Here is a 288358-nt window from a genome sequence, read left to right as displayed (position 1 = left end):
CACACAGGGTGGGAGGATGGGGGAGCTGTGCACACAGGGTGGGAGGATGGGGGAGCCGTGCACACAGGGTGGGAGGATGGGGGAGTCGTGCACACAGGGTGGGAGGATGGAGAAGCCGTGCACACAGGGTGGGAGGATGGGGGAGCCGTGGACACAGGGTGGGAGGATGGGGGAGCCGCGCACACAGGGTGGGAGGATGGGGGAGCCGAGCCATGCATACAGGGTGGGGGAGCCATGCACACAGGGTGGGAGGATGGGGGAGCCATGCACACGGGGTGGGAGGATGGGGGAGCCTAGCCATGCATACAAGATGGTGGAGCTGAGCCATGCATACAGGATGGGAGGATGGGGAATATGTATGAGGAAACAGTACTGGGGAATGGGGGGCATGTATGAGGAAACAATATGGGGGCATATATGAGGAAACAATATGGGGGGATGGGTGCAGACAGTATGGGGAGTGAACGAGGGAATGTGCGTGGGCACAGTATGAGTAGCGATGTGAAAAATGGATGTGGACAGAGTACGGGGAGTGAGGGTGATGGGATGTGTGCAGACAAAGTATGGGGAGTCAGGTGAGCAGGCAGTATAGAAAGTGAAGGAGTAAATATATGAGGAGACAGGATGGTGAACAGGGGGGATGTGAGAGGAGACAGTAAGAGGAGGGAGGGGAATAGTGTGAGGAGACAGTATGGGGCAGAAAAGTGAGTGGGCACAGAATAGAAACTGAGTAGTGGGGGTGTAGCATGGGACAGTGTAAGGGCACAGCCAGGAGGGGACACTATACCAAGGAGGGGGAGTGTGATGAGAGAGTACAGTATAAATACTGAGCCCTATAGGGGGACACAGTGTGAGAGGACAATGTGAATAGGGGACCGGTATGGAAAGTAGAGGTCAGTGTGAAGAGCATGTACCATAAGAGGGACAGTGTGGGGGGTCATATTTTGTGCAGACAATATAGTGAGGGGCAATTTTTTATTCAGGAGCATTATAATGACACTTATATCTTTAAGGGCATCATGTGGAGATTTTCTGCAAAAGAGCGGAGAAGATGTAAGTCTGCAGAGACGGCTTTGGATGAGAAAACTCATTATGGGATCTGGACAAGATGAAGAAAAGAATAACGGCTCCAGAACCAACGTCATCTATCAGGTACCTGGATGTAAATGTTGTTTGTGATACTAACTAACTCTCATGCTTTTATTTGTTAGGAGCATTCAATGGGATGTCAAGGTTTGTGAAGTCTGTTATTCTTTGTGACTGCAGACTTCTGAATTCTCACAGTGCGCACTGCAAGCTGTCAGGATTCTCTCGTGCTGGGGATTTACATTAATGCGGTCACATGCTGACTAGACATGCTGGCCTCACTCAATGAAAATGAACTGAGCGAGGCCAGGCACGTCTAGTCAGAATGTGGTCAGAAGTATACAAATCACATGCTTGTGCTGACATGACTGTCCACCGGCAAGGGAGAATCCTAAAAGTGTGCAGTGCATGCGTTGTGAGAATTCAGAAGCTGCGATGTCAGGATTCAGCTCTGCAGGTTCCAGTAGTCGTCACATGGACACTTCACTCATATGCGACTTTCATACTTGTGGTCCTGTGACAACGAGCTTCTCTTTTGCCTCTCTGTTTTTCACTGAACATTGAGAGCATTAGGGAGAGCGGCTCGTCGGTACATGACTAAGTGTGCAAATCGCATATGTCCTGTGGGGGGGAGGACACCAAAATGAATTCTTGCCCCTGGTGCCAGAAACCCTAGATACGCCTCTGCCGGTATGCTACTGCGCGCGGTGATTGCCGGGTCCAGTGGAGGGATGTATGTGCACAGGCAGTGAGGCAGGGACTGAGGGTGTGCACAGAGAGAATGGAGACCCGGAGACTGCCCGTCCCAGTCTACGCTGTAGCCTGGAGCCTCATTATCATAGGAATATGTCAGTTAATAAATTGTTTTCCTAAAGCTTTATAGTGTAGTTTTAGGTCAGAGAGGCATGGTTAGGGATGAGCTAGCAAGGTGCAGGGACAGGTAGTGATGTCTATTTGCGGACATGTGCGGCACTTGCGGTTTTGCACTTGCGGTGATACAAAATACACTGCTAGCAGTGTTTTTTCCATTGCTGCGAGTACCGCATTTGCCGGATCGCGGCAAAACCGCAAGTGCCGCACATGTCCGCAAGTCCCATAGGGAATAAATGAGGCTGAACGCAGTGCTGCCGTAAGTGATCCGTTACACGGGAGATGCGGAAAAACTGCCGGATCTGCTGCAAAAGGCTACTTTCACATCAGCGATTTATGGCAAAGTTACTGCCGATAGTGTCATACTCACAAAAGGGAGAGGCAGCACTAAAAGTGCCTAGGGCAGCAGAAACTCTAAATACGGCCCCGGACATATCCCAAGCTACTTACAGCTGTAATTGCAGCAAAAGGTGGCGCAACAAAGTATTAAGTTAAATGGGCCGAATAATATTGCACGCCCCACTTTTCAGTTTTTGAATTTCCACAAAAATTTAAAAATAACCAATAAATTTCGTTCAACTTCACAATTGTGTTCCACCTGTTGTTAATTCTTCACCAAAAATTTAAATTTAGTATCTTTATGTTTGAAGCATGATATGTGGGAAAAGGTTGAAAAGTTCCAGGGGGCCAAATAATTTCGCAAGGCACTGTCGTTCTCAGAATCATCCTTACCCCACAAGGCAAGATCTTGCATGGAGCCCCAGACTAAGGAACATTGACAGTCATCTTGTGTTTCCTCCATTTTCTAATAATAGTGTCAACAGTTGTTGCCTTCTTGCCAAGCTGATCATCTATTGTCCTGTAGCCCATCCCAGCCTTGTGCAGGTCTACAATTTTGTCCCCAATTTTGTACCATCATGACTTCTGACCTTGGACTCCTTGACCATTCTGACTTACAGCTTGGCCGTGGGAAGTGACTATCGTCACAGTATGTGCACTCAATACACCATATACAGTGTACAGGATAATAGGTGTACTGGAATATTATAGACTATAAGCTTGTGAGCAGGCCCTCACTCCTGTAACTTGTGAACTATGTGTTGCTTTGTTATGTTTTTATTGTCTGTACATGTCCGCACTTAATTGTAAACATGCTGCAAATGTGTTGGTATTATATAATAAAAATTATTATTAGAACTGATGTCTGTATCACAGTATATCATATACAAGTACTGGATGTGCTGTACTGTGTATGTCAACTTCCAAACTTCTTTAGAAACTCACTTTGACACCTCTTTAAGAATTCAGTTTTCCAATAAGTTTTCACAATGAAAACATGCTCCTCCAAACTGTATCTGTACATTGTTAACAAATGAAGAAGGAATTTGGCAGGAGTGAAATGCAAGCACGACACATAAACTACCAACACATGGAAAGGCATGCAGAAAGTTTATCTCGTAGTGGAGTCGACCAGTGAGGCGACTGTTCGGGCGAGACCACTTCGTGCGAGGATGTTTATCGTCGCTGTCACAGAAGTTCATTGCACTCTCACTCCTCATGAACCAAAGTATGTACAGTCCAAATTTCAGTATGATAGATTGTCTCTTTTAGAAGTTACAGCAATTTTTCAGAGTAAAAGTAGGGAGCGAATCACCCTGTATAATCTGTGGTGTCCTGTGGCCAGGTGCAGGGTCAGTTCTGTGCAGTCTATATAGTCAGGTCTTCAGTGACTCTATTTGGGGCATAGTGTAATTTACGACCGCAGAAGTTTGAACATTCATCCGGTTCATGGAGCGCATGATCTTTCACTGATGGCACGACCCTGACCTGCATGAAGGTTTAGACTGCCGCAAGAAATCCCACTGATCCTCAGCAGAGTGGACTTGGTCATACACATTAGATGTCTGTCCGCTGATCGTTCAGGCGGCAGCAAGAAGCAACATTTGGCCAACAGCCATATCAGCCAACTTTCTCATAACAGGAGCGCTTGCTCAGCTGAGCACTCTAGTGTTCCCTATGAGAAAGACACTTACAGAAGACACAGAGCAAAAATTACACATTTATAATGACCACGGACAAGATAAAGATCCCCAATTCACATCAGGACAACAAGATACCAGGTACTTTCAGCCAGGGCCGGACTGGGACTAAAATTCAGCCCTGGCATTTGAAGTTACACAGGCCCACTTGTCACATGGTGACTGTATAATATCTTTGTACACTTGTAGGTTACAAGAAGTGAGGGGATTGTATTGTTACTACCGTCACCGCTCTTCAGAGTCGCTGGATCTCACCAGGTCTGTGCTAGTAGTGGGGGTGTCTTATAGACACCTCTCCATTACTTACACCAGGGATTGATAGCAGCTGACATTACGCAGCTGACATCAACCCTAAAAATCATTACACATACCAGAATGAAATGCTCTGGTGGCTGGGAAAAGCGTAGCGTTAGCGCTATTCCCAGGCGCCGGGTGCTAACTACAACTGTCATCATCCTTGCCTCATCTCCATACGAAGCATTTCTGTTGTATTTACATGCGCTGATCTCAGGCCACTAAACAAGTGTGATCGACAATACTGAAGTCGTTCGCTTGTTTCCCAGCCTCTTTACACCAACTGAGAAAGAATGAAGAGAGCAAAACAATCACAATTAGATCAATCTGTCCCCATACAGTATCATGTTATCAGCAGCACAACTACAGTTTACACCGGTGATGTGCTGCTGAGAACAAGGATTTCTGTTCCCACATAAACAATCCAATCACTCGATGAATAAGCAGCATTTTGCTTGTTTAGTATAATACACTCCATAGTCCTCCATATATTATAATGTGCACCTCAGTCCTCTATATAGTATAATACACTCCTCAGTCCTCCATATAGTATAATACTCTCCTCAGTCCTCCATATAGTATAATACACTGCAATTCCTCCATATAGTATAATACACTCCTCAGTCCTCCATATAGTATAATGTACTGCCACAGTCCTCCATATAGTATAATACACTCCTCCATATAGTATAATATACTCATCATAGTCCTTCATGTACTATAATATACTCCTCAGTCCTCCATAAAGTATAATACACTCCTCAGTCCTCCATATAGTATAATACACTCCTCATAGTCCTCCATATATTAAAATAGACTGCAATTCCTCATATAGTATAATACACTCCACAGTCCTCCATATAGTATAATGTACTGCCACAGTCCTCCATATAGTATAATACACTCCTCAGTCCTCCAAATAGTATAATACATTCCTCATAGTGCTCCATATAGTAAAATGCCCGGCCATTGTCATCCATGTAGTACAATTCACTTCCCATAGTATAATGCACCTCATAGTTCTTCATATAGTATAATGTATTCCCCATAGTCCTCGATACAGTATTATGCAGCCCACATATAGTATAATGATGCCACCCCAGAGTATAATGCAGCCACCCCACAGAATATATTGTAGTCCCCTAAGTATAATGTAACCCCCCAGAGAATATAATGCAGCCCCCTCATATAGTATAATGCAGCCCCTGCATATATAATATATGGTAGCCCCCTCATAGAGCATAATGCAGCCCCCCATACAATATAATGTAGCCCCTCCATAAAATACAATGCAGCCCTCCTCATATAGTATAATGCAGCTCCCCATAGAATATGATACAGCCCCCAGTAGAATATAATGTAGCCCCCAGAGAATGTAGTACAGCTCCCATAGAATGTAATACAGACCCCCACAGAATGTAATGCAGTCAGCCCCCATAAAATGTAATGCAGCCAGCCCCCATAGAATGTAATGCAACCAGCCCTCATAGAATGTAATGCAGCCAGCCCATATAGAATGCAATACAGCCCCCCCAATAGCCCCACAATCCAGTTATCACTCACTGATATATTTAAAAAAAAAAAAAAAAACACTGTCCACACCTCTCCTTGTGCCCTGCGCTGCTCCTGGCTCCAGTCTCAGCGGCTGTACTCTGCCTGGCACACAGCAGGTACACGATGATATGACGTCATTGCGCACCCGCAGTGTCAGAGGCAGAGCGGGGAATGACGGGAGAGGGAGCGACAGCAGACACTCTCTCCTCCATCATTGCATTCAACTGTACCGGCGTCATAGACGCCGATTTAGTTGAATGCGGCAGTGCTGGCGAGGGGTAAGTCGGCGCTGGCGGGGGGATGGGGAGTCGGCGCTGGCAAGTGGCCCACTACTGCCACCAGCCCTTCTGGCATTTTCCAGTGCCCGATGGCCAGTCCGGCCCTGCTTTCAGCTGTGACACTTCTAATGTGGTGTACCTAATTATTTGTACTAAATGTCCAACTGGGGGTCTGTATGATGTGGGGGAGACAGGGCAAAAGCTTAGAACAAGAATGAATTCCTACCGCCACACAATAAGAGAAAAAAGAATGGATCTACCTTTGGCAATACATTTTTGTCTCCCAAATCATAACATTATGGACATGAAATTACTTGTGTTAAAAGGTAGCTTCAAATCTAAGAGAGACAGAACAGTCTGGGAATATAAACTGATGACGACCTTTGACAGTCTTACTGAATGAATGTGTCACATGGATTTATGTCTTTTTACATAAACTAAGGAACTTGCCCCTCAGACTATGAGGGGTCATCACAACAGAACCAGACCCCAATCAGAGGACAATAAAACATTCCTTATCTAAGAACTGGTCCAATATTTATGGACATAACTGTTTATCACTCATGGTAATTCTGCTTCATGTCACCTGTCTTATCCATGGTTTGTTTTTTTGTTTTTTTCCTGTGCTATGTTGTGCATAAATATGTGATTCTTCAGAATTTCTTTTAGTCTTTGCCTGATGAAGAGACCTGTGTAGTCTCGAAAGCTTGCAATTTGTTACCATCTTTTCAGTTAGCCATTAAAAGGTATCAACCACTGGGGACTCTCAATTCTAAATATTTTTCCCTATGAGAAAGACACTGATTGACAAGTCGACTGGTGTTATATCTCAGGGAGAACAATGTGATTGGCAATTCAAAATCAGACATGGCCAATATCTCTCCCCAAGGGCACCATCAGGGCATGACCGCCCTTACTTCTGTATGGGGCCCAGTGAGAAGCAAAGAGGTCCCCTCTCCCTTGTCTTGCTTCTGCTCTCTGGGAACAAGAGTATAACAATGTACTGTGCGCCTTCGGTGGTGCGTATGTCAGCACAGGGAGCTTTCTTGGTGCAGCACAGCCGTCAAAACAGAGTGGCCGTGCAACTCCAGGACTCCCTCCACCTCTTCTGTGCCACACTGGTGACGTGGCATGTACTCACCAGGATAGCAGAAGTGGAGCTGCGCCTGCAGGGGACCATCTGAGAGGTAAGAATGAACAACTTTAAAAAAAAAAAAAAAATTAATTAATTAAATGAGTGTGGGGAAGGGGGAGGATGAATGGAGACTGGGGATGGGGTACAGGAAATGAGGATGAAATGAGACTGGAGATGGGATATACCAAATGATGATAAATTGAGACTGGGGGATGTGGGGAACAGCAAATGATGATTGAGACTGGGGGATGGGGAACAGCAAATAATGAAATATAGAGACTGGGGGATGTGGTATAGCAAATAATAATGAATTGAGACTGGGGGATGGGTTACAGCAAATAATGATGAATTGAGACTGGGGGATGAGGTACAGCGAATGATGAATTGAGACTGGGGGATGGAGAACAGCAAATTATGATGAATTGAGACTGATCAATGGGGTACAGCAAATGATTATGAATTAAAAGTGGGGATGGGGAAGAGCAAAAAATGATGAAGTGAGACTGGGGGATGGGGTACAGGAAATGATGATGAATTGAAACTGGGGGATGGGGAACAGCAAATTATAGCAAACTGAGACTGGGGGATGCGGCCCAGCAAATAATGATGAATTGAGACTAGGGGATGAGGTACAGCAAATGATGAATTGAGACTGGGGGATGGGGAAGAGCAAATAATGATGAATTGGACTAGGGGATGAGGTACAGCAAATGATGAATTGAGACTTGGGGATGGGGAACAGCAAATGATGATGAATTGAGACTGGGGGATGGGGTACAGCGAATGATTATGAATTGAGACTGGGGTTGGGAACAGCAAATAATGATGAATTGAGACTGGGGGATGGGGTACAACTAATGGTTTTGAATTGAGACTGGGGTTGGGAACAGCAAATAATGATGAATTGAGACTAGTGGATGGGGTACAGCAAATGATTATGAATTGAGACAAGGGTGGGGAACAGAAAATAATGATGAATTGAGACTGGGGTGAAGAACAGCAAATAATGATGAATTGAGACTGGGGGATGGGGTACAGGAAATTATGAATTGAGACTGGGGGACTGGGGATGGGCTAGAGCAAATAATGAATTGAGACTGGGGGATGGGGTACAGCAAATGATGAACTGAGACTGGGGGATGGGGAACAGCAAATGATGATTGAGACTGGTGGATGGGGTACAGCGAATGATTATGAATTGAGACTGGGGTGGGGAACAGCAAATGATTATGAATTGAGACTGGGGTTGAGAACAGCAAATAATGATGAATTGAGACTGGGGAATGGGGTACAACAAATGGTTTTGAATTGAGACTGGTGGATGGGGTGCAGCAAATGATTATGAATTGAGACTAGGGCGTGGGAACAGAAAATAATGATGAATTGAGACTGGGAGATGGGGTACAGGAAATTATGAATTGAGACTGGGGGATGGGGTAGAGCAAATAATGAATTGAGACTGGGGGATGGGGTACAGGAAATGATGATGAATTGAGACTGGGGGATGGGGTACAGCAAATGATGATGAATTGAGACTGGGGGATGGGGTACAGCAAATGATGAATTGAGACTGAGGTACAGAAAATGATGAAGCTCATATATTATATAGAGTTATCACAAGCAGAATTATCTATTTCAAGTGTTTATTTGTTAATGTTGATGATTATGGCTTACAGCCAATGAAAACCCAAAATTCATTATCTCAGTAAATTAGAATACTTTATAATAAGTTAAAGCTACGCTGTAATGGTATGGTATGCTAACATGGAACATAAGAAATTGGAATTGCTGCTCTAGAAAAAAAGGTAAAATATTTAGTGCATAAACTGGCCAATTCATATATGCCGAACAGCGATCGACAAGGAAACTTTCTTTGCTGGGAAAATAACCATATTAGGTTAGGTTCCCAGCAAAGAAAGTCAACTTGTCGATAGCTGATATGTTCCCCATCCTGGTATATATGTCCCTTATCCTGGGCATATCCCGGTATATAATTCTTATACTGGGCTCCATTCTGTTATATGTCCCCTGTTCTGCTGATGTTCTTAAATGCATAGAAAAAAAATAGAATTAGACTTACCGCTAATTCTGTTTCTAATAACCCACCAAGACAGCACCACAGGAGGATGTCACCTCATTCTAATAGGGACAAGAAACACAATAGAGGTAAAATAGCCCCTCTCACATCCTCTCTCTAGTGTTATTTCAAAGGACCACAACGTCACGGATCGTTGTCGTTCTCGTTGCAAAGTTGCTGAGTGCGACGGTACCTTTATTCTATTTTCTCCATCAACCACCCATGACAGCACCACAGCAGAAAAAACAATGACTAATATCTAGGGAGGGACAATAGCTTGGAGAACTTTTCTCCCAAAGGACAAATCTCTAACGGATGCCAAGTCAAGTCTGTAATGTTAGGAGACGGTATAGACTGATGACCATGTAGCAGCTCTGCTCGATGGAAGCGCTGGCTTTCTCAGCCCAGGAGATGAGAACACTGTAGTGGAGTAAGCCATGATTTTCTCTGCAGGAGAGAGGTTCTGGTATACTTCGGTAATCAGGCTGATAATCCAGTTGGCAATCGTGGCTTTTGAAGTCTTCTTCCCTTTATTCCGGACACAAAGCTGGATAAACAGATTTTGGTCTTTCCTCCACACCTGTGCTTCTTGGAGAAAATTAAGGACCACACTTCTTACATCCAGAGTATGGAATTTTTCCTCCCTCTTGTTTGCCGGATTATGGCAGAAGGAGGGAAGAAAAAATCTCTTGAGATCTATGAAACTCTGAGACTAACTTGGCTAGAAACGATGGGTCGAGACGAAAAACAAGTCAGTCTTCTAGGATTCTCAAGTATGGTTCGTTTATTGAGAAAACCTGCAGTTCATCCATTCTTCTGGCTGTAGTAATCGCTACAAGGAAGGCAGTTTTCCAGGACAATCTGTCCAATTTTATTGATGATGAGGGCTCAAATGGTGGAAGTGTCAGCCCTTTAAGGACGATATTAAGGTCCCAGGAGGGGATTAATTTGACCATTCTAGGACAAAGGCGAGCGGTTGCTGTTATGAATCTCTTCACCCAATGATGCTCTGTCGGGCTCTGGTCAAAATAGGCACTTAATCCTGCCATCTGAACCTTGAGGTTACTGTGTTTGAGCCCTTTTTCCAAGCCTTCTTGCAGAAAATCAAGGATTTGGACGATGTTTGGTTGCCGAGGATCTGGATGTTCGGGTGCACACTATGATAAGAAAGTCTTCAAAATTTTGTGATATATGGCGTTTGTTACCGACTTTCTACTTTTTTGAAGGGACTTAATGACTCTGAGAAGCCACTGTTTTTTAAAATTGAGAATTCAGAAGCCAAGCGTAGACTCTCGAGGTCTGGATGGTAAACTGGCCACTGGTGAAGGAGGTCTCTGGTGGAAGGATCAGGGAACCATCTATACTCAGGTTGTTTTAGGTGCCAAACCAGCTTATTTTTGGCGAGAACGGTGCTATCAGGATTACTTTGACCCTTTCGGTTCTTATTTTCTGCAGTGTTCTTGGTAGGATAGGAACCGAAGAGAAGAGATACACCAGTTTGAATTTCCACTGGTGGGAAAATGCATCCACGCCTAGACAGGCATTGTTTTGGTTCATGGAAAAGCACTGAGCTATCTTTGTGTTCTAGTGTCCTGTGAAAAGATCTACTTCTGGGCAACCCCACTTTCTGGTCAATATCTGGAAGACGTCTGGATTTAGTCTCCTGGGTGAATATCTCTCCTGCTCAGGAAATCAGCCTGCACGTTGACCAAACCTTTTATATGGAGGGCTGATAGGGAGAGAAAGTGTTCTTTGGTCCAAGAAAATATTCTTGCCTAGATTGTCTTCAGATCGTCATGTCTCATGCTTCATTGATGACAGAGGAGCACAACCATAGTTACATTGTCTGAGTAGTCTTTTACGTGGGCGTTCTGAATCAGAGATGTTGCTCATCTGAGTACTTCCTCCACCTCCTTCAGTTCCCTGATATTGGATGATTGACGGCTGATGTTCCTTGACCAGAGTCCTTGGAAAGAGGTGTGAGAGATGATGGTTCCCCATCCTCTTTTGCTGGCGCCCACCTTTATGGTCACCAGAGGGTCCTGGATCCAGGGGACTTTTCTGTTTAGGTTCTTTGGACTGAGCCACCAGCATAGAGGCTTTCACCCAGGCAGATATTGGGATTCTCTTGTCCAGGGATTCTGGGAATCCATCCCAATTTGCAAGAATATGGATCTGGAGGGTACTGGCGTGCGCTTGGGCCCAAGCTACCGTCTGGATACAAGATGTCATGGAGCCAAGGACATTTCAAAAACCTGACCGGCACATCCAAACATAGACTCAGTGTGAACAGGTGCTGAACCTAGAGTCGCCAACTCGTATATAGTTAAGTAAATAAGGCAGCACACTGCAGCGCTAGAACATACAAACATGAAAAACGAAATTTGAACTGCATTACTGCACTAGAAATATGAAAAATGAGAGCTTTTAGCGCATAAAAATGGCCAATTTTATGTGTACCTGGTAGCCCCGTTACGGCATCTCTCTTATACCAGGTCCTAAACTTGCCTTACCTCGCTGAGAATAAACGTCTCCATCGGAATGGGTACATGTGAAAACCTCTTACTAGACTAAAATTCTCTCTCTCTGTGGAGGGGTATTGGACCTGCTGTAATTAAAACACCTGAAGATAGGAGGCGGAGTGCACGATCAGAAGGCTAAAGAATACATTTCAAAAACCTGACCGGCACATCCAAACATAGACTCAGTGTGAACAGGTGCTGAACCTAGAGTCGCCAACTCGTATATAGTTAAGTAAATAAGGCAGCACACTGCAGCGCTAGAACATACAAACTTGAAAAACGAAATTTGAACTGCATTACTGCACTAGAAATATGAAAAATGAGAGCTTTTAGCGCATAAAAATGGCCAATTTTATGTGTACCTTGTAGCCCCGTTACGGCATCTCTCTTATACCAGGTCCTAAACTTGCCTTACCTCGCTGAGAATAAACGTCTCCATCTGAATGGGTACATGTGAAAACCTCTTACTGGACTAAAATTCTCTCTTTAATTACAGCAGGTCCAATACCCCTCCACAGAGAGAGAGAATTTTAGTCTAGTAAGAGGTTTTCACATGTACCCATTCAGATGGAGACGTTTATTCTCAGCGAGGTAAGGCAAGTTTAGGACCTGGTATAAGAGAGATGCCGTAACGGGGCTACCAGGTACACATAAAATTGGCCATTTTTATGCGCTAAAAGCTCTCATTTTTCATATTTCTAGTGCAGTAATGCAGTTCAAATTTCGTTTTTCAAGTTTGTATGTTCTAGCGCTACAGTATGGAGCCAAGGACAGACATAGCAAACCTCACCGATGTCGATATTTTACTTCATAGGACATTTATCCTTGATCTTAACTGAATCTGTTTTTGCTTAGGTAAAAGGGATGTCTGTCTGTGAGAATTTAGTAGAACCCCAAGAAACATTTTTGTCGTGGATGGATCCATATCTGAGTTTTGGTGGTTCACTAGCCATCCCAGAGATGTTACAGTCTGGGTTGTTGTCTGTAGATGTTCCTTGACTAACTTTATTGAAGGGGCCACCAGCAGGAAGTCATTGAGGTATGGTATTATGCAAATATTCTGACCTCTAATCTAAGCCATGACTTCTTCAGGAAGATTTGTGGCGCTGATGTTATCCCAAACAGGAGAACATTGAATTGATAGTGCACTATCGGTCTTCCCTGGACAATCACGAACCTCAGAAACTTCTGATAGGTTGAGTGAATAGTGACGTGAAATACTCGTCTTGAAGATCGATTGTAGCTCTTTCGAAGTTTTGCCCTATATGGGGAACTGTCGATCTGATGAATTCCATCTTGAACCTCCTGTATACACTGTCATGGTTCAGGAGTTTTAAGTTTATTAGGATCCATGGGTTTGTACACACCAAGCGCCATTGGGGAAGGAATCCTGAGATGCGACCCCCTACCTTTGTCTTGGTGTAATGCTTTGACCTTGGCCTTGGGAGAGAAATAAATTTCTTCTCCGCCTACCTTTTGGTAAGCTCCATCTTCCTTACTTGCATTTTCCTTAGAGCTTCTCGGCTCAGGCAGGGATTTCTTCTTGTCTGAAGCCTTCTCTGGTAAATAGTTGAAAGTTGGTCCAAACATACAGTGGGGCAAACAAGTATTTAGTCAGTCAGCAATAGTGCAAGTTCCACCACTTAAAAAGATGAGAGGCGTCTGTAATTTACATCATAGGTAGACCTCAACTATGGGAGACAAACAGAAAAAAAAATCTAGAAAATCACATTGTCTGTTTTTTTAACATTTTATTTGCATATTATGGTGGAAAATAAATATTTGGTCAGAAACAAAATTTCATCTCAATACTTTGTAATATATCCTTTGTTGGCAATGACAGAGGTCAAACGTTTTCTGTAAGTCTTCACAAGGTTGCCACACACTGTTGTTGGTATGTTGGCCCATTCCTCCATGCAGATCTCCTCTAGAGCAGTGATGTTTTTGGCTTTTCGCTTGGCAACACGGACTTTCAACTCCCTCCAAAGGTTTTCTATAGGGTTGAGATCTGGAGACTGGCTAGGCCACTCCAGGACCTTGAAATGCTTCTTACGAAGCCACTCCTTCGTTGCCCTGGCGGTGTGCTTTGGATCATTGTCATGTTGAAAGACCCAGCCACGTTTCATCTTCAATGCCTTTGCTGATGGAAGGAGGTTTGCACTCAAAATCTCACGATACATGGCCCCATTCATTCTTTCATGTACCCGGATCAGTCGTCCTGGCCACTTTGCAGAGAAACAGCCCCAAAGCATGATGTTTCCACCACCATGCTTTACAGTAGGTATGGTGTTTGATGGATGCAACTCAGTATTCTTTTTCCTCCAAACACGACAAGTTGTGTTTCTACCAAACAGTTCCAGTTTGGTTTCATCAGACCATAGGACATTCTCCCAAAACTCCTCTGGATCATCTAAATGCTCTCTAGCAAACTTCAGACGGGCCCGGACATGTACTGGCTTAAGCAGTGGGACACGTCTGGCACTGCAGGATCTGAGTCCATGGTGGCGTAGTGTGTTACTTATGGTAGGCCTTGTTACATTGGTCCCAGCTCTCTGCAGTTCATTCACTAGGTCCCCCCGCGTGGTTCTGGGATTTTTGCTCACCGTTCTTGTGATCATTCTGACCCCACGGGGTGGGATTTTGCGTGGAGCCCCAGATCGAGGGAGATTATCAGTGGTCTTGTATGTCTTCCATTTTCTAATTATTGCTCCCACTGTTGATTTCTTCACTCCAAGCTGGTTGGCTATTGCAGATTCAGTCTTCCCAGCCTGGTGCAGGGCTACAATTTTGTTTCTGGTGTCCTTTGACAGCTCTTTGGTCTTCACCATAGTGGAGTTTGGAGTCAGACTGTTTGAGGGTGTGCACAGGTGTCTTTTTATACTGATAACAAGTTTAAACAGGTGCCATTACTACAGGTAATGAGTGGAGGAAAGAGGAGACTCTTAAAGAAGAAGTTACAGGTCTGTGAGAGCCAGAAATCTTGTTTGTTTCTGACCAAATACTTATTTTCCACCATAATATGCAAATAAAATGTTAAAAAAACAGACAATGTGTTTTTCTGGATTTTTTTTTCTCAGTTTGCCTCCCATAGTTGAGGTCTACCTATGATGTAAATTACAGACGCCTCTCATCTTTTCAAGTGGTGGAACTTGCACTATTGCTGACTGACTAAATACTTTTTTGCCCCACTGTATACTTCCCCTTAAAGGGAATAGCTCTCAACTTCATTTTTGAAGTCATGTGACCACCCCATAACTTTAGCCAAAGCTCTCGTCTCAGTGAATTTGATGAGATTGATGATCTTGCCGCCACTCTTACTGTTTCCATCGATGCATCTGCCAGAAATCCGTGACTTTTTGGAGGAGAGGTAATGATGCTAGAATGTCCTCTCTAGGAGTACCCATAGAAAGATGTTCTTCTAGCTGAATAAGCGAGACATTAATTGTGCAACGCACATGGAGATGGCATTAGTGTTCAGCAGAGCTGCTGAAGTCTCTCAAGATTTCCTTAAAAGGCCTTCTATTCTGTGCTCTAGGGGGATCCTTCAGCTGTGAGGAATCATCAAATGGCAAGGTTGTCTTCTTGGCCATGCGTGCAACCAGAATATCTATTTTTGGCACCTCGGACCAGCATTCCGCAGTTTCCTAGTCCACTGGAAACCTCTCAGTTCAGTGGGAGTGCTTAACTTTTTCTCCAGAGAATCCCATTCTTCCAGGACTAGGTCCCTGATATTCTTATGTATGGGAAACAACAGTTTCTGCCTTAACCGGAGACTGCCGAACATTTCTTATTGTACCGTACAGGAAGCCTTCTCCACTTCTACCTCCTTGGTTCTCCTTACTGCCATAAGGATCTCTTCCACGTTTTCACAAAAGAAACAGTATTTTCTATCTTGCAAAGCTTCTGGGCCTGGGCTTACAGTTGCTTGCCTTCCTCCAGAAGTTCCTCCTGTATGGACATTTCCTCTTAAGAGTCTGAATCTCCTTCCTTTTTCTGGCTAATCTTCCTCTTCATAGCTGCTGGAGGCATACTGGGAGCAGGTGTAGATTAGGAGAAAGAGGCCAGGGAAGTTTGGATTTCCTGGCAGACTATCCCTTCAATCTCCTCCATTAAAGAAGGTTGCTCATCTTTGACGATTTTTTCAGTGCAGTCTTGGCATAGGGGTTTCCTATGGGAGGGGGAAGTCCATATAGGAGACAGCAGCAACATTTGGAGAGGAAATGCAGCGCCCAAGGGTCCTGGTCATTTCAGTAATGTCATTCTTCCACCAGGGGGAGTCATGTTAGTTCTGAAAGCAATAAAGGAGATCACTTTACCAGGTATCACAAACCATGCAACACACTTCACACTCCAGTCCACCAGGGGGAGCTATGCTCCTATTTATTAGGGTACTCTTCACAATTAGGTAAAACTGGTGGTCTGGATGGAAAGTTAGTCAGAAGTACTAACCTGTCAGGCAGACAGAAGAAAGGAGGAACATCTAGCAGTTGCTGACAGAGGGTCCCTGACAGTGGTGGGATCCTATCAGAGGCCTAGACAGAAGGCCACGGAGCTGCGACTGCCTACCGATGCGGCAGCATCCTAAGAAAGGACACGAAAAAGAATTGTATTGTAGAGGGTGAGAAACGAAGTCATAGCAAAAGGAGAGGAAAACCAGAAGGAGTTCTGCCCTATACAGGCTGCCTCCTTCTGAGGCGCAGGTTCCAGAACACCGATGGAGCAATCGTCTCCATGCCTTGCCCCAGAGACCGGCAGGTCAGCTAATTCCACGTTACCTGTCCGACCTATACCCAGGAGGCACGGTGGCAACCTGTGGGGGCTGGGGCGTGCTAGAGTCCCTGTAAAAAGCCTCAGGCCATCAGTCATACGGGTTGTTCCTATCCATCTGGGGGACAGAGACATAACATCTAGAACACCAACAACAGTTGTGAGGACCTTACGAGAGGCTCAGCAGTAAGGTACTACAACATCCAGGCGCTAGAGGAAGGCTAAAGATTTCCACCTGGATAAGGGGACTCTGGATTTGCCTTCAGACTGGCCGGACTCTGCCTGCCCTGTGATCTGTGCTCTGGACTGTGGATGCTGAAGCCTTCAGTAAAGGTAAAGAGACTGCAACCTTGTGTCTTCATTCTTCACTGCGCCTCACGCCATCCACCATCCACACTCTGGAAAGCCCTGGGGACACACTTCACCTGTGGGAAGGTATACCATATAGCTGCCATAACATCACCCAAGCGGACCCCTAAGCAGCGTCGGTCACCCTGACCGAATACCACAGGTGGCGTCACGAACATTATCCCTTTAAAGACCTTCACCCCCATTTTATTAACGGACCTCCCGGGGGCCACGGACGGGGTTAGCCACCGTGACATCCCCCTTGAGAACCAAATTACCTGGCACCGAGTACCCCACAGCCCTACGGGGGCGATCCAGAAACACCAATCGATCTCCTGCTGCCCAGCTAGTAATCTTCCAATAGTGTCTGCCGCCGGCACAGAGCGATATAGGATGACCTCTTCATCCCAATAGGGACCGGAAAAAAACACTGGAGGAAGTGGGAGGGGCTATGTAACCTCTTTTGCGTTTCCCGTCTCTATTAGGGTGAGATGACGTCCTCCTCCTGAGGTACTGTTGGGGGTTATTGGAGAAAATAAATTATTTTAATCGCCTTCCCTCTGCTCCCCTGCTGCACAGTGTCCTTTTCTGAACCCGGCAGCTGAAATCAGAGTGCAAGTGAGCGCATGACCTCACTGCCATGCTCCCCTAGTCACATGCATGCCTTCAGCTGCTGTCCTCTGCTTGGCAGGCACCTTGTATTGCAGCGTACGGACTCCTGAGTCCTGAGCACATCCAGATGAAGTTGACAATGGCGTCAGAGGGCCCCTCACAGCAGGGGCCCGATCCCATCTCTGCAACCATTAAACCCCTTTACATGCCCATACTGATGGCTTAGGAGGGTTGATACTACTGACAGATTCCCTTTAAGTTCTCCAAAATGATATCAATAAAAGCAATGAAAAAAAAAAAACAACGAGCCTTAACCCTGCTGCATCTAGGGAAAAGTAGAAAAAAAAGGTTACGGGTGACAGAAAATAGGGACATGAAGTAAAATGTGTTTTTATAAACTGTAACCATTAAAATATAAAATAACAATAGGAGAATAGCAATCTCTCACAGAACAGTTACGGGTCTCAGAAAATGGCGGCAGAAACCACTTTTTTTTTTTACAAATCTGTCATCCTTTTCATCTGACACTGTCACCTGAATTTGGAGGGAACAATCTTCAGCCATGGAGGCGGGGTTTTCGGGTGTTTGATTCACCCTTTCCTTACCCGCTGGCTGCAATATTGGATTGAAGTTCTTTCTCTGTCCTTCATAGTACACGCCTGCGCAAGGCAAGATTTCCTTGTGCAGGCATGTACTACTGAGGACAGAGAATGAACTTCAATCCAATATTGCAGCCAGCGGGTAAGGAAAGGGTGAATCAAACACCCGAAAACCCCGCCTCCATGGCTGAAGATTGTTCCCTCCAAATTCAGGTGACAGTGTCCCTTTAAATAATGTAAAATTCTCCACGTTTGGTATCGCTGTGATCACGTGGACAGGGAGAATCACGTCACCAGACCGTCGTTACTTTACCTCACAAATAACACCTTAAAAACAAAACACAAAAAAGCATAGCTGAGTTTTTTCCCCATTTTACCTCACTTGGGGTTTTAACCCCATAGTTCAGTATAACGTATGGTGAGGAGAATGGCCTCACATAAAACAAGCCCTCATAAAGGTACGGTTCTTGGGGAAAAAAAGGCGCAAAAATGAAAAATCGCCCGGTCCTGAGAGGGTTAAAATGCTGACTGTACAGGAGACTGGTGGCACTACAAGGCCCAGAGATGCGGCACTCGCGCTCTACAGTGCAAGCCCGGACACCAGCAGGCCAGGCCGCGCGTACGGGAGCGCGTTCTCACAATGACCCTTGCGGCTTCCTGTAGCCGTCACCAAACGCTACGAGGACTCCACCCACCATCCAGATGTTCTTGGCAGGGGGCGGGGCCTGCAGGTACGCGCCCTCATCTCATCGCGCACCATTTTTGACGATCCCGTGACGTAGTAGTTGCTGCAGCAACGCTCCGCCCCCAGCGCGGTGCGGAGTAGGAAGTGGCCGGTAACCTTCACTCGGGGCCGGGATCAGCGGAGGAGAAGATCGGGAGGCGCAGGGAGCGGCCATGGTGCTGATAAAAGAGTTGTAAGGAGCGGGATGGGGCTGTGTGGGCGGCAGGTGGAGGGGATGCGGTGTGCTGCGGGAGGGAGAGCGGGGCATGAATGAGAGGAGAGCGGCTCCAGGAGGAGGCGATGCCGGGACGTGGAAGGACTAGGAGCAATGACGGGACTTGTGAGGAATGGATCTGTACCTGGACGAGGACCGTAACTGGGACGTGTGGATGAGGAACGTTACCGGGATGTGTGCTGCCGGGACAAAGCTGTATTTTTAGGATGGAGGACATCTATAGGAAGATCACACCTGTACCAACAGTTGGTCTATATGGCCGTCCGTTCTGGGCTGTCAGGCTGGCATGGCATCCGTGCTGGTCTGGCGTCCGTTCTGGGCTGCCGGGCTGGCATGGCGTCCGTTCTGGGCTGCCGGGCTGGCGTGGCATCCGTGCTGGGCTGGCGTGGCGTCCGTTCTAGGCTGGCGTGGCGTCCGTTCTGGGCTGCCGGGGTGGCGTGGCGTCCGTTCTGGGCTGCCGGGCTGGCGTGGCGTCCGTTCTGGGCTGCCGGACTGGCGTGGCGTCCGTTCTGGGCTGGCGTGGCGTCCGTTCTGGGCTGCCGGGCTGGTGTGGCATCCGTTCTGGTCTGGCGTGGCGTCCGTTCTGGGCTGCCGGGCTGGCGTGGCGTCCGTTCTGGGCTGCCGGACTGGCGTGGCGTCCGTTCTGGGCTGGCGTGGCGTCCGTTCTGGGCTGCCGGGCTGGTGTGGCATCCGTGCTGGGCTGGCGTCCGTTCTGGGCTGGTGTGGCGTCCGTTCTAGGCTGGCGTGGCGTCCGTTCTGGGCTGCCGGGCTGGCATGGCGTCCGTTCTGGGCTGCCGGGCTGGCGTGGCGTCCGTTCTAGGCTGGCGTGGCGTCCGTTCTGGGCTGCCGGGCTGGCGTGGCGTCCGTTCTGGGCTGCCGGACTGGCGTGGCGTCCGTTCTGGGCTGGCGTGGCGTCCGTTCTGGGCTGCCGGGCTGGTGTGGCATCCGTGCTGGGCTGGCGTCCGTTCTGGGCTGGTGTGGCGTCCGTTCTAGGCTGGTGTGGCGTCCGTTCTGGGCTGGTGTGGCGTCCGTTCTGGGCTGGCGTGGCGTCCGTTCTGGGCTGCCGGGCTGGTGTGGCGTCCGTTCTGGGCTGGCGTGGCGTCCGTTCTGGGCTGCCGGGCTGGCGTGGTGTCCATGCTGGGCTGGCGTGGCGTCCATTCTGGGCTGCCGGGCGGGTGTGGCGTCCGGGCTGGCGTGGCGTCCGTGCTGGGCTGCCGGGCTGCCTTGGCATCCGTTCTGGGCTGGCGTGGCATCCGCTCTGGGCTGCCGGGCTGGCGTGGCGTCCGTTCTGGGCTGCCGTGGCATCCGTTCTGGGCTGGCGTGGCATCCGCTCTGGGCTGCCGGGCTGGCGTGGCGTCCGTTCTGGGCTGGCGTGGCGTCCGTTCTGGGCTGGCGTGGCATCCGCTCTGGACTGCCGGGTTTTATTTAGTACCTGCTGTACCTGTCTGTCCGCCTGTAGTGGCTGTGACACCTGCTGGGTGACGGACGGGGATCGCTGACACTTGATACTCGGGAGCTCTGTCCTGAGCCATTTGTCACATTATCGCGATCCGTTTCCTGGTGGATTGCGCTGTGCACCGAGACACTTCCTGCACAGCGCTGCAGTTATGTAGAACTGGTCCCTGTGTGTAAGGCAAGAATGTTTGTGATTGGGCTCCTTCTCCTGAGGTCTGTGGGTCCTTACATGTATTCGCCCAGTATGATGGGACTAATCCGTGTGTGGCATCTGCTGTTGTTGCCAAGAGAATTCTGGGAAGAAAAGGGGTTATCCGGTCGTTTGCTAAAAGTCTGCAGTTACATAGTCACAAATACGTGACATTTCACCTATTGGGTCTTTTTAATTTTTCTTATTTATTTATTTATTTTTTTTAATTCTCAGCAAACAAATAGTCATGTGAATTTTCAGTTGAAAATTACAAAGTACAAGCAGAAATTCATGAGAAAATAAAAACTACATGAACCCTTAAAAGGAACCTGCCAGCAGAAAAAAAACTGCAGATATGGGTTTACTAACCTCCAAGCACCCCTGGCCCTGACTGACAGCCGGCCCCAATGCAGAGTGACTGTCAGTCTGGGCCGGGGGAGCAGTTACAGCTGCCTCTCTATATTCTCAGAGCGGAGACTGAACAGTCGTTGCTGGGGAGAATAAAGTTAATTTTCTCCCCGCAGCATTCAGATAAGTACGAGAGACCGGACAGGCTATTAACACTATTAAACTGCAGATTAACCCCATATATGCAGGTTGAGTTTTTTCTGCTGACAGGTTCCCTTTAAGAGGCTCGGGACGTGCCTGGTTTAGTAAGTACTTTCAGTGCCATGTAATAATTCCAGAACATCTTTTCTGAGAAGAGGGTCATGCCCCAAACTTGTTCTTTGGAGAAAAGTTTTTTTCCTTAACCCTTTTTTCTAGCCTTTTAATTAGACAGTGCCTACTCTGGAGTACTTTCTTCAGGGTCCACTTCAAATAAATGATCTGAACTTTCTTGTCCTCTCTAGGAAATTAAAGAAAACCTCTAAAACCCCTCAACTGAGCAGCAAAACTGAATCCCCGTAGAAATGAAAAGGAAGTGATTTTCAAGCAGATTTTGAGTAGGATTTTGGAAAGGATCCACTCTAAAAATCTTTAAAAAAAACTTCCACGTGAACATGGTTGGGGCTACACAGCAAGTTTGGCCACAGCTCAGATCTTGCGGCCTGTGATGGCTATGTGCAGCTGCAATGTCCAAGCGTAATGCAATCAAACAGGGTCACACTGCAACCTGCAAGGTGCCAAGACCATCCAGTCGCAAAACATCAGCACCAGTTGTTTGTTTTTTCTTTTTTTGAGATTTGCTTGTAAAGATGGCGGTTTTTGTCTAGTGACAATGTGCCCCATTTACTTTTTCACGTTCAAATTTGCAATGTAGCCCCAGGCGTATTCCAAACAGAGCGACCCCGACATTTGGAGGCCTAAGAAAAGATTCTCCATAACTGTTTAATCAAGAATTTCTTAAAACTGACGTCAGGAGGGTTGTCTCTTGGTCATATTTGCTTTGAGGCTATGTGCACACGTCAGGTTTTTTTCCTGACAAAATCCGGAGATATCTGCCAGAAAATCGCGTTTTTTTCCGCGCGTTTTTCTCGCGTTTTTTGCGCGGATTTTTTGCGGTTTTTTTGCGTTTTTTTTTTTTCCTGAATGCATGAAATCCGCAGAAAATCCGCAAAAAGAATGAGCATGGCCATTCTTTTTGCGGATTGCGTTTTTTTTGCGGAAAAAAACGCATACATCTGCACAAAAAATGCGGAATGCATTCTAAATGATAGGATGCATAATTTGAGCGTTTTTTATGCGGATTTATAGCGTTTTTATCGGGAAAATCCGCAAAAAAAACGCGAAAAATCCGGACGTGTGCACATACCCTGAAGGTTTTGTTTGGAGCCTTCGCCACATATTCTGTAATATTATAGAGGCCCAGTGAGTCAGTGGGAGTCAGTTCGGTACAGTTTTCATGCATCATATGACTGATCCGGTAGAGCGCCGTGGCTTGGCTTCAATTCCTTGCGTTGTCCTAATTTTTAAAGGTGTTTAAGAAATCCTATTCAGTGATCTATACATTTTATTTATTTTTTCCTTGAATTATCCAAGGAGAAGTCCACTCATGGGTTCCATTGTGTCACCCAGCTTTCTCGCACTCCTGGGTTCCAGATCTACCGTATGTGATGTGAGTTGCGTGGTGGAATAGTGTTAGTCTGCCAAATGAAATGTTAGATGTGGCTTTTCTATACATAGTGGAGAATAATTGTTGTTGGTTTTCCCTGGAGAATGGCATGTATATAACACTGTGGGTGCTGCGTAGGCTACGTAGATTACAGATCTTGGCAAGGCCCTGTCTTCTCCCAGCCTTGGAGTGAGCCTGCTTGTGACAGATGATAGCATGAAATCATCTACTGTACAATGTAGCCCATTCATCATGTGGCATCACTGCCATTGTTTGATTAACACAGGCATAATTTGGCTTTGACCTTGATATTGGGCACACCCCATTGAGCTCTTGGAGGATACCCAAAAATGACTTGTCCTAACGCAACTCTTAAGATCATAAATATAATTTACATTGGATATCAGGCAGATTATAATATAAATCTGCCATTTGCTATCAGCGTCTCCTAACTAGGCCTCTAGGATTAAAACTGAAGACTTCTGCATTTCTTCGTAGGTCACGTTCTAGCACTATAAGCAGGGCTGTGAAGTCAGTAAGCCAAATCACTGACTCTGACTCCTCAATTTCCCAGACTCACGACCCTACAGCCCTGATCACTGCTGAGCATGTACATAAAGTGTAGCACAGATTCATCTCATCTACGACCCCACAGCCCTGATCACTACTGAGCATGTACATAAAGTGCAGCACAGATTCATCTCAACTAAAAGCTGAGGTCCTAAGATCTGGAACAGAACAGACGTAAAGGACATTTCAGAACTTTCCCAAATTCTTGTGAAAACATTTACATCACATCCTGCATTTTACTACTGTACCCAATTTATTATATACTAGCTGAAGAGCCCGGCGTTGCCTGGGCATAGTAAATATCTGTGGTTAGTTATAGCACCTCACTTCTCTTATTTTCCCATCACGCCTCTCATTTTCCCCCTCACATCTTTCATTTTGCCCCCTCACATCTTTCATTTTGCCCCCTCACATCTTTCATTTTGCCCCCTCACATCTTTCATTTTGCCCCCTCACATCTTTCATTTTGCCCCCTCACATCTTTCATTTCCCCCCTCACATCTTTCATTTTCCCCCTCACATCTTTCATTTTCCCCCTCACATCTTTCATTTTCCCCCTCACATCTTTCATTTTCCCCCTCACATCTTTCATTTTCCCCCTCACATCTTTCATTTTCCCCCTCACATCTTTCATTTTCCCCCTCACATCTCTCATTTTCTCCCTCACACCTCTCATTTTCCCCCTCACTCCTCTCATTCCCCCCTAACAGTTGTCATTTCGACTTCATATGTCATTTTCCGATCACTCCACTACCAGATGACATGTTTGTCATCTCCCTTATATATAGTATACACCTGTCATCTCCTGTATATAGTATATACCTGTATGTCATCTCCCCTGTGTATAGTATATACCTGCTGTATGTCATCTCCTCCTGTATATTGTATATACCTGTATGTCATCTCTTCTGTATATATTGTATATACCTGTATGTCATCTCTTCTGCATATATTATATATACCTGTATGTCATCTCCCCTGTATATAGTATATACCTGCTGTATGTCATTTCCTCCTGTGTATATAGTACATACGTGTGATATCTCCTCCTGTATATAGTATATACCTGTATGTCATCTCCTATCTATCTATCTTATCTATCCAGATCACAAATGCAGGCAGCACTCCATATTCTTAAAGACAATATGCAGGTGTTTATTGAGCCCACATCTCCATGCAACGTTTCGGCTACAACTGAGCCTTTCTCAAGGCTTGAGAAAGGCTCAGTTGTAGCCGAAACGTTGCATGGAGATGTGGGCTCAATAAACACCTGCATATTGTCTTTAAGAATATGGAGTGCTGCCTGCTTTTGTGATCTGTCTGGATTTACAACGACAATTGGACGGGTTGTTTTGGGCTTTGCACCCGAAGATAGGTATAGGATCTGTGCTGTTCCATTTTTTTCTAGTCTATCTATCTATCTATCTATCTATCTATCTATCTATCTATCTATCTATCTATCTATCTATCTATCTATCTATCTATCTATCTATCTATCATTGTCTAAGGGTCACTTCCGTCTCTGTCTGTCCTTCTGTCACGGTTATTCATTCGCTGATTGGTCTTGGCAGCTGCCTGTCATGGCTGCCGCGACCAATCAGCGACGGGCACAGTCCGATTAGTCCCTCCCCTACTCCCCTGCACTCACTGCCCGGCGCCCGCTCCGTAATCCCCTCCACTCACCGCTCACACAGGGTTAATGGCAGCGGTAATGGCCCGCGGTGTAACGCACTCCGTTACCGCTGCTATTAACCCTGTGTGTCCCCAACTATTTACTATTGATGCTGCCTATGCAGCATCAATAGTAAAAATGTCATGTTAAAAATAATAATAATAATAATAAAAACTCCTGCTATACTCACCCTCCGCCGCCTTTCCCGCTCCTCGCCACGCTCCCGGGACCGCTCCATTGCAAGCGGGAGCTTCCGGTCCCAGGGCTGGTGTGCGACAAGGACGTGCCGTTACGTCACGGTCATGTGACCGCGACGTCATCATAGGTCCTGCTCATACCAGCCCTGGGACCGGAAGCTGCCGCTTGCAATGGAGCGGTCCCGGGAGCGTGGCGAGGAGTGGCAAAGGCGGCGGATGGTGAGTATAGCTGGACTTCCAACGGGCCTTCGGAAGGTGAGTATATGTTTATTTTTATTTTTTTTTAAGTCTCTATACTACGTGGCTCTGTGCTGGGCAATATACTACGTGACTGGGCAATATACTACGTGGCTCTGCTATATACTATGTGGCTGGGCAATATACTACGTGACTGGGCAATATACTGTACTACGTGGCTCTGCTATATACTATGTGGCTGGGCAATATACTACGTCGCTGGGCAATATACTACGTCGCTGGGCAATATACTCCGTCGCTGGGCAATGTACTACGTGACTGGGCAATGTACTACGTGACTGGGCAATGTACTACGTGGCTGGGCAATGTTCTACGTGGCTGGGCAATGTACTACGTGGCTGGGCAATGTACTACGTGGCTGGGCAATATACTACGTGGCTGAGCAATATACTACGTGGCTGGGCAATATACTACGTGGCTGGGCAATATACTACGTGGCTGGGCAATATACTACGTGGCTGGGCAATATACTACGTGGCTGGGCAATATACTACGTGGCTGGGCAATATACTACGTGGCTGGGCAATATACTACGTGGCTGGGCAATATACTACGTGGCTGGGCAATATACTACGTGGCTGGGCAATATACTACGTGGCTGGGCAATATACTACGTGGCTGGGCAATATACTACGTGGCTGGGCAATATACTACGTGGCTGGGCAATATACTACGTGGCTGGGCAATATACTGTACCACGTGGCTCTGCTATATACTATGTGGCTGGGCAATATACTATGTGGCTGGGCAATGTACTACGTGGCTGGGCAATGTACTACGTGGCTGGGCAATGTACTACGTGGCTGGGCAATGTACTACGTGGCTGGGCAATGTACTACGTGGCTGGGCAATGTACTACGTGGCTGGGCAATGTACTACGTGGCTGGGCAATGTACTACGTGGCTGGGCAATGTACTACGTGGCTGGGCAATGTACTACGTGGCTGGGCAATGTACTACGTGGCTGGGCAATGTACTACGTGGCTGGGCAATATACTACGTGGCTGGGCAATATACTACGTGGCTGGGCAATATACTACGTGGACATGCATATTCTAGAACAGGGGTCCCCAACTCCAGTCCTTAAGGCCCACCAACATGTCATGTTTTCAGGATTTCCTTAGTCTTGCCCAGGTAATAATTGCATCACCTGTGCAATGCAAAGGAAATCCTGAAAACAAGACCTGTTGGTGGTCCTTGAGGACTGGAGTTGGGGACCCCTGTTCTAGAATACCCGATGCGTTAGAATCGGGCCACCATCTAGTATATAGTATATACCTGCAAGTCATTTCCTCCTGTATATAGTATATACCTGTGTCGTCTGCTCCTGTATATAGTATATACGTGTGTCATCTGCTCCTGTATATACGTGTCATCTCCCCTGTATATAGTATGTACCTGTATGTCATCTCCTCCTGTATATAGTATGTATCTGTATGTCATCTCCTCCTATATATAGTATATACCTGTGTCATCTCCTCCTGTATTAGACCTCGTTCACACGTTATTTGCTCAGTATTTTTACCTCAGTATTTGTAAGCTAAATTGGCAGCCTGATAAATCCCCAGCCAACAGGAAGCCCTCCCCCTGGCAGTATATATTAGCTCACACATACACATAATAGACAGGTCATGTGACTGACAGCTGCCTTATTTCCAATATGGTACATTTGTTGCTCTTGTAGTTTGTCTGCTTATTAATCAGATTTTTATTTTTGAAGGATACCACCAGACTTGTGTGTGTTTTAGGGCGAGTTTCTGTGTCAAGTTGAGTTGCGTGTGGCGACATGCATGTAGCGACTTTTGTGAGATAAGTTTTGAGTGGCAACATGCGTGTAGTAACTTTTTGTGTGTCAAGTTGCATGTGACAGGTTAGTGTAGCAAGTTGTGTGCGTGACGAGTTTTATGTGTGGTGCGTTTTGAGTATGTGCAAGTTTTGTGTGAGGCAACTTTTGCATGTGTTGCAACTTTTGCGCGTGTGCAAGTTTTGCGTGTGGCGAGTTTTCCATGAGGTGAGTTTTGCACGTGTGGCTTGTTTTGCGTGAGCCTAGTTTTGCATGTGGCGAGTTTTGAGCGGTGACTTTTATTTCGACTTTTATGTGGCGAGGTTGGTGTATATGTGGTGAAATGTGTGCTGAGGGTGGTATATGTGTTCAAGCATGTGGTAGTGTATGGCACTTTTTGTGTGTGTGTTCATATCCCCGTGTGTGGTGAGTATCCCATGTCGGGGCCCCACCTTAGCAACTGTACGGTATATACTCTTTGGCGCCATCGCTCTCACTCTTTAAGTCCCCCTTGTTCACATCTGGCAGCTGTCAATTTGCCTCCAACACTTTTCCTTTCACTTTTTCCCCATTATGTAGATAGGGGCAAAATTGTTTGGTGAATTGGAAAGCGCGGGGTTAAAATTACGCCTCACAACATAGTCTATGACGCTCTCAGGGTCCAGACGTGTGACTGTGCAAAATATTAGATTGTCAGGGTTGGTTCATTTTATACAAACTCTAACTCCACCAAACTGGACACCAACTCCATAGCCCTTGCTATTAGGTAGGAGTCTGCATGGTGACTAGGACCACTACATGGGTTGTGTAGATCACTGCTACATCAAAACATAGTGCAAGTGAATGAGGTCTCGCTGCGTCCTGCAAAGGTACTGTGACAAGCAGATTTACAAATAAAAGCCAATTTTTGCCACTACAATGTCGCGGTACCTTGCATGTAGCAGAGCCACCTCCCTTACTTGCACAATTCTGAGATGCAGCGGCGGTATGTAGCAACCTTTGACCTGTGTTGTGGTCAGTATTGCCTTTCAGCCCCAGCTTAATGGACTGTAATGTCCAATAGTCTTCATTTCTGTGCACATTTTTTTTTTGGGGGGTAGCAAATCCTCAGTGTGTGCACATATCCAATTACACATGGAATCATTGCACAATGTCAGGTGGTCAGTCCAGAGCCTTGTAAGAAGCGCTGGAGAGATGAAGGTTACCTTGAATTTCCTGTGAATTCTTTATTGATTAGAAGAAAGTATTACATATCATGGCGCAGTTCACACTCTTCTGTGAGTTACACATTGTCGTACGATCATGCCGCGTACAGAAATACTTCAATAGTCAGTTACCAATCCAATGGTATACAATATACAGCGTTCTTTTTCTCATTATTTGCAGATTAACATTGATTATAAAAGTTGAAAAAAACTTTAACTTTCCATTTTGTAGTTATTTGTTCCGTTGTTTTTTTTTTTTTTTTACCGTTGTTATCTTCCATCCGTTTGTGACCTTAAATTACTTTTCTGCCTGGTTATCACTGAAACCACAGGGCAGAAGCTCTCAGCTGTGGCATGGATGGACATGGCAGAGTATGGGCTGGAGAGAATGTCCATTAGTCCATACTCTTATGTGATTGTGTGCCCTTATGCAGAAGGAGAGCGCTCTGAGCAACTGGTGGGGGTCTCAAGACCCAGACCCCCACTGATGCACAAAGCTTTTAAAGAGGCATCGACCTATCAAATAAGACAGAAATGTTTATTTGCCTTCCCCCTGAAATTCTTTGACCCACGATTGGTCCATATATCACAGTCTGTGCCCAGACAGTCATTGTCCGTGATAAATCGGCCTATTGCATAGCCACGAAGGTCAGTTCATTTGTACATTAAGGACACGTTCAGTATTTGACATCAGTATTTGTAAGCCACTATCAGGAGTGGGTGATAAATGCAGAAGTGGTGCATATGTTTCTATTATACTTTTCCTCTGATTGTTCCACTCCTGGTTTTGGCTTACAAATACTGATGTAAAATACTGACCAAACACTGCTAGTGTGAACGTGGCCTTACAAGAGGAATGGCATAGTTGCCTCCGCCTTCTCATTTTATGGGGAGCGTAAGAATACCCAAGATGTCAGCAGGGTGAGCAGGTCCTCTGGAAATAGTTTCTGAAATATTCCACTAACGTTAGTTATCATCATCTTTCCTGTTAGTCGCAACTTCTAAAGGAAAAGGCTTGGAACAAAACATTCTGTAAATTTACCGTTTTCTGAAAATAGATTTTGACATGATTTCATTGGATGCTAGTCAGTGGAAATAAACTTTTGCTGCCTGTGCACATTTTTCTGTTTGTCTCACTTTTGTTTTCTTTCTTTTGCAGCCGAGTTGTGTTGCCCGTGTCTGTGGAGGAGGTAAGAAGAACGTCTCCTACTATTCATTACACTAAAATTCCCTTTTCCGTGATGTTCCATGGTTGACACATGACCAGAAAGCTTGGTGACATAGGATGGCTCCACCAGCTGACCTTGTCTGAAACCTGCTCTGCCCTCGGGTGATCGCCAGGGTTTCTCCTGCAAATAACGTGTATCACCTGTTTACAGGATAGGTAATTAGTGAGTGATCTGATGACAGACCCCGCACTCATCTGGATAAAGGGGGGACCTATGTTCCTCCTGTGAATGGAGCAGTAGTGCACATGTGGGACCACCGCTATTAAAAATAGTGAATGGTGCAGAGGTCACACATGCGCTCAACCACTGCATTCTCACTTCCCGTACTCTGGATTGGTTGAGGTCCTAGCAGTCAGACCCCCATGATCATGTATTTACAGTGATAAATGTTATTTTTAAGTTAACTATTTAAAGGGGTTGTCCGGCCTTGGGGTACAAGTCTGCAGTCACTGACATAGTCATCAAAGACATCCCATTAAGGCTTGGGTCACAAAGTGACGTGTGTCGCAAGACAGCAATTCTCTGCAGTCATCCAACAAAAATATGTCTGCGACTTTAAAGTCCTTATTCTGCTGTAAATAGAAACTGTACAAGTAACTATCTGCTGAATGTAGATTTTCTGGAGTCTACCCTTTGTGACTAAGCCCGTACCTGTCTGGCAGCAATCACACCCAGCACTTACATTTATTGCTCTGATGTTTCCTAAAACGAAGGGTGCCTCCCTGGAGGGAGCGGGTATTTGTCACTGTAGTCTTTCTTTAGGACAGTAGACTCCATAACAAAAGTCCGGTGAAGCGAAGCATGAAGTGTACAGTGTAATTGTAAATCATTGATTAGCTGCGGATTGCCATGGATGCTGTTTGTCAAAAGCATCATATATGTCAGTTGCAGACAGTGAAGAACGCCCTGATACCTGTAATCTACTGATCATCCATAACAAAGATTACTATGCCACTGTCCTGAGAGGACTTTACAAGACCCCAATCACATCAGCTGCAGAGGTGTTATCATAAATTTAATTTCTCCTACGCCTCATTGGGGAAATCAGCTCCCACGGTCTGTGTCCCCCAATGAATGGCTCGGAGAAAACGATTTTATGGTGAGTACACAAAAATCCCTATTTAATGCAGATGTGACTAGTCTTCCTACTCAGCTTTTCACTCCCATCACCCATGGATTATCAATTTATAGGGGTTAAAAAAATCCTCTTGAATAGGAGCTGATGTGCAATAACTGGCAGCGGCCACGGCAAATTGAACATCGCTGTGCAGAAGGTCATCATTGCAAACTTGCTTAAACTAGATGTGTCACCAGGTCCAAACTGTCCGTGTTTTGCTTCTATTTTATTTACACTGCTCCCCTGAATACTCCACTTCTTTGTTTTTGAAAATCCGCCGTACGGTTCCAGAGATAATGGAGTTTTTATTTAGTGCAAAAAATGTTGTGGTCTTTATTAAGGAGGCGTGGCTATAGAGGATCCTCTGGGGCGTGTCTTTGGCTGCTTTGTAGAATTACTCTGAGCCATGCTCCCTTGTAAAGACTGTAATAGTTAGCACTAAATATAAAGGCCTGTATCTCTGGAATTGTATTCATTGGGGCAGCGGAAGTAAAATAAGAACAAAAAAGTGACCTGGTGACCGGACCTCTTCAATTATATAGGAGTTGGGTGGCATGGTATTTATCTTTACATAACCTGATATAGCGTGCTTTCTTCTTTTTCTTATACTAGTACAGTGTCTTGGTGATTTATTCGCCTCTTTTCAGGGGTTGATCGTCATTCACACCGTTAATGCGTCATAGGTGACTGTTGAAGCCGCATAAATAGTCACAGACCACTAACAGCATTCAGAGAGGCATGAGCAGTAATGCGCACCCTCAGTGGTGGCCACACGTAGGGCAAACTGAACCAGTCCGCTGTGCTATGGGTCATTTTTACTGTGATTTTGAGCTTTTATTTTTTTTATATGGGTAACCACAAATCTTGATAATGTTACTAGCTGTGCAATATGACCGAACTACAGGCAGCGTGAATCAGATGCCACCAGCTCCATTATTGCTGAATGTTTCACTGTGCGGTCTTTCAGAGAAAACGCACTTGTGACTAGGATGACTATGCATTTCATACGTGTATGGGAATAGACCTGTCAGTCTAGGGAAGGGGGTAGAAGATGTTAAAAAAAAAAAAAAAAAAAACCCAAAAAACTCCTCTTCCTAGTTGCATCATCCTCAGCCGCCATGTTGAAGTTTTGTTTTTTTTTCTTCACGTTTACAAGTAAAACATGCATTTGTGCGCTGTAGGTCTTGCTATATTTCACTGCGGATCCACGTGTATATTCCCTTTAAGGAAGTTACACTTTTTTTTTTTTTTTGCACCATTCTGTTCTTGGTAATTTGTCCTAGAAATTGACAACTGGGTGTTACCATTTGGGGGAGGAGTCTTACATGAACACGCCCCCTTTGACAAGACAAATGTTATTTGGGCAGGTTCTGTAAAGCTTTCTATGAGCGCACACTGGTGTGAAGCTATGGATATTAGGAGGAGCGGACATTGTTGATCACATTCCGCATTGCGTGCTGGAAAGTTTCAAATTTTCTCATCGAAATCTAAAAAAGAATGAATAAAACTTGAATTGGTGGATATCCGAGGAATTTTAGATAACCGTAATTTATAAAAAATGCTTTGTTTTAAGGGATGGGGATGACTTTGAGGTTCTTTTTTTTGGAGAAGGCAGAGGTACCAGCCAATGTTTTTAAATGTTTCTGATTGGCTTAAAGTAAAGGATTTGTAACTCCGATTATCCCCTCTGTTCTCTAATGGTCGCGCTGCTGGTTAATCATTAGTGTAGCTAATATAAACCTTTTTCCAGAGTTTTAGCTTTATTTATTTGATCCCGAGGGTAAGTTGAATTTCCGGTCGTCAGCCCCACAACAGTTCCCCTTACCACTATCTTCGACACCCAGGTATTTTTAGTTTCTGTTCTCTAAAGAGCATTCCTGTTTGTTTAGTACTTTTTTTGTTCCTGGCTCCCTGATTGTTCCTCGGGCCAGCCTTGTAACGAAATGCTTCTGAATCCTCCATAATTAGCCCTCGCAGTATCTGCACATACCCGGTGACTAACACAAAGCTGCAAAGTCCAAAAGTACAAAATGGTTATTCACCGTGAGTGTTATTTAACACTGTAAGTCCTTCCCTCCGCCATGCTGCTGAAGCTGATTAATATTGTCCTAAGCTGCCAAATTACCTCTTTTAAAAGATTCTTTTCTTCTGTGGATTTTTTTCCCCCCATTGAAATCTCTACAGAAATAAAGGAAATAGCCTGTTGAAAGTGTATAAATGTTTTTTTTTTTGTTCTTTTTCCAGGATAAAGTTTGTGTTCTTATTTAATGCCAGTGTTCTCCATAATTACATTGTGTAACAACCTCTTTCTCTTACCCCCATGACTGCACCATGGAGAAAAGAGAGGGATCTACCCTCAGGGACAGGAAACCTACAGGTGAAAAAAGGCGGTACCTCTCTCCCACATCAGTTCGGTTTCCTGTCCCTGACGGGGAACTTGCAGCATACCTGACGTCGTGGGATGCCGGGGGTCCATCTAACTGGATTCAGGCTGCGGGGGGCCCTGCCTCGGACGTGCTTCATTCTTCCTCCCCCGAAGGCCACGATCCGGGGTCGGGGGGCCCTGTGCGTGTGCGGGGGAGAGGCAGTGAAGCAGGATCCAGTCTGCCTCTCCCTCAATAACCCGTATATGGCCGGTAATAGGTGGCGGCAGCCGCCTGGCGACATGCCCGCCGGTCTGTGGCCCAGGAGGTGGTGGCGGCTGTCACCTATAGGAAGCACGGTAACTTTGCAGGCAGCAGCGGCTGCTCCGGCGCTTCCTCTGGAAGGTGTTGCGCATGCACGCGCGTGAGCGGCCGCAATGCTTTATCTAGTAAAGTGGTTAGGACAACCATGGGGCTAGTGGAGACTCGGTCCAAGAAAACGGCACAAGAACTTATGTTTAGCGGCCTAGAACAACGGAAACAATGAGCGTTCCCATTTAATGAAAAAATTCAAGCTTTAATAAAAAAGGAATGGAAGAGACCAGACAAAAAGTCCTCCTAACCCCAAAGAGGAAATACCCATTTGATGACCCAGCTTGCTCTTTCTGGGGAAAAGCGCCAAAACTAGACGTAGCCATTGCAAAAGCTTCTAAAAAATTTGCCTTGCCTTTTGAAGATATGGGGACCCTTAAGGACCCAATGGACAAGAGGGCAGAAGTATCCTTAAAGGGCTCTTGGGAGGCTGCCAGTGCTGGGTTAAAACCAGCAATAGCCGCCACATGTACCGCCAGAGCATTAATGGTGTGGTTAGATCACGACGGCTAACGGATAGATCCCCAAGAGAGTCAATATTGGACTCTGTCTCAGTAATGAAGAGTGCCGCTGCGTATCTAGCAGACACCTCTATAGACTCAGTGAGACTAGTAGCAAGGTCTGCCTCGTTTTCAAACGCAGCTAGAAGGGCTTTGTGGCTCAAGTGTTGGCAAGGAGACTTACAGACGAAAGCCAAGCTATGCTCCATTCCCTGCGAAGGAGAATTTTTATTTGGTCCTACCCTAGATGACATTCTTCAGAAGGCAGGGAACGAGAAAAAAGCTTTTCCAGGGTTTCCCAACCAATCCTATAGACGGCCCTTTCGGAGCAGAAAATTTATGCGTAGAAGACCCCCTAAAAATCAAAAAGAAGGATGGGAGGATAAAAAATTTAAAGGAAGAGGCTTCATGTTCAACAAACCTGATAACAAAAAACAGTCCCAATGAAGGTGTGCCCCAGGTGGGAGGGAGGTTGACATACTTTCTTCCAGCCTGGGAAAAAATATCTGGGAGTGCGTGGATACTAAATATAATAAAGACAGGACTGAAACTGAAGTTCCATACAATGCCATATCATCATTTTGTCATAACACCACAAAGGAAGGTAGAGGCCGAACAACTGGGCCTTCAAAAGGAGGTACAGAGTCTTCTGACAATACGTCCTGCAGGAAGTTCCAGAACAGGAGAAGGGCACAGGATTCTACTCCCCTCTGTTTCTTCGAACGAAGCCGGATGGAACTTACAGAACGATCATAAATCTGAAAAAACTAAACAAGTACTTAGTGACTCAGAGATTCAAAATAAAAACCTGTGTCAGAACACATTATCCGTCTTGTTTTATGACAGTCATCGATTTAAGACGCATACTACCATGTGTCCATCCACTCAGATCACCAAAAATTCCTCAGAGTGGCGGTATTAATGCAAGGGGAACTAAAGCATTACCAATTCAGGGCCCTTCCCTTCGCCCTAGCCATACCCCCGTGGGTGTTTACGAAACTGATGGCAGTGGTCATGGCTCACATTAGAGAGCAAAACATACTTATAGTCCCATATCTGGACGACCTCTTGGTAGTTGGAGAGTCATCCCTCCATTGCAGCCAAGAGTCGGACAAAGTAATGACATCCCTGACAAATCTAGGTTGGATGCTGAACCTAGTTAAGTCCAGGATTATCCCAACCCAAGTACAACAGTACCTAGGGATAATGGTAGACTCAATAAAGCAAGAATGCCGTCTTCCGGGGGGAAAAGTTTCAAACATGATTCTACTGGTAACACAATGCAATCCCCGATCCTCACTTTGCGCAAGGCAATGTCCATACTTGGGTCGATGACAGCCTGTATCCCAGCGGTCCAATGGGCCCAGAGTCACACCAGAAATCTCCAGTGGGAGATACTAGAAGCAGAATCTCTCTTAAAGGGAGATTTAGAAAAGTGCTTAAAAATCTCCTCCCCAACAATACGTTCCCTAGCTTGGTGGGTGGATCCAGACAACCTAACCAGGGGTGTTCTGTGGGTATGGCCGATATCTGTAACACTGACTACCAATGTGAGTCCTTGGGGATGGGGGGCACACTTACATGACCAAATTGCCCAAGGGCCCTGGTCGGAGGAGGAAAAACCAGCTTCCTCAAACATGAAAGAACTCCTGGCAGTAAAACGTGCGCTCAACCACTTCCTAGTCTTCCTCCGTTCCCACCACGTGAGGGTGCTCTCGGACAACAGGGTGGTGGTAGCATACTTGAATCACCAGGGGGGAACGAGATCTCGAGCACTGATGGAGGTAGAAAAATCTATCCTGTTGTTGGCAGAGGCCAATCTGTCCTCGCTGTCAGCCCTTCATATCAAAGGGACAGAAAATCAGGCCGCAGATTTTCTAAGCTGAACACAGCTGAAACAGGTGGAGTGGGAGTTAAACCAGGCGGTATTCAACCACATAGTAGAGGTTTGGGGTCTCCCGGAGATAGACTTGTTCGCAATCAGTCTAAACCGGAAGACACATGCCTTCTGTTCGATCGACCCACGGGGGGTCCAGTAACCCTAGACGCCTTTTTAATTCCCTGGGACTTTCAGCTAGCATATGCCTTTCCCCCAATAGATCTAATTCCCTTGGTACTGAGGAAGATTCGGGAGGACAGAGCAAGGGTAATCATGATAGCTCCCTTTTCGCCAAAAAGAGCATGGTTTCCGTGGCTGCGGATGATGTCTATAACAGACCTTTGAGTTCTCCCAGATATCCCGAACCTTCTGTGTCAGGAGCCGGTAAACCATCCACAAGTGAAAAGCTTACATATGACGGCCTGGAATTTGAGAGGGAACTTTTTAACCAAGAGAGGATTCTCTTCAAATTTAGTTTCAACTCTCTTGTTAAGTAGAAAACCAGTAACTACTAGAGCATATGGGAAGGTCTGGAGGAGATTTTTGTCAGTTTCGGGTGCCAGCGTATCGGGGGGAAATCCCAATTCAGAAAGTGTTAAGAGTTCCTTCAAAAGGGGTTGGAAAAAGGCTTAGCAACAAGCACTCTTAAAGGTCACGTGGCAGTGCTAGGGGCCCTTTACAACTGCGATTTAGCGGGGAATCGCTGGATAAAAAGACTTAAGGCCTCTAATAGATCTAGACCGCTTGTCCACCACACTACACCTCCCTGGGATCTAAACCTAGTACTTTCTGCACACTGACTAAAGCACCTTTTGAACCTTTGTCACAAGCTTCTTTAAAAATAATATCCCTCAAAACCTCTCTTCTTGTATCGCTAACGTCGGCCCGCAGAAGTAGTGATATGCAGGCTCTATCAGCATACCCGCCTCTGACTCAGATATTAGATGATAGAGTAGTCCTTAGGACCGATCCATCCTACCTTCCTAAAGTAGCGTCACGGTTTCATAGATCTCAGGAGATCTCTTTACCCTCTTTCTGTCCAAAACCCAGAAATAGAAAGGAAGAACTCCTACACACACTAGATGTTAAAAGATGCTTAACCCAATATCTAGCAGCCACGAGGGAGTGTAGGAGGGATAGGTCTCTGTTTGTGTGCTTTCAGGGTCCAAACAAAGGGCATGAAGCCTCGAAGGCCATGTTGGCGAGATGGGTAAGGGATGCCATCATCCTGTCATATTCTTTGTGTAGTGAAGCCATTCCAGAGTGAGTCAGAGCTCATTCGACCAGATCGGTGGCAACCTCCTGGGCAGAGCGAGCGGGAGCATCAATTGAGCAGATATGTAGAGCAGCCACTAGGTCTTCTCCCTCTTCATTTTTTAAACACTACCAACTAGACCTGACTTCTTCTTCAGACCTGACTTTTGGCAGAAAGGTCCTGGAAGCAGTGGTCCCCCTTTCCCCCCCCCCCCTAATATACATTCTATGAAATTCTCTCCGTGGTGCCGTCATGGAGGTAAGAGAATATCGTAGTTACTTACCGATAACGGTATTTCTCTGATCCCATGACTGCACCCGTATATTCCCTCCCTTCACGTGTGGGTGTGCACACTAAGTTTAGTCATTAATATTTAGTCACGCGGTGCCTCTGATAAGCCTGAAATTTAAATCTTTTTGTTGGAATAACCATTTAAAGTTACAGCTGAAGTTCTGTTAAGGCTCTGTAAACCAAGTGATGTGGGAGAGAGGTACCGCCCTTTTGGATCTGTAGGTTTCCTGTCCCTGAGGGCGGATCCCTCTCTCCGTGGTGCCGTCATGGGATCAGAGAAATACCGTTATCGGTAAGTAACTACGATATTTGGTAGTGTGACTTTATATATGTATGGCCATAGAGCTGTGATCGAAAGTGCTACCTGCTGATTCTGCACTTGGTATTAGAATAGCAAAGGTGTATTGTGTCTCTCGATTGCCTGTCATTGGGAACGGAGACATGTTTGGTGAGCTAAACTGGGGGAAACAAGTAGTCCTTGGTCTCCTGGCATCTACAGAATGTGTCTGCTCCCTTCCCTAATAATGCACAGCCAGATTCACAGCCCATCAAGACATCCACCCCTTCAATTGTGTGTTTCCACAACATATCTGAGGCTGTACTTTGGGACTTGTATGGCGGATGAGCTACATGTCTGTTAATTAGTATAATTGTCAGTCACTGGCGCTAGCCTCATGATTTCTGACCTAAATAGGTGACATGCTACGCTACTAATCCATTTTCCCCCCCCCAACGTCCAGCTGGAAATCTATATTAAAATTCACAGTTGCAGGGGAACAGGGCCCATTCAAATTCATGAGATGCTGATTATTGTGCAAATTTCCCTTGGATTTGGGGGCAGAATTTGTGCTCAAATACTTTTGAAATCCAACATGTGTGAACTGGGGCTTCAGACAAAATTGATACATTGGGAGCGATTTATCAAACTAAATGATGCAGTTTGCATCAAACTGTACTTGCTCCATATTTGTGTGTTTTAGCTGCTTTGTGCGTCGTCTTTGAGTAGAAGCTGAGACTTTGTTGGAACCAGCATGAGTTTGTAGAAAGTGGTGTTCCCTAATGTGTACCAAAATTTTGGTGCAAATTTGTGGCACAAAGTAAGTCACTTAATAGATGTACATTTATGGGCTGATTCATCAAAGATTTTAAACTAGTATTCTGTTTTTGTTTTTTTTTTCTTCTTAAAAAAAGCTTTGAAAAGTGTAAATTTTAGAAAATTACTCAATTTTTGGAGTTCACGCCATTTTTGCCCAGCTACGACAAAGTGGAGATAGTTGGGACATTGAAAACGATACTCATCAAATTCAAGACGAGTGGCGAAATTCGCTATGCCACAATTCTAGAGTATGATTTGTGGTGAGGTGTGCATAGCTCGCCCGGCACTCCCAATTCATGAAGAGGGGTCTGCTCGAATTATCGGGCTCCCTTTATGATGATTGTTAGACCTGTACAGCAATCTCCTGGTGCACAGTCTTTGTGCTAATGTTAATTCCTGAGGTTTGGGGCTCTGCAGTTATGGGGTCAGCAGGGAGTTAGTGACTTTTATGTACTGTGTGCCTCAGCACTCAGTGACCCCGCTCTGTAACTTTAGGTGGTCTCCACTTCGTAGCCTGAGTTGCTGTGGTTCCTAAACACTTCCACTTTATAATAGTACTCCTCAAAGTTGATTGTGTAATATTTAGAAGGGCAGGAACTTCAGGAATTACTTGTTACAGTGGTGACATCCTATTATAGTACCAAAGTCAAATTCAGTGAGAAAATGACCCATTCTTTCACAAATGCTAGTAAAGGCAGACTACATGGCAAGGGGTTGGATTTTATGCGCACATGGCAAGGGGCTGGATTTTATGCGCACATGGCAAGGGGCTGGATTTTATGCGCACATGGCAAGGGGCTGGATTTTATGCGCACATGGCAAGGAGACTGAATGGAAAAAGCTGAAATCGATCATCTTGAGATGTGTCCCAATACGTCTGTAGATATAGTACATGTACTAAGAGTTGAGTTCCCATAGTCACCATTTGTTATGAATATACCACAAAATAAGAGTCTAAATATGAAGAAAGAGTCGCTGAGCTAATAGAGAAGACAGCCCAGTTTATACATTAACCAGCCCCTAATGACTAAGGCTTCTGGAATGATGAATCACCACAGAGAGCCAGAAACTTCTGTTCAGTGTTCAGAATAGACTTATTCATTGAGAATCGATAGTCCTTATTAAACAAAGGAAATAAGTATTCCTATTAATGAATAATTAATACCCTATTTGTATTACAATTTTTTTGCTGCATTTTAAGAAAACGCTGTGAAAAACAATCACTGAAAAACATCAAAATGTGTGTGTGTAATTGGCCTAAAAATGTGGTTAGTTGAGAAGTATCTGACCCCCGACTGTCACAAGAACGGCTGGGGGTCCTCCTGAGTCCTACATTTTAGTGGAGCGAGAGTCGAACATGTCCACATTCCATGGCACTGCCAGGGATAGCAGAGTTCTGTATTTCATCCATCTCTGCCATCCCCCAAAGTTTGGTTGCATTTCTAAAGGTAAAAAATGCCAATTTTGGGTGAACCTTGTTAGAGAGGAGTGTTGATGATTAGTCCATTGTAAAGTATGGGGGCCGCTGTGCTTGAGCAATGAATATACACAAAGGGGGTCCTCAGGAAGACAGCAGTTATGGTAATCTGCCGATAAGCACTGGTCTAGATCCTCCTGAGAAGTATAAAGGGGTATTCCCATCTCCAAGATCCTATCCCAATGTGTAGTAGGTGTAATAATTATATTTGCAAATCCCTCCAATTACAAATGCAGTATAGTTCTATAGTTATAGTTAGTAAAATGTAAATTTTTATTTTATAAACTTCTGACAACATCTTGTCGTCTAATGGTAAGATGGAAACCTGGAGAGGAGTACAAGCCACAGTGTCTTGCACCCACTGTGAAATTTGGTGGAGGATCGGTGATGATCTGGGGATGCTTCAGCAAGGATGGAATTGGGCACGTTAATCTTTGCGAAAGACGTATGAATCAAGCCGCATATAAGGTTATCCTGGAAAAACAGTTGATTCCTACTGCTCAGGCAATGTTCCCCAACTCTGAGGACTGGTTTTTCCAGCAGGACAATGCACCATGCCACACAGCTAGGTCAATCAAGGTGTGGATGAAGGATCACCACATCAAATTCTTGTCATGCCCAGCCCAATCTCCAGACCTGAACCCCATTGAAAACCTCTGGAATGTAATCAAGAGGCAGATGGATATTCACAAGCTATCAAACAAAGAAGAACTTATTACATTTTTGTACCAGGAGTGGCATAAGGTCACCCAGAGGCAGTGTGAAAGACTGGTGGAAAGCATGCCAAGACGCATGAACGCTGTGATTAAAAATCATGGTTATTCCATAAAATATTGATCTCTGAACTCTTCCTGAGTTAAAACATTAGTATTGTTGTTTCTAAATGATTATGAACTTTTTTTTTTTTGCATTATATTATTTGAGGTCTGCAGACAATGCATTTTTTTTTTTGTTATTTTGACCATTTCTCGTTTTCAGAAAACAAATACAAAATGTATTGCTTGGAACTTCGGAGACATGTCAGTAGTTTATAGAATAAAAGAACAATTTACATTTTACTCAAAAATATGAACATTTTGCAGTGGTCTCTTAATTTTGACCAGAGCTGTAGATCGGAGTATCTTGTCTTGTAAGTTAAAGTATTTGAGTATTAGAGAGAGACCTATATCCTAACTTAGGTCTTGCATGCACATTTCCTAAGGGAGTGATGGCACGTATGTCCCATATGTTATGCATGTCTGGTTTTATACTGGGCTCAGCACCCCAATCCGCATATGTCACTCTGAAAAGTATTCTTCTGGTGCCACATCTCCCATTCACCCATTAACCCTGGCACTGCCCTAAGTAAGCAACCGTCCTAATGATGTCACAGGTGGTGCCCATCTGAAAGGTGCCTCATACAGGGAGTCAGAAAACTATGGGTATGACTGCCTTGCTGCAGGAGGCAACTCGTCACTGAACGCCACCACTTTTTTGGAAGAGTCGGAGTATCACGTGACTCCTTATCTGACATCTCCATCCGATCACTGGCCACTTCAAAACAAAAGATCCGTGTGCACGGCTGTGTCCCAGGAATTCAACTATTAAAGTGATCATTCCCATCTCCAGGGGTTTGTCTTTTCAGATGAGTCTTTGGCTGTGTGCACACGTTCCGGATTTTTCGTGTTTTTTTTGCTATAAAAACGCAAAAAAATCCGCATCCATTAAGCACCCTATTAATAGAATGCAGTCTACAATTTTTGGGCACATGTTGCGTTTTTTTCCACGTAAAAAACGCAGCATGTTCATTAATTTTGCGGATTATTTGTGGATTTCCCTCTGTTTGATGCATTCGGAAGCTCCGGAAAAAAATGCGAAAAATCCTCAAAACGGTGAAAAAAACGCATGCGGATTTCCTGCAGAAAAAGTCCGGTTTTCTGCAAAGAATCCTGACGTGTGCCCATAGCCTTTAACAATTCTCTCCAGACAACAATGTATATGGAGAAATCCATGTAAGAAGCAAAAGATGGCAAGTTGAAGCATGTGTAATGCGATCCGGCCGCCGCCTCTGGCCTCCAGCTCCTTCTGCAAATGTAATTGTTCATTCTGATTTTAATGAAGATGGCATATGGAAATATTTTTTTTTAAGACTCTGTGTGCCATCTCAGCTTTTTATACAAGTTTCTCAATCACTGCATAAGGCCACGTTCACACTTTCAGTAGTCTGTACATCTGTATTTATCACCCACTCCTGGTTTTGGCTTGCAGATACTGAAGTGGTGACGTGCTTCTATTATACTTTTTCTTTTATTGTTCCATTCTTTATTTTGGCTTACAATTACAAATACTGACGTAAACTACTGACCAAATACTGAATGTGTGAACGTGGCCTAACTATGAGCTGTAAAATCGCCATCTAACCTCATGCACCACAGTTGTAACATCACCAACTTGTTGGTTTAAAAGTCTGAAAGTAGTCACTCTAGCTCGGGGCTGGTCGCTCTGTGGCTGGGGGCTGGTCGCTCTGTGGCTGGGGGCTGGGGTCTCTCTGTGGCTGGGGGCTGGGGTCGCTCTGTGGCTGGGGGCTGGGGTCGCTCTGTGGCTGGGGTCGCTCTGTGGCTGGGGGCTGGGGTCGCTCTGTGGCTGGGGTCGCTCTGTGGCTGGGGGCTGGGGTCGCTCTGTGGCTGGGGCCGCTCTGTGGCTGGGGGCTGGGGCCGCTCTGTGGCTGGGGGCTGGGGCCGCTCTGTGGCTGGGGGCTGGGGCCGCTCTGTGGCTGGGGGCTGGGGCCGCTCTGCGGCTGGGGGCTGGGGCCGCTCTGGGCTGGGGGCTGGTCTCTCTGTGGCTGGGGGCTGGTCGCTCTGTGGCTGGCGGCTGGTCGCTCTGTGGCTGGCGGCTGGTCGCTCTGTGGCTGGCGGCTGGTCGCTCTGTGGCTGGGGGCTGGTCGCTCTGCATCTTGATCTTTCAGTCACACTTTGAGCTGCTTAAATATTGTCCTTTTTTTTAGTGCTTTTGTCATCCATTCATACGAGGAAGCCTGCATAATGTATGACTAATCTGCCAGAATATCTCCGCTCATATAATAAGTAAGAAGACGTAACCTAATATCTAGTAACCAAGTTGTATAACTCTGTACAGTTCTTTATAGCGTTTTCTGCTCTGTCACCAACTTTTATTGTGATTACATACTAACCTGGTACATAAACTGCATAGATTTACTGTCATTACTTTATGAGCTCACGTAATCGCCCGCTCCACAGATCACTCCGTTTGGGACCTCGCCATTGTGTCAGACTAACCAGTTCTATGATTTATAGGTTCACCGTGCTCCGTCCACTGATCACCTAATTAACCACTGTACTTACTCACTATCCATGAAAGGGGACCCGTCGCCAGATCTGAAGTGACCCTTTTGTGCTCTAATTTTATTCTCGCTGCTCCCCTGATTTATTTTTTAAGTCCACGATTTGATTACAAGCTAGCTCTTTAGATACACTGACAATACAGCAATCAAGGAGACTGTACCATCTGTATTATTTTAATTCCAATTAGATAGTGAAACTTTTTTTGTTTATTCTATATGAGTTACGATAACTACATGTACCATGGGGAAACAATGATCTGGAGCTCTTCATTGACTTCTATAGTATAGTTTTCTAGGTATGCTTTGTGATTGTGCAGGGAGGAAGTGAGCTGGGTCCGTCATCTGAGTATGAAGTGATCCTGTGTAATCTGTGCATAGTTGCTACTGTCCTGTGTAATCCTGCCTGTGGTGACAATGAGATAACTACTAAAAAAAAAAAGGTTTCCTGTTCTCTGTAGAGGTGTCAGTCTAATATGAGGTTCATTGGACTGAGTGAAAAATGAGAAAGGCAGTTAGGACAAGTCAATACATTTTATGCTGAAATTTGCTTTAACTGGGTCAGCCACTATATAAGTTCCTTTTATGTGAAGTAACTGCCATGCTTTCTCAAATCCTCCTGTAATCTGAGATGCTCCCTCCCCCGCTCATATGATCTCTGGCTGAGAAGCCTCTGACTTCCGTCATGTCACATCAATTTCTCCCTGAGTTCCTCCCTCTGGAATCTGATGTGACATCACACTCATGTGACTTTCATACTGTGCGGGTGGAATAAACCGTGAGCTTTGTTTAGTCAAAGGTTCATTTATCATACCATGCCCCTTTTTTTTGCTGGCTGTTTGTGCATATATTTGTGTTTCTTCAGAAACTTTGTTATACCATGCCTGAGGAAGGCACCTAAGAGGTCCCGAAAGCTTGCTGTGTAACATCATTTATTTTATTATTGTTAGCCATTAAAAGGTATCATAACTGCAAGATCATCTTGTTTTTCATACATTATTTTTTCAACTGGCTAAAACTGTACCAAACCCCCTTTTTTTAAAAAAAAAAAAATCTTTTTAACTATGTATGTATGTGTATAAATATATATATATATATATATATATATATATATATATATATATATATATATATATATATATATATATATATATATATATATATATTATACACACATACGCACATCTCAAAAATGATAGGGACCACTAGAATACCGCATCCTAGATATCACTGAATGAAATGTTCCAGAGCGAGGCGTAGTCCAGTACACCAGGTGCCATTCGAGGACAACAACCCAGCAGCAGTACCGCTACCTTCTTCTCCTTTGTGCAAGGAGGAACAGTGCCAGAGCCCTGCAGAATGACCTCCAACAGGCCACTATCATCCATATGTCTGCTCAAACTGTCAGAAATAGACTCCATGAGTGTGATATGAGGGCCCGACGTGTACAAGTGGGTGTTGAGCTTACAGCCCAATATCATGCAGGGCGATTGACCTTGCCAGAGAATGCCAAGATTGGCAGATTTGACACTGGCGCCTGCTGCTCTTCACGGATAAGCAGGTTCACACTGAGCACATGTAACAGAGTCTGGAGACGCCATGGAGAACGTTCTGCTGCCAGCAACCTCCTCCAGCATGACCGGTTTGGCAGTGGGTCAGTGATGGTGTGGGGCCACACAGCCCTCCATGTGCTCGTCAGAGGTAGCCTGACTGCCATTATGTACCAGGATGAGATCATCAGAGCCATTGTGAGACCATATGCTGGTGCGGTTGCCCTGGGGTTACTTCTGATGCACGACAATGCTAGGCCTCATGTGGCTGAAGGGTCAGCAGTTCCTGCATGATGAAGGGTTTGATTCTGTGGACTGGCCCGCCTGTTCCCTAGATCTGAATCCAATCGAGCATGTCTGTGACATCATGTCTCGTTGCACCACAGACTGTCCAGGAGTTGACTGATGCTTTAGTCCAGGTCTGGGAGGAGATCTCTCAGAACAACATCCAATGCCTCATCAGGAGCATTCCCAGGCGTTCTAGGGAGGTCATACAGGCACATGGAGGCCACTCACATTACTGAGCATCATTTCCTTGTCTTGAGGCATTTCCACTGAAGTTGGATAAGCCTGTAACTTTATTTTTCACATTGATTTGGAGTATTATTCCAAATCCATACCTCCATGGAATATTAATTTTGATTTACATTGATCATTTTTTGTTTTATTGTTCTCAACACATTCCACTATGTAATGAATAAAGATTTGCAACTGGAATATTTCATTCAGTGATATCTAGGATGCTGCATTTTAGTGTTCCCTTTATATTTTTTTTAGCTGTGAATATATCTGTACATCCTCTATTACAGTGGTCCCCAACTCCGGTCCTCAAGAGCCACCAACAGGTCACGTTTTCAGGATTTCCTTAGTATTGCACAGGTGATGGAATTATCAACTGTGAAATACTAAGGAAATCCTGATAACATGACCTGTTGGTGGCTCTTGAGGATCGGACTTGGGGAACACTGCTCTATTATATGCATTCAAACATATCACTCTTCTCATCCATTCTACTACAGTAGAACATGATTAGTCAGTGAGGGGGGAGTAGGGTGTAATCTTTATTTCCAGTGCTAGTGTTTTGGTACTTTGTGTTACTTCTATTCACTATATCATTGTTTTGCCTGCTGCAGTTCCCTGCCCAGTAGATCCTGTTGGGCCTTTGTGTGATGCTGGCGGAATAGTGTGAGGGTTATGGGGCATTTGGGGTTCATCAGGGGAACTATTTCTAAGCACTTAATGGCAAAACCAGTAGCTGAGTTAGGGTAGTGGACATTCACTTTAAGGTGGCCATAAACCTTATATAGAAGTTGGCTGTACATTCGTTTTGGTAGACCGCTATTTCTTCAAACCGCCACATAGACTTATACAATCAGTTTAGCCAAGCATGTGTTCTTGATAGGAAGCTGGGATTTATCCATCCTGGGGCATAGAGGATCAGTCACGTCAAAATCCAGCATGCCCCACCCTTCTTTCCCCAAAATGTGCGTTGAAAAGTTGGGACCCCACTATACAGGTTAGATAATCAACTGGTCCCTCTGAAATCAACAGTATATAGCCAGTGATCATCTGATGTATATAGCCACCTCTACTCTTAACTTGACTGTCCAATTACAGAGTTCCCGGCTGAGTAGACTCTATACATTCACAATTTATCACATGTTCACGAAGCATAGAAATCAATAAGTCGGCAGTCTGCAGACACTTCTAGTCTGCAGGATTTCATCTGTACCTTGTCTGATATTTTTCTTCACTCCTTTCCAGTGGCTAATGAGGAACAGGACTTCACAAGGGCAGGATTTTGCAACTCTGGTTTCCTACAGCACCAACAACAGTCAGATTTCTTTCCAGCTTAGTTCAAGCAGACCATGAAAGCACAAGTGTGACTCTGGTGCTAATAGGCACGACTGTCATGTGAAGGGGTGATCGGAAGTGTTCTCCAATATGTCCAACTGAGGCTGTGACTTTTGATAAGGGCAGCTCTAGAGTACAGACTGAGGCACTAAGTGAGATCACAGCCATCATCTGCCAGGAAAGATGCAGGCTCAGTTTCTGAGCCTGCATTATAGGCAGAGAGTCGGTATATGACGTAACTGTACATCATATGTCAGTAAGGGATTAAACAGGACTTGTCGCCAGTGATTAGCAAACATGCTCAGATAAATTGCCTGTTTGTTAGCAATCCATGCATGTGTTGTGGCTGTCGAATAGCCGCGTGACATGCAGGCGCGGAGACTCGAACATATTATTCAAGCACACCAAAGACACATGGTTAGCACCTGAGCATGGTCGGATAACACACATTATCCGAGCATGTTCGATCAGTATTTATCACTGGATCAAAAGCGGACAGTTCTTGCACTAATTTTATTTCTGCTGCAGGCTATTGCTGGTTATATATATATATATATATATATATATATATATATATATATATATATATATATATATATATATATATATATATATATATATATATAATATATATATATATATATATATATATATATACTAGCTGAAGAGCCCGGCGTTGCCTGGGCATAGTAAATATCTGTGGTTAGTTATAGCACGTCACTTCTCTTATTTTCCCATCACTCCTCTCATTTTCCCAATCACATCTTTAATTTTCCCCCTCACATCTCTCATTTTCTCCCTCACACCTCTCATTTTCTCCCTCACTCCTCATTCCCGCCTAACACTTGTCATTTCGACCTCACATCTGTCATTTTCCGATCACTACGCTATTTTCCCTCACTCCTCTCATTTTGCACTCACACCTTTTCATTTTCACCTCACACCTCTCATTTTCACCTCAGTATATACATGTTTGTCATCTCCCTTATATATAGTATACACCTGTATGTCATCTCCTGTATATAGTATATACCTGTATGTCATCTCCCCTGTATATAGTATATACCTGCTGTGTCATCTCCCCTGTATATAGTATATACCTGTATGTCATCTCCTGTATATAGTATATACCTGTGTGTCATCTCCCCTGTATATAGTATATATCTGTGTCATCTCCTCCTGTATATAGTATATACCTGTAGGTAATCTGCTCCTGTATATAGTATATACCTGTGTCATCTCCTCCTGTATATAGTATATACCTGTATGTCATCTCCTCCTGTATATAGTATGTACCTGTATGTCATCTCCTCCTCTATATAGTATATACCTGTGTGTCATCTCTCCTGTATATAGTATATATCTGTGTGATCTCCTGTATTAGACCTCGTTAACACGTTATTTGCTCAGTATTTTTACCTCAGTATTTGTAAGATAAATTGGCAGCCTGATAAATCCCCAGCCAACAGGAAGCCCTCCCCCTGGCAGTATATATTAGCTCACACATACACATAATAGACAGGTCATGTGACTGACAGCTGCTGTATTTCCTATATGGTACATTTGTTGCTCTTGTAGTTTGTCTGCTTATTAATCAGATTTTTATTTTTGAAGGCTAATACCAGACTTGTGTGTGTTTTAGGGCGAGTTTCGTCTGTCAAGTTGTGTGTGTTGAGTTGTGTGTGGCGACATGCATGTAGCGACTTTTATGAGATGAGTTTTGTGTGGCAACATGCGTGTAGCAACTTTTTGTGTGTCGAGTTGCATGTGACAGGTTAGTGTAGCAAGTTGTGTGCAGCAAGTTTTGCGCATGGCGAGTTTTGCACATGGTGAGTTTTATGTCTGGTGCCTTTTGAGTATGTGCAAGTTTTGTGTGAGGCAACTTTTGCAAATTTTGTGTATGTGGCAATTTTTCCGCGTGTGCAAGTTTTTCGTGTGGCGAGTTTTCCATGAGGTGAGTTTTGCACTTGTGGCGAGTTTTGCGTGAGCCTAATTTTTGCATGTGGCGAGTTTTGCGCATGGTGAGTTTTGAGCGGCGACTTTTGTGTTTCGACTTTTATGTGGCGAGGTTGGTGTATGTGTGGTGAAATGTGTGCTGAGGGTGGTATATGTGTTCAAGCACGTGGTAGTGTGAGGCGCATTTTGTGTGTGTGTTCATATCCCCATGTGTGGTGAGTATCTCATGTCGGGGCCCCACCTTAGCAACTGATCGGTATATACTCTTTGGCGCCATCGCTCTCATTCTTTAAGTCCCCCTTGTTCACATCTGGCAGCTGTCAATTTGCCTCCAACACTTTTCCTTTCACTTTTCCCCATTATGTAGATAGGGGAAAAATAGTTTGGTGAATTGGAAAGCGCGGGGTTAAAATTTCACCTCACAACGTAGCCTATGACGCTCTCAGGGTCCAAACGTGTGACTGCAAAATTTTGTGGCTGTAGCTGCGACGCCTCCAACACTTTTTTCATTTCACTTTTTTCCCCATTATGTAGATAGGGGCAAAATTGTTTGGTGAATTGGAAAGCACGGGGTTAAAATTTCACCTCACAACGTAGCCTATGACGCTCTCAGGGTCCAGACGTGTGACTGTGCAAAATTTTGTTGCTGTAGCTGCGACGCTTCCAACACTTTTCCTTTCACTTTTTTCCCCATTATGTAGATAGGGGCAAAATTGTTTGGTGAATTGGAACGCGCGGGGTTAAAATTTCACCTCACAACGTAGCCTATGACGCTCTCGGGGTCCAAACGTGTGACTGCAAAATTTTGTGGCTGTAGCTGCGACGCTTCCAACACTTTTCCTTTCACTTTTTTCCCCATTATGTAGATAGGGGCAAAATTTTTTGGTGAATTGGAACGCGCAGGGTTAAAATTTCGCCTCACAACGTAGCCTATGACGCTCTCGGGGTCCAGACGTGTGACTGTGCAAAATTTTGTGGCTGTAGCTGCGACGGTGCAGATGCCAATCCCAGACATACACACACATACACACACACACACACACACACACACACACACACACACACATACACACATTCAGCTTTATATAGTAGATATATATATATATCTATCTCTATCTATATATCTACTATATAAAGCTGAATGTGTGTGTGTGTGTGTGTGTATGTCCGGGATTGGCATCTGCAGTGTCGCAGCTACAGAAACAAAATTTTGCACAGTCACACATCTGGACCCTGAGAGCGTCATAGGCTACGTTGTGAGGTGAAATTTTAACCCCGCGCTTTCCAATTCACCAAACAATTTTGCCCCTATGTACATAATGGGGAAAAAGGTGAAAGGAAAAGTGTTGGAGGCGTCGCAGCTACAGAAACAAAATTTTGCACAGTCACACGTCTGGACCCTGAGAGCGTCATAGGCTACGTTGTGAGGTGAAATCTTAACCCCGCGCTTTCCAATTCACCAAACAATTTTGCCCCTATGTACATAATGGGGAAAAAGGTGAAAGGAAAAGTGTTGGAGGCGTCGCAGCTACAGAAACAAAATTTTGCACAGTCACACGTCTGGACCCTGAGAGCGTCATAGGCTACGTTGTGAGGTGAAATTTTAACCCCGCGCTTTCCAATTCACCAAACAATTTTGCCCCTATCTACATAATGGGGAAAAAGGTGAAAGGAAAAGTGTTGGAGGCAAATTGACAGCTGCCAGATGTGAACAAGGGGGACTTAAAGAATGAGAGCGATGGCGCCAAAGAGTATATACCGATCAGTTGCTAAGGTGGGGCCCCGACATGAGATACTCACCACACATGGGGATATGAACACACACACAAAATGCGCCTCACACTACCACGTGCTTGAACACATATACCACCCTCAGCACACATTTCACCACACATACACCAACCTCGCCACATAAAAGTCGAAACACAAAAGTCGCCGCTCAAAACTCACCACGCGCAAAACTCGCCACATGCAAAAACTAGGCTCACGCAAAACTCGCCACAAGTGCAAAACTCACCTCATGGAAAACTCGCCACACGAAAAACTTGCACACGCGGAAAAATTGCCACATGCACAAAATTTGCAACACATGCAAAAGTTGCCTCACACAAAACTTGCACATACTCAAAAGGCACCAGACATAAAACTCACCATGTGCAAAACTTGCTGCACACAACTTGCTACACTAACCTGTCACATGCAACTCGACACACAAAAAGTTGCTACACGCATGTTGCCACACAAAACTCATCTCACAAAAGTCGCTACATGCATGTCGCCACACACAACTCAACACACACAACTTGACAGACGAAACTCGCCCTAAAACACACACAAGTCTGGTATTAGCCTTCAAAAATAAAAATCTGATTAATAAGCAGACAAACTACAAGAGCAACAAATGTACCATATAGGAAATACAGCAGCTGTCAGTCACATGACCTGTCTATTATGTGTATGTGTGAGCTAATATATACTGCCAGGGGGAGGGCTTCCTGTTGGCTGGGGATTTATCAGGCTGCCAATTTATCTTACAAATACTGAGGTAAAAATACTGAGCAAATAACGTGTTAACGAGGTCTAATACAGGAGATCACACAGATATATACTATATACAGGAGAGATGACACACCGGTATATATTATATAGAGGAGGAGATGACATACAGGTACATACTATATACAGGAGGAGATGACATACAGGTATATACTATATACAGGAGGAGATGACACACAGGTATATACTATATACGGGAGCAGATTACCTACAGGTATATACTATATACAGGAGGAGATGACATACAGGTATATGCTATATATAGAAGATGACATACAGGTATATACTATATACAGGAGCAGATGACACACAGATATATACTATATACAGGGGAGATGACACACAGGTATATACTATATACAGGAGGAGATGACATACAGGTATATACTATATATAGAAGGAGATGACATACAGGTATTTACTATATATAGGAGGAGATGACATACAGGTATATACTATATACAGGGGAGATAACAAACAGCAGGTATATACTATATACAGGGGAGATGACATACAGGTATATACTATATACAGGAGATGACATACAGGTGTATACTATATATAAGGGAGATGACAAACATGTATATACTGAGGTGAAAATGAGAGGTGTGAGGTGAAAATGAAAAGGTGTGAGTGCAAAATGAGAGGAGTGAGGGAAAATAGTGTAGTGATCGGAAAATGACAGATGTGAGGTCGAAATGACAAGTGTTAGGCGGGAATGAGGAGTGAGGGAGAAAATGAGAGGTGTGAGGGAGAAAATGAGAGATGTGAGGGGGAAAATTAAAGATGTGATTGGGAAAATGAGAGGAGTGATGGGAAAATAAGAGAAGTGACGTGCTATAACTAACCACAGATATTTACTATGCCCAGGCAACGCCGGGCTCTTCAGCTAATATATATATATATATATATATATATATATATATATATATATATATATATATATATATATATATATATATATATATATATATATATATATATATATATATATATATATATATATATATATATATATATATATATATATATATGCATATGTATATGTGTGTATATATGTGTATATATATATGTGTATATATATATATGTGTATATATATATATATATATATATATATATATATATATATATATATATATATATATATATATATATATATATATATATATATATTATATATCTCTATCGATATACAGTTAGGGCCAGAAATATTTGGACAGTGACACAATTTTCGCGAGTTGGGCTCTGCATGCCACCACATTGGATTTGAAATGAAACCTCTACAACAAAATTCAAGTGCAGATTGTAACGTTTAATTTGAAGGGTTGAACAAAAATATCTGATAGAAAATGTAGGAATTGTACACATTTCTTTACAAACACTCCACATTTTAGGAGGTCAAAAGTAATTGGACAAATAAACATAACCCAAACAAAATATTTTTATTTTCAATATTTTGTTGCAAATCCTTTGGAGGCAATCACTGCCTTAAGTCTGGAACCCATGGACATCACCAAACGCTGGGTTTCCTCCTTCTTAATGCTTTGCCAGGCCTTTACAGCCGCAGCCTTCAGGTCTTGCTTGTTTGTGGGTCTTTCCGTCTTAAGTCTGGATTTGAGCAAGTGAAATGCATGCTCAATTGGGTTTAGATCTGGAGATTGACTTGGCCATTGCAGAATGTGCCACTTTTTGGCACTCATGAACTCCTGGGTAGCTTTGGCTGTATGCTTGGGGTCATTGTCCATCTGTACTATGAAGCGCCGTCCAATCAACTTTGCAGCATTTGGCTGAATCTGGGCTGAAAGTATATCCCGGTACACTTCAGAATTCATCCGGTTACTCTTGTCTGCTCTTATGTAATCAATAAACACAAGTGACCCAGTGCCATTGAAAGCCATGCATGCCCATGCCATCACGTTGCCTCCACCATGTTTTACAGAGGATGTGGTGTGCCTTGGATCATGTGCCGTTCCCTTTCTTCTCCAAACTTTTTTCTTCCCATCATTCTGGTACAGGTTGATCTTTGTCTCATCTGTCCATAGAATACTTTTCCAGAACTGAGCTGGCTTCTTGAGGTGTTTTTCTGCAAATTTAACTCTGGCCTGTCTATTTTTGGTATTGATGAATGGTTTGCATCTAGATGTGAACCCTTTGTATTTACTGTCATGGAGTCTTCTCTTTACTGTTGACTTAGAGACAGATACACCTACTTCACTGAGAGTGTTCTGGACTTCAGTTGATGTTGTGAACGGGTTCTTCTTCACCAAATTAAGTATGCGGCGATCATCCACCACTGTTGTCATCCGTGGACGCCCAGGCCTTTTTGAGTTCCCAAGCTCACCAGTCAATTCCTTTTTTCTCAGAATGTACCCAACTGTTGATTTTGCTACTCCAAGCATGTCTGCTATCTCTCTGATGGATTTTTTCTTTTTTTCAGCCTCAGGATGTTCTGCTTCACCTCAATTGAGAGTTCCTTTGACCGCATGTTGTCTGCTCACAGCAACAGCTTCCAAATGCAAAACCACACACCTGGAATCCACCCCTGACCTTTTAACTACTTCATTGATTACAGGTTAACGAGGGAGACGCCTTCAGAGTTAATTGCAGCCCTTAGAGTCCATTGTCCAATTACTTTTGGTCCCTTGAAAAAGAGGACGCTATGCATTACAGAGCTATGATTCCTAAACCCTTTCTCCGATTTGGATGTGGAAACTATCATATTGCAGCTGGGAGTGTGCACTTTCAGCCCATATTATATATATAATATGTATTTCTGAACATGTTTTTGTAAACAGCTAAAATAACAAAACTTGTGTCACTGTCCAAATATTTCTGGCCCTAACTGTATATCTATATATATATATATATATATATATATATATATATATATATATATATCTATCAATATCTGCATTATTACCCTGTGATCCAGGCCACTTTATAAGGACCATAAGAATTAGCACAAAATAAAAAGGCCCACATCTCTGGAACCGGGTGGAGGATTTAAAGAAAACAAAATTAGGAAAACTCAATTGTAGTGGAAATAAAATAAGAGCAAAATCTGGCTGCTTTTGACCTGATGAGGTAGTTTTTTTTTCTTCTTTCTAGAAAAAGCTTTGCTCTTCTCTAGTGATGAGCGAGCGTGCTGATAACTAGAGAAGAGCAATGCTTTTTCTAGAAAGAGAAAAAAAAGCAGTCCCTTGTTGAAGTGCTCCTGTCATCAGGTCATAAGTAGCCAGATTTTGGCACTCAATCGTGCAGCAGGCAATCCTTGCATGTTTATTGGCTGTCTAACAGCCATGAGGGCGGGGACTTGAGCATGGCGCTCGAGCACCTGCGATACTCAGTGCATACCCAAGCACCCCGACGCACGCTCAAGCAGTGAGCATGCTTGCTCATCACTACTCTTCTCCAGTGACTGCTGTCCAGCCCCGATGATTGCCGGCTGCTGACATTGCGCAGGGTTTGTGAACTGGGCTGTCTTCTACCAGAACAGGAGCTTTAAGCGTCTCTCATTTATAGCGTCCGTGTTTTATACTATTGTCTCTTCCATAGCAACTGAACGACAAATGTTACACTACCTGGGCTGACAATACAGTAATGATCCTGCCCTAAGCAGTAGCTTGATTCACAGATCATTCCTTTATAGTGTATTTTCCTATCAAACTCTCTACCTTAAAACTACAACATGTCGCCAATATCCCGGAGGGAGTCCTGTATTTGTATTTTTGGGAGTTGAATACTGTGACTGTCTTAAGTTCTCAGAAGGAAAAACATGAGTCACGCTACTGGTGAAACTGACGGGTGCACAGATGTCGTGCAGCAGCGGGATAAGGAGTTCTCGTCCTCCAGTAATGCCGGCTCTGCTCTGGGCCTGGAGACGAACGTTGCGGTAATTCCATCGCCTCCTTGTCTCGGCTTACTTGTTTTCAAGCAAGATCAGCACATAGTAACATCAAAACAATACCGACCGATTCACCAGGGCAGTAATTCCATGAGAAGCTGAAATACAGTCACTCTGCGAGGTCACACACAAATCGACTGCGTAAAACCTTTGTATTGTGTAGATGGGATTACGCACATTCTGGGGGTGTACAGGTGACATAAGAGGCCAATCTTTTCTCCTTTTTGTGATGAGTAGAACAATTGTGTATACTGTAAAATAAGTGTCTTTTATATACAACCCCTCAACATGAAGGCTATGTGCACACGTTCAGGATTTTTCGTGTTTTTTTTGTGTGCTTTTTTTGGCGGTTTTCCGCAAAAAAAAAAAAAGCTTACATTAAGCAACCTATTATTAGAATACAATCCGCAATTTTTGTGCACATGTTGCGGTTTGTTTTTAGCAATAAATGCATCGCGGAAAACAACGCAGCATGTTCATTAATTTTGCGGAAAATCTCCGTGTTTGCCACTATATAATATAGTAATGGAACGCTCTGGAAAAATCCGCATAAAACACGCGAGCGGATTTCTTGCAAAAAAAGTCCGGTTTTGTTCAGGAAATTTCTGCAAAGAATCCTGAACGTGTGCACATATCCTAAAATGTCAACACCAAGAAGGAAAAGTGGTGGAATTATGTAATTCGCAGGATGGATGGACATGTTACTGATATGCCAATGAAAAATCAATGGAAACAAAAAGATCAAAATCCGGTATTGGGCATGAGCGCCACACATAGCAGCCAAGCCGTGTGTATGTATTTCTATCAATGAGGTTATTAATGGCCGTCTCAGGCAGGGCTGTGGAGTCGATAAGCCAAACATCTGACTCCTCGATTTCCATGACTCCGACTCCACCAAAATGGGCTCCGACTCCACAGCCCTGGTCTCAGATATGTTTTGCCACACTGAATGATTTGGGCAAATTGTGAAGACCCGCTGGTGGCAGCTGTTTGTCAACCAATCACTTTCACGATGTTTTCAATTTCGAGACACGTCCACAGACGCTGCTGGCCATAATGAGACGTTAAAGCCACACAGGCCGCTCACGGTAGCAAGAACAACATGCGGCTTAGCGTTGCTGTGTTGAAAAGGAAACTATGGAGAAATTACCTGCTTGTGAAATTCATGACGAGCGGTGGCGTTTCTTACATCACAAATCTTATTACAGTCTCCGAGTAAGATTGTAGCGAGGTGTACACCACTTTCTGCTTTCTTACTCATTGAGAGGTAGGAGCCTTGCTACTTCAGCCCATCATCTTGTCAAGACTAGCCTGAAAAATGACTCTTTTGATGAATCGGAGCTATTATCTTTACTCTTAGCACATAATACATCAGAATCAAACAACAACAACACTGACTTGGTCTACAGTAGGGGTAGGTAATCTTTTTTTTTTTTTTTTTCTTTCTGCCAAGGGCCATTTGGATATTTATACCATCCTTCGGGGGCCTTACAAACTCTGCCCACAAAGTGCATCCTGACTCTGGCACTGGTGTCAGGAAGAAATCTTTCATTGCATGCCCTTCAGGGTTCGGTAGTGAACACTGCATGTGTGTGTTAACAGGGCAAGAAGAAATTAATGAGCTGGTGGCAATCAAAATACAGCTCCCTGCCCAAGAATGCGGACCATGAGAATCGAGGCCGTAAATTGCCCTGGGTCCTGAGGTTCCCAACCCCTGGTCTACAGCAAGATTGAGGAGCAGACTGAAACATACCCCACCAAGTTTGCATCTGTAAAGAGGTGAAGAAGAATTGTAGCCTAGGAGAGGTACATTAACTAGGGAGGAGCGCACCCTCAGGACATACTCTGCAGGGTCCAGGACTTTCAGAGCTGTTGCTCTCCTCACTGAAGCTTCATTCTTCCTTTCATGGATCGGTGACTTTGGGGTTTCCTCTATTCATATCTTACAATTTACTTCTCCTGGATGTGTACTCTCACACCTCAATATTCGCTTCCATTTGCGATTGCAGGCCGGCTCTTATTCATATTGCCGCTGGTTTGGGGAGCATGATCCTTTTAATTTTATAACATTTCTTTTTAATGATGGGAATTCTGAAAATCAGTTGCATTATAAAATGCTGGTTGCCACCAGGCAGAACATGCTGCTTATCCATTGATCATAATGAGGAACCAATAGAGTATGCAATAAACTCCTAGTGGCAGCTATAATAATTTTCCTATCATTTGGATGCCTGGTCACCGAAATAAGATAATTTAGAAAAATGCTCTTGATAGAGTAAAAATAATAAGTGATACCCACGTCACAGGTCCTGCACTTGGCATCCCAGCCTCTCTCTCTACTTCCTGCTCCATCTGGATGGACCTATCACCACTGCAGCAAATCGCTGGTTGCAAAAGTGACAAACGGGGACGATGACTGTCTGCAGCGCTCACATATCTATCCAGATGGAGCAGGAGTACATAGATCTGCAGGCGATCAGAGAAGTGTCGGCACTGTAAGCGGAGAATTACTACTTTTATTATCTTACTCCATTTTGATGCGGCCGCCGGCCAGACAACCTCCATTGATACAGGAGACCATCATACAGGTCTACGGTTGGTGCAAAAAATCTGCTTTGCGAAACTGATCAATAATGAGAAAATAATTTTGTAATTTTGAGCATATTATTAAAAAATGGGTTCCAGGGGTAAACTTGTAGACTGCTACTATAAAGACGAGAACCAGAACCTCCTCAACTCTGAACACTGGTGCTTTTGAGGGAGGGGGCAATAAATGGATACAAAGGGCAACTTACAGATACTGTAATCTTTCATTTGATAAGGCGTTTATCACTCTTCATATTTTATGTTCATGTGTATAGAAAGCCTAATACCCCTGCATGATTCAGTACCCAGCCACCTCACCTTTATTGTTTTCTCGTGTGGCTCTGGATCTGGGAGGATCTGGTTGAGATCTTATGAGCAGAGCCAACCTGGCGGATATTTGCTTAGTGTTAAGTAAAACATTCAGCGTCTCCAAGAACAGAACACGTTCTTGTGAACATAACTGATCTGTCTTGTTGTCAGTGTGACTATACATTGTGCTCAACAATCAACCCTATAGTTCCTGGATTTCAGATTCCTGGGATAATCCCCTTTGCTGGTTAACCCATTATCTACCAATGTCGTTTTTTTGGGACGCCTAATCTTAAGCTTCTAGCAACTAAGATTTTATAATTTTTATAATTCGGTCCAATTTTTTGTGTTGTGTTTGTAAAATGAATGTTTTCAAAATAGGAAATCATGTCATTGTCATTTTTAATTGAATATTGGGACGCCCTTTTCTGAAAAATCCGTACTTGTAAAAATTTTAATTTGCCATGTAATGGGTTAAAAACGCCAGTATTTTCAAGAACTCACATTTATCACTGGAAGAGCCACATGAGGGAAATTCCACGTTTTTGTTGTGCCCACCTCGGCCACCAGCACAATCTGTACCCAAAAAGAACAGAGGGGTGCTGTGGTGGTAACTGGCACACTGCAACAGATTGTGTTCCTACTTACAGGATACAGGCAGTGCTGCAAACCGCGATGCAAAGGAGCGTCCTGTTTCACCATATTTGTGGAGGTTTTTTAAGTCTCCGATATCGCAACATTTACCTGTCCACCTTAATGAAAAGCATTGTCCTGGCGCCCTCCGCTCCGATGACAAGTTAAAACTTCTTTTGGCGCCCATACCAGTCTGGTATGACCAGATCATCATGTTTTGTATCACCAGGATTCTCCAAGGATTATATAACCTTTAATCCAATTAAAAAAAAAAATGCGTATATAAAAAGGAACAACTTTATTAATCAGAAAATCATATTATTGGGGTGTATTGCTGGCTTTGTTTTTTATAGGATTAATTATTCTGCCAGGCTATTCCCATCATGTATGGCCTCTGCCAGCGTCCAGTACTGGACACCTCTGTTATGTATGTATACAGTGTGATGGATAGGAGAACAGAAGTATTTGTTTGATATTACTCCCTTGTATAGCGCCATTATATCCCACGTTCCTATTGGGGCTGACAGTCTGGATAAGTAGTCAGAGACCCGTCCCATCTTCAGAGCCTCTACTGCTGGAGACAGATTGCCTTCCTGTTCATTGCTTGTGGTCAAGTGTAGACAGAAGGGACACACCTAGTGGCCCGTACTTTGAAATACTTTTTTGGGAGATTTGACTACTACCATGATTTTAATTTGAACAAAACTAAGTCTGCGTATATATGTATGTAGTGTAGTGTGTATGTGTTAATATACTCACCTACCACCACTCTCTATGGGACCCAGCATCGGTCTGCTCTTCTTGTGTGTGTCGTCACCACTCCCTAGATTCCGTGTCCTTTTATGCTCTATCCATGAACCAGAAATCTTTTTTTTTTTCTACTATGTAAGCCTATGGAACCTCGGTCTGATTGCCCATAGGTTTAGATTGTAAGTCTGGGTCATGCCGAGCGCAACGTGACCCGGAGAGTCTGCAGAGCAGTGACATCACTGAGAAAAGGAGCAGAACAGTGCTGGACACCGGAGAAAGCAGCAGTAGGTGAGTATATTAATACATGGACACACATATTGTGGGGGGAAAAATATATCTGATGGGGTTCTTTAAATAACATCTAACAGTGACCATTTAAAGCACCACTCCAGCTTTTTTCTTTTATTTATTGCACCTCTGGAGTGGTCTCATACTCGCCTGCCACCACCTTCATCCTTCTCCAGCGTTGCTCCCCTTGGTCTCTGGCGAAGAATGACCCGCCGGCAGCTCCAGTGTTTCATGGAGCGCTGCGGAGGCCGTTTTTCAATAGAAGTCTATAGACCCTCGTTCTGGCTCTCATAGACTTGCATTGAGCTCTTGTGATGTAACTTCTGACTTTCGGCCAGTCAGAAGTTACGGGAACAATATAGCGCCACGTGGCCAGAGCGGCCTCAGATGAAGGTGAGAATGGGGACAGGGGGCTTACATTTAAAGCGCCACTCCCAGCGCTGAAAGAAAAATCCAAACCCTGGAGGGGTGCTTTCACAGCTTGTGATGTGTGAGATGGACTGTTGGTCTTTATCTTCATCGCTACCTTGATTTACCGAAAACGATCTTTAGGCACTGTATGTATTACTATGGAATAAAGACACATGTATAATAGGGAAACACTTGGACACATTGACCAAATCTGACTACCCCAAATTACCATTACATGAGTGTTGAATTATTAATTAGTATGCAATTACTGAGAGAATTCAGAAGGCAGAGTTCGTGAGGAAGAAGTGAATACATCTTTGTCTAGGCTTCTTTTTTACAATGAATCCTGGGAGATCCTGTTATTTCTCATCTATTTTATCTTTTTTTTTTTTCTTAAATGAGATTAAAAGATCAGAAATAACAGGAAGGATTAAATGGACCATGCAAATGCTTCTGGGACTAGCTGATCCTCTTAAAATGTGTTGTGACCTGTAGAGCAGAGAGTGGCACCTATATGGGAGCCGTGGGGCAATGCCCATCGGAGGACGAGAGGCTGTGCGTTCATTGTGTCCAGAGTATAACCTGGAATTGCGGCAGAACAGATAACCCATTCCTTTTCATTACTCCACAATGCTTTATAATCCATCTGTGATATTATTATTATTATACATTTTTTTTATTATACATTTTTATAGCGCCATTTATTCCATGGCGCTTTACATGTGAATACGGGGCAAATATAGACAAATACATTAAACATGAGCAGATAACAAGGCACACGAGTACATAAGGAGGGAGGACCCTGCCCGCGAGGGCTCACAGTCTGCAGGGGGTGGGTGAGGATACACTAGGAGAGGGAAGAGCTGGCTGTGCGGCTGTTCAGTAGGTTGAGGATCACTGCAGGCTGTAGGCTTGTCGGAAGAGATGAGTCTTCAGGTTCTTTTTGAAGGTTTCTATGGTAGGCGCAAGTCTGATGTGTTGGGGTAGAGAGTTCCAGAGTATGGGGGAAGCACGGGAGAAGTCTTGGATGCGGTTATGGGAAGAAGAGATGAGAGGGGAGTAGAGAAGGAGGTCTTGGGAGGATCGGAGGTCGCGTGTAGGTAGGTACCGGGAGACCATGTCACAGATGTATGGAGGAGACAGGTTGTGGATGGCTTTGTATGTCAGTGTGAGGGTTTTGAACTGGAGTCTCTGGGCGATAGGAAGCCAGTGAAGGGCTTGACACAGGGGAGAGGCTGGGGAATAGCGGGGGGACAGGTGGATTAGTCGGGCAGCAGAGTGTAGGATGGATTGGAGTGGTGCCAGAGTGCTAGAGGGGAGTCCAGAGAGTAGGAGGTTGCAGTAGTCGAGGCGGGAGATGATAAGGGCATGCACTAGCGTTTTTGCAGTGTTGCGGTCAAGGAAAGCACGGATCCGGGAAATATTTTTGAGTTTGAGACGACAGGAGGAGGCAAGGGCTTGGATATGTGGCTTGAAAGAGAGGGCAGAGTCGAGGATCACCCCGAGGCACCGGGCGTGTGGGACTGGGGATAGTGAGCAGCCATTGACATTGATGGATAGGTCTGGTGGAGGGGTAGAGTGAGATGGGGGAAAGATGATGAATTCTGTTTTGTCCATGTTCAGTTGTAGAAAGCGAGCAGAAAAGAAGGCTGAAATGGCAGACAGACAGTGCGGGATTTTGGTAAGCAAGGAGGAGAGGTCAGGTCCGGAGAGGTAGATCTGCGTGTCGTCAGCGTAGAGATGGTACTGCATACCGTGGGATTCTATGAGCTGTCCCAGGCCGAAAGTGTAGATGGAGAAGAGTAGGGGTCCTAGAACAGAGCCTTGAGGAACACCGACTGACAAGGGGCGAAGTGAGGAGGTGGTGTGGGGGAGGGAGACACTGAATGTTCGGTCTGTCAGATATGACGAGATCCAGGAAAGGGCCAAGTCTGTGATGCCAAGGGATGAGAGGATTTGTAGCAAAAGGGAGTGGTCTGCAGTGTCAAAGGCAGAAGACAAGTCCAGGAGAAGGAGGACAGAGTAGTGTCGCTTGCTCCTGGCAGTTAGTAGGTCATTGGTGACTTTAGTTAGGGCAGTTTCAGTTGAGTGATGGGAACGGAAGCCTGATTGTAACCGATCAAAGAGGGAGCAGGAGGAGAAGTGGGAGGACAGTTCAAGATGGACGTGTTGCTCCAGCAATTTGGAGGCATAAGGGAGAAGAGATATCGGGCGATAGCTAGACACAGAGGATGGGTCGAGGGAGGGCTTTTTGAGGATGGGTGTGATCTTGGCATGCTTGAAGGATGAGGGAAAGACACCTGTTGTGAGTGAGAGGTTGAAGAGGTGCGTTAGGGTTGGGATGAAGACCGTGGAAAGGTTAGGGATGAGGTGGGATGGGAGCGGGTCAAGCGTGCAGGTGGTGAGGTGTGATCTTGACAGGAGGGTGGAGAGCTGATCTTCTGTCATGGTGGAGAAGCTGGTTTTGGAGGAGCAGGGTTGAGCAGCTAAGAGGGGCAGTGGGCGCTGTGGGCCAAAGCTTTCTCTGATCGTATCGATCTTCTGTTTAAAGAAAGAGGCGAAGTCATCAGCAGAAATGAGGGGGGAAGGAGGAGGTGCGGGGGGACGGAGTAGAGAATTGAAAGTGTTGAAAAGCTGTTTAGGGTTGTGGGACAGGGAGGATATGAGGGATGAGAAGTAAGTTTGTTTTGCGGCAGTGAGCGCAGACTTGAAGCTGGCGAGGGACTGCTTGTATGCAGTGAAGTGGTCGGCAGAGTGGGATCGCTTCCATCTCCGCTCAGCAATCCTGGAAGCCCGTCTCAATTCTTTGGTCAGGCTGGTCAGCCAGGGCTGCCTGTTAATTGTACGAGTTTTACTATGCATGAGTGGGGCGGCCGAATCGAGTGTTGTTGTTATTGTGGTGTTATAAAAAGTGGCAGCAGCATCTGTGTCATGAAGGGAAGCTATGTCTGTGAGAGGGAGAAGGGACTCAGAGAGTGATTGTAAGTTGAGATGTTTGAGATTTCGGCGAGGGTGAGTGAGTTTGTGGAGTGGGGGTTGCACACTAGGAGAGGAGAGGGACGAGAATGTCAGTAGGTTGTGGTCAGACAGGGGGAGGGGTGTGTTAGTGAGGTTAGTAAGGGAGCAGAGGCGGGTGAAGATGAGGTCCAGCGTGTGGCCATCTTTGTGAGTGGCCTCAGAGGACCATTGAGTGAGGCCAAAGGAGGCAGTCAATGATAAAAGTTTAGAGGTAGCTGAGGTGAAAGTGTCAATGGGGACATTGAAATCACCCATGATGATAGTGGGGATGTCAACAGAGAGGAAATGAAGTAGCCAGGTGGTGAAGTGGTCGAGAAAGGTGGAGATGGCTAGTTCTGGGGGGCGGTAGATGACAGCCAGCTGGAGGTTGGAGGGGGTATAGATGCGGACAGAGTGCACCTCAAACGAGGGAAGAGTAGCGGAGGGTGGTAGCGGGATTGGAGTAAAGGAGCAGGTGTCGGACAGGAGCAAGCCAACTCCTCCACCGCGTTTGTTGCTGGGGCGAGGGGTGTGAGAGAGGTGGAATCCGCCATAGGAGAGCGCAGCTGGAGAGGCCGAGTCAGAGGGGGTGAGCCAGGTTTCAGTGAGGCCGAGGAAGGAGAGTTTGTTGGTGATGAAGAGGTCATGGATAAATGGCAGTTTGTTGCAGATGGAGCGTGCGTTCCATAGTGCTCCAAGTAGGGGGAGCGGGGGAGTGGGGGCTGGATGAATGGGTATGAGGTTGTCGTGGTTGGGAAAACGTGCGGAGGATCGTGGCAGGGGGTTAGAAACGAGTGTGGGGATGAATTGGGGAGGGCCGGGATTTGGGGATATGTCACCAGCAATGAGGAGTAACAGACAGATCATTAGAAGGTGGGAGCAGGATAGGACATGATGTGGCCGTGTGTGTCTGGAGAAAAAGGATTGTATGTGGAGGAACAGTTCTGAGGGGAAGGTGAGATGGCTGGGGAGGATGGAGGAAGAAATGACTAGTTCCTTACTAGGAGGAGGGATTGCAGGAGATTGTAAGAAGGAAAGTAGTATGGGGGTGAAAGAGAATAGAAACCAAAACATTATAGTGGTTGGTGTTCTGTTACCTTCCAGTCAATTCCAGTCCAATTCAGTATCATAATTAAAAAGATGTAATTTAAAAGATGGAAGTTAAAAGATGATTTTCAGCAGACTGAGTCTATAGCAGACTCCTGCATGTGAATATATCCCCAGTTAAGGGCAATCAGGTGTGAATGAGGGGGTGGCTGGGTATGGGAGACCAGATGTAGAGAGTTAAGCAAAGGTCATAAAGTGAGGGAGGGGTAAGACTGACCACTCAAAGAGATGCCAGGATCACACAATGAGAGACATGAAAACAGGTCGTGGAAACAAGCTCATAGGTGAGAAAGCATACTAAAAGGATTGTATGTGCTGCACCAAGACACTCAGATCCAGGGGAAGCATAGAAAAGCCAGTGCAATATACAGAGACATTCAGAAGCCAGGGAGAGCTGGGTAAAGTCAGTGCATACCATGGAAAATCAATGCAGTATACAGAGATATTCTGGAGCCAGGGAGAGCTGGGTAAAGTCAGTGCATACCATGGAAAATCAATGCAGTATACAGAGATATTCTGGAGCCAGGGAGAGCTGGGTAAAGTCAGTGCATACCATGGAAAATCAATGCAGTATACAGAGATATTCTGGAGCCAGGGAGAGCTGGGTAAAGTCAGTGCATACCATGGAAAATCAATGCAGTATACAGAGATATTCTGGAGCCAGGGAGAGCTGGGTAAAGTCAGTGCATACCTGTGGGAAGAGGAGAACAGCTCGATTAGATGGTAAAAGTGGTTCTCTCCTCTATCATCTGCCTGTATCTGCGATCTGTGTACTCATGTGTGCAGTGTATATATAGGCGGTATATGTCGTGCATATGGTGCCAAACAGCTTACTACACAGTATGTCTTCTTGTTAGATGCTTTTGTATGGAATAATGCTATTAGTTATTGCTGGAGGGAAAAAAAACTTGTTTGTCACCTGTCAAGTGAATAGGAATTTTTGGAAACAAGTATATAGCAAGAGTATATTTCACATTCTATATCTGCAAACAGACTGCAAATGCAGCATGGATGTACACGAGGCCTCGTCATTGAGCATAGGGGGCTCCATGCCGATTGGCCCTGCCTGGAGTCCGTCACTTTTCCAGACACCGTATGGACACTGCAAGGTTAGAACAATTTCTGTTCGGTAGCCCTTTGTGACGGAGCTGTTAGCCAGCCTGAGTACATGTGGGGATTCCCTAGCAACCAGGCAACCCCCACATGTACTCGGGCTAGCTAGCGGCTGTAAATCATGCAGCTGCGTCCACAAAAACTAAATCTCCGAGCAGTCACAAATACTCGGAGATCATCCGAGCAACCAGTATACTCGCTCATCACTATAAATAACATAAAAATGAGAACTAGTTAACAAGGTCTCAAGCACTGTAAATATATATAATATATACATACTCAGGAGCAGCCAGGATAAAGCGCAAAAACTTGCCACTTTAGATCTGGTGTCAGGTCCTCCTTAAAGGAGTTTTCCAATTGTGGTTTGTTTGGCCACTATTGGCCAGTGATATTTTTCATATAATAGTCAGCTAGTACTTATGCTCTCGGGGTGCATTGCTGAATATCAATCACTGTAGTGGTCTGGGTGTACTGGCTGCAGCTGTGACATTGCAAATACAATCGCTGAGCTCCGGATCCACGGCTGATAGCGGTATCATCCCCCCACATGGGTAAGCTTTAATTAGAACCGATTGCTGCTATTTTTTTTGCACTTCCTGCACTTTTTGCATCGGCACTGTTGTCTATAGTCAATAGATGGTATGCAATATGCAGCTTTGGTTTGTGGTCAGCAGGTATCCGGAGTGTTTCTCTTCGGCCTGTTATACTAGTGTGACCCCTGCCTTTTTGGTTTAATGTGACAGGTTTTCTGAGCCTATGCATTTCAGTAGCTAGGTACTTTCTCAGACCTGTTTTTCAAGGGATGATTCGCCTTATGTCACCGTGGATCCGGTCTTTTTTGTTCTTTCCTATTGGTATACTCGTCCAATTGTTCTTATGTGTATATTGAGTGTTTCTGAGTGTTGTACAGTATCTAATAAAATGAGTTTTTGATTGAAAAATGTTTTTTGCTATTTGTGGTTACTAGATCTCAGATTGTGCATGGGTCTGGTGTGCCCTTAAAAAATATGACTAAAACCACACAAAAACAGTAGTTTTGCAACCGTAGCGAGCTACAATTACTAAGTGCTAATGTATCCTACCAGAACTGTTTTTTTTCTAATTCTTTCTGCCACTTTATATGACTGTTTTGACAATAAACCTCCTGACAGCGCTGACCTGAGAACAATAAGCAAAAGCATTTACATATTTATTTCTCACTACCTTGTTTCTGTCCGATATTGGACTCTTATGCACTATTGACCAAACGGTTGCTTAGCTCGGCAGCGCCTTCCACCATGTCCAAAATAATGTCAAACATAGAGAAGCCAAAAAACACAGATTCTTGATGATAAAAGATGTAAAAATGTTTTACATATTACGGTAGTTAAAACAGGAAGACAAAACTGGCAACATTTTGGCTATAATTGACCTTTATTTAAAAAAAAAAAAGTGCAGCTGTATTATTTATTTATTTTTTGGCTTGAGAGGTCAATTATGGCTGAAACGTTGCCTGCGGTTTTGGTGCCCGGCTTCTCTGAATTCTCTACCTTTTTTGTGTGACTTCCTCCTTTTTTCTAAGAAGACTTTTATGGTCGGACCACTGCCGTGTTGGCTTCTGGAGGGTCAGATTAGAATCGTGCGTCTTTTATCCACCTCTGCTCTTTTGGGATTCAGAGTGACCCTTTGTATGTCAAATTAACGATTTGTATGTTCTGTTTTAGTACCAAGTGGGCCAGCTCTACTCCGTAGCAGAAGCCAGTAAGAATGAAACCGGAGGAGGTGAAGGTGTGGAAGTTCTTGTAAACGAGCCTTACGAGAAGGATGGGGAAAAAGGACAATATACGCACAAGATCTATCATTTACAAAGGTAATTTTATATATATATATTTTATTTGCTAGGTAAAGTAAAAGGGATTAATCAGGATTAGACAAATGGGCATAATTCCTTTGCATCGTATTGCAGATCATCCCCCTTCACTCCAATATGGGTGGTCTGTTACACGAGACATGGCTGTTGTGCTAATGCAGCAAAACACTTTGGTCTAAAGTTGTCCGAACACGCCAATATTGGCAGGATCGGCTTACACTATGATGTGTGTAGGGGTCTCCCTACTCTTCCCTCACAGATAATGTTGGGGGAGAGAAGGATCCGGCCTGCTCAATTTTTCAATGACGGATCCTTTTGTTCTCGGTGAGATAAACCACTGCTAGAGGAGACTGATGGCGGCTGTCTCATACCAGAGTATTTTTGTGTATGGGGAGATGGGGTAAATAGCTGTCAGCCAAGCCAACAGTTGGTAGATGGCTCTCCTGTGTATGTGGGCTCTTATCCTGGGCAACCTTTTAAAGGGCACTTATCATCTATGTAGCCCATGACCTCTGTCATAGTGTTACATAGGGTGGTAATAGGTTTCTATGTATGTCACTGTCTGTTATGTCCCTTGTAACATAAGGTTATAAAGTGTTACACCACCTGGAAAAAGTTTGTTGGGTGTTCCTAGTCTCCTCCGCAGCCATGTAGCCCTGGTATGATTGACCTGTCACACGCTGAGATATGACATTAGTAGCCAGCTCCAGCAGCATTATGTGCATGCACAGAGGACGCTGCGGGCCGGTACGGTTCACTTCACTGCTCACGTGCTAGATGCCAATAAATCTAGATTGTATTCCTATATCCTGATTTAAATAGATTTTTATTAACAATATAAAAAAAAAAAGAACAACAGAATGCCATTTACATTGCATTATATCAGATACACATTTTCTTACTTTAATAAACCCCAACATTACCCCAACTACCCCCCTCCCCCATAAGACAGCTCAGTCTCAATCTCCACCCCACCGAGGCATTATCTGCCTCTTGTAATTTATCCTCTTCCAGGTCTTAGGAAACACGACGCCTATACTCCTCAATCCAAATCAAGCCAAGGAGACCATATTTTATTAAAGAGTTCTATTTTCCCCCTTTTACTGTACACCCCCTTTTCCAATTTTAGACCATGTTGAACATATTGGAGAAATTCCCTTCTCACAGGTGGTTCCGCGTTTATCCAGTTTCGTGCTATTACTTTCCTGGCCATGTAGAGTAGCCTAGCAATTGCAATCTTCCAAGTATTGTCAACTCCAATTTCTTCCACATATCCCAGCACACATACTATCGGGTCTCTAACAACTCTGCACTTATACGCTGCTTCAACTCGGCTCAAAACCACCACCCAAAAGGCAGCCAGTCTCGGACACGTCCACATCATGTGATATATTCCTGCCTTCTCACTCGCACACCTCGGACACCCAGAATTGGCACGCAATCCCGCTTTGTATAACACTTCCGGAGATTTATATACCCTATGCAAAATGTATAGCTGCGAGAGCCTATATGGTTCACTCAAGGATAGTCGCGGAACCCACTCCATCACCGATTCCCAGGTTTCATTTTCCATCGGCCCCACTTCTCTCTCCCACTTGGCTCTCGCCTTTATAGGGAAATCTAGCAGAAATGTGTGCATAAGGTCCTTATACAGAGTGGAAATAACTCCCCTTGTAGTACCCTCACCACACACATACTCCAACACTATATCATCTTGAACCCTGATATCAGCCTTCTTATTCTGAGCTCTAAAGGCATGTCTCATCTGCGCATACTGATATTCCCCTGTGGATCGCAAACCAAATTCTTCCTGCAATTGGGAAAAGGACTTCAGCTCCTGCTGCTGGATTATCTGGTGAACAAAGCAAATTCCCTTATTCTGCCATTCCATCAATCCTCCCAGGGCCTCAAAATCCTTTAAGTTGTGGTTAGACCATATCGGTGTGAATTTAGTCAACCCTGTAACCCCACGAATCTGCCTTAATCTATTCCATAATTTACGAATCAGGAACAGGGTTGGGTATATTTTCCCCAGCGCGCCCAATGAGCCATCCTCCAAACACCTGGCCATCGGTCGTCGGTCCGTCACCTCTTCCAATAGCTGTTGTACTGCACTGGATGACGCCCCTCGCGCCCAGCCCTTCAAATGCTGGCTCTGGGCCGCAAGGAAGTATATTTCCGGGTTGGGCAAAGCCAAACCACCATCTTCCTTGGGTCGTTGAAGCGTCTCCAAGCTAATACGTGGATATTGTCTACCCCATATCAAACTTCTAAAGAGGGCATTAATCTGCCTGAACTTCCCCCGAGGGATCCAAATTGGTGCGTTATGCAGAACATAAAGAATTTTGGGCATAAGGACCATTTTAATAAGGTTTACCCTACCGACGACCGCTAGATGTAGCTTATTCCAGGTGTCTACCTTTGCCTTGAGTACCCCCATAACAGGAGTCAAATTTCTTTGCAGAAACTCCGCCACCGGCACCGAAATCCATATTCCAAGATATTTAAATTGGGAAACCACCTTCAGCCTCTCATCCCCAACATCCTCACTCACATTCTCTCCTACGTCATCCACTCTAAAAAGAACCGTCTTATCCCAATTAATTGTTAGTCCCGACACAGTACCAAATCTGTATTCCTATATCCTGGTTTGTGGGCCGACCGTAATGCCTGGAGGCATTTGGGAGAACCTCATGACTCCTTGCAAGGTCAGGGCCATCCACATGACCCCTAACAGGTAATGTGCACTACTAGATCACTTTATTTTTTCTTTTATTCGGCAATGAGCATTCAGAGAGTGTCATATACAGAGATATATTCTCCTGTGTAATGGTTTGTCAGTGGTGTAGGAGCTGTATATGTTATCCTAGAAATTGTATATTTAACTTTTTATATGTGATAGGAATCCTGCCTAAAAGGGAACGTGTGACTAGATGCCTCCACCATGGTGGTACACTGCTGGGAAATAATTCTCGAAACATGCCCTTGCCAAAGTCCTCTATTTCATTACATGTAAAAACAAGTCCTAACACGGCAAAGGCTACAAGTACATTGCTCGTCAAGAGTCTTTTGGGCAGTGAGTGACATCATCACAATCCGTGCGCCAATTTAAGGCAGCCCGGGTGTGATTAAATTCAAGACCCTTTACCACAATTGCATCGCCCAGATGACTTTTGGTGAGCAATTTACATGTAGTGTTTGCGCTATACCTACTTTTTATATAAAGTCCAGAGACCGACATAGCCTAGTTTTAATGTACTAAAATCTAGTGAATTGAATGGTACCACATGGTCCACCAGAGTGGGAGCCACCTATATATTTATACATTTTTAGTAGGACACATAGAAAGTAGTTATGAGCGAACATGCTCTGGCGGTAACCGAGTGTCTTCGGCGTGCTCGAAACAAATGTTTGATTCTCCGCGCCCGCATGTCTCACGGCTGTTAGGCAATCCCTGCATGTATTGCTGCCGTGAGACATGCAGCCGCGGGAACTCAAACATATTTTTCAAGCACCCCAAAGTCACCTTAGCACCTTATCCAAGCAGTTCACTCATCACTGACAGAGACGAACCATGGTAGCATATAGATGGAAAATGGAGCTATTTCGCCTCTAGTATGTGGACTGGGATATGTGGAAGGCATTCAGATAACTGAATCTGGTAAAGTAGCTATAGCACATATGCTGCACTTGGCGAGAATACCACAACATTGGTTGGATACTAAGAGCCCAACAAAGAAAGGAATATATCAACAAAATAAACTGGTTTTTTTTTAAATGTGGAATACAGAGTTCACAAGAAAAGAGGGACTATCAATAAATTTGGGCTCCATGGATTGATGTCATAGCTGGCGTCTAGGGAACTGGTGAGATACGGATCGGGCTTCATCTAATAAGATTGTTAGTCATTGGTTCTATGCATAGTTCAGGTCTAATAAAATTGTTTATCTTGCAATGACACCCAAAGAGAAATGTTCCTTTCTTAAGGTACCGTTACACTAAACGACTTACCAACGATCACGACCAGCGATACGACCTGGCCGTGATCATTGGTAAGTCGTTGTGTGGTCGCTGGGGAGCTGTCACACAGATAGCTCTCTCCAGCGACCAACGATCAGGGGAAAGACTTCGGCATCGTTGAAACTGTCTTCAACTATGCCGAAGTCCCCGAGTAACCAGGGTAAACATCGGTTTACTAAGCACAGGGCCGCACTTAGTAACCCGATATTTACCCCGGTTACCATTGTAAAAGTAAAAAAAAACCACAGTACATACTCACATTCTGATGTCTGTCACGTCCCCCGCCGTCAGCTTCCCGCACTGACTGTGTCAGCGCCGGCCGTAAAGCAGAGCTGGCGCTGACAGTCAGTGCAGGGAAGCTGACGGCGGGGGACGTGACAGACATCAGAATGTGAGTATGCACTGTGTTTTTTTTTTTTTTTTTTTAACTTTTACTTGCAACCAGGGTAAATATCGGGTTACTAAGCGCGGCCCTGCGCTTAGTAACCCAATGTTTACCCTGGTTACAAGTGAACACATCGCTGGATCGGCGTCATACACGCCGATCCAGCTATGACAGCGGGTGATCAGCGACCAAAAAAAGGTCCTGATCATTCCCCAATGACCAACGATCTCCCAGCAGGGGCCTGATTGTTGGTCGCTGTCACACATAACGAGATCGTTAGCGGGATCGTTGCTACGTCACAAAATCGTTATGTGTGAAGGTACCTTTAGGGTATGTGCACACGTCAGGATTTCTTGCAGAAATTCTCCTGACAAAAACCGGAGATTGCTGCGAGAAATCCGCATGCGTTTACCGCAGTTTTGACGCGTTTTTGGTGCGTTTTTTGTGCGTTTTTCCCCAAATGCATAGAATTGCGGAAAAAAATGCATCCATGTGCACAAAACATGCAGAATGCATTCTAAATGATAGAATGCATAATGTATGCATTTTTAATGAGTTTTTATAGCGTTTTTAGCGCGAAAAAAGCTGTACGTGTACGATTGTTTGTTGTTCTTTATTGTTCTTTCCCTTTCATCTTTCCCTTTGCCCATCTCCTCCTTTTCATCTCTAGTCTTCCTATATAGTTTTTTCTTATTCGGTTTTGATAATGCATATAATGCATTATGTATGTTTTATAAACTCTCTTGGGAAATCTCAATAAAAAAAAAAAACTTGTAGAAACAAAATGAGATTCTCTGAGATTTTTTTCACCATTTTATTGTCTTATTTTAAGTTTTATCTTATCCAATATTTTGTGGCATGTGAAGTATCCTGCTCACTGACAAACTTTGGGAGTTCTTGTTGGATTCCATGTTTTATGAATTGAGTCTTTCTTGTAGTCGGTGTCTACAGAACTAAACTGTGTCCTTGTCTGCAGCAAAGTACCTACATTTGTAAGGATGCTGGCGCCTGAAGGAGCACTAAATATGCACGAGAAGGCCTGGAACGCTTACCCCTACTGCAGGACCAGTGAGTATTGAGACCTCCGGCTGACGAGCAGCCCTCGGGTCTGTACGGTATAGTCGGGCTGTTTGTTACCAGTCTGCAGAGCGGCCTTCCCTGCGCAGCTCCTGGTTACATTATCTGCATGTGCTTCTCACTTGCACTGGTCTTCAGCATGAATAATGCAGGCCATTCTGACAAGCATCTTGTTACCTTGGTGGGGGAAGGCATGAGGGCTGGAGAGATGCTAGGGTGGCATCAGTTTTTGGTGTTTGTGTTCCTGTGGATATCTCCTTGCATATTGGTATCCCCTGACCTATTCACATTAACAGGGAACAGTTTGACGTGCAACTTTTCTTGGAGTTTTGAGCTGAGGGCAATCCTGTTACTGTGCTTGCCTGTATACCCATGAGCACATAGTAAATACCGGTCTGCTCCATCCAACATCATGGTGATGATGCCCGGGGGTAGCCAAGAATTTGATTCTCTGCCAATTCTATTACCAGGTGACAATGCTGGGAGTGATTCCAGTAACAGATATATTAACGTTCTTTTGTAGAATAAAAAAAAGAAAAGGGGGAAGTTAATGAAACAATGTAAAAAATCAGTTGTCTTGTGTTCAAACCCTTTGCAAGTTCTGCACAGCTCCATTGGTTGCCCAGAGCACCTTTCTGATCTGTACTGCAGAACTATAGGCATTCTGTGTGTTACTGTACGGTAACGTATTAAGGGGAATCTGCTATGTAATCTGACAGCAGCATGATGTAGAGGCTGAGATCCTGATTCTAGCGATGTGTCACTTATCGGGCTGTGTTGTTGTTCCATTAAAATAAGTGCTTTATCAGCAGGAGATTATCACTGCAGGACTAGTTGTCCCGTGCCATGTAGTCCACCACCATTGATTAGCAGCTTTTTCGTCCCGCTACATTTAGCCCAACTTGGGTCTCTCCCTAAGGTGGCTAGCATGTATGTATCGCTTGCTCACCGAGCCCCACTCCATACAGCCAACCAATTCCAGCCCTGTGCTGATGAGGGCCTAAAGCCCGAAACACGTGTCCACAGGTAGGAATTGGTTGGCTGTGTAAATTTAGAAACTAATCCGCAGCATTGCACGCTTGGCGATTCCAAGCGCTGTGGATTAGACAGGGGTGGAAAGAGATGATTTGCATAGCTCCGCCTACTGCAAAGGATTCTGGGTAAACCTGCTATTCTTTGTATTATGCTGCTTGCAAGTACTTTCCGTTTCAGGAAAGCATCCACTACAGCTTTCTATAGTTTTCAGTGTGCACAGAAAGCAGCCAATCAGTGGTGTGGGCGGTGTTATACGGGGCTCAGTAATCAGAGAACTGCTAGATCTGCAGCAGAGAAAGCAATGCTTGTATCAAAATGACAGCATGCACTACTCTGTGTGTAACCCTGGTGTTCCAGAACTCTTCAGACTTGGGAGAGAGGGGGATTTTGCAGCTTTCACATTTATGTAATTAGGGAACCTTTTAAAGTCTTTGACCAGCTTTAATCAGACTTTGATATTCCCCAAAATAATTTCTTCCAAGTTTAACAATTGAGACACGCAGTAGAGACCCAAGCTAAAGCAGCACCTACTCTTATCAGTACGCACCCTCTTCTTGAATTTATTGCTGCTCGTTGTGACATACGAGGTGTTATTTCCTACATTGATAGATTATTAGCCATAAACTTGGGTTACTTCCCTTTAAGATTAAAACCAAGTTGGAGGGAAATGTGGAGCGGGCAGACACCTGTAGTGTCTCTGTGTGAGGCCTAATGTATGGCTCTGCTATATTGGATACATGGAACGTATCAATCCCCCTCCATTCTTCTCAAAATAGGGGCAAGAACAGATTGCCATTGTCCTAGGTGTGGAATAGAAGACGCCAATCTACTCCATATCATGTGGGAGGGTAGGGTGCATGGTGTCAGGTGGGGTCCTGAACAGAATAAGCAGAGTTTCTACCATTGTGATGTCACAGGAACCAAAGACCTGTATTTTAGGTTTACTACATAATCCAGATATTGATCCATACACTTCAGTTGGAATTGAACGCTTGCTCTACTGAACTCGGAAAGTTATTGCTGTCCATTTGCTCCAACACGCCCCGCTCACTGCAAAATGAAATCAGTAGATTATTCCAGGCTAAACCTGGCATCCTTATTAAAAAAGATATCTACATCTTAAAAAAATAACTGCATGCAGACGAGTAAGTGACACATCTCTGGAATCAGGGTCTCGGCTCCTGCATTATGCTGCTTTCAGATGAGGTTACAAAAACCTGGTTCCCTGCAGCCATGCTTCTAGAGAATGATGGAGCGTGCCACAGTTGGGGACGTCCGCTGGCCCATAGAGTTCTATATGTGCCGTGTTTGGCTCCATGCTACCTAAGGTTGTAAGGAGCTGTAATATCATGCGCCACACTGGAATGACGCTTTAAATATTTGGTGACTTTATTCGTAATAAATGTATAGGAAACCTCTATATTAGACTTTTAAGAGTCATATACTAACCTTTTTTCCCCCTCCTTTTTTTTTCCATGCCTTATCGAGCAGTAATTACAGTAAGTACATTATTTTCCTAGAATACGATTCTATTCTGCTGAAACTTTCCTAGTTTTGTGATACCGGTGATGTCTCATTTAGTCACAAAACGCCAATGTGTTTAACTGTTAAGGCTACTTTCACACTAGCGTTAACTGCAATCCGTCACAATGCGTCGTTTTGCAGGAAAAACGCATCCTGCAAAAGTGCTTGCAGGATGCGTTTTTTCCCCATAGACTTGCATTGACGACGCATTTGCGACGGATTGCCACACGTCGCATCCGTCGTGCGACGGATGCGTCGTGCTTCGGCGGACCGTCGGGAGCAAAAAACGCTACATGTAACTTTTTTGCTCCTGACGGACCGCTTTTTCCGACCGCGTATGCGCGGCCGGAACTCCGCCCCCACCTCCCCGCACCTCACAATGGGGCAGCGGATGCGCCGGAGAAATGCATCCGCTGCCTCCGTTGTGCAGTGCGTTAAACGCTAGCGTCGGAATCTCTGCCCGACGCATTGCGACGGGGAGATTCCGACGCTAGTGTGAAAGTAGCCTTAGGTGCAAAAATACCCACCGGTCACTTATTGTCTCGTTGTCATCTGCGATACAGAGAAATGCAACCAATTTTATTCTGTCATATAGGAATGTCAAAGCCATAAGTTGCCCAAAATTTACCATAGTGATCACATAGCTGTCTGTCTCTCCTGGCACCCCTCCACTGCCATACACAGGGGTGGGCACAGACAGGAAAGGGCTCCTGTGCTGCTGCCCCCATCCGCCCCTGCACAGGTTGCCCACCTCTGGAGTCAGCGGCTAGAACCCTCTTGCTACAACTCCTCTCCCACTGAATTGAAGGATTGGGCATCTTCTATCCTGCCTGTCGGATCCTTATCTACTTCATCAGGGAGACATTATGTAGCTGGTATGTGACGTTTCGCAGATCCCATGGCGCCCGTGCCAGCACCGTGACCTTTCACTGCCTGCTCTAATACACAATGCCAGCAGCTGTTTATGCAGTGGGTCCAAACACACTTTTCGTGCTTATTTTTTTTTTTTTTTTTTGAAAGCGCAGTTTTCTCCAGGGGCCGTTCTGCTAGTGGCTCATTGGGGAATGTGTTTGTATTAATGGCTTTTACAGCTCTGTAATTATCCCCATGAATTGCCGTCTGCAATATTAACAATCATTTACTCGGGGCCCGCTACTTAACTCCAGGTCTGTAAACCATACCAGAGATTATAATGTTATAAATTCTCTGAAATGAGGGGCATTAAATATACATTACTCTTGCCTACGAATGTTTTTAATAACCATTTTGTCCCGCTGATTGTTCTCCTAGTCAGAATTAATTCATTCCACGCTCCCAGGCAGCATTTAATATTTTACTAGTAAATCTTAATAATCTTATTTTGGAGAATGATGCTGTTTTTTAGAGATGATGAACACTCAGGACTTGTCCTTCCTTTCCAGAATGAATACATGAAGGATGACTTTTTGATTAAGATTGAGACGTGGCACAAACCAGATCTGGGTACACAAGACAATGTAAGTGGCGAACACCGAGGCTTTTCATGACTGTCTCTAGTACCATGGGAATCATTCCGATCGGCCTCGGAGAACATTGGAGGCACAATCGGAGTTCTGTATTTTTAACATATTTTTCAGGCGTTAATCCTGATTCCATGTTTATACTTCTATCCGTTACATATAATGACATTTTTAGGGATATAGAAGCAAGACAGATTGTGGTTTCATATGGTCAAGCACTTGTCAAACCCCTGAAAAAAATTATCAATTGTGTTTCTTAAAGTATTCTTCAAAAAGTGGGCCAAGGATGGAAAGTTGGAATAAAAATGCATAGTTCTTAAATCTGCTGCTTCATTGCTCCCTGTCTGTCTGTCCTGCAACAATGACATCCATGACTAACTTGTGACCACTGCAGCCAATCACTAACCTCCACAGTGTAGGCCAGTAGTTTACGTGTGGTTAATTGGGAAAGTCTTCCTGGCACAATAAAAAATAAAAATAAGCCCTGCACACCTTTAAGTATAATGCGATTAATGAACACATGAACTCCAATGTTGCTGCAAATGTTAAAAATATAAGGTACTTAGCAATTTTTTTTTATCGAAGAGCGCAAAAGCCATCCAACCACGTCATGGTGTACCTTTAATATGGATGGTCCCTATCACTAATCCTACCTCTATGTCAAACCAGCCTCATCTGCATGGGGAAAAGGATACCAGGCACAGTTCCCTTGTGTGGGGACATGGCTGGGTAAGGGGGCTGAGATCTCAAGGGGGTCACACACACCCTATGTACTACAGAAAAGAAAAATAGGGCCCGCACGCCTTTAACATTAGCTCTGCAAGGCTTAGACCCTTATCCACCCATCGTTCCTACACAAGGTTTTAATCGCGAACTATGCCTGGTCTCCTTATCCCTCCCCATTCAGATGAGGTTTGGCACATGGAGAGGTAGGACATTAGTGATGCGAACCATCCATATGTAAGTATACCTTGTGGTGGTTGGATGGCTTGTGCACTCTATGATCAAAAATCGATAACAAAGTACCTTACATTTTTAATGTTTGCAGCAATATTAGACTTCATGTATTCTTTATTCACAGTGAGCGGACGCATCATATATCTATATGCAGCACTGTGCACTGCATCAAAGACAAGGCCACTCCATCAAAGCACTGCATCAAAGACCTGGCCAGTGAAAGCCGGCTGATGCCAGTAATTGATTGCAATGTTCACATAGGTAGTCAAAGACCTTATATCTTTATGAGAGATGGGTGAAATCCTATGAAGCATGTATCCTGTAATATGCATATACTATAGAAATTGAAGGGGTTGTCTCAACATTAATAATGGTTACAGTTGTATAGCAGCGCAATGATGCCACTGTTTCGGAGTGTCACTTTTCAGTAGAGTTGAGCGAATTTGTTCGGATTTGGTTCCGAATATGATCGGCATTGAATATTGCTTTTGCAATATTCGTCAAACACAGTCGAACGTCATTAGCCAATGGGAGTAGAAATTTCCGAATGTTTGGAACCGATTATCAAAAATACTTTTGGCACAAATAGGGTACCAATATGGGACGAATATGCAAATTCAATTCGGCGACCAAATCTGAACATATTCGCTCAACTCTACCCTTCAGGACAACCCTGTTCCCCAGCATACAGGAAGCTGGAACACTGGGGGTGGTGAGCCCCTAAAGAGGACACGTGACATTAACCTTTCAGTGACTTTTTATCTACGTTCAGTTAGAGCAGGGGTCCCCAACCTGTAGCTCTGGGGCCACATGTGTCTCGTGGTTCCATGAATTGTGGCTAGCAGCTGTCAGCTTGGTGCATTAGCTCCAGTTCTAGCAAAACAGGTATGAAGAGCACATCTGAAAATGGTGAATTTTGTGAGCAGCCCTGCACAGAAGAGCAGATCTGGGTACACACTTTACTGGTCTTAAGGTACCGTCACACTCAGCGACGCTGCAGCGATATAGACAACGAGCCGATCGCTGGAGCGTCGCTGTTTAGGTCGCTGTAGAGACGTCAAACACAGCAACTCCAGAATGATGCAGGAGCGATCCAGTGACATAACGGCGACTCACTTATCGTTCTCGCTGGTCGTTAGCTCCATGTAAAACGTTGCTGGCATCGTTGCTTTTGATGTCAAACATGACGATACACGCCGACCGGACGACAAAATAAAGTTCTGGACTTCTAGCTCTGACCAGCGATGGCACAGCGGGATCCAGATCGCTGCTGCGTGTCAAACACAACGAGATCGCTATCCAGGAAGCTGCAATGTCACAGATCATTGTCGTTGTCGTTCTCGTTGTAAAGTTGCTGAGTGTGAAGGTACCCTTAGGGAGTTTGAGATAATTTACAGTAAGTATGGTATGCTGGAGACACCACAGTCAGAGGAGGTGTTTGAAGCTGGATGTGACAGTGTCTTGGGAGTGCTTTATAGGAGAATACTGAATGGGGGATATTGTGGCAAACCCTGGATCTTTGTATACTGCTTTGGGGTGATTGATTTTTGTACAAAAGCTTTGGTTACCATTATTCCTGTTATCGGCCTTTGGTTGCCACTATTGTGGGGGGGCAGGAGCTGAATGTGGCTCGCGACCCTCTCTCAAGGCTGGATGTGGCTTGCGACCCTCTCTGAGCTGAATGTGGCTCTCAAGGTCAGAAACGTTGAGGACCTCGGAGTTAGACCATCTATAATAGCTTTTGTTAAGCATTTTTTCTGATCTTTAAGGAAGCTTCACCATTGTCAGTTGTATATATCCCTAGTTAAGAGACATTAAATGGTGACCACACTACAGTTCCAAAGAATATAAGCCAGATTTTCATGTTCTTCTAAGGGATATCCCATAATTTCCTGTGGATAGAATTCACCTTTAACGATAAATCATATGTTTGTAGATTGTGTTCATCATGTTGTATAAGGACTACTATTGGGTTAAACAATCAAAATATTTTGTACCTACTCTGTGACTTTTTCTTTTTCAGGTACATAAATTAGAGCCGGATGTCTGGAAGAATGTGGAAGTTGTGCAAATTGATATTGCAGATAGGAATCAGGTCCTCTCTAAGGTTGGTCCTAAAACTCCTCTGTCTAGGGATGACCATGCCGCCTATATTTGATCTCTTTACATATTTTTTATTATCAGTTCCTATTAAAGGTTGCAGAAAAGAGTTTTCAGTTATATCTTTAAATATAATATGTATTATGTTGTGTATTCACTTTATTTGCTGCAAAAACATTGTTGCCCTTCTCTGCTTTGATCCATCAAAGTCTCCAATTTTTCCACAACATGGAGCTGTGCAAACATATAGCAACTTTTGGCGTCTTCTCCAGTTTTGGCTGCTTCATCAAAATGGGCAGTGCTTAGGAGAGGGCTGTATGGGGCTTGCCTACTCACGTCAAATTAATCAAAAGTGGCAGCGTTTCTTATTCCAGAACTGTTAGTTCAGTCTTTGACTGGAGTAACATTTCTGGCTAGGTGCGGACCACTGATGAGATGTGCTGACCTTATTAAGTGTCATGTGCCTCTTCATGACTCCAGGTCATCTTATTCCTGCACATATAAAGTCTCAATTAGTGTAATAGTTTGAGCAGCAGAATACTTTTATTTAGAGATATTTTTAGCATATTTTTTATATAAAACTTTCTTTGAATTCTAGGATTATAAACCAGATGAAGACCCAGCAAAATATAAGTCTTGTAAGACTGGACGTGGACCCCTAACTCCTGATTGGAAGGTAATTCTTTGTCTGCTTTTTTTCAGAACTTATAATGGTTAATTGCATGCCAAATTGTCATAATTATAGGCGACATCACAATGTGCACTGGTCTGCTTGAGAGAGAAAAAAACATTAGGGGCATCACCTGCTATAGATATGTCCACTTATAAAGGATTATTCCAAACACTAGAGATTATCGGCTATCCATAGGATATGTAATAACGTGCTCATCGTTGAGTGTCTGACCACTGGGACCCCCCACGATCCCTAGAACGGGATCTGAATGAGGCTCTATTCAGTGTCTGCATGTCTGATGGAAATAACAGAGTACAGCACTTTTTTCGGCAGCCCACCTGGGATGGGTGGCCACTGCTTCATTCCAACAGGTCGTTCCAGAGCCATTGGGTCGCCAGTTTCTGAAACTCTTATCTTTATTTTTTTTGTTGGTGGAGCTGTTTGTGGGCTTGTGTTACTGCACGGCAAGCTGTAGATTTTATTGGTACCATTATGGGGTAACATCCAAAGTTTTGCTATCATCCAAGATCTTTTTTTTAAGCTTGGTGTAATCATAGCATGTATTTTATTCTATGTAATGGCTCATGAGTTATAGCGCTTGTACTCTACACCGCTCTTTGTACATTTCTAAGCCTTATGTGTGATGTGCATTACTTCTTGTAGAAGACACTGGCACAACGGAATGACGTGCCCCATATGTGTGCATACAAGCTAGTGACTGTCAAGTTCAAATGGTGGGGCTTACAAAACAAAGTAGAAGGCTTCATCCAAAAGGTGAGTAAAAGCCGTGGAGTCACGCAAAGTCTAAAGCTGCCGTTTTGTGGATTGCTGCCATCTCATTACTGGCCCTCCCTTATCACTACTCGTAGCGCTAGAATGAATGTGGAGCGGTTACTTGACAGATTATAATTATTCTATCCTTTCTGTATCTAAAAATTAGCATTCCATCCGCGGACTTGCTGGTGAGCTTCTTATGTGTTTATGTAGCACTGCGTCTCCCTCGTAGATTATTTCCCTGAGCGGTGGGGATCCTGCTTGTACAGGGGGCCACAGCCTGACCACCCTGAAAGGGATCTGTGCCGCAGCTCCCTGCACAGACTCTGACTTGGAGCGCCGCTGCACACGGAACCCAGCGTTGCAGCAGTTTTGTGGTCTCTTTAATTTCAGGTGCATTGTAGGCGGCGGCAGTCGGACCCCCACCATTCTAAAAGGCATGTTCTGACACACTTCTGCATCAACCACAAGTAGTTTTGGCACCAACCATGGCCGGTTGACCCAATAGATGCTGCTGTCAATAGTGATAACAGCATCCCGACGGGCTCCCTCTTTTACCCCATGAGCACCCTTAGATCATGATTGTGTGATCCTGAACATTGCCACGACAATCCCCAGCCAAGTAATGGCCTTAGTGTGTCTGCTATAGCAGCCTGTTCAGAAGTTTCATGGTAAAAAAAAATGTCATCCTTCCTGGGCATGCCACTTTGCATTCTTTACTGAAAAGCATCTAAAGGGTTAACAAACTACCTGTCAACAGTATTAAAGACATTGAGAGGAGCTGTTTTGAAAATGGTGTCACTTTTGGGGAGTTTTTAGGTTCCCCAAAGTCACGTCAAAACAATAAATCCCTAAATAGGTTTTGTAAATTTCCTTGAGGGGGGGGGGAATGCTCAATTTGTCATAGTTTGCTGATGTAAGGTAGAGATAAAGTAAATGTTGCTTAAGAACTTTTTATGTGGTATGACTACCTGCATTAAACGTAGAAACATTCAGTTAGAAAATTGCTGCTATTTTGTCAAAAGTCTGATATTTTTTATGAATAAATGGAAAACGTATCAACCTGAATTTACCACTAACCTAAAGTACAATGTGTCATGAAAAGAGTCTCAAAATCACTGGGCTGTGTTGAAATCTTCCAGAGTTATCTCCCCATAAAGGGACACATGGCAACTTTGAATGTTTTGGCTCGGTCACTAAGGGGTCAAACATAAAGCAGAAGAATATAAAAGCAGAATCTGGCCAACATGCAGATGCTTAGGGTCTGCATATATGTTCACGTGATCACTCATCATATAGGTCATTTATAACAATGTTTAGCCCCGTGGTTGAGGCCTTTATGGCAGGATTTTGGTGCATTCAGTATAATAAAGTCTGAATTCAGCAGGTGTATTATTTGTGGCATGCCTGAAAGCGTAATAGTGACTATATGTGACTGCAGACTTGTAGTTTTAGACTGGACAACCCCTGTAAACATGTAAATCAAATTTCCAATCTTCATTAACTTGGAGATAAGGAAATCTAATCCAGGTTTTGTTTTTCATACTACAGCATTAGGGTTCTCATTTATTACATAATTCTGACTCCTTTACCACCTCCTACTAACTCACTACATGGATTATCTTCATGGTGGTGATGTACAATCATTAAGGCTCGTTTTTCACATTTTAGAGTTTCGTTTCTCTGTTCCATTCTACGGAGAGACACCGATTTCATGCTTAAAGAATCACTCCGAGGAAGATTTTTTTTTTTTATTATACTGTGTGTGTGTAGTGTGAATGTATTTAACATACTCCCCTACCGCTGCTTTCTCTGCGTTTCTGCACCATCCCGCTCCTCTTCTCAGTGACACCACAGTGATTCAGATTATCGGCCTCACTCTCTTTGTGAGCCAGAAGTCTCTTCTATAGTGTAGACCTATGAAGCCACCCTCTGATGCTTACATTGTAAACTCCACTTCTGAGTCCTGCAGAGCGGTGACGACACTGAGAAGAGGAGCAGAACTGCGCTGGATCCCAGAGAGCGGTGGTAGGGGAGTATATTTAACACACTCGCACAACACACCATACACCTATATTTTTATTAAATGAGAATAATGCTCATGGGAATGTTTCTTTAATATGGATCTGTTGCATAACTAATGCAAACTAAAGCATGAGGGCCACTTTGACTATATGATGGGTTCGGTCTGGTTTTTTGTTATATATCGGTTTCTAAACCAGTGTGTGTGTGTGTGTGTGTGTGTGTGTGTAAAAAAAAAAAAAAAAAAGCTGCTGAATGGTCCAAAGAGCACGCTCAGATCATTAATGGCACCTGCTTTCAGCCTCAAAATCCGTCCCTTTCACCCCTTTATTGATGTGTACATGCTGGGCTTTCAGCTCAAACAACAATAGCACCAAACCTGGTGGAGGCCATCCATATAAAATTGTGGGAAAGAGATCGGATTATAAGGCCGACAGCAATGTTGGGCCACTCTGTGCTGATTTGGATGGCCAGATTTCGTGCTGACAGCTGATTGGCCAAGTCCTATTAAACTTGCAATTACTGTGGAGCAACTATTAATGTGATATCGGTACAAGCTTCACCCTATAGAGCGACTCATTAATCCGTAAATCCCTTATGGTGGTCACACTTTCCTCTACCGAACAGTTCTTTCTCCTTCGCCTCATTGGGGGACACAGACCGTGGGTGTAGCTGCTGCCACTAGGAGGCTGACACTAAGTGATACAAAAAAAAGTTTGCTCCTCCCCTGCAGTATACACCCTCCTGCTGGCTCTCAGCTGACCAGTTTTGGTTAGTGTCTGTAGGAGGCACTTGGGTCTGGTTCAGACCCCAACGTTTTTATTTTATTTCTTAGTTTTCTGTTAATTTTTATTTTTTAATTAAAGGAGTGAAGGGGGCGACGGATCATTTCAAGGTTCCGATCTCCCCCGAATCATTAACAGGCGAGCACGCGGAGTGTACTTCCCCGTACCCTTTCCTGCAACGTGGGAAGCCATGCCTGAGCTCACTTCAGGGGCGACCGTTCCTTCACGGTCCCGATCTCCTCACACCAGCAGCAGGCGACCACATGGAGTGTCGCCTCCATGTATCCTCTCCTGGAGCCAGGCCTAATGCCGGACAACTGGCCCTGTCCACCCGGGGACTGAACTCCATGGATGTACAGAGCCCCCTCTCTACGGCGTCCGAGCAGCCCCCACTGTCCCACCACTGTGAAAGCGGATGGCACAAGGAGGCGGACGGTTCCTCTCCACCTCCCTAACAAAGGGATGATGGATTGAGGTTTATCCCTGCACCGTCTACGCTGCACAAAACAGCGCTGAAACCCACATCCGTGGCGGCTCCATGCCGGGACACGCATCGATGATGAGTAGATCCATTTTCAGTGGGATATTCACATGCTGACAGGCAGCCTCAGCCACTTCCCTGTGGCCCACCTCCCTGAGGTAACGCTCCGGCCGGCTGCAAAAATTTAGCCCCCGGCTTCGGCCGATGTTTAGGCCGCATGCCAGAAGCCGTGCCCGCACTATGGCGCCCTAAGGCGGCTCCGCCCGCTTTTCTGAGGCTACTCGCCTGGCAACAACGCCCCTCACTTCTACCGCTGGTGTTGCCCACCGGCTGCAGAAATTTAGGCCCAGGCCTGGGCCCATTCAGCGTCGTGTCCGTGGCTCCGCCCCCCGAATTGGCGCTTCTCGCTCTCTGCGAGATTTTATCAACTCTGCAACTCCCAGTGGCCATCTTGGTCCACCCGGCCGGCTCACACAGGGGCGACGGTTTTTTCATTAATGGGGCACATCGACTCTACATCAGTACCCGTGTAAGGAAGTACCTGACCGAAAGTCACACTGGTCTTAAAGGCACATGACCAGTATTCCCTGGTCTTAAAGGCGTATGACAAATATTCCCTGGTCTTAAAGGCGCCTGACCAGTATTCCCTGGTCTTAAGGGCGCATGATCAATCCGAGGAGCCCTCCGCCACCGACCCCACTTATCCCAAAGTACCTAGTTCCCCTCAGTGGACTTCGTCACTGACCGCAATCCATTGTTCTCTGGCCAAGAGATTGAATCCCTCCGTGTACCCTCTGTGGCTGAGTGCTCGCAGGACCGATATACATGGTCCCTATCCTACATGGGAGCTGTCGGCTAGAAGGTAGCAGGGGCTGCAAGTATTCTAGAAACGTACAGGCATCCAGAAACATACAGGCATCTAGAAAACGGAAGTTTTCGTTTCCTGCTCCCTCACCAATGATTTGATGACAACAAGGCTCTGAATATGGATCGGATATTACCTAGGTTAACAGAGCTTCAGAGAAGGATGACTCGCCTATTTATACCAGCCAATCTCGGTACATTGACGAGGACTCTGGTTCTGCTCTAGACTACACAGTGTCCCTCATAAGGAGACTAAACTCCCTCGTAGAGCATTTGCCATTCAGTCCGGATAGGCGATTCACTGGACAGAAGCCTCTACTTGGGATGCCATGCCTGGTCTGATTTTTAAGGGCGACTGGTCCTTTAAAGGGCACCGATCTCCCCACACCATCAACAGACGAGCACACGGAGTGTCGTCTCCATGTTTCCTCTTCTGCATCCAGGCCTAACGCCAGACAACCTGTCCTGTCCACCCGGAGACCTGAACTCTGTGGATGTACAGAGGCACCCTTTTTGGCGTACGAGCACCCCCCTCTGCATCACCACTATTTAGCGGATGATGAAAGAAAGCAGACAATTCCTCTCCACTTCCCTGTTAAGAGGTTGATGGATCGAGGGTTCCTAATTTTTATCTCTGCACCATCAAAAGAGAGCGGCGATGGCAAGAGACTATGACCTGCTGGATGCTGCCGCGCATTCTGCCACTTGGCAGACTAACTGGGTAGAATCTCTTGTCGTATACCTACCAGTATCCCTGCCTGATGTTATCATCAGTTAAAAATACCACGGACTGTCAGATAGAAAATCTGGTTCGTTCCGTTTTGCGGCTTCGGGTTCAGTGCTCTATCCTCCGTAGCCGCCGCTTGGATTGCTAGAGCAATGGTCTCCTGGCTGGAGACCTTAACTGCCTTGATTCACACCAGTAACCTTTTCCCGAAGACAGTACAACTGGCCAGTCAAATCTTTTGAGCGGGAGACTGACAAAGGATTGTAAAAGGGTTGTCCAGGACAACAAGACAAGATCTAAGGAATCTTGGTTCCAAAAAGGGGAACGAAAAGTAAGACCGATCCTGGACCTCAAACTTCTAACAACCTTTGACAAGGTCCTCCTTCTTCGGATGGAGTTTTTCCGCTCAGCCATTACTTCAACAGAAAAAAGTGCAGTTTCTGGCATCCATCGACATTCGGGATGCTTACCCTCTTCAAAAATTCCTTCGCTTTTCCATTCGTGAACAGCATTTTCAAGTCTCGACCTTGTCCTTCGGCCTTGCTACCGCACCTAGAGTGTTCGCAAGGGTCATGGCGGATGTCATGTTTCTCTTACACCCTAGAGGCGTGCTCGTCCTGCCCTGTTTGGTCGACTGTCTAGCTGCCCTAACAGGACTATGCTTACCCTCTCACCTGGGCTGGCAGCTAAACTTAGACAATTTCTCCTCATTTCCAGCCCAGCAGATATCCTTTTTGAAGATGTTCCTGCACACTTCCAGAAGGATGGTAATTCTCCCTCGAGACAAGATCATGGCCCTTCAACAGGCAGCTCGCGCAAGGAGGGTTCTGAGGAAAAATGGTGACGACAATGGAAGCGGTTTCCTTCACTCCGCTCGTTTTCAGCAAGTCAAACAGACGATGGTCTCTGAGCTCCTTCTTCATCCAGGGACTTTCTCCCGGTTCAATGGTTATTAGTAACTACCAATGCCAGTCTTCTTCTCCCTATCATTGCTCTGGAGATCCGAACGGTAGTCCTACAGCAGGTCCACTGCCTTCTGGCGGGTCACCCTGTCCGAATTCAATTGGGTAATGACACGGCGGTGCCATACGTCAATCATCTAGCAGGTACCTGCGGTCAGGCGCCATGACCAAGGTACCTCACGTTCTCTGATGGGCCGAGATCTATCATTCGGTGATCTCGGCAGTATATATCCCACGAGTAGAACTCAGGACGGCAAACAAATTCAGCCGTCAGGGTTCCGCCTCAAGTCAGTGGGAACTTCACCCCGAAGTCTTCCATCAGATCTGCCTTCACTGAAGCTCTCCAGTTGTAGATCGGATGGTGTCCAGACTGAATGCCAATGTACTCGAGTTCGTGGTTCGGCCTCAAGACCCAAGAGCCATCGCACTGCATGCTCTGGTTCTTCCGTGGTACCAGTTTCCATAACTCCGCTTCCACTACTTCCGAAAGCCTTTCGGAAGCAGAAAGGGCCCCAGTGATCCTCAGAGATCCGCACTGACCACGTCAATTTTTGTTTGCGGAGCTAGTATCTTCCTGCCTTATTGCAGCAAAACTGCACGTAGGGACTTTCTCACAGGGAGTTTTCACACGTAGTTCTTCCCTATCGCATACCGTTAAATCATTGGGACCTTAATGGTATAGGAGTCTTACAGTAGACTCCTTTTCATCTGGGCAGACTTAACTATCAGGGAAGGTCGCCCTTTTTTCTCTGCGATATCCTCACCCTGACGAGTCTTCGGATCTAGCTGCTCTGCTCTTTCAGACCTTTTTTCCCTTATTACCTTCAAGGCAATGTTGTCCTCAGGCCATCCCCATCCCTTGTTACCAAGGTGGTATTGTATTACCACTGTTATGAAGGCATAGTACTTAACTCATCTCTTTCGGCACTAGTCCACAAAATGGAATGAGCTCCCCATATTCTGGACGAAGTGAGTGCTCTGAGTAGGTACGTCTCGAGGACAGCGTCCAGCCGAAGGTTGGACGCTTTATTTGGGCTTCCTGACGGTAAAAGGAAGGCTCATATGTTGTTATTGATCTCCTACTGCTTTGCACCGAACTGGTTAGCTGAGAGCCAGCAGGAGGGTGTATACTGCAGGGGAGGAGCTAAATTTCTTTGTATCACTTCGTGTCAGCCTCCTATTGGCAGCAGCATACACCCACGGTCTGTGTCCCCCAATGAATGGCTCGGAGAAAAGGATTTTACGGTGAGTACACAAAAATCCCTATTCTTCCTACCCACCTATACACGTGGACACTGCACCTGGCTAAGCTTCCGTGTATGCTCAATAGGGAGAGGAGGATAAGCCGCTGCCAGAAACCTTCTGGCATCTGTTTATCTGCCCTGATAATACAGGTTTATGCATGGTGAAATCCTATTTTAGGATGTTCCTTTTTCTTTTTGGACCTCTTGATGTTCTTTACACAGTGTTTTTTTTTTTTTTTTTAAATTTACGTTGCGTGACCTAGTAAGCACCAGATGCAGTGATGATGTCGGGTGCAGAAGTGAAGACGGACTCCCACTGCGGACCATACTGGATGTCTGACCAGGGCAGCCCAAATCATATTGCACATTGTTAACAATGGATTTCCTTCCCATTGAGTGCAATATTTTTTATCTTTGCTTTGTTTTTTCTTTTTTTTTTCTTTTCTTTTTTTCAGCAAGAGAGGCGATTGTTTACGAATTTTCATCGGCAGCTTTTCTGCTGGCTGGACAGGTGGGTGGAGTTAACAATGGAGGACATTCGCAGGATGGAGGATGAAACCAAGAAAGAGCTGGATGAGGTTGGTGTTTCTACTTTTCTAGAGAATGACCCTTGGATTTCTTCTGCCTGATGCTACCCTTTTCATCTTATCCAGAATCATATTTCCGTATTCCCATCTCTAGTAACCCCTTCTGCCCCAGGACATATTATTGTAGGTGTACCTCCTGTGTTATACAGCCGGAACCTGCCTCTAACAGAAGTTGAAGTTAACTCCCAATTAAATTCTGGTGCCAATCTCTCCAACAGTGGTTATGAAGGGGTTAAATCAATTTTTTCTATTATTAAAATAATTTTTCTGGCACAACCATAAAACGGACCCAGTCCCTCTTCTAGCCCCCCACAATATGTCACCCTTTTAAACATAACATCTAAAGATAAATATTTCACAGTTCTGTCCACAGCAGATTAGAAGTCTTGCAATATGAATAACCACTATCCTAACAATATTAATGGGGAATCCAGATCTTGGTTTGGTACAGTTATATACATGAGTAAAGATGCCCATTGTGAGATATATTGTATTTAAATGAAATGAAATCTATACATAAATCAAAACAGACCTAGTCCAAATCATTGCAGTTCTCTAGATGCAAGGCCAGAGCCATTAATCCATGGAGACCATATTTTTCGGATTTGGAGATGGCCTGCCTTTTCAAATACCGTTTATACTTTGTTCCAGATTTAATAGCCAATTTAATTTTATTTATAAATTCTGTTACTGTGGGCGCCTGCTCTGATAACCAATGTTGGGCTATCAATTTCCTGGCCATGTATAACATGCGTGCTACCGCTTTTTTGCCATGTTCATCAATGCCCTGTAGATTGTGAGCCTTCGCGGGCAGGGTCCTCATTCCTCCTGTACCAGTTATGACTTGTATTGTTTAAGATTATTGTACTTGTTTTTATTATGTATACCCCTCCTCACATGTAAAGCGCCATGGAATAAATGGCGCTATAACAATAAATAATAATAATAATAATAATAATAATAATAATGCTCAGATCTTCTTTATATCCCAGTATACATACTAATGGTGAGGGATCTGTATTGACTGAGTGTCCTATTAATGATTGCTATTACAAGACTGGGTAAATTTAATTTCTTGACAGTTAGTTCCAAATGCGCCTAATGATGAGTTCCTTTTAATAAATTTTCCATGAATCACTACAACATAGACCAGCATTTGATATGCCAGGCTTAGAAATTTAGACCAGTGTGTTGAAATGGTCCCTAAGAGTAGAAACGCCAGAACCCTGACTGATGACTAAAAAGGTGATCAGAATACTTTTTCATTTCATTTTTTTGTGTGGTGGTTATTGATGAATACTATAAAGCAAGATCAATGCAATAGTACAACTTACTGTTAAATGTGAGAAATTATAATAATTATCTTTGCTTCCGAATGTATTCACTGACTAGATTAAACACAATGTTTTTAGATTGTTTATTCTTGTATTAACTAAATCCATAAATATTCTGATGTTTCAATTTTAGATGCGGGAGAAAGATCCAGTGAAAGGCATGGTGGCAGCAGATGACTAGCATTAAAGTACTGAGTTCAGTAAGTATATTAGGTGTATCGCTTCCATCCTGGTTTTGGGTTGAGTACAGCTACCAGGTGTGAAAAGATCAAATGTAAGGGTATGTGCACACATTGCGGATTTGCCTGTGGAATTTTCTGTGGCAGAAAACGCAGGTCAAAATCTGCGCGTTTTTGTTGCGGATTCTGTGCGGATTTCATGCGTTTTTACCCCTGCGGATTTCTATTATGGAGTTGGTGCAAAAATGCTGCAGATCCGCACAATGAATTATTATTATTATTATTATTATTATTATTATTATTATTTATTATTATAGCGCCATTTATTCCATGGCGCTTTACATGTGAGGAGGGGTATACATAATAAAACAAGTACAATAATCTTGAAAAATACAAGTCACAACTGGTACAGGAGGAGAGAGGACCCTGCCCGCGAGGGCTCACAATCTACAAGAATGAATGAATTGACATGCTCCTTCTTTTAATCCGCTGCTTTTTCCATGCGGAATTTTCCGCACCATTAGCACAGCATTTTTTTTTCCATTGATTTATATTGTACTGTAAATCACTTGCGTTTCTGCGCGGAAGAAACGCTGCGGATCCGCTGGAAATCTGCAACGTGTGCACACAGCCTAAAAAACTTTTCCTGTTCAACATCACCTGAAATAAAAGGTCTACTTACCTCCTATGCTCTAATTTAGTTGTCCGCTAGGAAGAGGGGGGAAAAAAACAAAACTTGGTAAATCCTTGAACTGTACATTTGCCAAAGTTTTGATAAATCAATAGTACAGGCTAATATATGAAACTTTGTAAAATAGCTTATCAGAGAAATCGGCTTCCTTCTTGACTTATAAGACACTTCTTCTCATCCTCACCAAGCCGCGTTCTGAACTTGTCGTCCAATCAACAAGAAAAACAAACAAAAAAACAGCTCAACTCGCTCTTACTCTTAAGGTACCGTCACACTAAGCGACGCTGCAGCGATACCGACAACGATCCGGATCGCTGCAGCGTCGCTGTTTGGTCGCTGGAGAGCTGTCACACAGACCGCTCTCCAGCGACCAACGATGCCGGTAACAAGGGTAAACATCGGGTAACTAAGCGCAGGGCCGCGCTTAGTAACCCGATGTTTACCCTGGTTACCATCCTAAAAGTAAAAAAAAACAAACACTACATACTTACCTACCGCTGTCTGTCCTCCAGCGCTGTGCTCTGCACTCCTCCTGCTCTGGCTGTGAGCACAGCGGCCGGAAAGCAGAGCGGTGACGTCACCGCTCTGCTTTCCGGCTGACCGACGCTCACACAGACAGTACAGGAGGAGAGCAGAGCACAGCGCTGGAGGACAGACAGCGGTAGGTAAGTATGTAGTGTGTTTTTTTTTACTTTTAGGATGGTAACCAGGGTAAACATCGGGTTACTAAGCGCGGCCCTGCGCTTAGTTACCCGATGTTTACCCTGGTTACCAGTGAAGACATCGCTGAATCGGTGTCACACACGCCGATTCAGCGATGTCTGCGGGGAGTCCAGCGACCAAATAAAGTTCTGGACTTTCTTCCCCGACCAGCGACAGCACAGCAGGGGCCTGATCGCTGCTGCCTGTCACACTGGACGATATCGCTAGCGAGGACGCTGCAACGTCACGGATCGCTAGCGATATCGTCTAGTGTGACGGTACCTTTACAGACAGATGGCCTGCTCACAGCAGTGTCATTTACACAGACTCTATGGATAGGGGGCTGTGGAGCATAGAAAGAAAACGGACACAGAACACAAAGATCTTACTGAGCTTCCCAACAAGTCTTTTAACTCACATGAGCATCTAGACCGCTCAGAGCTGCTGTATAATGTCCTTTATGCTGGCTGTTTTTCTGTGTGCTAAAATGGAAAGTAGAGCAGGAATCCATCTCTCTGTGCTGAGCAGTGTAAGGTAGAAATCGTCATTCAGTTCATCTCCTCCCACCAGCTCAGAGTCTCTTGCAAATTTGAGAGAGCCAACAGCTGGAAAAACTGGTGTAAATTAGTCGTATGATAACCAGAAATAATGTACACCTGAAAAAAAGGTCATCTTAACCTGAAAAGTTATTTGAATTACAATTACCTCTTTACAACTTGGCCATTTTTTTTCTCTTTTCTCCTCCCCTTCTTTTGAGAGCCATAAGGTTTTTGTTTTTTTTCCCCGTCCGTATAGCTGTTTGATGGTTTGATTTTTTTTTTTTTTTGTAGGACGAGTGTTGTACTTTTGAATGACACTATTAATTCTACCACATAGTGTACTAGAAAACAGGGGGAAAAAATCCTACTGCGTGGAATTACAAAAAAGTGCAATTTCGCAATTGTTTTTTTTTTTTTTTTTTTTAATATGTTCACTGTATGGTAAAACTGACCTGCCAATATGATTCTCCAGGACCGTATGGGTAGTACCATACTTTTATGGGGGTTTTTTTCGTTTTTTTTTTTTTTTTCACTTAAATTAAAAAAAAAAAAATCTAAGAATGATTGCACATCAACTTCAAGGAACTGGCATATGATGTCCTATGTTGGTAAGGGGGTTAAGGGACCCTGTCAGGGTATGTTTCAATGTGGCGTATTTGCTGCGGATTGGATGCTGTCTACAGCCGCAGCGTCCAATCTGCAGCATCCAGATGTTACAGCATAGTGGAGGGGATTTTATGAAATCCCATATCCACTATGCGTACAAAAACGCAGGTGGCAGACCTGCGTATACGCACATGCGGCTCGTCTTTATAGACCGCAGCACGTCTATTTACCTTGCGGAGACGCTTAGTCTTACTGGGTTGCATGCTCTTGTTTTGAATTAAAATCACTATCTGCTGTAGAGCTACAAGTTCTCGGAGTACTGATACTGGAAAATTCTGCTCACTCCATGGATTTACAGCTCTCTGCCTGTACAATCAGTGGTGGGGTGGGATTATACTGCTTGTGGAAGTTTATATAAAATCGCTGTCTTATGAACAAGAAATTATTAATAGAGGACTAGTAAACCTGCTGCCAGGTAGTCCTCCATATTCATAAGCTCTCTCTTACTCTGCCCCATCACTGATTGGCAGCCTTCTGCCTCTGCACAATATGCACAGGGAACTGGTAGACCTGCAGAAAACAAAGCTGCGATTTTATCAAAACTGTTGCAAACTGCCCAGCAAGTAACACATCGCTGGAATCAGGGTGTCTGCCCCTACATCATGCTGCTCAGAGATGGGGTAGCAAAAACCTATTGACAGATTGTCTTTAAAATCCACACAGTTTCACTTTAAAAGACTTGTTTTTTCTTTGTGTTACGAAGTGTGTTGAGAACATGATTTTTTTTGGCCGGCCTTACAAACTTCACCGCACTCCTGCCTAAAATTGTTCTCTGATGCCGGAGCACGTTACCAGACCTGTCCATCAACCTCCAGTTAAAAACGACTCTCCCATGAGCAGTGTTTTTCATTTGGAGAAGACTGATCGACACGTCTGGGCACATTCACCTACATCATTGAGGAAGGCTGTACTGACGTGTAAAGGAGGAGAACTTGTAATACTTAAAATGCCTTGAGAAAGTATTCATACCCCATGGCTGTTTCCACATTTTTTTTTACGTTACATCCACAAGCTTAAATGTAGTTTATTGGCATCTTATATGATATAACAAAACAAAGTAGCAAGTATTTGTGAAATGTAAAGAAAATGAAACATGATTTTCAAAATATTTAAAAAAAAAAAATCTATGTCTATACATTGTGATGTGCATTTGTATTCTGCCCTTGTTGAATCAATACTTTGCAGGACCATATTTTGCTACAATTACTGCTTCAAGTCTAGAGTGGTGATGGTTTGTCTCTACCAGCTTTGTAAATCTAGAAATTTTTGCCCATTCTGAAAACTAGCTCAGTGAGATTGGGTTGAGAGAATCTGTAAGCTGCAATTTTCAAGTCTTGTCACAGGTTCCCAATGGGATTTAAGTCTAGACTTTGACTGGGCCCTTCACACACATGAATATCCTTTCATCTAAACCATTCGATTGTAGCTGTGGCAGTATATTAAGGGTCATTGTCCTGCAGGTAGGTGAACCTACGCCCCAATTTCAAGTCTATTGCGGCCTCTAATAGGTTTTACTCCAGGATTGCACTGTATTTAGCTCCATCCATCTTCCCATCAACTCTGACCTTGTTTGACAGTGGAGAATGGTATTCAGTGCAGAATTAGTTTTCTGCTACACTTAGTGTTTTGCGTTTAGCCCAAAAAGTTCTACTTTGATCTCATCTGACCAGAGCACATTCTTCCACGTGCTAGCTGTGCCCCCTACATGGGTTTTTTTCAAACTGTACTTCTCATGGCTTGCTTTCAAAAATGTCAGTCGTATACTCCACAAATCTGGCCTTTATAGCAGAGTGGAAAGAAGACAAATGGACAGATTCTCCCACCTGAGCTCTGGATCTCTGCAGTTCCTCCAGAGTAACCATGGGCCTCTTTTCTGCTTGTCTAATCCGTGCTCTCCTTGCTTGGGATGTCCATTTAGATGGTCAACCACGTCCTGGTAGGTTTGCAGTTGTGCCATACTCCTTTCAAATTTGGAAGATGGATTAAACAGTGCTCCATGACATGTTCAGAGCTTGGGCTATTTTTTTTTTTATAACCTAACCCTGCTTTACTCTTCACAACTTTATCCCTGTCCTGTCTGTTGTGTTCCTTGGCTTTCATGATGCTGTTTGATCCCTAATTTTCTCTAACAAGCCTTCACAGAGCAGCTTTAGTTAGGCTGCCGTCACACTAGTAGTATTTGGCCAGTATTTTACATCAGTATTTGTAAGCCAAAACCAGGAGTGGAACAAATAAAGGAAAAGTATAATAGAAACATATGCACCACTTCTGTATTTATCACCCACTCCTGGTTTTGGCTTTCAAATACTGATGTACAATACTGACCAAATACTGCTAGTGTGACGGTAGCCAAATACTGAGAATAAATTACACACAGGTGGACTCGGTTTACTAATTACGTGACTTCTGGAGGCAATTGGTCACTCAAGATTTTATTTATGGGTATAGGACTACAGGGGGCTGAATACAAATGCACGGCACAATTTTCAGATTTATATTTTTAAAATTCGAAAACCATGCATCATTTCTTTTACACTTCACTGTCAACTTGCTACTTTGTGTTGTTATATCTCATAAAATGCAATTAAGTTTCTGGATGTGAAAAAGTTCATGGAGTGTGAATAATTTTTCAGGGCACTGTATATTTTATTAAGTGCAACAAAATCATATCCCCAACGCATCTGTTTAAATAGAGGTAAAGTGCAACTGATGCAGAAAAAGCGTTTGACAGAATAAACTGGTGCTTCATGGCATATACTTTGGAAAGGTTTGCATTCCCTTCTAAACTTATAGACGCCATCATCTCACTTTACTCGTTCCCCTGAGCAAAGATAAGAGTAAATGGCATCCTATCGCAAAGCTTTACCAATCAAAATGGAACATGTCAGGGGTGCCCTCTCCCTCCCTCTTTACCCTGGTCATGGAAGCCTTAATACAACAAATCAGACAAGACCCTGACATTCAAGGTATTACAATTATAAAATTAACATATACCTGCAGCCTTCACTGATGAATTACTCCTAATGCTGTTGAATCCCAAAGTAGTCTTTCCCAAATTATTGAAAACCCTTAAAACGTTAGGTGAGCTGTCCAACTTCAAGATTAACCTTGAAAATTTGGAAGCCCTTAACATCACTACACCCTCGGCAGACATACATTACTTACAAAAATCAACCCCTTTTAAATGGCCCTTTTCAGGATTACGATCACCAATAACCCTTTGTACCAAAACAACTTTCTACCCCTACTAGAAAATATCAAATCTCTTCTAAGATTTTACAACTTGCCCCTCCTGTCCTGGATGAGTAGGAAACATATAGTTAAAACTTTATATACGTTCCAACATTTTATGCATTTTAAATATGCATCCCATAAGACACAAACCTTCCTCCTCCCCCATCGTCCTTCTTTTCCTCAGTTAAATAGACCATCTCTCAATTTTATTTGGAAATTTTAAAAAAATCAAGACTTCCATATAATCTTCTCTCTCGGCGATGTGGCATCGGGCCCCCAGATATCCAAATCTACTATAAAGCAGTTCGCCTGTGCCGGTGGTTGAAACTCACTAACTCAAAGAAGGACGATAAAACAAAGATAGAATACCTTCTTCTAGGAAGGAACGCTCACAGGTATATCTGGATGGAGGCAATGCCCCCCTCTGAAGCACATTGTGATGGCATCACTTCCACAACTCTATCCATTAAGAGGTTGAAAGAAAAAGCCTTTTCCCCCACTTCAGCCCCTTCAGCACATGTTCCTATATCTACTATACTGTATTTTCTAAACTCTAAATACTCAGACCCTTTCAACCTATGGTCTGGTTTACCCAATTACTCGGTCTCTTCACCTTTTAACCATTATCTCAAAACTATACAACCATCTGATGGCAACGCTGTCTTCCCCCAAACCAACTTATTTGCTCTCTTGGGAAAAAGAACTATCGTAAATATATCCCTATCTGACACAGAAGTGGGCTCTATACTATCTAATTCCCGCAAAGAATCTCCAATAATGCATTTTAGACGTAAAGCTACAGTGTGCTAAATATCCCCATGAATTTTAGGTGTAGTATAGACTTAAAATAGATATCAGAAAAAAGGGGGAGAGACAGTCCACTGCTAAAAGGTACAACTTTTATTATAATATAAACAAGACACATATGAGATCAGAACCTGATAGGAGTAATTACATAATAGATGTTGACTGATGAGAAGGAAAAATTACCATCACCCAGACGTTATTGTCTGCAGAGGGTGCATTGTGCAAACACATGCAGGTTATACCTTATTAGCAACTTACCACCGAACCGCTCTCTGCTGCTTCTCAGTGGGGGATTGCAGCCCTCTGAGTCCCATAGTGGATTAATGATAAAGCAGTCAGCGACTCTTTAAGGTACCGTTACACTAAACGACTTACCAACGATCACCACCAGTGATACGACCTGGCCGTGATCATTGGTAAGTCGTTGTGTGGTCGCTGGGGAGCTGTCACACAGACAGCTCTCTACAGCGACCAACGATCAGGGGAACGACTTCGGCATCGTTGAAACTGTGTTCAACGATGCCGAAGTCCCCCTGCAGCACCCGGGTAACCAGGGTAAACATCGGGTTACTAAGTGCAGGGCCGCGCTTAGTAACCCAATATTTACCCTGGTTACCATTGTAAAAGTAAAAAAAAAAAACAGTACATACTCACATTCCGATGTCTGTCACGCACCCCGCCGTCAGCTTCCCGCACTGACTGTGTCAGCTCCGGCCGCAAAGCAGAGCACCGCTGTGGGGGACGTGACAGACATCAGAATGTGAGTATGTACTGTTTTTTTTTTTTTTTTTTTTTTTTACTTTTACAATGGCAACCAGGGTAAATATCTGGTTACTAAGCGTGGCCCTGCGCTTAGTAACCCGATATTTACCCTGGTTACAAGTGAACACATCGCTGGATCGGCGTCACACACGCCGATCCAGCGATGACAGTGGGTGATCAGCGACCAAAAAAAGGTCCTGATCATTCCCCACGACCAACGATCTCCCAGCAGGGGCCTGATCGTTGGTCGCTGTCACACGTAACGAGATCGTTAGCGGGATCGTTGCTATGTCACAAAAAGCGTGACGTTGCAACGATATCGTTATGTGTGAAGGTACCTTTATGTGGCTTGTTTACCCTGTCTCTTTACATTTGGGTCTGCACTGGTCTCTATCACATCTGGGTGATGGTTATTTTTTCTCCTCATCATTCAACATCTATTATGTAATTACTCCTAACGGGTTCTGATCTCATATGTGTCTTGTTTATATTATAATAAAGTTGTACCTTTTAGTAGTGGACTGTCTCTCCTCCTTTTTTCTACTATCTAATTCCCATAGTTTCTCCAGATGCACTTTTTGGACAATAAAACTTGTATAAAATCTTGTCTCGTTCTAGAACCCCAGAACTTTTACACCACTTTGGTTTGTCAGAAACTAACTTATGTTGGAGATGTAGAACACACCCTTTCCCATATCTTTGGGTTTGCCCTAAAATAATAAAATTTTGGGAGGAGATTATATTGACCTTACAAAAGTTAGGCTTAATTACTCATACTCTAACCCTGTCAGAAGTTTTGCTATCCTGTCCATCAAAAAACACAACGTGGTAGCACTCCTACTAGGAGCCGCTAAACGCCTGATCTCACTTCACTGAAAGCAAGAAACACCTCCACTAATAATAATAATCATTATTTTTAAATGACTCCAACATATTCCGCAGCGCTTTACAGTTCGCACACATTATCATCGCTGTCCCCGATGGGGCTCACAATTTAAATTCCTTATCAGTATGTCTTTGGAATGTGGGAGGAAACCGGAGAACCCGGAGGAAACCCATTCATTTAGGATGGACACTAAAAATCATCCTGATTTTTTTTCTTTGAGTAACTCCCAACTTGGAGAATCATACTCCCACAATTCCTCAAAATATGGAATCACTGGACCACCATGTCCCCAACCTAAATAAACCAACTAGTGATGAGCGAGTATACTCATTGCTCGGGTGGCCTCCAAGTATTTGTGACTGCTCGGAGATTGTTTTCCTTGCCACAGCTGCATGATTTGCGGCTACTAGACAGCTTGATTACATGTGAGGATTGCCTAGCAACCAGGCAACCCCCACATGTACTCAGGCTGGCTAGCAGCCGTAAATCATGCAGCTGCATCAACAAAAGCTAAATCTGCGAGCTGTCACAAATACTCTGAGACCACCCAAGCGTGCTCGGGAAAACCCGAGCAACGAGTATACTCGCTCATCACTAGTAGCAAAGCAAGACCTCCCAACGCCTAGCCCACAGTTTTTGACTCCAAATAACCTTTATTATGTTGATCACTATTTAAATCCTGCATCACAACACTACACATATAAGACAATCCAGCCTGTTGAAATTTTAACCTTTGATTCTTTTTCTTCCTCTAAGTACAAATTTGTTCTGGTATTGTGTTAATTATTCATGACAATATATTAACATTTATTGTATTCCACTTATTAGTCACCCTGTTTTTGTATTCACTAATGTTTATAAAGTAAAAATAATTATAAAAAAAATATCTGTAAAGTGGACATCCCATAACCCTGCTGTTCTGTTTAGATTTCACATACACTTGTACTGTTCCCGGTCATTTTTGACCGTCCTTATAAAATAATCATTTTTAGCTAATCTAAGTGGTTTTTTTAAAACAGTTTTTGCACTATTATATTGCTTGTGAAGATGGTTGTTCAAATACCAGAAAAAAAAATAAATAGAAAGCTTGTTTTATATTTTTTTTTATATCCAAAAGGGAACATGGTATTTTTTCGATTTTTGTAAAAATTGATTATTTTTGCAGATAAAAAAAAAATCTTGATCTAAATGTTAACTATAAGTAATAATATCAAACATTATGTAGATATACTTTTTTCAAAGGCAAAAAAAAAAAAAAAAAGCTTTTTTCTCTATAAAATGGCAAAAAACGTTGTTTTTTATACACTTATACTGTTCCCAGTCATTTTTGACCGGACCTAACATCCTCGTCTGTATCGGAGTCATTTATAAACTCCTCCAATTCAGCTTGGGTGAAGTGTCTTCTTCTCATGCTGTAAGGCATCACTGTTGAATGAAAAAATAAAATATATCCATAAACAATGAATGACAAAAAAAAAATCAAAACAATTTCGCAACAATACACACAATAACGTCCCGTCACACATTGAGATATGCCCTGTGATTATGGTGCTGGAGCGTCGCAAACAAAAATGAGGCATGCACTCATTCTATCACAGCAGTGAGAATATGTACTCATAAGCAGACATTGAGTCTACACAACCCTAATGCTAACCCCCTATCATCCATTTTATCACAGCAGTGAGAATATTGAATAATTTTAGAATAAAAGAATAATTTATCTGTAACATACCTGTAAAAATGGGACTTCAGAGCTCTGACGTCTGAACCTCTGCTCACTCTGTGTTGTCTCCAGCTGAACTGAAACTCTACACTGCTATGTTATCTGTCTACAGATAAGATCAGAGCAGACACCACCCTGCAGCAGGAAAAAGCTCACAGTACAACACTTTATGTGAATTCTGCTTAGGACAGCATTGCACAGTGTAATACTGTACAACCAGCAAACACATGGAAAATCAGAAAATCATGATTTACAATATGAAATGTTGACAACTGAATGGAACTAGATCTATATGAACAGCAGGGTAAATAAAAACCAGTGAAATAAATTGCGCATAGCTATACTGGAAGCGAATCCGTCGGCTGTATCGCAACTTGAAAATGTTGGTATGTGTAAATCTTTTCTGACCAAAAGTAGTCAGATACATTGATAAATAGTAGTAGATGCAATATATAGTTCAAAATGAGGTGATAGCACCTTTATTTTTGTCAAAAATTGTCTGGAGAGCTGAATAAAGGCCTATCGGTCATTTTTGACCGAACAGTACAAGTGTAAAAAAAATTGTACCAAATAAACAAAAATTAAAAAAAAAAAAAATTTCCCACAGAGAGTACCCCCCTAATGACGAAAAGTCAGGGAGCCTCAAGTCTCAGAATCACACGCTGAATTTTTATAACATTATAGAATTTCAAAAACGGTCATTTTTGACCTAACAGAACAGCAGAGCGAAAAAAGTGGAGCAGTAAATAAACTACGTGACTTTTTAAATCTAAGAGATGCCAATACGGTCGCATGAATTCAACGTGAATGGACATTTATTTATTTTTTTTCCTTGACTGCATATTGTTGACCAGTCATAAGCAGGAGGCATCATCCATGGGTCAAAAAAGGAACCCATGCATGATGTCTGAGATAGTCAAACTCCTCACTGATCTGTCCTCTGGAACCTACGGTGATTACAGTGGGGCAGGGGAATAGAGCAGATCTGTGCGTCATTACAATGTATTTCAGTATCTACAGCTCTCATATCTCAGCACTGCACTGCCCCACTTTCCCTTCTCCGGCACTGACAGTGCCGTGGGATGAGCGCTCCAGATACAGAGGCGTTTGTAATGGCGCACACCTCTGTTTACTCCCCTCCCACACTTGCAATTCAAGTAAATGACAAGCAGTGAGATCTGCGAGGAAATCATTTCTGCTTATGATTGGGCAGTGTCATCCAGGGTAAAAAGTAAACCACTCCCAGAGGTGAATCTAGTCTTGGTTTTTATTTTTCTCCTTCGCCTCATTGGGGGACACAGACCGTGGGTGTATGCTGCTGCCAATAGGAGGCTGACACTAAGTGATACAAAAAAAGTTAGCTCCTCCCCTGCAGTATATACCCTCCTGCTGGCTCTCAGCTAACCAGTTCTTGCTTAGTGTCTGTAGGAGGCACATGGGTCTGTTTCAGACCCCAACGTTTTTATTTTATTGTTTACTTTTCTGTAAATTTTTATTTTTTAATTAACGGAGTGAAGGGGGCGACGGTTCCTTTCAAGGTTCCGATCTCCCCCGAACCATCAACAGGCGAGTATACCTCCCCGTACCCTTTCCTGCGACGTGGGAAGCCATGCCTGAGCTCTCTTCAGGGGCGACGGTTCCTTTCATGGTCCTGATCTCCCCACACCAGCAGCAGGCGACCACATGGAGTGTCGCCTCCATGTTTCCTCTCCTGGAGCCAGGCCTAATGCCGGACAACTGGCCCTGTCCACCCGGACTGAACTCCGTGGCTGTACAGAGGCCCCTCTCTATGGCGTCCGAGCAGCCCCCACTGTCCCACCACTGTGAAAGCGGATGGCACAAGGAGGCGGACGGGTCCTCTCCACCTCCCTAACAAAGGGATGATGGATTGAGGCTTATCCCTGCACCGTCCACGCTGCACAGAACAGCGCTGAAACCCACATCCGCGGCGGCTCCATGCCGGGACGCACACCAATGGTGAGTGGATCCATCTTCAGTGGGATATTCACATGCTGACAGGCAGCCTCAGCCACTTCCCTGTGGCCCACCTCTCTGAGGTAACGCTCTGGATGGCTGCAAAAATTTAGTCCCCGGCTTCGGCCGATTTGTAGGCCGCATCCTGGAAGTCTTGCCTGGAACGCCCCGCTGGTGTCGCCCGCCGGCTACAGAAATTTAGGCCCCGGCTTGGGCCTATTCAACATCGTGTCTGTGGCTCCGCCCCCCAAATTGGCGCTTCTCGCTCTCTGCGAGATTTTATCAACTCTGCAGCTCCCGGTGGCCATCTTGGTCCACCCGGCCAGCTCACACTGGGGTGACAGTATTTTTGCATTAAAGGGGCACATCGACTCTACATCAGTACCCGGGTAAGGAAGTACCTGGTCTTAAAGGCACATGACCAGTATTTCCTGGTCTTAAAAGCACATGACCAGTATTCCCTGGTCTTAAAGGCGCATGACCAGTATTCTCTGGTCTTAAAGGTGCATGACCAGTATTCTCTGGTCTTAAAGGCATATGGCCAGTATTCCCAGTCTTAAAGGCGCATGACCAGTATTCCCTGGTCTTAAAGGCATATGGCCAGTATTCCCTGGTCTTAAAGCAGCATGACCAGTATTCCCTGGTCTTAAAGGTGCATGACCAGTATTCTCTGGTCTTAAAGGTGCATGACCAGTATTCCCTGGTCTTAAAGGTGCATGACCAGTATTCTCTGGTCTTAAAGGCGCATGACCAGTATTCCCTGGTCTTAAAGGCGCATGACCAGTATTCTCTGGTCTTAAAGGCGCATGACCAGTATTTCCTGGTCTTAAAGGCGCTTGATCAGTCCGAGGAGCCCTCCGCCGCCGACCCAGCTTTATCCTCTATTTCCCTTAGTGGACTTCTTCACTGACCAATCCATGGTTCTCTGACCAAGAGATTGAATCCCTCTGTGTACCCTCTGTGTTTGGAGTGCTCGCAGGACCAATATACATGGTCCCTATCCTACATGGGAGCCGTCGGCTAGCAGGGGCCGCAAGTATTCTAGAAACGTGCAGGCGTCTAGAAACATACAGGCATCTAGAAAACGGAAGTTTCCTGCTCCCTCACCAATGATTTGATGACAACAAGGCTCTGAATATGGATTGGATGTTGCCTGAGCTTGCCAGAGCTTCAGAGACTAAACTCCCTCGAGAGCATTTGCCATTCAATTCGGATAAGCGATTCACTGGACAGAAGCCTCTACGTGGGATGCCATGCCTGGCCTGTTTTTTAAGGGCGACGGGTCCTTTAAAGGGCACCGATCTCCCCACACCATCAACAGACGAGTACACGGAGTGTCGTCTCCATGTTTCCTCTTCTGCATCCAGGTCTAACGCCAGACAACCTGTCCTGTCCACCTGGAGACCTGTACTCTGTGGACATATAGAGGCACCCTTTTTGGCGTACGAGCTCCCCCCTCTGCATCACCACTATTTAGTGGATGATGCAAGATGGCGGACAATTCCTCTCCACTTCCCTGTTAAGAGGTTGATGGATCGAGGGTTCCTAATTTTTATCTCTGCACCGTGAAAAGAGGAGATGGCAAGAGACTATGACCTGCTGGATGCAGCCGCATATTCTGCCATGGGGCAGATTAACCGGGTAGAATCTCCTGTGGTATTCCTACCAGTATCCCTACCTGATGGGTCATCAATTAAAAATACCACGGACTGTCAGATAGCAAATCTGGTTCGTTCCGTCTTGCGGCTTCGAGTCCAGCGCTCTATCCTCCCTAGCGGCCGCATGGATTGCTAGAGCAATGGTCTCCTGGCTGGAGACCTTAACTACCTTGATTCACACCAGCAACAGCTGGCCAATCAAATCCTTTGAGCGGGAGACTGACAAAGGATTGTATAAGGATTGTCCAGCACAGTCTAGATCTAAGGGATCTTGGTTCCAAACAGGGGAACGAAAAGTAAGATCGACCCTGGACCTCAAACTTCTAACAACCTTTGACATGGTCCTCCTTCTTGGATGGAGTTCCTCCGCTCAGCCATTACTTCAACAGAAAAAGGTGCAGTTTCCGGCATCCATCGACATTCGGGTTGCTTGCCCTCTGCAAAAATTCCTTCGCCTTTCCATTCGTCAACAGCATTTTTAAGTCACAACCTTGTCCTTTGGCCTTGCTTCCGCACCCAGAGTGTTCGCTCGGGTCATGGCGGATGTCATGTTTCTCTTGCACTCTAGAGGCGTGCTCGTCCTGCCCTGTTTGGTCTGTCTAGCTGCCCTTCCAGGACTACGCTGAGTCGTCTATATCTCTTGCCATACCTTATCTCCTGGGCTGGCAGCTACACTTAGACAAGTTCTCCTCATTTCCAGCCCAGCAGATATCCTTTTTGAGGATGATCCTGCACACTTCTAGAAGGATGGTAATTCTTCCTCGAGACAAGGTCATGGCCCTTCAACAGCGAGCTCGCGCAAGGAGAGTTCTGAGGACTTGATTACTCACCCCCTCATTTCATTCGATTTGCTAAGAGAGTTCTGAGGAAAAATGGTGACGACAATGGAAGCGGTTTCCTTCGCTCCGCTCGTTTTCAGCAAGTCAAATAGACTTTCAGACAATAGTCTCTGAGCTCCTTCTTTATCCAGGGCCTTTCTCCCGGTTCAATGGTTATTAGTAACTACCAATGCCAGTCTTCTTCTCCCCATCATTGTTCTGGAGATCCGAACAGTACTTACATCAGGTCCACTGCCTTCTGGCGGGTCACCCTATCCGAATTCAATTGGATAATGCTACGGCGGTGCCTTACGTCAGTCATCTAGCAGGTACCCACGATCAGGCGCCATGACCGAGGTACCTCCCTTTCTCTGATGAGCCGAAGTCTATTATTCGGTGATCTCGGCAGTATATATCCCAGAAGTAGAACTCTGAACGGCAAACAAATTCAGCCGTCAGGGTTCCGCCTCAAGTCGGTGGGAACTTCACCCCGAAGTCTTCCATCAGATCTGTCTTTACTGGAGCTCTCCAGTTGTAGGTGGGATGACATCCAGACTGAAGGCCAATGTACTCGAGTTCGTGGTTCGGCCTCGAGATCCAAGAGCCATCGCTCTCCATTCTCTGGTTCTGCCGTGGTACCAGTTTCCATAACTCCCCTTCCACTGCTTCCGAAAGCCTTTCGGAAGCAGAAAGGGGCCCCAGTGATCCTCAGAGATCCGCACTGACCACGTCCATTTTTTGTTTGCGGAGCTAGTATCTTCTCGCCGTATCGCAGCACAACTGCAAGTAGGGACTTTCTCACAGGGAGTTTTCACACGTAGTTCTTCCCTATCGCATACCGTTACATCATTTGGACCTTATTATTCCTAGGAGCCTTACAGTAGGCTCCTTTTTCATCCGGGCAGACTTTACTATCAGGGAAAGTCGTCCCGTTCTCCTCTGCGATATTCTCACTCTGACGAGTCTTCGGAGCTAGCTTCTCTGCTCTTTCAGACTTTTTTCCCTTATTACCTTCGAGGCAATGTTATCCTCAGGCCATCTCCATCCCTTGTTACCAAGGTGGTACTGTATTACCACTGTTATGAGGGCATAGTTCTTCCCTCATCTCTTTTGGCTCCAGTCCACAAAATGGAATAAGATCCCCCATATTCTGGACGAAGTGAGTGCTCTGAGTAGGTACGTCTTGAGGACAGCGTCCTTCTGAAGGTTGGACATTTTATTTGGGCTTCCTGACGGTAGAGGAAGGCTTCCTAACATTTTCAGGAAGGGTTTAGCCGTTTCATCGACCATGATAACATGGTGAATTCTTTTCACCATCCAGGAGTCCTTCCGTGCTAGATGTCAGCCTATCTCCCTGTCTATCAAGGGTTCTAGGCACCAGGCGTCAGCAAGGCACGCCTGCAAGCTTGCGGATTCGTCCAGTCCGCATGCATTCTTGAAGCACTATAATTCCCACACTTCCACAGATGTGAGTCTGGGCAGGCGGACTCTGCAGGCCACGGTGGCGCACTTGTAAGTAGCGGTTACACAGGGCCTGATCTATTGTTGTCCCCACCCAGGGACTGCTTTGGGACGTCCCACGGTCTGTGTCCCCCAATGAGGCGAAGGAGAAATAGGGATTTTTGTGTACTCACCGTAAAATCCTTTTCTCCGAGCCATTCATTGGGGGACACAGCTCCCACTCTGTTATTAGCTTATGCTTGTTTTTTAGAATATGACATGCTATACGCTCATATATTGTTATTGATCTCCTACTGCTTTTGCACCGAACTGGTTAGCTGAGAGCCAGCAGGAGGGTATATACTGCAGGGGAGGAGCTAACTTTTTTTGTATCACTTAGTGTCAGCCTCCTATTGGCAGCAGCATACACCCACAGTCTGTGTCCCCCAATGAATGGCTCGGAGAAAAGGATTTTACGGTGAGTACACAAAAATCCTTTTTTTTTTTTTTAATTTCTCACTTTCATTATCTTTTAATCAGCTCTGCAGCCAATATACCATAATGTGGCCAGGTTAACACGCCCAAACTTGTGTAAAGTCCACATTAAATGATTGTATGCCATATACCAAATATTAGCGGTTTCCATTGTTGACTAATAAGTGATTTTTTTATTTTTTTTCCCTTTCAGTTTTGAACTGAAGTGATGGACAGGAACATCCTGTATTCTGGTCCTGATGGATGGCTCACTTCTAGATCAAGTCCACTACCTGTTTTTGCAAAAGATTTGACCCTCCCTTGTAGTTTACTCTAGGCACTCTGTAATATTGTGAGCTTGTAGTCCTATAACAAGCAAACGCTGATTCTCATACCCGTGCGATGAAGGAGCTCACTCCTCAGGTGCATTGTGTATATACTGTATTAACAAAGCCCTCTGCTCTTATATTTTCATTGTCCCCAGAGAATCTACGGAGTTCCTCTTTAATTTAAATGTCTCTTTTAGGAAGAAAAAAAATGTCTTGTGATAATTGTGAATTGCAAATACTGTTTTACTTATTTGAAACATGAATTGCTATTTAAAACAGTGATCTCGTTTTTTGGGGGAAGGTACTAGTATCATTAGTACCACAAATCCCATTATACCTGCAAGATATCTAAAGCTCTGTATGAACTGAGGACCTCTATAGCAGAAGTATTCTTATGTTTTATAATCTTAGGTTCTGTTGGTTTATGTCACAATGATGTAAATAATTGCAAATCTTTCGGTTTATGTTATGGTAAGACAATCCAATTTCATTTTGGTCTTGACATTCCAAGTGTTCCTGTGTTATCAGGGCGCTGCCCAACTAACAGCATCTTCCAATATGCCCCCTGAAATCATTGTGGATCCTGTGTAATTAAGATATAAGATCTCAACATATTGTCCTAAATAATGTATATACAATTCTGTTATCAGTCTACATACCAATATCTAGTGCAACATAATATAGGAGATTATGCTGGGATTTGTACTTGGGCAAAACATATTCAGCTACAGAATTAAATAATTTTTTTTAAGCAACAGACAGCCGTGCAATAATCCAGATTAGTGTTGAATTTTTCAAAGCTTAGCGGTGCTGTCCCTTTAAAATATTTCCATAGGATTGCAGAGCTATGAAGTAGCTCACCTTCCCTAGATCTATTGCTTCCTCATTGCCACTGCTTCGATCATTGTTGATATGTTAACCTGTGGTGGTGACATCTCAATGCCAAGGTATGTGATTGGCTGCAGCGGTCACTTGTGCTGCGGTCACTATTTCAACCACAAAGGGGACGCACTGAACCCAGGACGGTGAGAAAATGTTCAGCTTGCTAATTTACAGGTCTGCAATTCTACGGAAAAATAAAATGTAAAAATGGGCAACTCCTTTAAAGGGAACCTGTCACCCCGAAATTCTCGGGTGAGGTAAGCCCACCGGCATCAGGGGCTTATCTACAGCATTCTGTAATGCTGTAGATAAGCCCCCGATGTTACCTGAAAGAGGAGAAAAAGACGTTAGATTATACTCACCCAGGGGCGGTCCCGCTGCTGGTCAGGTCGGATGGGCGTCTCCGGTCCGCTCCGGCGCCTCCCATCTTCATTACAAGACGTCCTCTTCTGATCTTCAGCCAAGGCTCCGGCGCAGGCGTACTTTGCTCTGCCCTGTTGAGGGAAGACAAAGTACTGCAGTGCGCTGGCACCGGGCCTCTGACCTTTCCGGCGCCTGCGCACTGCAGTACTATCCTCTGCCCTCAACAGGGCAGAGCAAAGTACGCCGGAGCCGTGGCTGAAGATCAGAAGAGGACGTCTTGTAATGAAGATGGGAGGTGCCGCAGCGGACCAGAGACGCCCATCCGACCTGACCAGCAGCGGGACCGCCCCTGGGTGAGTATAATCTAACGTCTTTTTCTCCTCTTTCAGGTAACATCGGGGGCTTATCTACAGCATTACACAATGCTGTAGATAAGCCCCTGATGCCGGTGGGCTTACCTCACCCGAGAATTTCGGGGTGACAGGTTCCCTTTAACTGTTTAAAGAGTAATTGTCGTTATAATTTTTATTCCATACATCAACAGTACACATAAAATACAGTAAAAAGTTTCATATTTTCATCAGAAAAGTCTGCTGCTTTTTCCTTCTGGATTGATTTTTTTACTGTCAATTTACAGGTAAAATCTGTATTCTGTGAAGATGGCTTTCCTCATTACTATGATAGGAGAGGACAGTTGGTGCTTATAGAATTCTATGAAGAGTGGAATGAGGAGGAACCAGAGGCAGGCACAGATATTCAGCTGCAAGTTCTCCTGAAATGATCGTTTCAGTTCTCCATAGAACTTTGAGAACCAGCTGTCATCTCCCATCTTTATAAAGGGGTTTTTCCATGAACAGAATATATTTTCATCAATAGATCTTGGAATGAAAATAAGTTCCACAAAAATGTTTTTATGCTGAGATAATTTTATAAATGTGCTCCTTCTGTGTACTGTAAAACTGGGAAAAGAAGCGGTGTGTTCCAAGCGCTGCCAAAAAGGGATTGGAGAATGGACACGATAAGATATTTATTCATACAACACGTTTTGGAGTTGGTTCAACTCCTTCCTCTGAGGAAGGAGTTGATCCAACTCTGAAACGCATTGTATCGATAAATCTCTTATCCTGACGCATGTCCATTCTCTGATCCATTTTTGACAGCGCCTGGAACACACCGCTGCTTTTTCCAGTTTTCCTCACCATCATGGTGTGGGTCTTTGGCCAGAACAGCAGCCTCCCATCGTTCTATCATCATGTTCAAGAGAGTTGTGCCGGGACACAACCTACCCAGATGAGCGTTACTCTCCAGCTGCCTCCTCTCTTGCCTATGCAGTAGCCCCTTTCCTTTCTTTTCTGCTAAGTACTGTGTGATTCTGAGTATATCACAGCTCCGGCCAGGGAAGGAAGCCAAAAAAGAGTATACAGACATTATAGAACGGGATCGCAGCTGATTCTTTCTGTGAGGTAAAGGTTTGGATGCTTGTTTTTAAACATGTTTTATCTCACAGAAAACAGCAACTGTGATCCCGTGCTGTAATGTCTGTATACTCTTTTTTGTTTCCTCCCAGGAGCTGTGATGAGATCAGATCATCTTCCTGTACGGTCAGACACGACCTTTACACAGCACACAGCAGGGGCACATTTATAAGATTGTCTTGGCACAGGAACATTTTTTTTTTTTTTCACATTCATTTGTAGAACTTAAGGTACCTTCACACATAACGATATTGTTAACGATATCGTTGCTACTTGTGACGTAGCAACGATATCGTTAATGAAATCGTTATGTGTGACAGCGACCAACGATCAGGCCCCTGCTGGGAGATCGTTGGTCGCTGAATAAAGTCCAGAACTTTATTTCGTCGCTGGACTCCCTGGAGACATCGCTGGATCGGCGTGTGTGACACCGATCCAGCGATGTCTTCACTGGTAACCAGGGTAAACATCGGGTAACTAAGCGCAGGGCCGCGCTTAGTAACCCGATGTTTACCCTGGTTACCATGTCAAAAGTTAAAAAAAACAAACACTAGATACTTACCTAACGCTGTCTGTCCCCGGCGCTGTGCTCTGCACTCCTCCTGTACTGGCTGTGAGCCGGAAAGCAGAGCGGTGACGTCACCGCTCTGCTTTCCGGCTCACAGACAGTACAGGAGGAGAGCAGAGAAGCAGAGCGCAGCGCTGGAGGACAGACGGCGGTAGGTAAATATGTAGTGTTTGTTTTTTTTACTTTTAGCATGGTAACCAGGGTAAACATCGGGTTACTAAGCGCGGCCCTGCGCTTAGTTACCCGATGTTTACCCTGGTTACCGGCATAGTTGGTCGCTGGAGAGCGGTCTGTGTGACAGCTCTCCAGCGACCAAACAGCGACGCTGCAGCGATCCGGATCGTTGTCGGTATCGCTGCAGCGTCGCTTAATGTGAAGGGGCCTTTAATGTTCCAAGATATATTAATTAAAATCATGGTAAAAGCACCTTTTATTTGTAAAATCTGTATACACTGAAGACAGATTTTATGAATTGAGAGTTTTGACAATGAAAGATTAGTCCAGCAGGAGAGGGGGAAACAGATTTCACTGATTAGATGTATTACCTTTCTTATCTTCATGTGCACTTTTAATTTATGGGGAAAAAATTAATTGATGGTTATGCTCCAAGTTTCTTCATGAGGTAACTGCTAGATTAGGTGTCCGGCTGAAGAGTAAAAAGCAGAACTGTTTAAAAATGGTAATCCAGACCAGACAACAAGTCATGCCCATTTTCTGGTGTACAGCTGATGTTTCTAGGTGGTGAACAAAGGCTGCTTCTATGAGACCCCTCCTGTTCTTCTCACCATTACTTTTAATATGTAAAATTTGAGAACTCAGAAATGTGGACTTTGTATATCTAAACCGTCTGTCCTTGTGACCCAGGCCAGCCAATCACAGCGCTGCTTTCATTTTACCTGAGCAGTTTAAGAAATTAAAGCTGAACACCGGTTGCAGTGGGCAACGTAGCCTGTATTTATTTTGCAGTTTTGAAAAAGTGAAGCCCAGTATGTTGTCTCATTGGGTTGTGTGTCAATTCTGTCATTAATAAGACTTAAGGCCACTATTATTCAAAAACTTGCCCTTAATATCAATAGCAACGAAGAACTCATCATGTGTTTTTTTTTTTTTTTTTAAACTGCTGTGGAAAAATAAGTGAACTGTGACTGGTTGCTATAGGCAACAAGGCAAGTTTAATACAGAGGCCTAGTATTTTTTTTTTGTTACATGCAGGATAACGCTAATGCATAGGGAATTGGGGCGATTGGAATATGGCACCTCTATTGATGTACCGTTTTTATGTTGAGAACTATATGCGAGCCCCATTGACCACCCATATGTGTCAGATCTGCAGGACAAAAGCTGACAAACTACTATGGCTCTCGTGTGCCTTGGAATGGGTTGGGGTATTCCTTGTTGTCACAATTGCTTTCAGTGGCCCCATATTTAAGAAATGTATGATTTTTCAGTATACTTGACTCAGTTGTCAGACTCCATGAATACGTACTGTTTAGTGATGAGCGCAAGTGCTCGTTACTCGGGTTTGCCTAGAGTGCTCTGGTACGCACCGAGTGTAACGGGATACTCAAACATGTCACTCGAGCAGTCGCAATATCCAGCCTAGGGTGCTCAGGTACTCAACCATGTCACTCGAGCAGCCGCAAAACTCTTCCTAGGGTGCTCAGGTACTCAACCATGTCACTCAAGCAACCGCAAAACTCTGCCTAGGGTGCTCAGGTACGCACAAACTGTAGTAACGAGCGCTTGCACTCATCACTAGCAATGTTCTGTGACTGCAGCATAGCGTCTAACACTTGGTGCGTGGTGTCCGTGTAGACAATATGACACGAATATGGAGGTCAGTTGCTACCCTTCTTGTGATAGCTTCAAAAACTCCCTTTTAGGAGGTGCATGACGCCAGGCAGGCCCTTTTCAAGTGTATGGAAAAATGTTAGATTTGCATTTTAAGGTCTTAGAAAGCAATTGTTGGCAAAAGTAAATGGCTGGGTAGTCAGTTTGCAAACATCCACTTCTTACTACCTTCTTTGTCAGCACATAGAAGACAAGATGGCGATCCAAACTGTATGGCTTGCGGTAAATGTATCTTTAATAATAATAATGTGGGTTTTAATAATTGTAAATAGTGAAATTAGGTATGGAATATGTGTGGACATCATAAGGTACTCATGGAGATAGGAAGGAACATTTTATTGACCAGCCAGCACATGTGTTTTGTCAGATATATCACTCCTGACCAAATATAAAGATATATTTTTGTGAAATGTTATAATTTATAAACTTCTATATTCCATTAGCAATTTTAAATAAATTCAACATTTACCTCAGACATAATTTCTCATTGCCCGGAAGTCATAACATTGTTTTGCAATTTATTTTTTTTTGGTTGACAGAAAAGCAGCTTTTTTATTGGGTAACTTGTACAAAAATATAGAAAGAAAAATATAATGGTAGAATCTCATTTTGAGGGCATCATTGCAATTCTCAATTATTTCCCCTGTTAACTCACAGTTGCAGAAATTAGTCAGTGAACCCGACCTCCGCACAACCGTGTATGTCCGCTTCCCTTGTCCTATAGGATATAGCGGTAATTTTAATAATCTTTAAATGATCTTGCACAACAGGCTACCAGTCATCTGTGAACATCCACTGCTGGCTAAGGTTTGGAGATTGGTGCAATTGGATAAGCCATGTATTGTTTCGCCAACCATTTCTGGTCTTCCCACTTGAGATATAATTGCACTTCCAGTGGTGTCCAGCAGCTACTACTACTGCTGCTTCCTTTTATAACGATTTATATATGCATTTGTTTAAGCCAGGCATGCATGTTAATGAGTGGTTTTATTGTCCAAACTATGTTTGAACAGTCATACAATTACACATTTCATGTTAAAGAAGCACTCCGACAAAACCTTTTTATATTGCCCAAATCCATCAAAATCTATATGTAGTGTAAGTGCAGTAATATACTAGCCAATTTGCAGTCTTTGCCAGTTTCCAGTGCCGATTAGGTCCTCTTGCCATTTGCATGACTCCTATTCTGACTTGCCGGATAACATCGGGGTCTGTGTGTGAGCTGGAAGTCGCGTTTCCAATGTAAGTCTATGGAGCCTAGAATGAGGCTACAAACATGTACATTGTAATAGCTACTTTCGTCTCTCACACAGACCATAATGTTATCCAGAAAGTCACAATAGAAGTCATGTGACTCAGAAGACCAGAATGACGCTAGAAAGTATATTTCTACACTTAAACTACACTACAAATAAATTTTGACAAGTTTAGGCAATAAAAAGTTTTGTGTGAATACTTCTTTTAAAGGAGTCTGGCCGGAAAAATTAACTGTTCTAAACAAGCACAAGCCTTCAGTGCACTCTTGGCATGGCCAAGTAGTTCAGCGTACTCTTGGCATGGCCAAGTAGTTCAGCGCACTCTTGGCATGGCCAAGTAGTTCAGCGCACTCTTGGCATGGCCAAGTAGTTCAGCGTACTCTTGGCATGGCCAAGTAGTTCAGCGTACTCTTGGCATGGCCAAGTTGTTCAGCGCACTCTTGGCATGGCCAAGTTGTTCAGCGCACTCTTGGCATGGCCAAGTAGTTCAGTGCACTCTTGGCATGGCCAAGTAGTTCAGTGCACTCTTGGCATGGCCAAGTAGTTCAGTGCACTCTTGGCATGGCCAAGTAGTTCAGTGCACTCTTGGCATGGCCAAGTAGTTCAGTGCACTCTTGGCATGGCCAAGTAGTTCAGCGTACTCTTGGCATGGCCAAGTAGTTCAGTGCACCTTTTCAACTACATATTTTGTATTTTTCTCCACCCTCTCTTTCTTTAATGATCGCTTAAGATTTGCATGTGCTAGAGGAGGGTGAAGATAGATGAAAGGCAAGTAGGTGGAGATGTGCTCTGAAACTTCATGTGCACCTGTGCTTATTTTGAACAGTAACTTTGCACTGACCATCTACCTTCAATTTACCTGCATGTACAGGGTTCACCCTTAATATTATTGTACTGCAGCCACAATAATCCTATCCAAAAAGCTTAATTTTGACCTAGTCATTTTTGTTCTGGAACCATACTGTATCGTAGTAACAGCACCAGTGGTGTCTGACTACCCATCTTTTGTGACAGAGTATCACGATGAAAATCGAGTAAAGACCAATTTACATGGTCAATGATTACAAACATTTGTTCCTGTTCATTAATCCACATCTCCACCGATCAAATGCTCCTTTGTTGTGTGATTAGCATATTTTATGTGGACATTAATATCATTGTAGGCATCAATTCCCTTCATTGTTGCCAACAAGGAAATTGTATGCAGATGGACGATATATAGCAGCTGCGTGTAAATGGAAGCAAACAAGTGTCGATCAACTTGCTATATTGTCCTTGGACCTAGTAGGAATTATGAGTATCTATATTTTGTGAATGGTTTCCAAATTCATATCTTTACAAGTATACACCTATATGACCATCCCACAAAATTCAACCTTGCTTAGATGTCTTATATGCACAATGGTGAGTCCTGGTGCTTTTGGGCAGGAAAGTACAATAGTAGTGACTGGCTACATGTCATCAATCAGGAAATGGTTCATCATTTTTCCTACCATTCTCTTCTGGTTATTGAGTTTTAATGGTGTAAATGCTGTATATATGGTAGCAGGAATATACAGCTCAAGATCCTGCAGCATATTACTGTATTTCTTTTGCTTATAGGCACATAAAATGGCTGTTGATTCAGCCCACTGATCAGCTGCTTTTACCATCTAAGGGAAGAGACTCTATTTTACTAGTCTGACCTTGGACTTGGCATCACTCACTGCTGCTTTTGTTTTCTGAGAATTGGTCCTACCTTTCCTGGCAATTGGAGTGGATGAAAACCTCAACCTTAATGTTCTCAATTGAAACTGCTGCTTTCTTGTCCTGTTATACTTTGAGTCGAACCTCTGTCAATCTTCAGGCAGATACTGATTGTTTGATAACATTCTTCCTTTTGAAATAAGTACTATTTGTAGATTTGCCTAGACTATTATTGTTGTTTCTTTTATGTGAGTTTGTGCCTTTTTTGTCTAATATTCCAATGCAGGTATATTGGAAATAAATATTCTAGAACACGTCTGTTTTGTAATTGATTCCTTTCAAATACATGCAATACATAGGAATATATAGTTGTAAAACTAGTGCAATGTAAGCGTGTTTTCAAATTACAGCTGTCATTTAATTAAAAAAAAAAAAAACTAAGCCCACTTTCACTCATCAGTTTGGGGTTCTTCTGCGTACGTGAAAAACAGTTTCAACGGTGTTTTAATCAGATTTTCATTGTTTCATAAGTGTGAATTTTTATCATCGGTGTTTCATCAGTTTTAGTAAGCATAAAAAATAAAACTGATGCAGCTCTGGCCATTCCTATCAATCGGTGAAAATCAGACAGCACTAGGATTCCATCGGCATGCTATCTGAGGTTTTTTTTTATGCGTCTTTTTCTTTGTCCATGCTAATGTCTTTGGATTTTCTGCAGCGTTTTTTTCAACACCCATTCAAGTCAATGGGTGAAAAAACAGCGAAAACGCTGAAAGAAGTGAGATGCTCTGTCCAAAAAACGCAGCAAAGCACAAAATACTGACCAAACAAAAAACCAATGTGTGTGCATGAGATTTCTGAAATCTCATAGGCTTTGCTGGTATTGTAAAAAAGCAGCTGAAAATTAGCATAAAAAAAGCAGCAAAAACACCCTGTGTGAACTTACCCTTAAGGTACCGTCACACTTGGCGACGCTGCAGCGATACCGACAACGATCCGGATCGCTGCAGCGTCGCTGTTTGGTCGCTGGAGAGCTGTCACACAGAAAGCTTTCCAGCGACCAACGATCCCGAGGTCCCCGGTAACCAGGGTAAACATCGGGTAACTAAGCGCAGGGCCGCGCTTAGTAACCCGATGTTTACCCTGGTTACCAGCGTAAAAAAACAAACAGTACATACTTACATTCAGCTGTCTGTCCCTTGCCGTCTGGTTCCTGCACTGACTGCTGGCCGTAAAGTGAAAGTGAAAGCACAGCACAGCAGTGAGTCACACAGCGGTGACTCACCGCTGTGGCTGTGCTCTGCTTTCACTTTATGGCCAGCAGTCAGTGCAGGAACCAGACGGCAAGGGACAGACAGCTGAATGTAAGTATGTACTGTTTGTTTTTTTACGCTGGTAACCAGGGTAAACATCGGGTTACTAAGCGCGGCCCTGCGCTTAGTTACCCGATGTTTACCCTGGTTACCAAAGAAGACATCGCTGAATCGGTGTCACACACGCCGATTCAGCGATGTCTGCGGGGAGTCCAGCGACGAAATAAAGTTCTGGACTTTCTTCCACGACCAGCGACAGCACAGCAGGGGCCTGATCGTTGCTGCCTGTCACACTGGACGATATCGCTAGCGAGGACGCTGCAACGTCACGGATCGCTAGCGATATCGTCTAGTGTGACGGTACCTTTATGGTTGCATTCAAAGGGCTATTTGTAACTGTAAAACTGTGCAAATGCAACTACTACTTACCATCCTGTTAAATAACCTGAGACACTATTACACGTCTATTGATCAAGTTCTAAAAATAAAAACAAAGCAAAATATAAGCAAAACCATTCAAATGGTTGGTTAACCCCTTCATGACCCAGCCTATTTTGACCTTAAAGACCTTGCCGTTTTTTGCAATTCTGACCAGTGTCCCTTTATGAGGTAATAACTCAGGAACGCTTCAACGGATCCTAGCGGTTCTGAGATTGTTTTTTCGTGACATATTGGGCTTCATGTTAGTGGTAAATTTAGGTCAATAAATTCTGCGTTTATTTGTGATAAAAATGGAAATTTGGCGAAAATTTAGAAAATTTCGCAATTTTCACATTTTGAATTTTTATTCTGTTAAACCAGAGAGTTATGTGACACAAAATAGTTAATAAATAACATTTCCCACATGTATACTGTACATCAGCACAATTTTGGAAACAACATTTTTTTTTGCTAGGAAGTTATAAGGGTTAAAATTTGACCAGCGATTTCTCATTTTTACAACGAAATTTACAAAACCATTTTTTTTAGGGACCACCTCACATTTGAAGTCAGTTTGAGGGGTCTATATGGCTGAAAATACCCAAAAGTGACACCATTCTAAAAAATGCACCCCTCAAGGTACTCAAAACCACATTCAAGAAGTTTATTAACCCTTCAGGTGCTTCACAGCAGCAGAAGCAACATGGAAGGAAAAAATGAACATTTAACTTTTTAGTCACAAAAATTATCTTTTAGCAACAATTTTTTTATTTTCCCAATGGTAAAAGGAGAAACTGAACCATGAAAGTTGTTGTCCAATTTGTCCTGAGTACGCTGATACCTCATATGTGGGGGTAAACCACTGTTTGGGCGCAAGGCAGGGCTTGGAAGGGAAGGAGCGCCATTTGACTTTTTGAATGAAAAATTGGCTCCACTCTTTAGCGGACACCATGTCACGTTTGGAGAGCCCCCGTGTGCCTAAAAATTGGAACTCCCCCATAAGTGACCCAATTTTGGAAACTAGACGCCCCAAGGAACTTATCTAGATGCATAGTGACCACTTTGAAACCCCAGGTGCTTCACAAATTGATCCGTAAAAATGAAAAAGTACTTTTTTTTTTCACAAAAAAATTCTTTTAGCCTCAATTTTTTCATTTTCACACGGGCAACAGGATAAAATGGATCCTAAAATTTGTTGGGCAATTTCTCCTGAGTACACCAATACCTCACATGTGGGGGTAAACCACTGTTTGGGCACATGGTAAGGCTCGGAAGGGAAGGAGCGCCATTTGACTTTTTGAATGAAAAATTATCTCCATCATTAGCGGACACCATGTCGCGTTTGGAGAGCCCCTGTGTGCCTAAACATTGGAGCTCCCCCACAAGTGACCCCATTTTGGAAACTAGACCCCCCAAGGAACTTATCTAGATGCATATTGAGCACTTTAAACCCCCAGGTGCTTCACAGAAGTTTATAACGCAGAGCCATGAAAATAAAAAATAATTTTCCTTTCCTCAAAAATTATTTTTTAGCCTGGAAATTCCTATTTTTCCAAGGGTAATAGGAGAAATTAGACCCCAAATGTTGTTGTCCAGTTTGTCCTGAGTACGCTGATACCCCATATGTGGGGGTAAACCACTGTTTGGGCGCACGGCAGGGCTCGGAAGGGAAGGCACGCCATTTGGCTTTTAAATGGAAAATTAGCTCCAATCATTAGCGGACATCATGTCACGTATGGAGAGCCCCTGTGTGCCTAAACATTGGAGATCCCCCAGAAATGACCCCATTTTGGAAACTGGACCCCCAAAGGAACTAATCTAGATGTGTGGTGAGGACTTTGAACCCCCAAGTGCTTCACAGAAGTTTATAACGCAGAGCCATGAAAATAAAAAAAAAAAAATATTTTCTCAAAAATGATCTTTTAGCCTGCAATTTTTTATTTTCCCAAGGGTAACAGGAGAAATTTGACCCCAAAAGTTGTTGTCCAGTTTCTCCTGAGTACGGTGATACCCCATATGTGGGGGTAAACCACTGTTTGGGCACATACCAGGGCTCGGAAGTGAAGTAGTGACGTTTTGAAATGCAGACTTTGATAGAATGCTCTGCGGGCGTCACGTTGCGTTTGCAGAGCCCCTGATGTGGCTAAACAGTAGAAACCCCCCACAAGTGACCCCATTTTGGAAACTAGACCCGAAAGGAACTTATCTAGATGTGTGGTGAGCACTTTGAACCCCCAAGTGCTTCACAGAAGTTTATAATGCAGAGCCGTGAAAATAATAAATACGTTTTCTTTCCTCAAAAATAATTATTTAGCCCAGAATTTTTTATTTTCCCAAGGGTAACAGGAGAAATTTGACCCCAATATTTGTTGTCCAGTTTCTCCTGAGTACGGTGATACCCCATATGTGGGGGTAAACTACTGTTTGGGCACATGCCGGGGCTCGGAATTGAAGTAGTGACGTTTTGAAATGCAGACTTTGATGGAATGCTCTGCGGGCGTCACGTTGCGTTTGCAGAGCCCCTGATGTGGCTAAACAGTAGAAACTCCCCACAAGTGACCCCATTTTGGAAACTAGACCCCGAAAGGAACTTATCTAGATGTGTGGTGAGCACTTTGAACCCCCAAGTGCTTCATAGAAGTTTATAATGCAGAGCCGTGAAAATAATAAATACGTTTTCTTTCCTCAAAAATAATTATTTAGCCCAGAATTTTTTATTTTCCCAAGGGTTACAGGAGAAATTGGACCCCAAAAGTTGTTGTCCAGTTTCTCCTGAGTACGCTGATACCCCAAGTGTGGAGGTAAACCACTGTTTGGGCGCACGTCGGGGCTCAGAAGGGAAGTAGTGACTTTTGAAATGCAGACTTTGATGGAATGGTTACGTTACGGGCGTTACGTTGCGTTTGCAGAGCCCCTGGTGTGCCTAAACAGTCGAAACCCCCCACAAGTGACCCCATTTTAGAAACTAGACCCCCCAAGGAACTTATCTAGATATGTGGTGAGCACTTTGATCCCCCAAGTGCTTCACAGACGTTTACAACGCAGAGCCGTGAAAATAAAAAATCATTTTTCTTTCCTCAAAAATGATGTTTTAGCAAGCATTTTTTTATTTTCACAAGGGTAACAGGAGAAATTGGACCCCAGTAATTGTTGCGCAGTTTATCCTGAGTATGCTGGTACCTCATACAGTGGGGCAAAAAAGTATTTAGTCAGTCAGCAATAGTGCAAGTTCCAACACTTAAAAAGATGAGAGGCGTCTGTAATTTACATCATAGGTAGACCTCAACTATGGGAGATAAACTGAGAAAAAAAAATCCAGAAAATCACATTGTCTGTTTTTTTAACATTTTATGTGCATATTATGGTGGAAAATAAGTATTTGGTCAGAAACAAAATTTCATCTCAATACTTTGTAATATATCCTTTGTTGGCAATGACAGAGGTCAAACGTTTTCTGTAAGTCTTCACAAGGTTGCCACACACTGTTGTTGGTATGTTGGCCCATTCCTCCATGCAGATCTCCTCTAGAGCAGTGATGTTTTTGGCTTTTCGCTTGGCAACACGGACTTTCAACTCCCTCCAAAAGTTTTCTATAGGGTTGAGATCTGGAGACTGGCTAGGCCACTCCAGGACCTTGAAATGCTTCTTACGAAGCCACTCCTTCGTTGCCCTGGCGGTGTGCTTTGGATCATTGTCATGTTGAAAGACCCAGCCACGTTTCATCTTCAATGCCCTTGCTGATGGAAGGAGGTTTGCACTCAAAATCTCACGATACATGGCCCCATTCATTCTTTCATGTACCCGGATCAGTCGTCCTGGCCCCTTTGCAGAGAAACAGCCCCAAAGCATGATGTTTCCACCACCATGCTTTACAGTAGGTATGGTGTTTGATGGATGCAACTCAGTATTCTTTTTCCTCCAAACACGACAAGTTGTGTTTCTACCAAACAGTTCCAGTTTGGTTTCATCAGACCATAGGACATTCTCCCAAAACTCATCTGGATCATCCAAATGCTCTCTAGCAAACTTCAGACGGGCCCGGACATGTACTGGCTTAAGCAGTGGGACACGTCTGGAACTGCAGGATCTGAGTCCATGGTGGCGTAGTGTGTTACTTATGGTAGGCCTTGTTACATTGGTCCCAGCTCTCTGCAGTTCATTCACTAGGTCCTCCCGCTTGTTTCTGGGATTTTTGCTCACCGTTCTTGTGATCATTCTGACCCCACGGGGTGGGATTTTGCGTGGAGCCCCAGATCGAGGGAGATTATCAGTGGTCTTGTATGTCTTCCATTTTCTAATTATTGCTCCCACTGTTGATTTCTTCACTCCAAGCTGGTTGGCTATTGCAGATTCAGTCTTCCCAGCCTGGTGCAGGGCTACAATTTTGTTTCTGGTGTCCTTTGACAGCTCTTTGGTCTTCACCATAGTGGAGTTTGGAGTCAGACTGTTTGAGGGTGTGCACAGGTGTCTTTTTATACTGATAACAAGTTTAAACAGGTGCCATTACTACAGGTAATGAGTGGAGGAAAGAGGAGACTCTTAAAGAAGAAGTTACAGGTCTGTGAGAGCCAGAAATCTTGATTGTTTGTTTCTGACCAAATACTTATTTTCCACCATAATATGCAAATAAAATGTTAAAAAAACAGACAATGTGATTTTCTGGATTTTTTTTTCTCAGTTTGTCTCCCATAGTTGAGGTCTACCTATGATGTAAATTACAGACGCCTCTCATCTTTTTAAGTGGTGGAACTTGCACTATTGCTGACTGACTAAATACTTTTTTGCCCCACTGTATGTGGGGGTAAACCACTGTTTGGGCACATGTCGGGGCTCGGAAGTGAGGGAGCACCATTTGACTTTTTGAATACAAGATTGGCTGGAATCAATGGTGGCGCCATGTTGCGTTTGGAGACCCCTGATGTGCCTAAACAGTGTAAACCCCTCAATTCTACCTCCAACACTAACCCCAACACACCCCTAACCCTAATCCCAACTGTAGCCATAACCCTAATCACAACCCTAACCACAACACACCCCTAACCACAACCCTAACCCCAACACACCCCTAACCCTAATCCCAACTGTAGCCATAACCCTAATCACAACTCTAACCACAACCCTAATTCCAACCCTAACCCTAAGGCTATGTGTCCACATTGCAGATTTTTCAGCATCATTTTTGAAAAATCCGCAGGTAAAAGGCGCTGCGTTTTACCTGCGGATTTACCGTGGATTTCCAGTGTTTTTTGAGCGGATTTCACCTGTGAATTCCTATTGAGGAACAGGTGTAAAACGCTGTGGAATCCGCACAAAGAATTGACATGCTGCGGAAAATACAACGCAGCGTTTCCGCACGGTATTTTCCGCACCATGGGCACAGCAGATTTGGTTTTCCATAGGTTTACATGGTACTGTAAACCTGATGGAACACTGCTGCGAATCCGCAGCGGCCAATCCGCTGCGGATCCGCAGCCAAATCCGCACCGTGTGCACATAGCCTAATTCTAAAGGTATGTGCACACGCTGCGGAAAACGCTGCAGATCCGCAGCAGTTTCCCATGAGTTTACAGTTCAATGTAAACTTATGGGAAACAAAAATCGCTGTACACATGCTGCGGAAAAACTGCACGGAAACGCAGCGGTTTACATTCCGCAGCATGTCACTTCTTTGTGCGGATTCCGCAGCGGTTTTACAACTGCTCAAATTGAAAATCGCAGTTGTAAAACCGCAGTGAAATGCGCAGAAAAAACGCGGTAAATCCGCAGAGGACCAGAATACGTGTGCACATACCGAAACCCTAGCCCTAACCCTACCCCTAACCCTATTCTAACATTAGTGGAAAAAAAAAATCTTTATTTTTTTATTGTCCCTACCTATGGGGGTGACAAGGGGGGGTCATTTATTATTTTTTTTTATTTTGATCACTGAGATAGATTATATCTCAGTGATCAAAATGCACTTTGGAACGAATCTGCCGGCCGGCAGATTCGGCGGGCGCACTGCGCATGCACCCGCCATTTTGGAAGATGGCGGCGCCCAGGGAGAAGACGGACGGACCCCGGCAGGATCGGTAAGTATGATGGGGTGGAGGGGAGCACGGGGGGGATCGGAGCATGGGGGGGTGGATCGGAGCGCGGGAGGGGTGGAACGGAGCACGGGGGGGTGGAACGGAGCACGGGGGGGTGGATCGGAGTGCAGGGGGGGTGATTGGAGCACGGGGAGGGTGATTGGAGCACGGGGGGAGCGGACAAGAGCACGGGGGGAGCGGAGCACAGGACGGAGGGGAGCCGGAGCAGTGTACCGGACAGATTGGGGGGCAAGGGGGGCGATCGGTGGGGTGGGGGCACATCAGTGTTTCCAGCCATGGCCGATGATATTGCAGCATCGGCCATGGCTGGATTGTAATATTTCACCAGTTATAATAGGTGAAATATTACAAATCGCTCTGATTGGCAGTTTCACTTTCAACAGCCAATCAGACCGATCGTAGCCACGGGGGGGGGGGGGGGTGAAGCCACCCCCCCTGGGCTAAACTACCACTCCCCCTGTCCCTGCAGATCGGGGGAAATGGGAGTTAACCCTTTCACCCGATCTGCAGGGACGCGATCTTTCCATGACGCCACATAGGCGTCATGGGTCGGATTGGCACCGACTTTCATGACGCCTACGTGGCGTCATGGGTCGGGAAGGGGTTAAAATGTAATTCCACTAGATTTCTTGTTTGAAATTTTTTTTTTTTTTTTCGTTTTTTTAAATGCATACCTATTGATATCTGGCCAAATGACTGACATCAGTTTCCCATGCTCAGTGTGTCTGCTATAGCACCATTGGTGATGTATGATCTGGACTTACTCTTGTTTAGATTCATTATTGAAAACATCTGTCCGCACAGATAGGTGCTCCCAAACATGGACAGAATAAGGGCAGTATGAAGTCAGAGCTGTGGCATCAAAGCAGGGGTCAGTAGACTGTAAAACTGCTCAATTTTAGGATCCTTGTACTTTGTTCTCAGGCCACTATCACTTTGAATATCTACTGATTCCATCTGAAGTTGATGGGGTGCACTGTGTGCGTCCAAAGGATTGGAAAAGATGTCAAATATTGCGCTGTGACCCCCGTCTCACCTAATTGCTGGCGACCACTTTGACCACCACAGCATATGGTACCCGGGATCCTTCCTCTCTTATAAAAGTTACCTGGTCCCACTCTTGCAAGGGACCCCCGTGTGCAATGGACTCGGCCTTTACGTAAATCTTGTCACCAGTCTTGACCTCCTGGATGAACCCATATCCTCTTGCATGGTTAAAATACAACAGCAGGCTGTGTCATCCGGCCAGATATGGTTCTCCCACCAGAGCCACGCAGCTCTTCACATATCCGGCCATTTTTTCTCCTCTATTACCCCCCCTTCATCCTCCGAGCTTCTTTCGCTGTGAGGGTCCGGGGTTCGTCTGGGTAGCCACCATAAGGCGATGCGGAGACCGACGAAGGTGCCAGAACAGGAGTAGGTGTAGGCGCTGGGGTGAGGGTAGTTGTCACTCACTGCGGTGGCTGCGACGATCCTCCAATTTGGTCGCGTGAGCTCGGAATCACAGCCGCAGCAGTTCCCCTTTCTGCTACCTCAGCTTTCCCAACCGCTTCTTCTTGTTGCTGCCTCTCAGGACTCTACCTCCATGGTGCACCTGCTCTTGATAATCTTCCTCACCGGCCGTTTAAACTGGAACCGATCTTCCATTCCCGCCATCCACCAGTCTTTGCGGCGAGAGTCCGACTTTAACTGGGCCACGGACCGCTCCCAGTCCTGTTGTCCGATACCTCCTTGGAACGACATGTCCGCTGCTGCATGGGGGAGGGTAACTTGCACTGCAATGGCATCTCTCTTCCAGACACGCCGTCCTTCCCTTTCGGACCCCGCCCGTTCGTAGGTGGAGCCACTTTCGGCTGCTCCACCCGTTCGGCTTCAGACTCTTCCCGTTCCTAAGGAATTTGCTGCAGTGGATGGGGATTCTTCCTTCGCCACGCCCATCTCAGGCAGGCACCAGTCACCAGGGGACATGGCCGAGGCTCAGGCCATCGCTTCTGCCAAGTAGGTTTTCGTGCCCTTTTCGACTTAGGATGCCCACGATGGGCGGCACTGCTTCCATCTTTCGTGTCATCATGCGCCATTACAAAGTTTCTAACGACAGCCATCTTTGCCGTTCTGGGGGCTCCTCCGCTTTCTGCACACAAGGAATCGCAATCCTGCCGACTACTCCAATTGGCCCGGATGGTAGCTAGGGGCTGTTGTGGCCCCGCACCCTGGCATCCCACAAAGGAAACAATGTCCCTTCTGCTGTATATGCAATGTGAGCAGTGCGGTGGAATGTTTACATTAATTACCAGAGTCCCCTCTGGCTCTATAGTCCTGTCTTCCAATTCCGAGCTTGCATAAACAACTCCAGACTCCATGTCCATGCTCAACAGTTCAACTTTACTTGACAGCAGGGTACTTGTTACAGTTGCAGCACAGTTACACACAATGGCATTCTTAGAGCTTTCCTAGACTTCTCTGACCACTTCCTTCCAGAAGACACATAACCCGGTCTCGTCCGACAGTCTCTGCCTCTTCTGACCATCTCTGTCTCTCCCGACAATCTCTGTCCCGCAGATACCTCTTTCTCCTCTGTGGTGTCCATGCCCTTAGGTCCACCAACTTCCTCCCATTCCCCTTGCCAGTTTCAATAGGAAAAGGTAAAAGGCATGTTCAGCTCTGCCTAGTCCTGGCCGTAGGCCTCGGATCTTCCTTGGAATGGTTACCGTATAAGATAGAAAAATGAAAGCACAGCAGCACTATGTATAAGTTTAGGTCATGTGAAAACACAGAAAACATTAAAAACATCTAGATTTTACTTCTAAAAAAAAAATTAAAATTTTTTTTTTTTAACTTACGGAAATGAATGAAAATGAAGGTTCTTAGTGCATAAAATGGCCACTGCAAGGTGACCTCCCTCTGATGTGTCCCTGCTCTACTGCACATGCCTTCTCTTGGAGTATCAACCTACAATTTTGGACACTCGTCTACTCCTGGGTTTAGCCTAAAATATATGGGCAAGTACAGCTCATTACGGCCACCTGCAGGTCAATGGGAGGAGTGCAAAATCAAGCTGGATGCAGCCAACATCCAATAGTTAAATATACAAAAAGACTGACCAGCACCTCCTAAGTGTGCAGACTGGCAGCTTGCACATGTTAACACTAAGGCTACTTTCACACATCAGCTTTTTTCAGACAGGCTGGATCCCGCTATTTGGAAGAAAACTGGGACCGTCGAAATCTCCCGCCGGAACAGTTTTTTTTTCTCATTAACTTGTATTAGCACCGGATAGCGTCGCATGGCCACGCATTTCTTCTGGTTTTGTTTCCGGCATCTGAAAAAAACGTCTACAGTAATGTTTTGTGTCTGCGGCGAAAAAGCCGGATGCAGCACTTCCGGCTTTTTCTCTTCGCCACGACAGCACCCACTTGAGAGAGGGGATCCGCCCCTAGGAACAGGAAACCCTATGGAGAGAATAAAAGGGGGCGGTCCCCCTCGCTCCCACAGTTGGTTTCCTGTTCCTACGGGAGACCTGGAGAGAAGAGGATTCCCAGCCTGGACGCCGCTTGCGCGGTTTACCTGAATAGGGACGGCAAGGGCTCCAGAGCTGGAAGCAGCGTCGGGGGTCCTGTCTCAGCTTCCCCCCTCTGCTGGCAGGTACCGTGAGGCCAGGATCGGGGAGTCGCCTGGCTCACGGAGAGGCATCCAGCAGACCTGCGGGCCGGACCGCTGGGGTAAGATCCTGTGACGCCAGCCTCGGGTGGCGCACAGGCAGCATGGGGCCCAGTAATTCTCCCCCGGAAGTATTACTACAACTTCCGGGGTGATAGAGGAGGAGGACGGCGCCTGCGCGATCGCTGGGTGGGAGTGCAGGCGCGCACAGCAGATCCGCAACCCGGATGTAGTGGTCACTTCCGGGTGCGGCAGGAAGAAGATGGCGGCCCCCATAACAAAAGGACGCCGGCGCTGATTCCCGGCGTCCATCATGGCATCTCCTCAAGAGACAACGTTGCCTTCTTCTGAGGTTAACGCTGTCACACCAGGAAGCCGGACTAGCAGCCGCAGATCATCCTCCAAGAGCGCCAGGGAAAAGAGATCGGACCGGTCGGTTCCTCCATCTGTGCCTCCGTCTCCTCCTCTCCAGCCGGTATTATGACAGCTTCAGGGGTGAGTGTATGTCTACCCTATTCTAAGCTGATTATACTCCCTCTTTCGTCTAATTCCCTAGGTTAAAAGAACAGGGAAATGAAAACATAAGCAATGTGCCTTATGCTCTCAGCCGCTCCCGGATACCTACTTAAAAAAGTTATGCCAGTCTTGCATCGAATCCACCTTACGAGAGGAGTCTTCAGTAAGGTCGGATGATATACGTAGTATGATAAGAGAGGAGTTGCGAGCCTTTCGAAACTCGGATAAAATTCCTGGAAGTAGGAAGAAATACAGCTCTCCTATATCTGAACAGTCATCTGAGGTTGAGGATAAGGAGTCGGACAGTTCCCAAGAGGTTATATCCTCGGAGGGTGAACAGGATACATGTTTCCCTACAGAAAGCATTGACAATTTAGTCAGATCAGTACGTAACACCATGGGTATGGAAGATACGAAGACCCTTAAAACACCACAGGACGTGATGTTTGCTGGCCTGTCCGAGAAAAAGAGACCTTCCTTTCCTATTATTCCAGCAATAAAGGAGTTAGTTAAAAAAGAGTGGGAAAGCCAGGGGCAAAGAGGGTTGCCGTCTTCCTCAAAACGTCGCTATCCCTTTAATGACGAGGATTTCTCCAAATGGGTAAAAGCCCCAAAAGTAGATGCGGCAGTGGCATCCACTTCTAAGAAATCTTTATTGCCTGTTGAAGATTCTGGATCCCTGCAAGACCCGCTCGATCGGAAAGCAGATTCCCTTTTAAAAAGAGCTTGGGACTCCTGTACAGGAGCCTTTAGACCAGCTATCTCGGCCACATGTACTGCTAGGTCCCTGATGGTTTGGTTGAATGATCTGGAAGAAGGCTTAAAAGGTGGCCTTTCCCACAATAAACTCGTGTCATCCATTCCGTTAATTAGAGGAGCTACTGCCTTTTTGGCAGATTCTTCGGCTGATTCCATCCGACTAGCAGCCAAATCAGCAGGCCTAACCAATGCGGCTCGCCGCGCCTTGTGGCTAAAGGGGTGGAAAGGCGATCCACAAACAAAATCCAAGTTATGTGGTCTGGCCTGCCAAGGTGAGTACCTATTTGGTGCTCAGTTGGATGACATTCTTACCAAAGCGGGTGAGAGGAAGAAAGGGTTCCCCAATAACTCTTATCTTCCATCTTATAGGAGAGCATTCCGAAAGCCCATGTTCAACAGAAGACAGGACTATAAAAACCAGGACCGTTGGGCTAATAAGGACTTTAAGCAGAAGGGAGCCTTCTTCGGAAAACGCCCCTTCAAACCTGAGGATAAACCCCGCTAGGACAGATCTACCTGTTGGTGGTAGGTTGTCCTTCTTCTCCACACAATGGCTGGCAATAACCTCTAATTCATGGGCAACTAGCCTTATAACTACAGGCCTAAAACTAAGATTTTCTCAAGTTCCGCCAGACTCGTTTTGTTTGACTTCCTTAGGTTCACCTTCACAACAAGAGGCCTTGGAACAGGAAATAATAACTCTCCTGTCCAAAGGAGTATTAGTGGAAGTCCCTTTTCATCAAAAAGGAAGGGGATTTTATTCCCCTTTATTTTTTATTTCAAAACCTGACGGATCATATAGAACAATAATTAACCTCAAAAGACTAAACGTCTTCTTAGAGAACCAAACGTTTAAAATGGAATCCATTCGGTCAGCTGTCAAGCTTCTGTTTCCCCATTGCTTCATGGCAGTTCTTGACCTTAAAGATGCATACTATCATCTGCCAATCTTCAGAGAGCATCAACAATATCTACGGGTGGCAGTTATGGTCAAAGGTCAGATACGGCATTATCAATACACATCAATGCCCTTTGGACTATCAATAGCCCCTAGAGTTTTCACAAAACTGATGTCAGAAGTAATGTCATATTTGAGGTTAAAAGATACACTTATAATACCTTATTTGGATGACCTATTGATAGTCGGGAACTCTCTTTCTCAATGTCATCAACGCGTGTCTGATTCAATTTCATCCTTACAGGGGTTAGGGTGGTTAGTGAATTGGGAAAAATCTAGATTGTCCCCCACAACTGATCAAAAATTTTTAGGAATTATTCTAGACTCTACAAATCAAATGTGCTTTCTTCCCGAGTCAAAACAAATAGCAATCATAAACAAAGTACAATCAGTGATTAACCACCCTCTAATTTCCCTAAGAGAAGGTATGTCCCTTCTTGGTTCCTTCACCTCTTGTATTCCAGCTGTTCCATGGGCCCAATTCCATAGTAGGAAATTGCAGTATACAATACTTCGTGAGGAAGAAAGGTTACTTGGCCGATTAGATTCTCGTATTTCCTTAACGACAGACGTGATACAATCTCTCACTTGGTGGTTAAATCCGAACCATCTTTCCAGTGGGGTCCCCTGGGTGGTAAAACCATCGAAAACTGTTTTCACTGACGCCAGTCCTAGTGGGTGGGGAGCATATTTAGAAGATCAAATAGTGCAAGGTCTGTGGTCTCCTACAGAATCAGATGATTCTTCTAATAAAAAAGAGCTGAAGGCTGTTTATCATGCCTTATCTGAATTTCTTCCGCAGCTACACGGAACACATACAAGAGTCTTCTCAGACAACATGACAGCAGTAGCCTATATAAACCACCAAGGAGGAACAAGATCGGAAGGACTCATGTCTATAGCCAACGATATTCTAGCCATGGCAGAGGAACACCTCCTGTCCATATCAGCGCTACATGTAAGAGGAATCGACAATTCGAGAGCAGATTTCCTCAGTCGCCACACTCTCCATCAAGGAGAGTGGATTCTAAATCGTCGTATCTTTTGTATGATAATAAAAAAGTGGGGCACTCCCGAAATAGATCTCTTTGCGACAAGACGAAACAGGCAAGTCAAAAAATTCGCATCATTGTTCCGATCTGACAATCCAGATATCTTCGACGCCCTACAAGTACCATGGGTATTCAAGAAGGCATATGCCTTTCCCCTGCTGATACTACTTCCGACAGTGATCAGGAAGATAAGGGAAGACAGAGCAAACGTGATCCTAATTGCTCCATTCTGGCCCAAGAGGCCATGGTTTTCCTGGCTGAGAGCCATGTCAATCTCAGACCCTTGGATCCTCCCGGAGGATCAGGATCTTCTCTTCCAGGGCCCCTTCAACCACCCTCAGGTGAAGGGTCTACGGTTAACAGCCTGGAACTTGAGAGGCAGCTGCTAAAGATGAGGGGGTTCTCAAACAAAGTGATTGACACTCTACTACTAAGTAGGAAAAAGTCCACTACCTCCATCTATGCAAGAGTGTGGAAAAAATTTCTAAACCTCTACCCAACGGCCCTGTCAAACGAAATTCACATTCACATGATTCTAGAATTTCTTCAAAAAGGGCGCGATCTAGGTCTGGCAGTCAGTACCTTAAAAGTACACATCTCTGCGCTGGGGGCTTTATATGGTCTTGATATCGCAGGTAATAAGTGGGTAGCCAGATTTGTTGCAGCATGCCAGAGGTCAGAAACCGTTCGAACTCCCCATGTACCACCTTGGGATGTTAATTTAGTTCTCGAAGCTCTTACAGATCACCCTTTTGAGCCTCTACATTCAGCTCACATAAAACATGTCTCCCTCAAGACAGCTCTTCTCGTCGCCTTAGTGTCAGCAAGAAGAGTAAGTGACATACAGGCACTATCGATAGATCCTCCCTTTATGTCAGTCTTCCCAGACAGAGTTGTCCTTAAAACAGACCCTTCATACTTACCCAAAGTATGCACTAAATTTCATAGAACACAAGAAATTTACCTTCCCTCCTTCTATGATAACCCTACAAGTCAGGAAGAACAAAGATACCACACATTAGATGTGAGGAGAGCCATATTAGCCTATTTGGATAGGACTAGCGCCTGGAGGAAGAGCAGGGCTCTCTTTGTTTCGTTCCAGGGTCATAGAAAAGGAGCTGGAATTACGAAGGATACTTTATCTCGGTGGATTCGAGATGCAATATGTCTGGCCTATTCATCCAAAGGGGAGAATCCGCCTGAGACCGTAAGAGCACATTCCACCCGGGCGATTGCATCATCCTGGGCTGAACGAGCGGAGGTTCCGATAGAACTGATATGTAAGGCCGCAACCTGGTCTTCACCTACTACCTTCTATAATCACTATAGATTAGATCTATCTGCTTCATCTGACTTGTCCTTCGGTAGATCAGTCCTTAACACGGTGATCCCTCCCAAATGACTATCTCTGAAAGTCTCTCAAGTGGGTGCTGTCGTGGCGAAGAGAAAACACCGGATTACGTACCGGTAATGCTCTTTTATAGAGCCACGACAGCACCCCTTCACTTCCCACCCTTATAGGTTTTTATTTATAAGCACGGTTAAGGGTGTTTGGTTCTTATAGTTAGCCATGCTTAAGTTAACTAATTATAAATGATGATATTGAATGACCTACTAAAGTCTGGTGGGCGGTTCCTCGCAATCTCTGTAAACCCAACTGTGGGAGCGAGGGGGACCGCCCCTTTTATTCTCTCCATAGGGTTTCCTGTTCCTAGGGGCGGATCCCCTCTCTCAAGTGGGTGCTGTCGTGGCTCTATAAAAGAGCATTACCGGTACGTAATCCGGTGTTTTGCTACAATCAATGGAAGTCTATGGACGCTGGAATGTGCCGGATCCGGAAAAAGATGGATCCGGTCACCGTATCTGGGTCGATGGAGCTACCCGAAGGGAGGTAGAGGCAGGAATATCCTCATCCATCAACAGCAACAGACCCCTGATAAACAGTGACTCTTCGGTGGGGGGCTGACTCTCGCAATTTCTCGCCCAATGGCAATCTATATCCACGAACCAGGGGATCTTCCACACCATACAATTCGGACTAAAGTTGGAATTCGAGAGTTTCTCCCCCCCCCCCCCCCCCAATGCCTGAGAATTACCCCGAAACAGTCTCCAGACCTCCAGGACTCCCTTCTACAAATTCAGGATCTCTTGCGAGAAAAGGTGATTTCTCAAGTACCTCAGGAGGATTTGAGGATTTAGGCGGATGCCATTACTCTCGCCTATTCCTCATAAGGAAGCCCTCCGGAAAATGCAGAGTGATCATAAATCTAAAACCTCTAAATCAGTTCATCAGATACCGGAGGTTCAAGATGGAGTCGATCAGAATGGCAATCCCACTTATCGGACCGGGATGTGTCAAAGACACTAGATAAACTCGAGTACCTGGGCTGGATCCCGAATCTCCAGAAGTCGGACCTGCACCCTTCCACAAGGAAAAAATTCCTGGGGATTCTTAGACTCGGAGAAAAAGGCGTCCTTCCTTTCCGAAGATCATCCGTGCAACCTTTGTCAGAGAATCACCAGATTCAGACAACAAAGCTCACCAACCTTAAGAGTCCATGTCCATTCTGGGGTCCCTAACTTTGTGTATTCTGGCAGTATTCTGGGCTCAGGCACATACACGAACTATCCAAACTCACGTCCTCCAATACTCACTGAGGTATCGGAAGGCTCTATCCAGGAAAATTCCACTTCCCGAACATGTGAAACCTTCAGCAGGGGGTATGCTGGGACCAGCTTCCTCTGAAAGTACTTCATACAGATGCCAGCTGAAGAGGTTGGGGCGCCGTGGTGGAAGAAACTTATTTTCAGGGACTATGGTACCCGGACATAAGTTCCAGATCTTACAACCTGAGAGAATTAAATGCAGTGGAGGAAGCGCTGATAGCCGCTTCATCTCTTGTCCAGGGCCATCATGTCCGTGTCTACTCCGACAACGTAATGGTGGTGGCCTATCTCCGACCTCAAGGGAGCATGAAATACGCCAGCCTGAAGCTAGTTGCAGCACGGATATTTCTCTGGGCAGAGAAACACCTGCTTTCAATCTCAGCAGTACATCTGAAGTGCTCGGACAACACCCAGGCAGACTTCCTCAGCAGGAAGGACGTCCATCCCGGGGAATGGTGCCTGAACCAAGAAGTCTTCCTATCCCTAACCATGAGATGGGGGAACTCGGAGGTCGACTTATTTTCAAATGCCCAAAATACAAAATCAAAAACATTTCTCCCTCGGTACCGTATATGGGCCTCGGGATAGATGCCTTCGCCCATCCATGGATCTTCAACCTGGCTTACACCTTTCCACCAATCCCGATGCTGGCAAAGACCCTGCAGAAGATCCGGTCAGACCAAGTCAAGACAATTGATGGCCATCTAATTGCCCCAATGTGGTCGGGACTTAGCTGGTACAGCGCCTTGAAGGATATGGCCGAGGAAGGCCCCTACTCCTTCCTCAAAGAACTGACCTCCTTTATCAAGGTCCCCTACTTTTAGCCAGGGCTCAGAAAGTTGAACATTGCGGCTACTTAGACCGACATCCTGAGAGCCAGGGACCTCTCGGACAGGGTAATCCAAACTCTCCAAAAGAGTAGGAAACCCATGACCAATGCCATCTATGGCAAAGTGGGAAGAAGTTCTCTTCCTGGTGTCTTCCCAGTGTACCTGATCCCTTCCACCCCAACATTGCTAAAATCCTAGACTTCCTCCAGAAGGGTTTAGATCTAGGGCTCACCCCAAGTACACTAAAAGTTTCGGCCCTTAGTTCATTTTTTGACCGGGACCTGGCCGGTCATCGCTGGATCAGAAGGTTCATGACTTCTGAAAGCAGATTACGCCCTAGACTCCCTAGTCGTGTTCCCCCCTGGGATCTAAATTCAGTGCTCAATAGTCTAACTTAGCCACCCTTTGAGCCCTTGTCTTCATTATCCCTTAAAATCCTGACGCTTAAGACTGTGTTCCTGGTGGCAATTACCTCGGCGAGACGCATAGGAGAATTGCAGGCCCTGTCTGTTCAAGAGCCCTTCCTATCTCTGCACTTGGATAGTATGTCTTGCGCCTAGATCCCGCCTTTATGCCCAAAGTCGTTTTGGATTTTCATAGGGGTCAGGATGTGGTATTGCCCTCATTTTGCCCAAATCCTTCCAACACGAAGGAGGAAAATTCCACACCCTGGATGTCCGCAGGGTGGTCCTTCACTACCTGGAACAGTCCAGGCCCTGGAGGATTGACCAGAATTACAGATATCACACTGCACACAACACATAGAAACTGATCATTACAGACATCACACTGCACACAACACACAGAAACTGATCATTACAGACAGTTCCCTGAAAAATGCCCACAGGAAAATTGCCCACATGGAAAATTGCCAATTGCAGAATCACAAAGTTTCAGATCTATGATATTTGAGGTACAAGATGAGGATGTTCACATGATGTGTGATCAACTTGTGATTTACAGCTGACCTAGTGCAAAACTGCAAACATGCTGAAGATCTGTGGTTTATAGCAGTCTGTCATTCTCAGCAACAGATAGATCTAGTCTGCTCTCATCTCTCACTGATTCTGCCTTACTCCCCCCACCAGCGCGGAACAGCAGCCCATGCAGAGCCAGCAGTAGTATGATCCAGAGGAGCCATCACTGCTATCAGTACCCACAAAAGAATCACTTTTTATTATCTGTGGAGTTACATGAGACTGCAGGTCAGATCTAATACAATAACATCTCAGTGGGGGCCGTGCCCACCAAAAGCAGGGTGCTGCTGGCTGAGATAGATGATCCTGGAAGCCCAGAAGGCACCGCAGAAAGGTGAGATTCTGTCAGAGGAGCGGAAGTGCCATAGCAGCTCCGCACTCCCATTGACTTCAGTGGCAGTGAATCTGGCACCTGCACTTCCTTCCCTCTCCACTTATGGCTGCCAAGAGTAAAAGTGAACAGATCATACCTAGTTATGTATCATACACATGGTGCAGGCAGGCATAGGATGGAAGGAAATGCAGAGTGGATTTGAATAAGGGTCTCTAGGCCCAGACACACCACAATGAGAGTGGAATTATTGTTAGCACAGTGGAATGACAACTCCTAAGAACAGAATCCGTAATCTGGGACTAGGGATGAGTGAACCGAACCTGTAGAAGTAAACTGGGCCCAGACCTTTGTTGAAATCCGTTTTGCATTTTCTTTGCTGCCTGTGTTGTGCTGCATTGTATTTCAATGGAGCCCATGGAAGTCAAGGACAATCACCCGGCAGCTAATTATTTGCAGGTGTGCAATGATTGTTTAATGAACTTAAGTTATTGTTGTTATTAGAAATCCTTAATAAACTGTTCTTAATAAACTTGTGGGTAGTTTTCTGTGTGGGCAATTTTCGCCGACATTCTTCTGTGCTGCAGAGCATCTCACCTATAATTCTATATTATTATTCTGCCCTGCATAGCATCTCACGTATACCTGCACACTATCCCCGTCCTGCAGAGCATTTAACCTATAGGTCTTTGCTATTCTCTGTCCTTCAGAGCATCTCACCTATAATTCTATATTATTCTTCTGCCCTGCAGAGCATCTCACGCATACCTGCATACTATCCCCCTGTCCTGCAGAGCATTTAACCTATAATTCAGCCTGTTGGCAATTTTCTGTGGGCATTCTTCACCTTGCACCTCAAATATCATGGATCTGAAACTTTGTGATGCTGCAATGGGCAATTTTCCGTGTGAGCAATTTTCCTGTGGGCATTTTTCTGGTCATCATTACAGACATCAGACAACACATAGAAACTGATCATTACATACGTCACATTGCACACAACACATAGAAACTGATCATTACAGACCTCATACTGCACACAACACATAACCCTGCATCCAAGCACATAATTTTTATTTTTTTAATTTTTTATAGTCTTCTGATTCTGGTGCTCGATCCAGAGGTGCTCAAAGCGCCTGGAAACTGACACAGAACTTCTATACGTAATGTTCTGATAATCACGCAAGGTGGTTTCTTCAGAGTGGTCATCAATGGAAATATGTTCATTGCATATCACAAAATTGTGCAGGACCACGCAAGCTTTCACGACCTTGTCAACAGTGTCAGTCTTCAGGTTGATAGTGGTCAACAGAAATCGCCATTTGGCTGTCAGAATCCCAAAAGTGCACTCAACCTTTCTCCGTGCTCGTGTGAGGCGGTAATTAAAAATTCTTTTGGCGTCAATCCACTACTGGAGTATGGTTTTAGCAGGTGTTCCGATATTTGGAAGGCTTCATCCCCAACACAAACAAATGGTATTGGTGGCCCAGAGGTTTCAGGCAGTGGTCTTGGGGGTGGAAATTGGAAGGTGTTTCCATAGAGATGACGCCCCATTGCAGACAATTTTAAAACTTGTGAATCATTGGACTGGCCATACTCCCCTATATCCACCGTTATAAATTTGTATTCAGCAATGGCCATGAGCACAATGGAGAAATATTTTTATAGTTAAAATATTCAGATCCAGCAGGTTTCACGATGCGGATATGTTTCCCGTCCACTGCACCCAAGCAATTGGGAAACTGACAGATTTGTTGAAACTTTTCCGCTATTTCAGGTCAACTCTCCGTTGTGGGATGTGGTATAAACTCGCCATGTAAAGAGTCCCACAATACACGGCATGTATGCTTCACAATTCCGGAGATGGTGGAAATCCCAAGTCTGAACTGGAAGTGGAGAGACGAAAGGGATTCTCCAGTTGCAAGGAATCTGTGGAAAAAAAAAAAGGGATGAGTGCAAAATACCAGCAATAACATTACAATTATAAGTCAGCTTTAGTAGGAGATACAATAAAAAATATTATTAAAAACTACCAGCAATCAACATTACAGTTATAAGTGTGCTTTAACAGGAGGAGATACAGTAAAAATTGCTTCATTCGCACATATGAGAAAAATTTCTCAGGGTTCCAACGTAGCTCCATGTACAGTGTAGAATGCACCCCACAGTCATTCTCTGTGCAGTGATGGAGTGGATCCACAAACGTCGTCGGCGCAGACGCATGATGCGCTGTCTCTCTCGCTCCTTCTCCAGAACAATTGCTTTCAAACGATTCGCCTCTACAGAGAAATCCACATTAATCTGCAGAATGTTTGCCATCACGCCTTCCATCTTCGCCACTTGCTCCTCTACAAACTGTCACAGATGGGCTGTAGGAACACAGTATATATATATATATATATATAGGTTTTCAGTAGCCAATCACGTTTTTGAGCCTCCCATGGGCAGTTTTAAAAACCGGATCCGTCAAAAAACGGATGAAACGGATGACAAACTGATGAAACGGATCTGGTTTTTGGCCAGTTCCGCTAGTTGGATCTGGCGAAAAAACAGATCCGTTTCATCTTTCATCAGTTTTTCACAATTTACGCCGGAACCGGCGCGATGCCGGAATCAGCATGACTGATGGCTGATGTGTGAAAGTAGCCTTAGGAGGTGCTTGTCAGTCTTTGTATACCGTATAAGATAGTGACCACTTGCACGCTGCTCAGCCTGGGATCCCTTTTTGCCTCAGCAACTTCACCCCCACGGCTATCTGACTGTCTTCTCTCACTGCTACATCACTAATCCTCACTAAACAGGAAGTGTCATCACTATATCCAAGTGCTCTGCGCTACACCCATCTCTAACTCTTCCCAGTCTGGAAAACCCCTTACTGCCACCTGAGGAAGACGACCTTTTTCTCTCCCGCAATCTTGCCTTCCTTGGCCTCACAGAAACATGGCTAACACCCTCTGACACCGCCTCCCCTGCTGCACTGTGTTACGGAGGCCTCCACTTCACCCACACCCCTCGACCCGGCAACAAACATGGTGGAGGAGTGGGTCATCTCCTTTCTTCAAACTGCACCTTTAACCCAATCCCACCTCTTCCCTCCCTTATCCTCCCCTCTTTTGAAGTCCATTCTGTCCGCATCTACTCTCCCTCCAACCTCCAAGTGGCCGTCATATACCGACCTCCGGGCCCGGCCACTGCCTTTATTGACCAATTCTCCACCTGGCTTCTTCACTTTCTCTCTGCTGACACTCCCACCATCATCATGGGTGACTTCAACATCCCCATTGATACCCTTCAGTCAACAGCCTCCAAACTTCTGTCCCTTACCTCATCCTTTGGACTTACTCAGTGGTCCTCCGCAGCCACCCACACGGATGGACATACACTAGACCTGGTATTCACCCGTCTCTGCTCTCTATCTAACTTCACCACCTCCCCTCTCCCTCTATCCGACCACCATCTGCTCACCTTCTCATCCCTGTCCTCCTCACCAATCATCCATATCCAGCACATGCGCACCCACGCAGAAACCTTGCACACCTAGACACCCACACACTCTCTGACTCCATCCTACCACTGGCATCCATATCCTCACTCCACGACACAGACAGTGCCGCTACTTTCTACAATGCCACTCTCGCATCAGCTATTGACACGGTTGCCCCTCTCGTCCATGGCAGAGCGCGACGTATCAATAGACAACCTTGGCATAATAACACCACCAAAAAGCTAAGGCAAGTGTCCAGGGTTGCGGAGCGGCGTTGGAAGAGAACACACTCGCAAGACGACTTCACTGTATTCAAACAAGCAACACTCGCTTTTAAATCTGCACTCACCTCTGCTAAACAGGCCTACTTCACAACCCTCGTATCTTCCCTATCCCACAACCCCAAACAGTTATTCAAAACATTTAACTCCCTCCTCCGCCCCCCACTGCCCCCTCCAACCTCCCTCATCTCTGCTGAGGACTTTGCCACACACTTTAAAAATAAGATCGACCAGACAAGGCAAGACTTTATTGCTCAACCACCACAACCCCTTTGTATACCAGACCAATGCCCAAACCCCATAACCTCCCTATCCAACATCACTGAAGGGGGACTTAATTGTCTCCTCTCCAAATCCCACCTCACCACCTGTGCGCTCGACCCCATCCCATCCCACCTCCTCCCCAACCTCACCACCACACTTATCCCATCCCTAACCCACCTCTTCAACCTATCACTAACTTCTGGCACCTTCCCCTCTGCGTTCAAACATGCCACAATCACGCCTATCCTTAAAAAGCCAACCCTCGATCCAACTGCTATGTCCAGCTATCGCCCAATATCGCTGCTCCCATTTGCTTCCAAACTCCTGGAGCAGCACGTCCATGCTGAACTCTCCTCCCACCTCTCATCTAACTTGTTGTACGACAATCTACAATCTGGTTTCTGCCCCCATCACTCAACTGAGACTGCCCTGACCAAAATCACTAACGACCTACTTACCGCCAAAGCTACTGGACAATACTCTGTACTCCTCCTTCTAGACCTATCCTCTGCTTTCGACACAGTTGACCACTGCCTCCTACTGCAGATGCTCTCCTCCTTTGGCATCAAAGACCTTGCCCTATCCTGGATCGCCTCGTACCTTTCCAACCGCACATTCAGCGTCTCCCACTCCCATACTACCTCCTCATCCCACCCTCTCTCTGTTGGAGTCCCCCAAGGCTCTGTTCTAGGACCCCTACTCTTCTCAATCTATACACTTGGCTTGGGACAACTCATAAAGTCCCATGGATTCCAGTACCACCTCTATGCTGACGACACTCAGATCTACCTCTCTGGCCCAGACGTCACCGCTCTGCTGTCCAGAATCCCAGAGTGCCTATCAGCCATATCCTCCTTCTTCTCCTCTCGCTTCCTCAAACTCAATGTGGACAAATCTGAACTCATCATCTTTCCTCCATCCCACAAATCTTCCTTATCTGACCTATCTATCACAGTCAATGACATCATGCTTTCCCCTGTACCCGAAGTCCGCTGCCTCGGAGTAACCTTCGACTCTGCCCTGTCCTTCAAACCACACATCCAAGCTCTTTCCACCTCCTGTCGCCTCCAGCTCAAAAATATCTCCAGGATCCGTCCTTTCCTCAACCCACAATCTACTAAAATGCTTGTGCACGCCCTCATCATTTCCCGCCTTGACTACTGCAACATCCTTTTCTGTGGCCTCCCTGCTAACACCCTTGCACCTCTCCAGTCCATCCTTAACTCTGCTGCCCGACTAATCCATCTCTCTCCTCGCTACTCCTCCGCTTCCCCCCTCTGCAAATCTCTTCACTGGCTCCCATTCCCTCAGCGTATCCAGTTCAAATTGCTAATACTGACCTACAAAGCCATCCACAACCTGTCTCCTCCATATATCTCTGAACTAATCTCTCGATATCTTCCCTCACGTGATCTCCGGTCCTCCCAAGACCTCCTTCTCTCCTCCACACTTATTCGCTCCTCATCCAATCGCCTCCAAGACTTCTCCCGAATATCCCCCATCCTCTGGAACTCTCTGCCCCAACACGTCCGACTATCAACCACAGTCGGATCCTTCAGACGGAACCTGAAAACTCATCTCTTCAGGAAAGCCTACAGCCTGCACTGACACCGCTGCTGCCTCATCACTATCGAAGCTACCGCCTCACCAACACCGGAGCTACCGCCTCACCAACACCGGAGCTCCTGCAACCCTCAACCTACTGTCTCCTTCCCCATAATCCTGTAGAATGTAAGCCTGCAAGGGCAGGGTCCTCGCCCCTCTGTATCAGTCCGTCATTGTTAGTTTGTTTACTGTATGTGATATTTGTAACTTGTATGTAACCCCTTCTCATGTACAGCACCATGGAATCAATGGTGCTATATAAATAAATAAATAATAATAATAATATTCCATTGAAACACGTTGTGAAAACTAATAAATGAAGATTTTATATCAACTCACCAACTCGCAGGCACTCCTATGACTATTTTTTTTCCCCTTGCAGTATATGCAGTGCCCCAGGGTCCTGGTCGTTGCAGTAATATTCTCCTCTAGGGGGGAGTGATGTTACGTCTGAAGGCAATAAAGGAGATCACTTTATCAGGTATCACAAACCATGCAACACACTTCACACTCCAGTCCACCAGGGGGAGCTAAGCTCCTATTTATCAGGGCACTCTTCACAATTAGGTAAGGCTAGGTTCCCATTGCGTTAATGGGAACGCGCTAACGGACAGCGTTGCACGTCGAAATTAACGCTGTGCAACGCGTCCGTTAGCGTGCCCATTCACGGCAATGGGAACGCGCAGCACTAGCACGTGCCATGTTCGGCACGCGCTAGCGACGCGCCGGTGTTTCCTGGCGCGCCGAGGACGCTGCTTGCAGCGTCCGAGGCGCGCCCGCTGTCCGTTCCCCGCTCTCGCAGATCGGGGATCTGCGCGAGTGGGGACGTTACCGCGACCCCGGGACGCGGCCCCGTTAAAAACATTGCGTTAGCGCAATCCGCTAGCGCTAAACGGATTGCACTAACGCAATGTGACCCTAGCCTAAAACTGGTGGTCTGGATAGGAAGTTAGAAGCTGGCTGGGCTTCACCCAGGCAGTCCCTGTCAGGCAGACAGAGGGAAAGGAGAAACATCTAGCACTTGCTGACAGGGTGGTCTCTGACAGGGGTGGGATCCTGTCAGAGGCCTAGACAGAAGGACACGGAGCTGCGCCTGCCTACCGATGCGGCAGCATCCTAAGAAAGGACACGAATAGCGAATTGTATTGTAGAGGGTGAGAAATGAAGTCATAGCAAAAGGAAAGGAAACCAGAAGGAGTTCTGCCCTACACAGGCTACCTCCTTCTGAGGCGCAGGATCCGGTAGCCGGAACACCGAGGGAGCAACCGACTCCATGCCTTGCTCCAGAGACCGGCAGGACAGCTAATTCCATGTTACCTGCCCGACCTATACCCAGGAGGCACGGTGGCAACATGTGGGGGCTGGGGCGTGCTAGAGTTTCTGTAAAAAGCCTCAGGCCATCAGTCATACGGATTTGTTCCTATCCATCTGGGGACGGAGAGAAAGACATAACATCTATGAACATCTATATCAGTTGTGAGGACCATACCGAGAAGCTCAGCAGGAAGGTACTTCAACACCCAGGCGCTAGAGGAAGGCTACTGATTTCCACCTGAATAAGGGGACTCTGAATTTGCCTTCAGACCGGCTGGACTCTGCCTGCCCTGTGATCTGGTGCTCTGGACTGTGGATGCTGAAGCCTTCAGTAAAGGTAAAGAGACTGCCACCTTGTGTCCTCATTCTTCACTGCGCCTCACACCATCCACCACCCACCATCCACACTCTGGGAAGCCCTGGGGACACACTTCACCTGTGGGAAGGTATACCATCTAGCTGCCATAACACCACCCCAGCGGACCCCTAAGCAGCGTCTGTCACCCTGACCGAATACCACAGGTGGCGTCACAAACATTTCCCCTTGAACCCCTTTACCCCCAAGGGTGGTTTGCACGTTAATGAGCGGGCCAATTTTTACAATTCTGACCACTGTCCCTTTATGAGGTTATAACTCTGGAACGCTTCAACGGATCTTGGCGATTCTGAGACTGTTTTCTTGTAACATATTGTACTTCATGATAGTGGTAAAATTTCTTCGATATAACTTGCGTTTATTTGTGAAAAAAACGGAAATTTGGCGAAAATTTAGAAAATTTTGCAATTTTCCAACTTTGAATTTTTATTCTGTTAAACCAGAGAGTTAAGTGACACAATATAGTTAATAAATAACATTACCCACATGTCTACTTTACATCAGCACAATTTTGGAAACAAAATTTTTTTTTCTAGGAAGTTACAAGGGTTAAAATTTGACCAGCAATTTCTCATTTTTACAACAAAATTTACAAAACCATTTTTTTTAGGGACCACCTCACATTTGAAGTCATTTTGAGGGGTCTATATGGCAGAAAATACCCAAAAGTGACACTATTCTAAAAACTGCACCCCTCAAGCTGCTCAAAACCACATTCAAGAAGTTTATTAACCCTTCAGGTGTTTCACAGCAGCAGAAGCAACATGGAAGGAAAAAATTAACATTTTACTTTTTAGTCACAAAAATGTTCTTTCAGCAATAATTTTTTTAATTTCCCAAGGGTAAAAAGAAAAAATGGACCTCAAGAGTTGTTGTCATATTTGTCCTAAATACGCTGATACCCCACATGTGAGGGGGAACCACTTTTTGGGCGCATGGCAGGGCTTAGAAGGAAAGGAGCGCCGTTTGACATTTTCAAGCTAAAATTGGCTGGAATTGAGATCGGACGCCATGTCGCGTTTGGACAGCCCCTGATGTACCTAAACAGTGGAAACCCCCCACAAGTGACCCCATTTTGGAAACTAGACCCCCTAAGGAACTTATCTAGTTGTGTCGTGAGCACTTTTATCCCCCAAGTGCTTCACGAATGTTTATAACGCCCGGGCGTGAAAATAAAAAATCCTATTTTTTCCACAAACATGATGGTGTAGTCCCCAATTTTTTATTTTCTCAAAGGTAAAAGGAGAAATTGGACCCCAAAAGTTGTTGTCCAATTTGTCCTGAGTACGCTGATACCCCATATGTGGGGGGGAACCACTGTTTGGGCGCATGGCAGGGCTCAGAAGGAAAGGAGCGCCGTTTGACATTTTCAAGCTAAAATTGGCTGGAATTGAGATCGGACGCCATGTCGCGTTTGGACAGCCCCTGATGTGCCTAAACAGTGGAAACCCCCCACAAGTGACACCATTTTGGAAACTAGACCCCCTAAGGAACTTATCTAGTTGTGTCGTGAGCACTTTTATCCCCCAAGTGCTTCACAAATGTTTATAACGCCCGGGCGTGAAAATAAAAAATCCTATTTTTTCCACAAACATGATGGTTTAGTCCCCAATTTTTTATTTTCTCAAAGGTAAAAGGAGAAATTGGACCCCAAAAGTTGTTGTCCAATTTGTCCTGAGTACGCTGATACCCCATATGTGGGAGAAAACTACTGTTTGGGCACACTTCGGGGCTCAGAAGGGAAGTAGTGACTTTTGGAATGCAGACTTTGATGGAATTGTCTGCAGGCATCATGTGCCATTTGGTGAGCCCCTGATGTGGCTAAACAGTAGAAACTCCCCACAAGTGACCCCATTTTGGAAACTTGACCCCCTAAGGAACTTATCTAGGTGTGTCGTGAGAATTTTGACCCTCCAAGTGCTTCACTAAAGTCTATGATGCCCGGCGTGAAAATAAAAAATTCTATTTTTTCCCCCACAAAATTGATCTTTCAGCCCCCAATTTTTTATTTTCCCAAGGGTAACAGGAGAAATTGGACCCCAAAAGTTGTTGTCCAATTTGTTCTGAGTACGCTGGTACCCCATATGTGGGAAAAAACTGTTTGGGCACTTCGGGACTCAGAAGGGAAGCAGTGACGATTTGGAATGCAGACTTTGATGGACTAGTTCTGAGGGCGTCATGTTCCATTTGCAGAGCCCCTGATGTGCCTAAACAGTAAAAAAAAAAAAAACACAAGTGACATCATTTTGGAACCTAGACCCCCAAGGAACTTACTTAGATGTGCCCCCTCTTTGGAACTAATCTACTGGTTCCTGTTAAGTAAATTAGTAGTGCATGGAGGTGTGGTACAATTTGAAGCAGTCCTTCATACACAGGCCAGGTTTGTCGGGGCAGGTGTCGCATTGATAGATAGTGTCCTTGCGTACTCCTCTTTTGTAGCACACTCGGCACCTTTTTTGCGGCTTACTTTTTCTATCAGTTGGCGGGACCACCCCCGGAAAATGCTGACCTGGTATGATACGAGCACCCTCAGTTCCGGAAGTACTGGGGCCCGCTCCTTCCCTCGTGCCAAATATCAGCGCCTTAACCACTACCTCCTGGAACTGAAGGTACGACGTATCAGTGTGTCGTGCACATCGTGACAGCAGGAAAGCATTGAGCATTGCCATTTGTACGATGTACACGGACAGCTTTTTGTACCACACCTTGGCCTTCCTCAAAGCACTGTACGGTTGGAGGAGTTGATCGGAGAGATCAACGCCCCCCATGTTTTTGTGGTACCCCAGTACACAGTCCGGTTTGCAGACCTGTGTTGAGGTACCCCGTACACTGCTGAGGGCACTGCCATCACTGTGTATGGTGGTCAAGAGAAGGACATCCCTCTTGTCCTTGTACTTGACCACCAGCAGGTGGTCGCTACATTGGGCTTTGCTCTCACCTTTTCTGAGCATCTGCCCAAGTAGCGTCTTCGGGAGGCCTCTCTGATTTTTGCGGACAGTACCGCAGGCAGCGGTACCTCGCGCAGAGAGGGATTTGTAGAGTGGGATGCTGGAATAAAAGTTATCGGTGTAGAGGTGATGACCTTTTTTTTTTTTTTTTAATTTTTTATTTTCAAACTTTTCAATACATGTAAACAAGTAAACAATCATGAAGGTTACATGAATCAGATGAGAATGGATACATAATAATAATGGAGTGTACTATAGCATTTCGGCCGAACCCTCCTTACGGATCGATAACCTGAAGTGTACACGGTTCTGATTTTAGCATAACTAGTATGCGATCCACATAGTAGGCTACACAATCCGCAACCCGAATCTCAAGAGAATATCGTTCAGAAAATGAGACCAACAATCACAATAAAACAAACAGAGAAAAATAGAAAATAGGGAGGGGAGGGGGTGTGTGGGAGGTACCGGGGGGGGGGGGGGGAGATATGCGGTCAAAGCAGGACTCTTTGTACAAAGATACCTGTTATGAATCGGTAATTCAGAACCACAATGGACCTTGAAGTTCAGAGCACACAAGTGACCTGACAAAAACCACAAAACATAGGACGAGCTCTGAGACGTGGAAACTCTGCTGACCGCAATCCCTAAACCTATCAAACCACACTAGAGGTAGCCGTGGATTGCGCCTAACGCTCCCTATGCAACTCGGCACAGCCTGAGAAACTAGCTAGTCCTGAAGATAGAAAAATAAGCCTACCTTGCCTCAGAGAAATTCCCCAAAGGAAAAGGCAGCCCCCCACATATAATGACTGTGAGTTAAGATGAAAATACAAACACAGAGATGAAATAGATTTAGCAAAGTGAGGCCCGACTTACTGAATAGACCGAGGATAGGAAAGATAGCTTTGCGGTCAACACAAAAACCTACAAACAACCACGCAGAGGGGCAAAAAGACCCTCCGCACCGACTAACGGTGCGGAGGTGCTCCCTCTGCGTCTCAGAGCTTCCAGCAAGCAAGCAAAACCAAAAAAGCAAGCTGGACAGAAAATATAGCAACAAAAGTAACACAAGCAGAACTTAGCTTATGCTGAGCAGACAGGCCACAGGAACGATCCAGGAGGAAGCAAGACCAATACTAGAACATTGACTGGAGGCCAGGATCAAAGCACTAGCTGGAGTTAAATAGAGCAGCACCTAACGACTTAACCTCATCACCTGAGGAAGGAAACTCAGAAGCCACAGTACCACTCGTGACCACAAGAGGGAGCTTGATCACAGAATTCACAACAGTACCCCCCCCTTGAGGAGGGGTCACCGAACCCTCACCAGAGCCCCCAGGCCGACCAGGATGAGCCATATGAAAGGCACGAACAAGATCGGCAGCATGGACATCAGAGGCAAAGACCCAGGAATTATCTTCCTGACCATAACCCTTCCACTTAACCAGATACTGGAGTTTCCGTCTCGAAACACGAGAATCCAAAATCTTCTCCACTATATACTCCAACTCCCCCTCCACCAAAACCGGGGCAGGAGGATCAACAGATGGAACCACAGGCGCCACGTATCTCCGCAACAATGACCTATGGAATACGTTATGGATGGAAAAAGAATCTGGAAGGGTCAAACGAAAAGACACAGGATTAAGAACCTCAGAAATCCTATACGGGCCAATGAAACAAGGCTTAAACTTAGGAGAGGAAACCTTCATAGGAATATAACGAGATGACAACCAAACCAAATCCCCAACACGAAGTCGGGGACCCACACAGCGTCTGCGATTAGCGAAACGTTGAGCCTTCTCCTGGGACAAGGTCAAATTGTCCACTACATGAGTCCAAATCCGCTGCAACCTGTCCACCACAGTATCCACACCAGGACAGTCCGAAGACTCAACCTGCCCTGAAGAGAAACGAGGATGGAACCCAGAATTGCAGAAAAACGGTGAAACCAAGGTAGCCGAGCTGGCCCAATTATTAAGAGCGAACTCAGCCAACGGCAAAAAGGACACCCAATCATCCTGATCAGCAGAAACAAAACATCTCAGATATGTTTCCAAGGTCTGATTGGTTCGTTCAGTCTGGCCATTTGTCTGAGGATGGAAAGCCGAGGAAAAAGACAAATCAATGCCCATCCTAGCACAAAAGGCTCGCCAAAACCTCAAAACAAACTGGGAACCTCTGTCAGAAACGATGTTCTCTGGAATGCCATGTAAACGAACCACATGCTGGAAGAACAATGGCACCAAATCAGAGGAGGAAGGTAATTTAGACAAGGGTACCAAATGGATCATCTTAGAGAAGCGATCACAAACTACCCAAATGACCGACATTTTTTGAGAGACGGGGAGATCCGAAATAAAATCCATAGAGATATGTGTCCAAGGCCTCTTCCGGATCGGCAAGGGCAAAAGCAACCCACTGGCACGAGAACAGCAGGGCTTAGCCCGAGCACAAATCAGGACTGCACAAAATAACGCACATCCCGCGACAGAGACTGCCACCAAAAGGATCTAGCCACCAAATCTCTGGTACCAAAGATTCCAGGATGACCAGCCAACACCGAACAATGAACCTCAGAGATAACTTTTTTCGTCCACCTATCAGGGACAAACAGTTTCTCTGCTGGGCAACGATCAGGTTTATTAGCCTGAAATTTTTGCAGCACCCGCCGCAAATCAGGGGAGATGGCAGACACAATTACTCCCTCTTTGAGAATACCCGCCGGCTCAGGCAAACCCGGAGAGTCGGGCACAAAACTACTAGACAGGGCATCCGCCTTCACATTTTTAGAGCCCGGAAGGTACGAAACCACAAAGTCAAAACGGGAGAAAAACAGCGACCAACGAGCCTGTCTAGGATTCAACCGTTTGGCAGACTCGAGATAAGTCAAGTTCTTGTGATCAGTCAAGACCACCACGCGATGCTTAGCTTCTTCAAGCCAATGACGCCACTCCTCGAATGCCCACTTCATGGCCAGCCACTCTCGATTGCCAACATCATAATTTCGCTCAGCAGGCGAAAACTTCCTGGAAAAGAAGGCGCATGGCTTCATCACCGAGCAATCAGCACCTCTTTGCGACAAAACAGCCCCCGCTCCAATTTCAGAAGCATCAACCTCAACCTGGAACGGAAGCGAAACATCTGGTTGACACAACACAGGGGCAGAAGAAAAACGACGCTTTAACTCTTGAAAAGCTTCCACAGCAGCAGAAGACCAATTGACCACATCAGCACCCTTCTTGGTCAAATCGGTCAATGGTTTAGCAATACTAGAAAAATTACAGATGAAGCGACGATAAAAATTAGCAAAGCTAAGGAACTTTTGCAGACTCTTCAGAGATGACGGCTGAGTCCAATCATAAATGGCCTGTAACTTAACAGGGTCCATCTCGATGGTAGAAGGGGAAAAAATGAACCCCAAAAATGAAACCTTCTGAACACCAAAGAGACACTTTGATCCCTTCACAAACAAAGAATTAGCACGCAGGACCTGGAACACCATTCTGACCTGCTTCACATGAGACTCCCAATCATCCGAGAAGACCAAAATATCATCCAAGTATACAATCAGGAATTTATCCAGGTACTCTCGGAAGATGTCATGCATAAAGGACTGAAATACTGATGGAGCATTGGCAAGTCCGAGTGGCATAACTAGGTACTCAAAATGGCCCTCGGGCGTATTAAATGCAGTTTTCCATTCATCGCCCCGTTTAATACGCACAAGATTATATGCACCACGAAGATCTATCTTGGTGAACCAACTAGCCCCCTTAATCCGAGCAAACAAATCAGATAGCAGCGGCAAGGGGTACTGAAATTTGACCGTGATTTTATTTAGAAGGCGGTAATCAATACAAGGTCTCAGCGAACCATCCTTCTTGGCCACAAAAAAGAATCCTGCTCCCAATGGCGATGACGACGGCCGAATATGACCCTTCTCCAAGGATTCTTTTACGTAACTCCGCATAGCGGCGTGCTCAGGTACAGATAAATTAAACAGTCGACCCTTAGGAAACTTACTACCAGGAATCAACTCGATAGCACAATCACAATCCCTATGCGGAGGTAGGGCATTGGACTTGGGCTCATCGAATACATCCCGGTAATCAGACAAGAACTCTGGGACCTCAGAAGGGGTGGATGATGAGATAGACGGAAATGGAACATCACCATGTACCCCCTGACAACCCCAGCTGGACACAGACATTGATTTCCAATCTAATACTGGGTTATGGACTTGTAGCCATGGCAACCCTAACACGACCACATCATGCAGATTTTGCAACACCAGAAAGCGAATATCCTCCTGGTGCGCAGGAGCCATGCACATGGTCAGCTGGGTCCAATACTGAGGCTTATTCTTGGCCAAAGGCGTAGCATCAATTCCTCTCAATGGAATAAGACACTGCAAGGGCTCCAAGACAAACCCACAGCGCCTAGCAAACTCCAGGTCCATCAAATTCAGGGCAGCGCCTGAATCCACAAATGCCATGACAGAATAGGAAGACAAAGAGCAGATCAAAGTAACGGACAAAAGAAATTTCGACTGTACCGTACCAATGGTGGCAGACTTAGCGAACCGCTTAGTGCGCTTAGGACAATCGGAGATAGCATGAGTGGAATCACCACAGTAGAAACACAGCCCATTCTGACGTCTGTGTTCTTGCCTTTCAGCTCTGGTCAAAGTCCTATCGCACTGCATAGGCTCAGGTTTATGCTCAGATAATACCGCCAAATGGTGCACAGATTTACGCTCACGCAAACGTCGACCGATCTGAATGGCCAAAGACATAGACTCATTCAGACCAGCAGGCATAGGAAATCCCACCATGACATCCTTAAGGGCTTCAGAGAGACCCTTTCTGAAGATTGCTGCCAAAGCACATTCATTCCATTGAGTGAGCACAGACCACTTTCTAAACTTCTGACAATAAATCTCTATCTCATCCTGACCCTGACACAGAGCCAGCAAATTTTTCTCTGCCTGATCCACTGAATTAGGTTCATCGTACAGTAATCCGAGCGCCAGAAAAAACGCATCAGTATTACATAATGCAGGATCTCCTGGCGCAAGGGAAAATGCCCAGTCTTGAGGGTCGCCACGTAATAAAGAAATAATAATCTTAACTTGTTGAACTGGGTCACCAGAGGAGCGAGGTTTCAACGGCAGAAACAGTTTGCAATTATTTTTGAAACTGAGAAATTTAGCTCTATCTCCAGAAAACAAATCAGGAATAGGAATTCTTGGTTCTAACATAGAATTCTGAGCCACAAAGTCTTGAATATTTTGTACTCTTGCAGTGAGAAGATCCACACATGAAGACAGACCTTTAATGTCCATCACCACACCTGTGTCCTGAACCACCCAAATGTCTAGGGGAAAAAAAAGGCAAAACACAGTGCAAAGAAAAAAAAATGGTCTCAGAACTTCTTTTTTCCCTCTATTGAGAAGCATAGTACTTTGGGCCTCCAGTACTGTTATGAATAGGTAATTCAGAACCACAATGGACCTTGAAGTTCAGAGCACACAAGTGACCTGAGAAAAACCACAAAACATAGGACGAGCTCTGAGACGTGGAAACTCTGCTGACCGCAATCCCTAAACCTATCAAACCACACTAGAGGTAGCCGTGGATTGCGCCTAACGCTCCCTATGCAACTCGGCACAGCCTGAGAAACTAGCTAGTCCTGAAGATAGAAAAATAAGCCGTGGGTGCACCAAATCCCACACAATTTTCCCACTCACTCCCAGGATGGAAGGACACTCAGGCGGTTCAATCCTGCTGTCCTTCCCTTCGTACACTCTAAAGCTGTAGGTGTACCCTGAGGTACTCTCACACAGCTTGTAGAGTTTGATACCGTACCTGGCCCTTTTGCTGGGCAGGTATTGACAGAATCTGAGCCGCCCCTTAAAATGAACCAAGGACTCATCCACACAGATGTCCCTTTTGGGCACGTACACTTCAGCAAACTTTTTGCTGAAGTGTTCGATGACCGGCCGAACTTTGAACAGACAGTCAAAATTGGGGTCATCTCGTGCGGGACACCGTGCATTATCGTTGTAATGCAAAAACTTATGGATGGCCTCAAAACGCGTCCGAACCATGACCATTCGGAACACTGGAGTGTTATATAAAATATCTACACTCCAATATTGCCGAATTTCTGGCTTCTTCATGATCCCCATATGGAGGACCAGGCCTCAAAACTGCATCATTTCAACTGCGTCCACAGGAGACCAGTTAGAAAATGATGAACGGGGGTTTTGCTCCAAAAATTGCCGAGCATACAAATTAGTTTGCTCCACCATGAGGTTAACGAAAGCCTCAGAGAAAAAGACTTTGAAAAAGTCTATTTCTGTGAGGCCGGTGGTGTCAAACTTGATTCCTGATTCTGCCACAAAATCAGGAATCAGTGGCTCGTAATTTTCGGGTGGCGAGGTCCATATGGGGTCCGAAGAGGGTCGCGCTGGTTCATTTTCAGGAGTGGGCGCTGCCTGATCTTCTCTCCTGGGGCGTCTGCGTGGCGGTTCCGCAGGACCCGAGGAGGAAGATGAGGAGGAAGAGGATGAAGAATCTGAAGAGTAAAGGAATGTGGGATCCTCTCCCTCGCTATTAGTGTCGGAGGCAAGGAAAGCATATGCCTCCTCCAATGAATAGCGCTGCTGGGACGAACGGGACATTTTTTGTGTGATTATGGTGCTTGGGTGTAATATTTATTGGTAACTGTGTACGTGTGGGGGGGGGATAGTGTTTGGTGCAAACTATTCTGAAAGGAAAAAGCTAAAGGGAAAAAAAATACCTGTAAAAGGAAAAGTCTAAAACAGCAGGCCCTAGCTCTGATAAGTGAACTGCGTCACTTAACAAAGTTCGGCAGCTGCTGGGTGTGTGAACGGGGATGTGTAAAAAAAAAAAAAAAGAAATGAAAGGCACGGGTTCAGACGCAGCGGCGGGGTGCGTGGACGGGGATGTGGGAAAAAAAAAAGAAATGAAAGGCACAGGTTCAGACGCAGCGGCGGGGTGCGTGGACGGGGATGTGGAAAAAAAAAAAAGAAATGAAAGGCACGGGTTCAGACGCAGCGGCGGGGTGCGTGGACGGGGATGTGGGAAAAAAAAAAAGAAATGAAAGGCACGGGTTCAGACGCAGCGGCGGGGTGCGTGGACGGGGATGTGGGAAAAAAAAGAAAAAGAAATGAAAGGCACGGGTTCAGACGCAGCGGCGGGGTGCGTGGACGGGGATGTGGGAAAAAAAAAAGAAATGAAAGGCACGGGTTCAGATGCAGCGGCGGGGTGCGTGGACGGGGATGTGGGAAAAAAAAGAAAAAGAAATGAAAGGCACGGGTTCAGACGCAGCGGCGGGGTGCGTGGACGGGGATGTGGGAAAAAAAAAAAGAAATGAAAGGCACGGGTTCAGACGCAGCGGCGGGGTGCGTGGACGGGGATGTGGGAAAAAAAAGAAAAAGAAATGAAAGGCACGGGTTCAGACGCAGCGGCGGGGTGCGTGGACGGGGAAGAGGGGAAAAAAAAAAGAAATGAAAGGCACGGGTTCAGACGCAGCGGCGGGGTGCGTGGACGGGGATGTGGGAAAAAAAAAAAGAAATGAAGGGCACGGGTTCAGACGCAGCGGCGGGGTGCGTGGACGGGGATGTGGGAAAGAAAAGCGAGCACGAGTGTTGATCGGTGAACTGCGTCACCAATCAACGCTCGGCGGCGCTAAGGGGAGTGAAAAAGAAAAGCGAGCATGAGTGTTGATCGGTGAACTGCGTCACCAATCAACGCTCGGCGGCTGCTGAATTTGGGCACGGACGGACGCGGCGCAAAGTGGGGGTGGAGGGGGAAGGGGAAGGGGGGGGTAAGGGGGAGGTGAAGTAACATCGGGCCGGGATCGGGGAAGAACACTTACGGTTGTAGTCTCTCTTCTTTCTTCTGTCTTCTTTCTTCTGTCTTCTTTCTTTAGCAAGAATTGTGGTGTCACAGGCTACTGTGGCACCACAAGTCTCAGCACAGGAGGGGATCTGTCAGCGTGACCACTCTTCAGGAATCCTCACCAAGTGTGAGGATTCCTGGAGAGCAGTCAGACAGGTCAGGGACAGGTGAGACAGGTCACAGAGCGGTCACACCGCTGCTGTGACCTGTCATTGGTGGGATCGAATGATCACATCGATCCCACCAATCAGAGGTGGCCCTGGTGATGCCGGTGTCGCTAGGCACCAGCCTATGATCGGAGCTTACAGCTCCGATCATAGGCAGGTCACCGGCAGGTCACCAGCAAGAGCTGGTGATTGGCAGAGCTGCAGGAGGTGGTGGGGGAGGTGGCAGGAAGATGAGGCAGGGCCCGGCACATGGATTTCCAAGCAGGGCACAGCGCGGTAACACCGCCGCTGTGCCCTGCGATCGGCGCGATCGATGTGATCGTCGATCGCGCCGATCCGGCGGGTCTGTTCCTGATTGGCGCGATCGACGATCACATCGATCGCGCCAATCACAGCTGCAGGATCCGGAGCCGCAGGGTAGCTGAGGAAGGCTCCGGATCAGGTACTTTCAGGCAGGGCACAGCGCGGTAACACCGCCGCTATGCCCTGCGATTGGCGCGATCGATGTGATCGTCGATCGCGCCAATCCGGGGGGTTTTGGCCGGTGCCTGGGTTGCCAGGCACCGGCCCCGGGATCGAGTACATCGGTACTCGATCTGTCATGATCCCAATGGCAGGGGATCACAAAAGGACAAGCACAAAAAACAAAACAAGCTCTAGGGTGATGGAAACTGAGCTGACCGCAATCCTGAACCTAACACACAACTAGCTGTAGCCGGGGAACGTGCCTACGATGATTCCTAGACGTCTCGCGCCAGCCGAAGGACTAACTTCCCCTATTAGAAGAAACACAGACCTCTCTTGCCTCCAGAGAAACGCCCCACAGAAATAGCAGCCCCCCACATGTAATGACGGTGAAATGAGAGGAAAGCACATACGTAGTTATGAAAACAGATTCAGCAAAATGAGGCCCACTAAAACTAGATAGCAGAGGATACAAAAGTGAACTGCGCGGTCAGCGAAAAACCCTACAAAAAACCATCCTGAAATTACTTGAACTCATGTTCCAACTCATGGAACATGAGGAGTAATATCAGCCCACTAGAGCAACCAGCAAAAAGGAATCACATATCTGCAAGCTGGACTAAGACAAAAATTAAGCAAAACGTGGAACAGGAAAATCAAAAACTTAGCTTGTCCTGAAGATTACAGAAGCGGGAAGCAGAGGTAACAAGACACACTGATTACATTGATAGCCGGCGAGGAAATGACAAGAAAGCCAGGTTAAATAGGAAACTCCCATATCCTGATAGAACAGGTGGACACCAGAGACCGCAGAAAACACAAGTCACCCAGTACCATCTGTAACCACCAGAGGGAGCCCAAAAACAGAATCCACAACAGTACCCCCCCCTTGAGGAGGGGTCACCGAACCCTCACGAGAACCACCAGGGCGACCAGGATGAGCCCTATGAAATGCACGGACCAAATCAGCAGCATGAACATCAGAGGCAACCACCCAAGAATTATCCTCCTGACCATAACCCTTCCACTTGACCAAATATTGGAGTTTCCGTCTGGAAACACGAGAATCCAAGATCTTCTCCACAACATACTCCAATTCTCCTTCCACCAGCACCGGAGCAGGAGGTTCAAGCGAAGGAACAACAGGTACCTCATACCTCCGCAACAACGACCGATGGAACACATTATGAATAGCAAACGATGCCGGGAGATCCAAACGAAACGACACAGGGTTAAGAATTTCCAAGATCCTATAGGGACCGATGAACCGAGGCTTGAATTTAGGAGAAGAGACCTTCATAGGAACAAAACGAGAAGACAACCACACCAAGTCCCCAACATGAAGTCGAGGACCCACACGGCGACGGCGATTAGCAAACTGCTGAGCCCTCTCCTGGGACAACTTCAAATTGTCCACCACATGACTCCAAATCTGATGCAACCTATCCACCACCATGTCCACTCCAGGACAATCAGAAGGCTCCACCTGACCAGAGGAAAAACGAGGATGAAACCCCGAATTACAAAAGAAAGGAGAAACCAAGGTAGCAGAACTAGCCTGATTATTAAGGGCAAATTCGGCAAGCGGCAAAAAGGTAACCCAGTCATCTTGATCAGCAGAAACAAAACACCTTAAATAAGTTTCCAAGGTCTGATTAGTTCGTTCCGTCTGGCCATTCGTCTGAGGATGGAATGCAGACGAAAAGGACAAATCAATGCCCATCTTAGCACAGAACGTCCGCCAAAATCTAGACACAAACTGGGATCCCCTGTCAGAAACGATGTTCTCCGGAATCCCATGCAAACGAACCACGTTCTGAAAAAACAGAGGGACCAACTCAGAGGAGGAAGGTAACTTAGGCAAGGGTACCAGATGAACCATCTTAGAAAAGCGGTCACACACAACCCAGATGACGGACATTTTTTGAGAGACAGGGAGATCCGAAATAAAGTCCATGGAAATGTGCGTCCAAGGCCTCTTCGGGATTGGCAAAGGTGACAACAATCCACTGGCCCGAGAACAGCAAGGCTTAGCCCGAGCGCAAACTTGACAAGACTGCACAAAAGAACGCACATCCCTCGACAAGGAAGGCCACCAAAAAGACCTGGCCACCAAGTCTCTAGTACCAAATATTCCAGGATGACCTGCCAACACAGAAGAATGGACCTCGGAGATGACGCTACTGGTCCAATTATCCGGAACAAACAGTCTTTCAGGCGGACAACGATCAGGTTTATCCGCCTGAAACTCCTGCAAAGCACGTCGCAAGTCTGGGGAGACAGCCGACAAAATCACCCCATCCCTAAGAATACCAGTGGGCTCAGAATTTCCAGGGGAGTCAGGCACAAAACTCCTAGAAAGAGCATCCACCTTCACATTCTTTGAACCTGGCAGGTATGAAACCACAAAATCGAAACGGGAGAAAAACAGTGACCAACGAGCCTGTCTAGGATTCAGACGCTTGGCAGACTCAAGGTAAATCAGATTTTTGTGATCAGTCAAGACCACCACACGATGTCTAGCACCCTCAAGCCAATGACGCCACTCCTCAAATGCCCACTTCATGGCCAAAAGCTCCCGATTACCAACATCATAATTCCGCTCAGTGGGCGAAAACTTTCTAGAAAAGAACGCACATGGCTTCATCACTGAGCAATCGGAGCTTCTCTGCGACAAAACCGCCCCCGCTCCAATCTCGGAAGCATCAACCTCAACCTGAAAAGGAAGCGAAACATCTGGCTGACGCAACACAGGAGCAGAAGAAAAACGGCGCTTAAGTTCCTGAAAGGCCTCCACAGCCGCAGGAGACCAATCAGCAACATCAACACCCTTCTTAGTCAAATCCGTCAAAGGCTTAACAACACTAGAAAAATTAGTTATGAAACGACGATAAAAATTAGCAAAGCCCAAGAACTTCTGTAGACTCTTAAGAGATGTAGGCTGCGTCCAGTCACAAATAGCCTGAACCTTGACGGGATCCATCTCAATAGTAGAAGGGGAAAAAATATACCCCAAAAAAGAAATCTTCTGGACTCCAAAGAGACACTTAGAACCTTTTACAAACAAAGAATTGGCCCGCAGGACCTGAAACACCTTCCTGACCTGCTGAACATGGGACTCCCAGTCATCAGAAAAAAACAAAACCTCATCCAAATACACAATCATAAATTTATCCAGATATTCACGGAAAATATCGTGCATAAAGGACTGGAAGACAGAAGGAGCATTAGAAAGTCCAAAAGGCATCACCAAATACTCAAAATGGCCCTCAGGCGTATTAAATGCGGTTTTCCACTCATCACCCTGCTTTATCCGCACAAGATTATACGCACCCCGAAGATCAATCTTAGTGAACCATTTAGCCCCCTTAACCCCTTCATGACCCAGCCTATTTTGACCTTAAAGACCTTGCCGTTTTTTGCAATTCTGACCAGTGTCCCTTTATGAGGTAATAACTCAGGAACGCTTCAATGGATCCTAGCGGTTCTCAGATTGTTTTTTCGTGACATATTGGGCTTCATGTTAGTGGTAAATTTAGGTCAATAAATTCTGTGTTTATTTGTGATAAAAACGGAAATTTGGCGAAAATTTTGAAAATTTCGCAATTTTCACATTTTGAATTTTTATTCTGTTAAACCAGAGAGGTATGTGACACAAAATAGTTAATAAATAACATTTCCCACATGTTTACTTTACATCAGCACAATTTTGGAAACAAAATTTTTTTTTGCTAGGAAGTTATAAGGGTTAAAATTTGACCAGCGATTTCTCATTTTTACAACGAAATTTACAAAACCATTTTTTTTAGGGACCACCTCACATTTGAAGTCAGTTTGAGAGGTCTATATGGCTGAAAATACCCAAAAGTGACACCATTCTAAAAAATGCACCCCTCAAGGTGCTCAAAACCACATTCAAGAAGTTTATTAACCCTTCAGGTGCTTCACAGCAGCAGAAGCAACATGGAAGGAAAAAATGAACATTTAACTTTTTAGTCACAAAAATGATTTTTCAGCAACAATTTTTGTATTTTCCCAATGGTAAAAGGAGAAACTGAACCACGAAAGTTGTTGTCCAATTTGTCCTGAGTACGCTGATACCTCATATGTGGGGGTAAACCACTGTTTGGGCACACGGCAGGGCTTGGAAGGGAAGGAGCGCCATTTGACTTTTTGAATGAAAAATTGGCTGCACTCTTTAGCGGACACCATGTCAAGTTTGGAGAGCCCCCGTGTGCCTAAAAATTGGAGCTCCCCCACAAGTGACCCCATTTTGGAAACTAGACGCCCCAAGGAACTTATCTAGATGCATAGTGAGCGCTTTAAACCCCCAGCTGCTTCACAAATTGATCCGTAAAAATGAAAAAGTACTATTTTTTCACAAAAAAAATTCTTTTAGCCTCAATTTTTTCATTTTCACATGGACAACAGGATAAAATGGATCCTAAAATTTGTTTGGCAATTTCTCCTGAGCACACCGATACCTCACATGTGGGGGTAAACCACTGTTTGGGCACATGGTAAGGCTCGGAAGGGAAGGAGCGCCATTTGACTTTTTGAATGAAAAATTATCTCCATCGTTAGCGGACACCATGTCGCGTTTGGAGAGACCCTGTGTGCTTAAACATTGGAGCTCCCCCACAAGTGACCCCATTTTGGAAACTGGACCCCCCAAGGAACTTATCTAGATGCCTAGTGAGCACTTTAAACCCTCAGGTGCTTCACAAATTGTTCCGTAAAAATGAAAAAGTGCTTTTTTTTTTCACAAAAAATTTCTTTTCGCCTCAATTTTTTCATTTTCACATGGGCAATAGGATAAAATGGATCCTAAAATTTGTTGAGCAATTTCTCCCGAGTACGCCGATACCTCATATGTGGGGGTAAACCACTGTTTGGGCACACGGCAGGGCTCGGAAGGGAAGGCGCGCCTTTTGACTTTTTGAATGGAGAATTAGCTCCATTTGTTAGCGGACACCATGTCGCATTTGGAGAGCCCCTGTGTGCCTATGCAATGGAGCTCCCCCACAAGTGACCCCATTTTGGAAACTAGACCCCCCAAGGAACTTATCTAGATGCATACTGAGCACTTTAAACCCCCAAGTGCTTCACAGAAGTTTATAATGCAGGGCCATGAAAATAAAAAATAATTTTTCTTTTCTCAAAAATGATTTTTTAGCCTGGAATTTCCTATTTTGCCAATGGTAATAGGAGAAATTGGACCACAAATGTTGTTGTCCAGTTTGTCCTGAGTATGCTGATACCCCATATGTGGGGGTAAACCACTGTTTGGGCGCACGGGAGGGCTCAGAAGGGAAGGCACGCCATTTGGCTTTTTAAATGGAAAATTAGCTCCAATCATTAGCGGACACCATGTCGCGTTTGGAGAGCCCCTGTGTGCCTAAACATTAGAGATCCCCCACAAATGACCCCATTTTGGAAACTAGACCCCCAAAGGAACTAATCTAGATGTGTGGTGAGCACTTTTAACCCTCAAGTGCTTCACAGAAGTTTATAACGCAGAGCCATGAAAAAAAAAAAAAATCTTTTCTCAAAAATGATTTTTTAGCCCGCAATTTTTTATTTTCCCAAGGGTAACAGGAGAAATTTGACCCCAAAAGTTGTTGTCCAGTTTCTCCTGAGTACGCTGATACCCAAAATGTGGGGGTAAACCACTGTTTAGGCACATGTTGGGGCTCGGAAGTGAAGAAGTGACGTTATGAAATGCAGACTTTGATGGAATGCTCTTCGGGCGTCACGTTGCGTTTGCAGAGCCCCTGATGTTGCTAAACAGTAGAAACCCCCCACAAGTGACCCCATTTTGGAAACTAGACCCCGAAAGGAACTTATCTAGATATGTGGTGAGCACTTTCAACCCCCAAGTGCTTTACAGAAGTTTATAACACAGAGCCGTGAAAATAATAAATACGTTTTCTTTCCTCAAAAATAATTTTTTAGCCCAGAATTTTTTATTTTCCCAAGGGTTACAGGAGAAATTGGACCCCAAAAGTTGTTGTCCAGTTTCTCCTGAGTAAGCTGATACCCCATGTGTGAGGGTAAACCACTGTTTGGGCACACGTCGGGGCTCAGAAGGGAAGTAGTGACTTTTGAAATGCAGACTTTGATGGAATGGTCTGCGGGCGTCACGTTGCGTTTGCAGAGCCCCTGGTGTGCCTAAACAGTAGAAACCCCACACAAGTGACCGCATTTTGGAAACTAGACCCCCCAAGGAACTTATCTAGATATGTGGTGAGCACTTTGAACCCCCAAGTGCTTCACAGACGTTTACAACGCAGAGCCGTGAAAATAAAAAATCATTTTTCTTTCCTCAAAAATGATGTTTTAGCAAGCAATTTTTTATTTTCTCAAGGGTAACAGTAGAAATTGGACCCCAGTAATTGTTGCGCAGTTTGTCCTGAGTATGCTGGTACCCCATATGTGGGGGTGAACCACTGTTTGGGCACACGTCGGGGCTCGGAAGTGAGGGAGCACCATTTGACTTTTTGAATACAAGATTGGCTGGAATCAATGGTGGCGCCATGTTGCGTTTGGAGACCCCTGATGTGCCTAAACAGTGGAAACCCCTCAATTCTAACTCCAACACACCCCTAACCCTTATCCCAACTGTAGCCATAACCCTAATCACAACCCTAACCCCAACACACCCGTAACCCCAACACACCCCTAACCACAACCCTAATTCCAACCCAACCCTAGCCCTAAGGCTATGTGCCCCCGTTGTGGATTCGTGTGAGATATTTCCGCACCATTTTTGAAAAATCCGCGGGTAAAAGGCACTGCGTTTTACCTGCGGATTTTCCGCGGATTTCCAGTGTTTTTTGTGCGGATTTCACCTGCGGATTCCTATTGAGGAACAGGTGTAAAACGCTGCGGAATCCGCACAAAGAATTGACATGCTGCGGGAAATACAACGCAGCGTTTCCGCGCGGTATTTTCCGCAACATGGGCACAGCGGATTTGGTTTTCCATATGTTTACATGGTACTGTAAACCTGATGGAACACTGCTGCGAATCCGCAGTGGCGAATCCGCAGCGGCCAATCCGCAGCCAAATCCGCACCGTGTGCACATAGCCTAATTCTAAAGGTATGTGCACACGCTGCGGAAAACGTTGCGGATCCACAGCATTTTCCCATGAGTTTACAGTTCAATGCAAACCTACGGGAAACAAAAATCGCTGTACACATGCTGCAGAAAAACTGCACGGAAATGCAGCGGTTTACATTCCGCAGCATGTCGCTTCTTTCTGCGGATTCCGCAGCGGTTTTACAACTGCTCAAATAGAAAATCGCAGTTGTAAAACCGCATTGAAATGCGCAGAAAAAACGCGGTAAATCCGCCATAAATCCGCAGCGGTTTAGCACTGCGGATTTATCTAATCCGCAGCGGAAAAATCCGCAGAGGACCAGAATACGTGTGCACATACCGAAACCCTAACCCTACCCCTAACCCTACCCCTACCCCTAACCCTAACCCTACCCCTAACCCTACCCCTAACCCTACCCCTAACCCTAACCCTACCCCTAACCCTAACCCTAACCCTACCCCTAACCCTACCCCTAACCCTACCCCTAACCCTAACCCTAGTTCTTACCCCAACCTTAGTGGAAAAAAAAAAAAAAAAAAAATGTATTGTCCCTACCTATGGGGGTGACAAAGGGGGGGGTGTCATTTACTTTTTTTTTTATTTTGATCACTGAGATAGATTATATCTCAGTGATCAAAATTCACTCTGGAACGAATCTGCCGGCCGGCAGATTCGGCGGGCGCACTGCACATGCGCCCGCCATTTTGGAAGATGACGGCGCCCAGGCAGAAGACGGACGGGACCCCGGCTGGATCGGTAAGTATGATGGGGTGGGGGGGGACCACGGGGGGGCGTCGGAGCACGGGGGGGGGCGTCGGAGCACGGGGGGGGTGGATCGGAACACGGGGGGGGGTGGATTGGAGCACGGACTGGGGGAACGCTGTGCGGGCAGGCGGATCGGAGCACGGGGGGGGATCGCTGTGCGGGGGGGGTGATCGGAGTGCGGGGGGGTTTGATTAGAGCACGGGGGGTGTGATTGGAGCACGGGGGGAGCGGGCAGGAGGACGGGGGAGCGGAGCACAGGACCGAGGAGAGCGGACCACAGATCGGGGGGCTGGGGGGGCGATCGGAGGAGTGGGGTGGGTGCACATTAGTGTGTCCAGCCATGGCCGATGATATTGCAGCATCGGCCATGGCTGGATTGTAATATTTCACCATTTTTTTAGGTGAAATATTACAAATCGCTCTGATTGGCAGTTTCACTTTCAACAGCCAATCAGAGCGATCGTAGCCACGAGGGGGTGAAGCCACCCCCCCTGGGCTAAACTACCACTCCCCCTGTCCCTGCAGATCGGGTGAAATGGGAGTTAACCCTTTCACCCGATCTGCAGGGACGCGATCATTCCATGACGCATATGCTGCGTCATGGGTCGGAATGGCACCGACTTTCATGACGCAGCGTATGCGTCAAAGGTCGGGAAGGGGTTAATGCGAGCGAACAAATCAGTCAACAATGGCAAAGGATACTGATATTTGACTGTAATCTTATTCAAAAGACGGTAATCTATACAAGGCCTCAAGGAACCATCTTTTTTGGCCACGAAAAAAAACCTGCTCCCAAAGGGGACGAAGATGGACGGATATGTCCCTTTTCCAAGGACTCCTTAACATAATCCCGCATAGCAGTATGCTCTGGCACTGACAGATTGAACATACGTCCTTTAGGAAATTTACTGCCAGGAATCAAATCTATAGCACAATCGCAATCCCTGTGAGGAGGAAGCGAATTGAGCTTAGGCTCCTCAAAAACATCCCGATAATCAGACAAAAATACAGGAACCTCAGAAGGAGTAGATGAAGCTATAGAAATCGGAGGTGCATCATCATGAACCCCCTGACATCCCCAGCTTAACACAGACATCGTTTTCCAGTCCAAGACTGGGTTATGAGTTTGTAACCATGGCAGACCAAGCACTAAGACATCATGTAAATTATACAGTACCAGGAAGCGAATCACCTCCTGATGAACGGGAGTCATACGCATGGTCACTTGTGTCCAGTACTGAGGTTTGTTCATAGCCAAAGGTGTAGAGTCAATTCCTTTCAAAGGAATAGGGACTTCCAGAGGCTCCAGACTAAACCCACAGCGGTTGGCAAATGACCAATCCATAAGACTCAGGGCAGCGCCTGAATCCACATAGGCATCGACGGAAATGGCTGATAATGAACAAATCAGAGTCACAGACAGAATGAACTTAGACTGTAAAGTACTAATGGCAACAGACTTATCAACCTTTTTTGTGCGTTTAGAGCATGCTGATATAACATGAGCTGAATCACCACAATAAAAACACAACCCATTTTTCCGCCTATAGTTTTGCCGTTCACTTCTGGACTGAATTCTATCACATTGCATTGTCTCAGGTGCCTGTTCAGAAGACACCGCCAAATGGTGCACAGGTTTGCGCTCCCGTAAACGCCGATCAATCTGAATAGCAATAGTCATAGACTCATTCAGACCTGTAGGCGCAGGGAACCCCACCATAACATCTTTAATGGCTTCAGAAAGGCCATCTCTGAATCTTGCAGCCAGGGCGCACTCATTCCACTGAGTAAGCACCGACCATTTCCGAAATTTCTGACAATATATTTCTGCTTCATCTTGCCCCTGAGAGAGAGCCAATAAAGCTTTTTCAGCCTGAATCTCTAGGTTAGGTTCCTCATAGAGCAAACCCAATGCCAGAAAAAACGCATCCACATTGAGCAACGCAGGATCCCCTGGTGCCAATGCAAATGCCCAATTCTGAGGGTCACCCCGCAGGAAAGATATAACAATTTTGACTTGCTGAGCAGGGTCTCCAGAGGAGTGAGATTTTAAAGAAAGAAACAACTTGCAATTGTTCCTAAAATTCAGAAAACTAGATCTATCTCCAGAAAAAAACTCTGGGATAGGAATTCTAGGTTCAGACATAGGAGCATGTACAACAAAATCTTGTATATTTTGAACCTTAGCAGCAAGATTATTCAGGCTGGAAGCCAAACTCTGGATGTCCATGATAAACAGCTGAGGTCAGAGCCATTCAGGGATTAAGAGGAGGTAAGACGCAGCCAGGCTGCAATTAAGGCTAGGCAGCAAACTCTGAGGGGAAAAAAAAAAAAAAAACTTCCTCAGACTACTTTTCCTCCTACTTCAGCCAATACGATTACCACTTTTGGGCCGGCTATACTGTCATGATCCCAATGGCAGGGGATCACAAAAGGACAAGCACAAAAAACAAAACAAGCTCTAGGGTGATGGAAACTGAGCTGACCGCGATCCTGAACCTAACACACAACTAGCTGTAGCCGGGGAACGTGCCTACGATGATTCCTAGACGTCTCGCGCCAGCCGAAGGACTAACTTCCCCTATTAGAAGAAACACAGACCTCTCTTGCCTCCAGAGAAACGCCCCACAGAAATAGCAGCCCCCCACATGTAATGACAAGGAAATGACAAGAAAGCCAGGTTAAATAGGAAACTCCCATATCCTGATAGAACAGGTGGACACCAGAGACCGCAGAAAACACAAGTCACCCAGTACCATCTGTAACCACCAGAGGGAGCCCAAAAACAGAATCCACAACATCGATCCTAGCCTGGAACCTCACTGTTTCAGCCAAGCTGATTGGCTGAAACAATGAGAAAGGCTGTGATTGGCTGTTCAGAATTGAACAGCCAATCACAGAGATCGGGAGGCGGGGGAGGGGACGCCATACCCCAGGATGCCGAGGCCATCTTCCCTGAGGTAAGATGGCGTCGGAATTTTAATGCGATCACCGCGACTTAAGTCGCAGTGTCGCATTAAAGGGCATGACGTACTATCCCGTCGCTGGTCATGGGGGCCCACCCCACCTCGACGGGATAGTACGTCTGATGTCAGAAAGGGGTTAAAGACCTTTCCCCCTTTTTCAATGGACCTCCCGAGGGTCACGGACCGGGTCAGCCACCGTGACATCCCCCTTGAGAACCGAAGGACCCGGTACCAAGTACCCCCTAGCCCTTGGGGGCGCTCCATATATATGAACTAGATGGTGGCCCCATTCTAACGCATCGGGTATTCTAGAATATGTATGCACAGTATGTATATAGCAGCCAGATAGTATATAGCACAGGCCACGACATATTCTTGAATACCCGATGCGCTAATACAGGCCACGCAGTATATAACAGTGGCCACGCAGTATATAACAGTGGCCACGCAGTATATAACACAGCCCAAACAGTATGTAACACAGCCCATGCAGTATACGGTATAACATAGCCCACGTAGTATATAACACAGCCCAAACAGTATATAACACTGCCCACACAGTATATAACATTGCCCACATAGTATATAACACTACCCACGTAGTATATAGCAGCCATGCAGTATATAACGCAGCCCACACAGTATATAACATTGCCCACATAGTATATAACACTGCCCACGTAGTATATAGCAGCCATGTAGTATATAACGCAGCCCACGCAGTATATAACACAGCCCACGTAGTATACAGCAGTGTGGGCACCATATCCCTGTTAACAAAAATAATTAAAATAAAAAATAGTTATATACTCACCCTCCGGCGTCCAGCGAAGCTATGTCCATGCGCGCGCGGCTGCCGCCAGCTTCTGTTCCCAGGATGCATTGCGAAATTACCCAAATGACGTAGCGGTCTCGCGAGACCGCTAAGTCTTCTGGGTAATTTTGCAATGCATCTCTGGGAACGGAAGCTGGCGGCAGCCGCACACGCCTCGGCGGATGACGGAAGATGAGAATAGCAGGTTTTTTGTTTTTTTTAATTATTTTAACATTAGATCCTTTTACTATTGATGCTGCATAGGCAGCATCAATAGTAAAAAGTTGGTCACACGGTTAATAGCGGCGTTAACGGAGTGTGTTACCCACGGCACAACGCGGTCCGTTAAAGCTGTCATTAACCCTGTGTGAGCGCTGACTGGATGGGGGTATGGAGCGGGCGCCGGGCACTGACTGGACGGGAGTAGGGAGGGACTAATTCTTGGCAGGACTGTGCCCGTCGCTGGTTAAATCTTTGCCTGCATTGTAAGCAGAGCTGCTGGCACACATCTACAGCCCTGACTGTACACTGGCATCATCATGTGTGGCCATTATACAGTATGGAGTACTGTGTGGCCGTTATACAATATGGAGCATCGTGTGTGGCCATTATGCAGTATTGAGCATCATGTGTGGCCATAATATGGTATGGAGCACTGTGTGGCCATTATAAAGTTTGGAGCATCATGTGGGGCCATTAAAGAGTATTGAGCACTGTGTGGCCATTATACAGTATGGAGCACTGTGTGGCCATTATACAGTATTGAGCATCATGTGTGGCTGTCAAGGTGAAAATATATGTCTTTATACACTTTTGTACTTTTATATTTTCTTATGCTGTGAAACAATAATTTTTTTCCCTTTGCTTGCTAATACAAATGTAACTGTATTTAATATGGCTGCCAGTATTCACCTTTGCCCTAGTTCTGCTTCTGCTAAAGAAGCAAGTTTAACATTCCAGAAGCTAAGTATCATTTCTGTTGAAGTCGAAACTTAAAGTGACGTGGAGAAAGGAGGATCCATCAGATGACGTCAGGACCAACCAGAAAGACTGAATACTAGACATATTGCTTAAACCCCGCCTAACCCCGCCCTCTGCACACCTTCCCCCAATAGACCATATAATGTTGTGTATAGGAAATAAAGAGTTCAGTTGCTGTGACGTTGCTACACCTTGTAGACACACGAGCATGCACTGAGTTTGAACCAGCCTTTGTCTGACTCATTCTTATCCGGTACCAATGCTCACATAATCTAATTTGGAATGACTGGTGAAGGAAGGATATTGTCGTGACGACCCCGGCATGGCCATTATACAGTATTGAGCATCATGTTGGGCCATTATACAGTATTGAGCACTGTGTGGCCATTATACAGTATTGAGCCTCATGTGTGGCCATTATACAGTGTGGAGCATCATGTGAGGCCATTATACAGTATTGAGCACTGTGTGGCCATTATAAAGTATGGAGCACTGTGTGGCCATTATACAGTATGGAGCACTGTGTGGCCATTATACAGTATTGAGCATCATGTGTGGCCATTATACAGTATTGAGCATCATGTGGGCCATTATACAGTATTGAGCACTGTGTGGCCATTATACAGTATTGAGCATCATGTGTGGCCATTATACAGTATGGAGCATCATGTAAGGCCATTATACAGTATTGAGCACTGTATGGCCATTATACAGTATGGAGCACTGTGTGGCCATTATACAGTATTGAGCATCATGTGTGGCCATTATACAGTATTGGGCATCATGTGGGGCCATTATACAGTATTCAGCATCATATGTGGCCATTATACAGTATGGAGCACTGTGTTGCATTTTTTTTTCTGTTTATAATTATTGTTTATGAAACAGTGTGATCAGCAGTGCTAAATTGGTGTGGTTGGGGCGTGGATATGGGTGTGGCTAGTTGGGAAATGCATGTGGTCAGGGGTGTGGCCTAAAATTTGCCACAGCACGCTTATCCCTCTTTCCCTTCCTCAAAAGTTGGGCGGTATGCTATACCCAAAAAATGATGCACAAAAACGGAGCAGAAACATCCATAATACCATATTCATTAAAAAGGTATATTTTTTATTTAATAATTCTATTAACCCTGCTGTTCTGTTCGGTCTGGGGAGACCTATTTTGAACTTTGGTATTTTTTGGGGTGTTCAAGATGCGGTTCTGAAACTTGTGGTTGATTGACTTAAATGAGGATGGGTCGGTCGGCCACGGGTTTCAGAGCCGCATCTTGAATATTTTAAAGAATATTGAAGTTCAAAGTCGGTCATTTTTGACCAACAGAACAGCAGGGTTAACATTACATCAAAGTAGTACCAACAATATCATTGGAAGATGCCAACAAATGCTGGCCGTGCAATGAATGCTATAAGCACTCCGCACACACAGAAAAGGGACTAGAGAGGAAACATGATGATAGCCGAAACATGAGGAGGAATAAACAGTAAATCATACATCATATAAATCTTCATACCAACCCTAACGCCAGCAATGAGCGCCGCTAATCGGTAGATACAGTGTCCCACCAATCTCTACTTAATGCGAGTAGCACCACAGCGTGGTGCCTATAGTATCTCAGATAATATATCCGGCTTACCCATAGTAGTTTCTGGCAAAGGTATCTCCTCCAAGTGTGGCTCCCCAGGGTTGAGAAAACCCTGTTGAGAAAGCGATATACGCGAAACGCGCGTCCAGGGGAGCCACACTTGGAGGAGATACCTTTGCCAGAAACTACTATGGGTAAGCCGGATATATTATCTGAGATACTATAGGCACCACGCTGTGGTGCTACTCGCATTAAGTAGAGATTGGTGGGACACTGTATCTACCGATTAGCGGCGCTCATTGCTGGCGTTAGGGTTGGTATGAAGATTTATATGATGTATGATTTACTGTTTATTCCTCCTCATGTTTCGGCTATCATCATGTTTCCTCTCTAGTCCCTTTTCTGTGTGTGCGGAGTGCTTATAGCATTCATTGCACGGCCAGCATTTGTTGGCATCTTCCAATGATATTGTTGGTACTACTTTGATGTAATGTTAATAGAATTATTAAATAAAAAATATACCTTTTTAATGAATATGGTATTATGGATGTTTCTGCTCCGTTTTTGTGCATCATACTTTGTTTGGAGCAATCCTGTTTTGCTAGCGCCTGTTGGGCGTGTAGGAAGAGCAAGTGTTACTTGCTCCTCATTTTCACTCACTTCAGTGCTTCATGATTCTGACATTATATACCCAAAAAATGCAGGAAAATCCAGCTGATTAGATGCAAATTTGTAGTGCAAATTAGCACATTGGTTTCTTCTAATTTACTGTGAAAATGTACCTTGAGAGCTGAGCCTGCTCCATACTAGGTGCCAGCTGTGTCCAGGGGTGAACCTAGCCTCTCTGCTGCCTGAGGCGAACTGCAAAATGACGCCCCCCGGTACACCCCGTAAACACACGGCTCTGCTCCACTCCGTACACATACACGGGTCAGCTTCATACACTTTGTACACACAGTGCTCCATTTTGTACACACAGGGCTCAGCTCCGTACACCCCGTACACACGCGGCTCAGCTCCGCACACCTCGTACACATGCGGCTCAGCGCCGCACACCCCGTACACATGCGGCTCAGCTCCGCACACCTCGTACACATGCGGCTCAGCTCCGCTCACTTCGCACACACGCGGCTCAGCTCTGCACACCTCGTACACACGCGGCTCAGCTCCGCACACCTTGTACACACGCGGCTCAGCTCCACACACCTTGTACACACGCGGCTCAGCTCCATACACCTCATACACACACACAGCTCAGCTCCGCACATCTTGTACACACACACGGCTCCGCTCCATACATCTCATACACGCATGGCTCCGCTCCATACACCTCATACACACACACGGCTCAGCTCCGCACATCTTGTACACACGGCTCCGCTCCGTACACCTCATACACACACGGCTCCGCACACCTCATACATGCGCAGCTCCGCCCCATACACCTCATACACACGCGGCTCCGCTCCGTACACCTTATAAACACACGGCTCCGTACACTTCATACACATGCAGCTCCACTCCATACACCTCATACACACGCGGCTCAGCTCCGCACACCTCGTACACACACGGCTCTGCTCCATAAACCTCGTACACATGCGACTCCACTCCATACACCTCATACACACACGGCTCAGCTCCACACACCTCGTACACACACAGCTCCGCTACATCCACACTGTAAACCCCTCCTGACCCCACACATAACCTTACCCTCTTCCAACACCATGACAACCAGCACTGTTGTGAATTCTGCTCTTGGGCTCCCTCCGGTGGTTGTTGATGGTAATGCAGTTATTCCTGAGCAGCAGTCTTGGACAGGTGTTTCTGCTAATTGCAATTCGGACTGGGGTATTTAGCTGTGCAGGACTCATTAGTCCTTGCCAGTAGTCAATGTTCCTTTGGAAGTGTTGGTCCTCTGCCTGGCCTCTCCTGCTTGCTGCCAATTCAGCTAAGATAAGTGTTTGCTTCATTTTTTTTAGACACACTGCTGTGTGATTATTTTCTGTGCTTATCTTGTTTCTAGTTTGTTCCTGCTAGACTGTGCCTGATGTTTTTCTCAGTCTAGTTGGACTCGCTGGAGTCGCAGATATACTCTCCACATCTTTAGTTAGGTGGTGGAGTTTTTGTATTTTTCTGCTGTGGATATTTTGTAGTGTTTTATGCTGACCGCATAGTATCCTGTACTATCCTTTCCTATCTAGGTAGAAGTGGCCTCCTTTGCTTATCCCTGTTTTCTGTCTGCGTGTGTCTTTTCCTCTCATACTCACAGTCATTATTTGTGGGGGGCTATCTATCCTTTGGGGATCTACTCTGAGGCAAGAGCGTTTTTCCTATTTCCATCTTTAGGGATATTTAGTCCTTAGGCTGTGTCGAGGTGTCTAGGTCTGGTTAGGCACACCCCACGGCTACTTCTAGTTGCGATGATAGGATCAGGGTTTGTAAAGTTACCACTGCTCCAGCGAAGGTCATTTAATGCTGCTCCAAGGCCACCTGATCATAACACAGCACAGCATATACTGAGGCCACTGATCATGTGACCACTGACTCCTCCCATCTGGTGACATCATCACAGGTCCTGTGCACACAGAACAGTCTTCTATGAGCAGCCCCAGCAGATGCAGGAGAGGAGTGACTTCAGGTTGAGGACCTGTGATGATGTCACGATCACGAGACCGGTCACATGAGCTGGGGAAGGCTGGATGAGGGAATTCGGCCATTCGGAATGGTTGGGAGCCTTGAATACAGTAGTAACTGAACCTGCGTCTACTACGCATATTCAGTTACTACATGGCAGAATCTTCTGCCCCCTCTCTTCATTGAAGGCAGTGCCGCCTGAGGCAAAGTTTTCAACTTGCCACATGGTAGCGGCACCCCTTGCTGCGTCCCACATCTAGCATGTGCTGTTGACAGCAGTGGCCAGAGGTAGCACCGATCGATGCTGTTTAACCACTTAAATGCTGCAGCAGACTGGCACAATCATTTAGGCTCCCATGCCGCACAGGAGCTGATGGGTTGTCATGTCCTCCTGGGGCCTAGTGCCAGCAGCTTGATACAACCATGCACCCCAGTCTGTGATTAGGCTTCATAGGAGATCAGTAATTGCAGTATAGAGTACAGGTGATCGCAGGTTCAAGTCCCCCTACAGGGATGGAAAAATACATAAAAGAAAAACAAATTTAAAAGTTGAAATCACCTGCCTTTTAGGCTATGTGCACACGTTCCGGATTTTTCGCACGTTTTTTTCAGCGGTTTTCTGCTGCAAAAACGCTTAAAAACCGCATACATTAAGCATCCCATCATTTTTAATGCATTCCACAATTTTTGTGTACATGTTGCATTTTTTTCCGCGATAAAAATGCATCTCGGAAAAAACGCAGCATGTTCATTAACCCCTTAAGCCCCAAGGGTGGTTTGCACGTTAATGACCAGGCCAATTTTTACAATTCTGACCACTGTCCCTTTATGAGGTTATAACTCTGGAACGCTTCAATGGATCCTGATGATTCTGACATATTGTATTTCTCGTGACATATTGTACTTCATGATTGTGGTAAACTTTATTTGATATAACCTGTGTTTATTTGTGAAAAAAACAGAAATTTGGCGAAAATGTTGAAAATTTCGCAATTTTCCAACTTTGAATGTTTATGCCCTTAAATCACAGAGATATGTCACACAAAATACTTAATAAGTAACATTTCCCACATGTCTACTTTACATCAGCACAATTTTGGAACCAATTGTTAGGGAGTTATAAGGGTTAAAAGTTGACCAGCAATTTCTCATTTTTACAACACCATTTTTTTTCAGGGACCACATCTCATTTGAAGTCGTTTTGAGGGGTCTATATGATAGAAAATAACCAAGTGTGACACTGTTCTAAAAACTGCACCCCTCAAGGTGCTCAAAACCACATTCAAGAAGTTTATTAACCCTTCAGGTGTTTCACAGGAATTTTTGGAATGTTTAAATAAAAATTAACCATTAACTTTTTTTCACACAAAATTTACTTCAGCTCCAATTTGATTTACTTTACCAAGGGTAACAGGAGAAAATGGACCCCAAAAGTTGTTGTACAATTTGTCCTGAGTACGCTGATACCCCATATGTGGGGTAAACCACTGTTTGGGCGCATGGCAAAGCTCGGAAGGGAAGGAGCGCTATTTGACTTTTCAATGCAAAATTGACTGGAATTGAGATGGGACGCCATGTTGCGTTTGGAGAGCCCCTGATGTGCCTAAACATTGAAACCCCCCACAAGTGACACCGTTTTGGAAAGTAGAGCCCCTAAGGAACTTATCTAGATGTATGGTGAGCACTTTGACTCACCAAGTGCTTCACAGAAGTTTATAATGCAGAGCCGTAAAAATAAAAAATATTTTTTCACAAAAATGATCTTTTCGCCCCCAATTTTTTATTTTCCCAAGGGTAAGAAGAAATTGGACCCCAAAAGTTGTTGTGTAATTTGTCCTGAGTACGCTGATACCCCATATGTGGGGGTAAACCACTGTTTGGGCGCATGGCAGAGCTCGGAAAGGAAGGAGCGCCGTTTAACTTTTCAATGCAAAATTGACTGGAATTGAGATGGGACGCCATGTTGCGTTTGGAGAGCCACTGATGTGCCTACACATTGAAACCCCCCAAAAGTGACACCATTTTGGAAAGTAGACCCCCTAAGGAACTTATCTAGCTGTGTTGTGAGAGCTTTGAACCCCCAAGTGTTTCACTACAGTTTATAACGCAGAGCCATGAAAATAAAAATTATTGTTTTTCCCACAAAAATTATTTTTTAGCGCCCAGTTTTGTATTTTCCCAAGGGTAACAGGAGAAATTGGACCCCAAGCGTTGTTGTCCAATTTGTCCTGAGTACGCTGATACCCCATATGTGTTGGGGGGAGCCACCATTTGGGCGCATGGCAGAGCTCGGAAGGGAAGGAGCGCAATTTGGAATGCAGACTTAGATGGAATTGTCTGCAGGCATCACATTGCGTTTGCAGAGCCCCTAATGTACCTAAACAGTAGAAACCCCCCACAAGTGACCCCATATTAGAAACTAGACCCCCCCAAGGAACTTATCTAGATGTGTTGTGAGAACTTTGAACCCCAAGTTTTTCACTATAGTTTATAACGCAGAGCCGTGAAAATAAAAAATCATTTTTTTCCCACAAAAATGTTTTTTTTTAGCCCAAATTTTTATTTTCCCAAGGGTAACAAGAGAAATTGGACCCCAAAAGTTGTTGTCCAATTTGTCCTGAGAACGCTGACACCCCATATGTTGGGGTAAACCCCTATTTGGGCGCACAGGAGAGCTCGGAAGGGAAGGAGCACTGTTTTACTTTTTCAACGCAGAATTGGCTGGAATTTAGATCGGACATGTTGCGTTTGGAGAGCCCCTGATGTGCCTAAACAGTGGAAACCCCCAATTCTAACTGAAACCCTAGCCCTAACCCTAACCCTAATCCTAACCCTAGCCCTAACCCTAGCCCTAACCCTAGCGGGAAAATGGAAATAAATCCTTTTTTTTAATTTTATTATTTTTCCCTAACTAAAGGGGTGATGAAGGGGGGTTTGATTTACTTTTATAGCAGGTTTTTTAGCGGATTTTTATGATTGGCAGCCGTCACAGACTAAAAGACGCTTTGTGTCCCCACATTTTGAGAGCTATAATTTTTCCAGATTTTGGTCCACAGAGTCATGTGAGGTCTTGTTTTTTGCGGGACGAGTTGACATTTTTATTGGTAACATTTTCGGGCACATGACATTTTTTGATCGCTTTTTATTTCGATTTTTGTGAAGCAGAGTGACCAAAAACCAGCTATTCATGAATTTCTTTTTTTTTTTTTGGGGGGGGGGGGGGCGTTTATACCATTCCACATTTGGTAAAATTGATAAAGCAGTTTTATTGTTCGGGTCAGTACGATTACAGCGATACCTCATTTATATTTGTTTATGTTTTGGCGCTTTTATACGATAAAAACCATTTTACAGAAAAAATAATTATTTTTGCATCGCTTTATTCTGAGGACTTTAACTTTTTTATTTTTTCACTGATGATGCTGTATGGCGGCTCATTTTTTTGCGGGACAAGATGATGTTTTCAGCGGTACCATGGTTATTTATATCCGTCTTTTTGATTGCGCGTTATTCCACTTTTTGTTCAGCGGTATGATAATAAAGCGTTGTTTCTTGCCTCGTTTTTTTACCGCGTTCACTGAAGGGATTAACTAGCAGGACAGTTTTATAGGTCGGGTCGTTACGGACGCGGCGATGCTAAATATGTGTACTTTTATTGTTTATTATTTAGATAAAGAAATGTATTTATGGGAACAATTTTTTTTTTCTTTATTTAGGAATTTTTTTTTTTTTACACATGTGAATATTTTTTTTTATACTTTACAACATTGCCTCAGGGGCGGGGGCATCATGTTATAGGGTCAGATCACTGATCTGACACTTTGCACAGCACTGTGTCAGATCAGCGATCTGACATGCAGGGCTGCAGGCTTACCAGCGCTTGCACTTAGCAGGCGCTGGTAAACCACCTCCCTGCTGGACCTGGATGCAGCCCCGCGGCCATTTTGGAACCGGGACCTGCAGGGAGAAGAAGGTAGGAGACCCTCGGAGCAACGCGATCACATCGCGTTGCTCTGAGGGTCTCAGGGAAGCACGCAGGGAGCCCCCTCCCTGCGCGATGCTTCCCTATGCTGCTGGAACACTGCGATCATGTTTTATCGCAGTGTGTCGGAGGTTAATGTGCCAGGGGCGGTCCGTGACCGCTCCTTGCACATAGTGCCGGATGTCAGCTGCGATAGTCACACTGACACCCGGCCTCGATTGGCTGCGCTCCCCCCGTGAGCGTGGCCGATCGCATATGACGTACTATCCCATCACTGGGAATTAAGTCCCAGGTCACCTCGATGGAATAGTACGTCATATGGGGTTAAGGGGTTAATTTTGCGGACTTCCCACTATTTATTGCATTGGGAGGCTTAGAAAAAAACGTGAAAAATCCGCACGAAAAATACGCATGCGGATTTCCTGTGAAAGTAGTCAGGATTTTCTCAGGAAAATTCTGCACACTTTCCTGAATGTGTGCACATAGCCTTGCACCTGCGGATTCCTATTGATGAGCAGGTGTAAACCGCTGCGGAATCCGCACAATGGTGTAAATCCGCTGCGTTTCTGCACGGTTTTTCCTGCAGCATGTGCACTGCGGATTTTGTTTTCCATACATGGTAAATTACAATGCATGGAAAACTGCTGCAGATCCGCAGCGTGTGCACATAGCCTCACTGAAGAATGGAAAATTATGGATCCTGGAACAAGGGATAGAAAGATATAGAGGCTAAAATGGAAAGGTTGTAGTGCCACTGCTGGCATTTCTTAATGGGTAAAGACCCATTTTAAATATGACAGCAGCAGCTCTATCAGAGTGGAGCCCTGTCAGCCATCTTACAAGCAGACTACATCACCCCAGGCTCTCTGTAAGGCTGGGTTCACATTGCGCTAGGTGTGTCCGTCTAACGGACTCGTTTTTAAGTAGTAAAAACGCAATGTAACGCACATACTAACGCGCCCATAGACTTGCATTGTCTGACGCATCGTGACGCATCCCTAAATTGGTATGCGTTTGTCACATAACGTTTTTTTTCTGACGGACCTTCAACGCGGCTTGCAGCGTTTTCGGGTCCGGCCAAGCTAACGCACTACTAACGGAAGCGTTCATTCTGCCATAGAAGGCTATGGCAAACGCAGTCAGACGCAAATCATGAAAAATTTCCAAATAGAACCACACGTTTTAATAGCTTTTGAAGGTGGTCACATGTGGTCATGTGACAGGAAATGTGACTTCGGCCATTAAAATATCCCACTCACACAAAGTCTCCTGCACGTGACAGAGTGTTTTGCCGTAGAATGAATGTTAACATTATTTAATGTTAAAATATTTTTTTTTACATTTTACATACACAATAGGTTGTGGCACAAGGAGGACAAAAAAAGAAAAAAGGTCCCTAGCCGTCTGTCGTCGCCACAACTGCCAGTGGTAAATATAAAATAGAAATATTCTATCCAATATTTACCAACAAAAAAAAAAGAACAACTTTATTGACAGTGACAAACGCAGACAAACGGATACTTCGTAAACGGACATCAAAATGAAAAAACGCGATCACATGCGTTAACGCTAGCGTTACCGTGACGACGAATTTCACATATTTTTGCTCCGTTTCTGTACATGCGTTTAACGCATCCGTTTGACGCCATGTACTTGACGCAATGTGAACCTAGCCTAATAGAGGAATGACTCAATGTCGCCATAGAAACGGTAAAGTCCAGCACTAGGAAAACACTGCCACTAACAAAGATGGCGACCGCGTCCTCATCAGTATCCAGGTAATGTTTCCGCCCTCAGCCAATCACAACACAGAAGTGAAGACTACCACCCGGCGATGTCGGTCACGTGTTAAACATCACGGGGGAAGCTCCGCCCACGGAAGGGAGTGAGGAGGTAAAGAAAATAGAACCAAAACAAACCGCAGTAAAGTTGTCAGTGAGACGGGAGGACGGACCGGGAAAAGCGGGGACAGGTAACGGGGCTGTACAGGCCTGCGGACGGGCGGGTGTTATGATTGCTGGTGTCATATTCTCTTGTGATGTGATGAAAGATGAGGTATGGCGGTGTAAACTGCGTGTGTGCGCTTCATGCGGATATGTACATTAGGGGGCGCCACTACTGGGACAGCAGCTCACCCACCCCTGGATAATATGTATAAGAACATAACGGGGAGTCACTTCCTTCCCTGCACCCCGAGCTCCTAACCCCCCACCACCACACCCCCGAGCTCCTGACCCCTCTCCCTGATCTCCTGACCCCCCACCACCACACCCCCGAGCTCCTGACATCCCTCCTGAACTCCTGACATCCCCCCTTGAACTCCTGACATCCCCCCTTGAACTCCTGACATCCCCCCCTGAACTCCTGACATCCCCCCCTGAACTCCTGACATCCCCCCCTGAACTCCTGACATCCCCCCTGAACTCCTGACATCCCCCCATGAACTCCTGACATCCCCCCCCCCCGAACTCCTGACATCCCCCCCCCTGAACTCCTGACACAACCCTAACCCCCCCGAGCTCCTGACCCCACACAGGTGACATGTCCGGCCACCTCTGGTATGTTCTCGTGCTGTCATGACCAGGGAATGTCCGCTGGCTCCCACATGTCATACCTGTGACTGCACATTCTCTGCACAGTGAGGACAATGTACAGGTCACGTGTAGGGGAATGCAGTTTTGGTATTTCACCTGTCATTATTAGTAACTAGCTATTGAACCCGTTCTACGCCCGGGTGGCGAGCATTTATATTGGTATATGGTCTCCATCATGTGCTGCTGCCATCCTGCGCCCGTTCTGTCATGTGCTGCTGCCATCCTGCGCCCGTTCTGTCATGGGCTGCTGCCATCCTGTGCCCGTTCTGTCATGCGCTGCTGCCATCCTGCGCCCGTTCTGTCATGCGCTGCTGCCATCCTGCGCCCGTTCTGTCATGCGCTGCTGCCATCCTGCGCCCGTTCTGTCATGCGCTGCTGCCATCCTGCGCCCGTTCTGTCATGCGCTGCTGCCATCCTGCGCCCGTTCTGTCATGCGCTGCTGCCATCCTGCGCCCGTTCTGTCATGCGCTGCTGCCATCCTGCGCCCGTTCTGTCATGCGCTGCTGCCATCCTGCGCCCGTTCTGTCATGCGCTGCTGCCATCCTGCGCCCGTTCTGTCATGCGCTGCTGCCATCCTGCGCCCGTTCTGTCATGCGCTGCTGCCATCCTGCGCCCGTTCTGTCATGCGCTGCTGCCATCCTGCGCCCGTTCTGTCATGCGCTGCTGCCATCCTGCGCCCGTTCTGTCATGCGCTGCTGCCATCCTGCGCCCGTTCTGTCATGCGCTGCTGCCATCCTGCGCCCGTTCTGTCATGCGCTGCTGCCATCCTGCGCCCGTTCTGTCATGCGCTGCTGCCATCCTGCGCCCGTTCTGTCATGCGCTGCTGCCATCCTGCGCCCGTTCTGTCATGCGCTGCTGCTATCCTGCGCCCGTTCTGTCATGCGCTGCTGCCATCCTGTGCCCGTTCTGTCATGCGCTGCTGCCATCCTGCGCCCGTTCTGTCATGCGCTGCTGCCATCCTGCGCCCGTTCTGTCATGCGCTGCTGCCATCCTGCGCCCGTTCTGTCATGCGCTGCTGCCATCCTGCGCCCGTTCTGTCATGCGCTGCTGCCATCCTGCGCCCGTTCTGTCATGCGCTGCTGCCATCCTGCGCCCGTTCTGTCATGCGCTGCTGCCATCCTGCGCCCGTTCTGTCATGCGCTGCTGCCATCCTGCGCCCGTTCTGTCATGCGCTGCTGCCATCCTGCGCCCGTTCTGTCATGCGCTGCTGCCATCCTGCGCCCGTTCTGTCATGCGCTGCTGCCATCCTGCGCCCGTTCTGTCATGCGCTGCTGCCATCCTGCGCCCGTTCTGTCATGCGCTGCTGCCATCCTGCGCCCGTTCTGTCATGCGCTGCTGCCATCCTGCGCCCGTTCTGTCATGCGCTGCTGCCATCCTGCGCCCGTTCTGTCATGCGCTGCTGCCATCCTGCGCCCGTTCTGTCATGCGCTGCTGCCATCCTGCGCCCGTTCTGTCATGCGCTGCTGCCATCCTGCGCCCGTTCTGTCATGCGCTGCTGCCATCCTGCGCCCGTTCTGTCATGCGCTGCTGCCATCCTGCGCCCGTTCTGTCATGCGCTGCTGCCATCCTGCGCCCGTTCTGTCATGCGCTGCTGCCATCCTGCGCCCGTTCTGTCATGCGCTGCTGCCATCCTGCGCCCGTTCTGTCATGCGCTGCTGCCATCCTGCGCCCGTTCTGTCATGCGCTGCTGCCATCCTGCGCCCGTTCTGTCATGCGCTGCTGCCATCCTGCGCCCGTTCTGTCATGCGCTGCTGCCATCCTGCGCCCGTTCTGTCATGCGCTGCTGCCATCCTGCGCCCGTTCTGTCATGCGCTGCTGCCATCCTGCGCCCGTTCTGTCATGCGCTGCTGCCATCCTGCGCCCGTTCTGTCATGCGCTGCTGCCATCCTGCGCCCGTTCTGTCATGCGCTGCTGCCATCCTGCGCCCGTTCTGTCATGCGCTGCTGCCATCCTGCGCCCGTTCTGTCATGCGCTGCTGCCATCCTGCGCCCGTTCTGTCATGCGCTGCTGCCATCCTGCGCCCGTTCTGTCATGCGCTGCTGCCATCCTGCGCCCGTTCTGTCATGCGCTGCTGCCATCCTGCGCCCGTTCTGTCATGCGCTGCTCCCATCCTGCGCCCGTTCTGTCATGCGCTGCTCCCATCCTGCGCCCGTTCTGTCATGCGCTGCTGCCATCCTGCGCCCGTTCTGTCATGCGCTGCTGCCATCCTGCGCCCGTTCTGTCATGCGCTGCTGCCATCCTGCGCCCGTTCTGTCATGCGCTGCTGCTATCCTGCGCCCGTTCTGTCATGCGCTGCTGCCATCCTGCGCCCGTTCTGTCATGCGCTGCTGCCATCCTGCGCCCGTTCTGTCATGCGCTGCTGCCATCCTGCGCCCGTTCTGTCATGCGCTGCTGCCATCCTGCGCCCGTTCTGTCATGCGCTGCTGCCATCCTGCGCCCGTTCTGTCATGCGCTGCTGCCATCCTGCGCCCGTTCTGTCATGTGCTGCTGCTATCCTGCGCCCGTTCTGTCATGTGCTGCTGCTATCCTGCGCCCGTTCTGTCATGTGCTGCTGCCATCCTGCGCCCGTTCTGTCATGTGCTGCTGCCATCCTGCACCCGTTCTGTCATGTGCTGCTCCCATCCTGCTGCCATCCTGCGCCCGTTATGTCATGCGCTGCTGCCATCCTGTGCCCGTTCTGTCATGTGCTGCTGCCATCCTGCGCCCGTTCTGTCATGTGCTGCTCCCATCCTGCTGCCATCCTGCGCCCGTTATGTCATGCGCTGCTGCCATCCTGCGCCCGTTCTGTCATGTGCTGCTGCCATCCTGCGCCCGTTCTGTCATGTGCTGCTGCTATCCTGCGCCCGTTCTGTCATGTGCTGCTGCCATCCTGCGCCCGTTCTGTCATGTGCTGCTGCCATCCTGCACCCGTTCTGTCATGCCCTGCTGCCATCCTGCGCCCGTTCTGTCATGTGCTGCTCCCATCCTGCTGCCATCCTGCGCCCGTTCTGTCATGCGCTGCTGCCATCCTGTGCCCGTTCTGTCATGTGCTGCTGCCATCCTGCGCCCGTTCTGTCATGTGCTGCTGCCATCCTGCGCCCGTTCTGTCATGCGCTGCTGCCATCCTGCGCCCGTTCTGTCATGCGCTGCTGCCATCCTGCGCCACTATTGTATTATATGCCCCCCATAAGACGCTCCAGTGTGTATGCCCCCGTATGCTGCTGCCATATAAAAAAAAAAATACCATACTCCCCTATCGTCCGGCTCCACTGCAGGTGTGTCTTCAAGAAAATGGCGCCGGAAAGCGCGGACTGCGCAGGCGCCGATTCCGGCAGCAGGAATCGGCGCCTGCGCAGTCCGCGCTCTCCGGCGCCATTTTCTTGAAGACACACCTGCAGTGGAGCCGGAGTGTGTCTTCAAGAAAATGGCGCCGGAAAGCGCGGACTGCGCAGGCGCCGATTCCGGCAGCAGGAATCGGCGCCTGCGCAGTCCGCGCTTTCCGGCGCCATTTTCTTGAACACACACTCTGGCTCCTCTGCCTGTGACTGGACTCTGTCACAGCAGAGGAGCCGGGAAACAGAGCCGCACGCAGCGCTGGAACGGAGGACAGGTGAATATACTTACCCTCCCTCCTGGCGCGTCCACGGTCCCTGACTCTCCAGTGGAGATCGCGGTATGCGTTCAGTGTTTACGCATACCGCGATCTTTTGGGAGCGTCACTCTGTGGGGGCCAGACTGCGCCGGCGCTTGCGCCTGCGCAGTCTATAAAGGCTTCGGACAGAGTGACGCTCCCAGCGTTATATTATAGATGATATTTAAATGTCCTTATGTAAATTAACCTTGGCTGCAATATCAAAGATGGCCTGTGGAGTGTGTGTGTTCTCCCTGTGTTTATGTGGGTTTCCTCCGGGTCCTCCGGTTTCCTCCCACATTCCAAAGACTGATAGGGAATCTAGATTGTGAGCCCCAATGGGGGCAGCGTCCTTAATGTCTGTAAAGCGCTCCAGAATATGATACCGTTATATAAGCAAAGCATAATTATTATTATTATTATTTTATTATTATTATACATTTTTATAGCGCCATTTATTCCATGGCGCTTTACATGTGAATACGGGGCAAATATAGACAAATACATTAAACATAAGCAGATAACAAGGCACACGGGTACATAAGGAGGGAGGACCCTGCCCGCGAGGGCTCACAGTCTGCAGGGGGTGGGTGAGGATACACTAGGAGAGGGAAGAGCTGGCTGTGCGGCTGTTCAGTAGGTTGAGGATCACTGCAGGCTGTAGGCTTGTCGGAAGAGATGAGTCTTCAGGTTCTTTTTGAAGGTTTCTATAATAAATAATAATAAACATGGTGCTGTTTTTGAGTAAAAAAAAGTTTTCTTCCTGTTAGGCTAGGTTCACACTACGTTAGTGCAGTCCGTTCAACATATCCGTTAAACGGACTGCACTAACGCAAGTGCCGGCACTTGCACAGCGCTAGCGCAGATGGAGCTTCTGCTAGCTCCATCTGCGCTAGCGGCGAGCTAGCAGTGACGGACCCGGAAACGCTGCAGTCGGCGTCTCGGGTCCGGCACTCAATGACGGCACATCGCTAGCGCACGCCCATTGTGGGCGTGCGCTAGCGATGCGCTCGCCATTGCTTGTAATGGCGGCGTTAACGGACTACGTTACACCGCGTTATGCCGCGGTGTAACGTAGTCCGTTAAACGGGTTCACACAACGCAGTGTGAACCCAGCCTTATACTTCTGCTACAACCCCCTATGTGGTATATTCATACACCTCACCAGTCACATCTGGAGACCCCCAGCTCACACCAGAGGACCGCCCACCTGCCTTAGTGTAGATGCCGCTGAATCTGGCTGGTTGTAGCGTAGTTTGCCCAGAGGGGGGGGGGAGCAAAGCCTCCAGGACGATCATGTGTGACTTGTTTAAATCTGTTTTTCAAATGATGCGGAAACAGAATTGTTGTAGCAACGAGCTGAGAACATTCTCCCCTCTGCTATAAAGCAGCCGCAGCTCTTGTCAGGCTCCGAAGACATTTTTGTTATTCCTTAACCCCTTCCCGACCCATGACGCCACGTAGGCGTCATGAAAGTCGGTGCCAATCCGACCCATGACGCCTATGTGGCGTCATGGAAAGATCGCGTCCCTGCAGATCCGGTGAAAGGGTTAACTCCCATTTCACCCGATCTGCAGGGACAGGGGGAGTGGTAGTTTAGCCCAGGGGGGGTGGCTTCACCCCCTCGTGGCTACGATCGCTCTGATTGGCTGTTGAAAGTGAAACTGCCAATCAGAGCGATTTGTAATATTTCACCCATTATAACGGGTGAAATATTACAATCCAGCCATGGCCGATGCTGCAATATCATCGGCCATGGCTGGAAGTACTAGTGTGCCCCCACCCCACCCCACCGATCGCCCCCCCAGCCCCCCGATCTGGCCGGTACACTGCTCCCGCTCCCCTCCGTCCAGTGCTCCGCTCCCCCCCGTGCTCTTGTCCGCTCCCCCCGTGCTCCAATCACCCCCCCTGCACTCCGATCCACCCCCCTCCGTGCTCCGTTCCACCCCCCCGTGCTCCGTTCCAGCCCCCCGTGCTCCGTTCCACGCCTGCCGCGCTCCGATTCCCCCCCCTGTGCTCCGATCCCCCCCGTGGTCCCCCCCACCCCATCATACTTACCGATCCTGCCGGGGTCCCGTCCGTCTTCTCCCTGGGCGCCGCCATCTTCCAAAATGGCGGGCGCATGCGCAGTACGCCCGCCGAATCTGCCGGCCGGCAGATTCGTTCCAAAGTGCATTTTGATCACTGAGATAGATTATATCTCAGTGATCAAAATAAAAAAAATAATAAATGACCCCCCCCCCCCCCCCTTTGTCACCCTCATAGGTAGGGACAATAAAAAAATAAAGAAATTTTTTTTTTCCACTAATGTTAGAATAGGGGTAGGGGTAGGGTTAGGGCTAGGGTTAGGGGTAGGGTTAGGGTTAGGGCTAGGGTTAGGGTTTCGGTATGTGCACACGTATTCTGGTCCTCTGCGGATTTTTCCGCTGCGGATTTGATAAATCCGCAGTGCTAAACCGCTGCGGATTTATGGCGGATTTACCGCGTTTTTTCTGCACATTTCACTGCGGTTTTACAATTGCGATTTTCTATTAGAGCAGTTGTAAAACCGCTGCGGAATCCGCACAAAGAAGTGACATGCTGCGGAATGTAAACCGCTGCGTTTCCGTGCAGTTTTTTCGCAGCATGTGTACAGCGATTTTTGTTTCCCGTAGGTTTACATTGAACTGTAAGCTCATGGGAAACTGCTGCTTTTCCGCAGCATGTGCACATACCTTTAGAATTAGGCCATGTGCACACGGTACGGATTTGGCTGCGGATTGGCCACTGCGGATTTGCAGCAGTGTTCCATCAGGTGTACAGTACCATGTAAACATATGAAAAACCAAATCCGCTGTGCCCATGGTGCGGAAAATACCGCGCGGAAACGCTGCGTTGTATTTTCCGCAGCATGTCAATTCTTTGTGCAGATTCCGCAGCGTTTTACACCTGTTCCTCAATAGGAATCCGCAGGTGAAATCCGCACAAAAAACACTGGAAATCCGCGGAAAATCCGCAGGTAAAACGCAGTGCCTTTTACCCGCGGATTTTTCAAAAATGGTGCGGAAATATCTCACACGAATCCGCAACGTGGGCACATAGCCTTAGGGTTAGGGTTGGAATTAGGGTTGTGATTAGGGTTATGGCTACAGTTGGGATTAGGGTTAGGGGTGTGGGGGGGTTAGTGTTGGAGGTAGAATTGAGGGGTTACCACTGTTTAGGCACATCAGGGGTCTCCAAACGCAACATGGCTCCACCATTGATTCCAGCCAATCTCGTATTCAAAAAGTCAAATGGTGCTCCCTCACTTCCGAGCCCTGACGTGTGCCCAAACAGTGGTTTACCCCCACATATGGGGTACCAGCATACTCAGGATAAACTGCGCAACAATTACTGGGGTCCAATTTCTCCTGTTACCCTTGTGAATCTAAAAAAATGCTTGCTAAAACAAAATTTTTGAGGAAAGAAAAATGATTTTTTATTTTCACGGCTCTGCGTTGTAAACGTCTGTGAAGCACTTGGGGGTTCAAAGTGCTCACCACATATCTAGATAAGTTCCTTGGGGGGTCTAGTTTCTAAAATGGGGTCACTTGTGGGGGGTTTCTACTGTTTAGGCACACCAGGGGCTCTGCAAACGCAATGTGACGCCCGCAGACCATTCCATCAAAGTCTGCATTTCAAAAGTCACTACTTCCCTTCTGAGCCCCGACGTGTGCCCAAACAGTGGTTTACCCCCACACATGGGGTATCAGCGTACTCAGGAGAAACTGGACAACAACTTTTGGGGTCCAATTTCTCCTGTAACCCTTGGGAAAATAAAACATTCTGGGCTAAATAATTATTTTTGAGGAAAGGAAACGTATTTATTATTTTCACGGCTCTGCATTATAAACTTCTATGAAGCACTTGGGGGTTCAAAGTGCTCACCACACATCTAGATAAGTTCCTTTGGGGGTCTAGTTTCCAAAATGGGGTCACTTGTGGGGGGTTTCTACTGTTAAGCCACATCAGGGGCTCTGCAAACGCAACGTGACGCCCACAGAGCATTCCATCAAAGTCTGCATTTCAAAACGTCACTACTTCACTTCCGAGCCCCGGCATGTGCCCAAACACTGATTTACCCCCACATATGGGGTATCAACGTACTCAGGAGAAACTGGACAACAACTTTTGGGGTCAAATTTCTCCTGTTACCCTTGGGAAAATAAAAAATTGCAGGCTAAAAGATCATTTTTGAGAAAATAATTGTTTTTTTTTATTTTCATGGCTCTGCGTTATAAACTTCTGTGAAGCACTTGGGGGTTCAAAGTCCTCACCACACATCTAGATTAGTTCCTTTGGGGGTCTAGTTTCCAAAATGGGGTCATTTCTGGGGGATCTCCAATATTTAGGCACACAGGGGCTCTCCAAACGTGACATGGTGTCCGCTAATGATTGGAGCTAATTTTCCATTTAAAAAGCCAAATGGCGTGCCATCCCTTCCGAGCCCTGCCGTGCGCCCAAACAGTGGTTTACCCCCACATATGGGGTATCGGCCTACTCAGGACAAACTGGACAACAATATTTGGGGTCCAATTTCTCCTATTATCCTTGGCAAAATAGGAAATTCCAGGCTAAAAAATCATTTTTGAGGAAAGAAAAATTATTTTTTATTTTCATGGCTCTGCGTTATAAACTTCTGTGAAGCACCTGGGGGTTTAAAGTGCTCACTAGGCATCTAAATAAGTTCCTTGGGGGGTCTAGTTTCCAAAATGGGGTCACTTGTGGGGGAGCGCCAATGGTTAGGCACACAGGAGCTATCCAAACGCGACATGGTGTCCGCTAACGATGGAAATAATTTTTCATTCAAAAAGTCAAATGGCGCTCCTTCCCTTCCGAGCCTTACCATGTGCCCAAACAGTGGTTTACCCCCACATGTGAGGTATTGGTGTACTCAGGAGAAATTGCCCAACACATTTTAGGATCCATTTTATCCTGTTGCCCATGTGAAAATGAAAAAATTGAGGCTAAAAGAATTTTTTTGTGAAAAAAAAGTACTTTTTCATTTTTACGGATCAATTTGTGAAGCACCTGGGGGTTCAAAGTGCTCACTATTCATCTAGATAAGTTCCTTGGGGCGTCTTGTTTCCAAAATGGGGTCACTTGTGGGGGAGCTCCAATTTTTAGGCACACGGGGGCTCTCCAAACGTGACATGGTGTCCGCTAAAGAGTGGAGCCAATTTTTGATTCAAAAAGTCAAATGGCGCTCCTTCCCTTCCAAGCCCTGCCGTGTGCCCAAACAGTGGTTTACCCCAACATATGGGGTATCGGCGTACTCAGGACAAATTGGACAACAACTTTCGTGGTTCAGTTTCTCCTTTTACCATTGGGAAAATAAAAAAATTGTTGCTAAAAGATAATTTTTGTGACTAAAAAGTTAAATGTTCATTTTTTCCTTCCATGTTGCTTCTGCTGCTGTGAAGCACCTGAAGGGTTAATAAACTTCTTGAATGTGGTTTTGAGTACCTTGAGGGGTGCAGTTTTTAGAATGGTGTCACTTTTGGGTATTTTCAGCCATATAGACCCCTCAAACTGACTTCAAATGTGAGGTGGTCCCTAAAAAAAATGGTTTTGTAAATTTCGTTGTAAAAATGAGAAATCGCTGGTCAAATTTTAACCCTTATAACTTCCTAACAAAAAAAAATTTTGTTTCCAAAATTGTGCTGATGTAAAGCAAACATGTGGGAAATGTTATTTATTAACTATTTTGTGTCACATATCTCTCTGGTTTAACAGAATAAAAATTCAAAATGTGAAAATTGCGAAATTTTCAAAATTTTCGCCAAATTTCCGTTTTTATCACAAATAAACGCATAATTTATTGACCTAAATTTACCACTAACATGAAGCCCAATATGTCACGAAAAAACAATCTCGGAACCGCTAGGATCCGTTGAAGCGTTCCTGAGTTATTACCTCATAAAGGGACACTGGTCAGAATTGCAAAAAACGGCAAGGTCTTTAAGGTCAAAATAGGCTGGGTCATGAAGGGGTTAAACCTGTGTCCATGTAATGTAGTGTAAGTGCAGTAATACATTCACTCATCGCCATCTTCCCTTTTCTAGCGCCACTCTGGTCCTTTTTTATAGTCACACTAACTGAAGAGCCCGGCGTTGCCTGGGCATAGTAAATATCTGTGGTTAGTTATAGCACCTCACGTCTCTTATTTTCCCATCATCCCTCTCATTTTCTCCCTTACACCTCTCATTTTCTCCCTTACACCTCTCATTTTCCCCCTCACTCCTCTCATTTTCCCCCTCACTCCTTTTATTTTCCCCCTCACTCCTCTCATTCCCCCCTAACACTTGTCATTTCGACCTCACATCTGTCATTTTCCGATCACTCCACTATTTTCCCTCACTCCTCTCATTTTGCACTCACACCTTTTCATTTTCACCTCACACCCCTCATTTTCCCCTCAGTATATACATGTTTGTCATCTCCCTTATATACAGTGGGGAAAAAAAGTATTTAGTCAGTCAGCAATAGTGCAAGTTCCACCACTTAAAAAGATGAGAGGCGTCTGTAATTTACATCATAGGTAGACCTCAACTATGGGAGACAAACTGAGAAAAAAAAATCCAGAAAATCACATTGTCTGTTTTTTTAACAATTTATTTGCATATTATGGTGGAAAATAAGTATTTGGTCAGAAACAAAATTTCATCTCAATACTTTGTAATATATCCTTTGTTGACAATGACAGAGGTCAAACGTTTTCTGTAAGTCTTCACAAGGTTGCCACACACTGTTGTTGGTATGTTGGCCCATTCCTCCATGCAGATCTCCTCTAGAGCAGTGATGTTTTTGGCTTTTCGCTTGGCAACACGGACTTTCAACTCCCTCCAAAGGTTTTCTATAGGGTTGAGATCTGGAGACTGGCTAGGCCACTCCAGGACCTTGAAATGCTTCTTACGAAGCCACTCCTTCGTTGCCCTGGCGGTGTGCTTTGGATCATTGTCATGTTGAAAGACCCAGCCACGTTTCATCTTCAATGCCCTTGCTGATGGAAGGAGGTTTGCACTCAAAATCTCACGATACATGGCCCCATTCATTCTTTCATGTACCCGGATCAGTTGTCCTGGCCCCTTTGCAGAGAAACAGCCCCAAAGCATGATGTTTCCACCACCATGCTTTACAGTAGGTATGGTGTTTGATGGATGCAACTCAGTATTCTTTTTCCTCCAAACACGGCAAGTTGTGTTTCTACCAAACAGTTCCAGTTTGGTTTCATCAGACCATAGGACATTCTCCCAAAACTCCTCTGGATCATCCAAATGCTCTCTAGCAAACTTCAGATGGGCCCGGACATGTACTGGCTTAAGCAGTGGGACACGTCTGGCACTGCAGGATCTTAGTCCATGGTGGCGTAGTGTGTTACTTATGGTAGGCCTTGTTACATTGGTCGCAGCTCTCTGCAGTTCATTCACTAGGTCCCCCCGCGTGGTTCTGGGATTTTTGCTCACCGTTCTTGTGATCATTCTGACCCCACGGGGTGGGATTTTGCGTGGAGCCCCAGATCGAGGGAGATTATCAGTGGTCTTGTATGTCTTCCATTTTCTAATTATTGCTCCCACTGTTGATTTCTTCACTCCAAGCTGGTTGGCTATTGCAGATTCAGTCTTCCTAGCCTGGTGCAGGGCTACAATTTTGTTTCTGGTGTCCTTTGACAGCTCTTTGGTCTTCACCATAGTGGAGTTTGGAGTCAGTCTGTTTGAGGGTGTGCACAGGTGTCTTTTCATACTAATAACAAGTTTAAACAGGTGCCATTACTACAGGTAATGAGTGGAGGAAAGAGGAGACTCTTAAAGAAGAAGTTACAGGTCTGTGAGAGACAGAAATCTTGATTGTTTGTTTCTGACCAAATACTTATTTTCCACCATAATATGCAAATAAAATGATAAAAAAACAGACAATGTGATTTTCTGGATTTTTTTTTCTCAGTTTGTCTCCCATAGTTGAGGTCTACCTATGATGTAAATTACAGACGCCTCTCATCTTTTTAAGTGGTGGAACTTGCACTATTGCTGACTGACTAAATACTTTTTTGCCCCACTGTATAGTATACACCTGTCATCTCCTGTATATAGTATATACCTGTATGTCATCTCCCCTGTGTATAGTATATACCTGTATGTCATCTCCCCTGTGTATAGTATATACCTGTATGTCATCTCCCCTGTAAATAGTATATACCTGCTGTATGTCATCTCCTCCTGTATATTGTATATACCCATGTGTCATCTCCTCCTGTATATTATATACCTGTATGTCCTCTCTTCTGTATATACGATATACCTGTCTGTCATCTCCTCCTATATATAGTATATACCTGTATATCATCTCCTGTATATAGTATATACCTGTATGTCTTCTCCCCTGTATATAGTATATACCTGCTGTATGTCATCTCCTCCTCTATATACCTATGTGTCATCTCTTTTATATAGTATATACCTGTATGTCATCTCTTCCTGTATATAGTATATACGTGTGTCATCTCCTCCTGTATATAGTATGTACCTGTAAGTCATCTCCTCCTGTATATAGTATATACCTGTGTCATCTGCTCCTGTATATAGTATATACCTGTGTGTCATCTCCTCCAGTATATAGTATATACCTGTATGTCATCTCCTCCTGTATATAGTATATACCTGTGTGTCATCTCCACTGTATATATTATATACCTGTGTCATCGCCCCTGTAAATAGTATGTACCTGTATGTCATCTCCCCTGTATATAGTATATACCAGGTTGTCATCTCCTCCTGTATATAGTATATACCGGTGTCATGTCCTCCTGTATATAGTATATACCTGTATGTCATCTCCTCCTGTATATAGTATATACCTGTGTGTCATCTGCTCCTGTATATAGTATATACCTGTGTGTCATCTGCTCCTGTATATAGTATATACCTGTGTGTCATCTGCTCCTGTATATAGTATATACCTGTGTCATCTCCTCCTGTATATAGTATATATCTGTGTGTCATCTCCCCTGTATATAGTATATATGTGTCATCTTCCCTGTATATAGTATATATGTGTGTGTCATCTCCCCTGTATATAGTATATACCTGTGTGTCATCTCCCCTGTATATAGTATATACCTGTGTGTCATCTCCCCTGCCCTGTATATAGTATATATCTGTATGTCATCTCCTCCTGTATTAGATCGCGTTCACACGTTATTTGGTCAGTATTTTTACCTCAGTATTTGTAAGCTAAATTGGCAGCCTGATAAGCAACAGCAAGCCCTCCCCCCTGGCAGTATATATTAGCTCACACATACACATAATAGACAGGTCATGTGACTGACAGCTGCCGTATTTCCTATATGGTACATTTGTTGCTCTTGTAGTTTGTCTGCTTATTAATCAGATTTTTATTTTTGAAGGATAATACCAGACTTGTGTGTGTTTTAGGGCAAGTTTCGTTTGTCAAGTTGTGTGTGTTGAGTTGCGTGTGGCGACATGCATGTATTGACTTTTGTGAGATGAGTTTTGTGTGGCGACATGCGTGTAGCAACTTTTTGTGTGTCGAGTTGCATGTGACAGGTTAGTGTAGCAAGTTTTGTGCAGCAAGTTTTGTGCATGGCGAGTTTTGCGTGTGGCGAGTTTTGTGTGGTGCGTTTTGAGTATGTGCAAGTTTTGTGTGAGGCAACTTTTGCATGTGTTGCAACTTTTGTGCATGTGGCAATTTTTCCGCGTGTGCAAGTTTTGCGCGTGGCGAGTTTTCCATGAGGTGAGTTTTGCACGTGTGGCGAGTTTTGCGTGAGCCTAGTTTTGCATGTGGCGAGTTTTGCGCGTGGCGAGTTTTGAGCGGTGACTTTTGTGTTTCGACTTTTATGTGGCGAGGTTGGTGTATGTGTGGTGAAATGTGTGCTGAGGGTGGTATATGTGTTCAAGCACATGGTAGTGTGTGGCGCATTTTGTGTGTGTGTTCATATCCCCGTGTGTGGTGAGTATCCCATGTCGGGGCCCCACCTTAGCAAGTGTACGGTATTTACTCTTTGGCGCCATCGCTCTCATTCTTTAAGTCCCCCTTGTTCACATCTGGCAGCTGTCAATTTGCCTCCAACACTTTTCCTTTCATTTTTCCCCATTATGTAGATAGGGGCAAAATTGTTTGGTGAATTGGAAAGCGTGGGGTTAAAATTTCACCTCAACATAGCCTATGACGCTCTCAGGGTCCAGACGTGTGACTGTGCAACATTTTGTGGCTGTAGCTGCGACGGTGCAGATGCCAATCCCGGACATACAGTACACACACACACACACACCTTTATATATTAGATGACTACAATTCCGGCTCACATTGATGCTCCTTAGAATTGCATTGTAAAAGCAACTTCAGGCTCGCACAGCGCGCAGTGTTACCCGACAAATTGGAATTTCAGTCGCGTGAGATGATCAGAGCGTCGCTGGAGACCGGGGAAGATCTGATCTGTGGGTATAGGGCTTCTTTAATGTAGCAGTATCGTATAAGCGTCCAGCTTGGTCCACAATTAGTGGAATAGACGGGGCCTGTATGCAGCTCTGTGCACTCATCCACACCCCGGACCGGCATAGGAGCTGCCTGGTGTTACATACAGTAGCTCCGCTCATCTATAACACATCCATGGGGAAAACTGCTCATCTGCACTGGCACACAGGCAGCACATGAATGGAAAATACTGTAGTCTGAACTAGGCCTTTGTGCGCAGTCGGACATCCATATGAATCGGACTGATATCGAGCTGCAATGCTCGGACTGGCCTCGGTCAGGAGAGTCGCCGGCCGTCTGACTACGCCCTAAAAGTAGATGCAGTAGTCGGGGCAGATCACATGCCATACAGCACCCAGGACTGGAGGACTCTCATAAAGTCCTCTATATATGCTAAAACCACAGATTTTTACTTTCTGACCCACGCATTCCTTTTAGAGAATAGATATATTTTATTTTAGCACCTCAAATTTCTGCATCCACTATTCTTACTATCGTAAGGCATGTTATATATGTTTTTAAGATTAGGCATCATATGGACATCAGATTTTCATCTCTTCTATCCGTGTTTTTCCAGGATTGAACTCATACCCCTAAGGGTATGTTAATTTAAACACATTTCGATCCAATAAGGGTCGAACACAGAAGAGATCCTTTAAAATATATATTTTTATTCAGACAAAAAAATTAGAATCATATAAAAAAAGCAACAGAAGTGTCACAGTAAAGAATATCGCCAAAAAAACGGATTTTTACAAAAAACAGTTAATAAAAAATAAAGAAGTTAAAATCTAATAACACAAGTTACTAGATACTATGGTTTTTAACTTTTGTTATTAGATTTTAACTTCTTTATTTTTTTCTAGCTCTAACCATAATTGACGGCCATCAATACTTATTTTGATGACGGGTGAAGATATGACCACATTCCAACGATGAAGGACATTCCCCTTTTTTTCTCCAATAAGAACATCATGGAGTTTCTAAAAAGAACATTCTCATAATATAAAGGGACTTCTGCCATGAAATTACATTTTTGTATTTTTATATTTGTATGTTATAAGCTGGTGACAGTATGTATAACGGGAAATATTGAATATAGGTTGTTACGGGGAGTGAGTATATTTTTCATACACATGTATTTATCCAATTTTTATCAATTTTTAGAGGTCAAATTGATTAAGTCACCATTCACATACATTTTAGTACTTTTATTGGTATTTCTGTATATGCACTCCATTCAAATGTATATCTGGTTTTCTAGCTTTTTATACATAGTATGGTTTTTAGTATATTTATCCCATACATTTTAATATAGGTATAACTGAGGGTATATGATAATTATCACTGTATTCATTCATGTTTATATATGTTTTTTTGTATAGCTTCACAGTGTTTTTTCCCCAAATTTATTTATTTATTTTTTTATTTTTGTATATACCGTATCTATCTATCTATCTATCTATCTATCTATCTATCTATCTATCTATCTATCTATCTATCTATATATATCCTCCCTCTTGTCGTTCTACTAGTGTCACTATGCTTGTTGTTATTATATATACAGCAGCTTGGAATATATGTGTATGATTATATGTTGATGCTGGGTCTCTGGCAAACCATGGATTAGGATTTGTCCAATATAATTACTATTATTGAGGGCGTTTTTTCTTCCCCACGCCATCAATAACAGCCTGTTATGATTCGTACCTTATTGACTGAGCGCATGCGCAATCTTCCTCCACTCGGGATCTTCCTATGACGCTCACACTGACAGGCTGGCGGCTTGCGCCTGCGTGTCAGGAGCGGAGGCTGGAAGATCAGATGAACGAGGGAGGCGATGCCGACATGCGCCGCACACGTCACTAGGCCGAACAGGTTGCCAATTGGTTGGGGCTATGTATAAAAAGTCAGCTGTCCCTCACCCCGACACGCCCCTGGAAGAAGCTGGCGGCGAAACGCGCGTCGGGGTGAAAGGGTATCGCCACATGGACCCGGAATAATAGAGCTACATCGTACTTACAGGTATTCATTTATGCACGGCACCTTGTTTAGATGGCACCTTAATGTAGGTTAGGACTCACCGCAGTCTAGTTATATCAGACTATAGAGCTACACCGTACTCATAGGTATTTATTTATGCATGGCACCTTGTTTAGATGGCACCTTGATCAAGGTTAGGACTTAACGTAGTTCAGTTATATCAGGAGGCATTCGATTAAAGCATATTGGCACTTAGCATATGCAGATATAGCCATCGCTTTCCAAAACTGTTTCTGCAGCCCCCTTGTGCTTGAATCATTTGTGCAGAGGTGTTGTATAGCTGCAGTATCTGTTATTTGGAGTCCATACTAACTAACAAATGTGCCCTGTTATAAATTATAACCGTTGATACACTTATATATTTTTGTTTAAAAAGTTATTTATGAGCGTATATTCTAAACAATGTGTTACATACTTACCTATGTTGTGACACACATTCTTAGCACCTATTGGATGTACCACCAATTACAATACTAAGCATGATTAGATAACACCTTTTTTGGTAAGAAATTAATGACTTATTGATATGTTCTGGAAATGGTGATATTGTTTTGGTTCCTTAAATTGGTGGTACTAGTATTGCTTTTGGTGTTAAATTACATATATTTTTTGTGTATTAACTGTTTTTTGTAAAAAAGTCCGTTTTTTTGGCGATATTCTTTACTGTGACACTTCTGTTGCTTTTTTGATATGATTTTAATTTTTTTATCTGAATAAAAATATATATTTTAAAGGATCTCTTCTGTGTTCGACCCTTATTGGATCGAAATGTGTTTAAATTACGACTTATGAAGTGCCTTATTTATAGCATTGTTGGACTACTCTGGTAAAACCCCTAAGGGTATGTGTCCACGTTCAGGATCGCATCAGGATTTGGTCAGGATTTTATGCAGGTAAAATCCTGACCAAATCTGCACCAGAGGTCACTGGTAGGTCACCTGCGCTGTCCTTTCATTGTTTCTGCAATGTAAGGACATGCTGCATTCTTAAAAGACGCACCGCATGTGCGTTTTCGCGGGTCTGCCGCATGCATCTTTTAATGCATAGTGGAGATGGGATTTCATGAAATCCCCTCCACTATGCTGTAACATCTGGACGCTGCGTTTTTGACACTGCGGCTCAACGCAGCGTCAAACACGCAGCGTTTCCTGAATGTGGAAACATACCCTTAGGCTGTAAAACGCTATAAAAACGCATACATTTGTGTGCTATAAAAACGCATACATAATATGCATCCCATCATTTAGAATGCTTTCCGCAATTTTTGTGCACATGATGCATTTTTTTTTCACGAAAAAAAAAAACCGCATCGCGGTAAAAAACGCAGCATGTTCATTAATTTTGTGGATTTTTTTGTGGATTATTATTGCATTGGGAACCTCCGGAAAAATCCGCAAAAAAATGCACCAAAAACGCGGTAAAAACGCATGCGGATTTCTTGTAGAAAATGTCCTGTTTTGCTCAGGAAATTTCTGCAAGAAATCCTGATCGTGTGCACATAGCGGGTATGTGCACCCGATCAGGAATTGGCAGCACTTTGGACACAGTGCATGTCCGCTCCGTCCAAAGCACTGCCATCTGTTGAACACAGGTGAATCCGCATGTGTTCATTGAACCACGAGTATTCACCACGTTCAATACATTGTACGGATGAAATTTATCTTGCGGAGACTGAGCGTCTCCACAAGAGAAATAGACATGCTGCCGTCTGGAAAGACGCGCCACATGTCTGTCTCTGTGACGTGGGATTTCTTGAAATCTCATCCACTTGGCTATAACATCTGTCCGCTGCGGGTTGGACGCTACATGGGTATGCAGCTTCCAACCCGCAATGTTTACTGATCATGTGCACCTACCCTTAAACTAAAGTCGTCTGAACACACCGATATCCGCAGCATCTAGCAACAGTTTAATGTGTATGAGGGCCTCCCAACTCCCCCTCAAAAGATCATGTCTGGGAAGAGAAGGATCTGGCCTGCTGAGTATGAGCGGTCTGTCCTTAGGTTCTCCTTGGAAGAGAACTCTGTGGCTGTTTTTTAGAGAACACAAGAATTGGGGAGTTAGGAGTGATGGCTGACAGCTATCCCCATAGGGAATGAATGGAGCAGCGGTCACACATGTGCACTGTCGCTCTATTCCAAGGAGGAGAAAAGTGCCCCATTATGTGTGTCCCAGCAGTCAGGCCCTAACTGATCAATACATTATCGCCTAGTCTGTGGATAGGTGATAAACGTGTTTCCCCTAGTTAACCTCTTTAGGTGCATTGGCCCATGCCACAATCACATTAATAAAACAATAAATACAGATATACTCTGAGATCTCCTCCATTCATTGCTCAAGAATAGGGACATGATGCCCACGCTGTACTCCTGGATTTGGACTATTCATAGCATGTGTCATTACACGCTGGGCTGTGGAGTCTGTAAGCTAAACCTCCAGCATCTCAATTTCTCTGACTCCCGACTCCCCAGCATTGATCACTACTGATCATGTACATAAAGTGCAGCACAGATTCATCTCCTCTACGACCCCACAGCCCTGATCTCTACTGAGCATGTACATAAAGTGCAGCACAGATCCATCTCATCTACGACCCCACAGCGCTGGTCACTACTGAGCATGTACATAAAGTGCAGCACAGATTCATCTAATCTACGACCCCACAGCACTGGTCACTACTGAGCATGTACATAAAGTGCAGCACAGATTCATCTCATCTACGACCCCACAGCACTGGTCACTACTGAGCATGTACATAAGTATAGACAAGAGAATGGAGGGCACAATCCAACCAAATATCAAAAGGGCGGAGGTTCAACCCAAAGCATGACCTATAGTACACATAACAAACACCAAGAAAAAGATGTCATGCTATATATAAAGGGGAACCACCAAACAATACTAGAGATATACAAAAATCAAATAGAAATTTTATTGTATCGACCAACACACAAAACAAACCACTAGAATTAAAAACATTTAAAACAAAGAATAGGTCAACAGGGGTTCCTATATGGAACCCCCCCCTGGACATGTATTTGTATAACAATATAACCTTAGATGGTAAGATCAATGGCAGACACAGCTGCTCTGCATGCACATATACATAGATGGTAGAGTATGATAAAACACGAAAAAAATACTCACAAGGATTATAACAAATACATATAAATACTACTGGTCCAGCTCGCAGCACACAAAGGTAAGTATAGATCAAAACAGTGTCCGATATTATTATATATAGAGGTATATTCAGTATAGCAATAAATATTACCCAAATGTTCTCTTTCAAACAAATATATATACGAGTACCAACACGAGACTGGCTGGTATAAAATAATCTAGCAGTCAGTTATCAACATATATATATGGGAATGTATCAATAATAGTGATAGCAACCTAAGTAACCTTTACAAGCTAACATGAGCAAGTAGGTAACAAAATAAGATATATATATACGGGTGCCGACGCGAGACTGGCTAGTATAAGACAATGCGAGACTGGCTGGTATAAAATGATCTAACAATGAGTTATCAACATATATATATGAGCATGTACCCATAGTAGTGGTGACAACCTTATATAATCTTTGCAAGCTGATATGAACAGATAGGCAACAATGAAGAGCACATATACAGTGTCTATATTAGGGGAAACACCATAAATATGGATCTCCCCCACACACAGAAACGTCTGGAGGTCAGAAGTATACTGAATCCCTTAAGGTATGCATAGCCCCCATCAAGCACAGACGCATGCTGTCAACAATGGTCCCAATGCCTACCAAAACCGGAGTAAAATAGATAGAGCCCCCAAGTGGTGAGGCACTGTACTACCATAGATGTGCAGGGAACACCAGTAGAACATAACCAAATGTCAAATAAGCACAGAGGCCCCCTGGACCTCTGTGCTTATTTGACATTTGGTTATGTTCTACTGGTGTTCCCTGCACATCTATGGTAGTACAGTGCCTCACCACTTGGGGGCTCTATCTATTTTACTCCGGTTTTGGTAGGCATTGGGACCATTGTTGACAGCATGCGTCTGTGCTTGATGGGGGCTATGCATACCTTAAGGGATTCAGTATACTTCTGACCTCCAGACGTTTCTGTGTGTGGGGGAGATCCATATTTATGGTGTTTCCCCTAATATAGACACTGTATATGTGCTCTTCATTGTTGCCTATCTGTTCATATCAGCTTGCAAAGATTATATAAGGTTGTCACCACTACTATGGGTATATGCTCATATATATATGTTGATAACTGATTGTTAGATCATTTTATACCAGCCAGTCTCGCATTGTCTTATACTAGCCAGTCTCGCGTCGGCACCCGTATATATATCTTATTTTGTCACCTACTTGCTCATGTTAGCTTGTAAAGGTTACTTAGGTTGCTATCACTATTATTGATACATTCCCATATATATATGTTGATAACTGACTGCTAGATTATTTTATACCAGCCAGTCTCGTGTTGGTACTCGTATATATATTTGTTTGAAAGAGAACATTTGGGTAATATTTATTGCTATACTGAATATACCTCTATATATAATAATATCGGACACTGTTTTGATCTATACTTACCTTTGTGTGCTGCGAGCTGGACCAGTAGTATTTATATGTATTTGTTATAATCCTTGTGAGTATTTTTTTCGTGTTTTATCATACTCTACCATCTATGTATATGTGCATGCAGAGCAGCTGTGTCTGCCATTGATCTTACCATCTAAGGTTATATTGTTATACAAATACATGTCCAGGGGGGGGTTCCATATAGGAACCCCTGTTGACCTATTCTTTGTTTTAAATGTTTTTAATTCTAGTGGTTTGTTTTGTGTGTTGGTCGATACAATAAAATTTCTATTTGATTTTTGTATATCTCTAGTATTGTTTGGTGGTTCCCCTTTATATATAGCATGACATCTTTTTCTTGGTGTTTGTTTTGAGCATGTACATAAAGTGCAGCACAGATCCATCTCATCTACGACCCCACAGCCCTGATCACTACTGAGCATGTACATAAAGTGCAGCACAGATTCATCTCATCTATGACCCCACAGCACTGATCACTACTGAGCATGTACATAAAGTGCAGCACAGATTCATCTCATCTACGACCCCACAGCAGTGGTCACTACTGAGCATGTACATAAAGTGCAGCACAGATCCATCTCATCTACGACCCCACAGCACTGATCACTACTGAGCATGTACATAAAGTGCAGCACAGATTCATCTCATCTATGACCCCACAGCACTGATCACTACTGAGCATGTACATAAAGTCCAGCACAGATTCATCTCATCTATGACCCCACAGCACTGATCACTACTGAGCATGTACATAAAGTGCAGCACAGATTCATCTCATCTATGACCCCACAGCACTGATCACTACTGAGCATGTACATAAAGTGCAGTGCAGATTCATCTCAACTAAAAGCCGAGATCCTGAGATCAGGAACAGAACAGACATTTATAGGACGTTTCAGAACTTTCCCAAATTATTATGAAAAAATGTACAGCACATCCTGCATTGTACGACTGTACCCAAATTATGTGTTTTAGGAGTCAGTCAAATTTATATCGACTCCACAGCCATGATTACACGCCGATATCTCTTCCAGTATTTGTGGATAACACATTCTGATTGCCTTAGGGACAACATGTTATGTTAAAGCACCCCAGAACAAACAGGAGGGCCTGATATTCAATCAGTTAAAAATCTCACGATTGCATAAGGCTGCCACTTAATGTTGTGCTTATTAGTCTATAATGTGGAATTGGTCAGAAAATGTAATGTGAAAGCATTTTTATGCTAAAGGTGAACAGTTGTCCCAACACGTTAAACTTCTGTCACGAATGCACATATGGCAAAATCAATGTTATATAATCTGTATTTGTGTTGTGTGAATCATGTGAAATATTTAGCATTTACTACAAGGATCTAGTGATTAGTTTTATGACTGTAGCGCATACAATAACAGCTCTTGGTTATTGTATAAGTAATAGTGTTTGTAATATGATTACCGTATATGTAAAGGAATGGAAATAATGTGGTGCAGCTTGAGAAAAGCCTTGGGAGTCGGAGGTTCAGATTATAAAGGATGTTAAAGGGGTTGTCCGGTCCAAATTGATAAGTCTGTATTCACTCTGTGTGATTGCACACTTATGAATCCCCCTAGCACACACACTGTGCGCTGCAAGGATTCGCCGATTTCAGACCAGTGACCAGAGGGTATGTATGTGTTATACATACCCCCCGGTGGGTGGATGTGGCCTTGATCCATATACTTTCACTGAGCGAGGCTGCACCCCGTCTAGTGATGTGGACGGCCAGTGGTCATGGCGGACTAGAGAGGGAGGCCACGTCCCCGTCTGGGAATATGTGTAATGTATACATACCCTCCTGTCCCATGTCTGAAACCCGCGAATCCCCACAGTACATAGTGCGTGTTCTGGGGGATTCATAAGTCTGCAGTCACACAGAGTGACTGCACTAATCTGTTAGGACCAGACAACCCCTTTAATATTCAATCCATAACTGAATGAAGAGTATGAGTATGTTGATAGATGAGGGGTGAGATGTGGGATGATACAACACTGTGGAAAGCTTTGTATGCAAGTATGATAAATTTATGTTGTATTCTATTACGAAAGGGAAACAAGTGCAATGACTGGGACAGGCTGGAGGCAACGGTGTAGTGGCTGGACAGAAATATCAGCTTGGCTGCTGTATTCAGGATGGATTGGAGAGGAGAGAGTTTAGTATTAGGCAGACCGATTAGTGGAGAGTTGCAGTATTCATCATTTGCACAGTTCTGCTGTTTTTTTCTTTTTTTTTCTTTGCGTTTTTTGGTGACATTTTAATCAAAACTGTGCATACAATTTATGAATTTTGCGCGAATCCCAAAATGTTCTTTACTATTTTCTCCATCGTCTCATTGGGGGACACAGGACTGTGGGTGTATGCTACTGCCGCCAGGAGGCTGACACTAAGTAACATAGTAACATAGTAACATAGTTAGTAAGGCCGAAAAAAGACATTTGTCCATCCAGTTCAGCCTATATTCCATTATAATAAATACCCAGATCTACGTCCTTCTACAGAACCTAATAATTGTATGATACAATATTGTTCTGCTCCAGGAAGACATCCAGGCCTCTCTTGAACCCCTCGACTGAGTTCGCCATCACCACCTCCTCAGGCAAGCAATTCCAGATTCTCACTGCCCTAACAGTAAAGAATCCTCTTCTATGTTGGTGGAAAAACCTTCTCTCCTCCAGACGCAAAGAATGCCCCCTTGTGCCCGTCACCTTCCTTGGTATAAACAGATCCTCAGCGAGATATTTGTATTGTCCCCTTATATACTTATACATGGTTATTAGATCGCCCCTCAGTCGTCTTTTTTCTAGACTAAATAATCCTAATTTCGCTAATCTATCTGGGTATTGTAGTTCTCCCATCCCCTTTATTAATTTTGTTGCCCTCCTTTGTACTCTCTCTAGTTCCATTATATCCTTCCTGAGCACCGGTGCCCAAAACTGGACACAGTACTCCATGTGCGGTCTAACTAGGGATTTGTACAGAGGCAGTATAATGCTCTCATCATGTGTATCCAGACCTCTTTTAATGCACCCCATGATCCTGTTTGCCTTGGCAGCTGCTGCCTGGCACTGGCTGCTCCAGGTAAGTTTATCATTAACTAGGATCCCCAAGTCCTTCTCCCTGTCAGATTTACCCAGTGGTTTCCCGTTCAGTGTGTAATGGTGATATTGATTCCCTCTTCCCATGTGTATAACCTTACATTTATCATTGTTAAACCTCATCTGCCACCTTTCAGCCCAAGTTTCCAACTTATCCAGATCCATCTGTAGCAGAATACTATCTTCTCTTGTATTAACTGCTTTACATAGTTTTGTATCATCTGCAAATATCGATATTTTACTGTGTAAACCTTCTACCAGATCATTAATGAATATGTTGAAGAGAACAGGTCCCAATACTGACCCCTGCGGTACCCCACTGGTCACAGCGACCCAGTTAGAGACTATACCATTTATAACCACCCTCTGCTTTCTATCACTAAGCCAGTTACTAACCCATTTACACACATTTTCCCCCAGACCAAGCATTCTCATTTTGTGTACCAACCTCTTGTGCGGCACGGTATCAAACGCTTTGGAAAAATCGAGATATACCACGTCCAATGACTCACCGTGGTCCAGTCTATAGCTTACCTCTTCATAAAAACTGATTAGATTGGTTTGACAGGAGCGATTTCTCATAAACCCATGCTGATATGGAGTTAAACAGTTATTCTCATTGAGATAATCCAGAATAACATCCCTCAGAAACCCTTCAAATATTTTACCAACAATAGAGGTTAGACTTACTGGCCTATAATTTCCAGGTTCACTTTTAGAGCCCTTTTTGAATATTGGCACCACATTTGCTATGCGCCAGTCCTGCGGAACAGACCCTGTCGCTATAGAGTCACTAAAAATAAGAAATAATGGTTTATCTATTACATTACTTAGTTCTCTTAGTACTCGTGGGTGTATGCCATCCGGACCCGGAGATTTATCTATTTTAATCTTATTTAGCCGGTTTCGCACCTCTTCTTGGGTTAGATTGGTGACCCTTAATATAGGGTTTTCATTGTTTCTTGGGATTTCACCTAGCATTTCATTTTCCACCGTGAATACCGTGGAGAAGAAGGTGTTTAATATGTTAGCTTTTTCCTCGTCATCTACAACCATTCTTTCCTCACTATTTTTTAAGGGGCCTACATTTTCAGTTTTTATTCTTTTACTATTGATATAGTTGAAGAACAGTTTGGGATTAGTTTTACTCTCCTTAGCAATGTGCTTCTCTGTTTCCTTTTTGGCAGCTTTAATTAGTTTTTTAGATAAAGTATTTTTCTCCCTATAGTTTTTTAGAGCTTCAATGGTGCCATCCTGCTTTAGTAGTGCAAATGCTTTCTTTTTACTGTTAATTGCCTGTCTTACTTCTTTGTTTAGCCACATTGGGTTTTTCCTATTTCTAGTCCTTTTATTCCCACAAGGTATAAACCGCTTACATTGCCTATTTAGGATGTTCTTAAACATTTCCCATTTATTATCTGTATTCTCATTTCTGAGGATATTGTCCCAGTCTACCAGATTAAGGGCATCTCTAAGCTGTTCAAACTTTGCCTTCCTAAAGTTCAATGTTTTTGTGACTCCCTGACAAGTCCCCCTAGTGAAAGACAGGTATAAAAAAAAAAAAGTTAGCTCCTCCTCCATAGTATACACCTTGCCACTGGCCCTGACAGCTCCAGTTTATGCTTAGTGTCCGTAGGAGGCACATCTCTGGGTTTTCCCAGATGCTTTTTTCTCTGAAGATAAGACAGGGGCGACGGACCCTTTTGAAGGGGTCCGATCTCCCCAAACCAACAACGGGCGAGCACGTGGAGTGTCGCCTCCACGTATCCTCTCCCGCGACGTGGGATTTTTTTGCCGGACTAAGAACCTGACCACCCTGAGGTAACGGAACCCTAGGTTGTACAGGCATTCATTCCTTGTCCGTGCAGCCTCCACTTCATCACCAATGCACGACTACGGTGTTTAAAGGAGGCAGACGGTCCCTCTCCTCGCCTTCTGAAGGGTGTAAGGAGTTAGGGTGCCTGCACCGTCTTTTAATATTTATATATGTATATATATATTTATATGTGGATTTTTTATGTCTAACCTTATGCGCTGTCAGAGGGCTGCACGGGGGGGGCTCCTGCTTCATCGCGCGTTCTGCTGGCGACTATATCCAGCGCTGTGCTGGTTTCCAGCTTTTTTTTCACCACAAGCAAACTTCAGCAGAGGCATGGGCGGAAGTCCCGCCCCTTTTTTAGGCGGTTTCCTGTTCGCTGAGCATTATGGATCTTGTAGTCTGAGCATGGGCGGAAGTCCCGCCCCTTTTTCGGCGGCTTCCTGTTTTCTCTGTACAGCCTGTGGCATTATGGGTCTTGTAGTCTGGGGGAAGTCCCGCCTCCATGGCGACGGTTTACTTCCGGTTTCGAGCACCCAGCTTTCCCGGGAGAGCAGGGGAAAGAGTAAAATCTAGATCCCTGCTTCGGCCTAAACCGGGTCCATGTGCGGTAACTCCTCCCACTTTTTTCAGGCATCCGACCTGTGAATTAGTTTATATGTGTGGTTTGCACAGGAGACATGGTTCAGTGTTTGAGAGCATATGGGGACACAGGACTGGGGTAAGTACTACTTCCCTCAGCCTGACAACAGTATTTGTTCTAGACCTAGTAGCTCATAAAGAGATACGGAGCATAGCAGCAGCAGCAGCAATAGAGTCATGTCTAGAAAAACTAAGACTCACTCAGTTCTGTATACCTCATGCATTACCTGTCAGTCTACTTTTCCGCATGCGCAAAGTAACCATTTCTGTGAGGCTTGTGATTCCGAGCGCGTGCAGGAGCCCCCGTCTGCTACCCTGTCTGCTTCCCCGCCGGCTATCCTGCCGGGTGTGCCTGTACCTGGGTCGGCAGTGTCTCCCCCTGAGTGGGTCATATCATTAACGCAGTCTATGGCGTCTCTAACAAAGGCGGTTGGGTCCCTTCAAACCCCTGTCAGGGAAATTCATCCGCCTGTTTTGGAAAGATCCTCCGATTTTCAGGATCCTCAGGCCTGCAGGGGCCGTACTCCCTCTAGGCAGACACAGGGGAAACGATCCCACACAGCGTCTCCCGGTCCGTCAGGTGCATCAGCATCTTTGAATCCTGTCTCTCGATCTCCCTCTCCTGCGGAATTGAGTGAGCACGGTTCGGACTATGACTCAGAGGGGTCTTTTGATTTAGAAGCTCCTGGTTATCAGGAATCTGTTGACAGTCTCATTGAGGCCGTTAACCAGACCTTGGGAGTAGAGGATGTGGCCACCTTACCTTCTGGTCATAAGGTGTCCTTTAAGAAATTCAAGCAACCTCATAAGGTGTTTTCTACTCATCCTGAGTTTGAGGATTTAGTCCAACGTCACATGGAGCGACCGGATAAACGTTTCTTAGGCCAGAAGGCCCTAGGTGCAAGGTATCCATTCGCTCCAGAGCTTTGTAAAAAGTGGGCAGAATCCCCTTCAGTGGATCCTCCCGTATCCCGTTTGGCCTCTAGTACGTTGCTGTCTCTTCCTAATGGGTCGTCTATTAAGGATCCGACTGATCGGCTCCTAGAGAGTCTAGCTCGGTCTCTGTTTGAGGCTTCAGGGTCAGCCCTCGCACCGTCTTTTGCGGCCACATGGGTTGCCAAAGCTATGATAGCTTGGTCAGAGTCTATAACTAAGGCTCTTCAGGATAAGGGGTTTCCTGTAGAGGTGATAGAGATGTCAAATCAGATATCTTTAGCAGGAAATTATCTGATTAATGCATCCTTGGATGCGGCAAATTGTTCAGCATTGGCTGCGGCAAATGCTATTGCTATCAGAAGGGCCCTATGGCTAAGAAATTGGCGGGCGGACTCTACTTCAAAGAAGTCCCTTACATCCCTTCCTTATCAAGGTGTCCGTCTTTTTGGCGAAAAATTGGATCAGCTTATATCTGATACCACGGGAGGTAAAAGTAATTTCCTTCCTCAACAAAAGGTTAAGCAACCTTTTCGTCGCCAATTTCAAGCAAGATTTAAATCCTTTCGTAACTCCCGGTGGTCTGCGGCACAAAGCGCAGGTCCCCCAAGTCGGCCTATCCAAGACCGGGAGCACCAGGTCTCATATAGGGCCAATCCATTGGCAAGAATGCGGTATCAACCGTCAAGATCTAGATATCCTCGATCTTCGGCTAAATGACTGGAGGCAGCCTCTCGTCGCTTCCAACAGAGTAGGCGGTCGCCTACTACTGTTCCATCAGTCCTGGCTGTCAGTTGTTCACAACAGATGGGTAAGAGACCTGGTGGTTTCAGGGTACAAAATAGAGTTTTCCTGTCTCCCTCCAGGCCGGTTTTTTCCGTCCAGTCTTCCCTGTTCAAAAACTCGTCTAAGAGCTTTATTCAGAGCAGTCGAGTCTCTTCAGTCCAACGGGGTCATTGTCCCTGTTCCAAAGGAAGAAAGGTTCAAGGGGTTTTATTCAAATCTGTTTACGGTTCCCAAAAAGAATGGGATCGTGAGACCCATTCTGGACCTAAAGTGTCTAAACAAATTCATCAGCACTCGTCGCTTCCGTATGGAATCTCTCCGCTCGGTCATTGCGGCTATGGAAAGGGGAGAATTCCTGGCTTCCATAGATATTCAAGACGCCTATCTGCACGTTCCTATATTTCCTCCTCATCAAAAATTTCTACGGTTTTCCATAGGCGAGCGACACTTCCAATTCACTGCATTACCTTTCGGGCTCGCCACTGCTCCCAGGGTGTTCACGAAGGTGATGGCAACAGTGATGTCAATCCTGCACTCTCGAGGCATAGTCATTCTGCCTTACTTAGACGATCTCTTAGTCAAAGGACCAACTTTTCAGGCATGCAGGGACAACGTCAACATCTCTTTGGACACCCCAGCTCGTCTAGGGTGGCTGGTCAATTTAAAGAAGTCATCTCTAGTACCATCTCGGAAGATCTCTTTTTTAGGGATGATCTTCGACACCTCTCGGGGGCTAACTATTTTACCCCAGGACAAGGTGCTTTGTCTCCGGCAGGAGGTAAAAATTCTTCGGCAGCCAAGTTTCCATTCAATCCGGTTCTGCATGAAGGTCTTGGGCAGGATGGTAGCAGCTATAGAAGTGGTTCCATTCGCCCAATTCCATCTTCGTCCACTCCAACAGGCACTTCTGTCAGCCTGGGACAGGAGTCCTTTGTCTCTCAACCTCAGGTGTCGTCTGGCTCCTGGGGTCAGGCAATCCCTGATATGGTGGATGAGGAGTTCCTCCCTACTTCAGGGGAAAGCCTTTCCTCCAGTTCATTGGCTGGTAGTCACTACAGACGCTAGCCTTCTCGGTTGGGGAGCAGTGTTTCTCCAGCACACGGCTCGGGGTCGTTGGTCCCCAAGGGAATCAACCCTTCCAATCAATCTGTTGGAAATAAGGGCAATTTGGCTGGCTTTGCAGCACTTTCACCATCTTCTGGCGGGTCGCCCGGTGCGGATCCAATCGGACAATGCCACGGCCGTGGCCTACGTAAATCATCAGGGGGGCACTCGCAGCAGATCAGCCATGCGCGAGGTAGGACAAGTCCTCCGCTGGGCTGAGAACAATCACTCTGTGATCTCGGCAGTTTACATCCCGGGCAAGGAGAACTGGGCAGCGGACTTTCTGAGCCGACAGGGGCTTGCGCCCGGGGAATGATCTCTTCACCCCGATGTTTTTCGGCAGATATGTCTACGCTGGGGAATCCCGGACGTGGATCTAATGGCCACCGGGTCGAATACCAAAGTACCCAGGTTCGTTGCACGGTTTCGAGATCCAGGAGCAATTGCCGTAGACGCACTAGTCCTATCTTGGAACCAATTTCGTCTTCCATATCTGTTTCCCCCTCTGGCGCTGCTTCCAAAGGTCGTCAGGAAGATCAAGTTAGAGGGAGTTCCGACAATTCTAGTCGCCCCAGATTGGCCTCGGAGGTCATGGTACGCAGACCTAGTTCAGCTGATCGTCGGGGTTCCTTGGCAGCTACCAATGCAGCCAGATCTTCTGTCGCAGGGGCCGATATTCCACCAGAACTTAGAGGCCCTGCGTTTGACGGCTTAGCCGTTGAATCTTGGATTCTGACCCAGGCCGGTTTTTCTCAGAAAGTAGCCTCAACTATGGTTAATGCTCGAAAGACAGCTTCAGCACGCATTTACCACCACACCTGGAAAGTCTTTCTCTCATGGTGCAGGAAGAAGGGTCTTCCTCCTCTTCGGTTTTCCATTCCTAATGTCCTAGCTTTTCTCCAATCTGGTCTAGACTCAGGTCTCGCTCCAAGTACCCTTAGGAGGCAAATATCTGCCTTATCAGTTCTTTTCCAGCGCAGGATCGCTACCAATCTGCAAGTAAAAACTTTTTTGCAGGGAGTCTCTCATATAGTCCCTCCTTACAAAGCTCCGATAGAAGCTTGGGACCTTAATTTGGTCTTGAGTGTTCTTCAGGAACCTCCATTTGAGCCCCTCCAAGATATTCCTTTAAGGTACCTTTCTTGGAAGGTTTTGTTTCTGGTAGCTATAACATCCATTAGGCGGGTATCGGAGTTAGCGGCCTTGTCCTGTCAGGCACCGTTTCTACAATTTCATCAGGATAAGGTGGTGCTGAGACCAGCACCTTCCTTTTTGCCAAAAGTAGTCTCCTCATTCCACATTAATGAGGACATTGTCTTGCCTTCTTTTTGTCCTGCGCCTACACACCGGGTGGAAAAAGCTCTCCATACTCTAGATTTGGTGAGAGCTCTGAGAAGATACGTTTCTCGGACCGCTTCTTTTCAAAAGACGGATGTTCTGTTCGTTCTTCCTGCGGGTCATAAAAAGGGACTCGCAGCCTCTAGATCGACCTTAGCCAGATGGATAAGAACCACTATTCAGGAGGCCTACCGTATCAAGGGTGCAGCCATCCCGGCTGGGATCAGGGCACACTCTACTCGGGCGGTAGGGGCTTCCTGGGCGCTTCGGCACCAAGCTTCAGCAGAGCAGGTTTGCAAAGCGGCCACTTGGTCCAGCCTGCACACTTTCTCTAAACATTATAATATCCACACTCAGGCCTCTGCTGATGCAAGTTTGGGAAGGAAAATTCTTCAGGCTGCGGTATCACACCTATAGGCGGTAAGTGCCTAGGGGTTTTCTTCCAGTGAGTCTTCTTCCCACCCTGGGACTGCTTTGGGACGTCCCACAGTCCTGTGTCCCCCAATGAGACGATGGAGAAACAGGGATTTTTGTGTTACTCACCGTAAAATCCTTTTCTCCGAGTCGTTCATTGGGGGACACAGCTCCCTCCCTATTCATTTTATTTGTCTATGGAGTTGTTCAGACTTTAGTATTATTCTAGACATGTTGTCTTTGCTCTAATGCTGTTTTGTTTTCTCTATCTCCTACTGCTTGTGCACCAAACTGGAGCTGTCAGGGCCAGTGGCAAGGTGTATACTATGGAGGAGGAGCTAACTTTTTTTTTTTTTTTATACCTACTTAGTGTCAGCCTCCTGGCGGCAGTAGCATACACCCACAGTCCTGTGTCCCCCAATGAACGACTCGGAGAAAAGGATTTTACGGTAAGTAACACAAAAATCCCTGTTTTAACCCCTTAACCACCAATGCTTTTTTTCGATTTTGCGTTTTTTGCTCCCCTCCTTCCCAGAACCATAACTTTTTTATTTTTCCGACAATATGGCCATGTGAGGGCTTATTTTTTTGTGGGACGAGCTGTACTTTTGAACGACACCATTGGTTTTATGATGGCGTGTACTAGGAAACGGGTAGAACATTCCAAGTGCGGTGAAATTGCAAAAAAAGTGCAATATCACACTAGTTTTTTTGTTTGGATTTTTTTCTAGGTTCACTAAACGCTAAAACTGACCTGCCATTATGATTCTCCAGGTCATTTCGAGTTCATAGATACCAAACATGTCTAGGTTCTTTTTATCTAAATGATAAAAAAAATTCCAAAGTTAGCTTAAAAAAAAAAAATGCGCGATTTTTTAAGACCCGTAGTGTCTCCATGATTTCGGGTCGGGTAAGAGCTTATTTTTTGTGTGCCGAGCTGACGTTTTTAATGATACCAGTTTTGTGCAGATTCATTCTGTTGATCGTCCATTTTAATGCAATGTCTCCACGACCAAAAAAAACATAATTCTGGCAGTTTGAATTTTTTTCTCGCTACCGTGTTTAGTGATCAGGTCAATCCCTTTTTTTATTAATCGGGTGATTCTGAACGTGGCGATACCAAATATGTTTTGATATTTTTTTTTATTATTTTTTGTGAATGGGGCAAAAGGGGGTGATGTGAATTTTATATATTTTTTATTTTTTTCATATTTTAAAAAACATTTTTTTTTTTTACTTTTTCTATGATTCAATAGCCTCCATGGGAGTGTAGAAGCTGGCATAGCCTGTTCGGCTCTGCTACATAGGAGTGATCATCAGATCGCTGCTATGTAGCTGAATTACAGCATTGCTACGAGTGCCGACCACAGGGTGGCGCTCACAGCAATCTGGCATCAACAACCATAGAGGTCTCCAGGAGACCTCTAGTTGTCATGCCGACGCACCTCTGACCCCGATCATGTGATGGGGGTCAGCGTTGCGCGCATTTCCAGAATGATGGTCAGAAGCGCTTGTTAAATGCCAGAGTTTGACAGCGGCATGTAACTAGTTAATACGCACGGGCGGATCGCGATTCCGCCCGCGCCTTTTGCGGGCACATGTCAGCTGTTTACGTGATGGCAATTCCGCCCGTGCCTATTGCGGGCACACGCCGGAGCCCACATCAAAGTCACACATTTTACAAAATAATTGACTTCCATAAAATCACTGCAGAGGGTACGGGGTAGAGTTGCATCAAAACGTTTTTATTTTTTTAAGTCTCCTTCTGTGGGGGTGCTGGATTAAAGCTTGGTCGATCTTGTGCATGAGGCCTTGGTTCTGCCGAGGTTCCAGGACAACTCATGTGCTTGTACCTTGGTATTTACATCTTGCTTGCTGATGTAAGAACATGTATGTTAAATATTGGGATATATAAGCCTTGATATTGTGATTGTCGGCATTACCCCGGAATCACGTGACGGCAGATTCACTGGTCTTGTTGTGTTTTCCTTATGCCCGTGTGTGACAGCTTGCCCGGAGCATGCTACACTGTAAGCCACTTACTCCTGATCCCGCATGGTTTATGCCAGGAGAATTGAACTGTTCATCAAGAAAGAAATCTTTACATACAACTTTAATCCGTCTAATCCTCTAACCAAGGAAATCTGCGTAACAAATCTCTTGTATGTGAACCTTAAATAATGTGATGCATTAAGTGCAGGCTGGTGAAGGGTGGTTACGGGTTATTCACATGCGGCAGATTTCTTGCAGTCATTTCTCATGTCCATGATGCAGAAACGGCCCCAGTCATATGAACTGGATTTTTAGCATACTTATTCTGACACTCCCATGGGAAGTATTGTGGAGTCTCCATTTTAATCTGTATTCAGTTTGTTTTCGGACAGCCATCTTTAATTTATAATCTCAGAATAACCCCCTTAATGTTCTGGGCCTAAATATAAACACCGTAAAATGGGACTAGAATTATATTTGTTTTTCTGCTATCTTTTAGGATCAGAAATGGATCCTGACAGTCTGTGCCTTGAATCACTAACGATAGATCCTAATAAGCTGCATTTAAAGTGAGTATGGCTTTTATTTGATTTTTTTTTAAAACGGACTTGCTGTAATAAAGAACTGATTTTTACACACAAAAAAAATCTTGGACATAACGTGGGAAAGTTCCTTTTAAAGGGGGTCTTCTCTGACTCTCTCCAGTGCCTGCTTTTGTCATTGGTATGTTCTGGGACTTTGACTTATACTATAAGGGCTCATTCCCACTTGAGATCCATTTAGTCGAGTGCAATCCTATAAAAAATCGGATTGCACTTGCCCCAACGTTTCTGTATGCTGCAGCTCACATCTACCGATTCGGCATGCGAAAACTATCACAGCATGCTGCAATAGCACCCGAGAATCGGATCGCGCGTCCCCTTATAATTCTACAGTATGGGTGCGTGTGAAACATCGCACTGCACTCGGATATCACCCGAGTGCAGTGCGAATCCCGCCGGCAGCAGAGGAGATGGAGAAATTACTTTCTCCGTCTCCTCCATAACAGTCCTGCGATTCTCTCATGCGAGAGGATCGGAGCACTGACAATTGGTTCACGGTCACAGCAGAGATGGAGCCGAGGGTCCTTAGTCTATGACATCTGATGCACTCGCATGAGAGAATCATCAGATGCCATGCGCTAATGGGAGCCCAGCCTAAGTAGCACTTTGTAAGTAATGTATTGGTATCTACTCAGCATTGCTCCTTGTGGGATCATTATTATGTCTGTGCTTTATACATAGATACCTTTTTGTGCTTTTTGTGATGCAGTGTGTCTCGGTGTTACCATTAGTCCGGGGTCACACTCGCACGAGTCTCTCATCAGTACCCGGCACTGCCGCCGGCACTCTGGACCAAAGTGTTCGGCCTCTTGTATTTCCATGCAGCTGAGCGCTCCGATCCAGTGCCGGGTATTGAGTCAAGAGGCTCGTGCAAGTTTCTTCCCAAGTGTGACCCCGGCCTTAGTGTGAAATTCATGCTTATTTTTTTTATATATATATGCAGCAGGCACCTTATTGTGATTGTTCCCAGTTTCTGATATTTCAATTTAGCTCTGTCGACCTTTGGCACCTGATGTAGTCATCAGCCAATTTGCTGTTTATGTTCTTTAATGTCTATTGTATGTTATACATTGTTTTTTATCATTTGTATTCATTAAAAATTGTTAGATTTTGAAGCATTCTAAAACTCCAAATATCCTCCTCTGTTCTAAATGGTTGTACGTTTAGCATAACAAATTATTTGATCAAAATTAATATATTCCAATTATTACTCCCTCACCATACTGTATACATGTTATGATCTCACCTGGAGAGGTGGGTTCTCTAAGCTAGGGCTGAGCGAGCAGCACGGACCGGAGGCAACATTGCAGTGGAGCTGGTCTTAATGGTCACACTTGTATCAGCTCAAACCAAGAGGCCAGGGCAGGTAGCACAGAGATAGGGGAGGTCCCCAGATGTTTTCCCCCAAAACATTGCCGGTGGTTTGTTTCCCTCATCGTCGGTGGATGTCTCTGCTCTCCTGCTCAATCTATGGAAGTGCATGTCTGCACAAGGATCACCCACACCCAGGATCTGTCTGCAAGTCGGAAGCTTGCTCAAGCCAGTACCGCAGTCTATTTATTGGGTTATCATATCATAGGTGGCACTAGAGTTCTAGTCCTCTTCCTCTCTGAAGAGACAATTTGGGTTATCATAGAAATCCGGCATGGACATCTGGAAAGGAACCAAGCCTGGTACTTGTGTCAGAACAGCAGGCGGGTAATAGTACGCCTTTCCCTTCTAGGCATGAACTATCCTGAGCAAAATTGGAACATTAATATACTTTTTAAGAGACTCCGCATTTCTCTTGTCTGTCTTCGGGATGTACTGTTTCCGTCGATCAAGTAGAAGAGATTCCCATGAACCTTCTTAAAGTTCAGAATTTGTTTGACATCGTACTCTATGTCAGAACGTGCACCAAAACTCAGCTCACCGCTAGTGTGTTCAGGACATATGGCCTGCATGGACATCTGCCTGGATCCACAGACCTGGTGTAAAGAATATTTTGGAGAAGAAACCGCAGGGAGAATTTTTAGACTGTGAAGAATTTTGTGAAATGAGGCATCCACTTCTAGGAAGAACGGCTTATTAACATCAGTGTGGTGTGAGTATTGGTTTCTAAAAAGATTAGGATGTTATCCGGACAAAGACATACTGATACAGGTCATCACAAATGATTTTATTATCGAAAAGCAGGAACACAGTTGGTGCATTGCATAATCTGAAAGTCATAACGAGAATGTACATCATAGGTGTAGAACACCGTCTCCAATTTGTCACTCCTTACCGACATATGACATGCTGTGACTGGAAGTCCCCTAAGCAGACTACAAAATACAGTAAAAATAAATATGAACCCCTCCTCCCTTTTTCTTTTTCCATATTAAAAATGATGACGTTTTAAAAAAAGACACATGGGATCACTATGTACGTAGATGTCTGATCTATGAAAATATAAAATTAGATAACCCAATCAGTAAATAACCTAATGAAGAAAAAAAATGCCAGAATTGCTGTTTTTCAGCCACCCCAACAGCTGAAAAAATGCAATGGGAAGCAAGCAAGGCGATGTATCTACCCAAAAATTATATCAATGAAGACATCAGCTCAGGGTGCAAAAAATATTCCCCTAACACAGCTCTATCAACCAAAAAATTAAACTGTTATGGGTCTCTGATGATGGTGACACAAGCGGAGGCTCTGCCGACATTTTTTGAAAGCCCAGAGCCCCGCACTTACATGGTTTATTATGCTGTGGACTCTGGAAAATGGCTGCCAGGGGAGGCGCATGCGCAGATGGAGACCTCAAATCAACAATTTGCCAAAAGGCAGCTAATCCCTAACTAAAGACTTAAAATATAACTTTTAATTGAACTACTAAAGGAGCTTGTAAGATAAAAATGCACTAAAGAGAACACTAATACCTTGTGTTGGTGCCGAGATCTCCATCTGCATATGCGCCGCCCCTGGCAGCCAGTTTTCCGGAGTCCACCACATAGTAAACTATGTAAGTTCGGGGGCTCTGGGCTTTCACAAAATGTCGGCAGAGCCCCAACAGCACTGAACATCCACAGTGGCGCGCCACACATCCGAACACCCCCTCATCCCGGCCTGCAGCAACGATCCACCCTAGCTTCTACCAGCAGCGACCCTGGGAACCTTGCTACACTGCGGCCGGTAAGGTATATCTGCATTATAAGATGCACCCCCATTTTCCCCCCAAATTTGAGGGGAAAAAAGTGTCTTATAATCTGAAAAATACGGTATTTAATCACTTACCAACCAGCAAGAAGTCCAGCTCACAGACCTATTCATTTTTCTTTAAGAAGCCTCCTACTCAGCACTCATTACCTGTATTAATTGCATCAGTTTGAACTCGTTACCTGTATAACAGACACTTGTCCACATACTCAGTCACTCTCCAACCTTTCCACCATGGCCAAGACCAAAGAGCGGTCTAAGGACATCAGGGACAAAATTGTAGACCTGCACAAGGCTGGGATGGGTTACGGGACAATAGACAAGCAGCTTGGTGAGAAGGCAACAACTGTTGGCACAATTATTAGAAAGTGTAAGAAACACAAGATGACTGTCAATCAATTATGTAAAAGTCATACAATGTGATTTTCTGCTTTTGTTTTTAGATTCTGTCTCTCACAGTTGAAGTGTACCTACTATAAAAATGACAGACCTCTCCATTCTTTGTAGGTTGGAAAACTTGCTATATCGGCAGTGTATCAAATACTTATTTCCCCCCTGTATGTACATTGACCTAGGCATTTGGGTATATATTCACAAACTGCAGGTGTTTTATCTGAGTGAGTTGTTTCAGATGAATGGGGCAGTTGCAGAACTTTCTGTAACAGATTTAGCAGCACAAATATACAACGTTGGGGTATGTGCACACATTAAGTACTTGCTGCAGACATTTTTGAATCAAAAACATTTCTCGACAGTAACAACGCTGCATGCGTTTTAGTTGCCTTTTTTAATATTTTTTTTTCCTCTTTCATTAGAAAGTGTGTAAAAGTGCTAAAAGAATTGACATGCTGCAGAGTCAAAACTGCTTCAAATCTGCAAAGGGGAAAAAAAGTAACATGTGCATGAGATTTCAGAAAACGTATTCACTTTGCCTGGACAGTAAAATGTTGTGTTTTTGGTAGCAAAAAAAAAGTGATGTGTGAACCCTTTAGGGTTCTGTCCCATAAGTCAAATACTGAATTTTCAGTGTCGGGTTTTGCATATGTAAAACCCAGTAGCTGCTGCATTATGAATGAAATTTAATGACATTTTTTGCACATTCTATATAAAATCTAAGCTGCGTAAATTGACTGTCACTGTGGATTTTGAAACCGGCAGTATGTCCTTTTACGCTATCGGTGTAAATAAATAATGGTGTAACAGCAGATATCATCTTTTGCTATGAACGGGAAGTTCTTTTTTTCTTTACAAACCTATGATGGCTACAAAGTGAGTTTCCTAGTAAAAGTGACTTCTGTCGGTCCACACTTAAAGACGCCGTTTGACGGCACGAGGGTCACATGAAACAGAGATGGTAATGGACTGAATAGTGAGACAACTGGGTCACAAGTGCACTTATATGGACGAAAGTATTGTGTCCCCTTCATTACACCTTCAGGAGTTTTTATGGCGCCCCTTTCTCAAGTCGTTTAATATGGAGTTGGTCTTCCCTTTCTTGTTATATCCGCTTACTCTCTACTCTCTTCTGGGGAATGCTTTCTGCAATATTCTTTAGTGTCGATGGCAATTTTTGCCAATTCTAGGTCTGGTTATTGAGGGTTAAAGCTCGGCTGTGAGATCACAGGTCTGACGGTAATATGGACAGTTACTGATGTGTTTCCATGGGCAGTAGGAGAATTCTGAAAGGACAAACCTATATAAAATGCGATGGATATGCTTCATACTTTGTAACCTCTATTGTCCCCTGGAAAACCTGATTAGATCATTGATCTTCAGTTATAGTTTCCATTGAGATTTATAATTAGCCAGACAAATTTATAGATACAGTGCTGGTTGTTTTGTGCGTTCCCAGCACTGTGGATATAACCCGGACATGATAGATCTCATGCATGACCTGCACAACGCTGTGGAATGTATTGATGAATTGTGTAAGAAGCGTAATAACTGAGGCGTATGATTAGTGGCTCAGCCTTTGTGCTATTCCTATTCAGTTCCCTATTAGTGAGTTCATGTAGGGAACAAAGGATGGGAGATCACAAGGAGAGGCTTACAAGTGGCGGAGTTTAGCTGGCATTTAGCGGGGAATCTGGGACAATTTGCCATACACAGTAACCTGCTGCTGATGAATATGGTCTTTGTATTCCTCCGGCTCTTGCAAGATACAGTTGAGTGAAAAAGTATATCCCCCTTTCTGATTTCCTTTTCTTTTGCATGTTTGTCACACTGAAATGTTTCAGATCTCCAAACAAGTTTAAATATTATTATTATTATTTATTTATATAGCACCATTGATTCCATGGTGCTGTACATGAGAAGGGGTTACATACAAGTTACAAATATCACATACAGTAAACAAACTAACAGTGACGGACTGATACAGAGGGGCGAGGACCCTGCCCTTGCGGGCTTACATTCTACAGGATTATGGGGAAGGAGACAGTAGGTTGAGGGTTGCAGGAGCTCCGGTGTTGGTGAGGCGGTAGCTCCGGTGTTGGTGAGGCGGTAGCTCCGGTGTTGGTGAGGCGGTAGCTCCGGTGTTGGTGAGGCGGTAGCTCCGGTGTTGGTGAGGCGGCAGCGGTGTCAGTGCAGGCTGTAGGCTTTCCTGAAGAGATGAGTTTTCAGGTTCCGTCTGAAGGATCCGACTGTGGTTGATAGTCTTATATTACAAAGATAACACAAGTAATCACAAAATGTAGTTTATAAATTAAGGTCTTTATTATTAGGGGAGAAAGAAATCCAAACCTACAGGGTCCTGTGTGAAAAAGTGATTGCCTCCTAAACCTAATAACTGGTTGGGCCACCCTTCGCAGCAACAACTGTAATTAAGCATTTGCAACAACTGGCAATGTGTCTTATACAATGCTCTTCAGGAATTTTGACTCGCTCATCTTTGTAGAATTGTTGTAATTAAGCCACATTTAAGAGTTTCCGGACAAGAACCTCCTTCTAAAGGTCATGCCACTGCATCTCAATCGGATTAAGGTCAGAGCTTTGACTAGGCCACTCCAAAGTCTTAATTTTGTTTTTCTTAAGCAATTCAGAGGTGGACTTGCTGGTGTGTTTGGATCATTGTCCTGCTACATAACCCAAGTGTGCTTCAGCTTGAGGTCTCAAACAGATGGCCGGACATTCTCCTTCACGATTTTTTGGTAGACAGCAAAATTCATGGTTCTATTTACCACAGCAAGTCTTCCAGGTCCTAAAGCAGCAAAACTCCCCCAGACCACCACACTACCACCACCATATTTTACTGCTGGTATGATGTTCCTTTTATGAAATGCTCTGTTATTTCTACTCCATATGTAATGGGACATACACCTTTCAAAAAGTTCAACTTTTGTCTCGTCAGTCCACAGAGTATTCTCTCAAGTCTTGGAGATCATCAATATTTTCTGGCAAAACGGAGAGGTGCCTTTATGTTCTTATTACTCAGCAGTGGTTTCCGTCTTGGAACTCTGCCATACAGGTCATTTTTGCCCAGTCTTTTTCTTATGGTGGAGTCATGAACACTGTCCTTAACTTAGGCAAGTGTAGCCTGCAGTTCTTTGGCAGTTGTTGTGGGGTCTTTTGTGACCTCTTGGATGGGTCTGCGCTGCTCTCTTAGGGTAATTTTGTTTGGCCAGCTGCTCCTGGGAAGGTTCACCACTGTTCCATGTTTTCAAAATTTGTGAATAATGGCTCTCACTGTGGTTCGCTGGAGTCCCAATGCTTTAGAAATGGCTTTATAATCTTTTCCAGACTGATAGATCTCAATTAGTTTGTTTCTCATTTGTTCCAGAATTTCTTTAGATCGAGGCTTTTGAGAATCTTTTGGTCTGCTTCACTTTGTCAGGCAGGCCCTATTTCTTGATTGAGAACAGGTGTGGCAGTAATCAGGCCTCGGTGTGGCTAGGGAATATGAAGGGTATGTGCACACGCTGCGCAGATTTTTCCGCACTGATTTTTGTAAATCCGCAGGAAAACTGCACTGCTGATTTTTCCGCATTTTTTTTTTTTGGTGCAGATTCCACCTGTGGTTTTACACCTGCAGATTCCTATTGAGGAGCAGGTGTAAACTGCTGCGTAATCCGCACAAAGAATTGACATGCTGAGGAATATAAACCGCTGCGTTTCCGTGCATTTTTTTCCGCAGTATGTGCACTGCGGATTTTATTTTCCATAGGTTTACATGGTACTGTAAAACGCATGGAATTAATTCAGCACACTGTTCAGCAACACTAGTGTGCAAAATGCTAGTTTTCATAAATCGGGGCCAAAATTTGCAAAAATGCAGCAAAGTAGGTGGGACTTTATTGACTATAACAAGAAATACAGTGTAACTCATTGCGGCCATAGAATTCAGATTTTGGCATATGGGAGGCGAGGAGATGCGCCAAATTCATTAAGGCCACATGATCCAGAAGTGTCAGCGCTTTGGACGCAGTGTATGTTCGCTGTGTCCAAGCGCTGCCGTCTATTGAACGTAGTTGAATCTGCATGTGATCACTGAGCCGCACGGAGTCACCACGTTCAATACATTGTATGGGTGAAACTTATCTTGCAGAGACTCACGTCTCTAAAATCGAAATTGACATGCTGAGGTCTGGAGAGAGACTCGCCGCATGTCCGTCTCCACCGGTGAGCCGCGGGCGTCTTGGGCATGGGATTTCTTGAAATCCCATCCACTATGCTGTAACATCTGGCTCCTGAGGATTTGACTCTGTGTAAGTACGCAGCTTCAAACCTGCAGCGATCACTGATCGTGTGCACATACCCTTAGTGGTGTGCACCTTTTAATTGGCACATTTTACTCCAGCGGACTTTTCTTTAAGACTTCCTAAGAAATGCCTTCCTTTTTATCTCTCGCAATTACGCTACTTAGCTTAATCCGCTTCCAAATAAGATTGGCCCTGGTGAAATGCCAGCAGTAAAAACTATATAATTGACATTTTCCATCTCCAATACTTCAATTCTGGTGGTAGGAAAAAATAATTTAGAAACCACATATTTTCCTTCCTTTTTAAGTCCTGACTTTCTTACCAGCAGCCATGTATTTAGCAATCATTCGGCCTCCCAGCTGCGTCAGGCTTTTGCATTCAGCATAGGAGATAAACATTTCACTTTTCAAAATCTTCTAATGTTGCGTCCTGTTTTCTAGGAGGTGAGTTTAAGGAGACATCTGCAGGGTAAATAAGCGAAATAATTGCTGCTGTAGTTTCCTCCAGCATTGCCGGGATGGTTTTTCTAGAGGGCAGCTTCAAAGCTTAGCACAGAGAGGCCGGTACATTTTACATTATTAAACCACAGATTAAAGCCGCACAGATGCTTAGCAATGGTTAATGCCGTGCTAAATTGTGCTGCATTTTACAGTGGATTCTGCAATGCCAGGCGCTTATGTCCCTGTTCCATTTTACATATTGTGTGCCAGGAACAATGACCATTCTTAATGATTTTTTTAAAATCATATCACATAAAAATCACCGCGCTTTGACATAACCGTAATTGTGTGTAGATCAGACTCTTGGGAAGTAACATAGTAACATAGTTATTAAGGTTGAAGGAAGACTTTAAGTCCATCTAGTTCAACCCATAGCCTAATCTAACATGCCCTACCTTGTGTAAATGATGTGTTGTATTCATGCACCGGACACATGAAGATGGCTCGATGGTTTTATTGGCTTTTCATGTACACTGTCCTGGGTAATTCTGCAGTGAGTACGGTACTTTTGCTTGTGAGAAAGTAGTTTCTTAGGAAAAGATGATGATTAGTGATGAGCGATCATGTTCGGATTAGATGTTATTCGAGCATGCTTAAGTGCTAATAGAGCATCTTCGGCGTGCTCTAATATCTAGTAATATGTTCTGGTCCCCATGGCTATATGTCTCGCTGCTGTTCGACAACCACGGCACATGCAGGGATTGCCAGATTAACAGATTGCTAGGCAATCCCTGCATGTGTTGCAGCTGTCGACATACCAGTACTTCTTCTATTTAAGACCTAATTCTGAGTACACAGTCTATATAACATTCATACACTGTTATAGCCTTTCTCAATGTCTGTGTATTCATGTATTTTTCCCTGTCCGTTATGTCTTTGATTCCTTTCCGCTTTTTTAATTAATCTGGCTTTTATCAATCTCATAATAAAGTTGTCAGGCAGCGCAAGCATTCCCCTCGTGCTTCCGGGCATGCTCCAGCTCCCCGGTGGTTTGGCTCTGTGGTTGTGAGGGTGGTGTGATGCCTTTGGGATGCGGGTCCTGTGCGGGGGCCCTGCCGTATCATTGTACTCTGTTCCAGGGCACCTGCCTCAGGGCGTGGTGTGCTTGGGAGGCAGGATGCCATCGTTCCCAGTACTTTTCAAAAACCTGACCTGCACATCCAAACATAGACTCAGTGTGAACAGGTGCTGAACCTAGAGTCGCCAACTCGTATATAGTTAAGTAAATAAGGCAGCACACTGCAGCGCGCTGCAGTGTGCTGCCTTATTTACTTAACTAATCGTTCCCAGTACTGACGCAATTCAGGGATGCTAGCTTCCCCAGAGTCAGCTGTTGCCTGGAGACATGGGACCCTATGTCTCCTTCTTCAGGTATGTGGTGGGAGGCTCCATTCTCTCCTCCCTCCTCGCCCCTTTCTCTATCTCCCTGGACAGAGTGTGGAGATTTGGCGTTATCTCAGCGGTGTGAGGTGATCGATGAGAGGGATTTTAAGTCTGCCTTATCCTCTACTTCAGTGGTGCGGTTGGTAGCTCTTTGGTGGGTGTTTTTGGTTTGGCTCTGGTGTTTGTCGCCCTCTGGTTCCTGCGCCGCTGTTTATGCTCCCTGACCATACAAGTTTAAGTTCCTTCCTTCCCAGGTGTGTTTTACCCAACCGTGGCCAGTGTGCCCAGCCACCCTGCTATTGGCATCTGAGATTGGCTCTGCAAAAGTCCCCCTCTCTGGGAGCGGGTGAAGAGTACCCCGGCCGTCAAGGGTGTGCAATTAGCGTGACTGCTTGTGCCAATCGTGTCTGGCATACTGCTGTTGCTGCCCTTCAGTCCAGTCATCTCATCATTACTCGAGTGTTACTAAAGGATAAATATCTATGGCATGTGCTCCCATCTAATTTGTGTATATCAACAATCATCACCGCATGTAAACAGGGATGTGCTGCTGATAAACGTGAACAAGCAGTTGCACCAATATTTATGCAGTGACTTAAAAACCTAATAATTTGTTGCGAGGTGTGGGATCACTAATTGTCTTTCTATATAGTTGTTGTTTTTTTTGGGGGGGGGGAGATTTGGACCTTACTTTGGTCAGAAAATCTGCTTCTGGACACTCATTTATACTGGTCGTGTTCCTTTATATTGTCATAGGGTAAATTGCCTACTTTTTTTTCTTCTAAGTCTTTAACCCCTTCATGACCCAGCCTATTTTGACCTTAAAGACCTTGCCGTTTTTTGCAATTCTGACCAGTGTCCCTTTATGAGGTAATAACTCAGGAACGCTTCAACGGATCCTAGCGGTTCTGAGATTGTTTTTTCGTGACATATTGGGCTTCATGTTAGTGGTAAATTTAGGTCAATAAATTCTGCGTTTATTTGTGATAAAAACGGAAATTTGGCGAAAATTTTGAAAATTTCGCAATTTTCACATTTTTGAATTTTTATTCTGTTAAACCAGAGAGATATCTGACACAAAATAGTTAATAAATAACATTTCCCACATGTTTACTTTACATCAGCACAATTTTGGAAACAAAAATTTTTTTTGTTAGGAAGTTATAAGGGTTCAAATTTGACCAGCGATTTGTCATTTTTACAACGAAATTTACAAAACCATTTTTTTTAGGGACCACCTCACATTTGAAGTCAGTTTGAGGGGTCTATATGGCTGAAAATACCCAAAAGTGACACCATTCTAAAAACTGCACCCCTCAAGGTACTCAAAACCACATTCAAGAAGTTTATTAACCCTTCAGGTGCTTCACAGCAGCAGAAGCAACATGGAAGGAAAAAATGAACATTTAACTTTTTAGTCACAAAAATTATCTTTTAGCAACAATTTTTTTATTTTCCCAATGGTAAAAGGAGAAACTGAACCAAGAAAGTTGTTGTCCAATTTGTCCTGAGTACGCTGATACCTCATATGTGGGGGTAAACCACTGTTTGGGCGCACGGCAGGGCTTGGAAGGGAAGGAGCACCATTTGACTTTTTGAATCAAAAATTGGCTCCACTCTTAGCGGACACCATGTCACGTTTGGAGAGCCCCCGTGTGCCTAAAAATTGGAGCTCCCCCACAAGTGACCCCATTTTGGAAACTAGACGCCCCAAGGAACTTATCTAGATGCATAGTGAGCACTTTGAACCCCCAGGTGCTTCACAAATTGATCCGTAAAAATGAAAAAGTACTTTTTTTTCACAAAAAAATTCTTTTAGCCTCAATTTTTTCATTTTCACATGGGCAACAGGATAAAATGGATCCTAAAATGTGTTGGGCAATTTCTCCTGAGTACACCAATACCTCACATGTGGGGGTAAACCACTGTTTGGGCACATGGTAAGGCTCGGAAGGGAAGGAGCGCCATTTGACTTTTTGAATGAAAAATTATTTCCATCGTTAGCAGACACCATGTCGCGTTTGGAGAGACCCTGTGTGCCTAAACATTGGAGCTCCCCCACAAGTGACCCCATTTTGGAAACTAGACCCCCCAAGGAACTTATTTAGATGCCTAGTGAGCACTTTAAACCCTCAGGTGCTTCACAAATTGATCTGTAAAAATGAAAAGGTACTTTTTTTTCACAAAAAAATTCTTTTCGCCTCAATTTTTTCATTTTCACATGGGCAGTAGGATAAAATGGATCATAAAATTTGTTGGGCAATTTCTCCCGAGTACGTCGATACCTCATATGTGGGGGTAAACCACTGTTTGGGCACTCGGCAGGGCTCGGAAGGGAAGGCGCGCCATTTGACTTTTTGAATGGAAAATTAGCTCCAGTTGTTAGCGGACACCATGTCGCGTTTGGAGAGCCCCTGTGTGCCTAAACATTGGAGCTCCCCCACAAGTGACCCCATTTTGGAAACTAGACCCCCCAAGGAACTTATCTAGATGCATATTGATCACTTTAAACCCCCAGGTGCTTCACAGAAGTTTATAACGCAGAGCCATGAAAATAAAAAATAATTTTTCTTTCCTCAAAAATGATTTTTTAGCCTGGAATTTCCTATTTTGCCAAAGATAATAGGAGAAATTGGACCCCAAATATTGTTGTCCAGTTTGTCCTGAGTACGCTGATACCCCATATGTGGGGGTAAACCACTGTTTGGGCGCACGGCAGGGCTCGGAAGGGATGGCACGCCATTTGGCTTTTTAAATGGAAAATTAGCTCCAATCATTAGCGGACACCATGTCACGTTTGGAAAGCCCCTGTGTGGCTAAACATTGGAGATCCCCCAGAAATGACACCATTTTGGAAACTAGACCCCCAAAGGAACTAATCTAGATGTGTGGTGAGGACTTTGAACCCCCAAGTGCTTCACAGAAGTTTATAACGCAGAGCCATGAAAATAAAAAAAAAAAAATATTTTCTCAAAAATGATCTTTTAGCCTGCAATTTTTTATTTTCCCAAGGGTAACAGGAGAAATTTGACCCCAAAAGTTGTTGTCCAGTTTCTCCTGAGTACGCTGATACCCCATATGTGGGGGTAAATCACTGTTTGGGCACATGCCGGGGCTCGGAAGTGAAGTAGTGACGTTTTGAAATGCAGACTTTGATGGAATGCTCTGTGGGCGTCACGTTGCGTTTGCAGAGCCCCTGATGTGGCTTAACAGTAGAAACCCCCCACAAGTGACCCCATTTTGGAAACTAGACCCCCAAAGGAACTTATCTAGATGTGTGGTGAGCACTTTGAACCCCCAAGTGCTTCATAGAAGTTTATAATGCAGAGCCGTGAAAATAATAAATACGTTTTCTTTCCTCAAAAATAATTATTTAGCCCAGAATTTTTTATTTTCCCAAGGGTTACAGGAGAAATTGGACCCCAAAAGTTGTTGTCCAGTTTCTCCTGAGTACGCTGATACCCCATGAGTGGGGGTAAACCACTGTTTGGGCACACGTCGGGGCTCAGAAGGGAAGTAGTGACTTTTGAAATGCAGACTTTGATGGAATGGTCTGCGGGTGTCACGTTGCGTTTGCAGAGCCCCTGGTGTGCCTAAACAGTAGAAACCCCCACAAGTGACCCCATTTTAGAAATTAGACCCCCCAAGGAACTTATCTAGATATGTGGTGAGCACTTTGAACCCCCAAGTGCTTCACAGACGTTTACAACGCAGAGCCGTGAAAATAAAAAATCATTTTTCTTTCCTCAAAAATTATGTTTTAGCAAGCATTTTTTTACATTCACAAGGGTAACAGGAGAAATTGGACCCCAGTAATTGTTGCGCAGTTTGTCCTGAGTATGCTGGTACCCCATATGTGGGGGTAAACCACTGTTTGGGCACACGTCAGGGCTCGGAAGTGAGGGAGCACCATTTGACTTTTTGAATACGAGATTGGCTGGAATCAATGGTGGCGCCATGTTGCGTTTGGAGACCCCTGATGTGCCTAAACAGTGGTAACCCCTCAATTCTAACTCCAACACTAACCCCAACACACCCCTAACCCTAATCCCAACTGTAGCCATAACCCTAATCACAACCCTAACCACAACCCTAATTCCAACCCTAAGGCTATGTGCCCACGTTGCGGATTCGTGTGAGATATTTCCGCACCATTTTTGAAAAATCCACGGGTAAAAGGCACTGCGTTTTACCTGTGGATTTTCCGCGGATTTCCAGTGTTTTTTGTGCGGATTTCACCTGCGGATTCCTATTGAGGAACAGGTGTAAAACGCTGCGGAATCCGCACAAAGAATTGACATGCTGCGGAAAATACAACGCAGCGTTTCCGCGCGGTATTTTCCGCACCATGGGCACAGCGGATTTGGTTTTTCATATGTTTACATGGTACTGTAAACCTGATGGAACAATCCGCAGCCAAATCCGCACCGTGTGCACATAGCCTAATTCTAAAGGTATGTGCACACGCTGCGGAAAACGCTGCGGATCCGCAGCAGTTTCCCATGAGTTTATAGTTCAATGTAAACCTACGGGAAACAAAAATCGCTATGCTGCGGAAAAACTGCACGGAAACGCAGCGGTTTACATTCCGCAGCATGTCACTTCTTTGTGCGGATTCCGCAGCGGTTTTACAACTGCTCCAATAGAAAATCGCAGTTGTAAAACCGCATTGAAATGCGCATAAAAAAACGCGGTAAATCCACCATAAATCCGCAGCGGTTTAGCACTGCGGATTTATCAAATCCGCAGCGGAAAAATCCGCAGAGGACCAGAATACGTGTGCACATACCGAAACCCTAACCCTACCCCTAACCCTAGCCCTAACCCTACCCCTAACCCTACCCCTAACCCTACCCTAACCCTACCCCTAACCCTACCCCTAGCCCTACCCCTAACCCTACCCCTAACCCTACCCCTAACCCTACCCCTAACCCTAACCCTACCCCTACCCCTAACCCTATTCTAACATTAGTGGGAAAAAAAAATTTCTTTATTTTTTTATTGTCCCTACCTATGGGGGTGACAAAGGGGGGGGGGGGTGTCATTTATTATTTTTTTTATTTTGATCACTGAGATATAATCTATCTCAGTGATCAAAATGCACTTTGGAACGAATCTGCCGGCCGGCAGATTCGGCGGGCGCACTGCGCATGCGCCCGCCATTTTGGAAGATGGCGGCGCCCAGGGAGAAGACGGACGGGACCCCGGCTGGATCGGTAAGTATGATGGGGTTGGGGGGGACCACGGGGGGGGGATCGGAGCACGGGGGGGGAAACGGGGGCGTGGAACGGAGCACGGGGGCTGGAACGGAGCACCGGGGGGGTGGATCGGAGTGCAGGGGGGGTGATTGGAGCACGGGGGAGTGATTGGAGCACGGGGGGAGCGGACAAGAGCACGGGGGGGAGCGGAGCACAGGACGGAGGGGAGCCGGAGCAGTGTACCGGCCAGATCGGGGGGCTGGGGGGGGCGATCGGTGGGGTGGGGGCACATTAGTATTTCCAGCCATGGCCGATGATATTTCAGCATCGGCCATGGCTGGATTGTAATATTTCACCCGTTATAATAGGTGAAATATTACAAATCGCTCTGATTGGCAGTTTCACTTTCAACAGCCAATCAGAGCGATCGTAGCCACGAGGGGGTGAAGCCACCCCCCCTGGGCTAAACTACCACTCCCCCTGTCCCTGCAGATCGGGTGAAATGGGAGTTAACCCTTTCACCCGATCTGCAGGGACGCGATCTTTCCATGACGCCGCATAGGCGTCATGGGTCGGATTGGCACCGACTTTCATGACGCCTACGTGGCGTCATGGGTCGGGAAGGGGTTAAAATGCCTACTACTACTGGGCAACCTCTTATTAATGGGCCCAGGAAGGTAAAAAACAAAACTCACCACCTTTCACCTCCGCCCCTGAACTGACCCCTCCACTCCATATTTGGCACTGCTTTTCCTGCTGATCTGCTGGGATCAACATCTGACCGGGGTGTAACATGAGAACAATGGTCAGTCAGCAGCCACTAACATCTGACTGTGGTGTAACATGAGCACAATGGTCAGTCAGCAGCCACTAACATCTGACTGTGGTGTAACATGAGCACAATGGTCAGTCAGCAGCCACTAACATCTGACTGTGGTGTAACATGAGCACAATGGTCAGTCAGCAGCCACTAACATCTGACCGGGGTGTAACATGAGCACAATGGTCAGTCAGCAGCCACTAACATCTGACCGGGGTGTAACATGAGCACAATGGTCAGTCAGCAGCCACTAACATCTGACCGGGGTGTAACATGAGCACAATGGTCAGTCAGCAGCCACTAACATCTGACCGGGGTGTAACATGAGCACAATGGTCAGTCAGCAGCCACTAACATCTGACCGGGGTGTAACATGAGCACAATGGTCAGTCAGCAGCCACTAACATCTGACCGGGGTGTAACATGAGCACAATGGTCAGTCAGCAGCCACTAACATCTGACCGGGGTGTAACATGAGCACAATGGTCAGTCAGCAGCCACTAACATCTGACCGGGGTGTAACATGAGCACAATGGTCAGTCAGCAGCCACTAACATCTGACCGGGGTGTAACATGAGCACAATGGTCAGTCAGCAGCCACTAACATCTGACCGGGGTGTAACATGAGAACAATGGTCAGTCAGCAGCCACTAATCTGCTCAGCATTCCCCTTTGCAGAACAACAATGTTTCCTCTGCTCTGATGCAGTATTTTCATTTTTGTCCATCTCTGCAGCGCTAATGTGAAACCCCTACTAGATGGTGATCCCAGCAGACTAGATGGGGACAAATGACAATTAGCTTCCTGGACCCTGTCACAAGTAGTTGTCCACGTAGTGTAAACATGACTGCACTGACCATAGTATATTCATATGTAACTTTTGTTCAGCTTTGTTATTTAGGCCCTCACAGTTCTGTGTCGTGGACTGGACACCCAGAGAGAGAGACAGGGAAATGGGTGCAGAGGGGGCATAATGTGAAAACAACACTTTAATATCATGTTTTATTAGTAAAAGCACACACTTTATAGCCTTACATGATTTAACATGGCCATACCCTTTTAGATTAATGTTGTCCAATCCATCAATTTCACGGCGTCCTGCCAACCATTCAATATTGAATGGAAGGATGGAACATCTTGAATTTCGGTTCCTGATTCTTTCATTCACAGTGGAATTTGTCAGTAAGTTTCCCCCCTCTGCTTATTAAAGGGGTTGTCCACTACCTTTACCATAATCCAGTGTGTGGATACTATCCACTCCAATAAAAGAATGATGTTGTAACCTCCGTCACCATAAGCATAAGATTTTTGTTTGGTAATGTTGCACACAAAGGCTGATATTGTGCGGGGATTAACCAGGTTTCCGGTACAGCATTTCTTTGGGAATGTCAGATTAGCCAACTCTTAGATCTTTCCCCTTCTCAATTAGTTTGACTGTAACAGGATGGAGAGACACGGCGACGAACGTTCCGTTATGGATTTCTTCTCTGTGCCCAATGTTGAGGTCCGTGTGCGCTCGGATAGCCTGGGCAGCAGCGGTTCATGCGGCAAGGTAGTACTGCGTCAAAGAGTGGCTCAGCTGATGACCTGCGTGGAAGACGTCAGCTCCGATGATGACCTGCAAGAGGAGCTGTCTCGCTCAATTGATCAAGCATTTCTAATCTGTGGCAAAATGCTTCCCCCGAAAATGCTGGATTTCAGGTTCACTTAGGATACTTTGTTTCTCATTCTCTTTCAAACGTGATCCAAACTGAGACTTTTTTCTTGTTGTATCATATGTGCTGTATATTTTCCCCTCCTCTTTTTTTGTATGTTTTTGGTAGATTTTGTTTTGCCTTGATACACGAGTAATATTTAATGAATATTTCAACTAATCATTTTCTTTTTCTTGAAGATTGCAAATTATTACTTGGAATGTGGGAACAGCAGCGCCCCCTAGAGACCTTAGCTCTTTATTGCTGCTTGACTCTTCAGGTTCAAATATTGATCTGTATGTTATTGGGTAAGTATTTGTATTAGATTATCATATATGGAATATACTTAATGCTTCGATAAGTTGGAAGGTTGTGTTGTTTTGTATTACTCTATATTGGCTTTATAGCGTTTTTACTTTCTGCATTTATTTAATAAGATAATGAAAAAAAAAGTCTGCCTAGAACATCATATATTGACTGAAAGTGAATATTAATAATTATAATGAAAGTCATTTAAATATAACTATAATTCGTTATAAATAAAGGTGTTGTCCAGCCAAATTAGTAATTTATATAACAAATAATCAACCTCCAGGTCCCCTGATTGTCACCTAGCCACTTAGGTCACAGAGACTTAATTTCCTGTCTTGTTCTTGACAAATGACAGCGCTTTCTGTGTCTGCACATGACCCAAGCTCTCTATTAAGGGAGCAACTCTCTGTTAAGGCTGACTGGTCCTTTCTGGCTTAAGAATTGAAATGAGCACTGGTAATTAGCGCACAACGACCCAACGCTTGGGGTACCTGACGCTTTATTTCTTTAGCTGGATTGCCTCTCTAATTCCTCATACTTTAGGTGCACAGTCTTTTGAAATAAACTATGTAATGAAAATTAAGATTTTTTTTGTACTGCGTATTCCTCTCCCCTTCTCTTTTCACATGCATGTCCAGTACGAACGATGAACACTTAAGTTTGGGTTCGCCATTCTCTAGTCGGCAGGTTTTTGTTAGCTCATCTGAGAGAAGCATAATGTATGCAAAGAGAAGCTGAATCCAACGAGGTATCACTTAATTTACTGGGTGCAGCCGATCTGACACAATCATGGCTTTTAGATTTAGCAATGCAGCAGAGCTGAGGAAGCTAACCCCGCCCTCACCAGGCTCTGCATGTAAATATGGTCATAGACAGTGAGCTGCCAATCACAGGAGGGGGCGTGTCAGACAAGCATACGTGTGCTGCTGTGTCCAGTAATGATGAGCCCCTGGTGCTAAAACTATCATTGTAAGCAAACAAAACCACATGGCTTGATAAGAGAGGCATCCCTGAAATCTGTGTTTTAACCCCTACAGTATGCTGTCTTCAGATTACATAGCAAAAACCTGCTGACAGATTCCCTTTAAGACTTTTGGCATGACCATAATTAATGGAATAAACCATTTTAAGAAGTTAATTGCATAAAAAAATGAGAACAGTGTGTGAGTTTTCCAGTCAGCCCTATTTAAAATAAAATGAGCAGCATTGCATATGATTGCCACGTCATTCCCAAATGCAGTGGGGAAGACAGGGAAACCATATTTTCTTTTTTTTTTTTTTCTGGAGAACCCTTAAAAGACATATATCTATACATATGTTTATAGGATGATTACACAACGCTGATAAGATGTGTATGTTTTAGGTTGCAGGAAGTAAACTCTAGAATAGTAAACTTTCTATCAGACTTGGCTTTCGATGATCCCTGGAGTGTGTTTCTTATGGATGTTTTGGCTCCTCTTGGCTATGTCAAGGTAACCATATACTTTGTTTTACTTGTATACCTGCTGTATATATCAGTCTGCTCTGCTCCTCTTGCTGTATATGATTGTCTGCAGATCATTCTTCAGGCACCCCTTTGATCGGGGCAGAAGAGGTATCATGATAATTATTGAATACTGACCTACAAATTGCTACCTTTCATTTCAAGGCCTGCCTGAAACGATTCTGATAGGAGGGGGTTGTCTCTACTTCCTTTCTTTAGAATTTCACCAGCCCCCGCTTCCTGCTGGAAAAAACCATACTGGTTCTCTCCGTGTGCCCTCCATGTTCACCATATAGACACCCCCATTACTAACCCAGTAATCCAAACAAAAACACAAACAAACTCACACTCACAAAATACTTAGAAAAGCTGCGTTCAGCGAGGCTCCTCAGCTCTGATGAGCGTTGTCGTCACAACCCGGAGCCAGCAATTAGTCTATCCCGGTATTGATGTCAATTGAGCTGTAGGGTCCTGTTTTTGATTATGTAGATGTACCTAATATTCCCGAGAGGGAGCCCTGAGCCGGGGGCATCATGCACACATCTACAATGCAAAAAAAAAATTATAACAAATCAAAGGATGAAGAGGATTATTAATCTACTATATAATTGTCTAAGGGTCACTTCCGTCTGTCCTTCTTTCTTTCTGTCACGGATATTCATTCGCTGATTGGTCTCGGTAGCTGCCTGTCATGGCTGCCGCGACCAATCACCGAAGGCCACAGTCCGATAAGTCCCTCCCTACTCCCCTGCAGTCAGTGCCCGCTCCATACTCCCCCACAGTCACTGCTCACACAGGGTTAATGCCAGCGGTAACCGACCACGTTATGCCGCGGGTAACTCAGTCCGTTACCGCCGCTATTAACCCTGTGTGACCAAGTTTTTACTATTGATGCTGCCTATGCAGCGTCAATAGTAAAAGGATCTAATGATAAAAATAATAAATTATTATATACTCACCTTTCCCGCTCCTCACGACGCTCCGGTGACCTCTCCATGGAAGTGGCAGGTTCCGGTGCCAACGATGGTATGGAAGAAGGACCTGCCATGACGTCACGGTCATGTGACTGCGACGTCATCACAGGCCCTGCGCGAGAAGGACCTGCCATGACGTCACGGTCATGTGACCGTCACGTCATGGCAGGTCCTTCTCGCGCAGGTGCGAAGAAGCTGTGGTACCATGGGACAGCGTCAGGAGCGCCAGGAGCAGGTGAGTGTTTCATATTCACCTGTCCATGTTCCATCCGCTGGGCGCTGCTCCGTCTTCCCGTCCTCTTGCAGTGACTGTGCAGGTCAGAGGGCGCGATGATGCATTAGTGTGCGCGCCGCACTCTGCCTGAACAGTCAGTGCGGAGAGACGGGATGCTGAGGAGCAGCGATGAGAGGTGAGCATGTTATTTTTTTTTTTTTTTTATTGCAGCAGCAGCAGCATTACATGTGGCACAATGCTGTATGGAGCGTCTATGGGGCCATAAAGAACTGCATGGAGCATTAAATGGGGCATCTATGGGGCCATAACTGCATGGAGCATTATATGGGGCATCTATGGGGCCATAACTGCATAGAGCATTATATGGGGCATCTATGGGGCCATAACTGCATGGAGCATTATATGGGTCATCTATGGGGCCATAATGAACTGCATGGAGCATTATATGGGGCATCTATGGGGCCATAACTGCATGGAGCATTATATGGGGCATCTATGGGGCCATAACTGCATAGAGCATTATATGGGGCATCTATGGGGCCATAACTGCATGGAGCATTATATGGGGCATCTATGGGGCCATAATGTACTGCATGGAGCATTATATGGGGCATCTATGGGGCCATAACTGCATGGAGCATTATATGGGGCATCTATGGGGCCATAACTGCATGGAGCATTATATGGGGCATCTATGGGGTCATAACTGCATGGAGCATTATATGGGCCATCTATGGGGCCACAACTGCATGGAGCATTATATGGGGCATCTATGGGGCCATAACTGCATGGAGCATTATATGGGGCATCTATGGGGCCATAACTGCATGGAGCATTATATGGGGCATCTAGTGGGCCATAACTGCATGGAGCATTATATGGGGCATCTAGTGGGCCATAACTGCATGGAGCATTATATGGGGCATCTATGGGGCCATAACTGCATGGAGCATTATATGGGGCATCTATGGGGCCATAATGAACTGCATGGAGCATTATATGGGGCATCTATGGGGCCATAATGAACTGCATGGAGCATTAAATGGGGCATCTATGGGGCCATAACTGCATGGAGCATTATATGGGGCATCTATGGGGCCATAACTGCATGGAGCATTATATGGGACATGTATGGGGTCATAACTGCATGGAGCATTATATGGGGCATCTATGGGGCCATAACTGCATGGAGCATTATATGGGGCATCTATGGCGCCATAATGAACTACATGGAGCATTATATGGGGCATCTATGGGGCCATAACTGCATGGAGCATTATATGGGGCATCTATGGGGCCATAACTGCATGGAGCATTATATGGGGCATCTATGGGGCCATAACTGCATGGAGCATTATATGGGACATCTATGGGGCCATAACTGCATGGAGCATTATATGGGGCATCTATGGGGCCATAACTGCATGGAGCATTATATGGGACATCTATGGGGCCATAACTGCATGGAGCATTATATGGGGCATCTATGGGGCCATAACTGCATGGAGCATTATATGGGACATCTGTGGGGCCATAACTGCATGGAGCATTATATGGGACATCTATTGGGCCATAACTGCATGGAGCATTATATTGGGCATATATGGGGCCATAACTGCATGGAGCATTATATGGGGCATCTATGGGGCCATAACTGCATGGAGCATTGTACTACGTGACTGGGCAAAATACTACGTGACTGGGCAATATACTACGTGACTGGGCAATATATTATGTGGACATGCATATTCTAGAATACCTGATGCGTTAGAATCGGGCCACCATCTAGTAAGAAATAATTAGCAAAGTTGCATTCTAACTTTAAAATTACAAAGCACTTTTCAATTTTAGGCATATAACAATTTGTCACATACCCTTAAAGTCTCATTTTTAACACCATGCAAATTTTATTCCCTTATTCTTTCAAAACAACCTGAACAGTTCATGTAGACCGGCTAAAACAGTAATGGAGGGCGGCTGTATGGAGGATGCAGTTATGAAGTACATAAGTTATGGCTGAGACAGACCCGCTTTTATGTCTCACCAATACCCAGGCCTTATAATCTAATATGCACCTCCTGCTTTCACTTCACAGCTTACAATGAATATAATTCTTCATTTTATTCTCTTAGATTTCAGCTATTCGAATGCAGGGTCTCCTCCTGTTAACGTTTGTAAAGCACAAGCACATTCCCTTCATACAGGACATTCGCAGCAATTACATCCGCACTGGGCTCTATGGCTATTGGGTAAGTGCCGCAGACATTGTATGTCCACATCTCTATTGGGAGGGTCCATTAGGATCTTTTGCTGCAGGTTTGTCAGTTTGAAGAATTGCAACTTGTGCAGCTGTACCATGGCGGTACCAGACCAACTCCATTATAGTAAATCAGCTCCATCGTGCAGCAGGTCCAGCACTGCATTATGGTCTGTTTTAATTTTGCAAGTTATCATCTATCACATGGATAGTTGATAACTTGCTGATCGCTAGGAGTTCACTGCTGAAACCCCTACTGATGCACAGAATGGGGATCTTAACCTGTTTCAGATCATGTAATGTCACTATATGTCATACTGGCACGGTGGGTGTATGGTGCAGTACACGGCAGGTGACGGCTGTGTTATACAGCCAGCGATTACCTGTAATAGCACCGACTGGTGCTAGCTCCATTTGCTCATGTTTAACCATTTCCATGGTGCTGTCAATCCCTGACAGTGCCATTTTAAAGGTGTTGTCAAGTTTGAAATTTATCTCCTATCCAAAGTTCTGATCACTGAGATTCCAAGCACCTTGGCCCACCACCGATCCTGAGAACTGGGAATCTGAAAAGCTCAGGCTGAATGGAGCCATGGTTGATGATGTGTACTACTGCACCATTCTAATAGTAGCACCGAATATCAGCTGAGCGCTGTGCTCAGCAATCTCCGGTGCTTCTAATGAGAATGAATGGTGCAGTAGTCCGCATTATTGACCTCCGCTCCATTCAGCCGGGAGGAGGGTCTGTTCAGAGCCCTGGCTCTCTGTGGGGGCCACCATGGTTGGACCCCCAGAAATCGGAAGGTGAACCACACACACCACTATCTCCCCATGATATGCTTATGGGGTGCCAATGAGTTTCCATGGCAGCTGGGGGCTTTCTAAATGCCCTAATCATTGTCAAATTAGTCCTTCTATGAAGCCCAGCCTGTGGCTGAGCAGAAGTAGAAACCAGTTCAATATATACTGCAATAATGTAGTAAGGGAACTAAATAATAAAGTAATTTGAAAAAAATGTTTTAAAAAATATAAAAGTTTAAGTGAACAAACATATTTGGTATCATAATGTCTGTAAAAGTCCATTTGATCAAAATAATTAAATTCTACATTAAACACCGGGAAAGAAAAAAAAAAGAATAAATAGAAATGCCAGCGTTGCTATTGTTTGGTTTATGCCAAATCAAAACATTTTGTTTACCTCAAAATGGTGTTAATTAAAACATCAGATTGCCACACAAAAAAACAAGCCCGTACATGAGTCCATCAGCAATAAAGTTGAATTGTTACGGGTCTGAAAAAGTGGAGACACAAACCAAGTTACCTTAATAATAATTATATGAGTTTGATATTGTTGTAACTGTTCTGACCTGTTGCAAAGTCAATGAATGTCTTCACAATAAAACCCCAAAAAACAACAGTGGAGTTATGGTTTGTTTGTTTTTTTTTACATTATTGTACACTTGGAATTATTTTTCACCATTTTGTGTATAGAGAGCAGCGGATGTAGCCGCACCACCGGTGCTGACTGACAGCCGGACCTAATTACGAGCTGGCTGTCAGTCAGTGCCGCTGGTGTGTTTACAGCTGCTGTGCTCTATACACAGAGCGGAGACTGAACTCGTGCTGGCGCCACCCCGATGACTGGAAGCTGAACGTTGCCGGGGGGAATAAAGCTCATTTCCTCCCGGCAGTGGGGCTCTCTGTGCCACATGGTGTCAGAAAGCTATTAACCTGCAGGCTCACAATATTGTTCAGGAATTCTATTGGGATGTCACCAAACTTTCTGGCAGGATTGTTGGTCCGCAGTGCAGCCATAAATACTTCTTAGTCAATGAGGTTTGTCATTGGGCATTAGGGTTTTTTGGAAAACAGATCTGTCACAGTGTGTGTCTCTGCTCTAACCAAAAGTCGTAAGGCCAGTGTGCACACAGCCTAACCTAGGTAAGAGAGACGGTGGGGGATTGTCACCCTACATAGGGACCAGTTGGCATTTGTATCACTTCAGTGGAGTTTCTCTGTGCCTTTTCAGTTTGAGTTGACCCCATTTGTAAATTAAAGGGGTATTCCCTTCCCTAGGATCCCCTTCTGTCTTCAGAATAGGGGTCCCCATTGGTGCACAGCATCCAGAAGTCGAGTGAATGGAGAGGTGCCCATATAAGTGTGCATATCTATTCATTTGTGTGGGATCACCTAAGCTGGGACAAGGGTCAGGGGACCCCCATTTCAATGATACGTGTGTCACATAGTTGATACCTGCATCCTTTAGACATTTATCACATCTGCCATAAATATCCAAGGTGAAAATTCCCCATTAATTAAGATTTGTTCCATTTAACTTTGTGGCTAAATGTTAGTGAAGATCCACAAAAAAATACCTTTCATATTCACTATAATATTTTTCTACACTATATTGTATGTTCCCTGCAATCCGCTCCTGTTAAAGGACTCTCAATATTTCTATACATTTTTTTTTAGCAAACAACTGTCTCCCTTTATTTGTACATTTTTTACAATTTGTGACCCAGTAATGGATTTTGATTATATTTCTACCCACTAGGGCAATAAAGGAGGGGTGACGGTACGCCTGTCTGTGTATGGCCACATGCTCTGCTTCGTGAATTGCCATTTGCCTGCTCACATGGACAACACGAACCAGAGGCTGGATGACTTTGAGAAGATGCTTGAGACGCAGCAGTTTGATGGGGAAAGCGTCGGCAGCATTTTGGATCATGAGTAAGTCAGCACATTAAATATTCAGCACAGCTATTGCTGCGGGCAAACCTACATAGAATAAGTGACGCCCCTGCATATCTCCAAATTAAATGCATCAAATGACAAAATAAAGTGTTTCATTGGGAAACCACCAATTACGTCTGACAGTAGTGTTCACAGAAATAGTCCTGTTTGCACAATCACTAAAATGACGTTTTATGGCTTTTAAGGCATTTTGAAACCCTCCTAAACACCAAAATGTCTGTTTTGTTCTACCACGTAGTGCTGTGTTCTGGTTTGGGGACCTCAACTTCCGGATTGTGGAATTTGGAATTCACTTTATTAGAGAAGTTGTGAATAGCAATCGATATAACCTACTTTGGGAAAAGGACCAGGTAAGCCATCCCTGCCTCTTCAACTTAAAGGGAAACTATCATCAGAAAATTACCTATTGATTAAAACAGCGTCTTGTGTTTTTAGAGTGTGTGTGTGTGTGTGTATATGCGTGTGTGTATGTATGTGTATATATATATATATATATATATATATATATATATATATATATATATATATATATATATATATATATATATATATATATATATATATATATATATATATACATATATACATATATATACATACATATATTAGATGGTGGCCCGATTCTAACGCATCGGGTATTCTAGAATATGCTTGTCCACGTAGTATATTGCACAGCCCACGTAGTATACTGCCCAGTGACATAGTATATTGCCCAGTAGTATATTGCACAGCCCATGTAGTATATTGCCCAACGACGTAGTATATTTCCCAGTCACGTAGTATATTGCCCAGCGACGTAGTATACAGCACAGACACGTAGTATATTGCCCAGTAGTATATTGCCCAGCCACGTAGTATATTGCCCAGCCACGTAGTATACAGCACAGAGCCACGTAGTATATTGCCCAGCCATGTAATATACAGCACAGAGCCACGTAGTATACTGCCCAGTCACGTAGTATAAAGCACAGCCCACGCAGTATATAACAGTGGCCACGTAATATCTAGCACAGCCCACGGAGTTTATCACACAGCCCACATAGTATATAACACTGCCTATGTAGTATACAGCACAGAGCCACGCGGTATGTAACACAGCCCACGTAGTGTACAGCAGTGTGGGCACCATATCCCTGTTAAAAAAATAATGAAAATATAAAATGGTTATATACTCACCCCTGGGATCCAGCGGAGCACCGGCGATACACACGCGGCTGGCGCCATCTTCCGTTCCTAGGATGCATTGCGAAAGTACCCAGATGACTTAGCGGTCTCAGCGGTCTCGCGAGACCGCTAAGTATTCTGGGTAATTTCGCAATGAATCGCTGGGTACGGAAGATGGCGACAGGCGCGAGCGGCTCAGCGGACAACGGAGGGTGAGTATAGCAGGTTTTTTGTTTTTTTTATTATTTTTATAACATTACATTTTTTTACAAGTGATGCCCATAGGCATAGACAATTATATAGTGTGTGTGTATGTATGTATATATATATATATATATATATATATATATATATATATATATATATATATATATATATATATATATATATATATATATATATATATATATATATATATTAGGTCCATATATATTTGGACAGAGACAACATTTTTCTAATTTTGGTTACAGACATTACCACAATGATTTTTAAACAAAACAATTCAGATGCAGTTGAAGATCAGACTTTCAGCTTTCATTTGAGGGTATCCACATTAAAATTGGATGAAGGATTAAGGAGTTTCAGCTCCTTAACATGTGCCACCCTGTTTTTAAAGGGACCAAAAGTAATTGGACAATTGACTCCAAGGCTATTTCATGGACAGGTGTGGGCAATCCCTTCGCTATGTCATTCTCAATTAAGCAGATAAAAGGCATGGAGTTGATTTGAGATGTGGTGCTTGCATTTGGAAGATTTTGCTGTGAAGTAAACATGCGGTCAAAAGAGCTCTCCATGCAGGTGAAACAAGCCATCCTTACGCTGCGAAAGCAGAAAAAACCCATCCGAGAAAATGCTACAATATTAGGAGTGGCAAAATCTACAGTTTGGTACATCCTGAGAAAGAAAGAAAGCACTGGGGAACTCATCAATGCAAAAAGACTTGGGCGCCCATGGAAGACAACAGTGGTGGATGATCGCAGAATAATCTCCATGGTTAAGAGAAACCCCTTCACAACAGCCAACCAAGTGAACAACACTCTCCAGGAGGTCGGCGTATCAATATCCAAATCTACCATAAAGAGAAGACTGCATGAAAGTAACTACAGAGGGTTCACTGCACGGTGCAAGCAACTCATAAGAATGAAGAATAAGAGGGCTAGACTGGACTTTGCTAAAAAGCATCTAAAAAAGCCAGCACAGTTCTGGAAGAACATTCTTTGGACAGATGAAGCCAAGATCAACCTCTACCAGAATGATGGAAAGGGAAAAGTATGGAGAAGGCGTGGTACAGCTCATGATCCAAAGCATACCACCTCATCTGTAAAACACGGCGGAGGCAGTGTGATGGCTTGGGCATGCATGGCTGCCAGTGCCACTGGGTCACTAGTGTTTATTGATGATGTGACACAGGACAGAAGCAGCTGAATGAATTCTGAGGTATTCAGAGACATACTGTGTGCTCAGATCCAGCCAAATGCAGCCAAACTAATTGGTCGCCGTTTCATACTACAGATGGACAATGACCCAAAACATAAAGCCAAAGCAACCCAGGAGTTTATTAAAGCAAAGAAGTGGAATATTCTTGAATGGCCAAGTCAGTCACCTGATATCAACCCAATTGAGCATGCATTTCACTTGTTAAAGACTAAACTTCAGACAGAAAGGCCCACAAACAAACAGCAACTAAAAACCACTGCAGTGAAGGCCTGGCAGAGCATCAAAAAGGAGGAAACACAGTGTCTGGTGATGTCCATGAGTTCAAGACTTCAGGCAGTCATTGCCAACAAAGGGTATTCAACCAAGTACTAAAAATGAATATTTTATTTAAAATTATTGAATCTGTCCAATTACTTTTGGTCCCTTTTTAAAACAGGGTGGCACATGTTAAGGAGCTGAAACTCCTAAACCCTTCATCCAATTTTAATGTGGATACCCTCAAATGAAAGCTGAAAGTCTGAACTTCAACTGCATCTGAATGGTTTTGTTTAAAATTCATTGTGGTAATGTCTATAACCAAAATTAGAAAAATGTTGTCTCTGTCCAAATATATATGGACCTAACTGTGTATATATATAGATATAGATATAGATATAGATATATATATATATATATATATATATATATATATATATATATATATATATATATATATATATATATATATATATATATATAATAAAAAAAAAATATATATATATATATATATATGTATGTATGTACATGTACAACCTTTTGTTTCAGGAAATGATATGTGTACATAGCCTCAATGGCCAGACCTCCAGCCTATCTTCTGAAGAGTTTAATGAGCATGTGCAAACATCATTATGAAGGGATGAGGCAGGATCAGCTTTGGCATTGCCTATTGTGATAGGTGGACCCTTTATCAGTTGTGTATAGAGGTATTACCTGTCCTTGCCACCTGATGATATTGAGACTGGTAAAAGCTGTTGCTGAAAACTCAAGAAGAAAAAGTCTATAAAAAAAAAATCCCCAGTGTGAGAATTGCCAGATTACTAATTTTTTATTTTTTTTAATAAAAATCATTATCTCAAAAGACAATTCCCACATTTAAAAAAAAATAAAAAAATACATGTACCACAAAAACTTAACAGGTTCTTTTTTTTTCATAACGGTTTCCTTTTGGAGGAGATGTACTGGATTAAAAAAAATGTGGAAGTCTTTTTTTTTATATAGAGTACCACACTTCTCCATCTGTGGTGTGTGAAATTACACCTTCACTCATTTGAAGCGAATAAATGTTATTCCGTACCATACAGAACCTGTGGTCGGTTGTGGCACTGTTTCGGGGGGTGGGGGGGGGAGCAGACATTTCTTTTAGAATCCTGTAGAACCCCCTGAATTATTTCATGTTAGTATTTAAAGCATGGTATTCTTATAATATATATATATATATATATATATATATATATATATATATATATATATATATATATATATATATATATATATATATATATATATATATATATATATATATATATATATATATTTTTTTTTTTTTTTTTTTTTTTTTTTTTAATAACGACACACGGTATATGTTCAGAATCCTGTTTGGTCTCAAAAAAATCCATCTAGAGCAGTGTTTTCTATGCTGTTTTTGCAGAACACATGACCTGTAACATTATGGTACAGGAGACAATCCAGATTATAGCTCTGGGCGAGAAAGGTACAAGGCTTTACGGCCCCCTTCTCTACCGGGCCCCCTTTTCTACCTACTTTGAGACAGTTATGGGAGTAGAAGTTCCCTGGAAACTAGAAACGTTTTAGAGGGTCCCCATACTAATAAGGTTTGTAATCACGGGTCTATTACTGTGTAGGAAATCGTAGACGGAAGGTGACATTCAAGCTAAATGATAGAGAAGTAGTAGAAAATGTCAAGATTTCTAGTCGAGGGCCAATAGTAGAGGTGGAAAGCAAGAAAGTCCATCCTAGTAGAGGGAGCATTACATCAGGAAGAGCCTTGGAATTTAGATTTTTGAAAATGCTTAAGGAAAAAAAAAATCTAGGATCCGGGCAAAGTGATGGAAGAAGTTATGCAGGTTTGACGTAAGACTACTGGCTGCACCACAACTGATATACGTTTGCAATTTTTTGGTACATTAATAATAATATTTTGGATTTAAATCACTTATTTACTATTTGATAAACATTTCCGTAATTAGTAATTTTGTTTTGCTGTTATCCATACTCTGACGTGCACAGTCGTCATATAAATCAATTCTGTAGTCATGAGTCGGCAACCTGCGGCATTACAGCTTTTGTGAAACTACAACTCACACCATGTACTGGCAGCTTGTGTGTTGTGGTATCACAACTGGGCTGCTGCAGGTTTGGAAAACGAAAAAATTGGTGAGAAAAAACGTCATCAATTTTTACCCAAAGGCTTTTTTTCTGCTTTTATAGTTAAATATTGCAAAGAAGAAAGAACGATTTCTCCAGGGATTTTTGGAGGGGCCACTGAAGTTTAAGCCAACGTACAAATTTGACTTGAACTCGGATGTGTATGATACAAGGTAAAGTTATCAGCAAAATGTACGGTTATAAAGAAAAAAGTGTAAATTCACAGTCTGGTGCATGCGATTAGTCCCTACATGTCTAATGGCATGATCTATAAGATAGCGTAAACTTTAAAGTGTGGCTAAACTTTTTAGCAATTTTATCTTTATATTTTTTTATTCTTTTTAATTGCCTGCAGATCGGTGGTTGTCCTTTTTCTGGTACGCTCACCGATTGTTCAAAGGATCGCTGAGAAGTGCGCAGCTTGGATGTAATAGAAGCTGTGGACTTTCAGGACCTGGACCCCTGCCGATCCACAAGCAATTAAAGGACCTAAAATTATATATAAAAAAAAAATTGTTAAAAGTTTAGTGACTTTTCTCCTTCGCCACATTGGGGGACACAGAACCATGGGTGTTATGCTGCTGTCGCTAGGAGGCTGACACTAAGTTGAGACAAAAAAGTTAGCTCCTACCCTGCAGTATACACCCTCATGCTAGCTTCCAGAGACCCAGTTCAAGCTTAGTGTCTGTAGGAGGCACATAGGGTCTACTATTCAGATCAGAATTTCTCTTATTTTTTGATTTTTTTTTTTACTATTTCACCTTTTTACCCAGATGAAGGGGCGACGGAACCTTTCAAGGCTCCGATCTCCCCGAACCAATAACTGGCGAGCACGGAGAGTGTCGATTCTCTGTATCCTCTCCTGCGACGTAGTATGCCACTGCCTGGGCTGATTCTAGGGGCGACGGGCCCCTTCAGGGGCACCGATCTCCCCTCCTCAACAGACGAGCACATGGAGTGTCACCTCCACGGATCCTCTTCTGCAGCCAGGCCTATTGCCGGACATTTTGCCCTGCCCACCAGGTTATACCCTCGGATGCTCAGAGGCACCCTCCATCGTGGTGTCCGTGTAGCCTCCACTGCATCACCACTGAAAAAAGCGGATGATGGAAGGAGGCGGACGGTTCCTCTCCACCCCCCTTTTAAGGGGATGGTGGATGGAGGCTCCCCCAACCCTGCACCGTCCTGACTACCCCGGGCACAGCTCTGTCCTGCGGCATCTGCCATCTCCTTCATATCGGGGTAAGTGCCACCCGGGAGGGGTTGTTTTCCGGCGGTCATAGGAGGGCTCCATAGCTGCAGGGACTCCACAGGGCTCTGCGGCATCTTTCCTGGTGGTCCGCGGATGCGTGCCGGCCAAAGCCATAAATTTAGTCCCCGGCTTCGGCCTAGTGCAGGTCGCATCCCGATAGGCCCCGCCCACCGTTCATATCACTCTTGTGGCTCCGCCCCATACCAGGCGCTTCTCGCTCCTTGCGAGACTACCTCCCAGCTCTCGGCAACCATCTTTCCCCACTGCATAGCAGCTCTGCCACCTTCTGCACGTGTCTCTCTCCTGGATGTCGGTCTTCTCCTCAGCACCATCATCATCAGATTGCGGCACACAGGACCTGGGTAAGGAGACTGCACTAGGTGCTTCCCTGCAGCTTTACCCCACATCACTTCCACTAGCAGTGTTTTTTACTTATATTGGGGTACATCGTGTCGCAGTCAAGGTCTAAAAAGGCTACAAAGGTACATACCACCTTTTTCACTGCGTGTACTACCTGCCAGGCTCATCTCCCTCGGCCTCAAAGCTCCCCTTTCTGCTCAAACTGTGATGCCCAATGTGCCCAGGAGCCCTCCGCCACTACCGACCCCAGTGTATCTAGCCCCCGGAGTGGGCCGCGTCACTGTCACGATCCATGGCTTCATTGGCCAAAGCGATTGAATCCCTTCATCACCCCTCTGGGAAGCGGGGCACTCGTCTACCTTGGTTAAGAGACCCTTCCCTTATAGGGGAATCATCGGCCAGCAGGGGCCTCTCCTGAGCATTCACCACGCCATTCAGCCTCTGGTAGCTCTACATCTCGCTCAACCCTCTCCAGAGATTCGCAGCGATCATAATTCTGAGTATGAGTCTGAGGCATCCTTGGACCCGGATTCTCCGGAGTTTCAATCAACTGTGGATTCCCTCATTGAAGCTGTCAATCACGCGATAAAGGTTGATGATGACCCTAATTCGGCTCCAGATCACGCGGTATCTTTTAAAAGAACCAAGCGATCCCATAGGGTGTTCGCCTCTCATCCGGATTTTTTAGATATAGTCCGGCGACACAGGGAGCAACCGGATAAGCGCTTTAGGGGAAAAAAGGCCCTGGAAGCGAAGTATCCCTTTTCCGCAGATCTTGTCAAAGATTGGGCGTAACCTCCACTATTAGATCCTCCGGTATTGCGTTTGGCTACCAAAACGCTTTTATCCGTACCTGATGGGGCTTCGATTAAAAATCCCACAGAACGCCAAATAGATTCCCTGGCTCGCTCAGTATATGAAGCCTCAGGTTCCTCTCTATCCCCTTCCTTCACTGCGGCATGGGTCGCAAAAGCAATGGTTTTCTGGGCAGATGCCCTTGCAAAATCCATTCAGGACCAGGCTATTCTGTCTGAGGCGGCGGATCTCGCCAAACAAATTGTTATGGCTGGAGACTATGTGCTACAATTGCTGCCTCAAACGCCGTCACCATTAGGAGAGCACTATGGCTTAGAGCAGATTTCCCCAAGTTCGGTCCTCAAGAGCCACCAACGGGTCATGTTTTCAGGATTTCCTTAGTAATGCCCAGGTGAGAACTCCATAATCTAGACAGGCAACAATTCCATCACCTGGGCCATACTAAGGAAATCCTGAAAACACGACCTGTTGGTGGCTCTTGAGGACTGGAGTTGGGGGAACATTGGCTTAGAAAGTGGCGCGCAGATTCCTCTTCTGAAAAGTCTTTGATTTCTCTGCCTTTTCAGAGCGGATGTCTCTTTGGAGAAAAATTAGACTAGCTTATTTCCGATGCTACAGGTGGGAAAAGCAAATTTCTCCCGCAGCACAGGCCTAAAACTGCTCTTCAGCGTCAGCAACATTTTCGCTTTCGGCCCTTTCGCAGTAGCCCATTCTGGTCCACCTCCACAGCCTCGTCGAGATCAGAACGATCTCCACGTACAGAGAGAGAGACCCTCGGCCTTCATACAGGCCGAATCGGTCATGGCGAGGTAAGCCTAGGTAACCCAGAACCTGGGGATCCAGGCCCTCCAGATTTCCTTCACAATGACTCTGGGAGTTTTCCGGTCGACACCACCAAAGTAGGCGGACGCCTGCTTCTCTTTCAACATGTCTGGCTTTCCATCATCCACGTCGAATGGGTCAGAGACCTGGTGTCTTCTGGTTACAAAATAAAATTCTCCGCCTCCCCTCCGGCATGGTTTTTCCCCTCTCGTCTCCCAAGTTCAGGAGCTCAGTCTCGCGCACTTCACCGCACCATCGAATCTCTCCACTGAAACGGGGTCATTGTTCCGGTTCCAGAACACGAGAGATTCAGAGGTTTTTACTCAAACCTCTTCGTCGTTCCAAAAAAGGACGGGACTGTGCGCCCTGTTTTGGATCTAAAGCTCCTAAACCAGTATGTGAAGGTCCTGCACTTCGTGATGGAATCCCTCCGGTCAGTCATGTCCTCAATGGAGAGAGTAGAGTTTCTAGCATCAATAGAAATCAAAGATGCTTATCTCCATATCCCAGTCTTCCCGCCACATCAAAGGTTCCTGCGTTTTGCCATCCAGAAAGACCATTTTCAATTCACGACCTTACTCTTCGGCCTTGCCACCGCGCCCAGGGTATTCACAAAGGTCATGGCAGCGGTCATGGCCATTCTTCACTCCCGAGGAGTGGTCGTGTTACCATATTTAGACGACCTCCTGATCAAAGGTCCATCCTATCATGCCTGCGAAGCAAGCGTCTGCATTACCTTTGATACTCTTTCACACCTGGACTGGCTGATCAACTTGGAAAAGTCCTCCCCCCGTTCCAGCCCAACGGATCTCCTTCCTAGGCATGATCCTGGACACCTCCAAGGGGCTGGTCCTGCTTCCTCGGTCCAAGGCCCAAGCGCTTCAGCAGGAAACCCGAACGCTTTGTCGTCCCTTTCCTCATTCCATTCGGTTTGCCATGAGGATCCTGGGGAAAATGGTGGCCGCAGTGGAAGCGGTTCCCTTCACCCAGCTGCATCTCCGCCCCTTACAACAGGCTCTGCTGGACATTTGGGACAGGAGTCCCTTATCCCTCGATCGAACATGTCCTCTGTCCCCGCGGATCAGGCAAGCGCTCAAATGGTGGACTTTGGAATCATCTCTCAGCCAGGGGAGGTCTTTTCTCCCAGTTCACTGGCTGGTGGTGACTACTGACGCCAGTCTGCTCGGTTGGGGAGCAGTATTTCGCCACCACAGCCCCCAGGGGCGTTGGACGATTCGGAAGTGGAGACTTCCGATAAACATCTTGGAGATTCGAGCGATCAGATCTGCCCTGAGATGTTTCCACTTCCTCCTCACGGGTCACCCAATTAGAATTCAATGAGACAACATCACAGCTGTGGCATACATAAACCATCATGGGGGTACCCATAGCAGGGCGGCGATGCGGGAGGTCTCCCACATTCTCCGTTGGGCCGAGAACAACCACTCCACCATTTCTGCAGTGCACATTCCAGGTGTCGAGAACTGGGCGGCGGACTTTCTCAGCCATCACGGTCTCGCCTTAGGGGAGTGGGAACTGCATCCGGAGGTCATATTCTGCGGCGCTTTACAGTTTAACAGTTTCAAGCACAAACAGTAACAACGTTAACAATACAATAATTAAAGCGAAATAAAACGACCCTGCTCGTGAGAGCTTACAATCTACAATGAGGTGGGGGAGATACAAAGTACAGGTGTGTATTTACAATGATGTATTTACAATGATGGTCCAGCCATCTTCAGGGGGTGGGGGAGAGATGGAGATAGTGAATGGGCTACACACACACAGACATAAAATGACTGATTACTGTATGTGATAGGCCGCTCTGGACAAATGTGTTTTGAGCGAGTGCCTAAAACTATGCAAATTTTGGATGGTCCTAATATCTTGGGGTAGAGCATTCCAGAGCATTGGCACAGCACAGGAGAAGTCTTGGAGTCTGGAGTGGGAGGTACGGATTAGTGCAGAGGTTAGTCGAAAGTCATTTGCAGAGCGCAGCAGTCGGTTAGGCCAATAGACAGAAATGAGGGAGGAGATGTATGGGGGTCTTCCAGCAGATTTGCCTTCGCTGGGGGACTCCGGACGTGGATCTGATGGCGTCCAGACTGAATGCAAAAGTTCCCAATTTCATAGCATGTTCTCGGGATCCCCAGGCCATCGGGGTGAACGCACTTATATCCCCATGGCATCGGTGCCACTTCCCGTACGTGTTTCCTCCGCTTCCTTTACTACCAAAGGTAATCTGAAAAATCAAGATGGAGGGGGTTCCTTTGATCCTAGTCGCCCCAGATTGGCCACGTCGCGCGTGGTACGCGGAGCTCGATCAACTCGTATCCGACATTCCCTGGCGGCTACCAGATCACCCAGATCTGCTTCGCCAAGGGCCGATCTACCACCAGAGCTCAGGGGCCCTACGTTTAACGGCTTGACTGTTGAAACCTAGATCTTAACTCAAGCTGGTTTCTCCCAGCAAGTCATTGCCACCATGATAAGCGCTCGCAAGATGTCTTCCGCTCGCATCTATCACCGCACCTGGTGCAGGCTCCGTGGACATCCTCCTCTCGTTTTTTCAATTCCCTCCATTCTGGAATTTCTCCAGTCCGGCTTGGATTCCAGTCTGGAGCTTAGTTCCCTTAAGTGTCAGATCTCGGCATTATCCGTGTTGTTCCAACGTAAGATTGCTGCTAACTTGCAAGTCAGGACTTTTGTACAGGGGTCTCCCACGTAGTACCCCCCTATAGAATGCCGTTAGAGACCTGGGATCTCAATTTGGTCCTGAGTGTTCTTCAGAAGTCCCCTTTTGATCCTCTGCAAGATGTCTCGCTGATTGTTCTCTCCTGGAAGGTCGCCTGCCTTGTGGCAGTAACCTCTATCAGGCGAGTCTGAGTTGGCCGCCCTGTCCTGCCGGGCGCCCTTCCTTTCCTTCCACCAGGACAAAGTGGTCCTACGTCCATCTCAGTCTTTTCTTCCCAAGGTGGTTTCATCCTTCCACCTTAATGAAGATGTCGTTCTTCCCTCCTTCTGCCCACAGCCAAGACATAGTGTTGAAAAGGCCCTTCACACCTTGGACGTGGTAAGGGCTCTCAGGAGGTACATTTCTAGGACTGCCCCCTTCCGCAAATCGGACTCCCTCTTTGTGCTCCCTGAGGGTTACAGAAAGGGTTTAGCCGCTTCTAAAGCCACGATAGCCAGATGGATCCAATCAGCTATTCAAGAATCTTATCGGGTCAGGGGCAGACCTATCCCGGCGAGGATTAGGGCACACTCAACTCGGTTGGTGGGTACTTCCTGGGCCATTCGGCACCAGACATCGGCAGAGCAGGTTTGCAAGGCCGCAACATGGTCCGGCCTGCATACTTTCACGAAGCACTACAATATCCACACTCACTCTTCTGCAGATGCGGCCCTTGGCAGACGTATTCTGCAAGCGGCCGTTGCACATTTATAGTCAGTGGGTACACGGAGGTATTTGGTTATATTGTTCCCCACCCAGGAACCTCTTTGAGACATCCCATGGTTCTGTGTCCCCCAATGTGGCGAAGGAGAAATAGCGATTATTGTGTTCTCACCGTAAAATCCTTTTCTCCGAGCCACTCATTGGGGGGGACACAGCACCCACCCTGTTAGCCTTATGGCTCGTTCCTTTTTTGGCTTTTGGCTTACTCTGACATGTTATTGTCTAATATTATGTTATATGTTGTTAATGATCTCCTACTGCTTTTACACTGAACTGGGTCTCTGGAAGCCAGCATGAGGGTGTATACTGCAGGGGAGGAGCTAACTTTTTTGTCTCAACTTAGTGTCAGCCTCCTAGCGACAGCAGCATAACATCCATGGTTCTGTGTCCCCCAATGAGTGGCTCGGAGAAGAGGATTATACGGTGTGTACAAAAAAATCCTTATTTTAATTATGACCTATTACTGCAGATTTTATGCAGATGTTGATTAACTCTTACTGTTTATTTACTGAATGTATTATTGTAGGCAAAACATATATAAGGGTTTTTTAATTTAGAAATTTTATTTTCATACATCCAAATTGTTTCTTCAGAGAGGAAGAGGACTAGAACTCTAATGCCACCTATTGGAAGTAGCAATCCTAACAGTCAATGTCGACCCTTTAACGAGCCTTGTCACGTGACTTAGGATAAAAGGCGAACCAGAATCTCAATTTGCAGACACTGTCTCGGGTACTGCCCCTCGTCAGTGCAAAGCGGAGATCTGGTTTGGCTGAATGAGAGGCGTCTGACCAGGATCCAAGAAGTATCGATTCTCCTTGCAGATATATCCAAGGACTTTTGGATTAAGAGAAGGGATTCAAAAACAGCACCACACCTGTCCACAGGCTATGTGCAGTATTGCAGATCAGATCTTTTTCTGTCAGTGCATTTAAGCTGAAATACCAAAAACAATAAATTTCATTGTGTAGCATTGTTTCTGAAAGAAACCAGCTATGTGTTTATAACACTATGCAGTCCCATTAATTTCTCCATGGTGGGGCTTCAGGGAAATTTTTATGCTTACCCTGTTCCCCCAGAGATACTTTTAAATCTGCTTATTGACCAGGAACCCTTCTGACAAGTATAGGTTGTTCATCACTGTGGAGAAATCAAGCCAGGTTTAGACAAGTCTAGAACGTACACGATCAACCATATGAGTCTTCTAAGCCATACGCAATGTCAATATCACCAAGTTCAGCCGCCAGTCTAATGTGTGTGGGGGAAATATCTACCCGGCATGTCTGATTTTAGCCTGTTCATCTTATTGTCTCCCAGACATAAGCAGCAGCCCGACATATCTGGCGACTGCTCTCTTGTGTATAGGAGGGCCAGCCGAGATGACTTGTGGCCAAATGATTGGTCAATTGTGGTTCGACTGACAGCCATCTAATGTGTTTGGCGGCATTTAATGTGGTCCACTTACTGAACAGAGAATTGCTTCCCCATACCTATGATTTTAGGCTCAGGAGCAGTACATGTACTATGTATCCATGTTATTTTTGTCTCGTATGTACTGATTTCTATGCTTTAATTTTAGATGGAGGAAGTCACTATTGGGATTTAAGTAAGAGTGAAACCTTGGCATTCCCTACTAAAACTAGTTGTAGATTGTACTAATATCAAACAATCAACCGTATACTAACATGTGCTAGATGCCATTCCACGTGTTACTTCCGCTGATTATATATTGTCCTTGTATTGTTTCTTTTTTGAATCATTAGAAATAAAAAAAAAAAAATTCATTTTGTTAAGATGTTGATTTTTACTAAACCATCAACTTTAAGAAAATTTATCTTGGATATTAAAACTACCCAATATTCTATTATCACATATTTGTTGTCGTTTTGTGTACACAATTGGATGACTTTTTTACCCGTATGTTACATTACATCTACCAGTTTACAGTTAGGTTTATTTCGTTTTGTTTGTTTTTTTACCAAGAAATTAAAATGATAATTAAAGGCTTTGCAAATGCAATGGTGGGGTGGGGGGTGGCCAGAGTTTTCCAATCTAAATGCTGATTTAACTTACACCAAGAAAACTGGCTTACATGCCCTGTGCTTTTTTCTATATTTTTTTTATCACCAGATTTTTTTAAGCCAAGCATAAGAAAACCATAAATGGTATATTTTTAAACTTGACTGGGAAATGGCAGCAAGAAGAAAATATTTTTTTTAATGCACAGGAATTCAGTACCAGCTCCTGCAATTTTGCTTAAACAGTATTTGCCAGATTGGTATTTATAACGAGGCCTGTAATTGGTGGTCGGGACACCATCGCTTTCGGTCCGCTGGAGACTGTCAGAGCGGCAGCTGCATTTACATCATTTTCAGTGTGTAGTTTACGCAGCAACTATGTGAACATGTAGCGATGATGAATGAAGCAGCTCTTTCTTACCCCTCTCACAGCAGTAACTTCCAGCACAAACTCAAGCACCAATTACCAGCTGTATTACATCCATCCAGCTAATTGGCTGCATGTAAATGTGGGTATTTGTCTTTAAAGCTCACTCAGGCGGATTCTGGCTGTAATCAGGGTTGTTGAGTCGGTAAGCCAAACCTCCGACTCCTCAATTTCCATGGCACCAACTCCGACTTCACCAAAATGGGCTCCAACTCCACGACTCCGACTCCACAGCACTGCTGTAACTCACCTGAGAAAGTGCTCAATAAATGTTAACAATAAGGAGCACATACACCGCAATATTAAAAAGGCTCGCTGTGCATGTGTTTTGTCTTTTGTAACTTCTTTAAAACTCTTCTTTCTTCAAAATTTGTGAAGCACCTAAAATAAGTTACTGGTGCATTTTTCAGGCTGTTTATCTTTGAAGCCGCCACTATGGTATATGATTTTTTTTTTTTTTAAATAATGTTGGCTGCCTAATCCCATTCAACAACAACAATTGAAGACTGCAATGAAGATGCTTCAGGACAATGATTAATGCATCTTCTGCTTCAAATGACGCCATGACCCCACTGAACAGCCTTACACAACAGAATGCCGTCCGCAGACTCTGTGATTAGAAGGAAAGTTGGCGTTTTGCTCCGCTTTCGCCTTTGTGGACCGCTGTATCCTAATATTGAATTATTGTATATCAGTTTGGTTCGTGCTAGAACAATTCATCAGAATTAAAAAAAACAAACACAAAGTGTAACTTTAATATCCAAGTCTCTCCTATCAATAAATTACATGTCCCTGTTCATTGTATGTTGTCGCTATCTATAAATTATGCAGGTAGAAAATTCTCAATGCATGTAGCATCCTTTCGTGAAAATAATAAAAGTATATTTAATTTTCATTTTCCTTGGTCCTCCAGTAGGAACGTTTAGTAAATCCTAGTCACGTTAACCTGTCATGAGATTCATACTGCCTGGACCACGGGCAGTATGAATCGGACATTGGCAGCACAATTGCAGCCAGGCATGGTTTTTGCTTTTTGTTTTCTAAAATGCCAATCTTAATGATGGGCTCACTGGAATACGATTCATCAGATTCATTTAGAGGCGCACACCACTTAATGAATTTAGCGCATCTTATTAATATTATATGCCTCTCCAGAAATGCTATTCATGCACAGTATAAAGTGCCAGCACTTTTGCTAAATTTGATGGACCTGGCATAGTTGCACCCCATTCCGCCATGCCTCCTCTCCAGCTATGCCCATTTTGGCAGAGTTGCTTCAAACTGGTGGAAAACTTCAAAAGTTGCAAGATTTTTTGTTTATCGAAACGCAAAGGTCTTGGCATGACCGGCAACATCTCTACATCACAGACAGCAGTCCAGCAGTGCCAAACTAAGCCCAATTCATTCTAGACTACATCTTTCCAAAGGCACAACAGCAAAAACCACTGCACAGCACCAAACATGTGAACGGATGAAGTCCTTACCTTTCCTTGAGGCCTTCTTCCTATGAAACCTTTAGCGCCCTGTATTGTGCGCACAGTCTTCTTCTGCATTCTATGGGCCTATACAGTTTCCTAGTGCAAAGCTATAGGACCTGCTTTTGGGCACCATCTGTAGGCGGTCTTGCCTCCTATTCAGGAGATGGGAGTCTGACTTTTTTTTATTTGGGTTCATACAGAATGCATCTGTTATAAAGAAAAAACCTTCTGCATGCTTCTGTATGAATTTGGTTCTGTAATGGCCCCATATATTCCAAAACAGAGCTACATTACAGCTGTGCGTATAAAGGTTTGTGTTGTGTTCTGCTGTTTAAAAACCCCTTTCACGGGTCCAGAGCAGAGTCAGGAGTGTGAAGAGCCTCACTGTACATGTGACCTACGGTGAAAAGCAGATTTTTTTACGATGTGACGATTCTTCAATTAACCTTCTATATATAATTTAATATTTTCTAGTGGAAAAAAACGCAAACCAGCTTGGACTGATCGTATTCTGTGGAAGTTGAAAGAGGATTCAGAAAGTGAATTAGATGAAGCTGCTGGCTCAGATTTTGAGCATATCTTAAAAGTCCATTTAGAAAAGTATACAAGTCATATGAGCTACGGGATTAGTGATCACAAGCCGGTAACGGGAACCTTCACAGTACAGGTGCATTCTTTCTACACTACACTAAGTATTGATGCTTAATAAACATTGGGGCTGTATATAATTCATTTATGGTTGTTTTTCTGCGCAGTGGGTTGCTATCCACTAGTGGTATACAGTGTGTGATGTGTATCTCCGCATGCTTTTCTAAAGGGACAGCATGTATCAGACGCTGGCTGCATGATCTCATCCAGATATGTTTGACGGGTTGACGCTGCCTTGGATCTCTTCCTATACACGCACGCCTGTCGCTCAAGTGGAGCGAGTGGGGAGAAGCCGCCGCCGCTCCTCTCCAACTAGTCTCTTGGAGTCAAACATACGTGGCTGAAATCATGCACACCATGTGTGATATATGCTCCCTGTAGATCGGACAGCATGCATCAGCTGTCAGGGTACCTTTAAAGGGTTAGTCTGAAAAGAGAAGAGTTTTTTTTGTGCAAATCCATAAGTATGATAAATAAAAATGTGAAGACAATTGTGATTCCACTTGATACGCTGGATCAGCAGTTTATCCTTATATGCAGGGCTGTGGAATTGGAGTCCATTTTGGTGGAGTCTGTGTCATGGAAATTGAGGAGTTGGAGGTTTGGCTTACCCCACAGCCCTGCTTATAGGTCACGTGGATTCCCATGGAAAGAGACGATCACATACAATTAACTTTTTAAAAATCCAATTTTGGAATAAACCACTCATGTAAAATGGCAACCCTTTACTTCTGTAATGTACGATTTCTGAACTGGACACATAAAAAAAATGTTGATGGCTAATAGTGCAGTAATCTATGACTTTCTCATGATCTGAGTAATCTGTAACATTACTTGTAGATGAAGCCTCTGATCCTCGCACCATCAGTTACTCTGACAGCCGAGGGAGAATGGAACGCCGATCATGACTCTCTCATCAGCTATTCCGTGAGCAAGGATTTTCCCAGCAGTACCTGGGATTGGATTGGGCTCTATAGGGTATGTAATGGTTCATGACATTAGTGTAAATCAGATCAGCCGACAGTAGACACTTATGATCATTCATAACAAATGGGAAATGTTTAAGAACATCCTAAATAGGCAGTGTAAGCGGTTTATACCTTGTGGGAATAAAAGGACTAGAAATAGGAAAAACCCAATGTGGCTAAACAAAGAAGTAAGACAGGCAATTAACAGTAAAAAGAAAGCATTTGCACTACTAAAGCAGGATGGCACCATTGAAGCTCTAAAAAACTATAGGGAGAAAAATACTTTATCTAAAAAACTAATTAAAGCTGCCAAAAAGGAAACAGAGAAGCACATTGCTAAGGAGAGTAAAACTAATCCCAAACTGTTCTTCAACTATATCAATAGTAAAAGAATAAAAACTGAAAATGTAGGCCCCTTAAAAAATAGTGAGGAAAGAATGGTTGTAGATGACGAGGAAAAGGCTAACATATTAAACACCTTCTTCTCCACGGTATTCACGGTGGAAAATGAAAAGCTAGGTGAAATCCCAAGAAACAATGAAAACCCTATATTAAGGGTCACCAATCTAACCCAAGAAGAGGTGCGAAACCGGCTAAATAAGATTAAAATAGATAAATCTCCGGGTCCGGATGGCATACACCCACGAGTACTAAGAGAACTAAGTAATGTAATAGATAAACCATTATTTCTTATTTTTAGGGACTCTATAGCGACAGGGTCTGTTCCGCAGGATTGGCGCATAGCAAATGTGGTGCCAATATTCAAAAAGGGCTCTAAAAGTGAACCTGGAAATTATAGGCCAGTAAGTCTAACCTCTATTGTTGGTAAAATATTTGAAGGGTTTCTGAGGGATGTTATTCTGGATTATCTCAATGAGAATAACTGTTTAACTCCATATCAGCATGGGTTTATGAGAAATCGCTCCTGTCAAACCAATCTAATCAGTTTTTATGAAGAGGTAAGCTATAGGCTGGACCACGGTGAGTCATTGGACGTGGTATATCTCGATTTTTCCAAAGCGTTTGATACCGTGCCGCACAAGAGGTTGGTACACAAAATGAGAATGCTTGGTCTGGGGGAAATTGTGTGTAAATGGGTTAGTAACTGGCTTAGTGATAGAAAGCAGAGGGTGGTTATAAATGGTATAGTCTCTAACTGGGTCGCTGTGACCAGTGGGGTACCGCAGGGGTCAGTATTGGGACCTGTTCTCTTCAACATATTCATTAATGATCTGGTAGAAGGTTTACACAGTAAAATATCGATATTTGCAGATGATACAAAACTATGTAAAGCAGTTAATACAAGAGAAGATAGTATTCTGCTACAGATGGATCTGGATAAGTTGGAAACTTGGGCTGAAAGGTGGCAGATGAGGTTTAACAATGATAAATGTAAGGTTATACACATGGGAAGAAGGAATCAATGTCACCATTACACACTGAATGGGAAACCACTGGGTAAATCTGACAGGGAGAAGGACTTGGGGATCCTAGTTAATGATAAACTTACCTGGAGCAGCCAGTGCCAGGCAGCAGCTGCCAAGGCAAACAGGATCATGGGGTGCATTAAAAGAGGTCTGGATACACATGATGAGAGCATTATACTGCCTCTGTACAAATCCCTAGTTAGACCGCACATGGAGTACTGTGTCCAGTTTTGGGCACCGGTGCTCAGGAAGGATATAATGGAACTAGAGAGAGTACAAAGGAGGGCAACAAAATTAATAAAGGGGATGGGAGAACTACAATACCCAGATAGATTAGCGAAATTAGGATTATTTAGTCTAGAAAAAAGACAACTGAGGGGCGATCTAATAACCATGTATAAGTATATAAGGGGACAATACAAATATCTCGCTGAGGATCTGTTTATACCAAGGAAGGTGACGGGCACAAGGGGGCATTCTTTGCGTCTGGAGGAGAGAAGGTTTTTCCACCAACATAGAAGAGGATTCTTTACTGTTAGGGCAGTGAGAATCTGGAATTGCTTGCCTGAGGAGGTGGTGATGGCGAACTCAGTCGAGGGGTTCAAGAGAGGCCTGGATGTCTTCCTGGAGCAGAACAATATTGTATCATACAATTAGGTTCTGTAGAAGGACGTAGATCTGGGGATTTATTATGATGGAATATAGGCTGAACTGGATGGACAAATGTCTTTTTTCGGCCTTACTAACTATGTTACTATGTTAGTAAACCTTTCATAGAATACAAGCAGTTTTATACCAAGTTTTGATACTTGCGTTGCATTGACAGAATCGGTGTTTCTTCCCTGGAGAGTCATTGCTTTCATAGATAGATAGAAACCTTCTATTTCTCATAAACACATTTAGTTTGAAAACCTCTTTCTGCTACTTATGGTGTGTTGACTAAAGCGTGGGCAAATAATGCACAAAATAATAATTGAAAAGATCAAAACAGCCCCATATTGTGCTTGGTCTAGTTAAAATAAAAATGGATATCTGTGCCGGTCTCAGGAGCACATTCTTTGAAATAAGATCTGATTTCCAGTAGTTGGCATTGCCCGAGGAGCAGGCCTGTTTAATGTTCACATTCAGCCACTGCTGGGTATCGGACCCCTACTGATCTGATAATTCTTACCCATCTTTGGGATAGGTCATCAATATCCAAATAACCCTTTAAAGTGTAGTTTTGACCATCAAGGTCAGAAGGCTGTAGTGTGTGTTTCCCTTCTAAACCTATTTCTGTAAAGTTTTGACCAAGTCTTTACTAATTGGCTGGTAACAATGATTTCTTTAGAGATCGGTTCTGTATAGGTTCTCCAGCCTAATACCAACTGGGATTGGACCAACGAGAGCTGGGCTCACTCTTCCCAAGTCTCATGGGCGACCACGCTCTGCACAATTTTTTGTTCTCTTTTACTACACATAGTTATGTTTCTAGTTCTTTTCTTTGTTAATGTTTTTACACGTGGCTGTCACCAGCAATGTTTGACTTATGTACTGTAGGATCTTTAAGGACAGCTACATTCTTTAGTAATTTTTTTAATACATTCTTCCTGTTGATTTGAGTTTTTATTTACAGAGACCCAAAACTCTAAATAAGTACGGTAGTTTTAGCCAGACAATTAGCATAATGAAAAATTGTGTATGCTTTTAACTGTAGGCGCGACCATTTGTAAATCCCATGCCATGTTTTTTTGTTTTTTTTAGGTTAGCTTTAGACATACACATGACTATGTCACTTATGCCTGGGTTAAAGATGATGAAATATCTTTTAGTGAAGACTGTAATCAGGTAAGAAAAGAATAACATTTTCATGTATTACAGCATCTACATGTAGCACATTTATCTCTCTCTCTCTGTATATATATATATCTATATCTACATATATATATATACTAGCTGAAGAGCCGGCGTTGCCTGGGCATAGTAAATATCTGTGGTTAGTTATAGCACCTCACTTCTCTTATTTTCCCATCACGCCTCTCATTTTCCCATCACGCCTCTCATTTTCCCAATCACATCTTTCATTTTCCCCCTCACATCTCTCATTTTCTCCCTCACACCTCTCATTTTCTCCCTCACTCCTCTCATTCCCCCCTAACACTCCTCTCATTTTGCACTCACACCTTTTCATTTTCACCTCACACCTCTCATTTTCACCTCATCACCTCAGTACATACATGTTTGTCATCTCCCTTATATATAGTATACATCTGTATGTCATCTCCTGTATATAGTATATACCTGTATGTCATCTCCCCTGTATATAGTATATACCTGCTATGTGTCATCTCCCCTATATATAGTATATACCTGAATGTCATCTCCTTCTATATATTGTATATACCTGTATGTCATCTCCTCCTGTATATAGTATATACCTGTGTGTCATCTCCCCTGTATATAGTATATACCTGTGTGTCATCTCCTGTATATAGTATATACCTGTATGTCATCTCCTCCTGTATATATATGTACCTGTATGTCATCTCCTCCTCTATATAGTATATACCTGTGTGTCATCTCTCCTGTATATAGTATATATCTGTGTGTCATCTCCCCTGTATATAGTATATACCTGTGTGTCATCTCCTCCTGTATTAGACCTCGTTCACACGTTATTTGCTCAGTATTTTTACCTCAGTATTTGTAAGCTAAACTGGCAGCCTGATAAATCCCCAGCCAACAGGAAGCCCTCCCCCTGGCTGTATATATTAGCTCACACATACACATAATAGACAGGTCATGTGACTGACAGCTGCCGTATTTCCTATATGGTACATTTGTTGTAGTTTGTCTGCTTATTAATCAGATTTTTATTTTTGAAGGATAATACCAGGCTTGTGTGTGTTTTAGGGCGAGTTTCGTTTGTCAAGTTGTGTGTGTTGAGTTGCGTGTGGCGACATGCATGTAGCGACTTTTTGTGTGTCGAGTTGCATGTGACAGGTTAGTGTAGCAAGGTGAGTGCAGCAAGTTTTGCGCATGGCGAGTTTTGCGCGTGGCGAGTTTTATGTGTGGTGCCTTTTGAGTATGTGCAAGTTTTGTGTGAGGCAACTTTTGCATGTGTTGCAACTTTTGTGCATGTGGCAATTTTTCCGTGTGTGCAAGTTTTGCGTGTGGCGAGTTTTCCATGAGGTGAGTTTTGCACTTGTGGCGAGTTTTGCAAGAGCCTAGTTTTTGCATGTGGCGAGTTCTGCGTGTGATGAGTTTTGAGTGGCGACTTTTGTGTTTCGACTTTTATGTGGCGAGGTTGGTGTATTTGTGGTGAAATGTGTGCTGAGGGTAATATGTGTTCAAGCACGTGGTAGTGTGTGGCGCATTTTGTGTGTGTGTTCATATCACCGTGTGTGGTGAGTATCCCATGTCGGGGCCCCACCTTAGCAACTGTACGGTATATACTCTCATCGCTCTCATTCTTTAAGTCCCCCTTGTTCACATCTGGTAGCTGTCAATTTGCCTCCTACACTTTTCCTTTCATTTTTTCCCATTATGTAGATAGGGGCAAAATTGTTCTCTCTCGGGGTCCAAACGTGTGGCTGTAGCTGCGACGGTGCAGATGCCAATCCCGGACATACATACACACACACACATACACACACACATTCAGCTTTACATATTAGACTAGCTGAAGAGCCCGGCATCACCTGGGCATAGTAAATATCTGTGGTTAGTTATAGCACCTCACGTCTCTTATTTTCCCATCATGCCTCTCATTTTCTCCCTTACACCTCTCATTTTCTCCGTTACACCTCTCATTTTCCCCCTCACTCCTCTCATTCCCCCCTAACACTTGTCATTTCGACCTCACATCTGTCATTTTCCAATCACTCCACTATTTTCCCTCACTCCTCTCATTTTTCACTCACACATTTTCATTTTTACCTCACACCCCTCATTTTCACCTCAGTATATACATGTTTGTCATCTCCCTTATATATAGTACACACCTGTATGTCTTCTCTTGTATATAGTATATACTTGTATGTCATCTCCCCTGTAAATAGTATATACCTGCTGTATGTCATCTCCTCCTGTATATTGTATATACCAATGTGTCATCTCCTCCTGTATATATTATATACCTGTATGTCATCTCTTCTGTATATACTATATACGTGTCATCTCCTCCTATATATAGTATATACCTGTATGTCATCTCCTGTTTATAGTATATACCTGTGTCATCTCCCCTGTATATAGTATATACCTGCTGTATGTCATCTCCTCCTCTATATACCTATGTGTCATCTCCTCTTTTATATAGTATATACCTGTATGTCATCTCCTCGTGTATATAGTATATACGTGTGTCATCTCCTCCTGTATATAGTATGCACCTGTAAGTCATCTCCTCCTGTATATAGTATATACCTGTGTATCATCTGCTCCTGTATATAATATATACCTGTGTCATCTCCTCCAGTATATAGTATATACCTGTATGTCATCTCCTCCTGTATATAGTATATACCTGTGTGTCAGCTCCACTGTATATAGTATATACCTGTGTCATCGCACCTGTATATAGTATGTACCTGTATGTCATCTCCCCTGTATATAGTATATACCTGTATGTCATCTCCTCCTGTATATAGTATATACGTGTGTCATCTCCCCTGTATATAGTATATATGTGTGTGTCATCTCCTCCTGTATATAGTATATACCCATATGTCATCTCCTCCTGTATATAGTATATACGTGTGTCATCTCTTCCTGTATATAGTATACTAGATTGTGGCCCGATTCTAACGCATCGGGTATTCTAGAATATGCATGTCCCCGTAGTATATGGACAATGATGATTCCAGAATTCGCGGCAGACTGTGCCCATCACTGATTGGTCGAGGCAACCTTTGACATCATCGTCGCCATGGCAACCATTATGACATCTACGTCGATACTGTGCCCGTCGCTGAATCAGAAATGTGGGATTTCCAAGTCCTTTATGACATCGTCGCTGTGCCCGTTGCTGATTGGTCGAAGCCTGGCGGCCTCGACCAATCAGAGACGCGGGATTTCTACGTCGATGCTGTGCCCATCGCTGATTGGTTGAGGCCTGGCGGCCTCGACCAATCAGAGAGGCGGGATTTCCAGGACAGACAGACGGAAAAACCCTTAGACAATTATATATATATAGAAGATACCTGTAAGTCATCTCCTCCTGTATATAGTATATACCTGTGTCATCTGCTCCTGTATATAGTATATACCTGTGTGTCATCTGCTCCTGTATATATTATATACCTGTGTCATCTCCTCCTGTATATAGTATATACCTGTGTCATCTCCTCGTGTATATAGTATATACGCGTGTCATCTCCTCCTGTATATAGTATGTACCTGTAAGTCATCTCCTCCTGTATATAGTATATACCTGTGTATCATCTGCTCCTGTATATAACATATACCTGTTTGTCATCTCCTCCATTATATAGTATATAGCTGTATGTCATCTCCTCCTGTATATAGTATATACCTGTGTGTCATCTCCACTGTATATAGTATATACCTGTGTCATCGCACCTGTATATAGTATGTACCTGTATGTCATCTCCCCTGTATATAGTATATACCAGGTTGTCATCTCCTCATGTGTATAGTATATACCTGTATGTCATCTCCTCCTGTATATAGTATATACCTGTGTGTAATCTCCCCTGTATATAGTATATATGTGTGTGTCATCTCCTCCTGTATATAGTATATACCCATATGTCATCTCCTCCTGTATATAGTATATACGTGTGTCATCTCTTCCTGTATATAGTATATACCTGTAAGTCATTTCCTCCTATATATAGTATATACCTGTGTCATCTGCTCCTGTATATAGTATATACCTTGAAAACAAAAACCGACACTGCGGACGTAACTAGGGGTGAAAAAATCCCTCCAATACAGCATGCCCATGGCATACCACCAGGGACAAAGCGGGACAAAACTCCCAACAATATACTAAACCTACAAAAGACAGGGAGCAAAACTGCCCCAGAAATAAATGTAATACACAAAATAACCATAAAAAATATACAAACTTTATTAATACACAAAATGTAAGACAGACATATAAATATGAGAATATGGTGATGATAGACAAACAGAACACTCCTATGGGCATATATATAAACACATAGGCACAAAATACAGTGCCATAGAAAATGACATGTGCAAAGTGCACAGGGTAAAAAGCCCGCACCTGTGTGCATACACTGGGTCGTGTTGTTAACGGGCAGAGAACCTACACTACCGCAACCCTAGGTGTAAGGAAAGGCATTGCCTATTCATAAGGGAGCAGAGTGCGTCTGCATATGCATACACAGTGAAGATACCAGGCGTAAAGATAATATGAATAAAAACCCAAACATGGTACTATAACCTGTGCCACTACGGTATCATACCGCATACTACTGCCACTCAACAAATAGTTAAATCACGGGGTTACCCGAGATAAACCGCTCCAGTGCTTACCCATGTCATATAGATGCCCAATAATGAAGTGTCCTGCTGGAAGCTGGGGCTGGGGCTTCCAGCAGGACACTTCATTATCGGGCATCTATATGACATGGGTAAGCACTGGAGCGGTTTATCTCGGGTAACCCCGTGATTTAACTATTTGTTGAGTGGCAGTAGTATGCGGTATGATACCGTAGTGGCACAGGTTATAGTACCATGTTTGGGTTTTTATTCATATTATCTTTACGCCTGGTATCTTCACTGTGTATGCATATGCAGACGCACTCTGCTCCCTTATGAATAGGCAATGCCTTTCCTTACACCTAGGGTTGCGGTAGTGTAGGTTCTCTGCCCGTTAACAACACGACCCAGTGTATGCACACAGGTGCGGGCTTTTTACCCTGTGCACTTTGCACATGTCATTTTCTATGGCACTGTATTTTGTGCCTATGTGTTTATATATATGCCCATAGGAGTGTTCTGTTTGTCTATCATCACCATATTCTCATATTTATATGTCTGTCTTACATTTTGTGTATTAATAAAGTTTGTATATTTTTTATGGTTATTTTGTGTATTACATTTATTTCTGGGGCAGTTTTGCTCCCTGTCTTTTGTAGATATAGTATATACCTGTGTCATCTGCTCCTGTATATAGTATATACCTGTGTGTCATCTGCTCCTGTATATAGTATATACCTGTGTCATCTCCTCCTGTATATAGTATATACCTGTGTCATCTCCTCCTGTATATAGTATATACCTGTGTGTCATCTCTCCTGTATATAGTATATACCTGTGTTTCATCTCCTCCTCTATATAGTATATATCTGTGTGTCATCTCCTCCTGTATTAGACCAAGTTTTGCATGTGGCGAGTTTTCCATGAGGTGAGTTTTGCAGGTGTGGCGAGTTTTGCGTGAGCCTAGTTTTGCATGTGGCGAGTTTTGCGCGTGGCAAGTTTTGAGCAGGGACTTTTGTGTTTCGACTTTTATGTGGCGAGGTTGGTGTATGTGTGGTGAAATGTGTGCTGAGGGTGGTATATGTGTTCAAGCACGTGGTAGTGTGTGGTGCCTTTTGTGTGTGTGTGTTCATATCCCCATGTGTGGTGAGTATCCCATGTCGGGGCCCCACCTTAGCAACTGTACGGTATATACTCTTTGGCGCCATCGCTGTCACTCTTTAAGTCCCCTTTGTTCACATCTGGCAGCTGTCAATTTGCCTCCAACACTTTTCCTTTCACTTTTTCCCCATTATGTAGATAGGGGCAAAATTGTTTGGTGAATTGGAAAGCGCGGGGTTAAAATTTCACCTCACAACATAGCCTATGACACTCTCAGGGTCCAGACGTGTGACTGTGCAAAATTTTGTGGCTGTAGCTGCGACGCCTCCAACACTTTTCCTTTCACTTTTCCCCCATTATGTAGATAGGGGCAAAATTGTTTGGTGAATTGGAACGCGTGGGGTTAAAATTTTGCCTCACAACATAGCCTATGACGCTCTCGGGGTCGAGACGTGTGACTGTGCAAAATTTTGTGGCTGTAGCTGCGACGGTGCAGATGCCAATCCCGGACATACATACACACACACATACAGCTTTATATAGTAGATATATATATATATATATAAACCTTCCCCAGTCCCATGGATTTCTAGGACCACTGAAATTGTTTATTCTGGTGAAGATGAATGCATAATGTATTGATCCAATATTATTTTTGCAATTCCTGATTGTATAGGACAGGTAAACAGGTGATTCCCACATACGTGATTGAATAAGATTCTTCATTTCGTTTTGTTGAAATATGGAATTAAGTTGTTAAATGTAACTTTGTAATTGTTGCCACGTTTTAGGTTTACATTAGTGCTGATGAAATTCCACTTGAGGGAGGTGAATTTCTGTTGGGCTATTTCTGTCACAATTTGCAATGTTTGGCTGGCATCAGTGAGCCTTTTCAGGTATGTACGCCAGTATGATAGTTTGTATTGGTTAGGGGTTGTCCACTTGTCTGATTGATCAGGGTCCGACTCTGGCACTCCTGCTGATCAGCTGTTCTCGTAGTCGGCCGCAGCGGCCGCTTGCTGGTAATGCTCAATAGCGGAGCAGCTCCGTCTTCTGGTAGTGGCCGCGGCAGGGTACTACACATCCGCGTCCTATTGATTTGAATAGGAGGCGGATGTGCAGTAACAAGCTGTGGCCAATATCAGAAGATGGAGCGTCTGTGCAATTGAGCATTTTTGGCCGGCGGCTACAGACACCAAGAACATTTGATTGGCGGGGGTGCCGGTTATCCTAAGGATAGGTCATCAGTGATATAGTGGACAACCTCTTTATGATGGCAAAGTTAAAGAGATGCAGTTAACCCCTTGGTGACGGAGGCAAATGTTTGAAATCTGACCAGTGTCACTTTATGTGGTAATATAACTCTGGAAAACTTCAACAAATCCCAGTGATTTTAAGATTGTTTTTTCGTGAGACATTATACTTTATGATAACGGTACATTTAGGTCAATAGGTTATGTGTTTATTTATAAAAAATATCAGAAATGTGATAAAAATGTTAAAAAAAAATAGCAATTTTCAAACTTTGAATGATTATCCCTTTAATCCAAATAGTCATACCTCAGCAAAACATTAATAAATAACATTTCCCACATGTCGGCTTTACATCAGCACCATTTGTAAAATGTTATTTTATTTTGTTAGCATTTCAGGAGGTTTAAAAATGTAGAAGTAATTTTTCATTTTTTTCATGAAAATCTATAAAATTTATTTTTTTTAGAGACTTATCCATGTTTGAAGTGCCTTTAGGGGTCCCAGATATTGGGAAACCCCCAAAAGTTATATCATTTTAAAAACCGCACCCCCTGACATATTGAAAACTGCAGTCAGGTAGTTTATTAACCTTTCAGGTGCGTTTCACTGTGTCCACTGGGGGAGTCCCGGCTCTCCGGCTTCATGTACTCGGGTGCGCATGTCTATTGACGTCACAAGGGGATTTCTCCTAGACGTGCACTCCCGATGAATGCCGGTGTGCTGGGACGCTGTTTCCGGCGGTGGCGGCGGTGCGCACCCGCACTATAGGCGGGCTGCATAGTGAATGCCACTATAAAAGGGCCAGTATATGGTCTGCTCAATACACTCCCTTCTTGTGCTAAAGCCTACGCGAAACGCTCGTCAGTAGGGTCTATACTGGCACCCCGGCACCTGATTGTTTTCAAGCATGGGTAAGGAATCGTATATATTTAACTCTGCCACTTTGTACTCTGTTTCCCCATATGGATTTTTTGTCACTATGACAACTCTTGGGGCCTGCACCATTCTACAAGTGATTGGTCATTGCCTCATATCTTATGGTAGGCTAAATTTATACTGAAATCATTTTGGATCAGTCATGATGTGGTACACTATCACCATGTTGTGTGTATACTCAAATACCTTAATTGTGCCGGCGATGTAACGGTTTCCAAACTAGGGTTTTTTTTGTCTTTTTTTGGTTATTTTTGTATTAATTCTATGTAATTTTCTGATATCTTTAATAAAGTACATTAATTTTTAAATTAATATTACATGTATGGAACTCCATTTTTTTGTGTTGTATGTGTATTGGGAGTATACATTGACTGTCCAGCTATTTAATGGGTATGTACAACAGGCCAATTAGGCATTACCCTTCAACATATGGGACCCATTTTTTTCTTGTAAGTTTGAGTTCATTATTGCAAAGTGGCATGATAGAAATGAAAATATGTATTTTTACCACCTAAATGCTTCTAACTTCTGAACAGATTACAACAGCCGTCAGACAATAAGGCTGCTATTTAGTGGTGATTTGCAAACATCTGAGAGCGCACCAATTGGGATTAGGAGGAAGCCCCCACACTCTGTTAGCCATTTATAATGATGTAGTCACTATTGACAGCAGCATCTAAGGGGTTAAACAGATCTGGGCGGCGCAAACACTGATCGTGGCTGATGCAGCAAGTTGTCAGTTATAGTGTCCAGCCGACAGCTGCTGGATTGTCACCTGTAAGGGGGAAGCTATTCTCTTATATCTCAGGTCAGTTAAAAGACGTATTGGCGGCCATTAAGGGGTTAAAGGACTTTCAGTGCTTTAAGGGTATGTTCACACGTTCCTGATTTCCATCCTTTTTTTCTGCACTAAAAACCGCAGCTCTTGGCAGAAAACGCAGGTCCTTTTTTTGGTGCGTTTTTGGTGCGTTTTTTGATGCGTTTTTTAGTGCGTTTTTTAGTGCAGTTTTCTATGCAGAGTCTCTGTGTGTTTTCTAGGAAGTTTAGGGTTAATGGCTGAAAATACCCTACCCCTAACCCTAACCCTATTCTAACCTTAGTGGAAAAAAAAAAAAATTATTTTTTTTTATTGTCCCTACCTATGGGGGTGACAAAAGGGGGGGGGGGTCATTTGCTATTTTTTTTATTTTGATCACTGAGATAGATTATATTTTTTTCATCTGCGGGTTTCACTGCGGGTTTGACCTCACAATGGAGGTCTATGGGTGCAGAACCGCTGCAGTTTCACAAAAAGAAGTGACATGGTACTTCTTTTTTACCGCAGCAATTCAGTGCGGTTTTTTTTTTAGAATTTCAGGATCATGTGCACAGTGGTTCCTGTTTTCCATAGGGTACAGTGTAATGTACCCTGCATGGAAAACAGCTGCGGAACCGCAGCGGCAAAACCGCTGCGGTTCCGCAGTAAAAAACGCACTGTGTGAACATGGCCTAAAACATATTTGCTGATCACCCAGGTAAACAAAGGACTTGCAGGAGCCCTGCAAATATTCTTCATAAAAAACATTATACCATTTGATGCAGCAAATTTGCTTAATTTGCATTTGAGAAATAATAATAAGAAAAACCCAGTGTATATAGCTGCTAAAATGTGACAATTTGTAAAATGCTTTACAGCTGTACAGATGACACCTGCACAATAAGCCACCATAGTCAGAAAACTACTCGTAGACTTACAGGGAAAGTGTTAGAGGCATGATCTGTGGCATGTACTTAACACGGCGAAGGTAATAGTGACTTATCAGCTAGACATATTATATTGTATTGTGATCCTGCCTGTAATTATAATTAGATGAATACGAAAAAATGAGCTTCATAAGACTGGAAGCGTCAGCATATTGAGTGAAAACTTTCTAGAGTCCAATTTATGCATCTTCACACATCAGAAAGGATTCTCATGCAGGTTATAAGCCAAAGCTTGCATGTATTTTGCCTTTCAATTATTTCAAAGGGAATTGTCTCCGCTATTCACACAGTACAGGTTTTTGCATGAGCTGATTGAAAATCGCATTGTGAAAAAAATTTAGAATGAGAGTATGTGCACACGACGTATTTATAACACCGGCGGAGCCACCAAGGTTTCTCTATTGCCTCATTGGGGGACACAGGAACCATGGGTGTATGCTGCTGCCACTAAGAGGTTGAAACTATGCACAAAAAAAGTTAGCTCCTCCTCTGCAGTGTGCACCCCACCGACTGGCATTCTGAAACCCAGTTTAGCTTAGTGTCAGTAGGAGGTGGACACTGGTCTTTTATTAGACCCATATCTACCTCAGTGTGCGTCGTTCCCTTTCACGTTTCCGGAGGGATACAGTGTGAATAGTCACAACGTTAATCCCACAATACGGACTATGAGTACGGCGTGTACTGCCACCCCGTACCCTCATAGATCCGACAGCAGGACCAAGACCCCTAGCACACAAGCGTGCTTTGGAGATCCGGACCGGTCCTAGCTCCGTTTCCCACCCACTCACCCACCAGAGCCTGTCGGTTGCGGAGACGAGGACATCCATTAGCAGCTTCCCCTGGACGTCTGAGATCTTCCACTGGAATGAGGTACCTCTCTCTCTCTTCAAGGTCTGGGTCTGGATCCATGAGAGTGAGGCCTCCATAGTAGCTGATGGCGTGGGAGGTATGAGGTGAGTATTTCATTTACCTCCCACACATCCCAGATTGGGAAAGTAGCTTTTTCTAGGTTGGAGGGCGCAGAGCTATCCATACAGGGTTACCTGTAGACTGGTCATCGCTGTCTGGACGCCGCGGTTTGCCCTCCTTCTTTACACCCCTCAGCGGGTCTTACAGCGTGGGGGTTGCTTCTTTCTTCAGCGGCCGGCAGCCGCACCATCTTTCCGGCCCCGCGACTCTTTCTGGCGGTCTAATTTAGGCTCCGGCTCCTGCCCGGGCCTAGTTTCGGCGCCGCGACTTCGCCCACTTCCTTTCTTCCTCGGGCGGGCTTTTCTCCCACCCGACTATCTAAGTTGGCCTTCGAAGCGGCCGCGTCTACCCTATGCCAGACATTTGCTTCCACCTGGGTTTCAAAGTCTATATCCGAATGGGCCAAACAACTCCGTCGGGGCATTCTGGCTAGAGCTCCAAAAGAACAGCTGGCGGAACTTGCCACCCATATTTCTCATGCTGGGGACTACTTGGTTTCCGCTTCCTTGGAAGCCGCGTTTTGTGCAGCTGAGGCGTCCATTAATGTTGTTGCCATCCGTCGCATCGTTTGGCTCAAGGCCTGGCAGGTGGATTTGTCTTCAGAAAAGTGCCTTACCAGTCTACCTTTTCTGGGATCACGTCTTTTCGGTTCCAAGCTGGACCAAATTATTAAGGACGCTACTGGGGGCACAAGTTCCCTTCTTTCCCAGTCCAAACCTCGCCGGCCTCCTCCTAGGCGGAAATTTCGGTCCTTTCGGCCTTTTCGTCATTTCGCGGCGTCGGACTCCTTTTCCCAGCAGCAGAGGCCACAGGCACGTCAAGAGAAGAAGAAGGTATCCTTTAGACCCACTCCTTTGTGGCATTCCTGCTACTCCCAAGGTAGGTCCTCCAGGTCTAGGACTGGAAGATCCACCAGGGGGGGACTCTGAGTTCTCGTTCCTTGGCCGAGGGATCCAAGACACTCCTTTGGGCAGAGGCAACGGTTACGGTGATATCCACGGTGCATATCCCCGGCGTGGACAATTGGGCCGCCGATTTCCTCAGCCGCGAGGACCTTGCGGCAGGGGAATGGTCTTGCATCAGGAGGTCTTCCGTCAGATTTGTCTTTGATGGGGGACTCCGGATGTGGACCTCAAGGCATCCTGAATAAACAGGAAAGCCCCTCGCTTCTTCTCCAGGTCCCGCAATCCTCTCGCAGTGGGTGTCGACGCTCTAGCCATTCCTTGGTCGCAGTTCGTGTTCCCCTATCGGTTTCCACCCCTTCCCTTGCTTCCCAAGCTGTTGAAAAAGATCAAGGCGGAAGAGGTGCCGGTCATTCTGATCGCCCCGGATTGGCCCAGGAGATCTTGGTTTGCGGAGATCGTCAACCTTCTTGCGGACGCCCCCTGGCGGCTTCCAGACAGACCCGATCTGCCACCCTGTTGAGACCGCAGTTCTAAGAGCTTCCAGGCTTTCAGATCGGGTCATTCACACTATGATCCAGGCTAGGAAGCCTTCATCTTCCAGTATCTCCTATCGAACCTGGAAGGCTTATTTCCGTTGGTGTGAGTCCAACCACGTTTCACCTATGTCATTTTCTCTTCCCTCTATTTTGGCCTTCCTTCAGGCAGGACTGGATGCGGGTCTTGCCCTTAGTTCCCTAAAGGGCCAGGTCTCTGCGCTCTCCATCCTCTTCCAGAAGACGTTATCTTCCCGGCCACAGGTCAATACCTTCCTTCAGAGAGTAGCCCATGCTGCTCCTCCGTACAGGGCTCCTGTGGTTTCATGGGATCTTAATCTTGTTCTGGAGGTCCTGAGGGGTTCCCCCTCTGAGCCTCTCAGGGAGGTTTCCCTGTCTTTTCTTTCTTGGAAGGTGGCCTTTCTTGTGGCCATCACCTCTATCTGGCGTGTTTCAGAGTTGGCAGCTCTGTCTTGTCAACCTCCTTTCTTAGTTATCCACCAGGACAAGATGGTCCTGAGGCCTCCGCCTTCCTTCCGAAGGTGGTTTCCAACTTCCACCTCAACGAGGACGTCGTCCTACCTTCCTTTTGTCCAGCTCCGACTCATCCTCTGGAGCGTTCTTCGAAAAAACTAGGCCTCGTCAGGGCGGTGAGGGTCTACCTGGCTAGAATGGCCTCTTTTCGGAAGACGGATTTTCTTTTCGTCATTCCTAATGGCACGCGTAGAGGCCAGCCAGCTTCCAAGGCGACTATTGTTCACTGGATTAGAACGGTAATTTTGGAGGCTTACCGGGTCAAGAACAGAGTGCCCCCTTCTGGGGTTAAGGCTCGCTCTACCCGGGCAGTCGGCGCCTCCTGGGCGGTGCACCACAGGGCTTCCGCCCTACAGCTTTGCAAAGCGGCAACCTGGTCTTCCATCCACACGTTCGCCAAATTTTACAAGGTCCATACCTACGCTTCCTCGGACGCCAGCCTAGACAGAAGGATCTTGCAGGCGGCAGTGGTGAGTCCTCTGACCTGCTGGAAGTCTGTTTTTCCCTCCCCCGGGACTGTTTTGGGACGTCCCATGGTTCTGGTGTCCCCCAATGAGGCGATAGAGAAAACAGGATTTTTTGGTTGCTTACCATAAAATCTGTTTCTCGGAGCCTTCATTGGGGGACACCGCACCCTCCCATGATTGTTCAGTTTCTTGTTGTTCTGTGTTCTATGAATGTTTTTCATGCTTACAGTTTTTATACCTGTGGTTATGTTCTCTCAACCTTATCGTTTTCTCCTACTGCTTTCTCACTAACTGAGTTTCAGAATGCCAGTCGGTGGGGTGTACACTGGAGAGGAGGAGCTAATTTTTTTTGTGCATAGTGTCGGCCTCCTAGTGGCAGCAGCATACACCCATGGTTCCTGTGTCCCCCAATGAAGGCTCCGAGAAACAGATTTTACGGTAAGCAACCAAAAAATCCTGTTTTTCCTAGCAAAGCTTCTTTAGGAAAGAGCAGACTGTCTTTTTCCTGAAGCTTCTTTGCTGACTGATTTGCCATCTTTTTCTGGTGTCTCTTGTCTGTGCTATGAATTGTAAAGAGCGGGCGGCTTCCAAACAAATCCGCCTGAAGAACGAACATGTTACTACTTTTAACAAGTTCACGATTTCTGAATCTTTAACCCCTTAATCCCATATGACGTACTATCCTGTCAAGGTGACCTGGGACTTAATTCCCAGTGTTGGGATAGAAAGTCATATGCGATCGGCTGTGCTCACGGGGGGAGCGCGGCCGATCGCGGCCGGGTGTCAGCTGACTATCGCAGCTGACATCCGGAACTATGTGCCAGGAGCGGTCACGGACCGCTCCCGGCACATTAACCCCCGGCACACTGCGATCAAACATGATCGCAGTGTTCCGGCGGTATAGGGAAGCATTGCGCAGGGAGGGGGTTCCATGCGTGCTTCCCTGAGACGATCAGTACAAGGCGTTGTGCTCACCTTGTGCCGAGAGTCTCCTCCCTGCTGGCCCCGGATCCAAAATGGCCGCGGGGCTACTTCCGGGTCCTGCAGGGAGGTGGCTTACCAAGTGCCTGCTCAGAGCAGGCGCTGGTAAGCCAGGAGCAGTGCACGTCAGATCGCTGATCTGCCACAGTGCTCTGCAAAGTGTCAAATCAGCGATCTGTCTCTATACAGTGATGTCCCCCCTGGGACAAAGTAAAAAAAAACAACACAATTTAAATGTGTAAAAAAAATAAATAAATAAGAAAAGAAAAAAAAATATTGTTCCCATAAATACATTTCTTTATCTAAATAAAAAATAAATAAAAGTACACATATTTAGTATCGCCGTGTCCGTAACGACCCGACCTATAAAACTGTCCCACTAGTTAACCCCTTCAGTGAACACCGTAAAAAAAAATGCAAAAAACAACGCTTTATTATCATACCGCCAAACAAAAAGTGGAATAACACGCGATCAAAAAGACGGATGTAAATAACCATGGTACCGCTGAAAACGACATCTTGTCCTGCAAAAAACGAGCCGCCATACAGCATCATCGGCAAAAAAATAAAAAAGTTATACTCCTCAGAATAGAGCGATGCAAAAATAATTATTTTTTCTATAAAATAGTTTTTATCGTATAAAAGCGCCGAAACATAAAAAATTATTCTAAATGAGGTATCGCTGTAGTCGTACTGACCCGAAGAATAAAACTGCTTTATCCATTTTACCAAACGTGGAACGGTATAAACGCCTCCCCCAAAAGAAATTCATGAATAGCTGGTTTTTGGTCATTCTGCCTCACAAAAATTGGAATTTAAAGCGATCAAAAAATTTCACATGCCCAAAAATGTTTCCATTAAAAACGTCAACTCATCCCGCAAAAAAAACAAGACCTCACATGACTGTGGACCAAAATATGGAAAAATTACAGGTCTCAAAATGTGGTAACGCAAAAAATATTTTTTGCAATACAATGCGTCTTTTAGTGTGTGAAGGCTGCCAATCATAAAAATCCGCTAAAAAACCCCGCTATAAAAGTAAATCAAACCCCCCTTCATCACCCCCTTAGTTAGGGAAACATAAAAGAATTTAAAAAATGTATTTATTTCCATTTTCCCATTAGGGTTAGGGCTAGGGTTAGGGCTAGTGTTATGGTTGGGGTTAGGGTTGGGGTTAGGGCTAGGGTTGGGGTTAGGGCTAGGGTTGAGGTTGGGGCTAGGGTTAGAGTTGGAGTTAGGGCTGGGGTTGGGGCTAGGGTTGGGGTTAGGGCTAGGGTTGGGGTTAGGGGTGGGGCTAAAGTTAGGGTTTGGATTACATTTACAGTTGGGATTAGGGTTAGGGGTGTTCAGGGTTAGGGGTGTGGTTAGGGTTATGGTTGGCATTAGGGTTAGGGGTGTGTTTGGGATAGGGTTTGTTAGAATTGGGGGTTTCCACAGTTTAGGCACATCAGGGCTCTCCAAACGCGACATGGCGTCCGATCTCAATTCCAGCCAATTCTGCGTTGAAAAAGTAAAACAGTGCTTCTTCCCTTTTGAGCTCTCCCGTGTGCCAAAACAGGGGTTTACCCCAACATATGGGGTATCGGCATACTCAGGACAAATTGGACAACAATTATTGGGGTCCAATTTCTCTTGTTACCCTTGGGAAAATTAAAATTTGGGCGGCTAAAAAACATTTTTGTGTGAAAAAAAATTATTTTTATTTTCATGACTCTGCGTTATAACTCTTGGGGGTTCAGAGTTCTCACAACACATCTAGATAAGTTCCTTGGGGGGTCTAGTTTCCAATATGGGGTCACTTGTGGGGGATTTCTACTGTTTAGGTGCATCAGGGGCTCTGCAAATGCAACGTGACGCCTGCAGACCAATCCATCTAAGTCTGCATTCCAAATGGCGCTCCTTCCCTTCCGAGCTCTGCCATGCACCCAAACGGTGGTTCCCCCCCCCCACGTATGGGGTATCAGCGTACTCAGTACAAATTGGGAAACAACTTTTGGGGTCCAATTTCTTCTCTTACCCTTGGGAGAATAAAAAAATTGGGGGCGGAAAGATCATATTTGTGAAAAAAAAATGATTTTTTTTATTTTTACGGCTCTGCATTATAAACTTCTGTGAAGCACTTGGTGGGTTAAAGTGCTCACCACACATCTAGATAAGTTCCTTAGGGGGTCTACTTTCGAAAATGGTGTCACTTGTGGGGGGTTTCAATGTTTAGGCACATCAGGGGCTCTCCAAACGCAACATGGCGTCCCTTCTCAATTCCAGTCAATTTTGCATTGAAAAGTCAAATGGCGCTCCTTCCCTTCCGAGCTCTGCCATGCACCCAAATAGTGGTTTACCCCCACATATGGGGTATCAGCGAACAAATTGTACAACAACTTTTGGGGTCCATTTTCTCTTGTTACCCTTGGTAAAATAAAACAAATTGGATCTAAAGTAAAAATTTTGTGAAAAAAAGTTAAATGTTCATTTTTTTTTTTTTTTTAAACATTCCAAAAATTCCTGTAAAACACCTGAAGGGTTAATACACTTCTTGAATGTGGTTTTGAGCACCTTGAGGGGTGCAGTTTTTAGAATGGTGTCACACTTGGTTATTTTCTATCATATAGACCCCTCAAAATGATTTAAAATGTGATGTGGTCCCTAAAAAATATTGGTGTTGTAAAAATGAGAAATTGCTGGTCAAGGTTTAACCCTTATAACAAAAAAAAATTGGTTCCAGAATTGTGCTGATGTAAAGTAGACATGTGGGAAATGTTACTTATTAATTATTTTGTGTGACATATCTCTGATTTAAGGGCATAAAAATTCAAAGTTGGAAAATTGCAAAATTTTCAACATTTTCGCCAAATTTCCGTTTTTTTCTCAAATAAACGCACATTATATCTAAGAAATTTTACCACTATCGTGAAGTACAATATGTCACGAGAAAACAGTGTCAGAATCGCCAAGATCCGTTGAAGCGTTCCAGAGTTATAACCTCATAAAGGGACAGTGGTCAGAATTGTAAAAATTTGCCCGGTCATTAACGTGCAAACCACCCTTGGGGCTTAAAGCGGTTAAACGTAACAAAAGACTGAACACGTGCACAGCAGTGTCGTTTTTATACTGCTGTGCATGCACTGTATTTTTTTTTTTTCTGCTGCTGCTTTTTTCCGGGTTGATTTTAAGCGGAATCCACCTTAAAAAGACATTGTGTGAACATACTCTTAAAGTGTCAAGATTTGACGCAAATTCTGTGCGGAAGCTACAAAAGTAACATTAGTAACTCTGCCTGGATTAACCTCAATAAATGGAAATAAATCTATATGGGTCAGCCTCAGATTTCTCTGTTGGATTTTCATTCCTCCGTGTGAACTTGTGCTTCTTTTTGTTATACAGATACAACCAGCAAGGAACTTATCAGCAAAAGACAGCACCGAAGACATTACTGACGATTCCACCAAGTCGGACATGTTCATGGGAGCTGGCTTCTAGAAGTCTTGCGACGTGCTAGGTTCTTGTATGTGAATGCCTTGTGCTGCTTACCTGCAAGGCAAGAATGGCATCTGCTTAGCTTTCTCGTAGTGTCAGCTAATGTGTTTAAACCCTCAAAGGAGAATATATCATATTATCACCGGATACAGCAAGACACCAATGGATAATTTAGTTTTTTTTTAATCATTTCAGTTTACAGAGTGGTTTCTCTTTACCTAAAAGGTGTTATTTTTAATTTGTAAGTGATTGAGTGAATAGATCTCATTACATATAAATGCAGTCAACAGTTAGTTTTAGCCAAAATGCATTGGTTATATGTATCTGTCTGACCTCTGCGTATTGTATCTTACATAGAGATATTGTCACGGCTACCTTTTCATAACTTTAGCTAGTGACTCTTATTTCTGCGATACAAACTATACGTACATACATTGCCACAAACTGCAGTTTGCATCCCAACCGCTGGGTAGCCACACATTTAACAGAAACCTCTTCCGGCAGAATATCGCTAAACTATATCTATTTTTTTTAAAGCAGGACACTATTCTTAGGATATGTCTAGCCATGAGGAAAGGTACGGCAAGACACATCTGTATATGTCCCTGTTATTTCAATCCCGAATGTGTATCTGCTACTGATGACTGTCCACGGACGGACTCCGTAGTTTCCCCCAGTAAGCACTGTGTTTTATACAACTTACAATCATATGTCTTTTAGTGGCATTACCACGCATTTCGACTGCACTTATAAAGAGAAATAAACGTTTACAGACCATTTAGACATTCTAATATGGGAATCCCAAGAGTTTACATCATGAAACAGTTTATACTGCCTAATATTAAAACAGATTAGTAAATGTGCCCCATTATGTCTCAATATAAAAAAGGTAGCTGTTGCGTTTCTCCGTCTGCTTTGTCAGGGGACCAAACGATACAATGCCCAGCTACAACGCTCAGAGCAAAATCAGCAACATTTAGAGAATAAACGTGTAAACAACGCCACTGTTGGGCAGAGTTTTTGCGGCGTGTTTTTTTTTTTTTAAATTAAAATGAGCTGCGGTTCACAGTGCCAGCAAAAGCGCGATTAGATTTTAGAAATCTCATGCACGCTCGTTTTTTCGTCCTGACCGAATTTAAAAACTGCTGCGTTTTTATTAATCTGCAGCATGTCAATTCTTTCAGCTTTTTTTCTTAGAAAGCAATGAGAAAGTGCAAAAAAAAGCAGCCAACAGAATTTGCTGTTACAGAATCTACAGTCCTGTCCCCTGATGACGCCACATCTGCGGTGAAACATGTTGATTAAAAACTACCCTATCTGCCTTATAACGTTGACACTCGGGGTGTCACTAAATGATATTTTGGCAGTCACCTTTCCACTATATTAGAATCGTTTAGGCAGTATAGGGCCAGATGGTTTCATGTTTAGTATTACCCCACTATTTAATTCATACTAAAAGTTAAGTTTTAGGACTTGCTAGTGAGGGTCCTTGTTGGGTTATCCCAAATTGTAAAGAACTGTTATTGCAGCATTTTTTTGCTGCGTTTTTTTAGTGACTAAAACTAATTTTACTAAACGTACTGTAGACAAATCATACTTGTAATTTGCAGCTAAAAAGTGCATTTTGAATGCAGCGTTTTTACTGCCAATAGAGCAGATTTTGGCTGCCGAAAGAAACGCTGCAAAAATGCTGTGTGGGAACATATCCTAAAGGTCTATTAAAACATTGCCAAATTCCTCCTTACTATTTCCACAGATTTTGTAGAAAACTGGAGGGATTCTGGTGGAAAAACGAATCCGCTGTAATTTGAGGATTTTGATGTACATTTTGTAGAAAGTATGTGCGGAAATCAATGCATTATTCCAGCTGTGGATAAGTCCAGAGAACTCCGAAATAAAGTTTTCATTTAAACATTAGGAAAATAAAAAGGTGGAAACTGGATTTATATGTTGGAAATGAAAAATGTCAAGACTTTGCGGAAACACTGGATTTTGCACTCTCCATTAAAGTCAATGGGCTAAAACCACAGTATATGTGCTGAAAATATACCAGATAAATTGACATGCTGCAGAGCAAAAAAAATCTGCAGAGCGTGAGAATTTCTGCCACTACAAACCCTATTGCTTGTAGGTGAAATGTTTCCAAATGTGATTTCCCTTAGCTTGATTTCTTATATCATGATAAAACCTAGACCGAATATCCGGAGATAGTCCACTACGTGTGAGCGCACCCTTGGTGTTGGCCATGCGATCACTGTGCTGTACAAGGCTCTGAAGCCTAGCTGAAGATCTGCGACAGACGAGCGCAGTCTATAATGCAGATATCGGAGGACTTCAGACAATTTTACTCCGCTTTTAAAGGGCTTTAAAGGACCAAATGATCTGTGCCTTGCCTTTTTACTGTGGGAAATGTGATGAGCGTTATCTACGCTTGCTCAGACTTTGGTGTAACGCATCCTTTGATCTTGCTTTACACATATAAGGTTTACATGTGTTCACCATAAGGTGTCTTGCTCCAATGCCTTTAACAATCCAGTTTCTCAGACATCTGTCTGTAATGAGGCAGGCTCATCTGGGTAAAGTACATGAATAGGTTGCATTTTTCTCCTTGCTGAAGCCTATAAAAGCGTTTCTGGCTTCGAGCCCCATGTTGTTTTTTTTTTTTATATCCCTTCCCCCACAACGTTATCAGTGCTAGATTATGTATAATGCACGCAGGGTATACCGACATTTCTCAGTAATGCTGTGAAGTTGGCACCATTATTTAAAGGGATTTTCCGATTTTAGACAAAACGTTACCTGTCTTGTAAAATACGGAGATCAGATAGTAGTCTATCTCCCCGGGTCCAACACCAGCTCTCCATTACTGATCCTGTTAGCATATTGGCTGCTGCGGTGACCACACATCGCCGATCCTAGCGATTTGGCCGGGGTAGACGACACAAGCCGCTGAGCTCAATAAATGGCTGCAGCAGTGATGTGAGCCACCAACCTGTTGTCGCAGTTGGGCCCAATCCAGGGACCAGGGCAGCAGAGAGGAACTGGCATTGGACCCGGGGAGAGTGAGGACTGTATAATTTTCTTATTTTACATCACAACATTTGAGGTCAACTCTTCTGAAAGTGGAAAACTTCATAAACTTCTCAACATGAATTTAACTTTTAAAGGAGTGTTCATACCGTGTACATTTATGGCATAGCCACAGTATAGGTCCTATTGGTGAAGCTCACAAGTACCACATCTGAAGAATAGGGCCCCCATCGTGTGCTGCTTTCAACAGAGAGTTTGTCCCATACAAATAAATCGGTATTCCCACTATCTGCCACTGACAGCGGCACTGGTCTGGACCCCATTATCAGGATAGATGCTGGGCCCCTTGGTGGGAGCCACATTTACTACACATTTTTGCCATATCCTGTGTATATCCATTGTATGAGATGGGAATATCCATTTAGGTTTTTATTTAGTTTCTAACCTGATAGGTATGATCTGATTATCGTGCCTTCTTTTTTCTTGTTCTTATGGACTTTTAAGCTTCGGTGGGTTCATGATATTAACGAGGTTAGATTTATAATGCTTCAGAATACTAGGATAGTAAAAAAACCTGATATGTGTATATTTCCAAAATTCTTACTTGGCATTTTATCAACGTATACTTTGGCTTTGTACACTCAAGCAGAGCGGAGTTCACCGGTGATGATTTGGATCTGTGGGATGATGTATCCGTTACAACAATCGTGGCTGTGTTATACATGGAAGCCTCAACATTAGTGTCAAGTCACCATAGCCTGTCACACACAAGTTGTTCATTTTTAGCAGGTTTTTTTTTTATAATAAAATAGTCATATTTTAGTAATGGTCAAAATTGCTATTGGCTTATTACGGACCAAAATATTCAGATCTAGAAATTCTACCTTGTGATAGCACATGCCCCATCGTGGGCTGCCAGATTCTGCTTCATCCTGGTCTGTTGCTTAAAGATCATATATTTTCTATATCTCAATGGACAGCTCCATATTAAGCGTCATTTTCAGTGTCTGATTTATACGCTGGCCATAGACTCCCAGAATAAGTTCAGGCCATAACTGGATTTGTATTGATGGTAATACCGGTAATTATCTTGAACAACAGTTTTTTTTATAAAGCCAACTCCCTTGTAAATGGAAGCAGGTTTCGCTATCTTCTGCTGATCAACTGTTATCATTGAGAAAAGCCAGGTTTTGGAGGTCTCTGCAGAAGAATGAAGGGCTATCCTTGTAACACATGGGTAGGCTGGGTCTGTCAGGGGCTTTCTTTTCTGGCTTATAAGAGGGGATCAGGGTTGTGGAATCGTGATGAGCGAATGTGCTTGGATAAGGTGTTATCAGATCATGCATGGGTGCTAACCGAGTGTCTTCAGCGTTCTCGATAAATGTGTTTGAGTTCCCGCAGCTACATGTCCTGCAGCTGATCGACAGCCATAACACATGCAGGGATTGGCTAACAAACGCAATCTTTTCATATGTTGCTGCTGTCGTTCAGCCGTGGAGACTCGGAACATATTTTTCGAGCACGTTCGCTCTTCGCTCTTGTGGAACCCTCTTTTATGACGTCCATACGGTCAAATGAAGCACGGTTGGGACTGTCTTCTTGAGACGACATCTTTAAACATTAAATGCCAAACGATGTAGTGAAATGTTTTAATTGAAAGTAATTCCATATATTATATTCCTCCATATTTGGGCTGGAATCACACATGCTGTTTTTGTGACTCTTTTTGGTGTTGTTTTTGAGCCAAATCCATTAATGTATTCAATAGGAATGGGAAGAAAATGCCGGACTTCTGTTTCTCCTTCTTGCTGGAATCCACTTCTGTCTTTGGCATAAAAATCTCGATCAAAAACTGCATGTATGATTCCAACACTATTAATACAAGCACTTATCTATGTGTACGTCTGTGGCTAGTTTATCCAGAGCCTGTTCTGTTTTTAATTGTTTTTAGAAGATGGGTTTATAATTTATTAGTTGAGGTGTACATATAATTATTGCATTAATTAGATGTTCTTACCTGAATATTTTGCTATTTGAAAGTGTTCTAAAGGTTTGTTTCATGATGAAAATAATCAAACTGACTGCTTAATACAGATTATTAAATACATCATTATTAGGATTGTGTTATATTTGTACCTTATGTCAGTGGATTTTGTTGTTTTTTTATTTTGGATACTAACAAATAAATGTATAATTACAAAAACATCCTTTTTATTGTTGTATTCTTTCCTTAACTTATATTCACCAGACATCCCCTTTACACCTACCCTGTTAAGTGATAACTTCTTGATCGGTACTGGGATCCTCACCTGGTTAGCATAAAGTGTCAGTCCGCCTGTTCTGATGTCGCGCCATTCACTTCTTATGTAGCTATAGAGCACTTCACTCTACTTTTCCAGATGCCCCGCAAAGAAAGAATGGAGTGTGTGTGCCTTGCTGGTCCATTCTCATGGATCTGTGCAGGTGCCAGCGGTCAGACCCTTACCAACTTGTTTCACCAGACAATCCCTTTAATTCAAGATTTTCTACAGACTAGCATGGTATGGCACAAAGTTTATATGACCAAATACAATGTAACTATTAAAGCTGTATAAATGTAATAACTCCTTTTAAAGTCACCTAGCAGCTGGAAGAAGCCGAAGGTGGAAAGGGAAATCTTGGGTCGGGAAGGATGTTGTGCATCTGGTTTTGTTTCCAAAGTTAAAGTCTAATGAGCACAGGCTATTTAGCACACTAATAGAGTATGAGGATTGTGTTTTACTATAAAAATATGTGAATGATTTTACACTTCGTCTTGGCTACTCTGATTTATAGAGAACAACTTGGAGAGGAACGTCTCGGGCTACTGTAAAAGCACAATTCCACACTAATGGACACTGCCTGATCGGAAGAACCCTTGGTCTAAGTATCATAACATGACGATAAGTAGCCCAAGCAAAGCATACACCTGCATGCGTTCATCAAAAATTCCAAAGTGAATTATTTCATAGATTTCCAAAAAATGTTGACTCAAGCCAATGTAAAGCATATGTGAACCTCACATCAGAAGAAATGGAATGGTCCTCAGGTACATGATATTGGATACATTCTTGATTTATTTTATTTTTTTCAAGTTGAACACATTTTCCGACAACATATTTAAATCTCTATTTGGATTTATCAACTAGTGGCATACTCATCTCATGATGTGATTTCCGTTCCAAGACTTCCACCTTCTGCAACCAGCTGGGCCTTTGCCGACACGTACTGTATCTGGCTCCTGAGAATAATGGTTCTCCACCACCCACTGCAAACGAGCCTTGTCATTCTCTCACAAGTGGCATCTATAACGGCCATTGAATCTTTGTTGGCGCTATCTAGCCTCCTACTCACTGACTCCAGGATAGGCTTAGCCATTGTAACTTGTCTTTAATCGTCCAAATACTCCTCAAAGAAAGTGTACCCTGATTTCTTAACCCATATCATTTTCTTTTGCACAGTACTGCCACATTCAGGAAAAATTTCATGACAAATTGTGGGGTCCAATTTCTCCTATTACCCCTTGTGTAAATTATAAATTTGGGGCTAAATTAGTAGTATTTTAAGGGGAAAAAATAATTTTTTGTTCACACATCTAAATGTTATAAAGTTTTGTGAATCACCTGTAGATTAAAAATGCTCAGTACACCCCTATATGAATTCCTTTAGGGTCTAATTTCTAAAATGAGGTCATTTGTAGGGGGGGGTTTCTGCTGTTTTTGCATGTCAGGGCCTCTCCAAATGCGACATGGTATTCACAATCTATCCCAGACAAATAGAGATCTTTCCTTTCCTAGCCCTGCATATGCCCAAACAGACGTTTTTGACAATGTATGCGCAACAAGCTTTGGGGTCTATTTTTTCCTATTATCCATTGTGAAAATTACAAGTTGGGGGCTAAAAGAACATTTTAATGAAAAAAATGAACATTTTCATTATGACAACCTAATGTTTTCAAATTATCCTTGAGGGATATAGTTTCCAAAATGGGTAACTTTTTTTTTTTTTTTTTTTTTCACTGTTTAGGCCCATTAGGGGCTCTCCAAACATGACTTGACGCCAGCAGACCATTCCATCTGCAAATTGCATTCCAAACCATCACTCCTTGCTTTCTGAGCCTTGCAGTGCGGCCAAACAGTAGTTTCCCCTCAAATATTGGGTATTGGCGTACTCAGGAGAAATTGCACAACAAATTTTGGGGTCCATGTTCTCCTGTTAGCCTTGTGGGAAAAAAAAGTTGGGGCTAAAAGTAAATTTTTGTGGGTAAAATGTGATTTTTATTTTTTGTATTTGTTTTCAAAACTCTACGTTATAAACTTATGTGAAGCACCTGGTTGTTTAAGGGGCTCACCACACATCTACAGTCATGGCCAAAAGTATTAACACCCCTGCAATTCTGTCAGATAATACTCAGTTTCTTCCTGAAAATGATTGCAATCACAAATTCTTTGGTATTATTGTCTTCATTTAATTTGTCTTAAATGAAAAAACACAAAAGAGAATGAAGCAAAAAGCAAAACATTGATCATTTCACACAAAACTCCAAAAATGGGCCAGACAAAAGTATTGTCACCCTCAGCCTAATACTTGGTTGCACAACCTTTAGCCAAAATAACTGCGACCAACCGCTTCCGGTAACCATCAATGAGTTTCTTACAATGCTCTGCTGGAATTTTAGACCATTCTTCTTTGGCAAACTGCTCCATGTCCCTGATATTTGAAGGGTGCCTTCTCCAAACTGCCATTTTTAGATCTCTCCACAGGTGTTTTATGGGATTCAGGTCTGAACTCATTGCTGGCCACCTTAGAAGTCTCCAGTGCTTTCTCTCAAACCATTTTCTAGTGCTTTTTGAAGTGTGTTTTGGGTCATTGTCCTGCTGGAAGACCCATGACCTCTGAGGGAGACCCAGCTTTCTCACACTGGGCCCTACATTATGCTGCGATATTAGTTGGTAGTCTTCAGACTTCATAATGCCATGCACACGGTCAAGCAGTCATGTGCCAGAGGCAGCAAAGCAACCCCAAAACATCAGGGAACCTCCACCATGTTTGACTGTAGGGACCGTGTTCTTTTCTTTGAATGCCTCTTTTTTTTCTCCTGTAAACTCTATGTTGATGCCTTTGCCCAAAAAGCTCTACTTTTGTCTCATCTGACCAGAGAACGTTCTTCCAAAACGTTTTAGGCTTTTTCAGGTAAGTTTTGGCAAACTCCAGCCTGGCTTTTTTATGTCTCGGGGTAAGAAGTGGGGTCTTCCTGGGTCTCCTACCATACAGTCCCTTTTCATTCAGACGCCGACGGATAGTATGGGTTGACACTGTTGTACCTTCGGACTGCAGGGCAGCTTGAACTTGTTTGGATGTTCGTCGAGGTTCTTTATCCAACATCCGCACAATCTTACGCTGAAATCTCTTGTCAATTTTACTTTTCCATTAACATCTAGGGAGGTTAGCCACAGTGCCATGGGCTTTAATATTCTTGATTACACTGTGCACGGTACACAAAGGAACATTCAAGTCTTTGGAGATGGACTTGTAGCCTTGAGATTGCTCATGCTTCCTCACAATTTGGTTTCTCAAGTCCTCAGACAGTTCTTTGGTCTTCTTTCTTTTCTCCATGCTCAAAGTGGTACACACAAGGACACAGGGCAGAGGTTGAGTCAACTTTAATCCATGTCAACTGGCTGCAAGTGTGATTTAGTTATTGCCAACACCTGTTAGGTGCCACAGGTAAGTTACAGGTACTGTTAATTACACAAATTAGAGAAGCATCACATGATTTTTCGAATGGTGCTAATACTTTTGTCCACCCCCTTCTTTTTTATGTTTGGGGTGGAATTATATCCAATTTGGCTTTAGGACAATTCCTTTTGTGTTTTTTCATTTAAGACAAATTAAATGAAGATAATAATACCAAAGAATTTGTGATTGCAATCATTTTCAGGAAGAAACTGAGTATTAGCTGACAGAATTGCAGGGGTGTCAATACTTTTGGCCATGACTGTAGGTACATTCCTCGAGGGGTCTAGTTTCCAAAATGGGGTCACTTGTGGGGTGGTGTCCACTGTTTAGGTACATCAAGGGCTCCCCAAACGCGACATGGCGTCCGCTCTCGATTACAGCAATTTTTGCATTAAAAAAAAAACTCCTTCCGAGACCTACTGTGCACCCAAACAGTGGATTTCCCCCACATATGGGCTATCGGCGTACTCAGGAGAAATTGGACAACAAATTTTGGGGTCCATTTTCTCCTGTTACCCTTGTGAAAATAAAAAAATTGGGGCTAAAAAAAAGTTAAATGTTCATTTCTTCCTTCAACATTGTTTTTGTTCCTGTGGAGCACCCGAAGGTTTAATAAACTTCTTGAATGTGGTTTTGAGGGGTGCAGTTTTTAGAATGGTGTCACTTTTGGGAATTTTCTGTGATATAGGCCCGCCAAAGTCATTTCAAATGTGATGTGATTCCTAAAAAAAAAATGGTTTTGTAAATTTGTTGGAAAAATGAGAAATTAATGATTAACTTCTAACCCTTCTAACTTCCTAACAAAAAAGTATGTTTAAAAAATGATGCAGATGTAAAGTAGACGTGGCAAATTTTATTTTTTCATTATTTTGTGTAACATAAGTCTCTGGTTTAGAGGCATAAGAATTAAAAGTTTGAAAATTGCCAATATTTCCTCAATCATATTGAACCGAAGTCATATTGAACAAATTTTACCACTATTATGAAGTACAATATGTAACAAAAAAGCAATCCAAGAATCAGTGGGATCTGTTGAAGTGTTCCAGAGTTATTACCACATAAATTGACACTAGTCACTAGTTTTAAAAAAAGTGGCCTTGTCATTAAGGTCAAATTTGGCTCGGTCACTAAGGGGTTAAACATGGATGTGTGAATGAGTCCTAATATTCATTGCATATCTTCCCGTCTGTTTTAATTGTGCCCTCTGGATCTGTGTGTGCCAAACTCCCCTATATCGATGACTTACCGTACCTTGAGATGCTCCCCAAATTTTGGGGTGGAAAATAGCAGAAAAAAAGTTTTTTTATAAGATGGAGGTCTGTCTTATTGTCCGCATTTAAGGTATCTTTACATGAGGGCTGGCGGTGGTACAGGGGGGTCACAGAAGGCAGGGTCACTTCCTCAGGAAGCTGGCGGCAGCAGAAGTGGGGCAATGCTAGAGTTCCGGGATGCGATGCTGCAGGTCCAGTATTGGCGTTGAGGCACAGCTAGAGCAGGGAAGATTGCCACAGGGAAACCGGTGATGCACTATGCTCAACGTAGACACCAGGCCGCGGCGTCGCTACATTTCTGCGGTCGGTATCCTGAAGGGACCCTGCTCAGGTGCGCTTCGCACCGCCTACCGCCGCAGCATCGCCACACCTCTGTTGTAACCCCCCCGGTAAGCCTGCGTTCGCACTATAAGACGCACCCCCCCATTGTCCTCCCAAATTTTTTTTTTTTGGGGGGGGGGGGGGAAGTGTGTCTTATAGTCCGGAAAATAAAGTATTCCTTTCCAATTTTGTTCACCTTCTGGCTGGTACTGAAACATGAATTCAGCAGTCAAACAGCACCGACGCTGCTGCTGCTCCTCTCTTGTCCGGCTGCCTACATTTTTCTCATACCCCTAGACCTGAGAACACAAATAGGAAATTTTAGTCTGCTCCTTCCATCACAATGTGCTTTCCAATTTATTCCCGCAGTACCCTCACTTATGTTTGCCGCTTTTGAGGTCCACACTGTTACTCTCTTCAAACCCTTACCCTTGCAAGCCGTGGTTGTGCATCACCCTCCAGGAAATCCAACCAGTTCCTGGATCACTTTGTGACCTTGCTTCCCCACTTTCTATCCTGTGACATTCCCACTCATTGTGGGGGACTTTAACATCCCCATCCTCTCTCTATATCTGACTTGTGTATAAACGGTTAAAGCGCTGTGTAATATGTTGGTGCTGTATAAATACTGTTACTAATCTTCTTTCTCTACCCGCCACACTGGGCCTTTCGCAGTTTACTAGCTATCCTTACATGAAAAAGTGAATACACTGGACCTGGTCTTCTCCTGGCTCTGCTTATTTTATGACTTTACTAACTCTCTTCTCTTGCTCTCTGACCTCAGCTTTCTTTATCAAGAACTGTCACTCCACTCAAGAAGACCCCACTTACTACACATACAGAAATCTACATGCTATCCATTCTCAGCAGCTTATAAACATTATACAGTGAACTTTAGCTCCAATCACCTCCTTCTCCTGTCTAGACCTAGTATTGTCACATTATAAGACAATGTGAAGTGCCCTGGATGAAGCGGCACCTGCTACACGCAGAACAACTTGAAATGGATGATCGCAACCCTGGCACATATTGTAAACACATTTTCTCTAGCGGTGCTCTAGGTGTGCTCTGTTGAAAAAAATCACTTTCATTAGAATTCTTGATCCACTATAAGGTAATTCTCAAAACGCTTAACTTTGCTCTCATCTTGCTAAACAAGTCTACTGCACCATCCTCATCACATCACTATCCGACAATTCAAAATGACTCTTAGAAGTTCTCCACTCCTTCCTTAGGCTAGGTTCCCATTGCGTTAGGGCAATCCGTTAAGCGCATAGCGCTAGCGGATTGCGCTAACCCAATGTTTATTTTGTGGCCGCGTTCGCCGTCCCCTCTAGCGCAGATCCCCGATCTGCGCTAGCGAGGGACGGACCTTGGACGCTGCAAGCAGTGTCATGATCCCAATGGCAGGGAATCACAAAAGGACAAGCACAAAAAATAAAACAAACTCTAGGGTGATGGAAACTGAGCTGACCGTGATCCTGAACCTCAACACACAACTAGCTGTAGCCGGGGAACGTGCCTACGATGATTCTAGACGTCTCGCGCCAGCCGTAGAACTAACTTTCCCTATTAGAAGAAACACAGACCTCTCTTGCCTCCAGAGAAACACCCCACAGAAATGGCAGCCCCCCACATGTAATGACGGTGAAATGAGAGGAAAGCACATACGTAGTTATGAAAACAGATTCAGCAAAATGAGGCCCGCTAAAGCTAGATAGCAGAGGATACAAAAGTGAACTGCGCGGTCAGCGAAAAACCCTACAAAAAACCATCCTGAAATTACTTGAACTCATGTTCCAACTCATGGAACATGAGGAGTAATATCAGCCCACTAGAGCAACCAGCAAAAAGGAATCACATATCTGCAAGCTGGACTAAGACAAAAATTAAGCAAAACGTGGAACAGGAAAATCAAAAACTTAGCTTGTCCTGAAGAATACAGAAGCGGGAAGCAGAGGTAACAAGACACACTGATTACATTGATAGCCGGCGAGGAAATGACAAGAAAGCCAGGTTAAATAGGAAACTCCCATATCCTGATAGAACAGGTGGACACCAGAGACCGCAGAGAACACAAGTCACCCAGTACCATCTGTAACCACCAGAGGGAGCCCAAAAACAGAATCCACAACAGTACCCCCCCTTGAGGAGGGGTCACCGAACCCTCACGAGAACCACCAGGGCAACCAGGATGAGCCCTATGAAATGCACGGACCAAATCAGCAGCATGAACATCAGAGGCAACCACCCAAGAATTATCCTCCTGACCATAACCCTTCCACTTGACCAAATATTGGAGTTTCCGTCTGGAAACACGAGAATCCAAGATCTTCTCCACAACATACTCCAATTCTCCCTCCACCAGCACCGGAGCAGGAGGCTCAAGCGAAGGAACAACAGGTACCTCATACTTCCGCAACAACGACCGATGGAACACATTATGAATAGCAAACGATGCTGGGAGATCCAAACGAAACGACACAGGGTTAAGAATTTCCAAGATCCTATAGGGACCGATGAACCGAGGCTTGAACTTAGGAGAAGAGACCTTCATAGGAACAAAACGAGAAGACAACCACACCAAGTCCCCAACACGAAGTCGAGGACCCACGCGGCGACGGCGATTAGCAAACTGCTGAGCCCTCTCCTGGGACAACTTCAAATTGTCCACCACATGACTCCAAATCTGATGCAACCTATCCACCACCATGTCCACTCAAGGACAATCAGAAGGCTCCACCTGACCAGAGGAAAAACGAGGATGAAACCCCGAATTACAAAAGAAAGGAGAAACCAAGGTAGCAGAACTAGCCCGATTATTAAGGGCAAATTCGGCAAGCGGCAAAAAGGTAACCCAGTCATCTTGATCAGCAGAAACAAAACACCTTAAATAAGTTTCCAAGGTCTGATTAGTTCGTTCCGTCTGGCCATTCGTCTGAGGATGGAATGCAGACGAAAAGGACAAATCAATGCCCATCTTAGCACAGAACGTCCGCCAAAATCTAGACACAAACTGGGATCTCCTGTCAGAAACGATGTTCTCCGGAATCCCATGCAAACGAACCACGTTCTGAAAAAACAGAGGGACCAACTCAGAGGAGGAAGGCAACTTAGGCAAGGGTACCAGATGAACCATCTTAGAAAAGCGGTCACACACAACCCAGATGACGGACATTTTTTGAGAGACAGGGAGATCCGAAATAAAGTCCATGGAAATGTGCGTCCAAGGCCTCTTCGGAATAGGCAAAGGTGACAACAATCCACTGGCCCGAGAACAGCAAGGCTTAGCCCGAGCGCAAACTTCACAAGACTGCACAAAAGAACGCACATCCCTCGACAAGGAAGGCCACCAAAAAGACCTGGCCATCAAGTCTCTAGTACCAAATATTCCAGGATGACCTGCCAACGCAGAAGAATGGACCTCGGAGATGACTCTACTGGTCCAATTATCCGGAACAAACAGTCTTTCAGGCGGACAACGATCAGGTTTATCCGCCTGAAACTCCTGCAAAGCACGTCACAAGTCTGGGGAGACAGCCGACAAAATCACCCCATCCCTAAGGATACCAGTGGGCTCAGAATTTCCAGGGGAGTCAGGCACAAAACTCCTAGAAAGAGCATCCGCCTTCACATTCTTTGAACCTGGCAGGTATGAAACCACAAAATCGAAACGGGAGAAAAACAGTGACCAACGAGCCTGTCTAGGATTCAGACGCTTGGCAGACTCAAGGTAAATCAGATTTTTGTGATCAGTCAAGACCACCACACGATGTCTAGCACCCTCA

The 288358-nt window shown here is 44.7% G+C and overlaps 2 protein-coding genes across 5 annotated transcripts; both read left to right on the top strand.

Moving 5' to 3' along the window:
* Nucleotides 1-18959: 18959 nt before the first annotated feature.
* On the top strand, nucleotides 18960-107516 carry PITPNA (phosphatidylinositol transfer protein alpha). Its single transcript, XM_069761338.1, has 12 exons — nucleotides 18960-19098; nucleotides 29682-29712; nucleotides 67157-67302; nucleotides 72684-72775; nucleotides 75311-75318; nucleotides 76765-76839; nucleotides 79823-79906; nucleotides 80498-80575; nucleotides 81236-81346; nucleotides 88887-89009; nucleotides 90486-90552; nucleotides 107120-107516. The coding sequence occupies exons 1-11, from the start codon at nucleotides 19079-19081 to the stop codon at nucleotides 90531-90533; spliced, it is 816 nt and encodes a 271-aa protein (XP_069617439.1). The 5' UTR covers nucleotides 18960-19078; the 3' UTR covers nucleotides 90534-90552; nucleotides 107120-107516.
* Nucleotides 107517-176421: 68905 nt separating this feature from the next.
* On the top strand, nucleotides 176422-279426 carry INPP5K (inositol polyphosphate-5-phosphatase K). Of its 4 annotated transcripts, none has more exons than XM_069761334.1 (14): nucleotides 176422-176528; nucleotides 210551-210620; nucleotides 228326-228433; nucleotides 229801-229909; nucleotides 233262-233378; nucleotides 235944-236119; nucleotides 236382-236493; nucleotides 241232-241341; nucleotides 249455-249481; nucleotides 252273-252465; nucleotides 253287-253424; nucleotides 256585-256668; nucleotides 263187-263291; nucleotides 274099-279426. In XM_069761334.1, the coding sequence occupies exons 2-14, from the start codon at nucleotides 210559-210561 to the stop codon at nucleotides 274192-274194; spliced, it is 1437 nt and encodes a 478-aa protein (XP_069617435.1). In that variant the 5' UTR covers nucleotides 176422-176528; nucleotides 210551-210558; the 3' UTR covers nucleotides 274195-279426. The 4 variants fall into 4 exon arrangements, with proteins under 4 accessions (XP_069617435.1, XP_069617437.1, XP_069617438.1 ...); XM_069761335.1 differs by having other exon boundaries at nucleotides 176430-176449; XM_069761336.1 differs by lacking the exon at nucleotides 249455-249481.
* Nucleotides 279427-288358: the final 8932 nt, after the last annotated feature.

The sequence above is a fragment of the Ranitomeya imitator genome, chromosome 3, assembly GCF_032444005.1.
Source record: "Ranitomeya imitator isolate aRanImi1 chromosome 3, aRanImi1.pri, whole genome shotgun sequence".
In the NCBI taxonomy this organism is placed as follows: Eukaryota; Metazoa; Chordata; class Amphibia; order Anura; family Dendrobatidae; genus Ranitomeya; species Ranitomeya imitator.
This window is presented reverse-complemented; position numbering and strand designations above follow the sequence as displayed.

What these genes read in the sequence shown, in the direction of transcription:
- PITPNA (XM_069761338.1), top strand. Translation starts at nt 19,079, where the DNA reads ATGGTGCTGATAAAAGAGTT. An exon ending in AAGATCTATCATTTACAAAG is followed by an intron (nt 67,303 to 72,683) that starts GTAATTTTATAT and finishes CCTTGTCTGCAG; the next exon opens with CAAAGTACCTACATTTGTAA. An exon ending in TAGAAGGCTTCATCCAAAAG is followed by an intron (nt 81,347 to 88,886) that starts GTGAGTAAAAGC and finishes TCTTTTTTTCAG; the next exon opens with CAAGAGAGGCGATTGTTTAC.
- INPP5K (XM_069761334.1), top strand. Translation starts at nt 210,559, where the DNA reads ATGGATCCTGACAGTCTGTGCCTTGAATCACTAACGATAGATCCTAAT. An exon ending in TACTTTGGGAAAAGGACCAG is followed by an intron (nt 236,494 to 241,231) that starts GTAAGCCATCCC and finishes CTGCTTTTATAG; the next exon opens with TTAAATATTGCAAAGAAGAA. An exon ending in CGGGAACCTTCACAGTACAG is followed by an intron (nt 252,466 to 253,286) that starts GTGCATTCTTTC and finishes CATTACTTGTAG; the next exon opens with ATGAAGCCTCTGATCCTCGC.